General features: G+C 37.4%; 8 protein-coding genes across 10 annotated transcripts; 4 read left to right on the top strand and 4 right to left on the bottom strand.

Annotated features, from left to right (window-relative positions):
- Window positions 1–4,355: 4,355 nt before the first annotated feature.
- On the top strand, window positions 4,356–5,450 carry LOC102228416 (cystatin-like). Its single transcript, XM_005795114.2, has 3 exons — window positions 4,356–4,614; window positions 4,826–4,936; window positions 5,138–5,450. Exons 1-3 carry the CDS (start codon window positions 4,414–4,416, stop codon window positions 5,234–5,236), a joined length of 411 nt encoding a protein of 136 aa, XP_005795171.1. The 5' UTR covers window positions 4,356–4,413; the 3' UTR covers window positions 5,237–5,450.
- Window positions 5,451–6,736: 1,286 nt separating this feature from the next.
- Window positions 6,737–7,875, bottom strand: LOC102228679 (cystatin-like). The gene is made up of 3 exons (XM_005795115.2): window positions 7,588–7,875; window positions 7,205–7,315; window positions 6,737–7,008 (listed from the first exon to the last, which is right to left on the bottom strand). Exons 1-3 carry the CDS (start codon window positions 7,795–7,797, stop codon window positions 6,910–6,912), a joined length of 420 nt encoding a protein of 139 aa, XP_005795172.1. The 5' UTR covers window positions 7,798–7,875; the 3' UTR covers window positions 6,737–6,909.
- Window positions 7,876–8,973: 1,098 nt separating this feature from the next.
- On the bottom strand, window positions 8,974–10,336 carry LOC102228941 (cystatin-like). The gene is made up of 3 exons (XM_014469110.2): window positions 10,119–10,336; window positions 9,501–9,611; window positions 8,974–9,254 (listed from the first exon to the last, which is right to left on the bottom strand). The coding sequence occupies exons 1-3, from the start codon at window positions 10,317–10,319 to the stop codon at window positions 9,156–9,158; spliced, it is 411 nt and encodes a 136-aa protein (XP_014324596.1). The 5' UTR covers window positions 10,320–10,336; the 3' UTR covers window positions 8,974–9,155.
- Window positions 10,337–10,470: 134 nt separating this feature from the next.
- LOC102229129 (epoxide hydrolase 1-like) lies at window positions 10,471–15,812 on the top strand. Of its 3 annotated transcripts, none has more exons than XM_023327973.1 (10): window positions 10,471–10,558; window positions 10,719–10,783; window positions 10,871–11,093; window positions 11,287–11,467; window positions 11,551–11,760; window positions 13,682–13,811; window positions 13,998–14,209; window positions 14,333–14,441; window positions 15,170–15,295; window positions 15,374–15,812. In XM_023327973.1, exons 2-10 carry the CDS (start codon window positions 10,761–10,763, stop codon window positions 15,573–15,575), a joined length of 1,416 nt encoding a protein of 471 aa, XP_023183741.1. In that variant the 5' UTR covers window positions 10,471–10,558; window positions 10,719–10,760; the 3' UTR covers window positions 15,576–15,812. The 3 variants fall into 3 exon arrangements, with proteins under 3 accessions (XP_023183741.1, XP_023183742.1, XP_005795173.1); XM_023327974.1 differs by having other exon boundaries at window positions 10,504–10,632; XM_005795116.3 differs by having other exon boundaries at window positions 10,504–10,783.
- On the bottom strand, window positions 15,655–17,962 carry mad2l1bp (MAD2L1 binding protein). The gene is made up of 3 exons (XM_005795209.2): window positions 17,571–17,962; window positions 16,625–16,881; window positions 15,655–16,534 (listed from the first exon to the last, which is right to left on the bottom strand). Exons 1-3 carry the CDS (start codon window positions 17,932–17,934, stop codon window positions 16,022–16,024), a joined length of 1,134 nt encoding a protein of 377 aa, XP_005795266.1. The 5' UTR covers window positions 17,935–17,962; the 3' UTR covers window positions 15,655–16,021.
- Window positions 17,963–18,836: 874 nt separating this feature from the next.
- On the top strand, window positions 18,837–27,484 carry LOC102230698 (kinesin-like protein KIF16B). The gene is made up of 12 exons (XM_023327818.1): window positions 18,837–18,912; window positions 18,997–19,060; window positions 19,144–19,254; window positions 19,341–19,457; window positions 21,377–21,468; window positions 24,086–24,201; window positions 24,291–24,433; window positions 24,661–24,829; window positions 25,456–25,581; window positions 25,725–25,900; window positions 25,988–26,053; window positions 27,410–27,484. Exons 1-12 carry the CDS (start codon window positions 18,863–18,865, stop codon window positions 27,482–27,484), a joined length of 1,305 nt encoding a protein of 434 aa, XP_023183586.1. The 5' UTR covers window positions 18,837–18,862.
- Window positions 27,485–34,396: 6,912 nt separating this feature from the next.
- On the top strand, window positions 34,397–48,164 carry LOC111606535. Its single transcript, XM_023327287.1, has 7 exons — window positions 34,397–34,488; window positions 34,924–34,972; window positions 35,057–35,194; window positions 36,554–36,636; window positions 38,041–38,129; window positions 43,886–43,970; window positions 45,823–48,164. Exons 6-7 carry the CDS (start codon window positions 43,890–43,892, stop codon window positions 47,977–47,979), a joined length of 2,238 nt encoding a protein of 745 aa, XP_023183055.1. The 5' UTR covers window positions 34,397–34,488; window positions 34,924–34,972; window positions 35,057–35,194; window positions 36,554–36,636; window positions 38,041–38,129; window positions 43,886–43,889; the 3' UTR covers window positions 47,980–48,164.
- Window positions 48,165–79,263: 31,099 nt separating this feature from the next.
- Window positions 79,264–244,252, bottom strand: LOC102229387 (glutamic acid-rich protein). The gene is made up of 13 exons (XM_023327446.1): window positions 244,120–244,252; window positions 204,730–204,760; window positions 190,269–190,342; window positions 123,208–123,286; window positions 114,917–114,955; window positions 112,114–112,173; window positions 105,445–105,480; window positions 104,990–105,025; window positions 103,620–103,769; window positions 103,420–103,482; window positions 83,915–83,950; window positions 82,488–82,556; window positions 79,264–80,423 (listed from the first exon to the last, which is right to left on the bottom strand). The coding sequence occupies exons 4-13, from the start codon at window positions 123,224–123,226 to the stop codon at window positions 80,401–80,403; spliced, it is 531 nt and encodes a 176-aa protein (XP_023183214.1). The 5' UTR covers window positions 123,227–123,286; window positions 190,269–190,342; window positions 204,730–204,760; window positions 244,120–244,252; the 3' UTR covers window positions 79,264–80,400.
- Between the last annotated feature and the right edge of the window lie 22,858 nt (window positions 244,253–267,110).

Raw genomic sequence — 267,110 nt, 5'->3', positions numbered from 1 at the left:
TATAAAAAATAAGTAGGAATGGCTCAATTGTGGTTGAATATTTCACACTCTCTCTAATTGCTTGTTTAAAATGGCTAACTTTAAAGCTTATTCCACAAATTTCTAGTAGTTGAGCTTTATCTTTGTCCATCTACTTTGTCTGAGATCACTTCCTGTTGAAACACCCAGCTGTGTCCAAACTTCAGTTGTCTGACTGTTTTATCTATAGTGCACTGTGCAGGTTTGAACATAAAACCAGTTTTAGGAGAAAATTTCAGGCAAGGTTGAATATGTTCTTTGTGGAGGATTCACTCTTAGTCCATAGCGATGTAGCTTTACTGTGGAAAGCAGGCTTCAAAGATTCCTTGAAAGTGTCTGTTTTTTGTTACATTTTCCAGTTCATGACTACAGAATAAAATTACGGGCCACTAAATAACAAAAAATTGAGACTTTTTACCCCTCAGAATTCTGACTTTATTGCAGGTTTAATCATTTCAAATGTGTAATTATTAAATTGCACATTTAATAACGGGAACATTTCACAGATAAACTTTGCCCTTTAGAGGCTGAAAAGCATTTTATTCTCTGGCCTCACTACTAATCTTCTGGAACGTCCATTTATGAAAAGACTGAAAAGGTGACTTGGAATTTTCTGACTGAATACTCTTTCTTACGACAGCAAAATAAATGTGGACAGAGAATTGTGTCTTAAAACACTGCATGTATGAGGTGGAAAAGAGCTTTAAAAGACATAGGAAACAGTAATGTCTCCAGTCTTTGCAGTGGACTAACACATAGTAAGTTGTCCACATGGAGTTGTTTACTTTTGAGGTGATCACATGGTCAGGTAATCACATGCACCTCACACTCTCTTTCCTTTGCTGCACGATTCCTGCACACTTTTTTATGCAATATTTATGTAACTGTGATTATTTACCAACCTTTTAGAGGTTTAGATAAGAGGTTTATCAAGTTTAAACACCAAACCGGGTCACACAAATAGCACATTTTTTTTGGAAAAGGTAAAACTTTAAATCTTCATTTGATTTGCGCAACTTCAAAGTAAACAGTGAAACATCAAAGGTTTTAAAGCAAGTTGATGAAACAGCAATATTTGAAGTTTGAGGTTGTTCAGCTATCCAACACTGTTGAGTGAGAGACATAATTACAGACTGAATAAAACATTTTAGGAGGGAGAGGGCATCCTTTAACTCTATGTATGCTGGATTGCAGAAAAGGGATAAAATAATTCCACAGACCTGTTGAAAAAATTTATGGTGATTGCTTTCATTTGAAGTTCTCTCTTGCAAAAACACGAAAGCCAAACAAAATGTTTCTAAAGGTGTACGTCTCGGGGCATACACCTTTTTGGTATATTCCTCTTTAGTCATAGTGGCTTCACCTTCCCCCAGTTTGTGCATCTTATCTCTTGGACTCTCAAAATCCGGCTTGCGGGGAGCTGGAGGGATCTAGAAATGTTTACGTAAGGCATAAGATCACTCAAGGATTCTAACCAAATCAAAAGCACAGTAATAACGTGGATGCTTCATAATTTACATGCTAAATATGTGCTTCATCTGTGGTACATGCAGCCACCAAAGACAAACTATTATGCAATAACTTCAGTCCCTATTAGTCCAACTTACGATCAGACCAGCATAGTCATCGGTTTCAACCAGAGCATCATGCAGCCAGATAAAATCTTCATGCTGCTTGGGAACAGAAAAGTCTGGCTTCTGGAAGGAGCTTAGTGTAATCTGAGAAAAGGGATAATGTTCTTTGTTAAAAATATTCTTGATAAATTAATTTAATAGAATTAGATTAGAAAAGAAAAATGCAGCATTTTCATGTTTGATTTATTTAATTAAATTAAACTGTCTTTTTTATTCAAATAAAGCCATTTCATTTTATCTTGCTGTGTATTTTCCTGGTGTACATTGGAAAGATCTATGTTGTTCAGTGGAGGAAGTGGAAAATTCTAGTATATTGAAGAAGTCAATCTTTACGATTACCTCCAGTTGGTGTGTGCAAAATAAAGTAAACCAGAGTCTAACGCTTTTCTAAATACTTTTGTATTTTTTTATTTTATTTTTTACTATTTTACAAGAGAGTAGGATGAAATTAAGAAAATATTGCTTATTAACTGTGTGCAATTGTTGTGATTCACTTTATCTCATAATTACCCATTCACTTTAACAGGAAGTGAATGTCCCTCTCCTGACTTTCCTCCACTGGATGCTTGTGTATTTAATGTTCCCTTTAAAGTTCTTTTTGTTTATTTTTGCAGTCCTAAACAGCCTTATCATAATTTTTTCCCCGAGCTTCTTCTCTGTTACGCTCTCACTTCATCACTCTGGCCTGTCCAGTTTCTCCCAGTCCTAAGCAGAAGGGTAAGACACAATGATGAATATTAAATGATGACGAGGAAGTTTTAAATATTTTTTTATTCCTAAAGTGAAATGAATTAGAATCCACTACAGTACCTTCTCAGGAACCTTTTTGGATATACAATATTTCTTCCTCAAAAGTGTTAAATAACCAAAGAACCTCTCACTTCAAACATTGCTGTGTCATTGGTTTGCTGGTGACCTCCTAAGGGGTCAATGTTGATTTTTGGTTCGTGCAAATGAAACAAAGGTCTAAAGTGTTTCATTATCCTCAAATATTTGTGTAATCCAATCCCTATCAGAACATGATGACACACTTACGGGAAAATGAGCCGATGAATAATCTGAAATATATGAACAGTGAATTAAAAAAGTACACAGGAGTGCATTTGATTACCTGATTATGCAAGCACAATAACAGTAACATGGTTTATATATCTTGTGTGTTAATGAAATGCCGTGTACTGAGACATTAACATTCAATCTGCTCCTATGTTACCCTACAGCCTCTCTAACCTTTCCTTGCCCTTCTTGTTTTACATCTACTCAACTACTTTTCATAGTATTTTATTGTCATATTTTATCTAAATCTCTGTCTCTTTCCAGGATGACATTTTATTTACACACACATCAAAACAGTCAAACAGTAAAAGTATAAAAATATTACATGTTATTTGCATTCTGAGGGTTAAAACTGCAAGCAGCCTCACTGTCATGTTCAGCTTGCATATACATTGACATAATTCTAGAAACAAGAAATGCCCATGTGCTTAATGATCGAGAGTCTTCATTAAAATATGTATATCTCACTAAAGTACAGCTTTGTAATAGACATACATGTAAATGGTGACTCTATCGCAAAGAGTTAATTATATAACTACACAAATATTTATACAGAATAATTATGACATATATTGGGTGTTGTTGTGGAAAAAACTATTTTACCAAGCACTGTCAGGTGAAATCACTCAATCAGGTTTATTAATATATTGTGCACAATACAGAGAGCTTGTAGGACAATCAATAATGAAGCAGGTCTGGATGAAAAGCTCTGCCAGGCAGAGGAAACACATGAGTTTCATACCAAGGATAAGGAATTAACAACAAAGGGTGAGACAGTCTGGTTCTGATGCAGCTGTAGAAAACAACTTCCAACCTTGTACATGTAACCCAAATAGTTCTTTTGGTGAGAGTTCACAAGCATTTCATATAACATGATCAGCAGATGTGAACTTGTAGTAATTTTCCACCACAGTGTAAACAGGATAATTATGACTTAGAAGATAAATATAGGTATAAATATTTCAAATATACATGATGGAAATACTAAGGATAGAATTTAGTAAGCTTGGCTTCCTCTTACTCTTTTGTGAATTGATCATAATCATTTTATTTAAATATTTTGGTTTGTTATTATTTGTACTTTAATTATTTTCTTCTGTTAACGTTTGTGGTTTCTATGTTTTGAGGATTTCATTAATTTATTATTTTAGAATGTAGTATTATTTTTTGCAAAAATTCCTATTTGTACAAAACTAGTGTTTGATATTTATATTTATGAGATCATATTAACCCTTTAAACTTAAATTGCACAAAAACTTAGGAACTAAACAAACTAGTTACATCTATTGGTTGGATGAGCTACTTCAAAAACCCTCGTGATTTTGGAGGTTCTCTCTGGGGACGCCAACTTTATAGAAACATGTACTGTATATTGTTTTCACTGGTCACTCCAGATTGCCTCTAGATTTGTGTCTGTGTGTGTGGATGACTGTGCATACATACGTGTGTGTGCATGTTTGTGCATCTCTGTGATGGACTTTCGACCTCTCCAAGGTGGATTTCCACTCTCGCTTGTTGACCGTTGGAGATAAATGCAAACCCACTTGTTTGACAGCTCTTTGATTGTTGATTGGATGTCTGACAGGCGTGCCATATCTGTTAATCAATAAACAATAACACCATTTATGACTTAAAAGAGAAAGCAGAACGCTTCAGTGGTCCATTCCTACAACAACATTTTTGTAGTTTCACTTCTGAAGCAAAGATGTGGAAGGCTATTTTTCCTTTTCTGGCCGCTCTTTTTGTTGGGTTATCTTGTATTCCTGGGGGCATAAATAAGATAGAAGATGCAGAAAATGATGAGATGTTTCAGACAGCGTTGAAGTTTGCTGTCGTCCAACACAACAATGGCACCAATGACACGGTCCTCTACCAGGTTGTTAAGGTGGTTTCAGCTGAGGTTCAGGTCAGTATGTTGTAGATATTTCTTTGTTCAGTGTTGAATCAAGACCTACTATTAGAAATAAATGTAAACATTTGACACAATAGGGGCCAGGCGTCACACATTAAAAGGCTTCATTTGAAGCCTTTTAAATGAAGGCTTTGATGTCTTTGTGTCTTATTCACAAAGACATCAAGTCTTTGTGAATAACTATCTCGTCTGTCTCTCCTGAAAGGTGGTAGCGGGGTTCAAACACATCATGACTGTGATTTTGGGAAGAACCAATTGTGAGAAGGAGGCACCAGCAGATAACTGTGGCATTCACAAAGAGCCAGGATTCGCTCGGGTAATTAGACTAGATCATGAAAACCTGACATTAAACTATGAGATTTAAAGATAGAAATCTCAAACACCAATTATGGATAAGTTAACATTGTAAAATATGTCATCGTAGACACTCCTTAAAAGCAGTAGCAATTAATGTTTGTCTGGATGAATGTACATGTATTCTCTGTTTTATTTAAATTTTGCACTCTTTCTTTTTCAGCATCACCGGTGCAAATTTGAAGTGTGGAGTCGCTCATGGCTTAATGATACCCAGCTAATATCAGATAAATGTGACAGTATTGAACGTGCTACAGAATGAAAAACTCTTTCCTCTAGAATATTTGCAAACAGTTACTACCTTTACACCCTCTCAAGGTCACTTCTGTCAATGCTGCCAAACAACTTTCAAACTTTTGGACCTCAACAAAGATCTGTATTGTGAAATGCAAAACAAATGTATCACTATGAAAGGATTCATTAACAAAACAAAATCTAAATTGTTTTCAATAAAGTAAGATTTGAACTTCTTTGAATGGTTTTGTGTGGTTTATATACTGTATACGCATATATATATAAGTCTTTAAATTTAGGAAAAGTCATGAAATTTCAAGTCGGAAAAAGATAGTTTAGGGTATTTTTTCTACAGATAAACATGGTAATGGGTCACTTTTGACTCGCAAGACAACACAAGGGTTAAATCCAATTTGCATAATAATTTGGAACACAGTGTAGTTATGAAGCAACAAATGCATGAAATGTTTTTCTGGATCAGTCTGCAACAAGATATTTCTAAATTAGGCAATATGGCAGATTTGAAAGGATGAATTCCAAGACAATTTTTTATTGTGGGAATTAAAGGACATTTCCAACAGTCTTTACTTTATTAGTCAATCAGAATTTACTCTGCCAATACTAAATGGTTGACTAAGAAGCCTCTTTCTTAATGCTCTGGTTTTTTAATGCCAACCTCTGTCTTCTCCCAATTTTGTATGCAGAAAATTAGAAATCACCCTGGCTTTTATTTTTCTTTAGACATGCCTATGATCTACATGATGTATTTGATTAATTGAAATTGATAAATGTAGCTAACCTGTTGCAAGTTTTGCAAAATTTGACACCAGGGTAAAAGCTCAACTTAAAATCAAAAACAAAGACCCTGAGCAACCAATAGAAGCTACAGTGGAATGATTTAAATCAAACAAATTCATTTGGCAAAGTGACCCAAATACAAGGAGATAAATCAATAGACGACCAAATTTAGTAGATGCACTGTAGTTGCAGTGACTTAGGGCAGCTGAATCCATATGCATGCCACAATTAGCCACTTTTTTGTGAAACATTTTGAGCAACATGCGTTCTTACGTCAACTTTACAATGTTGCAACAGTTTCCTTTGGTCTGTTACATAAAATCCTACTTTTCATGTGTTCACATGATCAGGTAAACAAATGATCTCTTGGATACTTTTTTATGCACTCCTTATGTAATTCTGATTGTTTATTTACCCCTTTCCTGTAACTGTTTTATCAAATTTTTAGGACCTGGGGTACACAACTATCCAAATATTTGTGGAGAATCCAACACTTTAGACCTTTGCTTCATTTGAATGGACCTAAAGTCAACATTGAACCCTCAAGAAGTCACCATAAATCAAATGAAACAGCGAATTTAGATGTTGCCTTTCATACTACAAAGTACTGATCAAATAATTCACCATTTTATCTTGGGCGATCAGATAAAATCCTATTCTATAAGGCTTCGGAACACAGAATACACAGACTGCAGCAAAGTTTAAAATAAATATCAGAAACACAAACATATTCAGGGGAGTATAAAAGTTGCTTTATTTAAAGCTGTGTATTATTGTGTTCTAATGAATACTTTCATAGTGAGACTTTTGTTTTGCATTGCAGAAAAATTCAATAAAGTTTGAAGTTATTTTGAGAGGGTGTCAAGACAGTATCACTTTGTAGATCTTCAAAAAAAAAGTTTTTCATGGTGAAGTAAGTTCAGCACCGCTGCATTCCTCGTTGGTCAGCTGGATATCATTAAGCCATGGGCGACTCCACACTTTGAATTTGCACTGGTAAGGCTGAAAGAGAAAACCCACAAAATATGTCAATAAAACTGAGAATACATGCTCTTTTATCCAGACAATCATTACTTATTAGCAGTTTAAAGGAGTGCTTACATTAGACAATGTTAGTTTAACAGAGTTGGTGTTGTTTATGTGTGAGATTCTTTTTCTTAAATACTAAAGTCAGGTTTTTATTATCTAAGGTATTTACCTTAGCAAATCCAGGCTCTTTGTGGACAGCACAGTCGTCTGCTGGTGCCTCCTTCTCACAGTTGGTTCTCCCCAGAATCACAGTCATTATGTAATTGACCCCAGCTACCACCTTTAGAAGAGGGAGCCAAGACAAAGAAAATCCAGCTTATTGTGACACAATGAAAAAACTCTTATCAGAAGTGAAACATCAAAGACAGACAAAAAACAATGTTAATATATATATTTTTATATTTGTTATTCACTAAAACATTATTAATGAGTTAAAATAAAATATTTTAATATATGACATCTGGCCCCTAACTGAGTCAAGTATCTACATTTGCTGCTAACAGCAGGTCTTGAGTGAATAGTGAACACTTAAATTTGTATAACATTACTGACCTGACTCTCAGCCGAGACCACCTTAAGGACCTGGTAGAGGACCGTGTCATTGGTCCCGTTGTTGTGTTGGACAACAGCAAACTGCAATGCTCTTTGGAACCCCTCATCATTATCTGCATTTTTTATCTTATGCAAACCTCCAGCCATCATCTGACAAAAGCCAAAGGCCAAAAACGCGGCAAAAAAAGGAACAATAACCTTCCACATCATTGTTCCGTAGGTGAAACTGCCAAAAAGCTCAGAACAAGAAGCTTTGATGCTGTCTGCCTGCTCTTTGAAAGCAGAAGTGACGGGACTATTTATATTTTAACAGAGGAATCATCCAATCGATAATTAATCAGCTGTCAAGCATTGAGGCCAGAGCTTATCTCCAGTGGTCAAAAGTCTCTAAGGACTAACAGACAGTCTGGACTTTGCAGTCAACTAACATGTTTTTCAGATGTGGAAGTACCCAGAAAGAAGTCTCTACTGTCCTGCGTATACCTGCTATCATTGTTGCTATTATGTTTACGTTGTCTCCATTTTAGTTCCCTTTATTCAAGTTACATTGGGCCTGGCAATACTGTTATAGTTTCTTACCTTTGTGGAGGTGACCACAAATGGGAATAAATGCATTTTCTTCAAAGAACATTTATCTTTACTTTATTAATCACTTGCTCTGTCCTCTGTCACAAGTAAGTGGTTGACTGAGCATCTCGTTTTTTTTCTTAATGCTCTGGTCCAAAAATGACCACTTCACTCTTTTCTGAATGTAAAAACAGAAAATGTAATTTCATCTAGAGTTTTATTTCTTCAAGGCATGCCTGTAGTCTTGAAGACAGTATTCATCAGAACTACAGATTTCACAAGACTTGCGACCGGGTCCAAGTTTAAACTTATAGCAGGACAAATATCCTGATTTGATCAGCCAACCGTAGTTACATGGACTCATTTAAATCAAAGCATATTCATTGATATGAACCCAAGCACAAGGACATGAATTAATAGGAAATTTAGTAGAAGCATGCCACCTAATGCCTTAGAGACGTAATTGCAGTGAAAGGTCGTTCTACAAAGAATGACTACGGGGCCTGAAATCATGATACAATTATTATCAACTGTTTTACTTCAAACTTATGATTAAGGCAATACTGCCCAAGAGACATCTGTTCACTCAGAAAATGAAACTGTGTGCAGACCAGGATTTGAATCCAGAACCTTCTTGCTGCAAGGCAACAGTGCTCCAACAAGCATCCACACTTCAAAAAAATTGAATAGAACACCTAGCTGGACCAATTACCACAACTTGCTTCATGCAGATGAATCAGCAGCCAAAAAATATGTTCTATATCTTGCTCACCTCACAGAGGGAGACAAACAAAAATGATTATTAATCACAAGGACAGATTCTGAGAAGTGAAATTTACTTTATTTTTTTTTATTTGTATTTTTTACCAAGTCATTAAACAATTTTTTCCTGGTAACTTATCAACTTTATGTTGCATTACAGCATTCATAGTTGTGAAAACAGCAGACTTCATTACACAGAGGATGGAAAGATGTTTACACTGTTAAAAGTAGCACATATTTCACGGTGAGTTAAGTGAAGGTTTCAAGCACTTCTTCTTCGTGACATGAATGTCATTGAGCCATGGGCAGCTCCACACTCTGAATGTGCACTGGTAAATCTGAAAAAGAAAGACCAGAATACAGTTACAGTAGCATGCCATTATACAATAATTTATGCAGACAAACATAAAATGCATTTGGTTCCAAAGAGTGTTATTTTTTTCACACAATCAAATGATATCATGTCACAGTTTTTATATACAATACTTCATTGTATTTGTTATGTCTGAGAGGAAAATGGGAATAGAATTAACATTTTCATCTCTAAAGTTTACAACATCTTTTTAATAATGTCATATAATTACCCGAGCCTTAGCTGGATCTATGTAGACAGTACAATCTGTGTTTGCTTCGCCTTTCTGGCAGTTTGTCCGTCCCAATTTCACAACAATCTCGTAGTTAATTCCTGCGACCACCTATTATGGAGAAGAAGAGGAATCACATAGGTCCAGATTATTAAAAGCATATCATATATGGTTGCAGTCATACAGCACACATACATAATGTACTTGAAAAGCTAAATACTAAAGCTATAATTCAGTTTACCAAGAAATTGCCAGTTCTAAATTCCTATTTCCATTTAATTCTAGTATAATGTAAACCATTGTGCACTTTTTATTGTCAGAAAAGTATTTACATGGAGTGTAAAGACAGGAGGTCGCCAAAATGCTTACATCTAGAGTTAAATTTATTCGAATACATAAAATATTGAATAAGTTAAAATACGCTCTTTTGTCAGATTAAAACTATACTTAATCTAACTATACAAAAAGATATTATCCATCCATTTTCTGTACACCCTTGTCGTTGGTGGGGTTGGGAGGTGTGCTATATATATATATATATATATATATATATATATATATATATATATATATATATATATATATATATATATATATATCACAGTTTGCGACACTCACCTGAGTCTGTGCGGAGACGATTTGAACCACCTTGTGGAGGGATGCATCTGCTTGGTTGTCTCTGTTGTGTTGGGCGACGGCGTAATTCAACGCACTTAGGACAGCCTCACTGTGGATGTCGGCGTCTTGCCATCCCCCAGGCATGCCGCACTGCCCAGCGGCGAAAATAGTCGCAAGAATTGGAACAACAGTCTTCCACATCTTCCTTCTTTAAGGTTAAACTGCTTACTCGGAGGGAGAAAAGTCCAACTTGGACGCTGTTTGATTGTGTATAGCGTTTGTGCTCTTTATAAAGCAAAAGTGACGATATCGCTCACAGATTAGTAGAGGAGTGACGCACCACGCTAACAATAAACAATCTCTGCAGGACCAACCCGACTTGTGTTTCCTTCTTTCCAGGAGCTCGTCGAGGTCTTTGGATAAACGGATAATCTCCCAAGGTTTGTTTTGGCTTTCTGACGTTAGGAGCGCGAACACCATCTCACCAGGAGGTGGAAAAACCACGATAAACAAGGTTTTGTCAAAGCACACAGGGAGTGGAGGTATAGACTTTAAAGCTGTTGCACTGGAAATTAAACGTTCTCGACCTTTACCCATTAGAATAAAGCAACCCGTGCGAGTGTTCACGTTTTGAGCTGCACAATGCAGAGACTGCAACTTTTGAAGTAAGCGCTCTAAAATCACAAATTGACAAAGTATAAGTGTGCTTACTTTTACCTGCATTTCAACAATTTTTCTCTCAAACTTCGCAGGGACACGTTCTTTGGGCTGGATGTTGCGCAACAGCAGCTTATTATTGGGTGTGCTGTGGCAGCAGCTGTAGCAGGTGGAATCCTGACCTATGCAATGCAGAGAAGGAGCAAAATGAGAACTATCCCTGTTGGTGAGGGATGGTGGGGAGAAGGCGAAAAACCACTCTTAGAGGATCAAAAAATATACCCCTTTACAGTGGAAACGTCGGATGAAGAGATTGAGGTAGCTTGGCTCACATCAACTTTTAGAAAACGTGTAATACTTTCCTTCCTCACAATTTTACACTACTATCCATCACAAAATCCTAATAAAATGTGGAGATAAAATGAGAGAATGGGAGAAAGTTCATGGGGTGAGAACACTTTTGCAAGGCATTGTTTTATGTACAGGGCTCAGTTATGATTTTGTTTACCAGGATCTCCATGAACGCATTGACAAAACCCGGTTCACTGACCCTTTAGAGGATAGTGGCTTCCAGTATGGCTTCAATTCCACTTATCTTAAGAAGGTGGTTTCTTATTGGAGAAATACGTTCGACTGGAAAAAGCAAGTGGCAATGCTGAACAAGTATCCGCACTTCAAAACCAAAATAGAAGGTATGCACCGCTACAGAATGAACAGCAGCTGGCTTAACTTTCTATCTGGTAAAATCTGTTTTATGTCTTTTGTTGTGGTGCAGGACTGGACGTGCACTTCATCCATGTGCGCCCACTGCAGAGGGGGGACGAGAGGGCTCTGCCGCTCATGCTTGTTCACGGCTGGCCTGGCTCCTTCTATGAGTTCTACAAGATTCTTCCACTTCTCACACAGAACCACAACGGATTTACATTTGAGGTTGTAATCCCCTCCATACCTGGCTACGGCTTCTCAGAAGCCCCTCATAAGAAAGGTAGATAATTTTAGGAAAAGCAAGTTTATTTGTGTTCCACCATTCATCCACAGACCAATTCCATTACTTTAGGAAAAGCAAAAAGAAAGCTGTCACAAATACAATCTATACAAATGAACTGCAAATTCTAATTTGGAACAAATAAGTGGTGATAACATGCTAAAGTGGAATGTAACAGAAAAGTCCTGCTTTAATACTACCAGTAGTTTCTGCACATTTCAGATTTTAAGGGAGTTTGTTCCAGTGCGGAGGAGCACAGAAACTAAATTTAGGATCTCTTTAGCTCTGGTCCCTTGAGTTTGCTGGTTTCTGGTAAGATAAGGGCTTTCAGCATTCCTGACGAGCAATTCTGAGACTAATTCAGGACTTTATGCCCATACTTTAGGAGTAAGGAAATGTATTGTACTGGTGCTTGTCTGGTATCTGGTACCAGCATTTTTTGACGTGCTGCAAAGCCAATTAGAATAATCTAGTCTAATAAAAATAAAGCATGCCCCAGTTTTTCGGTGCCCTATTTAATCCAGACTGCCAAACTACATTTCTTTAGTACTGCCAACCATAGTTTGGTTGGACTCTTAGAGATAGGGTGAGGATCTCCATCATCCAGGGGGAGCTGACAGTAGAGTCATTGCTCCTTCTAATCGAAATGAGTCAGTTTAGTTGGTTTGGGCATTTGATGTTGTTCCCTTATAAGTCTTTCAAGCACAGCCCACTGTTAGGGCATTTTGGTAAAGACTGAGAACTCACTGGAGGGATGAATCATTTCTGGCCTGGGTACAACTTCAGAGCCCAGAGAATGTTATTGTCCCCAGGAGAAGGAATTTCTGAGGTTTACCTCTGGATCTGTGAAGTGAAGATGGGAGGAAGTATTTACTGTGAAGTGAAGATGGAAGGAAGTATTTACTGTCTGCAGTATGTTAGGTGTAACACAACTAAAATCCTTTATAAAAACCTGTGGGCCGACATTAAGGTTGTGGATTCCAGGTCATGAGTAGTTTCTATCAGATATATAATTCTTGCTATCTTGGCCTTCCCTAGTTTGAATTAATTGTAGAAAATTAAGATTGCGTTTAAGAGTAAAATTACTGCTTAAGAAGTATTTTTTCTTTCCTTTATTTACTGGGTTGACTTTGTCTTTTTACATGAAATGGCACTGAAGTGTAACATTAAATTGTGTTTATACAATCTAGATATTCTTTCTCTTCTGATGGTCATGACCTTTATCAAAGAGGATTCCTGTAAACTCGGCCTCAGCTGTTTCTGAAACTGACATCCTTGACTCAGAACACACCAGTTGAAGATATGAATGATTGAGGTATCTGAATCCCTATCTGAGAGCACAGGCTGAGGATAGTTGTAAGGCCTTGGTAGATGTTTGTATGTCATATGTAGTGGTTGAAACTGAGGTGCTGGGGTTTTCGGCTTAGTTGTTTCTGGGTATTCGAGAGGGTGGAAATGGTGGATACTTGCAGATAGTCAGTGATGTTTGGGGAAACTATCCTCTTTGTTCTGGTGTTGTATCTAACTTTATCTTTATTATGACTTATTTCCTGTTTTTGTTTTGGAGTTGTAGCTAACCTTGTCTTTCTTTATATGGTTTATTTCCTGTCTTTGGATTGTTCTTGTTTTATGTACTCGACAGGAGTTTTTCTCTTTAGTTTTTAATAAATTAAAGAAGAAAAGTTGTTTGGGCTACTGTAACAGGTTTTGTTCCAATATTGCCTTATATTGAGTTCTATCCATTGTCCTTCAACTTCAATAAGCTTGCCTGTCTCCTCTCCTCACAGCATAATGCTTTTCTTCTCGCTGTGTTTTTGCATGTTTTGAAACCCCCTCCCCAAAAACAAAGTTTGTAGATCTAACATGACAAAATGTGAAAAACCTTAAAAGGTTGAATAATTTTGTGTTGTACTTGTTAAAGGATTTAACAGTCTGGCTGCTGCTCGGATTTTCCTCACACTCATGGAGCGCCTGGGCTTCTCCCAGTTCTACCTACAAGGAGGAGACTGGGGCTCGCTCATCACCACTAACATGGCTCAGATGAGGCCTGAGTAAGTTAAAAACAGTCCATCAGAAAAAGCACATCATCATTTTAGTGGAATTTTCACAGCAGACATTGTGTCATTTGGCTGTGAAATGAAGCTTGTCCTCTGCACATAGATTTTTCCAGGACATTGGGACAATAGGCGTGATTGTCTTGGGGTGACACTAACTTATGTTTGTTTTTTCTGTTTCAGCTGTGTTAAAGGGCTCCACCTAAACATGTGCATGTCAAATAGGGGTTTCAAAGTGTTACTCTCCATAATCATCGGCCCTTACCTTCCCTTCCTGGTCGGCTTTAGCCAGGAAGACGTTCGCAGGTTGTTCCCTTTCTTTCAGAAGAATGTGTGGCAGATGCTGGAGGAATCTGGCTACCTTCACATTCAGGCAACTAAACCTGACACAGCCGGTGAGAACGTACAAAAATATCTAGCTTAATACCATAAAGACAGGTTAAAGGTACTGGAGAGTGCAGCCTGCTGTTTAAATAGTTTTTCCCATTACCTCTCATTACAATCGTATGCTTGTGCAGGACGTGGACTGAATGACTCGCCTGTAGGCCTGGCGGCCTACATTTTGGAAAAGTTCTCCAGCTGGACTCACATGAAGAACAGAGATCTGGAGGATGGTGGGCTGGAGAGGTAAAACAGCGAAATGTGTTTTGTTTTTAATGACACTCATTCCTTGGCTCTACTTTCCTTCAAGCTTACTAAAAAAATTACTGACATTCCCAACTACTGTAATAAAATTATGGACCTCTGATAACTAAACATGTAATGAGTCGGGTTTTACTAAAGCTAATTTTTCCGCAAATTAGCTTTTATTGACAGTGTGGCAAAGGGTAATTGGTTCTATTTTGGCATTTAAACCAACTTCAATCAGAACAGTTTCAAAATCTAAGACAGTCACACCTGGGATTTATTTGTATTATTTGCTGATTTTATTAAAATTGCTGTGCATTTGCAATGTCTGGCAACAATATTCATACCCCAAAAACATTTGCCATATTAGCATCATAAATTCTAACAGTTTTTATAATAGACCAACACAAATCTATAATAGGTATTATCAAGCAGGTTGATTATACATGTATTTTAAACCATTTCATGGATTAAAAATGCCTCGTCAAAGCCCAGAGCTAAAGACATCTGAGAATCTGTGGTAAACTTTGTGTGCAGAGATGCTTTCAATCCAATCTGCCTGAGCTTGAGCTATTTTCAAACAAAATGTGAGAGAAGTGTCATTATAGAAGTGGTTTTACAGCATATTTAATTGGATGGAACTAATTGCAAGTGTGTTTCACACTTCAGATTTTTAATCCCATGCATCATCTCAGTGTCTAGCTAATCAGTTTGTGGCTTTTGAACAGAAAATTCAGCCTGGATGATCTTTTGACGAATGTCATGATCTACTGGACCACAGGCTCAATCATCTCCTCCATGCGGTTCTACAAAGAGAACTTTAGCAGCAACCCTAATAACAGGATTGACGCTAAGTAAGAGTTTTTTTTTTTTTTGCTATTATCCAAATGTGACCAGAATTGTCTCTAATAAGTGTAATAATCACATTTTAGGACAGGGATATTTGTGCCCACTGGACTGGCTGCTTTCCCCCAGGAGATCCTGCACTGCCCCAAATCCTGGGCACAGATCCGGTACCAGAACATCGTCTCCTACACCTTCATGCCCGAAGGCGGACATTTCCCCGCCTTGGAGGAGCCCCGGCTCCTGGCCAATGATGTCATCCAGTTTGCCAAAGCAATAGAAAATCTCTGAACCGCTGAATGTATTCTAAAACAGTTGTATGGTTTTTATTACAATCAACATATTAACCTCCACAAATACAGAAGACTGATTTTTTTTTTCCGTCCATACAACAATTTGCTTGTTACAATTAAAATTGCTAATGGTTCAGTACATGTAAACATGTTTACACACATTCAGATTTCCCTCAGAATGTAAAGAAAGCAATAAACCTTTCAAGTTATGTTCAGTAAAAGTATATTGCACTAATGAGTCGAGTGTGTCACTGTGTATGAAAGAAAATGCTTTATAAATATAAACAATAATTCAGATGCTCTCAAAACTGCAATAATGTCTCTTGATGAAATATTAACTAAATTAAAGACTTTACTTTAAAAAGATCCCTTTGCACATTTAAGCAAATCAAAACAGAACATTTTAAAATATGTAAAATTCTAAATTTGGCTTCACCAACTGGGTCAGTTGGTGAAGCCCTTAATAGCCGTGGGTGCCTGAAACCACACATAATCCTGCCAGTCTGCCCCCTCGGCTCCATGCCCCTCCGTAGACAGATTAATGATTTTATTTTTCACTCGAGTCGGGACTTTAAACTGTAGTTTAGGTCTGAACCAACCGATGCCACATTCCCTGTGAGCCAGCGCCAGGACCGTGGTGGGCATCAGGCGAACAGGATTGTTGTCGGACAACAGGTCGGCAACGAAGAGAGTGCGGAAGAGCTGCCTCAAGCAGGAGGAGGCCCTGAGAGACTGATCCCCGGCAGCCAGGGCCAGGGCCTCCATGTTGACCTCATACATTTCTTTAGGTAGAATGAGTGAGCCGCCCATCAACAGTAAAACTCTGGGTACTCTGCTCAAAGAAAACAGCACCTCCAGCTGCTGCAGAAGTTCCTCCAGCTCCTGAAGAGTCTGGTGACATTTGCGCAGATCCAGATCCGCAGAATGCAATGGCCTTCGAGTCACTGCGCCTCTTTCCTGAAAAGCGAAATGTTTCCAAGCAATGAGTTTCTTTAAAATCAACAATACTTTGAAAGGAAAACGGCTCTAAGACGGCTTCCTTCAAACCTGCTTTGAAGTTTGCAGCTTTTTCTGGGAGTAAACCAGCTGGTCATACGTCATGGGCAGCTGCTGTCTCTGATAGAGGATGCACTTGAGGATCTCGCTGACGAAACGGTAGCAGCCGTCCTGGGTCACGGCGCCGGGGAAGACCACGTCCACGCAGCCTTCTTCCTGAGCTTTTCTCACCACCTCAGCATCTTGTTTCTCAGTGTTGGTGTCCTTTCTGACATCTGTACCAGAAGTCTCTTCTGTTTCCGTTTTGTCTGAACAGAACCAGAATATCATCCTTACAGTGAAATAGTATTTTTTGCAACTTCCCATTTTAAGTGGCTCTGCCTCAAAATATTAATGAGTTTCTGTGAGTTCTTGTTAGCCCAGGGTATAAAAATCATAGCACAAAGGTCCTTTAGTGGTCACCACTCTTCAAAATGGGAAATACAATGGAGAATGACATTCCAATAGTCCTACTGTATTTGATGATAATTTAAGCTCATAAAATGGCTACAGAGAAACCTCAACCTGCCCATAATATATTGAGCCTTAAAAAATATACAATAAGGTTGGCTATCTAGGACAATAAAGGGAATTTAACAGGGTGTTTATATTACTGGCCTGAAGAATTTGCACGCAAATTAAATATCAAAATGCCAGCCTGTAATATTGCAAAGAAATTATACTGCAATTCAACATATTGTGCAGCTTCACCATAAAAGTACTGTATAATAAGCAGTGTAGAAACCCTAGAAGTAGGGGATGTTTAAGAAAAAAATATTTTAGTCGTTTGATCAATGAATTGATATAAATTAATTTCTGTTTCCTTACAGAAACAAATAGGCCTGTAGTGCTTAGCAGGGTTTAGTTTACTTTCCTAAATACTGAATCACCCTGTATATAGCTGGTACTAAAGAAAATTCTAAAATTAACAGAATAGACATGGAGTTTAAAGGCGTACCTTGAATAATATCTGAAAGCTCAGAAGAGTTTTCCTTTTCTTCTGTGTTAGGTACACTGTGCTCTTCCAGAGGCACTCCTTTAACATCAGTGCCATTATTTGTTTCTAAAGTTATTTTGATCGAGTCTCTTCGGCGTTCTTCGTCTATTTCCGACGAGAGTCGGTATGAATTTGAATCGTCGGACACACTCTGTAAGCTAAGTAGTCTACATGTCGTACTGGGCTCCTCGGCGGTTCTGCTGTTCCTCTCTGAGGCAAAGGAGAGTCTCCGCTTTATTCTGCCGTCTTTGCTGTGGACAATGGACGAACCCTCTGTCTCATCTGAGTTCAATATTGGTCGTAAAGCGTCACACTGCTCCGCCATTATTTTTGAACGTCCGCGCCTGGTTCGTTCTTACCGCTCGGAATCATGGGAAATCCACCGAATGTTGCGTTCACGTTAAGCGGACACATTGGGAAAATAGCATTCCTCGCAATAATGCAATTTGTGAGATATTTTAAAAAGGGTTTTTCACATATTTTATGGAATTGACAGTCTTAGGTATGCTAATAGTGTTCATTAAATCTACATCATGTTTTGATTAATTATTAATTAATTTAATTTAACTGAATAATTAATGTAATATATTTTGAAACATTTTGAAATTATGTAATTTTACAAAAAAAACAAAACAAATTCGAGTGTTTTATAGACTACAACAAAAATGTTATAAAAAAGAACATTGCACCAATATAAATTCAGGCAGGAGAAACCCTTTTCTAATTCTAACATCAAACTTTTGAACATAATACTTGCTTATATGGGCTACCTTTGTTAGAACAGTACAAAGTACTTCCAAGTGACAATATATTGTTTACTGTACCTCCACTTGACCTCGAAATGGCACAAGAACCTCAGCAGGTTGAAATAACATTAAAACAACAAAGCTTGTGTAAAAGCAAGAAGTCTCACTTAAACTTAAACTTTCGGCGCGTCTCTGGTGCATTTCTGGGTAAACGCCTGTTTTTTTCAATCAGTAAAGTTACTGATTTTGTCGGACGACAGGTCGGCAAGTACTGAAGTAAGCCTAGCTATACTTCATAAAAGTAAGGTGTAGTAAAACTTCTAAAAATGTGTATACTTTTTCTCTAGGAAAGGCAATTTACATAAAAAGTAGGACGTGCTTTGCCACCCTCTAGTGGCTAATTTCTAGATCACATGAGGGAATAAAGAAAGCCCAGGTGTGAATAATTAGGAAAGCCAAAGGTTTTACCAAACAAGAAAGGAGGAAGAGGCATTTGTTTGGTTGGTAATGTCTTCGGTGATGAAAGTAGCGGTCCGAGTCCGTCCTTTGAATAAAAGGTGGGTCCAATGGAATTTCTTCTTTTGTTTTTATCTTAACGTTTTAAAATTGAACGTCACATCACGCCCATTTATTTCCGACAGAGAAAAGTTGTTATCCTCGAAGGTGATAATTCACATGAGGGGGAACACAACATCTATTCATAAGGTACGTTATCAAAAAATGAGCGAGGTTTAGAATGGGTTTAATTAAGTTATTACCTAAAGTGGACTATTCACTTTACATTCCAGCCTTTAGCTGGTCGAGGGGAGAAACTGAAGGACAGAGGGAAAATGTTTTCATACGACTACTCCTTTGATTCAATTGATGCAGACAGTCCCACATTTTCATCACAGGAGAAGGTGAATTTTATTTATAAATTTCTTATTTTGCGTTGTACAGAAGTGAAATAACTTTTTATTTTAAAAATGAACTTTTCATCTCTCAGATTTTCAAGAACTTGGGCTCAGACGTTTTGAAAGCAGCATTTTATGGTTACAATGCTTGTGTGTTTGCATATGGCCAAACGGGCTCAGGGAAATCTTACACCATGATGGGAAATAAAGTAAGAATCATTTCTACATTTTGTTTTACAGCAAAAAAATGTTTTGCTGCTGAATACAACGCCTTCTAACAATATCTAGATCGGTTTTTAGCTCTCACATTCTGTCACATTAAAACCTTAAATTTAGATTTTCTGTTTTTTCTTTTTTCTTTTTATATATTGGAAGTTTGTATTGGATCGACACCAGACAGTGCGTTAATGTGAACTGGAAGGAAACAAATGCATAGTTTTAGTTTCGATTCTTTAAATATGTGTGTATGTATTTTTACTCTCATTTATATTGTGAGTAAAAACATAAAGAGTTGACCACATTTCTTTGCAATTACTGTTGCAAATTTATCAGTATCTGTCTCTGCTGTCTTTGCACATGTAGTGTCATTTTTGTAAGTTTTTAATAATTGGCTTTAGCTTTGTCAGAAAAAGCAGCCTCAAACTTGTTTTCTTGCAGGATTTCTCCTTATATGACTGCATTCATCTGTCCATCTACTCAAAGCCAGCTTCCTTTTCCCTACAGCATGATGTTGCCACCACCATGTTTCACAATGAGATAGTGTTGGAACTTTTTTTTTTTAAACAAAAAATGGTTTCTGTACATAAAGATTATTTAGTTGGTGACTGGTAGTTATCAGTTATCCCACCATAACTGTGCAGCTTGTTCAGAGTTACTAATAAAAGCTTTGCTGCTTAATGCTCTTTGTTCAGCTTTTCAGTTTTGGTAAGTGGCCATCTCTTGGTAGATTTATAGTTGTCATTTTTTTCCCTCTTCTGTGACAGCTTGATTAGTGTTTTATATTGGTATGTTTAAGGTGAAGTTATTGTTTTATAACCTATCCCTAATTTGTCCGCAATGTTATCCTTGAGCGGTTAGTCATTTTCATGTTGCGGTTTGTTCACTAAAGTGGTTTAACCAACGTCTGAAATGTTCACAGAACATTGGTTCTTGTACCGAGATCAAATTAAAAACAAGTGACCTTTATTTACTAATTAGATCACTTTTGAAAGCAATACATTGCCCTGGATTTTATTTGGAGAATTTGCAATAAAGAAGCTTAAATGCTAATGCATTACGAATGTTTCAAACTTATTTGTAAAAAAAAGAAAAGATGAAAACCGTGTACAAGTATCCATCCACCCCAGAACTATGCACTACTTTGTGTTGATCCATCACATAAAATCCCTCATTTGATTTCAGTCCAATTTCTAGGGCCAATTCACAACATGTTTCAAGGCACTTCACAAAAAAAGTACTCTGAAGAGTTAAAAGCACTGTTGGCTGAAAGATAATTGTCATCTGTTCATTCAGATATCACAGCTGGTTGTGTTGGCACAGACTTCCAATAAAAAATGTGAATTAATTTAGCACTAGTTTATAGCTACAATTCTTAGTCACACAGGAGGCTGAAAAATGCATTTTTAAATGCACCAACTAATGCAGCTGGGTTAGCATGCATTGACCTCTTGCCTGCTAAACTGACAGTCTGCAGCCTCATTATACTGACTTCTCACTTTGCATTAATCAGAAAATGTGATGAGTGTAGTAAAACCTCCATTCCTTTCACCACAATGAGATTCTTACATTATGATGGAGGATTCTAGTCACCTGCTGAAGGGACTCATGCAAGGTCATCAGCAGAGTTGCTGTCAACGTCGGATAATTATATATGGCTCTTAATGCCTACTGTCTGTTACTTTGTAATTAAAAACAAGAGGGCAAGCAGCTCGGACTGAAATTGCTTTTATGCATCAATGACTCCATATTAGATGCGGTGATTGTGTTGTTCAGCAGTCTTTGCATGTGCTGAGTTGTGTTTGCAGCAACGTGTAAACACTTGGATTATGTCATAGGATCAAAATGTAGCTAATTTTAATGTGAGATTAAAATTGGTGTTTTGATTCTGTCAACATTTTCTCAATTAAAGGTGGATAAAGGTTTAATCCCACGGATCTGTGAGGAGTTGTTCCTGGAGATATCCAGCAGGAGCGACAGCATGTCATTTCAAATGGAGGTCAGGTAAGCAATTGTACAGTTGCAGTTCTTGTTAAATGCATCAAGTCTTCATAGATACTGCTGCTTACAGTTCCAGGCAGATGTCAACATTTATGAGTTATGAACATTTAGTTTGTCTTTAATTAAAGTTTTTTCCTGTGTGAAGTAATCATGCAACGTGCAATTTCAGTGCCTTTTGTTTTTTTGAGTGCAAGTCCAGTCCTTGAGTGCCGCTGTCCTTCAATTTTTGGATGCATCACTCTTTCAAGAAACCTATCAAATGAATTGGTAATAACCAGGGCTTTACAACATTTGCTAACATGCCAAGGAGTTATTTTAGCCTTTTGATTCAGGTGTTGCCTTAATATACATTAATACATACAGTGGAAACTGTCTTGGGAATAGTACAAAAGCTAATATCCACAGTCTCATATCTGCTGTTGGGGGTACAGCCAATCAGCAGTAAGGAGAATGAGTGCAGCTCCTTGATTAGCTTCTCTGCAAACACAAGCTAATGGCAACATAGGAAGCTAAAATACCTTGATGTTTTAGCTTTATGAAATATTTTTTAAAGCACTTTTTAAAAATATTTTACATGCTCATTGAAGAAATCTGAATGAGAAATCTTTTTTTTGTGGGTAATTTGGAGTAACGATCCACAATCTGTGAATTGTTAAATCCTCAAAGACTGATTTGCAGGGACGGGGTCCATTGTAGTTTGATGGTATTGCCATTTTTGCAGGGAAATAGTGATTATTTTGATTGAAATTTGTAATACAACTTTGATCACTTCTATTGGTCTGTCCCAGGGCATCTGTAGCTACAATATAGCCACGTTCAAATCCTTCAGCATTTGAATGTAGTGTAAAACTCTGTGGTGTCCTCTGGACTTGATAAAGTGTTAAACAAGTACAGGCTATTTTCCATTTGTTTAGTTAACCCACATTTTTATGCCTCTTTCCTTACCCTACAATTATACAGTGTCCGCACAAGACTCTTTGAGCTTCAGTATTTTTGCTCCTAAAGTTTTAATCAGGTGTGGCCACAAAGAGCAGTTTGTTCTGTAAAGGTTAAATCGGGTGATCAATTATTTGACTTCAACCCAATTCAAAACTATCTAGTTTACCAAAAAGCAAGTTCTGTGGCAGAAAACAAATTAAACGAGCTTCTGGCAATGAAAGCAGTCAAATATCTAACTAGAATTATCCCACAAGTCTTAAGATGGTTACAAAAGAGCTGGAGGTGACTAACTTTTAAACAAATATTGATGTCTATGCATGTTGACCTTGTGGATTCTTATTTAAAAATAAATTAAGTTGTATAACTTCACTGCAAAAATAAAAAGCCAAAAATGAACCTGACCTTTAAACTTTTTACAGAACAGTTTACAAACTTGAATTGATTTGCAACCTGATCTTGAAAGAAATGTATTAAAATCCTCCAATATTTTGTGTAGGGAAGAGACTCCTCAATTGTTCCTCATCTTGAAGGAAGCAGAAAATCGATAACTAGGCAATTTTACTGAGCAATGACGGAACTTGATAGGAGCCCAGAAAATATTATATGATCATGATTTATTGGTTAAGGCCTATTATCCAAAACATCCAGTTTTAATTAACTGATTAAAACTGGATGTAAAGGGGGGGAAATGAATAACAGCTTCTTGGCAATTAACATTCCAAGAATGTTTGGAACAAGGACTCTCCAGGGGTCTGCGTGTTGAGAATCCATTTAGACTGAAATGATTGCAGTGGACTCAAATACAAACGGTCTAATTTTATAATGTTTAATTCATCCTGTGCTGCATTGGATGGTGGTTAAATATTTAGCCTGTGAAAAGATGCAAAATCAGCAAAGAGAAGGGTGATAATTTTACACTTTTTAACTTGAGTGTAGCTTGAGCTAATCATTTCTTTTCCTGGTTTGTAAAAATATGTAAACTCATCTGGTGGGAGATTTTTGTGCTGATCATTGCTTCATTCTGTTGTACACAAAGAATCACTATTTCCTTTGTCTTGGGAAGTAAAATGAGAAGAATTCATGACCTGACCTTAACTCGGCTGAAAAATCTGCTGGACCTCATGAAAAGTTAATTCCATCAATGGTAGGGCCACTGTGTATCTGGGAATAGGCATATTAGAAGTCACGACTTCTACCTATTAATCTGAAATAAATACAGAAAACTGGTTAGATAGTTAACATGTTACATAAAAATACTCAATGTTTTAGGGCTGCTAACGCAAACAATTACGGTAATCTGAAAATTTGAATGCATTAATATTACAAAATGAAGATTAGTCAAACTATGTATTCTGACCTAAAAGCCTCTTCTCTGAGGAGGGTTATCTAGTACACAACTGTGCGTTACTGGCTCAACATGGTGAGTGATGAACACAGTGAAATATGAAAGATTTCCACAACAAAAGACAGTCCCACATTTGCATCACAGGAGAACTGGAAAATAAAATGTCACTTGGCCCCTGAACAAGTTTACTTGTATGGGTAGAAGGATAAATGTCTTCTGGTTGCCTTGAGTACTTGGAGACTACATTACCTGCTTTCTGCTGCTGCAAAAAAAGTCAGATAATTAAATCACTAATTTCTTTAATTTTTTGTGAAACATTTTTTTTTCCCTCACCAGTTATCTGGAGATTTACAATGAGCGTGTACAGGACCTCCTAAGGAAGAAGCTGCCATGCTCAGAAGGAGGGGTCTTGAAAGTGAGAGAACACCCTACGGATGGACCTTATGTTGAGAGTAATGCGCAATTTTAATTGTTAATCTGAGTCTTACATAAAGTGTTTCAAATGTCATTCAGAATTTTCTTCTCTCTAATGCCTGTGTAGATCTATCAAAACATGTGGTGCTCAGTCAGAGTAATGTGGAGAGCCTCATCACGCTTGGGAATGCCACCCGCACTATCGCCAGCACCGGCATGAATGACTTCAGCAGCCGTTCACACACAATCTTCACCATCATCTTTACCCAGGTGTGACATGTGAGCAGGCAACTCAGAAAGCAAGCCGAGTTGCTTGCCTTCTGTGGTTTCTGGAAACATTTATTTGAAAACTGTTTAAAGTCCTACTTCAAATTATATCACTGCTTATTAAACACTTATTACATCTTTTTTTTCTTCCAAAATCTAAAGCAATATTTTTGTTCAGTTTAAAGTGTATGCATAGCTGTATGAAATGATCTTTGATCCTCCTTTTTCAGGGATGGTTTGATGGTGAGTTGCCCCATGAGAGGCACAGTAAGATCCAACTGGTGGACCTGGCTGGCAGTGAGAGAGCTGATGGGATGCAAGCCATGGGCACCAGGCTGAAGGAAAGTGCAAACATCAACAAATCCCTGGTCACCTTGAGCAGTGTGATCTCAGCTCTTGGTAAATTCAGCTTGATTAATAAATTAGCTTCATCTCGTGCTGGTTAGCAGTATATTATTGTTAGTTCATTCTGAACAAAGTTAAGTATTTTAGCACTTTTATTACAACTACAAAGCATGCAATAATGTATGAAATTCTTTGCTGTTCTATTGTTTTATAATGTAACCCTCTAAACTTCTCCACGACTTTCTCTTGCCTGGCCTTCACAGAACTGAATTTTTACTAACATAAGATTATTTACAGATGATTTGATGATGACTGTGCAATTATCAAATCAGGTCAAGGGGTGTGGGAATGAAGAGGGGTGAATTAAAAATGCCAGACTTATTTATGTGCTACATGGTGTTTGTCACACAATCTTCTGTGAAAAACACTGAAGTTTGTGGTTTTAGCATGATAAATTGTAGATGGTTTTAGGGTTATGGATACTATTAAAAAGCAGTGATGCAAACATTTTATTTTTATTGGAAATGACAAAATCAGAACAAAACTTTGACCAGACTGGTCAATAGAAAAATTAATTGCAAAGTCCTTTAGGTTCCTAAATTTTATCTCTAGAGCCAAAAGATTAAACTTTTCTTTCCCTTAATTATTGTTTTTTTTTTTTTCTTCAATTTGACCAGTAGCTGACCTTGCAGTGAGTGGACAGTCAGCAAAAAAGAAGCAGATCTTCATTCCTTACAGAAACTCTGTGCTGACATGGCTACTGAAAGACAGTCTTGGTGGAAACACCAGAACTACAATTATAGCAAGTATGTGTTATGAAGACATTTCCACTGTATTTATTTGGATTCTATTTTTTTATCTTATTGGAAATGCAGTAAAGTAATCTTTGTTCACCACCTTTAATTTGACTGACGAATCGTCATTCTTGCATGATGACCTCTCTTGGCAGCCATTTCTCCTGCTGATGTGAACTACGAGGAGACCCTAACCACTCTGCGCTTTGCCAGCCGGGCTAAAAACATAATAAACACCCCAACAGTGAATGCAGACGGCAGCACCAAAGTGCTCAGAGAGCTGCAGGCTGAGGTCACCAGGCTTCGAACACTTCTAGCTGAAGCCGCTCAGGTTCTGCAATCTGTCAGGAATACAAAATGCCATCCAAAATGACAACAGTGTGCTGATTCTTTTATATGGTTTTCTCCAACAATGCAGGTTATTGATGTGGATTGGGCTACTTCTGTAAAGCAAAGGGAGAAGTTGCAATACAATGAAGAAAAGGCAAGTCAAACATTAGAGACACACTCAAGATTTCGGTTGTGGAAAAAACTATTTTACCAAGCACTGTCAGGTGAAATCACTCAATCAGGTTTATTAATATATTGTGCACAATACAGAGAGGTTGTAGGACAATCAATAATGAAGCAGGTCTGGATGAAAAGCTCTGCCAGGCAGAGACAACACATGAGTTTTATACCAAGGATAAAGAATTAACAACAAGGGGCGAGACAGACTGGTTCTGATGCAGCTGCAGAAAACAACTTCCAACTTTGTACATGAAACCCAAATAGTTATTTTACGCAGAGTTTACAAGCATTTCATATAACATGATCAGCAGATGTGAACTTGTAGTAATTTTCCACCACAATTTCCTTTTAGATATCATACAGGATATTTTTGCTTTTTCCATCAGGTCAAAACACTTGCCAAACGGTGGAACACTAAGTGGAGGGGTGCTCAGAGCATTCTGGAGGTACAAAGATTACTTAATTCCTGTTTATTTATACATATATATATGTGTGTGTTTGTGCTGGATCTCTGTGTGTGTGTATGTAGAGTGCAATTTTGACCTGCATTGATTACATTTGGATGGATTTTTGAACAGAGAAAGGGGGTGATCTTTAAGTCAAATGTAACAAGATGTCAAAGAAAAAGCATTCAAAAATAAGACTAGGATAAAATGTTCCAAAATGAGGAACAATGAGGAAAAATTGCACTACTATTTTTTTATTTTATTTTTTTTAATTGAAACAAACCATACACAAAATATTACTTGTGTAAGCATCTCTATATGTTTGTATGTATGAATGTTCTTAGATTCATTCTTGAGACATCCTCAGACCTACAGGGGACTGCTGGTACAACAGTGCAGCTCATTTTAACAGCAGAAAAATTATTTATCCATAAATCAAGATAAAGCATAGAATTGTAGCTTATGTCCAAACTAACTATATTAATAAAATAACTAATTAGAAATGAAAAAAAGAAAGTTAAAACATTTTGAAAACAAGAATGCATATAAAATGGGTGAATATTTTTGAATTTTGTCCTGTGAAATAAAAGATTTGCATTTTATTTCTGGAAACGGCTCCATAAATGCATAAATGATGCCTCAGATCCCCTTTCTACTTTAATAATGATGCTTATAGTAACCAGCTCCTGCCAGCTGGTGTCACTGCGAGCCTTGTGAATAACTTCCTTATAGAGGGGTCAGCTGAGCATTCAGTCTGATTTTCTAACTATCTGGATTTAAACAGCATCCAAAAGCTAACTTTTTGAGTCAGTTGTTGGAGATGGTGTGTTTGGGAAGCTTGTATGAAGATTTTTAAGCAAACTGCATGTCTTTTCTTGTGGCAGGGACAGAATGGTATCATCCTGAAACCACCCAATGTTTCAACAGAGCCACTGCTGCGAGCTCAGAGTTTATACTGAACATCCCCTTTCTTCAGCTAAATTTGTGCCTAATTCTTGAACTAACACCAAATGTCACTTTTTGGAGCTCGCTGTATTTGGCCGTGTCGCGTCTTGCATTATTTATCAAACAGAAGTGTACCAGTAACTCTGTGAAAAATGTAGAGGGACTTTTCCATCATACATGCTTCATTGTAAATTCTTTATCAAATTTGAAACTATTGTGAAAGTCCTGAAGCTAAAGTTGAAATTAAGCTAAAGTCTTTGAAAAGGGTTCAGCAACAGATTTTAGGGCCCTGCTACTTTTTAGGTTCACATTTGGGGAGGGGGGGATATTTTGTGTGCCAAGGTCTGCATGTGGGTGTTGGATAATTAGCAGGTGACTTTTAGTAGCTTGACAGCCCTGGACTCATTAGCTGCTGTCACTGCACCTAATTAAGAGATCTTGAATATTGACACATGGCACTTTGGTCGCTGAATGTCTTGCATATAAATTAAAGCGCTGTAAGTGTCTGCGTAATCTTGCAGTTTATTTTTGCTCAGAGGGAAGGCTGGTCCATTTCCACTCAGAGCTTGACAGATATGTTATATTTGAATCTATCCATTCATGTATCCGCATCTTTTATTATACATGATTCAATTTAACATCCAGGCGAAAATGCCACTGTGCTGATGACTGGTGGGCCCACTGATATTGCTGGATCTCTAAGTGTTTAATGAATGACTTTATGGATTTGACATTTGTCTTCAGGTGGATTTGCATTCTGCCAAGGAGGAAAAAATAAATGGCATTGCTGACGTAGAAGGCTTCTACTGAGATGCATATAAGCTTAAAATGTGCTATTAAAATGACAACTTTTAAGTGTTATGTGGACATTGGCTGACATTTTTTATGGTATGTTAGCCATGAGTGAAAGTACCACTATTTCATGGCATTCCTTGGGAACCAGATCTGGAGTAGGTGTCTTAATAGATATGTGGTGTTTGTCAAACCTTACTGGGGCTTTTATCTGAATTGATTTGGACTGAGAATTGGATCAAGCTTTTTAGTTAAAAGATCTCCAGATGTCTTTGGTGTGAAAGCAGAAATATTTGGAAAAACATTTCATTTCCAATCTTAATTTTGGATATGAGATGTTGAAGGATCTGTGATGCTCTTTCTTCCAAAAGTCCAGGGGTCTTTAGAGTGCATGGTATTTTATGTCGCAACTTGTGACGTTTTGCAGCATTGGATCCAAAGCTTAAGGCCAAGGCAACACAAACTTTTTGCCCCTAAAAGAATCATCCTCCTTCCAAAGCAAACTCATGTCACTTCGACAGAGCAGCATGCGTTGGTTCAGTTCTCTATTTTTGTGATCTGATGTATTCAGAGCATTCCCACTGCCAGTTGGTCTCTCTGGACAGACAGGGTTCCTAAATGTTGCTTCATAATAGTGTGACAAACATAATGCACTAGCAAGTGACTTGTTGTGGGGTTTTTTTTCGCCTTCTTGGACTGGTTAGTGCCAGAAGCTCAACTTTTCCGTAACGTTGTCCTGTGGACGAATAAGTGAAGGGGATCCAGGTATGGTGCAGTAGAGGTTGGTTGTATGGTCCGCTTTTACATTGCAAACAGAAAGTGGCGTACCTAACCATTGCGACCCATACCACTCAGTGGAAACGAGGTACAAATCCTGCTAAAAATTTACAGGGGGTGCTGAAGAGAAGAGCATAAGTGAGAACCAGGACTCTGGACAATCTAGAGGGATTGTGTGTTTAAAAAAAAAAAGAAGAAAAAGTCAAAGATCTCTTGGTATTCAGTAACATTTTTACAAGGTTGGTACACGAAGTAGTATCCTCTTAGCTAAAATGGACTGTACTGCGATTAAAAAATGTTTTTGAGGCTTTTTATATACCTTTACCTGGAGCTCTTGTCTAAATTCAAAGATGGCCTTTGATATGTTTTAAAATATTCCACTCTAGCCTGCATGTTTGTCTTATCTTATGCAAAGTTTATGTTCTCCATATGATGTGTACATCCTAGTTTCTAGCCATTTCGTGTTTAATTCAGGTGATGCTGTTGGCAAAAGCAAAATGAAAATTTCTGAGCACTTACACAAGAAAAGTTGACCGAGAGCGTTGTAAACTGGGTTTTGGATTCTATATTCAAAGGAGATTTAGAATGCAAAGTTATGCAGTGCCAGCTTCCGAAGATTGGTTACAGGGCATGTGGCAAAGAGAAAGTAATTAATATGAGAGATTTCAGAGCAGCCTCTTACAAGTCTGAGGCAGTAACAGATTGGGAGAATAAAAAAGGAACAGGATAAAGTGAAATCATGTTCTACTGCAGGCTTATGTATTTGTAATATAGAGATACACATTCTTATACTGAGGCAGTTTTATGTTGAGTGGAGTTGCATCCAGTTCTCCCAGCGATACTTTCAGGTCCCCATGCGACGCAGTGTGGGAGGATTCTCCGTTTCTGTGAGATAAATGAACCAAAACCTTTCTTTGATCCTGATGTTCGTTGCATTTTCAAAACATGCTATAATCAGCACAACTTAAACTCTGCATGCTCTGAGCCTTGCTCTGGTTTGTTAGTTTGAACCACATAGTCAGCAAATTTACGTCATGGTCTTTATAACATTTTATAACCTTTGCATATTCTCACATTTTATAAAGACTAGTGTTTCCTCCTTATGGGAGATTAGTCTAGCCAAAAATTGAATTGGCTCTTTTAATTGCATCAAAGAGAATTGGTTACTTATAAAACATATCAAGCACTGCAAGCACTTGAAACATCATTTTGCCGGACCTCAAAGTACAACCAAACTTTGCATTTCAGTCATTCTTTAAATTATTGAACAGTTTTATTATGGAAACTATTGTTAGAATAGTTTTCACTATTCATGAATACTGACAACTATAACATCTTACACAGAACTCTAATATTGAGGAAATGAAGGATTTGAAAAAATGATCAGACGGGGGAAATCTACATGTTGAGCTCTTCTGCCCTCAACGTGTCCATCTTAAGTTGAAGATCATTCTGTTGCATCAGGCTGTGAATCAGGAGATACAGAAATGTTTAACTTGCTTCAAATAAATCTTTTGATTAAGCATTTTGGGGTTTTACAGCCTGTCAAAATTCCCATATGCAACTCAAAAGGTACATGCAAAGGTTAGCTTTATATCTTAATTTAAAGATATAAATCTATATATTTAATTTATAGACTTAAAGATATCATTTATACAATCTGCAAGCTGATCGGCTTGCTGATTGTATAAAACTGAGGTGTAATCTCTTCTCCAGCTGCTAAAATCTCAGTGCTTTGTAAAAGCCAGTTTGCTAAACTGAATTTACAAGCACAAAATGATTTGTGCCCATAATGTTGGCCGTGTAGCAGAAAGATTTGGGCCAACCAAAATAATCCCAGAAATGTGCTCCTAGATTTTAGTCCAAGTTTAATTGCATTCTGGTGGCTGGAATGAATTTTCAGGCTAATTTGATGGTTTATTTTACTATCAAATGGGTTTCTGGTTAAAATTCTGCTCTTGAATGTAACAAACTAATGAAAAGGAGCATGAAAAAGGAATGGCTGTTAACAAGGTGACAGTTCTTTAACAGAAGTATATAATCAATCACTCCAAGCAAAAGGCCGAGTCACTTTGAAAGCTGGTCACGTAATTGCTCTCTCCTTTATGTAGAAGCTGTTTTAACTTCTTTAAAGACAAGCAATCTGGGATATTAATGCAATTCATTTAGGAAAATTAACCTTTTAATGTGACACAGCAATTTAAGCATGAAGGTGTTTCCATTGTTCTGAATTCTGTATTATTCTGTTCTTTTGGCAGATTGTTCTACTTGACAAAGTTGATAGTCAGGAGATTTAGCCAGCTTAGTGCAGTGCTGTTTTGAAATGCATGCTGCAGCTCCAAAAGGTTAAAAAAGAAATTAATTAAAATTCTAGCCAACTACAAAATGATTGCTTTTAATGGAAGCCTAAGCACTTCCTGAGCTTGGCTGCTGGTCTAGGCCACATTTAATTACAGTATGCTCACCAGCTGCTTCAGTCTGAAAGCAAACATTTTTTTGCCTATGTTTTTGATAACACTGCTTTTGCTATATTGAGTAAACTTTTATAGCATTTGGGAATTAATATAAGTACCGTATTTTTTGGATTATAAGTCGCACCAGCCATAAAATGCATAATAAAGAAGGAAAAGACATATTATAAGTCGCACTGGAGTATAAGTGGCATTTTTGGGGGAAACTCACGGAAACTGTTGACCTTGACTTGGAAGTCTGCTGGCAATTTTTGGGACATTGTTGTCCTTGCTCTGATAGAGAGGCGATTGCGTTGCATGAAGCGATAACACCAAGAAGGTCTTCCTGCAAAGTCATTTATATTCATCTCCTTGGCAAATACCTGGGCGTAGAGATGCAACTGCACTGTTGACAAGCAGCAAGTTGTTCAAGCACCCATGTGCGAACTCGTTCCTCTAGCTGGGGCCACCTAGCTTTTAGCCCGCGATTGGCTTTTTTTGTTTTCTTCATTTCAGTAAGGGTAACCTCCGCTTTTCGCCAGTCCCTTACAAGTTTCTTGCTAACTCCAAACTTTCTTTCTGCTGCTCGATTACCGTTTTCGGCTGCATATTTTACTACTTGCAGCTTGTAATCCACAGAATATGATTTTCTTTTTGGTGCCATTTTTATTATGTGTTAATAATTTCACACATAAGTCGCTCCAGAGTATAAGTTGCACCCCCGGCCAAACTATGAAAAAAACTGCAACTTGTAGTCCAGAAAATACGGTAGATCTCATCTGTTGCAAGGGTCTAAAGGAAAGTGACATACTGCATTAAACTGCCGGGCTGCTCCTCACCTCTAATGAAGTCGGTGAAAAATCCCTTTTAATTAAGTACAGGGAGCTCTGGTCGATGCCTCTCCCTCTTCATTAGAAAAAAGGATTTCTCCCATCTCGCAACTGCCAATGAATGAGGTGATAGTGGTGGACATGTCTCTCTCTGTACAGTCCAATCTATACAACAGAGCTGGTGGAAGGGTTAAAAGCAGGGGCGATCAGTTCATGCAAAGCACATTTTCTGTATTCACCATGAGATTTTTCTGCTTTGCCTTGTTGAAGTGTCTTTTTAAAATCCATATTGATGCGAGGCATTACTCCATCAGCTTAACGGAGGGATACTTCTGGTAGTAGCACATTGCAAGACTTTCGATTATTGAACAGCAGCAGCACATGTTTTGTGTAAAGGTTATCGGTGCCTAAACACTTGGTTGGAGATTTCTCTTATGGTTTGTATTGTTTGAACCTGCAGGTCACCTCTGGGTTATGTATTTTGTCTTAATTCCATATTAGCAATCATAAAAATGTTTCAGTGTGGAGCATATTTGGTCTTTTGATTATTACAAAAGTATTTAAACATGATTTGAAAATTAATACGGCTTTTTCTCAACCACATGCTTTATGACTCATGCCATCAGATTTCCACAGAAGCCATTGCTAGACGGAGTGAAATGGTCTAAGAAGCAGATCAGACGTTTTAAGTATGGCTTTCCAGTTCTTCACAAAAGACTTTCAGGGATTAAATAAGTCTACACCATCACTTCTGTCTGGTGAGGACATGTAACACCATTAAATACAAGTTTAGAAGGGATTTCAAGCAAATGTGGGTTTATTTTAAGTAATTTTCAAGTTGCTTTGCTACAAAATTGATCAAAACTTTCAAATATTTCAATGCTTCCCCCAGAAAACTTGCTAAGCCCGGTGGTTGGGGCGCTCAGCAGTCATTCATCCAGTGGCCCGCTATGTTTTTAAGTTAAATGTTTAAAGTTGACGTTAAATTTGAAAATATCACTTGATGATTATGTGTTATTGGAAAATTATCTGAACACCAACTGTAAAGTCTTAAAAAATGCAGACATTTAAAAAAAAAATCTTAAATAAGAAATGCTACGCCTAGAGGCCTGCCAGGATTATAATACACTGGGGGAAACACTGTATTTGTAACATTTTGAATGTCTAATGTTCAATTTACAGGCTTAATTAAGCTACATTGGCAATCCAGTAATCAAACCTTTCCTATAATTAGACTTGTTTTGCATGTTTCCATTGGTAGTTTGATCTTTAGTGAAGAGATCAAAGTCTTCGGAATTGGAAGGCCTCTTTGCCATTACTCTAATCTTTACCTTCTTGTACTGATTTTTCTATCAAATTTAAGTCAGGATTCTGGCTGAACCACTCCAAAACACCAACATTTGTTGAAAGACAAAATCTGCCTGGGGGAGTTGAATACTTTCAGGCTGAATTGTAAATGTTTTTATTTCTTTTTTTTTATACCAGTACAACCATTTGAAATACTTTGGGTGCTATACAGGTAAAGCCTGACTTGGCATTGAAATTGAAAGGAGGATCATTTAAAATATATGTGGCTTTCCGTCTTACTTACTAGAACATAAATTTTATTCACTTTGACCTTCAATATGATGCTCTTCACTGTATAAATAATGAATCTAAAGTTTGCTGTAGTTTGCATGTTATTAAAATACCATAGTTTTAAAAGTAAGTCAACTTCAATATACCAATAAAAGCAATGGTGCATGGTGTGTGATAACAGTCAGTGGAAATGCGTCAGTCTCACTCACTGAACACAAAATACAGTTTGACTTTCGCCACCATAATCTGAATGATTTATGTTGTCTCTTTTGCCGTTGGCCTCTCTGCTGTTTCATGGTGACACATGGCTGGAACCATGATATTCTTCGTGGCCTTCAGGCGTCCAAGAGCAGCCATAAAGAATTCTGTTTTCTGCTAGCTGCCTTTAAATGTCTGTCAGCATTTTTATTGTGCATCATTCAATTAAAGGCTACTAAATGAATTTGTTTTTCTTTGGGTGTGTTCCCACAGGAAGAAAGCATTGCTCTGAGAAAGGAGGGGAGTAGGGTCATCTTGAACTGCCAGTTACCTCATCTGATAGGCCTCAATGAAGACTGCCTCACAACAGGAATCCTCTTGTATTATTTGAAAGTAAATGGATTAATTTATGTTCTCAAATTGTTGCATAATTTTTCTTCTTTTATATATAAACTGAGTTCAGGCTTGTAGCTTATGATGGTCATATTAATTTTTGTGTTAGAGTGGATAAATATTTAAATAACCATAAAACAAACCATAAATTGGATAGATAAGCAGGAAGTATAAACTTCCTGATAATTGACGTTACGCACAACATAACACATTGGTCACCTAGGAAAAAAAAGCAGCAGTAGCATCTTTCTGTTTGAGGCATGACTCCATAGGCTTTTGTTAGAAAAGTTTCATAATTACTGTATTGAAAGAACCAAAATGGATCTGTTCTACTTTTTAATGATATTAGGTTTTATGGCACTAAAAACAATATGCACCCTTTCTACTATGCGCATTTGAAAACTTAGGCTTTCATTTTTTTCCCCTTCACCATAGGAGGGCAAAACCTGGATTCAAAATGAAGCCTCATGTTGTCAGGAAACTGGTGAGGAAAAAGGTCACTACACTTAAATCTTCATGTTACATCTTCTGCTGCTGGGGTATCAAAGCTTTCTAAACTGTCTTCTAGTGCTTTCTGGACCTGAGCTCCCCCGTGAACGTTGTCTGCTTGAGAACTGTGGTGGGATTGTTACACTCTTCCCTCAGGATGGCGCACTGTGTTCAGTTAACGGCTCTGCGGTTACACATCCCTGCCAGCTGACTCAGGGTAAGCATTTCAGCTAAATCTAATTTTCCTCCTGATATTCTTGCATAAATATGGGGAAGGGATGGTGCAAGACATGACTATAATAATGATTTCTCTCCTAGATTCACAATTATTTGGCTTGTTGGAGTCAATAACCCTTTTATCCATTTTGAGTGAGGTGAAATGACATCACTGGATCTCATCTGCAAATGAAATCCACTTTGTTGCTGGCTTCCCCATGGAAACACACTTAAGTCATGAGTGGATTGTGAACGCTGCTCTTCACAGGGCAGATGCCATTTCTCTTGCTAAACATTTTTAAGGGCGAGGGGCCCTGGACAAAGCTCTAGACAAAGCTTGAAGCCCTCAATTTAATTGGCAGATGGAGTTGATAGGGGCAACAGGTTTTGAAGTGGGCCAGAGCATTAACCTTTCAAAGGATAGAAGAGAGTCTAGTTGAAACTCTGGCCCCCTGAGCGGCCCCTGTTTGTTGAGGTTGGAAGCTTGAAGTACTTTCTGACTCCTCATCCATATTGCTTTGGTTTTCAAGAGATAAAAGCTGCACACAGAACCAGCCAGAGTGCAGCCTGTCTATAGTAGTCGTTATTTTTGTAAGGTTTTCAATTTATCCAGTATTCTTGTCAAAAACAGCTGCATCTGAAGCTTTTTTCTTTTTTTCACAAATGATAGTAATTTTCAGTCCAACAGCAAGTAGAATCTATCACAGGTTGTTCTCTGGTGCTTTGTCACTCGTCAGAAGTCATTAGTAGTTGGAGGATTAGTATTTGCTGTGGAAGAGGAAGAGAAAAGACCCAGAGAAAATCTGTGGATACGGTTGTATGAATTCAGGTCCGATATATAAACCCCCATATCACCGAAATTCTTCAGCTTCACAAGACTTGGAAGCTTCCTTGGACCATTTCCTCTGACAACTGATCCTCCTGGTCAAGGCCACTGTCAATCATATTGGAGAGATTATGTTCCTCATGACAACTGATTCATTTTCTTCAGCAGTGAATTCACTCAAGGAAAAACTCAACAAATGTCAAGTGAGTTTTCATAGTTTGGTGTGTAGACAATAAGTTACTGTATCAGTCATGGAAGCATGGAAAGTTTTCCATGCTTCCATGACTGAAAGTTTTCCATGCTTCCCCTGGGCCAGATCCCTGCTGTTTCTATGCATAATAGATACTAGAGATGGAACTCCTTTTCTCCAGTTTAGGAGAATCTTATTAGCAATGCTTATTTCAGCATTTAGAGCTGCATTTATAATGAATTACAAGGTTTAAGATCGTAAGTCTGCGCTGTGAGGGATTCCTGCTGCTTTTCGACTATCATTTCTTCTGACTTTTTACGCTTTACTTATTTGGTTCCCTTTAGGTGCAATTATACAGCTAGGAGGAGGATCCATACTGCGGTTTAACCACCCAGCTAAAGCTTCACAACTGAAAGAGAAACAGCAGGTACAGTCGGTACCCAAAAGAAACATTGCTGTGTCATCTGCATTGTCTAATCTTAATTTCTACAAAGCAAGTCAGCGTCCTGTGCTGTATTGCCATGACTAAAAGCTGAAAGCCTGCAACCTGCAGTGAATATTGACACTGTAAACTCTGTATATCCATCAGTATAGATATACTTATTTCCTTGTAGTGATTTGTTTTAATCATTACTGTTTAACATCACAATTGCAAAATCATGCTATTGTGGAACTGATTTTGCATATTATAAAAAAGTACAGATGTTTTCTATAAAAGGACCCAGCTGCAGAAGACTCAAAAGCCGTTTTTACTCCTCCAATCTTTCAATTATATCGAGGTGTTGTAGGATTGAATTGGTGCAGCAGAATTAAACAGTTTAATATAATTTCCTCACCTGCAGCTCCTTATCCAACACAGAACAGTAAATTTTTAAGAAACTTTATAAGTGTTTATTTTTCAGCATTCATTTCCACAAAACAGAGGAGTTTGACTTTGTAAGAAAGGAAAATGAAATCGCTTGAAATGAATCACTACAGAGCATGGGTCGGTATGAGTTTTGCAGAGTATAATGGCCTAGAGTAAAAAGGCAATAGTTTCACTGTATTGATGCAATAATTTTAAAGGAAAGGCATATAGCATAATATGACTGCTTCCATACAAAACAGTAATTATATTCCTATTGCTCCTAAAAGGACTGACACAAAATACTGAATTTATGCATTTTTTTTTTATACATGTACCTCTGTACGTTGCAGTAGTTTTCAGGTGCTGAAAGCTGTAGTATGTAACTTAAAAAAACCCCATTAAAACTTGCTATGTCATGATGGTATGAGATATGATTTGAAGAAAAAAATTTAGCTCCTCTGCAACACTACCAGCTGCAGCGGAGCAGAGTGAGGGGAAAGGAATGAGCAGTGAATACGCAGGCATGATTGTGCTAGTAGGATCTTTATTTTGCTTCTCGTGGTTCCAATCAATTGTTGGTATTTAACATTTGCTCTAAATAGATTTGCAAGAGTTCAATAATTACTCTTTAAGATTATCTTAAACACCCAAGCTGTCATATTTTAGTAATCTTTTCTGTAACCAAAGGTTTTTCTGAATTTTGACCAATCATGTTACTGTCTAAATGTGGGAAAAGCACATGACCAAAAAAAATAATTTATATTAACAGGTGTAGAGGGGCTTAAACTATATTTTTTGACATTTTTCTAAATGTTCGTTATTTCAGCTACATTCTTCTGTGAAACTGTCAGGAATACTGATGATATACAGTATATACCAAAAGCAAGGCATTGTATAATTTAAATCCACCATAGACAGTTGTCAGTCATTTCAAACTCTGAGACAGGTTTTTATTCTAGTTGTTTCTCCCTCTTTTATCTGCAGAGCGGGCTGCTGTCTTCCTCTTCCCGGTCTTTGACTGACTTGTCCAAATCTGCAGAGAATCTATCCAAAGTGAAGCTGCAAAACTCTGGGTAAAACATGCAGTATGCTGGCATCTTGTAAAATTCTCCTCACTCTTTCCTTCTCAGTCTGCACAATACCTACTCACAGAGCACCATTCATCAGGTATGTGGATCAAATCAAAGCCATAAATCAAGGTGGTATTATTGTAAGAGGAGAGAACATGCAAAAAGTATTTGTTCAGTGCTCTATGCTGAGTGGGAATCAACCAAGTTCCAATCGTTCCTGTTTTTTTTGTTTTTTTTTTTTAAGTGAAAAGCCAAATGTGACCTTTCCAGAATTGCCTCTTCATTCAAATCTCTAACAAGGTCCCAAGATACAGTATTTATACTTTTGACTATTATAAAATCTCGCTAGTAGTTGCCAGGACCTAAAGTAAAATAGTGGACGACAAACAACTGACCTACCAAAATGCCTTGGAGATATTCCTTTCTTCACCATTAATAAAGTATTTACTCTGAACTTTGTGTAGAATAGTTGAATGGGTTGCTACTGGTGTGGCTCGCCATATAAACTGTTCTGTAAAGGAGCAGTACCTTTAAAAAAACAAAAAACTACTTGACTAGAGCTGAAACAAATAATTTGTCTAGCTATCTGGAGAGGACTTCAGATGGTCAGAACATTCTGATCTGAGCCAGTGTTTTTTAACATAAGCTGCTAACTCTCTAGGATTGCTTGGTAAGGGTGGGATTGATTCATTGGCAGAAACCCAAAATTGGATCATAGATTAGCATGATTTTCATTGGTGGGCATGGTAATTAGCCTGTGCATTTGTGGCAGGCTCCATTACAGAGAGTAATTTTCAAGTTGTATAAAAATGTTGTTTATAAAAGTTTCATACTGCAGCTTTGAAGGTGAAATTACTTCTGTCAAGAGTCATTGTTTATACCTGAGACCACAAGTTTTAAGACATTTTGTAGTTCAACTTTACTTCAAAAACGTATCAGAAAGTTGGATAGTAAATTAAAGTTCTATATTAAATTGTTTGTAAAACCTGAAGTGCCTGAAGTTTATCAAGCATACTTATTTACAGTTTAGATCTTAATATTTCAAGACCAATGCAAATCATGCTGGATATTGGTTCTTCCTGAAGTGGTGTCTTCAGAAAAAATCTCAGGCCTCTGTTGTCCAATTCTTGTACTTTCTGCAGAAAGTAATTTTGTTTTCTATGCTTTTCTAGGACAGAAGTGGTTTTCTGTCCTCCTTTACATCAGACATGCATTCTAAGACCTCTGTCCTACAATGAGTTAAGAAATATCTTGTATACCTGCTACCATCTTCAAGCAAGCTCTGCAGTTGTGGCAACCCATTTGTTCATTTCCTTTGGAATTGTTATTGAAGTTGTATATGTGAAATTGTTGATTTGGATATGCTTTGAAAGAAGTGGTCTTTCTTCGATTTCCTTTGTGGTAACAATAGTTGACTGAAGAAAGCTTTCAGGGACTGGTTCCTTTTAAAAGCAGTCATTCTGTTTGCAGATTTTTATGAATTTTCATTGTCATTACATTAAGTGTGTTAACTTTGCATTTTGTCTGACTCTTAATAGCATCTTAGACCCTGAAGAAATGGACAAACTTCATTGCTCTATTTTTATGGTTGCAACAATGACATTCAGCAGTTTAAATCTTTTCATCACCTTGGATTGTGGTTAATGTTTAAGGATTGTTTGTTCTCACATCTCCCGTTTATATTCTTGATAATAAAATAATAAATCAGAAATAAAATGACTGAGACAGATAAAAGCGCTGTAAAAATGTGACCCAAACCTTTTTAATGTGTGATTAATTTGTCACACCATAGCAGTTGTGAAATGGCGTGTCAAGGTTCAAATATCTGGAGATGCAAATTTGAATTTGGCATATCTTTTTGCTGTAAAAGGTCATCTTTGTACATAATTAGTTCTTAGTTCTAAAAATATCAGAATAATTGAGCGTCCAGCCTGTCCCTTGAGCTTTAGTAAAAACTGTCAAAAACACATTTATCAGAGTTTGAGTTGACTGTTATTTCTACACACTATACCAGCCACAAGTCTGAGGCATTCTGTGACATCTTTATGCCCTGCCACGGCCTTGGCATTGTGTGACAGTTCATTGATCTGTCACTGTCTCAGTGTTCGCTGAATTAGTGTCCACAATCCAATTCTCCCATCAGTGATTCACCACTGCCTGAGGTAGCGAGCAATTTGAGACACCTCCCCTTGTCTCTCTTGATCTGCTAGGCCTGATGTTTTACAGCACATGGGGAAGTTTGACGTGTAATTTCCTTCACACTGTAGAAACCCTACAAAAAAGTTAACCTTCTGCTGGTGTGATTAATATAGCTTTCACTTTGACACCTGCAGCTCTCTGAGATCTACTGCTCTTTGATTTAGATGTGAAATGGTTAATTTACACATTGTTACTACAAGGCTGTTGTAATGCTATCCAAAAGTATTCATACCTTTTGAACTGCTTTTATCATGGCAATGTATTTTATTTGGATTTTATACATTGGACCAGCACAAAGTGCTGCATGTTATTGAAGTGAGGTGGGAGGGAGAAATCTCGATGCATTTCTGTTCATACCAAACCAAAGGTGGTTCTATAAAGAGTCATTACTTTATAGAACCACCCTTCCATGCTGTTACAGCTGCAGAAATCTACAGGCATTGCAATTCTAGTGACTGAAATCCCCTCATTTCATTTCAGGGTGTCAGAGGAAAGGTAGCTGAAAACAATGGGGTTTTTTTTACATTAAATTGTAATGTGTTGAACCTGTTCTTCCTTCAATTTCCCAATTAGGCTGTACTTTGTGTTAGTCTTGTATCAAATCCCAATATGTTAGTGGTAATGTCTGGGGAAAAATTTCAATGGGTGTGAATACTTAAGTCATTGTATTTATATTGATGAAGGAAGTCAACCCATTTGTAGCAGATTGAGGATGTTTAACAGCTCAGCATCAGCACTATTGGCTCAGCTTTTCAATTTGAAAAATATGATATAATCTTAAAGAAAGGAGTATTCCAGTGGTGTCAATTTGTACTGAGCATGCAACATTCAATTTTAAACTATTGCACTTATTTACTTTTCCTTCTCTAGCGTCCAACATCTATTTAGGCTCTCAAGACTAGCCGTGAGCTCAAATATATATTCTATTCTTGTTCCTCTTCTTGCCTCACTTGGCATAAACTCTCTTGCAGCAAGGGCAAAATTGATCTCAATAATCTTGGAAATGACCCTCAGCAGTAAGAGCAAATTTGAATTCAAACGCCAGCTGTGGATATGTTGCACTCTGGGAGCGACACAAGATATCAATGAACTGACCCGCAGATGCTCAAGGAAAGTGCTCCTTTGCAACAAAAGCAGCCTGATGAGTATTGACCACATCACTTGAATTCCTGATATCCCTCAGTTGAAGGTTAAGCAGAAATTCAGCATAGATTTACACACCTTATTATGCTTTTAGGGCTGACTGACGTAATCAAAACCTCAAGTATTTGGTCAAAAATCTTAAACACCTTAAGCAGCTCTACAAAAAAAATATTCATTTTTAATTCATATAATTTAATTCCTTTTGTCAGTTTAAAGCAAAATTCTGTTTAGTAAAGTAGTGGTTTTTCTTTTGTAATGAATTGGTAAAATTACCAGACATGTATTTACATCCTGTTGGCTAATACCCAATAATGGACCAAATGTTGCAAATGACCCAAATTTAAATTGTCTACATACTTGGGAGAAGTTATATTTATTGCACAAAAATCAATTTAAATCAAAGTAATGCCAGTGATGTTGCTTGGTATGAGGCGGCAAAAACTTTCGTCCAGTATACGGTAAAATGTTACAACAGATGAGTTTTTGGTCTAGAAGAAACAGGTTATCAGATTTATGCAGAGATCTTAGGGTAGAATAATAGACTCTTGGACGTTTCACAATGTTCAGGAATGTTTACAACAGGAGTTTTAAACTCTAGGATCTACAATTTTTTGATCTGTAACATGGACACACCTGAATCAAAGGACAGATTGTATGAAGAGGTCATTCAGAGTCCTGCTAATGATGTGATTCAGGTTTGGCTTGTAGTGTTGACATTAAAGCTTTACGCTCACCTTGACAGATGGCAAAGTACAAAAATATCTAAATTTCCTGCAATATTTGAACTAATGTGAAGCTAATCTTTAGAACAATTTTTTTTGTGTGCCAAAAAAGTTGGAAATGATTTCTTGCCGTGCATCTAAAAGTGCACAAAATTCAGGGCTTGGTCCATCCCTCAATTTGTAAGTCAAGACTTGCTTGAGGGAAACCAACAACCATTTGTAGTGTCTGATAGTGGACACTACAAATGCTTCTTTGTAGTGATGTATCTTTGTATGTACAAAGATGCATCTTTAAGACGGACCCTCGTGCTGAGAGTGACATGAGGCTAGCTAGGGATGTGCAACGGTGCCTATTTGGAAAGTGTGCATTCTAGTCTACATTCTTTCTGGATTGTGAGCACCGATCAGTATTTTATTTTGAATTCAGATAAATCTCTCAAATGAGTCTTTGGAACACTCACATAGGCTGTTGTGTTCTAAAAGTCCACTTTGGTTCTCTGTAGGTGAGGTATATAGGAAATTGGTCACTTTTAAAATGCCTGGTGCTGATTAGCCTTCTAAGTGAGACCAATTGCAAAACCTTTGGATAACTCGAACTGTAACTTGTTCTTTTAAATAAAGCTGGCATTACTTTCAGGGTGATTAAGAGAAATTTTGTAGCATAGTTGAAAGTTCATTCTACATTTTCTGGTCTTGTATGTCACTGCTGTGACTTTTTGAGATTTAGGCTTTTAAATGGTTGTGCTTGGCTTTCACCTTTTTTGGGTTGGCTGTAAGCTCATCTTCCTGAATCAACTATTATGGAAATGTATTAAATGAGACAGAGGCATACATTACAAATATATTAACTTTTTCAACCCCACTGAATTTTGAAAGGGAGCTTCTGATTAAAAAAAGGAAAAAAAGAAACAGTTGAGCAATGTCTGCCTAACCAGATGCAACTGTAGCATCCAGATAAAAGTGAAGCCAGCTGGGGGAAAAATGTTCTGTGATGCTGTTGGGGAATGAGTAGTTGTTGCACTGTTGGACCTGAAGGGAAAACACTGCAAACCTTTGCATCTAAGCCTCAGAATTTGGACATTTGAAACACTTCCTTTCTCTGTGAGATGATAAGCATCGATGCGTACAGGACATCCTCCGAGCTGATCCTTAGGATTTGCAAAAATCCTTTAATCGTTACTAGAACGTGAACTGTGTCCCGCTTGTTGATGCTGCCAATGCTTTACTTCTGCTGCTTTCACACTTTGGCAATCTGCTGATACACACACAAAGCCCTGCTAAAGCTGTGGTTTACTGTCAAAAATCATTCTGGGCTATATACTTGGTTCCTGCACCCTCCCTCTGGAGTTCTGCGCATTGTATGTAAATCCTCAAATCATCATGCACAGATTCTATTTAATTTCATAGCTAGTAGAGTGTCTCTAATCTCATCCGGCCATTTGGGGTGTTTGCTTTTCAAATCTAATGAATATTTTTTTGTTTGTGTGGTGGTGATGGGGGTTATTGGTGCTTTCTTTTTCCAACTGTTCTCTGGTGTCAACACTATAGCAAATAATTAAATTTGCTCTTAAACAAAGAGCATAGCAACATAAGAATGGGACTTCAGAAGTATAATGCTCTCATCTAATCAGAATGTAGTTTTTAGTCCTGTGAAAGAGTGTAAAATGTATTTCTCTCATTTTATCTTGACTGCAGTCAGATGGATGTGCTGGGTCTCGAAAGCAAGTTCAAAGACCTGAGAATTTGTCTTGGATCTACTCCAACAAAGATCCAAATTACAGTATGTATTTTTTTTCTTTCACTTTAAACAAACTGCACTCTAGGTAAAGTTATTGTAAGGAATGGGCTAATCAAAGTACAGCAAAGTTTAAATCGTTGTGTTTTTAAAACTAGTACATTTTAAATTAACCTGAAAATCCACCCTTTATGTATATTTAAGTGAAGATGTTTGTTTTAGGGACTTTCCATGAAATAAGTAGTGACTAGTTGTGGGCTGGTTACCGGTTTCAAGTTATAGCGAGATATGAAAAAGTCACTGTTTAAAAACACAAACATTTGCACACATTTAAAATTACTAGTTCTGGAAGTTTAAGCAAGTCCCCAAAGCAAAAATAAATAAATAAATAAATAAATAAAATAAGCCCTATGTGCAAAATGTCCTCATGGACAGTGGCAGAGGAAGCAACAGATCAAACATGATGGCTCCTACAGGAGCACCATCCATCACTATTTGCTAAATTTAAGATAAAGTTCTTGAAATTGGAAAAACTGCACCTAGCATCTGGCAATAGTGAAGCAAATATCAATGTTACTGTGACATTGTACTGATCACAACTTGTCTGCAGGAGTGTTTGAGTTTTGTGTATTTAAGTGGGAGTCGAAATGTCTTCATATTTTTACTTAAGCATCTTTTTAGCGGAACTTGCATTTTCTATATACTTGTTCATATTTGATCAAGTGATCTGTTTGTGTGCATACAATTTTATCTTTCACAATAAAAACCCCATGATAAACTGCATCAATAGACTGTTGTGCAGTATAATTTAATTTGTGTTGTGTCTCCTTATGCTTAATGGGATAAATATTGGACCTCCTTATAAATTTAAAAAATAATGCAGCTGTTTGTAATTTCTCTTAAATGATGAACTGAATTTTTTAGAAGGCTAATTTAGCCCAAGGATATTTGAATTTACAACCTTCAGCAACGGTCCTTAGACTAGACTGTTGATGAATTAATTTCAGTCACTAAATATTTAGATGGTTAAATTAGCTTAGCCAGCCTAATATAAGTTTTGTTGTACTTGTGTTGGTCTATATAAATTGCCTACTGATCTGCGTATCAGTGTATAGATGCGTGCATGTTTGTGTGAGAGTGGGTGAATGTGACTCTAGTGTAAACCACTTTGAGGGGTCAAAATGACTGGAAAAGTGTTATACAAGTTCAGTCCTTTTACCATTTATAATGAGCAGATTAGCAAATTTGTACTGATCAACCGAGACCATTGAAACTACAACAAAACTTTAATTATAATGGCTATAAAAAATAACCAGAAAATTTGATTTCAGTTACATATTTGAGTAAAAATAAACAGTTTACTCATTCATTGTACATTGAGAATCTCATACTGCCAATGCGTAGTTATTAAAGGTATAAGAATTGGCTCTAAAAGTGAATCTCCATTACTGGTGTTTTAGTTTAATTTGTCTTGGCAAAACTGAGTTTCAAAGGCTTGCCCATCTCCATCAAGGCCCAATGCAGATTTATGAGCCATGAAGCACTTTCTCCCATTGCTTGTTATGCACATATTCAGACCCTTCTACATGTTCCTGTAGGGCTTTAAAGGAAATTATGGTTTGTTAAGGCACAGTGAGTGCACACAAGTGTTTCTGTTTTTATAAATGTACCGTGTAATTCCTCTCTTCATTTCCCCTCATTTTGTCTTTGTGCATCCAAATGTAATTGAATGCATAAATAAAAGTTAGCTTCCAAAGTGAACTGAATTAAATCAGTTTCTTCTCAGCAGGGCCAGAAATGTGTAATCATTTACATAAATCAGGGTTTTTGTTTTTGTTATCTTTAAGAGTTTAATTTCCTTTTAATTTCTCCTTTCTATCCTCACTACATAAACTAGGCCAATCCTGAAAGAGACCCCGTCCCTCGAACAGTTTTCCAGTCGGGCAGAGATGCACTTCAGGGTCAAGGAAGCATCTGGGATGGCCAGGAGCAGGAGAGGGACTTGTGTCATAAATCAGGGCCAGGACTCGTGTCTGAGAGCCCGCAGAGGACGTCTTGGAGTGGAGCTGGTATTGCAAGTTGTGAGACAGAGGAAGTTTCATCAGGGGATGGCAGCCTCCAACAGACATGTGTCCTGGGCCCCGGTGATGGATGTGGCATGAAGCCAGAAGGGAATGCTAATGAGATCCAAGGTGTCGACGCAGACTCCTATAAGGGGAGACCCAGCTCTGGTGGGAACTCATTAGGCAGCATGTCCCACCTGCAAAGTAGTGGAGGAAGAAGCTCCTTTTTGGTCCTCCCACAGACCAGCACTTATTCTCAGTTCAACAGAAAACCACTTAGTAGGCAGGTGGCCTGCTGTCCACTCAAAGACACTGCTTTCCAGCACCAGCAGAGTTGTGGTGAGATGGAGGAAGCTGGAAGTTTGAAGGAGATCAAAGGAGTTGCAGAAGTTAGAAAATTAGGGCTAGGCTCTTTGTTTAGAAAAGTGTCCTGTATTGTTCGTGATGCACACAGACTACTTTGGAGATCTCCTGCACTTTTGCACCAGCTGACAACTGCAAAATTACAACCTGTTGGTGCCTGCTTGTCTAGCCATGTTCTGTCTATAATGAAGGACAGTCATATCTTCATGGTCGGAGGGAGCTTTGCTTTTTCGCTTATCAGTAAGAGTCCCATTTTCTCTGTTGTGAAAGCTCTGCCCCTGATACAGTACATCCAAATGGATACATCTCATCCCCTTCAGCCCAAAGAGACAGCTCTTATGATTCAGGACTTCAATAATTCCAACAACACACAACCCTCAACCCTGACACTAAGGCAAAGCGTGACAGAAAAAGTGGAAGGTGATGTGCTGGAAGTGTCTAGGGATTTCTGCAAGAGAGATTTGCAGTCACCAGAAAAGCAAGATGGGAATAATTTTCAAATAAAACAAGATGAAGTTATTTCAGAGCCTTTGATGCCAAAAAAAAGAAGCCCTCTGTCTTACAGCAATGGTTGCAAGACGGATGTCATCCAAGCAACTGAAGCTGTAGATCAGGCAGAAACTGTTGATTGCATTCAGACATTGATAACATTTCCTAATCCACTTCTGAAGCTACAGACTCTGCCACTGGGAGATCTGATGGGTGTTGTACAGTCAGTCTCTTGTTCAGTGCCTTCCTCCCAGAGGATCATAGCACTTCACTGGTTGAATGTAGCCAAATGTAGCCAACCTGATCCAAAGCCTGGCCTCTTGATTGTGACGAAAACGGATCTCTACACACTGACTGCCAACTCTGAGGCTCTGGTCTTGTTCCATCACCTCCCTTTGTTGCAGCTGAGGGATGTACTGATAGGCTTTGCTGGCCAAAGTTTACGTTTAATAGGCACTACAGAGGAAAGCATCCTGGGTGTTTATACCTACTGCCAGAAGCAAACCAAAGAGCTGTGCTGGGCCATACTAAGTGCTGTCTGTTCTGGGGACAGCAGGCTCCATCAGTACCAATTGCTTCATGACAACTTGATGGAATTGTCCCTAGACTGTAAGGTCTATGTACCCGACATGCAGCTGGACTCTGGTTTAAGGCTTTACTGTCGATTTCAGAAAAGTCTCATTGATCTGCTTTATCTTATTCACTGTAATATTGATCAAGCGACAGTCGCTCTTGGAGAGTTGCAGCTATTGATGTACACCAGTGTGGCTGTGCACCTGAGTTGCCACATTCATAGTGAACAAATGGCCCAGTTCTTTCTCACAGATACCCATTTTGGTCTGGCAAAGGAGGATGTTGTGTTTCCAAAAGCAATATTTTCTCAGTTTGATGTCTTAGCTCTTTGTCGTTGCTCAGATGTGCGCTGTGTACTGATGCACGATGAAGACAGCGGCGGATCTGTCATGGTGGATGTAATCGTTGCAAAAGCAAGGGCCAAAGGCCACCCTGAAAGCATGATGAAGCTAGATACCCTGTCTGAACATCCTTTCAATTCATCTCCGCACACAGAAGTGTGGAAATTAACTTTCAGTTGCTCCACAGAGGCCACCTGCCTGATTAATCACTTGTCAAATGTCTGATCAAGGACTAAACAGTCTGTAATGAACAGCCCAGCTTGAAAACTCTCACTGGGAGCAGTGGCAAAAAGTGCATTTTAACCAGACACTTTAAAGGATGACTTCTCTATTAAATGACAGTGCTTTAATTTTTGTCATATTGTCACATGCCTTTTTCACTCTGAATTTTATCTTTAAAACACCCAATATTTTTTATAATCTTCACTGGTCTGTTTGGTTTAGTTATGCTTTAGATAATTAAGGTTTCACATTTTGGTATTGAGAATTAAACTTCTAACAGGTAATTTGTATTTTTTTTTTTTTTTTACTAAAATTGAAATTATTAATGTTCTGCTACTGCATTGTGTTTAAAGTTTTGAATATTTGAAATAAAAGTTAAACCTATTTCTGCTCTATTTTGTTTACTTTTGTATCAGAAATAAGCTCTTGGTTCAGCTTTTAACTTGGAAAATGAAGAAAATTGAGTCAGTTTTCTCAGATGTCTCATCTACTCGGTCAGGCTTTGCTTCTACATCTGGCACATTATCAGAAGCAGGTAGTCAAAGGTTTTGGGGTTTTTTAAGCTTCCTCTTTAGTCCCCTATCACAAATCTGTAATCTACTCATAATACAGAACTCATCTCCGTTGATATAGTAGACAGTCTTTTTATGTTATGGCTTATTATACAGTTATGTCAGATGTGCACAAACATCCATTTAATATTTGGTTAACTTTATTTTAGAAAGTCATGCTTTGAACACCCATTTTGTAGTAATCAAGCTTCTGGTATAATTTTGACTGAACATTTCAGACTTTAATCAGAAATTAATTTCTGTTCTGACATGTACCTAATTGACTTAATTTGCAGAGGACGTTCTATCTTGGCATCAGCAAAAAAGCACATCAATCTGAATTTTTTTTTACTGAATGTCTACTTGTCAATGACAACACCCAGGTGCTTGTAACATGCAGTAGACCCAGTTTATTCTGCTCTTTTCCTTGACTTGCTGACCCCCTTAAATATTGTAAATTGCAGGAGCAATGCAGTGCAATCAGCCCTCTTGTCTGCTGCTCAAGCATGAAGGATGCAGATCTGGCCTTGAATCAGAAAAAAAATCACATATTGCTGCAGTACAATCTGAGCAGGGATGAAAAAAAAAGATGTGAAATCGTTTCCCAATTTCCCTTGGATATTATGTAAGCATTCTTGCCATCTGTGTGTAAAATGTGTGAAAACCAAGAAGATGAGCAACTTTTATAAATTGTACAATTAGGGGAAAAAATTTAATGGATAACATTTGAAGTAGCGTGATTGTCTGATGTGCCTGCATGGGGTCGGCTCAGTTCTGGTTAGTTCACCACATCGGTTATTTTGAGATTTTAATGATTCCTTTTTTTTTGGTAGAAGTGATTATACAACTGCTTGCAGTAATGGATGTAAAAGCAGGTATTGTATTTAATGTGTTTGCTGTTGATCTACAATGTTAAGTTGTTAATTTTAAGGTGGCTGAATTCAGAAACTTGATTTGTGTGTTACTAAAAATAGAAAGAAGCCTTTGTTGGACACAGTTTTGTTAAAGGAAGTTCTTACACCAAATAATGAAGCATCACCACTGTCCGGTCTTCAATCTTTAAATCATTACTGTGTGACCTCCCACTGAGCTTCCAACTCTAATTCACTTCGTCATTGATGCTACATAACTGGATAATTTGTTTACCTCCTCCTTCAGAAGCATCTGAACGTGAGCTGGTCACATGTGTCGTTGCTTAACTGCTGATGGGGTAAATCTTTAAACTGACTGGGATCATTCTGCCGCTTTGTGGTATAGCTTCAATTAATGGTTCACTTATGTTTTCTCGATGTTCTGAAATTAGGCTTAGCGCTTACTTTGGTGGATAAATTGGTCCAGAGCTTGGTTGTAATCTATTTGAAAATTGGTTTCTTATTGATAAACGAAACCCTACCATGTTTTCTGTAGTTTCATTTGCTTCAAGAAACATCTGAGTGGTTTCAAATCAAACAAGGAGCATTACAAATCTTTCAGAAATGCTGGAGAACTATGAAAATAAGTAAGCAAATTGCATTCAAATGGGAGTCGCATTTTAATAAATATAGTATGAACATTTTCTTGTAAAACAGCACATTTAGTTGCTACTCTAAAAGATCGCTGTTTCTGGAGTTTCCCGTCTAACGATCTCATCAGTCATGTTAAACTAGATATAGAAGGCAATTGTTTGCAGTCTCTGTTTATGGCTTTGGGTGTGTTGCTGTTTAGATTGACAATGCACGAAAACATACAAGCAGTCAAAATGAGAACTAAAAGAAACATAATATCACAGCAAAAATTTGAAGCACACTGGATAAAGCAAAGACCCACTGCAATGTAAAATGATGCCTTTTAGTGTTACATTATTTAAGTTCTACAAATTGTTTTACAGTGTCCTTGTTATAAATGCATATAAATGTAATTCTAATATAGCAAAAATCATCATAAACCTTTATACCTTATAACACTTTTCAGATTGATTATACACAATCAGAAGCTCTTTAAATTTATTGCTGATGTCTTTCCACCCTAACATTGATTGTGTTGACATGCTTTAGGCCTGAAGATCAGAGGAAATCATCACCCAGCTATTTGCTGCTTGGCATCAAGTGTGTGGTTTTCCCTTCATCTCTGTATAAAAAATGATAGATCTGTATCTATTGTTCATGTTACATTTGAGGTTTGTTTTCAATCATTGTAAAACTTCATAAATACATCTTTATGTCCTGATATCTCAGAATGTGCTTGAATGTGAAAGCACATTGTTTTCCTAGGACTGCATACATTTTTAGCTTTTTTTTTAAAATCTAACTTGCAGGATGAACTCGTAGCATTTATGAGTCAAGCATCAAAGACAGTCTTGCAAGGTCTAGGGTTAGGTGAACATTTTAGCTCCTACATGTCAAATAAATGTCTGTAAATGTATAGCTTTATAATTGTGGGTTTGCTCTGCTTCACATTTTTACTACAGTAAAGTTGTTTCAATTCCAGCTTAGTAAATCTCTTTATTGCATTTATTTCTACTAATACAGTACTGGCATTGTCAGTTTATCAGCTCATTTTACCTTTTAAAGAAGCTGCTAGCAGCATTTCTTATATTTTGGTTTTTCAACATGTTGTTGTTGTGCTTGCTGTTCGATTTTGACAAAAGGCTTTTGCTTTTGTATGGCTTTTTTGCACATCTTCTGCTGCTTCACTTATCTGCATAACGCTAGAAGCCAGCAGTGCCATGTATTAATTGTTTATCATGCCACGTAACTTTTCATAGGAAGAGATTATCTGTTCGAAACCATTAATTAGTAACATAAACATATGAAGCACCTGTGGACGGACTCTGCATATGAAGTGCTTCGTCTTGAATTGGATGGACCTATGCAATCAAATAAACTTTCATTTTGTTGTATCGGTTTGCTTCCAAAATGGCAAAATAGATTAAAAGTTGAGGATCAAGGCAGTTTTTATCATAATGCATCATGTTATGAGCACAGGTACAACTCAGGACCTTGGCTAACACTTAGTTTCTCAACTCTCTGCTGTTTGCCTTCACACATGTTCGATACGTCTTTTAAGTTTAATCTGTTCTTCCACAACATCAGATTAAAAGTCTGCATCTGCACTTGTTTCTGCCACTTTAATGAGTAAACTTGTCTCTTGTTCCATTTACTGTCTGTAGGTTTTTAGTGTAAATTTAGCTTCATTATCTTCTAGCAGAAATCATGATTATGTTCACCTTCAACATTTCTACAAGTAATATATTTTTATGCTTCTATTTGTTCCAACTGCTTTGCTGTAATTTACAAGTCTCCATTCTTCTGTTCCTCAGTTGAAAATGCAAGCTTAAGCAAATTTATTTGCACCCTGGCACAGATGTATAAAAAACACAAAAATGTTTGTTGGAGCAAAATTTTGCACTAAAAATTAAACCCAACCTTTAATTTGAGAACCTTTTATTTAGTCGAGTGGGAGTATTATTGACACAATTTCCTGTAATCTGTAAAAAAAAATCAGAAGAGAGCATAGAGAACCCAGGAATTTGCATCAACAATGTGCAAAGAATTTTTTTTTCCTCCAACTGAATACATTTTTATTTTTCTGTTTCTCAGTGTGAGATTATGGTACTGCAATTAAAATAAAAATATAAAAAGGTGTTTTTCAACACTTTTTTTATCAGGGGTGCTCAGTCTGACCTTTTGGTGGTGATGTAGAAAGTTTTTTGGATTGTTTTTTTTTTTTTTCTTCCACAAAGGTCATAACCTCTTGATTAGTAAGACAATCCCCAGGACTTGCCAGCCTGCTAAATCTTTGTGAAAATCTTTCTCAGTCAACTGCTACTTTAATTGGTTTTTCCAGCAATTCTACAGGCAATTCTATCCAAAACTACGTCTTGGTGTTCTAAAGCTGAGCTTCCAATGGTATTATTAGTTGGTGTTTCTTAATCAGCCTGAATTACAAACTGAGGAAACAGATACCTAAAAACCCTATCTTCTTTTAGCCTCATCCTTCTTTGAGGGCATCAGTAATTTTAGTTTTAGCCGGCTCCGATGGGCTTTAGGAGGAGCCTGTAGCTGCTGATTGTTTGAAGAGTCTGAGCTTTATAGAATTAAAGCACCTTGCCTTCTCTAATGAAGTCTGTGAACAGACCAAAGCTCTGTAAGCTAATTAAGGAGAAAGACCTTGCTAAAAGTTGCTTCTGAGCTTCTCAAGTTTTTGGTTCTGTTATTTAAATGCATTTCTTTTAAACAGCCAGGAAATGTTTGATTTTCATCCTCTACTTTTTCACTGAAACTAACATTAACCAGATCGGATAGGGGAAAATGAGACATTATATAGAATGTTATGTGACAGACCAACACCACACCATTGGTTATTGTGAAGTTGAAAGAGGATTAAGGTTTACATTTTTTTTATATTAAAATGGAAACAACACAAACCCTGAGCGCAACTTCCTCTCTAAGGAAATGAAAACAAAAATTAAGTGGTATATGATTTTCACAATTGTACGCCATCTCTTATTTTTGACAAAAGACCACAAGCCATTTCTTTCTCCATTTTTGTTTTGGTTGTGTTTACCCAGAATGCCTTGTGCTGGAATCCACTACCTGCTTTTGGAGCGGTCGCCTGTCCTCTTGGCATTCAAGTCTGCATTCAAACTGCACCAGAGTTCACTTCAACTGAACCAAGACCAAGGTTTTTAGGTGGACCAAAGTTCGCTTTTCTGGTCCACAGTACAGCTTGATTGGGCTTTCACACCTTACCAAATTCTCCAGTTTGATTAAAGCAGACTAAGCTGGGCCGATGTGAACGTATGCTAGAAATTTGTGGCTTAATCACCAGTGTTCTCCAACAAACCTCTGAGGCCTTCAAAAAAACCCAGCAGTGAATGATCTCCTGCATGGCTGTAGTGTCAGCATCTGTCAGTACATTCAGGGTTAAACAAAGATTGGGTAGTTTATGCAAAGCAATGTTTTTTTTTTTCTTTTTTTGACTTGTTAAATAAAATAAAGCCACATCATTACTCCCCTCTTAATGCTTTCAAAGCCACTTTTGAAGTTCAATTCCGACTGAGTGGAGGTCATTAAGTTGTCCAATATGAGCACCCCTACGTGTTTAAATTCATTTTGCTCAATAGCAGGACAACATAATTAACGTCATCCACATACTCTGGTATAATGAGAGCTAACGTTTGCCATCAATGGCAGGTGTTATCCAGGCCTGTGATGGAATGTGTTTTGGGGGAGCGACTCTCAGAAGGGACAGACACAATGGCAGTCTGAATGTCAATGGTTTCTTCTTTACTTATGTGCAAGTTTCTGTCTGCAGGCCAGAAAAAAGAAATCTCTTTGTCCCCCACAGGATTAAGAAATTGTTGGTGTCAGTTTTTAAATTGGACTCTATTTATGCGAGGTCCAATTCTGGACCTCACATGAGCTCCATTAGCATTTGCAGGAACTGCGAGACGTTTACCACCATGGATTGTGACAGATTTCACAAGCTCAGTTTTAGTGTTGCCTTGGGGGGGGCGGAAGGGTGGGCAGTACTCACCATCTGTTGATTGTGACTGTACCCAACACTTTCATAAGTAGCTGGCTTTCTGCAGTAACCAATAGTCCATTAACAGAGCTGGTGTATGCAAAAATTTAATTTGCAAGTTAAATACACTGGTCATTGAGAAACAAAGATGCCTGGGGGAAGGGGTTGGCAATGTTGTGACTTTTCTTCATGAAGTTAGGTTTTAAGTTTTTATTGGCAGAGTATTTTTAATTTTGGGCAATGTATTAAGTTTTTACTCATTGCATAGTTCCGGTTGGAATTTTGTGTCCACTCATGCTTACTGAACTAATAGCACTTTGGATTTTTTGTGATGATGCTTTTAGCCTATTTTCAAGTGAATAGGTACATTCAACATGTAGCTTTTATGAGGTGGGTGCAAAAGTTTTCCATTTTGACTTTTCTCTAATCAACACAGGATAGAAATTATACATTGACCGAAATGTATGCATAGTCTTAATACTTAGATAAATGTCTCTTTACCAGTTTAAGTTTCACCACACTTTTTTGTTTTTTGAGACATCAACAAATTTCTCATTTTCTGAAGTAGTTAATTTTAAAAAGCTGAACTGTTTGTCACAGATTTAACATTTTTGGCTTAGTCCATATAGTTATTGCAATAATTTTTCAATTTTATCAATCTAGGCTTTAATTTTATGTAAAGTTGAAGGACTTGAAGATGTTGATCTGTCTTTGTTACTCCTCACACGAACCCTCAACATTATTCTTCTATCACTGCACTTAAGCGTTAGTATAGTGTTCTGATAGTTAATCCTGTCACAGTAAGCAATAAATCAATTAACTGCATGATAAATTAAAATGAGCTCCATAATTTCCATTTGCATGCTTGCTTGTTTGTTTCCTATCTCTTGTTTTATCACACTGAATGACAAAAGCCTTCACGCTTTGTATCAGTTTTGTCGGGCTCTTCCTCTTCTCTTTTCCTTAGCTGAAGGAGGAGTGAACTCTGCCATCAGGTACTTGAACTCTTGTGTCAGGTACTTGGCAGGCACATAGTCTCCTACAGTATAACACGAGAGTCCTGCTAGGAGTAGCAAATGAGATGCTGAGTGTTTCTCTTGCATTAGCATTGCATGTTTTCATGTTCATTTGCACTTTTTGTTTATGAAGTCTGAAATGGCAGTTTTTCCTGTTTTTTCTGTCTGTTCCTGTCGATAATTTTTTGGAGGGAAGTTTTGTTTAAGAGACTTCATATTCAATTTTATTCATTGTTTTGGTTGTGCAGAGGTTTTATTTTAATTTAATTTGTTGTTTTTGGTTGTTTTTTCTTTTTTTTTTTTACCCCTCCAGGGGGTCTTTTGTGGGCTCTAGTGTCCCTTATATGATAGTAGGCTAACAGGAAACGGGGAAGGAGAGGGGGGAAGACATGCGGCAAATGTCGTCGGGTCTGGGAGTTGAACCCGCGACGGCCGCGTCGAGGACTCAAGGCCTCCAAATACGGGTCGCGCTAACCACTACGCCACCACGGCACGCCCTGTTTTTGGTTGTTTTGCTTAATTATTTTGGATATTTAAAGTCTTCCAGTTCCAGTGTCAAGTATTTATTAGAAATCACAGATTTATTGATCTTTGAGAGGATGTACTTGCATTATTATGCCATTATCATTATGTTAGTTGAAAATGGTCTCAAAATGAATATCACAAATGTTTCTGAAATAATTTATTGTCAAGCATAAATTAATATGACGGGCTAGCTATGGTTTTCATTGTTTATTCTGAACATCCCTGTGTCAGAGCAGAGCTTTGGGTCCTAATTGGTGCACTCCGTCTATGTTGAACTAGCTTCATTGTGGACAAAATACATTTCTGAAGGGCCAGTAAACCAACAGAAACATCTTAGCTAAAAAATTAAACAATTTCTCTGCAACTTGCAGGTCTGGGTGAAAAGCTCCGTCAAGGCAGAGACAACACATGAGTTTTATACCAAAGATAAAGAATTCACAACAAAGGGTGAGACAGTCTGGTTCTGATGCAGCTGTAGAAAACAACTTCCAACCTTCTACATGTAACCCAAATAGTTCTTCTGGTGAGAGTTCACAATCATTCATATAACATGACTAGCAGATGTGACCTTTATGTAATTTTCCATCACAGAGACCAAATAATCTTTAATGATAAGATGAATTCTTGATTTATGCATATTACGCTATCATATTTTTAATTTTTTATTTTTAACCCCTTCAGGGGGTCTTTTGTGGGCTCTAGTGTCCCTTGTATGATAGTAGGCTGACAGGAAACGGGGAAGGAGAGGGGAGAAGACGTGCGGCAAATGTCGTCGGGTCCGGGAGTCGAACCCGCGACGGCCGCGTCGAGGACTCAAGGCCTCCAAATACGGGTCGCGCTAACCCCTACGCCACCACGGCATGCCCACGCCATCATATTTTTAAGCACAATTTCATATATTAAACCTATTTTTGTGTAATTATTGGCCTGAGTTTTAGTGTTTTGATTGATGTATGTGAGAAGGTTCTGTATCATTTCAGTCCTGTGGATTGGATAAAATCCACAATAACTTAAAATGTGCAATTCACACTTTTAAAAATCCCTGAAGTTGTATGTTGCACAGTCATTCCATACTAGGTGAAAAATACAAGTATTCATAAAACTACTTCAGTGTAGCTAAACTTTTATTTTAAGATAATTTAAATACACATACTAAAGATGACAAGATTAGAGTAAAAGATACAAAACTGAGATCATTTAAAACATAAATTTTGACTTGGTGAATATTAACTTTTCTATTGCTCAAGACTTCTAGTTTGTTGTTATAAAAACTGACAGCAACAGATTGTTTCAGTGACACTCTGCTAATTATGTTTCAGCTTAATTTTCCTTTGTGGCCTATTTCTATGTAGCTCCTTTAATCATTGAATTAAATTAGAAATGTGGCAACTACCACCTTGACAAAGCAGGTCTTTTTTATTCAAGTTGGTGGCATTGAAGTCTGAGAGTTAAAATATTTCTGATTATGCCTGGATGAAAAGGAAAGTGCTGTGGAGTCCGTCACACACGAGAGTGATCATGATCTGTTAAATTTGATAAATAAAAGTGCTGGAATTTTTAATATTTTCCATTAGGGCTACACAGAAAAGCTTTTCTCTTATTCCACCAAAGCATGTCATGGAGTTGAGACTTCTTTTTCTGTGAGAAACATGCTTTGATTCAGTTATCTAAATGAACATGTCCTTGGCAGCTTGGCATAAACCAACTGAGAGATTAGTGAGTGATAAGTATGCTTGACAGTCCGGAAGCATTGCTGTTTTCATATGCGCCTCATGTTGATATCTTCCATTTAGGAAGATGGCACATGACTCTTGGAGCAGCAGCTGGGTTTCAGCGTCTCGCTTCATTATGAATCAAATGATCATGCCGTTGCCGTGTTAATGCTGATTCAGTCGGGACTGAAGTCACTGGAGTGCTGTTGAGTTAAATCAGTAAATTGTCCAGAAGAATACTCCGAATTGTCCCTTCTTTCACTTTCATCTGAAGCCTCATATTTTCCAGTTCACATCTGATGGCATAAAATGTGAAGAAACGGCCGCACTGTGTGCCCAGTCAGGTGAACATGCAGCAGATGCACAGACTTTAATGGCTTCTAATCGTTTATCACTTAGAGGATGGGTTATTTGAGCCCCATATCGGTTTTATAGTTTCCAAATAATCGCTGATGAATATGATGGCATCTAAAAACAAGTTAAGATGCAGCTATGTAGAACATGGCATGAGTGAACAATCACAACAGTGTTAGATATCATCAAAGGAGAAGCATGCTGTTTCACATTGGCTGGATTGCTGGTTTAAATTTCAGTTGGTGTTTTGGTTTGCTCTTTTTCTGTGTCGGACCAAAATTCGATTCAGAATCTGTGGAAAGAATTTAAAAAATAGCTGTTTAGACACTGTTTAGGCTTCATGCAGCCTGAATGGGCACAACAATCTATTTTATAAAGGGCTAGATACAAATACATACCACACTTTTTCAAAACATTTTATAGGTTTTATTTGTTGTTTTCATCTATCACATAAAATCCTAATGAAATACACTGAAGTTTGTGGTTGTAATCTCAAAAAACAAATAAGTCTAAGATATATACAGATTACATTTTAAATTAGTAGCCTATATATTTGTTTTGACAATAGTTTAGAAATGATGCAATGCATATTAATGAAATGTAAATGAATGAGATTGTAGCCAAGTGGCTAATTTTCTGTCTGGTCCCTCATGATTAGTTAATAATTGTACGATTATTAACTAAAGACTTACAAATGGCTTGAATGCACTGTGCCTCAGCTTCCTGCTTTGGTGAGATAAAAACAAAGCATTACTGATCTGTGGGGAAGAAAAGAGGGTCATCAAATAATCAGTCGGCGAATGGCAACAGCATTGATAAATCACTGCTCATAAAGGCTTGTAATTGAAACAAATGATAATGGCACATGTTAACAATGGAGATGAGTAAGCTACTTACAGTGCCAACAGAAATGGGTTATGGGATAATGAATCACAAAAGCGGATCCTATGCTTTTCATGCAGCAACTTCCCTCCAATGACGAACAGGTAAATTATTAGAAATTCTGTATCCAAACAATCTCCAGTTATAATTGATGGTAATGGTATTGATCATTCACCCTATCAGAGCTGTGCTGATTTGATTCAGCATTGTCATTCATTGAAGCTTCAGACCATCACCTTACACTGCAACGAATTATCGCTATCTGAAACAATCATTTGCACTCGGTGTGGCTGGCACCAGCAGACGAGGTGCTATGGCGATGATGAGCGCTATCACCACAGCTTTCTCCTCTGGGGCTCGACAAACATGATATTTACGACAAGTCCCACTCCCTGACAAACCGGACAAGGCTGTTTTCCAAACCTGCCTCATTTTAGTTTTATGGGAAGTGGGGAGAGCGGGTGACAGAAGGAGTCGATCCAGAGTGCTGATGCTGGCAATGTGAGTCTCCTTCCCCACACCTACTATTTCTGGGCTCCCAGCTTCCAGCACGGTGCCATTAATCAAGCTCCAGAAGTTAAGTGTTACTGGAGGCATTGCTGTGTTATAAATTGCATGGGAAATGCATAATTAGTTAGCAACAAATCTATTTTACAGTCATGCTGTAGTCAGTTGGGGATGCATTTCGTTCCAAATGTTTTTCTGCAGGGATAATGATCACTCCTTTGGATCAGAAGTATTGTTGGCTCACCTGATGCAATTCAAATTTAAGGATCCTTGGGAGAACAACAATGGTTTTCTACCCAGGCAGACATCCTTTGCAGATCTATATTTTGTGTAAAACAGGAGGCATGTTTGCACCCAGCGAATCCCTCTTGGTAGGACGCAGTAGAGATTCATTTTTCTTGCTCTCTGCGATGTCACAATGCCAGATTTAACTGACATACAGTTGGGGAAATTGCTTTTTGTTGCCTAAGATACACAGGCAATTTTTTCCCAATACGTTCCTGATTTCTTTGACAACTTGACAAGGTATGTCCACTTCTGCAAAGTTTTCATATTTCACAGGATCATTAAGATCTGTGTTCCACTTTTCATATGTGCTCTGAGATGTCTGTTTGGCTTAAAGTGAAAAGAAGAAAACGGAAAAGCATTCGCTCATTATTCCCTGGTGTCTCGAGCCCCTCACTGGAACCTTAACCCAGCCGCTGACGGTTTTCATGTAATTGGCGCGGGTATTGCTCCTGCTGCCATTTTTGTGTTTTTGATATAGCACGGCCATCTGAACAGAAGGAATAGGGTGCAAAGTGTCCCGCACTGCAGGCGGCAAATTACTTCTTAGAACTCCACTAACACCCCGGCGCAGCGCGGAGCTGCCGTAAAGGCAAAACAATTTGTCCAACATGAATAGGTTCCCTGGAGACTGTCTTAAGTGTTAAATGACCTGAGTGAACTCGATACTAATCCACGGCTGGGAAGATATTCAGGCACAGACGGCTAACACTTATACCCTCTGTGCAGCCGTTTGAAGACTGTTTATGCAAATTCAAGGTGATCTGGATTTTCTCGTGGTTTAGTTTACTGTCTCTTTCAGCCCCCCGGAGACTCCCTGCAGTCACTTCTATTCTTCTTCCTCCTCTCCTAACCAAACCTGTCAGTGGGAGTGGGCATGAATATAATATGATAAAACTGCTTCATACTTAATTAAGCAGCTTGAATCATAGTTTGAAAAATTTGGAAGATTTATTTGACAGTATAAGTATATGGAAACCCATTTGTGCCACTCTGATGGAAATAAAAGAATGAGTAACACCAAGATAATTCAATCAACATTTTGAGAAATATCTTCTACCTTTGACATGGGTATCTTATAATTTTGAGGTAAATATAGTTATAAGGTAAAAATCTCTATTCTTTAAAGAATAGTAAAGTATAAATATGATCAAGAAGTATCGGATATCTGAGTCAAATGAGATGACTTTATACAAACCAGTATTTATTTATTTTCATATTTTATAACCTAGGAAGCTTCTCCTATTGTGCCCTCTAGCCACCAGTACCTCATCCCTTCAATATTGTTGCAAATAAACCACTTTTGGCATGAAATCCATTTAATTATAACTTTTCATGTATCAATTAAGAACTAAGAAAAGATTGATCTGCTTAATTTACTGTTTGATGGGAATATTTTTCATGGTGTAAGCTAATTTAAAGTACATAATTAGGTTGACATTTCATATTTCACATCAGGACAAGAATGCCTCATTCTGTTTTTTTCAGTTTTTAGATGCATAGCACAACGTGAATGTAAATAAATCAGAGGAATGCGTAGTAGATTGAATCAATAAAACTGAAAGATTTGCATTATCAGTTCTATTTACTTTAATAGCAAATGTCTCAAAGCATTTTACAGTAATGCTAATCAAAACAACATACATCATCCTGTCTGGTGAAAACACAACAATCTGAATACTCATTGCAATAAAACTTAGCATGTAACAGCCCTGTAAGTATAGTTTCAACACATTTGAACAAAGCCATTATGAAATTACACGCACTAATTATGAAACTATGTTTTTGTGTAGTTAAATCCCTACTAGCGTTTAGAATAAATAAAAGAAAAACATATTTATTTATTTGAGCCACCCCATGGTGGAGTGGCACCGAAGTAGTGGACAACCCAGAACCAAAAACTAATTGGTCTAAATTAAAAGGCTGCGGACTACAATACATTATGTTCTCTGTGATAAAATATTTTTGGCAATTTTATGCATAAAGACGGCAAACCTGAAGTCTTAACAGCACTAAAAAGTATTTAAATGGTTGTGTTTTTTGTCAGTTTTTCAGCTTCTTGGATTTCTATAGGCTTTGTTATTACAGTAGGGGGCAGCAGTGAGCTATACTGTAGATCAGGTCTGACTTCCCTATTCTTTTTCCTCTCCTCTTGTAAACAGGATTGTGCTCTGCCCTCCAGACATCTGGTAGGTTGTAAAGGGAACAAATAAATAAAAATAAAGGGTTATGAATGACGCTCCGAGAATTTATGTTTGCCGCAATTGCATAAATGTATTATGTTTCAATAATATAATCCTTATTGGTACATGGCCTGTTTGTGTCAGCGCTTATGTTTAAGTGTGCGTCCTGTTTTTGTGGTTATGTCTTTGTAAAATATACACAGGGATGTGAGTAGAGATGGAGTGAAGTTAGACAGGAACCATAGCTTGACAAGCAGTCGCTTCACAATACAGAGAACAGATCATTAATTAATGTTGCCGACAGTGTGAAGTGAATCGATTCACCCCCTGAGCACGACACGCACTAGCACTCCCGAATAACAGGGGCGTAGGGGTAGAGGAGTGGTATGGGTAGAGTGGGGGTAGCATGGGGAATCCAGACTCCCCTTGTCAGCTCACCTTCGTTTTAATCACTTTTGATTGTTTCCAATGGCACGCAGTAAATATCCAGTGGGAACACTGCAGCTCATTCAACCCCCTCAGTTCTCCTAGTCAAGCCCCCTTTCTGTCTTTCATGTTCTGGCCCAATCATTCACTCCCTTACGGAGTGCTTTGATTAAAGCAGTTGTTTCCAAAGTGTTTTGTCATGCTTCTGTTTTGTGTTCTCACTGAGCCCGAGTTATCAGTGCACACGGTGGAGTGCCTTTGCTGCTGTCAAGGGGTGACAGCTGGCTCCCCGACCCCAGACACAAAGAGGCTGCGATGACTGGTGTGTGACCAGAATCTCTCCCGCCTACCCAACTTTCCATCCCCACAGCCCGGCCTGCCCTGATACTTTGCTTGTGGCCCTCTCTCTCTTTAGAAGCCACATCGCATATGGGTCTGGCCAGCCATGGAAACCTGCTCAGGCCAATTAGAGGCAGCCGCCAGCTGGGCTTCTCCTCCGCACTGCCACCCCTCCACTATGCTCTGCCTTGTCCCCTCTCTGGTCCTCTCCAATGGCTTCATTCTCAGGCTTCCCAAAATCAGAGCTTCTGTCATGCTCTTAATCACTCTAAGCTGATGGGAACCCTGTCCTCAGCACGTGGGTGGAAGCAATGATTTGTGACACATCTCTTCTCTGTGGACCCCAAAAGCACTCACTTCCACGCCATTCCATGGATACAAAGTAAGTCGGGCAGATGCACACAGCAGCAAGAGGTCTGCAGTCTCCCCTGCCAGATGCTGTGTTTTTGTCTCTAGCCACACCAGCTGCTTTGAATCAAAAATTTGGAGAAAATAAAGCAGTGTGCCGTTTAGTTTGTATCTCAGTGGCTGGACTCTTGTGAGGACAGCTCTGCTGGACTCTGACACAAGCTTCCTGTCACTTATTATATATAGTAAATAATTACTCTGTAAAATCACTATAAAATATGGAGATTTACTCTGTAAATCAAGATTTATTTATTTTTTTTGCATTTATAATCACTTGCTTGAAATTACGTCTCATGGGATTATCTTTTTGGGAGAAAAACAGTTTTAATACATGGTGACAGCCTAAAGTCGTTTTGAGTCTTCCAGCAGAACATAATTAGTGATTTCAAGTTATTTTTCATGCTAATAGCTTTCAGTTAACTCCTGTTGCCTCACCTGCAGCTCAGAGAGAGAGAGAGAGAGAGACATGACAGGTTTCATATCACGTAAAAAAAAGAAGTTGCTTTCTGACAAATAAAATGACAGACCCTGATAACATGTTTGACAATATGTGTCATTATCACTCGCACAAGAAACAATTGTCACAAAAACAATCTGTTCTTGGTTCAGAATGAAAATAGATGGATTGTAGCAATGTGCTCATCAAATATTTCTCGTAGAATAATAGCCACATTGTTGGTGGATGGAAATAGATTTTTGTTTATTTTTTTACAAATATGCATTCAGCCCATCTGCTTTAATATTGTAATATCTGCTGCACCTGGAGCTGCAAGCCTTGTGGGGTATATCTCTATCAGCTCTGCACATCTCAAGACTGAAAATTTCCCCTTTCTTTTTTCCAAAAATAACTTTAGCCTAGTCTAGTAAGAGGAGAGTATCTGTACATTTTGCCACAGGTTCTCATTTTGATTTCTTTCTTTCTTCTTCTAGCATAAATATTTTCTAAACTATACCGATGCATTTTAGGTCTGGCTGCATGTTCAATGTTAATGTCCTGCTGGAATGTGAACTACAGCCCCATTCTCAAGTTTTTCAAGATTGCCCTGTATTTCTCCCTCTTTTGTCCTGTCCTGGCAGCTTAGGCGAACAGGATGGTGAATCTGGTTGCCTTGAAGTGTCAGAGGTGGATTTGATAAGCCAGACACTCATAAAGAGTTACAAGGAAAGAACATAAGGAGTTGGGGGGAGGGGGAAAGAAATAACAACAACCATGACAAAACAAAAATAAAATAGAATTACTACACAATGCAAGCAATATTAATAGAAAAAATAAAGATTAAAATAGCAGCAGGCAGATTAACCAAATCTCATTTCTTCCCCAAATTCATTACAAGTTGGAAATATTGAAGATTTCTGCTTTATTCTCCTTGTGTGTGCATTTAACTTGTGCATTTGTGGTGTTTCCCTGTTTGCAAATGTACACAGAAGCAGAAGATGTGTGGAGAGGCTGGACATATCACCATACACCTTTCCATGATGTCTGAAACTTGTCCCTGCTTAAGCTGCTGCCGCCACCAAGCTATTCTAGGGATGATATGTTGGAGGCAATGTAGATTGTTGGTTTTCCACCACACTATGTTGTTTATGTTAGCCAAAAAGTTAACGTCTTATCTTTTCTGACCAGAAAGCCTTCTTTCATATGCTGGTCCTCTACACCACCATTTGCTGGTGGCAAATTGCAAACAGAGCATTTTCTCTGCAGTCACTGTTTTTCTAAGGCTGGATTTGTTAATTCCTGACAAATTGCTGTCCTGTGAACAGATTCTCCCACCTGAGCTGTGGATCTTTGTAGCTCCTAATTGGTTTTCATGGGTCTCTTGGTTGATTTTCTAATGATGTCCTAGACTGGGCTGTCAGTTAGATGGATTGCCATGACTTGGTAGGTTTGAGCTTGTGGGATATCTCATTGTCAGATAATACATTCGTGAGTTGTTCAAATTGAAAGGCAAACTACATTGTATTTTTATTCGTAAAGTGTGTTTAAATATATATATATAATTTCTTAATTTATTATTTATTCTCTTTGTTTTGGTCTCTCACTTAAAAACCCAAGAAAATATGTTGAATTTTAAGGATGTTGTGTCAAAATCTAAAACTTGTTTTATATGCTATATAAGTTTTTATTTAGCTTCTTGCTGTAAAATTGTACTGTATTTGTTAACTCTGCCTGGTTTCACCAAACTGTCTCTGCTGTTTCTCTGCTGTCTTGCCTCATGTTTCACTTTTGGTCATCAATCACAGATCTTGGCCTGATTGCTCATGAAGTGGCCCATTCTGAGGTGTGACAGGAGCCTATTTTGCACTGCAGGCATTGATGGCTATGTGTCAGAGCTTGTGACAGGATGCTCTCTACCCTGTCTCTTGAGGGTTTTGGTTTGAGGGGCCACCAGCCCCCTTTTTGTCCTCCTTTTTGTAGATGCTCCTCGACACGGCTTGTTTTAGGCAGAGGCGAAGGCGGTAATTGATTTCTCTCTCATCTCTGATGCTGCCCCGGGCTCTCAGGCGCCGACTGCATCTCTCCTCCAAGAAACAGATGAATAAAAAGACGGAGCATGAAGTTTATAGCCAACAGCCTAGGAGCTGACAGATGGTCAAACCTCACGTTATCAGGGCCTGATAGAAGTCCGGAATGTGGTGGTTAGCTTTTGAATTGGCTTCTGAAAGGATCGGTCATATATATTAGAGCTGGGTGTATTGAGCCGTGAAGAGCTGGAGAGATGGGAGATATAGAGGAGCGCAGATGCTGAAAGTTTGAGGGACCTGAGCCTATATATGACAGGCTGCATTAATAGATTGGTGAGCTGCTAGATGCACAATGGAGTAAATGACTTCTACCCCAGAATCAGGTTCATCTCAGTAAATTGGAAAATCGTCAAAAAAGTGAACTCAGATTTATTAGTGACACATAAAGGTGTTTTCTTCCTGTTAACTTTGATTCTTTACTTAAGTACATAACCTAGCATCAAAACATAAACATATATGGAAGACATTAAACAAATCCGTGAAACTGTAGGTCCTCTAAAATGTCCTGGTATGCAGGTGCATTGACTTTGAACTTGATAGCACAGTAGACACACATTACCAGAATACATCTTCACTTCCTGTGGAAATTTTACAACTGATCTTCACCAGGTTGGATTCTGTGCCTCTCCACTCTTAATCTGAAATCTTGGACCTGATTCATAACTGAAATGTAAAGTTTACTTTTATCTGCAAAGAGGACATTGGTCTACTTTTTCCTTCTAACCAACTTTCCATTTCTATGCTCGGACACAGCGCTCTGTGAGCAACTGGTTTTTTAGCCAAATGATCTTTTTGTTCACGTGCCCTCCATGTGAAGGTTGTCAGTGACTGTTTGCATGTCTTTTTTTGGTCTTACATTCTAAATTTTTACCAGTCATCAAAAATAACGTGTGAATCAATGAAATAACTAATCCACGCAGTTTGATTTGCTGCAGTGTATTCCTTTGGAAGAGCCGAGGAGGAAAAAATTGTCAGCATGTTTGGAATTTATCAAAACAAATCTTCTAAAAGATTAATTTCTCCCAAGATGTATGTGAATATGCTACATTAATGCATGTTGACTGCCATTTAATAAGAGGAGGTTCAAGAAACGCTCTCCAGAGTCTCTATTATCAAAGGAATCAGTGGAGCATTCATCATAATTGTGACCTTGTGTCTTCTTGTCAGCTAGACTGACTTAATCAATTGCAAAAGTTGTCAGCAGTGACGAGAGGTGTTTAGCTCTGTGACAAGAGAGACGGGTGGCGTGGACTGTCTGCAGACACTCCGGCTTCCCTCCATTAATGTCAACGCCTGATTCATTCCAGGCAGCTCCTTCTTGCGGACGTGCTCCGCAACTTTGTTGCCCAAGTTTGTTTAATCCACGGCTTCTTTATTTTTATTTCTCTCCACACACAGGAATAAATCAGCCAATTAGCAGTGAATGAGAAAATCTCCCTGCATGTTGCAACGTGAGGTGTTTGTTGGTCGGATCTTGCAGAGAAACCGTGGCTTTGTGTGACAAGAAAAGCCTAAAAAGTGACTTTGGTTGTCACGTTAATCAGCTTGTTTGAACCGTTAGCACCTTTGTAGCAGGCTGGGCAATTTAAAAATGATGCTAAATGAATCATATTTATTAATGAAGTTCATAGCTCTGGATTGGGAGAATAAATCAACACCACAGTTTAGCACTCTGGATTGTTTTCCCCTACTGACAAAGAGAATAAGTAATCTTTCAGTGCAAGAGGAATATAAGGTGTTAAAGGGACAACACATAGGAGTGATGTGAGCTAAAATGCAAGTCGATGCAAACAAATCTCCTCACTTTGTTTTTCTTACCACCACCTACCCTGCAGCACCTTTGAGAGATGACGAGAATGCCTGTCTGTAACCATCCGCACTTCAGTGCTGAATGATTGGTGGCAAAATGGCACATTTAAATTGCATGCTGTGCTCAAGTGATTTTTCTGCCTACCTTGATGCCTATTTTGTTATGGAAATTCAGGATACATTACCATAACCAGCAGGAGTTCGGAACAGAAAATAATGAATCCTGGTGGGAAGGAACAGTGGTATCCACCCTTAGCTGTGAATCAATAAATACACATACAGTGCGCGCTAGAGCATGGGTCACACTATCTATGCATATTGCAGTTTCTTATTGTTACTTTTCTTGAGGAATGAAGGTGAAGTCAATAGTATAATACAGAGGAGAGTTACAGAAAGAAAAGGGAACCTAAACAACTCAAGACCGAATATTTTTTTGACTAACAAAAAAAACAAGTTGTGAAATAATTCTCTCCAATAGATACATTTACTGATAAAATCCCCTTAATTCAAATTTCTTAATTGATTTGGACATATTACGAAGGAATAGATCTTATGGTTAGGCTAAAACCAATCTTACAGGGACAAGAAATTAAAATTGAAAATGGTTGAAATTTTGTCCCATACAAAAAATATATTTTTCAATGTATTTTTTTTAATCAAAAATGTTAATATTTACTGTGAAAACGTGATACTATCCAGTTATCAGTTCAGTCCGGAATCATTACATTCACTCCAAATATCACAGTAAACATAACTGATCTTATAATGTCAAGTGATAAAAAGGTTTCTATGTAAAATGTCCCAACTGATTGCATGCAGTCATGAATTGCAATCCATCATCCTGGCCAAGCATGTGGTGACAGTGGAAAAGAATGACTAACTTTTAACTGGAGAAACCTTTGTCGCAACGAGGCTCAGAATGAGCGGCCATTTGCCACGGTCAGCTAAGGGTTGAGAGGACAGAAAAAAAACACAGCAGCTCTGGGCCATTAGTAATTTCAGTGTGAACAAATGTCAAAGCGTACACAGTTAGCATCACTAACAGCTCTGCTGAAACACAGCTAAACACTAATGCAGTGGTACAGGAATTGTTTCTATGGTACCAAAATACCTGAGCATACACAGAGGGAACAGCAACAATATCTTAGTGGCTTTGTACAGAAAAGAGATACAGCTGAATGGAGACACTGGGTGCAGCTACATTTTTACATTAATTCTTAAGTGATTTCTAATCTAAATGTAATCAGTGTGAATACTGCACCCACATCTAAACCTTTTTGAGAAGTTTGTTCAGAAATGGAGATAAGCTAGATCCAAGTGCTTTTTATTGTTTGGCTAAACTCCATTCACCTGTCTTTGAGTGTGCACTGGACTGACTTACTTTCTACAACTTGTTGCTACAGCAACAATTCTCTGAAGCACTGAAGAACCCTAAAGACTCAGACAGGGCTGACAGGCAAGATACTGAAATGCAAAAGCAATCAAGCTCATCAGTTCCTTGAAAGTAACAAGAGAATAAACAGGTAAATAATTCATGACAGCATTGTCAGCTATCAACACCAGCTCAGTTATCCAAAAGATTTTATATGATATGAAAGAATCTGTGTTGAATTTTTAAAAACTCATAGCAGGTTTTTTTTGTGTGTGTGTGTTGTTTCTCTTGTTTTTGGACATAGTGACTTGCACCAGAAGCCAAGGAGTTGCTTAGAGTGGTTAGGGTAATCACACAAGCAGAAGCTACTGCCAGGATTCATTTGAATGGCTGTCAAGACAGTGACTCATTTTAGCTAATTAGTGTTGTAAGTTGGCCTCTCTGCAGCAAAGAAATCTTCTGTTGCACACAATTACTGAATGGCAATGCTAATTTCTGTCTTTTAGGCAAACAGTTCCAGCCACACTGATGAAAACTGTGCATGACGAATTATGCAGCGAATGCTTTCTGCAAAATCCAGACTGATGATTAACTTTAAATGACACGGTCAATAAAGAATGTGACCATAACAAAGCAAGTAAACTGCCATGTAAAACACCTTAACAATAGATATAAGGTGTGTTCTTGGATAGCTTATAGAAAATTGTTTATCCATTTTTTTTTGTTTTGATGATTGACTAGAAACCACAACAAGAAAGCAGAAATGTGTGCTTTTCACACATCAGGATGTGACTGCATAAAGACAGTAATCAGGCTTTTTTACGGCATGTTCAGTTACTTGTGCTCACTGAAAACCACTAAAGAGGGAGAGGTGTTAAATATTAAATAAAATTATATATTCACTGTCTGTGTGTGATCACAAGTAAAGCACTTATTTAATGTTCTGGTGGATGTCGATTGATTGGTGCTGCTGTGATAGATGCAGCGTGTTGTTGAAATATTAATAGTACCTCAACTCTTTTTAACATTTTCTCATATTACAACCACATACTCATTTGGGAGTTTTAAGGCTAAAAACAAAGTACAGCATAATTATGAATTAGAAAATGAGACATGGCTTTCAACATGTTTTCCAAGATAAAAAGTGTTAAATGAATTCAGATTCAGCTTTCTTTATAATTTATTTACCCATAAATTAAATGCAGTACAAGCATTTGTCTTTTACAGGGCATCACCTTATTAAATTGAATCAACCTGTTTATTTTAACCTCGGAATAAAAACAGCACTTCAGTGGAGGTGAAAAAGGCTTATGGTAACCCTGGAGGAGTATGTAATATACTACATAAAAGCATATCCGTGTGTTGGTGTGGCCTAGTCAAAGTCCACATAATAAATTCAATTGTATGTCTGTGACAAGTGTTTAAGTTTGAGTTTTCAGCAAAAAGGAATTGTCAAACATTTCAGTCTTGAAATGTGCAAAGCGGGGAGATAATTGGCCCACAATACTTGCTGCTGTTATTGCAGCAAAATGGACTGAATATAAATGCATGCCACATTTTACAAGTCTTTATTTTGAAAAAGAAAAAAATCTCATTATTGAACCCTTTTCCTTCCTCTTAGCTACGTGCTTTTTTTGTGCTGATTTAAATCCAATAAAAAAAAATTCCCACAAAACTTTGTGGTTATGATGTGTCAAAATGTGGAAAATCTCAAAGGGTAAAAAATACTTTTACAAAGCACTGTGCAGAAATGCATATATTACAGTGTAAAAGATCATTGATTAATAGTCTGGAGTTCTTTATATGGGATATGAAGGTTTGTTTAAATGTGTGTATAGCAATCAAATATCCTGCCATGTTCCAACATAGGCTCTGTGAAATTAAACACATTTTCGGCATGTACAGAAGAGACATGCAAAGGGAGACATTAAAGATGCTTTTCTTCTTTTAATAATTAATGAACTTTTCTCAAGTAACAGCTTACCTAAATTGCTGGCATCTCCTTCAGCATTATATAAACGCTTTGAGAGGGGGAGCCAGAAATAACCACAGCAAATGGCAATGGGAAGATGTGCTTTCCAATGTTTGAGATGCAACACACAATCAAGCCTCATTCAGCAAATGATAGAGATTCAGTTAAAGCCACAAACAGCACAATACGAATGAAAAGATTCAGAGCTTGCACTTTAAGTAAAGAGAGATGCTAAATACAACCAGGTGGAAACATGTTTTAGACAAATTAGCTGCCATGCAAATCACTGTTTTAAGTTGGATCATTTCTGTGAATTCACTATTGGAGCACCATGTTCTGCTACCCCAATTATTTTGTGCTAGTTCAAATAAAACCCATCAGTTTAGAGATTCTTCATGGTCCCTGAACCTCAAAAGACTTTTTTAATGCCCCTTAATGGAACAGCTAAAGTAGTTTCTATTTGTGAATAATTTTGGAACTGTTTTCTACAATTTTAAGTTAAAGTAATAAGTAATAAAACTTAAGATAATTTTAAAAACAATATATTGGAATGCACAAGTTGAAACAGACTGATTTTTTGAAATCCACAAAGTTTCAGAATTGTATACATGGGCTGATCATGTTCATTCAAACTGATTGGTTTCCAGTCTCAGCTCTGATTTTAGGCAAAATCTGATGAACTTAACCCTGTTTGGTTGCAGAAGCATAATGTTAATTAGCTTTATCCATTCAAAAACACAGCTTAGGTATGTGTTTGGCGTCATTCTTTAATTGGAACAACTACTTTTCTTGAGTTTTCCAAATTGTTAACAGATGAAGGGAAATTGGTTGGGATTTTCAACAACAATGAAGACACCAAGTCTCGGGTTTGTCATAAACGGCCAGTTGCTACTTTCCACATAGAAACTAGAAACATGCTGTGGAGCTGTTTTGCTGCTATTTTGGCTTCGCACAATAGTTTGTTGGAGTTTCGGTCCATTCCTCCTGACAGGATTGGCGTAACTCAGTCAGGTTTGTAGGCTGTCTCACTCACACACACATTTTCACCCCTACTCACAACTTCTTCATTGGACTGAAATCAGGGCTTTGTGATGGCCACACCAAAATATTAACTTTGTTGTCTTTAAGCCACTTTTTTTGCATCTGTAGGTTTTTTGGAAGATCAATCTGTGCTTAAGCTTTAATGTCTTAGCTGATGTCTTCAGATCCTGCTTCAGTATTTCCACATAATGTTCTTTCTTCATGATGCCATCTATTTTATGAAGTGGACCAGTTCCCCCTGCAGCAAAACAGCACACAGCGAGATGCTGCCACCCACCCAGACATGATGGGTGCAAGCTGTTTTTTCCTGGTCTTATACTTGGAGTGTGTGGTCTTGGTTTTGGTCTTAGAAGGACGGGCCTTGACACCATGCATGATATAACAAATCCTTATTACTCTTTTACTATTTTCTTTTTTAAAATATATCTTACAATTATTGAATTCAGTTTAGAGATTGTGTATCAATATGTGGTTGCATTTAATAACTGAAATATTTGTTTATTATGATAACTAGTAGAAGCAGTTTTGGTCGAGTAATTAACTCTTTCCATTAATTTTTGTTTGTGGTAATCAAAGTAAAGACAAGGTTCTGAAATATTAGTCGAAATCTAAACATTTGATCTTGGTCTTGGCCTTTGAGGGTGCGTGCTTCGTTTTGGTCTCAGAAGAACTGGCCCTGACTCCATGTCTGGTTCCACCTCCGTACTTAGGTCAGGATGGTGATCTTTGGCTTATGATCTTTGGTCATTATGATCAGTTTTATCAGACCACAAGGCATGTCCCCAGAAATGAAGGTCTATGTTTCACTGTGGATAATGACTCTGTCTTACCAGCTTCAGCAGCATCTTTACAAGATCTTTGTCTTTTGTTCTGGGGCTGGACATTCCCATCATGTCTGTACTTACATATAAATGTTTGATGAATGCGACACCTTTAAGCATTGGTAAATTGTTCCCAAGAATGAACCAGACTTGTGCAGCTCAACAATTGTCTTCCGTATAACTTGGATGACTTCTTTTTACTTATTTATCGTGTCAAACATACATCCATAGTTAACTGTAATCTATTATAGAATTCCAACACCATGACATCTTCTGGGTTTCCCCTCATTATTTAGAGATGGTAATCACTCTGCATGGAAGCAGCTGGTTTTGAAGGTATTGATAAATAAATCTGTGATATAATGCATATTTTGCAAATCGTTGTGATGTCCACACTGCCCCAGCTTTTAGGGCCTGGAAATCCACTCTACAAATCTACAAATTTTTCAGCGTACATCATTAAAGAGCAATTGACCCCCAGCTTCCCCACTAATTTTCCAAGCTTATCTCTGCTCAGTTTTTGGAGTAAATGCTTTCCGATTACATGGCTGGAGTGAAAGCAGCAGGGCTCCACCAGACACCCTACTCCTCTCTGTGTGCAAGCCGTTCATCTTTAAATGCAATGCTGACTCATTTCCTGAATCCTAGGAAGCCCAAGATCCAGGTGACATTTAGATTTAATGAGAAAGAACATTGGCATTACCAAACTACTCACAAAGTTGCAGCTAAATAAGTCTAATGCATTTATTAATGTCCAAATTAATTACGGAACATTTTAGAGCTGTTGCTTTTCATTTTCTTTCATTAGGCTTATTGGGTGTTTTTCTCCTGTTGAAAGCGACAGGCACAGAAACATTTTAATGACTTCTGAAGTAAATTTGTTAACAAGGGCAGAAGCATTCTTCATGCCTCCCCCAATTGCACTCTGCCAGAGCTCCAAAAAGAAATGTTATCGCTTAAATCTTGTTTCGATTTACCTCTTCCTGAAAGGACATTTTGCACACACAGAAATTGCATGCATTTGTTGTCTAAATAGAAGGTTGTTTCCCTGCATAAGAGCTTTAACCTATTGGATAATGAGACCAGTCTGAAACTAATGGTGCCAAATTAACGAAAGTTTATCACCAGATGGCATTAAATGCAAGACTTTATATGGCTCAGCGTAGCTTTTTGGCAGCAATTTAGACTGTAAAGCAGCTAAAAAAATGTTTATTGCTACATTTCTGTAGCACACGAATTAGTTTCATAACTTAGTGAAACTTAATATTTTACCCCGAAGCAAGCAATGTTTTGATTTGAAAAGAGAAGCCAAATGAATTCAGGTGTGAATAGCACTCTAGTGAATTATCACTATGTCGTTACACTGAGAGAGAAATTTTCATTTTCATCTGAATCTGATGTTTGTTGCAAACCAAAAATATGGGGCTTAGCAAAACTATTCACACCCTCTTGAACTTTCTCACATTACGACGAATTTATATGTATTTTATTGTGGTTTTATGTTGTGTTTAAACAAAACAGAGCATAATTGTGAAATGGAAGAATATCTCCATTTTTGGAGCTATTTGTATTCACTGTAAAATACATTATGCTCAGTTAGACTGAATGAAGTAGTACTGAGATGTAGTAAAGATACATTTTCATCACAGACTAGATTTAGAGTCAATCTAAACATAAATATGCTTTGTCCCTCTCTACTATGAGTTTCATTCATTTGCGGAGAGTACAAGTATTATTTTTCCTGCTGGCAGATTCTACAAATTGAGCTGTGGATCTCTGCAGCTCCTCAAGAGTAACCACGAGGATCTGTTTCTCTGATTATTATTAGCCGGTGGTAGGTTTTCAGTTGACGTTTTCATTTTTTTATCGTGGATTTAGCAGTGTTGCATCAGATATCCCTAGCTTTTGTTTTATAATGCAACCTTATTTACATGTCACCAAAACTGTATTGCTGGCCCATTTGGTGTATTGCTTGGTGTTTGTTTACTTATGTTCAACAATAAACCTGAGAGGCCTTTAAAGAACAGCTGTTCATATACTGAGATGAATTTGGTCTCTATTTCCCAATTATGTGACTCTTTAGGGTAGCTATTGATCTAGATTTAAAAAGTGCATTATAAAGCAAAAAGAGAAAAATGTATTTATTAAATATTTCAAAAAATATAATTTTCCTCCACTCCATGATTATATTCTACTTTTCAATTGTAACATGACGAAACGTGAAAGAATCTGAATACTTCTGCAATGGACACTGAGGAATAGTTAGTTAACAGCCAGAGAGCACGAGGTTGCTGTACTGAGGTGGGAGTCAGTGGGTGAGGTTAGCAGTGAATAAGTAGAGGAGAAAGTTAAATGATGGGAAGAGAACAAGGTAATGTGTGTTTATGTAAGAAGAGCCGTCACTACGCTTTCATTTGGAAGAAGGAAATAAATAGAGCACCTCACATCAACTCGCTGCTGCTTGACAAGTCTTGTCAGATACTGACAAAAACATATCTCAGATGTCAATCACCGCTTCTTGCCATGTATAAATACCCTAACACGTATTTATGGTTCACTTTAATGTGAGGACAGACACAACGCCTGTGATGTGCTGCTTTTAAGGATGTGAGTCAACAATTTGAGCCTCGCAACTCTGAAATAAACCAGAAAATCCAACAGCATCAAATGTAAACTGGGACATGGGGCTGGTTTTGTATAGAAGAAGAGGTTTGTTATTTTAGCATTGAAATCTTTTGCATGCGAAGGAGTTGGTTTTTAACACCAAGCTTGTTTTCCCCTGACACCACCTACTGCTCAGGTTAAGAGAAATTACTGCACTGACATGCAACATTTAAATGAACTCATTAAAATTTAAACAGTCACCAGTCCAGGGACAATCACTGCAGACCTCTGCTTGGCAGGCGACAAGATAATACAATACAAACAGCTGGTACAGTGGAGTAAAACTTGTTTTTCTTTTACTTTTCACATTGCCAAAAACCCCTGTTGCTGATACTTGTTTTTCCAGTTGTAGCACAAAAAGAATGAAACAAAGGAAGGTTTTCAGTAAGACAAAATGAGCACATGTTTGATTTAAATTCTACATCCGGCTTCAGTATCAGACAGTGGTGAGTAGTTAGTGTACCGCTGCTCAGAGCAGTGAAATTGGTGTTTAATAAAAGTGAGAAAAGCTTAAAATTTCTTTAAAAACTTTTATTGACATACATGGCGCAGCATTGATAGAACTGCAAATTCAAGGTCTAAACACAAAGATGTACAAAATTTAACTCACTTTAGAAAGTGAATATTTTTTTCTGTAAAAACTCATGTACTGTGTAAAATGAAATATGCTTGAAGATTTAGCTTCCCTGTGAATCACTGAGACATGTTATTGCTCATCTGTGTAGCATGGAGTTGTCTAAATCTGGCATCTGCTAACAGGTATTCACACCTAGTTTGATTGGAATATAATTAATTCCTCTCCATTTCTTAGTTTTCTTAGAAAAAGACAGTTTGTCATCCTGCCGGTTTTCTCTTATATTACAGTCTGGGCATTGGGCCAGCAACTCCAGAACCAAGATGCTGCTGCCTTACTGGTGTGTTTGGCATTTTGTCCTGTTCAAATGCCTTTTTAAAGAACAATTCATTTTTGGCACAAGGGAGTATGACCTTTTCATGTATTATGATATATTCATAACAGAGCCATGATACCTGCTATGCGATAATTAGTCCCAACACTGAAACATGAGAAACATTCTCATCCACCATGCTTCAGTGTGCTGTGGTTTGGAGTCAGTGCTTGGGGGTCATCTGCAGTTTCTTGATCCCTCCTCCAAAAACACCTCTACTTTCGTCCATAAAATATTGCTTCATTTTCCTTCAGGCTAGTCGATATGTCCTTTGGCAAACTGCAACCTGGGAATTTGCAGGGGCTGCTGGGCTTCACAGAGGCATTATCTTTCTGTTACAGTACTAAGAGGAAACAGTAGACCTTTTTAGTTTCCATTTAAAAACCATTTGAGATCAATTCAGCTGAGCAGCCTGTCATTTTCTGCACTCCTTTATACAGTTGAAACCAGATATATACACACTATAAGAAAGACACATTTTTTCAACTTAATTCTCTCACATTAAATAATATTAAACCTTTTTCAGTTTGGTTGGTTAGAATTACCAAAAATGTTTCCATTATAAATGCCAGAAAGAATGATTTCTTTTTTATTACTTTCTTCAAAATTCAGAAGTAAATGTATGCTGAGACTGCTCTATCTATACACAATTTGGTAAAACCCAGATGATGATGATTGCTTTGTAATCTGGACGATATCTCATTATGTGAGTTATTTAGAGGCACACATATGGATGTATTTTAAAACATCTTGCAGTGTGGTGATGGCGAAGGGGTAAAGTGTGTGATTCTTATCAAAAGTTTGAGTTTCAGCCTGTTGACCGTTGCCACATCACATCCCTCAATCTGCTTTATGTCAGACCACTCTCGAATAAATGCCACTAGAACCAAAAATAAATAAATAAAACAAACAAACAAACAAAAAAACACTCAAATAATGTTTCTTCTGTTACATCATGGACAAATCAAAAGACATCCAATTTAAATGACATTGTGATATACAGTGAGTAGAGGAAGAGCTAGAAACGTGGAGGGAGGTATGTACTGGAAAAGAGAAGAATAAAGATTAGTCGCAGAAAGACAGAAAAGGTGTGTAAATGAAAGGGACTCAGGTAGAACTAGAAATTAAGAGCTCAAGATGCTGATGTTCTCTTTGTAAGTGACGAGGATGGATAGAGTCAGGAATGAGTACATCAAATGGATAGCTCATGAGATGTTTTAGAGAAGGTCACAGAAGCCAGATTTAGATGGTTTGGACAAGTTCAGGGGAGAAGCAATGATTATATGTGTAGATATAGGATGCTGAGTTTGGAACCAGAAGGCAGAGAGCAAGACCAAAAAGGAGATTTATGGACATGATGGTTGGTGTGAGGATAGAGGATAGAGACAGATAATTCACCCTTGGAGGGAAAAGCAGACAGAGATGGACTTCCAAATATATGGTTAATCAGTGGGTAAAAGTTCCAGATGCCTGAAGGTGCTACACATTTATCTGTTCAAAAAAGGGGAAAGACTCTACAGTATATCCCACAGATGGATGAGTTTTGGTGCAAAGTGTACCCATCAACTCCAGAATAAAAGCTAAAAAACCTTGTAAAATGCTCAATGAAGCTGCGAAGAGTATTATTTACATTGAAATGAGTCCTGTACCAAAATAGGTTGAACGAGGAGGAATAAAGTATTACTCCAAAGGCCAGATTAGATTTTGCCAAACCACTCAAGGGCAAAGAACTTATTTTTTTTGGATAGCTGTACTGTGGTCTGATGAAACCAAAATTTAAGTGTGCCATTAGGACTATTGCTACCTTTAAAGGAAAGATAGAGAAGCTCATAAGCCTGCTACCAGTTTTGGCAGCATCATTTAGTGGGGGAGATTTGCTGCAGGGCAAACTGGCAGCAAATCTACAAAATAGATGGTGTGATGAGGAAAGAACACTAGGTAATACTGAAGCAACATTTGAAGACATCAGCCAGGAAGTTAACACTTGGTCACAAATGGATCTTCTAAATGGAAAATGACCTTAAGCATGCAGCCAAATTAGTTACAGAGTGGCCTGAGAATAAAACAGTGAGTGTCTTGGACTGGCCGCCACAAAGTAAGAATTTCTAGAAATAAAAAAGGTCTGTGGACCTGACACAGTTCCACCTGTTCTGAGAGGGAGGAATGCACCACAATTAGAGAAAACTGTTGTGAGAATCTTGTTGAAGGAAATCCAGATGCAAATGGGTAGACTTAATGTGAGGGAAATAAGATTGTCATTCTATACACTGTATCTAAATGCCTGGAGGGGAGATATTGGCTATAATTTTCCGTCTCTAAATGAGCTTGAGCAGCCTTACTTCTGTATTTTGTTTTGTATCAGCTATACATGTCGCAGTCTCATTTGTTTTACTCAGTCTATTACCCTTCAAAGCAATTTTTGTTGCTTACAAACTAAACTTGGTTGATATGCTCCAAATATCAGACTTTAGAGTACAACTGATTAAAAATTGCCACTTACTATGGAGTGTCCTGCAAAAAGCATGTACCACCTTTCTGATGGTTTTGGTTGTCATCTTGGGCTGAACTTGATCTTGTCATGTACTTGTTGGTGTAACCTGTGAGAAAGTTGGTTAGCGCAATAAAGGACCTTTCCTCTTCACTGTCAGCTGCTTGTTTACCGACACCTAAAACAGAAGTTATGCATGTTGTAGCGAACAAATGTTAAGGGGAAAAGTGTATTGTGAGACATTTTTGTGCATGGGTATAACAATTTTTTTAGAAATAATGAACCCAACTAGTTGAAAACTTTATGCTAATAGCTGATAAAGGGATGTGTTTTTTTTTTAAAGAGAAGCTTTCATGCCGGTACAGAGCTTTAGTCATTGCCTTGCTTCACTCTGAAGTTTTCTGCCTTCTGGCTGTCAATCTGTTGCCTTTGGCGCTCAAACCACCATCTCATCCACATCTTGTATCTGGGATCATTTTTATTAATTCACTAACTTTCAAATATATTAACAAAGTAAATACCTCTACCAGGAATATGTACTTCAACTCTGGTTGTCCCCATTTATGAATGCAAAGAGAAAAACAAAACATGATTTTTGACAAATTTTGTCTTTTATCGATCAATAAGACACTGCAGTAAGCCTTTTTTCCCCCATGAATTGCTCTAACTGGTGATTGACAGATTAAAACTAAATAAAAACCAAAGTTTTAGGAGATTGTCATCTGGTAATGCATTCTAATAAAGAACAAAGTGTTTTTATTAAGATTCAAATGAGCAAATTATAATTTTTCTGCTAGTGAACACTTGTGGAGAGATTAGTCATTAGGAAACTCTAAAATTCATGACTGGATATTCATTTCCTGCTGATAAACTAACTTCTGGTTGTATTTTTCAAAATGCTTCCACCCTTACTAAGAATTTCCTGGTCATGACAAAACCAAAATGACACAATGGGCATTATGAGCTGACACCGGGCTTTGAATTTAAACTTTATTAGTTGTTTCTGTTATAGTTTAGCAAAGCAAACATCAAAGTATGAAGGCATCATCATTTCATTTCATAGAACTGTAATTCATCTGTTCTTTAGCATGGCACCACCAAAAATAATCAGCTAGCGATTAAAAGAAAGTAAAACCATTTTAAAATCAACCCAATAAAACAAGAAATGTTTAACAACAGATAATAGCCATTTTGATGTAATTAAAAATACAAATCATCTGCAAGCAAAACACAAGCATAAAATCATACTTGGCCCACATCCTAAAGTCTGATACCATTATTTTTTGTCTGATATGAAATAAGGCAGATTCCTTCCGTACAATTATAAACAATCTGGAAAGAAGACAAGCAAAAGTGAAGAGGGCTAGTTCTTTTTTATGACAGTGAAATTCAAAGCAATTTTCTGGCATGCACTGGAAAAGGCGAAGAAAACAAGGGGAGAAAAAAAAGAGCTAATCAATTTGTCAAGAGATGGCCGCATCCTGGTTTGTGTGATCTGGGATGTTAACACATGAGTTGCCAGGGAATGGCACATTGCCTTGCAGTTATTGGCTGATTTGACTTGGCGTTGCACCAATGGTGCAATCTAAAAGCCCCATAAATGTAGAACATTAATCTGTATATTGCCAAGTTGGAATTGTAGGAACAAAAAGGTTGATGTTAAGCCTCATCCAGTCAGAAGTGTTAACATGTAGGAGCTGCGGCTGCTGTCCTCTGACAGCTTGACCGAGCTCTCACAGTGGCTTTTTGCAAATAAACACTTGAACCTGGTTCATCTCTTTGCACCCTGCTGGCAAAATGATGGATGACTAACACACAGTGAGGTATGGCTCTTCTTTTCTGGTTGATATGTTCAAGTCCTATAGAAGGTTTTGTACATACATACATTTACATACAGTACATACATACTTCAGGGAAGAATTAAAAGGTGGAAAGCTAATTAAAGTTGGGGATGTGAGCGTCATGTGAAGTTTCTGGTTGTCCTGGGCCAGTGTCAGAGCCCATTCTGACATGGGCCCGTCTGACACCAGTGCGGTTGGCCTTTGCACAGTTTACTGGCTGTCAGATGAGGTTGATTGTTCTCCTCTCAGTAGGTCATTCTTTGTTCTCAGCAGAGTCTGGACAGAAAATTAAAATGGGATATGTAAATACCGACAAATGCCGTGCTCAAGTTTTAATTTTCCTTCCTAAAACGTTAACATTTTAAAAAGTATACTTGATCAAAAAAATTGCACTTTTTTTTGTAACTTATATTGGTGATATAGATGAAAGCTTAAAATTATTTTGTGAATTAGGCCTTGGATTTCATGTTCCCAATGTGCCAAAAATCTGTTTATTTGTTGTTTACTTTGTTGTTAGGTCATGACTCCATTTGCCAGTGTCATTACTTTTTTGTTGCTCTACAAACTTGTTGGCAATTTCATCTTTATTATGTGCGTGATATAAAAACTCTCGTCACACTACTTGAGATACCTGAGAACAGTTATTTCAAAATGAGTCTTCTTGACACACATCCTAGTCTTGCCCCCTTTTTGATGCCACTCAGAATTTTATACTGCAAGGCCACTAAAATGTATACAAAATTAGTGTAAATATCAAACTTCTTACCGTTTGATATTTAACAGCCTAACCTGTTATGATGCTAAAATAAACAGGGGAAAAAGGTCAATCATGCTTTCATACATTTACCTTTTGCCATAAAAATGCTTTGCAAGAATGTTAAATGTTCATTTTCATGATGATATCACAGAGTTAAACACTCAGCTTTCTAAAGTTTGCAATATTTTTTAATTTATTTAAAATGGTCAAATACCAGAATAGGAAAAGATCAGAGTGGCTGCAAAAATGAGGCAAAACTGGCATATGTGTCAAGGGCTAACCCTAATCTTTTTTTGAAATAGCTGATGTCATGTTCATAGTTTTATATTGACTTCTGCAGTAATTCATAGACAGTTTCCACTATACCAAATGATGCATTTTACGATATATTTGGTGTCTGACCTATTAAATGTGAAGATATAAGCATTTTTAGCTGTTTGTTACAAATAGGTAAACGATAGTCAAACATATGTGGAGATATTCCCCCATCCTCTTCCACTGTGGGCCTTTGTTTTGGACTGCATTGGTGTGCCAAATTAAAACATATCAAACCCCAAAATTTAGTCAAAATTCAATCTGGAATTGAGAGGCTGTTCCATTTCTCTATCTTATTAACCTTTAGTGAAGCTGAAATAATCCATTACCTGGACTCAGAAAAGAGGACAGCCTGTTGTGATTCTCCTAAGTTGTACTCTAGCTGATTAAAAAGAACAGTATATGCTGACCAGATTCATAATAAAGCACCCCACCATGTTCATGACGCTTGTTAGACAACAACCTTTTTCTTCCATGACGCTTTGGCTGGCATTGTTAAAGCTTTCCGTTTCTACACCGCCTCGTGTGTCTCTGCCAACTTATTTCATATGCTGCTACTCTGTCCTATTTATTCAACCCCAACAATCTGTTCATAGCAGATACTTGTGTTTCTTTTTTTCCTCTACCTGGAAACTCCTCTTTGCAATACCCAAGTCCCTGTTTCTGGCTTAACAACTCTCCTGAATGGAAAAAAATATATATAATAATTTCCAGCAATAGCAATGTATTTGTGTCAATATACAAATGCTATGCCATTGGACCAAAAGTTTGATAGAAATCTGAGAATAACAGTAGCATAGTACCCTTAACAAACATGATTTATTGGCATGATTACTACCACTGCAGTCACTGCATGTTAAAATAATATACATTTTACAGTTGATTTATTAAACGTCCGATGGTCGGGTTTTCAGGTAATTTATCACACTCAATCTCCAAAGACGTGCCGACACTTGTGTGTCGAGATATCAGGGTTAACACTGCAGACCTGAAATGGGTTGAGTGGAGTTACAAATGCATTTGGCCCTGGAGGAGCACGTACAAATGGCCTGCACTCCCCTACAGAGACGGGGAAGATGGAGACAGACGGGGAGGAAAACTGATGCAGGGGGGATGAACCCTGGCAACAATTTCCTGCACATAGCTCAGGATTCTCTGAATAAACTGAATTTTAATTCAGTGGCTGTGGCCACTAATAGGAACCCTCTTAAAAATAGAGATGTGCATGAGCCCGTGAGAGGTTGTTAATGTTTCCTCCGTGCCCTTACCTTTGGGCTTTGGGTCTTCAGTTTTTATCAAAGAAGGTTCTTCTGAGCTCTCAACAGGTTTTATATCCTCTAAGAGAACAAAAAATGGGGGAAAAGGGTTATAGCAAAGAAAACCTGCAGCATACCTCAACAGCATTTGCTCACCAAAGCTTCAGAATCAACCTGAGCAGATTTATAGTTCTCATGCATCTGTCTAAGGTTCAAGATTAAAGGTAGTGTTCCTCTTTCGCAAAACTATATTTTTTATCACAAAAACGGTTTCAGCATCTTCCACATATACTGAATGCTAATACGTACTGTACTGTCATGTGGTATGAATTAGTAAATAGAAAAGGAAGTTGGAAGAAGAAACCTAGTGGCTGTCTGCAGAAGGCGTTAGATAAGACAAATCAATGATCCCTCTTAGCTTTTTCCACTTTTACCAAACCTTAAATGTATTTTATCTGGATTTTATGTGACAGACCAACAGAAAGTAAGACGTAGTTGTGAAAAGGAAGAAAATTATACATATTATTACAAATAAAGCCTAGAAAATATGGCATCCATTTTAATTGAATGACTTTACTCTGATGCTGGTAAATGAAATCAGGTGAAACCAAGTTAGCTTTAGAAGTCACCTTATTATATGCCATGCCTGTCACTTTCCTAGAAATAGCTATTGGCTGAGCTTTCCTTGTGACTAACCCTAAAGAAAATTAGTTTCTAGCTCATCTGCTTTGCTGTGTTTCTCTTCTAGATGAAGCCACTGAAGGAGTCACTATTCTGCCTTTAAATTTCCACTTTTCTTTAACATAGAAAGTACATTTTGATCTTTTCTTCTGTTTGTTTCTGCTCTGTTTAAAGGTCGTGGCAGGTGGTCATTAGAGAGAGTTTTTCCTTTTCTACTGTCGCCACAGACCTGTTCAGAGGGAATGAATGCTACAAGTCAATGACTCAATGCAATCTGCATGGTTTCTTTCATTAGAAAACTAACAAAGAACTGAAATTGTGTTTGAATTAGTTTATGTGATTGGATTGAAATTTATGTCCACTCTTCTTTGCAAAGTAGTTCAGGGTTGAAGGAACGTGTTTGTGAGTAGTCTTTTTCAAGTCTTGACTCAGACTTAATTGCCATTGTACTAGGGCTTTGATATAATGCTTTTTTTTGCATACTCGCGCTGTTTAATGTCGTTGTCATACTCAATCATTTTCTCATTCCTTCTTACAAAAAGCACCTCACAGCAAATTTAAAGTTATTGGGGATAGTGTATACAGGAAGATGAGTTGAACATGCTATTTAGGGTAGTGTAAATCGGACTAAATACAGATGCAGGCCAAACTTTTCAGATTTGAATTTGTGAATGAGTTTGAACACTGCGTATTCTTTTTCTTTCTCCTCTCCTTTTGTGATGGGCTGATTACACAAAGTGTTTAGTATCACTACTCACCGCCATTGCTGGTGCCAGCGTTGGGTTCAGAGGAATCTGTAATGCAGAGCAGATTTTGATGTAGACATTGCCTTTACTCAGGTATTACCGTTAATCATTGTCTGAAATCATCCTGCTTGCAAGCTGCTGTTCTAATTTATTTTTAGTCCAAGGACTTTACGGCAGCTTCACACTTCTGACCTGATGCTTTCTCTTGTCCCTGAAAATTCACTGCCTTCCTAAAGAGTTATACTTCACAAAAAAGAACAAAACAAACACACATTGGGAGAAAGACTCATGCAAAATTAATTACAGGCTGCCATCCCTGTAAGGCAGCTAGAGACCCTCCTCCCCTTCCCCTACAAACATCCTTTCCCCCTCTTCTCTATCCTACTTGTTACCTTTGTAGTCACAAAACTCCTTTATCGTCGCTCCCTGAGCAAACCTCCGCATTTCCTTCTTTGGAACAACAATCATCCCAACAAAGCACGCCACAAAAATAACCCGCTCTCCCCAGGCAGGCTTGTGATAATGTAAACAAATACATCTGCTTAAACACAATAGAAGAATGTGCAGGATCCAAAGCATGTGATCGTTCTGTATGTCTGCAGTCAAGGTCATTTACCAAGTTGGTAAATAGGAGTTTCCTGGTGATCATTACAGGTTTGGATTTAAATACCATGCCACTTTATAAAAAAAGCACATGTAGGCAACATCAGTCTTTGTTTCTGTGGCTGGTCTGAAGACTTCCATAAAACGAAGAAAAAACACTCTTTTTTTGTATTTAATCTGTTGCAATATTTCAGCATAAACTTTTCCTTTTGTAGACACCAGAGGGACAGAAGTACTGCTGAGAAGCAGGAAGGATGAAGCAACAACCGTCTGAGCCTTTGTATAGCTTTTTGCCTTTTAATCTGAGACATTGAACTGCCCACGAGGCAAAATATCATCCTCAATCAAAAAGTAAAAAGGAATCTTTTCAATGTTTACATGTTTGTTCTTTTAGTTTAGACTATGCATAATTGTTCATGTTTAGTTTTCTTTTTCATTGAGCCCTTTTTCTTCCAGTGGAAGAAAACCACTGACATAAAAACCCAACATATGGAAGAAGGTGCTTTAAACGTTTGGCTCAATTTGTAAAACATAATATTTGACTGACTTATTTATGCCAGCTATTAGACAAAAAGTTTACTAACACAAAGGACAAATACATTTTCGACTATTAAATTGTAAATCTTTTTTGAAAACCATGGATATCGTTTTGTACTTCACAATTATGATTTACAGATAATTAAAACTCTAAATGTGGTGTCAGAAATTTTGAAAATTGCAAAAAGGTTACATATGATGTCACATCAATCGATGGTAATTAACTCAATACATTAAGTTTACTCAGCCTCTAATTGGTCTCTTACTCTGGGTCAGTAGGACACAATCATGGGGCCAACTGTTGATTGCACAGATGTCCAAAAGACAGTTATTGACATGCTTTATAAGAAAGGTAAGACAAGGTGGTTGCTTGGAGTGCTGTATCCAAGCGTATTCGTAAGAAGTTGAAAGAAAAAAAAAAATGTGGGAGTATTATCTTACAAAAATATATTCAAGAATTTCCTACACATGGGCTACAGGACTCTTACCTGGGCTGAGGAGAAAAAGAACTGGGCTCTTGCTCAATTGTCTAATTCTCTCTTTTCACATGAAAGTAAAGTTTACGTCTCATTTGGAAATCAAAGTCTAAGACTCTAGAGGACCAGTATTATGAGCATAGAAATTAACAAAATACAATCTATTATTTACCTTATGTAATATTCTAATTCTCTAACAAACCAATTGGGTTGGGTTTACATCATCTTTAAGCCATAATCATCAAAATTAAAGTAAGGAGGTTTGAAATATTTCTGTCTATCTGTGTAATAGATTTACTTAATGGGTTCCACAAAATATCTCTTATTATATTCCAATAAATAGCTTCATCTTTAAAGAAAATTAGAAGTGGAACGTGTGAAGTTGCTTAATGTAAGAACAATGCCTGCAACACACAAGCAGGCAACTAAAGGAAGGAGCTCACTAAAGCACTCGCTTCATTCCACTCACTTCTAACATCTTGCCTCCAAGGTAATAACAGTACAGTCTTGGTGCTAAGGTAGCATCCTGCTTCTCTAATATCCGACAGTAATCAAAACAGAACAAAAAACAAAAAAAGCTTCACAGTTTCAGCTGATTGGGGCCCCAGCCTCCCACTGCCTGCCTGAAGCTTGGAACATAGTTCTGTCTCACTCTCTAATTTGGCTCCTGTGTGCTGAGAGTGGAGAGGCTATCATTTAGAAAAAGATCTGGGAGTGCTGTGGCAAACACATAAACAAGATGGGGGGAGAAAGAAAAAACTGGTCTCTGTCAAGATTATGGTGAAGGAGAGGCACAGTGCTGAGAGGGCAAGGGAAGATGAGAAAAACAGAACACTGAAGTAAGTTCATCTGTAGGAAGCTGAGGAGACATTACATCAATGTTTCTTAAAAGTTGGACATCCTGTTTCTGCTTCATAGCTGCTGAAACAAGAGTATTTGAACTGATTCCATATATCTGAAGGTGTCACTGTGATATGGAGTTCAAAACTTAGACCGAATAAACATTCTTACCTCTAGTAATGTTAACATTTGGTCATGTTACATCCACAAACTAGTGTATTTCTAGTCAAATCCACTGATTCTGTTCAGACCAACCAGTTAAGCATATGCGTAGCCATGAGGAACCACCTAAATAGTAGGTAATAAATTCACAAATCCCAACCCAGGATTTACACGCAGGTATTTTTTCTGGACACATGGCCGGCGGACCGGAGCTGTTCTGGACTATCCTTATTTATGCTAGAAGTGCTCAGAGAAGCACACATGGAAAATGAGAGATTTCCCCATAAAGCCATTGATGAAAAGGATGACTTGTGTCATTATGAAATACTGTAGTTCTCAACTTCCAAAATGAATCTTTTCCTATAGACTCACTTAGTCTGCTTTGATCAACATGCCTACTGTGACTTGACTGAGAAAACTTCAGCATTAAAGCCACATTTTGTGTGTATGCATCACCATAAAGGACACATGCTGACAGCATATCTGTACAAATATACCCATATGTTCATTAATATAGCTAGTAATTCAAGTAAATGTAGTTTATCTTAGTGAATTATTTTGAAAATACAGTTGCTGTGCTAATACATTTTCCTGTTGGAATGGTATGACATTTGTCGACTGATTCCGTATTTGCTCCAGCGTCCTGCAAAAAATGGGACTTGTAGGTTATAATTTTGATGGATGACGTTGCGGAGGTGCTGTGCACGACGCCACCATGCACAGCCTTGCAGAGGCAATGTAAGCTCTCTGTCCACAATGGGTGTGCATTTTTGCTAGAGTTACAATGACATGTATTTGATCCAAACTTATCCATGTGATAAGATGGAGGATACTTGATAATCTGACACGTCAAGGCTGTTAGGGACATTCAAAAACACTTGGGAAGCAAAAGGTGGTTCAGATTTGTTCACCCAGAGGGGCTGAATGAAATGGCATGCCACACGTTTCAGATTTCTATTTCAAAAAATATTAAAAACAATGTGTCCTATTCCTTCCACTTCACAATCATGCACTACTTTCTGTTGGTCTAACACGTAACTTCCAAAAGTTACGTAAGTACCAAACTGCAGTCCTTGAAGTCTAGTGTCTTGCAACGTCTGGATGCATCTCTGCATTAAGAGACCTGAATCAACTAAGTGGGTCATTAGCAGGACTTCATGCTTTAGAGGTAATTCAGCCATTTGATTAAGATATGTTGGACACATCGATTCTTGAGGACGGGAGCTGGACACACCTGGTCAAACACATAAAATCCCGATAGAGCACATTGGAGTTTATACCAATAAAACAGAAAGATTCAGAGATATGGTATTAAGATTTATTAAATCCACTGTACATAGGTCACTGAGTTGAAAATAAAAACTCTAGAAGGATTGTGAAACCTTTACTATCTTTAGCACTTCATATCAGTTCCAGCCTTCAGGAGGAGAGGAAATGTGCATGTGCTCACATTTCCACACAGAAGAAGGGGACAGGAAGGAAGAGAGTTGGGCATAAGTCACCCTCATCTGCAGACAAGCAGAAAATTACATCGCCCTAACCTCCATTCATTTATTAGACAAGGGGTAGTTAGCGTTTTGTTGGTCAGCGTTAGTATTCTGCACAACAACAATGAGTTACAGTAGAAAATCTCTTTAAATCTAGCATAAATAGACAGAGGCAAGTAAAAGTTTTGTATGAAAAACAGATATTTGAATAGTGGCCACCTTTGTTTGACAATATCCCTGTTTATGTCTCATCATAATCAAATCTCATCTGTCACACCATCGTTAGCGGATTGGAAGCCGACTTTGCTTAATGTTCCAGATGGGACCCTTTGGGCAGAAGAGGATGTTCTCTTTGTCCTACAGCCACAGGGCACCTCAGTGACATTTATTCAACTATCCTTCTTTAACAGTAAAAGAATAGAGTTGGAAAAAAAATCAATGGAGGTGTGGGGGCATCTGTACCCTGCAGAGTCAGTTCCCCAGGAGAATTTTTTTCCCTTCATCTGATCCCGGAGTCATGGTTTTGACATGCTGTGCAAACCAGTCTGGAAGATTTGATCTCCAGAAGATCACACAGGTGTCCAGCTGTTCGCAGTCAAACAATGAACATGACCTATCACAGTCTCAGCTCGGGAAGAAATTACAAACCATTCATTGCTTACTTCTTACACTGAGCAATGGATTTCATCTGGTAGGTCCATTTACAGATTAAATCTCCTTCAGTGAATACAAACTATTTCTATCTCACCAGCGTAAGCTCTGTTTTGTGGGTTTTATTAGGCACCTGGAGGGCATTATGAGAAATAAAGAAAGAAACTATCAAGGCTGGTAGCACTATCTGTCGAAGCTTTAATTCCACAAAATGAAGATCATTTTTTCAGAAGGCAGGATTGCTACAAATTCAGTTGTCTGAGCTTCTGTAAACTGAATAATGTTTTACCAACTGACAGTAAATACTAAACAAAATTTCACTGCTTCATATTATCATTTGGATTGGACTGGTTTTGAATATACTTTATTATGGAATGAATGAATATACTTTATTGCTATGGACTGGCGACCTGGAGATAGGCACCGGCACCCCTCGCAACCTCTGTGAGATAAGCATATATCATAATGGATGGATGGATGAATATACTTTTATAACCTAAACAGGGAAAATTCACAGTTCAGTGCATAACAAAAACCAAACAATCTGAATCTTACTTCGTTGCATTCCCAGTGCATTGGATTAAATTTATTGTACCAAACTATTCAGTTTGATAAACCAGTTTTTCATTATGCTAAATACTGAACTCCTTCATGTTTTCATAGTTTTCATAACAGTTTTAGTAGTTTTAAAACTGTTACTAAAGTACAGCTGCAAAAGTTCACTTGCATTTTTTGCAAACACTGCTCAAACATTAAGTATAGAACCAGTAAACACCATTGAATATAAATAAGATAGAGGATTGAAAGATGTGTGATACGTTTTTATAATTATGTCACACATATTCTGACCTGTTGAATACTAAAATTCAATTCCACAGTTTTGCTAATTTATTTAAGACTGTACAAATCTAGTAAACAAACTGAATGAAATGAGAGTAAGAATAATTTCAGCACGTAAATCGGGTGGTCTTTAGAGCCTCTGGTCTGCTCTGTATTGAACCATGTGTATTAAAGAAGTATCAAAGCATCTCTCATTGAACTTTACATGGACTAACAGCTTTGGGCCTGGCAAGCCTACTACAAAAATAATCAAAGACATCCCCACTGAAGCAAAACAGCAGACCTCAACAAGTGCCCAACCAAAAGAACTAATGAGCTGGTAAATGTGGAAAGCAGCCTATTTTCATATGTTAATGTTAAATTTGTAGTGCAGGCTTGTGGAAAGAGCTTAACTAGATGAGCTGATTCTCCCAAAACAGGATGGGACAGGGGGGGGGGGGGAATAGGATATTTGTGAGAAAGGGAGGTGTGTCAGTATTGAATAGCTGGAGTTTTCTCTTCTTTGAGGTAGAACACTGTCTGACAATCTAAGCCAATTAAAGAGCACTGAGCTGTGACCTGCGGGCCGTGGAGATGAAAACAAGCCTGTTCAGTAAACACTGTGACTGCCCCCTCCCCACTGTTATCCTCCTGAAAAAGCCAAGAGTCTTCATTAATATTCCGGCTTTCTTCTCCTTAAGAAAAGGCCAAGGGGTTGTAGACACTAAGTTGCATTGTGCACCCCTGTGGGTTTGGGTAACCTTGCAGTGGTGGTGGTTGTGGTGGGGTGGCTCCAAGTTAGGTCAGGGTCCTCTAAACACGCTGAAAAGACCCAAGCTTATTACACAACCCTGAGCCATGCTTGACACGATGAGAAAACAAAAAGCACTTTGAATAAGGAAAAAGAGAACAGGACACCATCTGCTTTGGGGTTAAGCTCCCACTCAGAGGAAAGCAAAGATGATTAGAGGGCAGCAAGCGATGGAAGGAAGGAAAATATGCTGCAGCTGACAATAAATGCAAAAGAAAATTAGAAGAAAATTACCAATGGCATGACTTCAATAACACACTGACTGCCCTGTGTAAAAAAACAAAACAAAACTATAAAAATGCTCTAGTTGGCAGTGTCTGTCAATTCCTGTTTTTAAAATTTTTTTTATCTTTATTATTCCCTACTTCATCCGAAGTAGCGTGAGACAGCCACCACGGTGTGTAAGGAGACAACTGAAGAGATTAAAACAGGAGTCGGAGCACCGAGATACCAGGAGATGAAAGGAATAAGAGCTGATTAAGTGAAGGAGTGAACGAAGAAGACAACACAAAAATAGACATGGAAGGGAATAATGCAAAAGAGGCCTCCATGTGTGTGACCTACATACCTGCTAAACCTGCTGTCAGTGGTGGCCTGCTCCGCTCTCATCACTCACTGAAATATTTTACATAATCTTTAGACTCCCCCCACGCTGCTAGAGGGTCCGCTGCAGGCAGCTGCCCGCTGCTGTTTTCAATACCTTTTGTGGTTTCTTACAAGAAGGCAGAGACTGTCTTGCTGGGGAGCAGTGAATGTGGCACTACACGACGTGGCTAACCACGGGGATAGATTAAAATGGGACGCACCACTGCTGGGGGACCATGACGAGCAGCATGTTTTCTGCTTTTAGGTGTTGTGTCTATTTTGTTTTGTAAAGACACGCCAAGGTGTCTACATTAGTTCACAGACTGGACTGGTCAATATAATCAAAAAGCAAGTCTACACTGTAGAGAAAACAAAAACCCAGGAAAAGCATCTGTCTGTCAGTGAAAGGTCAGCGAGAGAACGGGCTGACCGATCGACCCAACTATAGCACTGAGTGAATATGTCTCTAGTGGAGTTTGAAAGTGAGCTTTCTTTGGATAATTAAGACATCTCATGGAAATTATTTTAAAGCAGTTTCTAAATCTGTTTTTAACAATATGAATTTGATGACTAACCCTAACTTTCCAATATATATAATATACCACACAGAACACCATACGCTCTTGACACAAACTTTTTGCAGACTAGTTTATATGTAAAAACAAACTACTTCTCTCCTTTTACATTTTTTCCCATCTGTAACACGAGATATGTCCTGCACAATTCACCTGAGCCTACAAAAAAGTGGAAAATACATTTAAAAACGGCAAAAACCAGGCTACATAAACTAATACTTTGTTGAAGCGAATATAAGTCAGCTCAACCTAAATCAAAAGTTTGCAGCGAGGTTACAAGTGATCTTTTTTTTTTTTTACAGAATATCGTTGAACACAAGGATAAAACAAATCAACATATGGCATAATGGATGCAGTTATTAATAACTGGAGATAAAAATATTTATATTTCTGAAAGAAACTGTAGTTCATTACCAAAACTAATTAGTTTCATTGCTAAAACAGTTGCTGTTGCTAGATACAACTTTTCTCAGTGAAATGTCAATGTTGTTGAGATGGATATTATAAATTTCAATACTTCCAGGAGCTAAACAGAGTTATCACTATAGGTAGAAAGACATTATCACTGATTGACTATTGCATATTACATGTTTCCCTCATATTATGCAACTCTAATATTAATGCCTTGAGGTGGCTTTTATTATAAAGTATATAAATAAATAGAAATAAAATCAGTAGAAAGATGAAGACGGATTTTATTTTCTGCATCTCAATGAATCCAAGCAAATACAAATTTCACCAAGTGAATTTCTTCACTGTAGGAAAATAAACATTTTTGATTTCCTGAGCTAGAATTCAGAGCTAATATGATAGATAGAACATGTAAATTATTTATTTTCTCACTAACTGATTGAGACTTTTGTAACAGTGTTCATATGTTACCAGGTCAAGATTCTTAGTAAAACACTAAAATAATCAAAAGATGTTTCAGGAAAATGCTCCTTTTAGAGTGTGAGGACTTAAGAAGCAAGGTATTTGCAAGTAAGCATGGGTTAAAGTTAGTTTAAGTGGCTTATATGACCAAATCATCCCAATAGCTAGAACTGATCATAGACCTGAGCATCACATCTTGCACAGCAGATAAGATCCCAGAGGCTGTGGAAAAAGGCTTCAGAAACAGCATCTCACAGCAGGTATACATAGAACTCTGTAACGTTATGACAGTGATGCTTAAGCGCAACTTAAAGGCCATTAAGGCTCCTTTATCTGCCACAGTGAAGCAGTAAACCTTCCAGTCGACATAAGCTAACAATATCTGTTTAAATATTAGCTTCATGGCAATAGCCAGCCCAATGTTAGTATCGAGTTTGAAATGTTAGTATTATGACAACCCTAGTTTACACACTAACTTACCACACTACATTGTGGACATTTAGAGGAAACTGGGAAAATACAATAAATTGTTGTGTATCTGAATATCGTAATTCAAGAGGCTAATGATTAAAAAAAATCCAGCCTCCCATGTCTGGGTCTCATAGAAGTGTTGTATCTCAACTTTAGCTCTAGTGGCTCAAGCATTAAATCGTCCTCAGGCAAGCCAAACAGACATCACGCATCACTCGAATAAATGTTTTATTCATTTGGGTTTGGTTTATTAGGATGTCCGTGTACCTTGTTAAAATCTATCCTGGTGTAGTAACTTCTCTGGTCAGAAATTTGAATCCTTTTTGGGATATATTTCTGGTACCAAGGTAATGTTTAGGCCTGAAGTTTATATTACAACCCATAAAATAACCAAAAATAAATGGATCGCTCTAATAAGGATATCTGTACAGGCGTGTATCTGTGTAAGATATTCCAGACCTTTCAAAAGCCCATTTGTTACTAGCTGACAAATTCTGCCTGTGCATAGAATTGATTCATTTGTAAATCAAACAGTGGGTAGAGACAGTGGAAGAGAGCTGATCAAAAGAGGAGCTTCAAAGCAAAACAGAAAACTGTGTCCCTTGTAGCCTGTTAGATGCAGCCCCATCTCTTTGAAGCCAGATTCTGGGCCATAGGTGACCGGCGTAATGGACGGCAAATGCATTGTTGGTCTAGTCTTAGCAGTAAAGACTACCAGAGTCCAGTGTTTCTCATCAAAAGAGCCACATTACAAGATGGGGATGGAGGGTGCCGTCTGTAATAATACATGAATTGCATAGCAAACAAACAAATTAAGTAACAAACAAAACATCCTAAATTTTAGCCTAACATCACTGTCAGTCACTGTTGCCAGTTACTGAATAGTCACCATAGCAACAAAAAGCATGCCACATGCATATTTATGACTAGTTTTTAGAAATAAGTGGCTTTGCTGCTTGGAGTTTTCCTTTGCAATTTGTACTATAGTATGCTGTACTCTCATTTACTCAATACAAAAGCCTTGTCCTCTTCCAATGCAGATATATGATAGTAATGTATTTATTCTAAAGCTGGAGATGCAGATGACACAATTTGAAATTTGCAATTTTTCATTGGAAAATAGATTTTTTAAATTATTAGTTAACATTTGCATTAGTGATTATATCTTATATGCATATAGATTTATTACACATTATACATATATTTTAAGCATTTCTTCATGTTGATGTTGTTGTTTACCAAACAGAATCTGTGGTATTTAGGCCAGGTGAGTGTGCTGATGGTGCCATAGTCTTTAAACCAGGTATTGGCACTTTTAGCAGTGTGGATAAGTTCTTAGTACTGCTAAAAAATCCAATCAGCATCCCCATAAAACCTGTCAGCAGAGGGAAGCATAAATTGCTGTAAAATTTCCTGATTGATGGCTGTGCTGACTTTAGACTTGACAAAACACTGAGCCGACAGTAGAAATGACGTCTCTCCTAATCATCGCAGACTGTGGAAACTTCACCTTGAAAAACTTGGTTTTTGTGCCTCTAAAGAATACTTTGGACCACTGAGCAACAGTCAAGTCCTTTTCATATCTTTAGCCAAAGTAAGGCAGTGACAGTTGTAGCCTGCAACACCCTGAATATGTCCAACTGTGGTGACTCTTGAAGATCTGACTCTAGCTGCAGCTTAATCTTCCCAAAACTCTTGAATGGGTCTTGCTTTACAAACCCATCAAGGCTGCAGTTATATTTTTTCTTTGTGTTTTCCTTTTTCCATGACAAAAATCCTGTTTTTAAAGTTATTAAAAAACAAACACACATCTTAGGGATTTGAACATCCATCTATTTTCTAACACCCTTGTCCCTAGTGGGGTCGGGAGGGGTGCTGGTGCCTATCTCCAGCTAACGTTCTGGGCGAGAGGCGGGGTCACCCTGGACAGGTCGCCAGTCTGTTGCAGGGCAACACGGAGACAGACAGGACAAACAACCATGCACACTCACACCTAGAGAGAATTTAGAGACTGATTAACCTAACAGTCATGTTTTTGGACTGTGGGAGGAAGTCGGAGTACCCGGAGAGAACCCAAGCATGCACAGGGAGAATGCTTCGATATGTTTCTGCAAGACGCAGAAACATAGCGAACCCAGGACCGTCTTGCTGCAAGGCAACAGTGCTACCAACTGTGCCACTGTGCATGATTTGAACAGTAAACATCAAATTGATAAACTCTCTCTTCTAATATTTCACTGTTTATGAATTTGTGTTTCAACTTTTTCACTGAATCCCAGTAAAAAAACAATGCATTTTTATAATCAATCTAAGTCAAGATTTTATCAAGTAAAATATGTTTTCTTTACTGACACTACCCCAGAATTATTGCGCCATGATCCATCATTTCAGATTTCAAGTTTTCAAAAGCCAAAACGAAATGTTCATTTTATGCAATATGACTGCAGTATTTGAAATTTATAAAACTCTCTTGGTTGAAGAAGCACCATCTACTTTATGTACCTCCACAGAATCAACTGTGAACAATGTCCATCATTTTATTCATCATGGAACCAACAGGAGACAGGATCAGTTTGGTTCGCCTTGATCTGAAATTACCAACATAGCTTAAAAGAAGCCACTAAATGGAGTTTAAGACAGAGGGGAAAGGCCAAATGCAATTCAGCGATAAAAGCTGCTTAATAGGGATAATGATAAGACTGTGGGTATCCACTCATGGCACTCAGGCACAGAGCTTCAGCTAAGCTGTGACTGCTACCGCTACCATTACTTAACTCTCAGCGTTTGTTTAAAAAGCAAAAGTCAACGTCCTTTTAGCCAGTGGCAGCCAGCTCCCTCAAGAGTCACGCAGTGTTACAGTATGAAGTTTTATACCAAAAGTTAATTGTGTGCTGACAAGTCGCTACAGGAAAGTGTTAATTTTCCCTCAGAATCAGACTTACATCACCAACACCCTGTCGTTCAGAAAGTGCTCAGACAAAAGGTCACAAAACATCCAATTAAGTAAATGGTGAAATCCGTTTTGCTTCTGCAGATGAGGAAACATAAACGCTTAGTGCATTTCAGCCTCAAATTCTGGGCCAACCATACCAGTGTGTTCTAAAGGATTAATTGTTCATGCTGGTAAGAAAGGAGGAGGAAAGAAACTTCAACTGGATTTACAATGGATTACTTAGAAATTTCACTTTGTTCCTGATGCTTTAGCAGCAAAGAGGAAACACAAAGTGTCATTATGTCATCATAGTTTGTTCAAACTGCCTGTGGCAATCCTGCTGAGGAAGAGCTCACTGTGCTCTCACACTTGAACTGGTCCTCTGGGGATGTCGAATACCTAAAATCAATAATACGATACAAGAAAAAAAGAATGGAACCAATTCCCAGGAACGTTATTAAAAGGAGATTCTCGCACCTCCACTAAAACGTACTTCTGTTTGTGGATCTTAGAGGGTAAAGAGATTTGTATGCCCATGGGAGTGCCCCCTGTAGCACTAGTGGAGACAGTTGGACTTTCTGCTTGAATCTTCTCTTACGCTCCTGAATAAAACAGATGTTAGGGACCTGCTCAGAGCATTTCCAAATGTTTGGTACTGGATTTCCTGGCTAAACTCAGTTCCCAACCAGTTGGGCATCTAGAAATTATGAAGAAGACTTGCTAAAGAAATAGGATTTAATGGACTTGGATGGGTGTTGGTGCCAGAAGGGTTGGTCTGAGTATTTCAGCACCTGACACAACCATCTAGTTTGCAAAGAATGTTTCAAAAAAAGAGAAAAATCCAGTTGATAGCAACTGTATGAACAATAGAGGTCTTGTTGATGCAGAAAAAAAGGAGACAGATTGCTTAGCAAAAGTAGCTCAAATACCCACTTGTTACAACCAAGGCATGCAGAATGTCATCTTTAAGCACACACCAGCCTTGAAGAAGATGGGCAACGGCAGTAGAATATCAAACAGGGTGACAATCTCATCAGCTAAGAACTGAAAACTGGAGCTATGTTTCACACAGCCTCAGCCAATCTGGACAAAAACGGTTTGGAATAAAACATTTACTGGTCTGAGGAGTCTTGATTTCAGCTGCAAGATTCAGATCGAGTTAAGAATTCAGTGTAAACAATGTGAAAACGTGGGAGATGAGTGTTTATACTGCGGATTTTAGAGGAGGGAAATGGGAACACTGTGTAGAGAGAGGAAAAATGTATAGGACATTAATACTGCATGTGCAACATTGATTACCAGAACAAGGGCAAAGTGTATTTAATGTATAGCTCTGGAAAAAATGAAGAACCCACTGCACTGAACCTCTTTGAAAACCTCATGGTTATTCCACCAAATATTAATTTCTGAACTCTTCCTTAGTTAAAACATTAGTACTGTTGTGTCTAAAAATGAACTTGTTTTCTTTGCATTATTTGAGATATGAAAGCATCTTTTTTGTTAATTTGACCATTTTTTTATTCTCTGCAAATAAATACTAAATTTTTGCTTGGAAATTTGGAGACATGTTGTCAGTAGTTAATAGAATAAAAAAATAATGTTTGTTTTACTCAAACATATACGTATAAAAAATTAAATCAGAGATACTGATCACTTTAAGAGGTACTTCTATTGAACTACTACATATTGTGTAGTTCAATATGAAGATGACAAGTATAAATAAATAAGAACTCTAAACATAGTGATAATAAAGTTATTCTTATAAAAAGTCTTGTCATGTTTGTCCATTGTCTGGTATTCCAGTAATTTTGCCATTCAAGTGTAGTGATGTTTTGATGCCAGTGACAAGGACAGAAAAAAATCTATATTGTTCACAAGGTGACTTTGGTTTGTTTGTTTTGATGGCGGATATTGAAAATCTGACAGCAATTCTATCATTTAATAAATATAGCAGCTTTTTTATAGTGTAGTTTTTGTCTTTATGTGCTGTTCTAATGATTTCGAGTCTGGCTTGCACTTGACCACCATTCTACAACAAATGTTCTCTCGGCAGCATTAAAGGATCTGCTTTTATCTCGCGGAGAACCTGCTCCGGGGAGCAGCTTGATCAAAGGTAGGAGGAACAGGGAGCGCTCAGATCTCCAAGATAAGAGGACAAATTTTGAAAAAAAAATCTCTGCAACATCCCTGCTGTTTTTGTCAGATTTAATATAGGTTGTCTAGATACATAATAACTGACCAGCAGTCTAATATACCATTGACAAGCAATCATGAAGATGTAAATGCTTTGCATTTGAAACCCCCGCTAAAGGTTTTTTGTGGGAAAAGACGATGAGGTATACAGATATGATTATACAGAATCAAATTTGTGTGCAGCCATCGAGTCTTACCTTTGAAACAAAGACAAATGCTATCGATTCTCCCAAGAGAATCTTACTGCATGAAGGAAAAAACAATATCTGCTCACTACTCAGATTTATTTATTCCTAGCTTTAGGCGGTCTCATTTTAATTTATGGGTGTTGCACTGAGCTCAGTGAAGCGGCTGCCCACTCTTGCAAACCACCAGAATGAGGCAAACATAATAACAGTGTAGCTCCCATTTTCATTTTAAAGTATGCCATGAATATTCATACATATAGGCTGTCTGGATTCTGATTCAATTTAGGGAGCCTTTTATAATATCCCAACTATCAAGCATAGAATCTCACAGCATTTGCAGAGCGATATTTTATTCACATGGTGCAAATAGTTGAGAATGCAGCATGACTCAAAATATCAAATGTCCCCTCCTCCTCCTCTTCACATATCTTTATGTTTCAATCATTCTAGTTAAAAACAACAACAAAAAAGGAATTTATTTAATATAAATAATTTGCAATCTTGTTCTTGCCGCATGCAGAATTAAAACACTGGGTTGACTAAATCCTTGGAATTAACTGAATATTTATTTGATGAAAAACCTGCTAAGCAAACAACAGATGGCACTGGTTTGGTAATAAGCGCTGATGAAACATCAGCAAATGACCTAAACACAATCCTACACTTTTTGTTTTTCTTATTATGAGGGACTGTGTGCAGAATGAGCAGATTATTACATTAACACATTATACTGATGATAGCAGTGAAAATGAATAAAACATAAATGTGTCTTATTTAGCTTTGTGTTATTTAGCGTGACTTGAGTTGGGGCTGAAATATTTAGCTGTGATACACACTGAGCTGCGTGAAAAAAGCAGAGTGTCAGCAGACTATGCTGACGACGGTGGATAGAAATGTGCCAAATCAAAAAGTGAGGAAGGTACTTTAGAACCCAGTAGAAGTTACAACCACCAACTACAAGCTACTTTGGTGGGATTTTAGGTGAAAAACCAACACGGTGGAAAAGTGGTGGATAAATGTGATGCGGAAATACAATAAGTGGTGGTCAGATACTTTTACCCATAATATATGAGAATGAGTCATTGTATTTTACTCAGCCCTCTTTACATCTTTTAATTAAATCGAAAGTGACCAAAACAGAATGTGACTTAATCTCTGCGTTAATACAAATATTTTGTGAAGACTTCAAATTAAAATATTAAACAAATAGCATCATGAGAACTAAGGTACATGGTAGAAAACTCCGCAAAAAAGCTGTGGAAAAGCTTAAAGTAGAGTTAGATCAATTTAAAAAGTGTAAGATTTAGACAACATATTGAGCATTGTTCAATCAAACATCCAAAAACAAAAATAGCATAGTGGCAAGCACACAAAACTTAGCCGTCCACCATAACTCTCACTTTGTGCAAGGAGACCGCTAATTAGCTGTGGAGGAGCGGCAACATCTACAGCTCAGGTAGGGGATTCTATTGGCAGGACTCCAAGTCATGCACTCCACAAATTGGGCCTTAATGGAAGAGTGGTAAAGAGAACCCCTCTGTTTAAAGAGATCCTAGTGGAAGTCAAAAACCTGCATGTTTTTGGTGTTTCCATGTTGCTGCACACGTGGCTTAAATGATGGCTGATTAACAGGTTTTTGCAACACTTGCAGGCATGTTAAGGAGGCTTTTTACCTGCAGTGTCAAAGGTAATGAGAAGATGGATGAAGACATGAAAATGAAGTGGAGGTTCACCTTCCAGCAGGACAACAATCCTAACTATGCAGCCAGAATAATAACAATTTAGATAAAAGCATAGTAAAGTTTTAGCATTGTTGAGCCCAAACGTAAATTCATCCTTCTCAAATCAGACATTAAAGTTTGTTGCTATAACATTACAAAAAGGCAAGGAAAAATGTTCAAAGGGGTTTGAATATTTTTCCAAGACACTCAAAATACCAGTTCCCTCAGTGGGGTCTAAGGGTTCCTTTCTATTTATTTAAATAGTGTGCTATTTCAAGATTACATGAAATAGCACAATTTTTAAAATTTGTAACCATTACTGTTCATAAAGAATGCAATGGTCTCTGGATGCATTTTTGGCAAAAGAAATCTGATCTATCAGCATGTTAATCTGGAGATGAAAAGAAAGTACATCCTTTTTAAATGTGCTTGACAACTAGGCCATAAAAATGATCTAATTATCAGTAGGTTTTAAATCTAGGGATACAGAAGTTTAATTGACTAATAAAAGACGATCTCTCAACAAAAACCTTCTGAAACAACTTCACTGGTTTCATAAGAATTCAGTTTGAAATTAGCTCCAATAATCTGCTAATCAAAGAACTTAATGAAATGGATGATGAGCAAGAGTGTAGACCTTGTTAAAAGGTTCATGTTTGGGCAGTTAGCTGCTCTACAGCATTCAGGTTTGTTTCAGCACACAGCCAGAAAAGGTTGATATTAATGAGTTCATAGAAATGTGTTGCTCTATATCAGCCTAAGAAGGATTATTTTACAGAGAAGAAATCTGTCTTTTTTTCTCAACATTTGCTGAATTTTCCAAAACTGAAGGTTTCTGAGGGTTTAGCTTGAGGTCAAACTGAGCAATCCTCCACAAAAATTACAAAACAACCCTTACATCCACATCTAACTCTACAAGGCTCTATTCCCAAGTTATGTTTTAAAGGTTCATGACAACAATTAGGAGAAGGCTTGAATAGCTTGTTTGGAAACACTGCCTGGAGGAAGCATCTTGCCTCTACTTACTTTTAAGCATCAAATATACAGGACAAAGACACAGGAAACTCAGTTTTCAAGATGAAGTAATAATGAAGTCTATATATTGCCACAATGTGCCCACACAGCCTGTCAAACGTAACAAAAAGACATTTAAGAAATGTAATGGCCTCATAGCTCCATGTGACATGAGTCAGATTTTCACACACCAGTGATTATATACCCCTTCTTCATGGTTTGTCAACCCACAACTTTATATATTTTTGAGTTGGCTGAATATAAATGAATCCTCAATACAAGGTTTAACCTATGCTGTTACACTGCATATTTTCTTATCGGATCTGTTGTGTTTTCAACCAACTCTGCTTCTAAATTCAATTTGGTCTTGACCTCAGAGTTTGAGTCTTTGGGACCAACTAATCTGGATTTATGCTATCTGTACACATTCAAGAGAGTTATCTAAAGCAGGTAAGATGTTAATTGCTTACACCTTTTTAACAGAACCTCACATAAAAAAAATCTTGAACTGCCCCTTCTAGGCAAATTGTTTAGGATGGAGGGGGAATGTTGTGAGGGTTTTCTGAACATCTACACCCAGTACTTCAATCTCCACAGCCTGGGGCAAAATTATCCTTCATCCAGAATCATTTTGTTGGCACAAAAGTATAGCTAATTAATATTAAGTCCTTAATGATTATCATTCATAACGCGAATGATCTCAGTTACGTCACACTCTGTTTGATTCACTATTAATTCCTCCCGTCACTGTGAGGCATTTTATTACTGCTTTCAATGAGTCAGATTTAACTTGTGTAGGCAGCCTGATTACAGTTATTATTTTTAATAAAAGGTATTGGCTCTGGGATCAGTTGGTCTTGTCTTGTGAATAGCTGGTTGCGCAGGACTAAGTTGTTCTCCGTCGGGCTGCATGAGATTTAATATCTGAAACAGTTTAGGCAGAAGTCTGGCCGAGGCCCCCACTTTTCTATACAAAATGCAATCTGCCTCCAATCAGAACTGACACTACTGTTTACTGCCTGACAGTCCTGCCAAACAGTACACAGCCCATGGTATGCAAGACAGTGACAGATAGTGGCAGGCTCAGCCAAGACAGTCAACAGGCTGGAGTGAAGCTTTTCAGGGAAGGAAAGTCTGTAGTGTGGGTAGGGTATATTCTGCTGGCTTTTCACAGAGGATGGAGCAGGCTATCTCATCTCCATCAGGAGCACTCACTCTCTCCACAAATTAATTGAATGTCAGTCAAAGGGAAAGTGAAACGGAGGTGAGAAAGTGACTCAAACCTTTGTGTTAGAGCAAAAATGGAAGATGGGCAGCTGGGGTTTAAAATTCAAACCTTTAATGCTCAGGAGAATACACTCAAGAAGTGAGAAGTCACCAAAAATTGGAGGTAAATAAAGACGGATGTGTGGTCAGAAACATAAACGTCCACTAAAAAGAGATGCTCATATACCAAAAGCAGACTTTCAAGAGTCTGGATAAATAAACACCAGCTGCAAAGAAACCTTGCCAGAGAAGAGATTCATTAAAAGCCCCTTTCTGATCCAAATTACATGCTGTTTTTTAAAAATCTTTCTCAATAATTTCACCTTTCTACTTTGTTGGATCCAGTACTGAATAAAATCATTGGTAATATTCCACAGTAATGGCATAAAATTACTACCTGAGACAATTTTAATGCTCAACGTTTTAGTTTGTGGCAAAGACAAGTAACCTCTAACAAATTTGTCTACACCCACAACACTTTTCAGGGGACTTGTTGTCAGAAGACATTAAATGTGATTCAGCTTAAAAAAAACAACAAAAATATTAGCCCAGGTAACACTTCATGCTGCTGTGCTGCATTAATATTGTGCACTCAAAACCAATAATATCTATGGACATAATATGCTAAATCAAGTAGGCAGTTTCCCCCATACAAGTAACTTCATCAATTAAAATATGATTTCTTTAATAGCACTAAAATAAAAAAAACAATTAAAAGGAAAATGCCACTTTGACAGAGTGAAAAATTATTTGCCACCTTGTATATTTTTTTCTGTTTTATATTTTCTTACATTTATGATTTTCAATGACATTTCATAACCTGCCTGAGTAAATGTAAAACAGTTTTCCAATGATCATCTCACTTATTATGGAAGAAAGGTTATCCAAACAGCCTGACCCTATGTGCCACATAGAAAAAAATATATATACGACATTATTCTTAGCCAAAAGATGAACTTATTTGAAGTTCTTTTCCACATCTTTAGAGATCAGCACTATTTAATAGTTTAGATTATTAGTGCAATTTGTTGATTTGCTGCTTCCAGCATCTCCACCAAGGCTGTTTCCCGAAATGTGTTTTGCCACCTCAGGCTCCCAGGAGTGTTTTGGTCATGGTGAAATAGATCCAGACTGATTTGAAAGGAAAAATGGTGCTTAAAACTTAAAAACTTAAAAACATCCACCAACCATTGTTGTTTGATATTCTAGAGATCAAATAGGTCAGCTTAGAAAAGAAAATCACCTAAATAAAGACTCATTTAAACTATCAAAAATATAAGATCAGATCAACTGAAAAAAAAATGGGATCTTACCTTCCACCTCCATGTTGGTATCTGGTGGGTCGTTATCTTTCTCTGGGACAGGTTGTTTTTGATCTGATGGAAACAAAGGAAATATGTTGTTTAATTTGTTACAAGCCTTCACAGGACAGTTTAACCATCTGTTTGAGTTAGTAGAGAAAATAAATTAAAGAAAATGGTCAGCTGTACCAAAGCTTCTGTTAGAAATATACCTTTATTATCCTCCTTTTCTTTGCTGGTGTCCTGTTCTTTGTCATCTTCCTCGTTGTTAGTGACCATTTCCCTTTCTTCTTCACCCTTTTCATGTTCATCATCATTCTGTTGTTGGTCTGGCTCCATTGTGTTTGAATTTTGATCCTCATCTTCAAACAATTAGAAAACAAATAATAGGAAGAGAGTGCTGAATGACTTGAGTGTCACATGACAGTTTTTAATATGTGGCAGAAACATAACTTCATACTCCATTACTGCTGATAGAAATCTCTGAAACATTTATACAGTAACACTCTTTTTGCTGAAATGGAGTTTGATAGATGACAGGAAAAGACTGTCAGACTAAAAAGAAGACACAATCTGGAGAAATATTGGCTGCTGAATTACATATTTCAAAAGTTAACATTCTTACATTTATTATTGCAATATAGGTGATACTGAAAAAAAATCAAGATCAAAATGTTAAAATGTGGAGAAAAAGCAAAAGCAATTTATGTCTATGCACACAATACATGCACACATCAAACTTTTCAGATTTGTATTAGTTCATAATAATATAACACTGACTTTTGATCTATCCCATAAAATAAAAATAAAAAATACACAAAAAATTGGGTTGCGATGAGACAAAAAAGGTTGAACAAGCTCAAGGGGTGTTGTTACTTTTGTACAGCACTGTACTATATGGAGCAATTTCTGTTAAATTATCCTGTTGGTCTTTTTTGCTCTTAACTCCCTGTTTGTGTCTCATGAGAAGGTAATTACACATCCTAGATATTGGATAGCATCCCAGGGCAGCATTTGCTAGAACTTGCTCACAGAATGCCTCCAAAATTCATGCAGAGAGAGGCTCTATCTGTCAAATCACTGTCAATGGCATGGGATTTGAGTAAAACAAAAACAGAAGAGAGATGAGGCGCTGCTCGCTGCCAGTATGCAAATGCCGAATCTTAATTATATACCAGCAGCACAGAGGATATTCGAAAAAGAGAAATGGTTCTGGCTCAAAGTTAATGGCTGCCAATGCGCCAAAAGAAAATGCACAGATACACTTATATACCCTCTACCCGCACAGCTCAAGAAATAACATCTGAGCTTTGGGATGCTCCACACTGATGTATTTGGAGATTTGCATTATAATCGCACTGCTATAGCTCTATTTTAAACAAAATGTCCATGCAATACCTTTACACTTTAAGCTTAAAAGAAAAACCAAAACTGAATTTCAGCTTCCGAGAGAGATACGAAGCAGTTCAACATGCTACTTTGGGATGTGATGGTTAGTGAGGTGGAAATCTACACTTAAGATGATCACATCTAATCAAAGCCAGTGTTTGTCCTGGAAATTGGACTCCAAACTAAACTATACCTTGGGGTTGACTCGGCATGTCTACATCTTCCAGTTCTGAAAAACAGAGAAGGAATTCAAATAAGGGGGAGACATTCAGGTTCAGCACTGAAGCAGAGAGTCGAAATGATTCGACTTTCCATATCACCTCAAAAAGCCTTTTTTATTCCAACTCTTTGTACAGCTTTGTCTTTGTACTGCAGTATGAGAGCAATAGAACCACAAAGACATGCATAAATTAAAAGACAAAAAAGAAAAGAGAAAGAATGTCACTTCTAAAGCCATACATAATTGAGGGATTTCTTTGTTCCAAGCAAGTGTGATAAGAGAAGTTTTTTCTTGTGTGTTGAAAAGGAAGGAAAGGCTGAGCAGAAATGAATAAAAAATAAAAATTTTTGATGACAAATGGCATCAAGAAGCATTGGTGAAGCAGAGAGATTGAGGACATGTTTTAATGGTGCGTGGAGCTGCTTTACCATCGTTCTTCTCTTCGTCATGAGCTTCCTCTTTACCTAGAAAAGAAGGGGAAGGAGCTGTCATACAAACATGCATGAATGTGAAAAATGCCAGCTATTCATATCAGGAAAACAAAGCAACGAGTCACACTAATCATCAGTGTTCATCTTCTCTCTGCAAAGGACTCATTTTAGTAGGTCTGACATCACATTTTGTACAGTGCTTCAAAAAGAAAGTTTGTTTTATCAGTCCACTTACAGGGCAGGGTAGAACAATTCTGGAAATTGTTAAATCTGGAAGCTTTTTAAGGGAATTTATGATCCTAAATCAGAAATTAAAGCATTGGTCCCTGGTCCCTTACCAGGGATTTTAAATAAAGTTTGGGATGTATCTTTTAGCATAGCCTTGATTAAAACAACCAGATTTCAGGCAGTGTCAAGTGCAAAGAGGTTGCTTAATCAGAAGCTCCAAGAGGTCAATGACATGTTCAGAGGAGCTTAGGTGAGAAAATCTTTTGACAGGACAACTTGGTTTTTCCATCTAGAAGTCTGGTCTTTATGGGAAATGGGCAATAGAAAAATCATTTTCAGGGGACGAATTAAATTTGTGAAAAAAGTTGGTCTGGCCAGATGACACTAAACCACACCACCTGTGAAATGGCAGCCTCATGCTGTGGGGATGCTCTTGTTAGGTATAAACAATAACAAGAATTTGGCTAGTGTTACATAAAGAGTAATTTTGAAAGAAAACCTGTCAGAGGCAGCAAGACTTAAAATTAGGGGCGGAAGTTCATTTTCAAGCAGATCAACAACTCTAAACACACAACAAGAGCCTAGTTAAAGTCCAGTCAGATATGCTCTGTATCCACTTTGAATGAGCTTGAGATATTGTGTAAATAAAAAAAGAAAACCTTCAGTATCTAGATGTAGATTGAGACATAAACCATGACAACAAACTTGAAATTACCCCAAATGTTGGTTTCCACAAAGTATTGACTCAGGAGAGCTGAATAAATATACACAATAAATATACTTGTTACAAGTTTTATGACTCACCATATACCACTTGATATAGATTTAGTTGCACAGTTTACATGCATATCATCACCACTCTTAAAGTCAGCAGGCACATCGCCATCTCCCTATGTTAAACAGTTTGTAATAATATGCCAGCATAAAAGGCAAAATATGCATATATATTTTTATAAGACATTAATCTGCCATCATATCTGTCGCTCTCATCCTCTGTGTCCCTCTTTGCTTTCTCTCGCACTTTCCCATTTATGTACACACATAAACCAATGACATTTGGGACAAATTGAGTAAATGAAAGCCACGACACCAATAAGAGAACATGCTTCACAATGGCTATTGTGCAGCTTCTATAATTGCTTTTTTAACAAGCTGCAGCAAGAGGCCATTTTTTCATATCTATGCAATTTTGCAATGCACTCAGAACAATAAAAAATGCCAACCTCTATTAAATGGGGGAAAAGGCCAGTCCTGCCACTGCCACATGTTTGTCCCAAGTACCTCTGTCCATCATGCAGAATGCCGGTGACACACAGATGGCAGCGCTTTGTATTAATCATGACTGGCATTTTGAGAAGAAACCACAGACAGGGGGCCTGAAAAGAGTACTTCACCAGAAAGAACTGTGTCAGAATAATACTTCCCGAGCCTCGAAAACATCCTAAACCTTTCCTCTGTGTTAAGAAAAAAGGTATTCATGGCTTTCTAAAGTGATCTTTATTAACCATATATCAGATACGACAAAGTACCAAAAGTAATTTCCTCCATGTTATTTGATCATTTGTGTTTGGCTTATTGAATGGAACAGTATTCTATTTGGGATAGAGGATGCAAAGGGACAGATTGTGGATACACACACACACACCCCACACTCGCATACAACTCCTAACAGAGGAGATTCTCTGCTGGGTTGATGTGATTTATAATGGCTCCAAGTTGGGATCAATTAGACTGCCGCCTCTCCTCACAAAATTAAACCCCAGACCTGCACACGAAGAACGAAGAAGGACGCCAACCTGAACGCCCCAAACAGCAGGTGGCAGCATTGTCACAGCTTTCTTTACCAGTGCGCACCATATGATACTGTCACAGCTACGAGTCGGTTTCTGACATACTTCACAGAGAAGGCTTCAGCAAACACCACAACATTTCCAGTGTCAATACGTCCATGAAACCCGCTTTGAGAAATGTAGGAACAAAAAAGCAATTTCAGCCACTCTGCTGCACTTTTGTATACAAAACAAGAAGGCTGGAGTGTATTTCTGAGGAAAAACGAAACAAATCCTGATTTATTTATGTTAACATAAAAGTCAGCACGATTACAAGTATGTTAATAATTTAGGTCCTAGCATGCAACATACCTCGTGTGTCCTACTTGCGTGACCACTGAGTAAATCGAAAGTGATGATGATACTTTTTACGGAAGTTAAAGTGGTGTTTATATTCAGCAAATAATAAATATTAAATCCCCATAAACACATACAGTGCTGTAAAAAAGTGTTTCCCCTTACAGACTTCTTCTGCATTGCTTATCTATCTCATGTTTCAGAGAAAAAGAACCAAATAGCAAATAAAAACAATCAAATGATAATTTCATTTATAAAGCTAAAAAAGGAATTGCCCCACAAACCTGGTAATTTGTTGCGGCAATGTGACTAGCAAGAAAAGTTTGCAATAATCAGCAATGAACCTTTTACAATGCCGTGAAGGAATAATTTCCCCGTTCTCTTTGAAGAATTGTTTTGTTTCAGTCAAACTGGACTGGTTTGGTGTGTGGTCGCTGATTTTCTAAAGCTCTCCAGCCCTGTGGAGGTGGAGTTGCTGGCGGGCTTTAGATAATTGCTCTGCTGCATAACAAAAGTGTGCTTCAGTTTAAGGCGATGAGCTGATGGGTCCGAAGCACATTTTCCTAAAATCTTGGTGATCTTCAACATGTTTTGCGGCAAATATGCGACAGGCTCTGTATTGTTTTTGGTGAGCAGTTGTTTTTGCCTAAGAACTCTCCATGTTCTTTTACTTTTTCCAAAATATTTACTGAGGCAGTTGGCTCTGCAATGCTTTAGAGGCTGTTCTACATTCTTTCATTACCTTCTGGATGATTTTTTAATGTGCTTTTGATCTAAATATGGTAGCCTGTCAAAGGTTCACCGCTGTTCCATGCTTTCTCTACTGGCAGACAATGGCTTTCACTGTAGTTTAACAAAAGTCTTAGAAATGACTTTTGAATCCTATCCATGAAATTTGATATATGTATTAGGAACACAGAGTTACGCATTAAATTTTGTCAATATTTTCACCCACTTCATGCTGACAAAGACATTTCATTTAAGTGATTTTTAATTTTAGGTTGGTTTGCAGAGATTTGTATTTATTTCAAATTACATTTTGTATTTACTCAGGGACAAAACAGATACTTTTTAGATGATTTTTTAAAAATCAGGTGTAATTGCATTGCCTTTTCTGGCCTTGATAAATGCAATCATTTAAAAACTGTCTTTTTTCTATTGTAATTTAATGATTTATTTATTTTTTTTGCATTTACTGTGGACCAAAATATCGTTCGGCGATAGCATCTGTCTATCAACATGAAGCAGATCAAAAGATCTTTTGGAAATCTTTTAGCCTGCTTCATGTAGTTAGACAGGTATTATTTGAGTTTTTCTTAATTTTAGTTTAGCAGTAAAATTTCCTGAGTGTGTCTAGTGAAACATAATTTAGCGTTACAAAATTAGAGTAAATGTGTACTTTAACAATAGCCATGAATATTTGTTTTTTGTTTTTGATAGCTTTTTTCCTTAATAAAATTAATTATTAGAAAAATGCAATTTATATATCCTTGTACATTATTAAAATATATTTTATAATTTGACAGAATAATAAAAAACAGTAAGAAGGCTAATACTTTCTCACAGCACTTTGCAGATACTCATCAGATAGGCTCAGAGTTCCACCCCGTAGCCTTGTCTGTTGTTTCTTTGATTAAATCCACTGAAGCAAAAGACAAAAAGGAGAGAAACCTTAAAAAATTCATCAGACATGTAAAGCGGGAAAAAAAGCTCTGGGATGACCCACAGCGATCATTCTGAGACCTTCAGCATGTGAAATCTGTGTGTGCAAGCGAAGTGCAAGTTCATTTGTGAGCCACGTTTGACAGGCAGCCACAGTGTAAAAGATGGCATCCCATAGAGAGGCTGGCTGTCAGTCCACACAGTGTTATTAATCTACATATCTGTCCACACCCGTACAGAGATGCGCCATCTTTCACCATCAACCCTCTCGCTCCCCCTCAGGTTATTCTCAGTATGCATCCATTGCCAGGCATTGATTTCTGGCTCAGTTTTCACTTTTTACTGTGGCTTGCCCTGTGACATCAACTAATCTCACTAATTCCAACCTGATATCAGATAATAGACACTGTGAGGTGTTCTCAAAGAGCTTATATTTCACCTTAGACCTCTGTGCCAGCACTTGGCTCAGCGGGTGGCCCACCCTTTCCTTCCCCCCACTTTTATTTATGTAACTTGCAGCGTGTGCATGCTGTGCTTCTGTTTCATGTGGATTATCACAGCACAGCTCGTCCCCACGCACACTGTTGTGACACTATTTCTCATATTCCTCCGATTGATAATGTACAATTTAGCTCACATTTAGATTCACATAGATTGTTGCCAAAAATGTTTACAAATATAAATCTGAAATGTGGCTTGCCTTTCTATTACCCCCTCTTTAATCTGATATCTCCAAATAAAATCCAATACAAATCCAGTAAAATCCTGGTTCAAAAAGTGGCAACAGAGTCTGTGTGGAATTAACACAAAGTATAAAGTTAAAAGCCAAATTAATCCCACAGCAGATTTATATTTAAAGTTATTAATACAAATGAAGCATCTCTCAAAACAGTCTAAAATTTTGAAATTAGCATAACGTCTGAAAAAAAGAAAGATTATGTTTCATTAAAGAAACATGTCATGTTAAATTGTTTTTTATGCTCTTCTCAATAATAAATAGAAACATATTTTTTGGAGTTAAAACAAATCAAACTGTTCTTCTAATTGCTTGCCAGCTTTTTGCATGCATCCACTTGTAATTTGGTGATTTATCTTTTGTGATGAGCTCCAAGTCTTTTAGGTTGGAAGGCCTCATTGCCATCACACTAATCTTTATCTCCCTCCACAGATGTCCCATCAGATTCAAGGGACTATGACTGGACAGCTTTAGCTGAATATGCTGGGTTTTTATTATTACTATTTTCTTCCTTTAGTCCACAGGGGCCCAGAAGGCTTTTGCTTGTAAGGTGAAAAAGTAATTACTTGTATGTGTTGTGTATGAAACAAAAGGAAAAGGGAAGCCCTATAATAACCTGCAGTCCACCAACAGTGAATTATTCTTAGAGGAACAGTGAAGAAAGTCTCTGTACCTTAATGGGGGACCCAGTAAAACGTAAGAGTTTACCCCCTGAGGAGCATGATGGATGTGAGGGATCCACTAAGACGTACTGACAGGTACCAGTTTTGCTGCGGTGCAAAATTAATTTCAAAATAAAAAATAATAATAAAAAACCAAAATAAAATCCCCCCCAGATCGATGACACCTCGTCAGAACCCAAGTACAGACAGGAGACAGTAAAATACAGCTGTGTGTTTTCAAAGGAGGAAGCTCCTTCTCTGTTGTTCTAAAGCATCTTAGGGTGCCGGTCTCACACAGCTGACAGTGTGCTTTTCCAGCTCACTGTTCCTCTGCTCTGTGGTATCTTGACATCTGAGCGTTTGCTATGATTAATCCCTCCTATGTGCTACATTGAACCACACCTAACCTTTACAGTGCAGGCAGAACAAAATCATTTCATTCCCTTCCTCTGAGAGAGGTTGTCTCAAGGACTGACTGTTCCCAAGCTGGGAAGCTGCATCAAGGCCTTTTGTGAATGGATTAGTTACTATTAAGCTGAGGGGCCTGATAAATTAGGATTTCTAAAGATTATTACAAATACTTATGCCCTTCTAATGCTGATGATTGAATTTTTAGAGTCATCCTGAATTACGTTTGTGGATTAGAGAGGAGGTATCTTGCAGAGGAAAAGGACTTATTATGCTTTGTTTTACAGTGTAAATTGTATTGTCGCCCTTGCGACTGCGATGTCCAGAGGATCGCGTGGAACAGATTCTCCAAAGAAAACAAGCATGACTGTTATCTTCAAAAACTTCCTACAACCTTAAGGCTTCAAGACAAATGGATAGTGTACGATTTTAATTGCCTACCAACGCCCTCCAGTGTAAGAATCTCATTATCTTTGGTCCATCGTATTGGAGAAGCCTATAATTGTTTCAACATTACACATCCAAAGGGGCTGAAGCTGCAGAATAGCCAGATAATGGCTTCTTAAACAGGTTTGCCCAAAAGAAAACATTCTTTTAAAAAAGGACCTAGCTTCATCCTCTATTCATTTCCCCAAAGAGGAGAGCTAGGCATCAGAGAGCAAGAGATTACCCAGCAAAAACACATTCCATTAGTTTAGACATGGTGGAAAATTTTTCTGTAAACACATATCAGTGTAAGAGGCTCCCACTACCACTAACGCTGCTTGGCATGCTCAAAATTAAAAGAATTGGAGTAGAAAACAAACAGATACAGGCAGACGTATAGATTTAGTAACGTGCTCACCCTTTTCGCCATCCTCAGCCTCTTCCTTGGTTGTAGATTTTGTTGATGGAGGTGTGCTGTCTGTAAATAAACAATGAGAGTTGGTGCTTCACTGATGCGGTACTGATGCATCTCTATCCACAAAAAGCAACAAGATGCAACTCTTTTGTCAGGTCTTGTCAATATAAACTGTCAAGTGGGTTGACATGAGTAAATAAAAGTTATCCTACAACCCCTATAACTGAAATGCTAAAATAAACATGTTCCTTAGCTCAACACAAAGCATTTTACTATTTTGTTTTCTGTTCTCTGTAGACTCCACTATTCAAAATGTTATCTCCATAAGCTGTTTGAGATGTATCTGCAAAGAAGAATAAAAGTATCAAAGGTAAAACTCGTCTTTTTGTCGAGCTGGAAAAGCAGACTATGGAAATCCTTAGAAGGCCGTCCAAAATCGATCCTGTTTTAATTTCTATGGGAATGTCAGAATAAATACAAACAAAACTGCCTTTGCAGTGTAAGAAAACAAGTAAGTGCCTAGTTTTCATATTCAAACTGGCAGAATGATGCAAAATAGACTTTTTTTTGAGTGTGCGCATCTGTGGAGTTTATCATGCAAGCCAATTCTCAGTGCAATGCTCCTAAGAATGATTGTTAACACCATAATGACAAGCATTATTGTGATGACATGCTAAAGGAGAGTCAGAAAGAGTAGGAGCTTCTTAAAGAGACAGCGGCTCAAAGTCACATTCTTTTAAGTTATGTTTGATATATACAGCATTTTTATAACAAACGAAGGTAACAGTTACTTGATTGGACTATAAGATTGCATTATGTACTTAGAAAATACATAAAACTGCCCTTTTAACAAGTGAGACAACTATTTAAAGAGTGGTTGTACATTTACTCAAGCAGGTTATGAAATCTGAATAAAGTACATATAAAACATAAAAAATCTGCAATGTGGCAAATACTTATTTACTGTATATTAAAGGGGATATTTTATAACAACTGAAGGTAACATAGTTACTTGATTGTACAATAAAATGGCACTAGGGGTCTGGCAAACGCATAATACCACCCATTTAATGACACGCAGTCTAATCAAAGTCCAAATGTAATATAATGCAATCTAATTCATCCTGTAAAGCCAACTGACCAAGTTATATCCATAAGGAAGTTCAACCAACTGCACAATTGATTTTGGAGTAATCTCTCATAATGAGCAAGCATGTGAGGGTTTACTGCAAAGCCATTAATTTAATGTATTATAGTTAAATTCATCAATCATGTACTATTTTGAATCATTTGTAAATCAATTTAAGTTTAGAAAAAAAAAAAATTTGACATCCTAAAACAACACTCTCTTGGCTGCCTAAGCTCGGCATGCCTCTGAGGAGACCATACAGCTCTCTTCTGTGGCTTTGTTACCTGCCTGAAGAGAACAACATTAAAAGGAAATCTCCAGAGGGAGAGGAGGGAAGAATGTGAGGCTTTGAGACCATCTCCAGACCACTGTGTGAGCCAAAAGCACCATCCCACGTTAGCATAAAAATCATTTGATGCTTTGAGTTGGTTCCAAACTGACTGATTCAAACTCTGGCTGATGGAGTGGAATAAAAGGCCAGTTCTTGGCACCCACAAAGAGGGAAATCAAACAAGGCCAAACTGGACGAGGACAGGAATGGTATGATAATACAAGAGAGCTAGGAATTATCAGGAATTGTTTCAGCTGGCGTTTTATGGTCTGATGGTATGTTATTATAGAGTATGTAGTGTAAAACAGCTGGTGAGGAGCTCTATAGAAATAATGTGGGCTGTCTGGACTAAAAATCTCAAATGCATTTGGTCTGAGCCAAATCTTTATGATGCAGCCATTACGTCCGCACAGTTTCACTTTGAAATATCACATTTTACAGTCACGTATAAAACAGCTCTTTTATGTTATCCCCAAAATGGACTCCCTTTGAAAACACAGATGCGTGTAATTGGCAAATCATGGGAGTGACTTTGGGAGGAAAAACATTTTGATAGCACCCAGAGCTCTACATTTACCGTAATGTGGCCACTTTCTCCAACAGACAGTAAAACTAATGGTATTCTCTGCTTAGTTGGGTTCACGTGTGCTATGACATTTTTTTAAAAGCATCAGCAGCAGAATAATTTGGATCTTCACTTTTATAAGGGAAAACGTCATCAGGTGCAATGTTCCCTAGAGAGCAAACTGCTGCAGGCAGGAAACTGCTTTTCACACAAATAAATCTTTTCAGCAGTGACAACAAAGCTAAACTATGCTGCATCTATTGTTTAACAACACACACAATTCCATGAGGTACTTTGTTTATGCCGCTGCTTATTCAGGACATCAGTGCATGGATGAATGTCAATAGTTTATCCCGATAAGCAACATCTGGGAGTTTTGGGCTGCGTGCCACATGATGGGGTGGAGATAAAAGCATCATGCACTGACAGTCATGTTTGTGCTATCATCTGGCTTATGCTGTGGAGGGATGCCAATCTGTAGTCTCTTTGTCATCGCTCTAGGTGGCCTAAAGGAATTGTGGCCATAAGCCGGATGAACGGAATGTTGTCGGGGAATTAGCTCTTGTAGTGTAACGCACCTGACATGAAGTATTTTTATACTAAGATGAGTTAGGCCAGGGATTCGGCTTGTCAGCAGATGCATAAACATTCAATTTCGTCTGCCGCATAAAACCCAGCAAATCACTGTCACAAGCCAAAGCTTCGGCGCTCACTCACCCTCTGTCTGCTTTAATGGAGGTGTTAAGGTGAAAAGGCAACCATGAAATATTCTGTCACTCACCTCCCTTCAGCTGCTCCTCCGTAACCTCAATGTCATTGTCTGGAAGAGGAGGGAAATGAGTGTGTTAAAGCAGGCAGTTTTATAAAGTACAATACAACCTGTCATCATAAATTGATTACACTGTTAGAACACAGAATTTCAACACTGTGTGTCTACTTCCTGTCTTCAAAACAATAAGCCTACAACGTTCTCCTTCAGTTGATTTTTGCAAATATTAGTTGACATACAGTGCTGTGGAAAAAACATTGAACTTTCTTCAATATTTTTGATTCAAATGCAAACTAAACATTAGTTTTAGCCCCATTTGATTTTAAATCATGTGTAAAAGCTTAAGTTTAACCCATCCATTTTCTTACACCATTATCCCATTGGGTCAGTGGTGGGTGCTGGTGCCTACCTCCAGTGGGCAACAAGTGAGAGACTGGGTACACCATGAAGAGGTTGCCAGTCCATCACAGGGCAACACAGAGAAAGAGAGGACAAACAACTATGCACACACTATATTTATTTGATAATACTAAATGTAGAGATTTCTGGCTTTTGAAGAAGCAGTCTTTAAGATGTTTTTTAAATGAGATGAGAACAGTAAAACCCCTTACTGTTTATTCACCCAGTAATAACCCATCTCCATTTACCATCAGTTTCTTATTATGACAAAGTACCAAGTATGTGGGTATGTTGTTTAAGAGGGTTATATTCTACAGAGATTTGTTTTCAATTAAGTTCATTCTGCAAGACTTAGCATGAGTGACATAAAACTTTATATATCCTGAAATTATAAGAACTGCAGACTGGTCTTGACAATTGTACCTTTTAAAAAAAGATTTTTCCCTTTGATTCCTTCCAGCTCTGCTGTGAGAGAGACTTTAAGGTGAGTTAAAGGTGACTCTGGATGAATAAGTTGAGTTGCACTGCATGAGATGAGAAACAGGCTTTGGGATCTGCTTCTGGAGGAACTGCTGAGTGAGAGTTGAAGCTCCTGATTCTTTTCTCAAATGCATTCCTACACTCAGATCTTATGCAGCACAGCATGCCTCAGGGTGTGTTGTGTCATGCCACAACAGTTGGCGTGCTTGTTTTTCCAAAGTACAGTTCATATGAGTGAAGTATGTACAATTTGTGATTATATATGTATATACGGCTTGGTTTGACTCTGGAAAATGATTGCATTGCGGTTTAACAAGCAAAAGAGTGTGTTCGCTTTGATGAAAGGCTGTTGTCATCTGTTCTGTAGAAGTGCAACCATCAGAGCTCCCTGCGGATTCTGCGACAGGCTTTTCTTTTGTATAACACTGAATAAAAGGGTACAGTGCATTAATCTAACCCTGCTCGGGGAAACAAAGAAAGGCCCACTGATACAGTAAAAACAGTGCAAGAATGGAAACAGAAGCTGCTTCAACTACTGCCAAATATCATAGCGCGGTTTCACCAGCCAAACACTCGTCCAGGCAGGAAATGTGTGCGCCTTGGTCATGAATAACTGTATGTGACGCATTTGCTTTTGTCCCCATTTTCTTCCTGTTTCTCCGTCAATCATTCCAGCAAAGTAACTTTTACTTTGCTGTGCACATGTCGAGACTGACAGGAACAAAATTGCATCAGTGTTGGTAGATCTTTTTATGGTAAGCTAAAGCTGAATATTAAAAATCATTTTCAAGGCGTTTTGATTGAGAAATTACACCCAGAGTGATTATACTTTGATTCAAGTGTCATAATATGTGAAACATATTATCAGAAACATACTCAACAGAAATAGTGTGGCATAAAGCTGCGAAATGTTTATCTTCAAAAAATAACCTTTTATGACATGTACACAAGATGCATTTTTAAAGGTGAAATGGAAGTAGGGTCAAACAAAATGTCAATATCTAGATACAAAGTGTGGGCATGAATTGATGGAAAGAACTGATCAGTCTTTTATTGGTCACTGTTGTAGTTTCCCTGCATAATGCTGCGATTATGGTTGCAGGGTTTGTACATTTTTCTCTGTGAATGATATACTTTATAATGCTATTAAGTCAATAAAGACAACTTAGCAGCAGAAGTAATTATAAAATAAATCTGGTCTCATACTGCAAGGCCACCAGACTGCCAAATGTTTGCCAAAGCTGACTTGACAGGACAAGAAAACAAGAATATTGTTGGTACAAGGTGACCAAATGTTGAAAAATCAAAGGTTGTGAATGCTTTCTGAGGGGACTTAAGATGTTGTGATTGTAAACATTTTTGAAGGCAAAAATTAGCACAATTGCCAGCAAAGTTTATACCACTCTATTTTAAGAGTTTCCCTTAAAATGTTCCATTTGAAAGGCTCTCCCCATTCACCCTTCCACAGAAAGAAAAAAAATGCAAACAGATTTAAAGCTTATTCTAAGATACTGGAAAGGATTAATATTTTATCAAGATCTAAAACTTTAATGACATGGCAAGATATATGATAGACTTACACAGATTATTATAATATATATACACATTATAACACTATTATATTAAACATCAAATAAATCTTGCCAAAAAAAGGATTCACTATAAAAGATTTTCAACTCAGACTGAACAGCTTTAAAAGCAGCAGTTCAAACTGTTTAATGTTAAAACTGGAACTGTACTAAAGCGAGGCCTAGTGAGTAAGTAACCATGTCAACACAACAGTGAAATGTTGATAAGCAAATATGCAGGGCTTGTTCACTACATGTCTGATTTATGCACAAACATGACCATTTTTCACTGATACCGAGCTGAAGCTCGGTATCATGCTGCCAAAGCTGAGCCTGTGCTTTCTCACAATCACATCACTAATACACCATGGTTTCCTCATTTCCCAAACCTGAGGAAAAGCTTTGTGAAACCGACACAGACTTCATTTTCACCCTCACATGGTTCCCTTAGCCTTTCATACCCTCCCTCAACAAATTATATGTGCGTGATAAAAGCACGCGCATGCCACAACTTTACTTCTTCCGAAGGAGTAGGAGAGCCGTGTTATTTTTTAGGTGAGTGTGTGTGTGTAGAAATGCTAAGGATATAGAGTGTATTAAGAACCATGTAAATAAATGTCAATTGGGAAGTCGGTGAAACAGTTGGAGAGAATGCAGCAGTCTCTGCAGATCTGTGGGCTGTGTTAATATTGTCAGCACCGTGGCTGATTGAGGAGAAGAGGAGATGGAGCCCAGCTTGTGGGCAGCCACCCGGATCATATTAGGAGAGGAGTGTACCCAGAATCAATTTCTACATGCTTTTTACTCTCTACAACCACAGCTGCCTGGCTGCTTCCATTCTCGCAAATAACACGAGCCGAGACAAGCATGTGGTCAGACACGACAATCAGAATCAGAGTATAATCACATGATTAAATAAATTAACTGAAGTGTGTGTGTACAGCAAAGTCCATGTATTCACACACCTCTTAGGCTTTTTTTGTTTGCATTTTGTGAAACAAAATCAGTGATTTTATGTGACAGAAAAAAACTAAGTAGTAAATATTATTGAAGTGTAACACAAACTATATGCAGAAGATACAGTGGCAAACATGACAACTGAAACACCTTCTCAGTGCAGTTTGACTGAGCTTTTTCCACTTTGTGTCAATGGACAGGCTGATTTTTAACATGGAAGACTGTGGAGACATAGGCCTAACTTAAAAGACAGTGAAAATTGCAGGGATGGGTGATTCTGCATGAGCAAGGAATTCAAATCTAGGCCACACTTTTCAGAGTTTTCAGAAGTTTATTTGCCAAAAAAAACCCAAACTTTTAGAAGCATATCTCATTTTCCTTTGATGTCACAATGTTGCCTTTTTTATGTTTGTCAAATAAAATGCCAAGAAAATACAGTCAAGTATCATGACAAACTGTAGGATTATTTTCAACGTAAATCCAGTCAAGGTTTTATTTTCTTTGTTTAAAAAAACCACAGCAACTGTTGTGGTTCTGATTACATTTCTTCAAGCAGGACAAACACTGGTGGCTCTTTTAACAAGGCAAGAATAGGTAGCGTAATTATCAGATCCTCATATCAATGCTTACAAACCCCAATACCAAGCGTGGAGAAGGATAATGATTGGTCCCATGCAAGTAAAAGATAGCGGTGGTGTGCACAAGCCTTTTTGTCTATTTGCATACATCAGTCTTTGTGTGCTTGAGAGGTTTCATGACTCTGAATGCATGAGGTGCTCCTTGAGCTGGTGATACATAAAAGACCTTTGTCTGCTTGTATCAGGACTCATTAAATGAGCCTGCTTGAACACAAATAACATACCAGTGCAAAGCAGAATGTGCAGTCATTTGTAAGCATGTCAAAAGCAGGAAATTCAATACTCTACATGGTTTAACTACCTGTTTCCAGTATGCGCCATGGCTGGTATGCACGATTATTATTGTCAGCAGAGGCTATTTTTCAGTTTCCTCCTTCTGCAGACAAGTAACCATATTTTGGCTCCCTCTCACTGACAGCTTGTAGAGATTCACATTGTAATAAAGCAATTTCCTGTATGCAAATGTCCTGTTTACACATTCTTGCTCCAGTCATTGTCACTTGACAGATTGCTTGAATACGAGGAGAGCAGCTATACAATGAAAAACGGGAGTAGCGAGACTTCAAAATAAAAATCTATTCTGTCTGCTCTTAGCTCAAGCATTCCTGAAACTGATGAGACCGGGGGAGATCTGGACTTCTAACATGACCCCCTCTCCTCTACACACACATACAAATACTAAAAAGAGCACAAAGGGGTACCAATCACTGCAACTCTGCAGCAGCTTGCTGATAGAAGAGGCAATGGAGAAGCCCCTCCTTGATGCAATAGGAAGGAATGATAGAAAGTGGGAGAATAAGGTAATGGGGAAGTGAACGAGGAGAGGCTTAAGTGAGAGCAAGTAAGGAGAGGAAGAGGAAAAAAAACAGGCTGGTCGATATAACGGAGGGTTATTGAAAGCGAGCGTGCTACAGGAGACAGAATGATCTTAAGCCTCAGTGTGTGGCATCAGTGCTGAAGCAGGATCCATACCACTGTCTTCCCCTGGCAGTGAGGATGATGAGATGTTCTGAAAGTGTTCGAGCACACCTGCAGAGCTAATTCACAGCCTCTGATTCACTACTACCATTTTGCACAGGCTAAATGCAAGTCTTTTCACGCTACGGGGTTATGCATTAGTGACATGTTGCAATCAAACCAATCAGCATTTCTTTCTTTACAGCAAGCCTTTCCACGACCTCTGAAATACATTTTGCTGGATCAGCCATATGAATTCACTTCCCTTCCATCAGGATATAGTCGACATTCACGAGATTCTTAATTTCACGTCTCTGTTCTTCCTGACTGAATATGTTGAAAGAGCTTCAGTTTTCATTGAGGATGTGGTAAATGCTTTGATCTTGCTCATGAGCTGAAAGATTAGAACAGGTGTAGGTGAGAGTGGAGTAAAAATGTCTGGCTCACCGCCGACATTGATCCAGAGTGGAAAAGTCACACTCACTTATTCTCTCCTGCCCACACATGTTAGCAGAGCAGACATGAGCGTGGCCCTGAACCCAGGGGTCAAAGAGCAGATGACTGCTGAGGAATGTCATGGTATCTGCTACAGATATTAATTAAATCTCTGACTCCTGCTTTCAAAATTTACAAGCTATACAAAAGTTTTCATAGTTTTTAAACTTTTTCACATTTTGCCATACAAAAGCCTCAATCTTCATTGTTTTCCTGTAATCTGACACCCCAAAATAAAACCCAGTGCAACCAGTTGCCCTAAGCAGTCAATTCTACTTACAAATTAGATGACTTCTGAAGGAAATTGATTGCAACTGACAACTGACAGTCTAGTACGGCTCAATTGGAAACCCAAATTGGAACATTTGTTACCTCTTCAGCTGGTGCGGTTCGCTTTTACACAACAAATAAAACTCTTTGCAAAACCTGCTCCCCCTACATCCCCTGTGGTGACACAGAACCAAGAACCACTGAATGAAATTACACAAAAACCTCTGAAGAAGATGCACAGTGTAACTTCTTTCTTCACAAGTTGTATACAAAATGGAGTGGTGACAAATTTTAGAAATTATAAAATTTCTGTTTTGTCTTAGCTAAAAGACCACAACCCATTTCTTCATGCTAGCCAAGACTTTCACATTTGTATTGGATGTATTTTCCCAGAATGCCCTGTGTTACCGTTAGTTTATTGCTTTCGGTGCAGTTTTTGGTTCTCTTTGCAACTACATATGCATTCGAACAGCACCAAAGTTAACTTCAAACAAACCCAGATTACGCATTAACACCTCCCCAAACAAATCGGACTTTCAAGATGAATGAACTAGAGTTTGATTTAAGGGGACTAAACAAGGGTGGTGTGAATGCAGCCTTAGGGTATCGAATTAAAGGCAGATGAAAACAGCTGTCCTGTGAAGCCCTCAGGTGTTTATTAAAGAACAAACAGCATCATTAAGACCAAGAAACACACCAGGCAGCTCAGAGCTAGAGTTACAGAACAGCTACGAAGCTACCAAAACCTGGACATCAACTTAAACGGACATTTAAATCAGGAAAACTAGTGTACTGATTCCGAAGGAGCTACAGAGATCCTCAGCTCATGTGGGAGAATCTGTAAACCATTTAAGTATTACCATTTAAGTGCACTCCATGAATCTGGCTGTTAGTGTGGCAAAAAGAACAACATTGCTAAAATATAGCTCTGAGAATATATTATGAAGGCAAAACATAAGAAATATTGAAAAAAGTGCTGATCCAATGTGACTAAAATAACTTTTTAGCCTAACAGCAAAATATCAAAGCATAAATATGTGCCAGCATGGCCAAGTGAATGTCCAGATTTAATTCCAGTCAAAAATCCGTGGAAAAACTCGACCCATTCTGACTGACCTTGTGCTGTTTTGCTAAGAACAAGTAAAATGTTATCTTCTAGCGGAACAAAGCTTGCATTGAAAGCTGGCCTCGCAAAGTTGTGGCACAGGGGGCTAAACAGAAATTAATCCCAATTATTCTTTATTCAAAAAAGAAAAAAAGGTTTGAAAACCATCTAGGTTTTTACTTCGCCTTCATAGTTATGCACTGCACCCCAAAATACAATGAAGTTTTAAGTTGTAATGTGACAAAGCGACAGAAAGTTTAAGCAGCATGAATACTTCCACAGGGCATGGTAATTGCTCTCTTCGATGGCTTTACCAGCCTATAAATAAATATCTTTGTATTTCTCTTTGTGCCACACACACTTGGCACCTGTCATTTTATTTTAGCCCTGCTCCCCGTTACAGAGAGATATGGAGCATTTATCCCCTGACTACACTTTTAAATGGCGAGAGAGATAACTGGAGAACAACAGCTCCAGATTCTCATCTCAAAACACTAATATGATGAGACGGGTGCTGGGTGCAGGAGGGCAGGCAGGCATAATTAAGGTCTCTCCTCAGAATGTAATCTTTCAGGCAAGAGCCTGGGCGGAGGGGCGGGGGAGATGACGGGAGAGCAGGGAGAACAAAACACTCTCCATCTGGGAACAGCCAGATGAAGGCCTGAGAGCTGGTATTCCGCTGGGGAGGTGAAGAGGGAAAAGTGAGGTAAATGGGAGGTAATGCTAGGCTGGAGAAGCCAGCCAGCCTCTTTCAGCTCCCCAGCTATTCAGCTCAGTCCTCTGCGGAGCCCCCATCAGAGCTGGTGACTGCTCCCTGTCCCCGTAAAAAGATGATGGCATGAAAAGGGGAGAGTGAATCGAGAGAGGGGCAGAAAAGAGAGTGGGAGTAGGAGATAATGGATGTTTGTTTATTCCACACGTAGAACTGTGGAGCAGTAACCAGGGATGATATGTTGCTATGCATACGTATCCCTGAATGTTTTCAGCTCTTGCTGGAGAAATCCAAGTCATTATTACACTGAAATGAAACTGCCATTTACATCCCACTAAGATATTTAAAACTGTAGAACAAATCAGTTTGCAGATAAACTGAAAAAGACGTCAACTATTCTAATCGTATTAAAGCAATACGTGGTGAACTTGGCATTTGATTTGACAACTTTCCGCACAGATTTTCTCGGCATTTTATGCTTTCACATTTAAAGATGTCACTCAAGTCTGACAGGTTTTTAAACCATTTTCTCCAGGGAATAAACAACATAGATTGGCAAATTCTCTTTATCTCTATAGTGAGAGATACCCCATACTTTCTAAATAGTATGCTGCCATGGTAACAAGTAATCATTTCCTTAATTTGTTTTGCTCAAAGACAAAAAACAGGTAAAAAGAGCAAAACAACACAAAATGCTGTCCTTGGGAAGTAAACAACCATACCTTGAAAGATGATGGCCATTTTCTTCTTGTAAATGGTAAAATCAGTCTCGAGGAAGACACAAAAAATGACTCGTGTGATCTGCAAAGAATAAGAACAGGAAGACGAATGTGTGATTACTGAAAACAGACTAAAACATATTTTTCTTGTTAATTATACATACAGCAGAAGACTGTATAAACCCAGACAAGATAAAAAACATGTAGTCTTTAAGAGCATAATAAAAACATCTCTCATGAGACACCAAAACAGTTTACCATTACATAATGAATGTGAATTGGAGTCTTAAATTAATAAAGACTATAAAGCCATAAATTAAATGCAGACTATCATTCCATCTTTTTTTTTATTTTATTAAATGCGGTTTAGGAAAGCTGTGTAAAATGAAGACTGATAGATTTATCAAAACAGTAGGGGTTTTGAACAAATAAGTCAAGTTAAATAACAATACTGCAACTTTTATAAGATGACCTGACTTTCAAGCATAGTCTGCAAATTTCTTATCTGGGTCTGGGTTTTTAGAAGGTACTGTAAGAAGCTTCAAGTTACTGTTTTATCCATTTCCGAGCCAGTTTTGAAGTGCTTTTGGGATTGTTGTTCTGTTAAAACACCTAAATGCCTCTGAGTTGTAGCCATTTAGATGTTGATTTAAATAAAATGTTGAGCCCTCCTTTTTTATTTCTTCACTTTGAGCAATGCACCAGAAAAACTAACCTCCCCAGCATGATGTCACCACCACCATGCTTGAAACTTAGTACAGCATTCTTACCTTACATACAAACAGTTGTCTCCACTGGAATCAAATCGCTCAATCTTTATCTCTTTTTCTCCAACATAGATTTTGCCCATTCTTGAGGGCAGCTTAAAGGTTAAATTGAAAGTGGGTTTTCACAATTCACCTGTAGCATAGAAACTACATTCTTTAAATATAAATTATTTGCATACCATAATATGTTACTGAAGACACAATTTGCAGAAACTTGGCCTCATCACACACCAGTACTGTAAGAGCATTAAAAAAAGGGTTTTGTTTGCTCACTAAAGAGATAAAACAACAGTCCAGCACTTCTACACTGCTTACTGAAGACATCTTACATGTATATTTGATATTAGGCACAGACTTTATAATTACAAATTAAAATATAATAACATCGAGCAATTGTACTTGTTTATTGATTTTAAATTTGATTACCATTTCCTTTTCTACCCCTTGGGAAATAAAAATTCCTAAGCTAAATTGAAAAAGTTTAATTGTTTTAATCAGAGGCCTCATCTGCATGGGCATATGGAAGAAAATAAAACATGTAAATCAAGTTTAAAAAAGTAACAAATTTAGCAAAAAAAAACAAAAAACGTTTAACTTGCAGTTTGTAAAAATGAATTAATAAAATGCTAATACAGTATAAAGATTTCCAAGAGCCACGTACCCCCACCACACACATGCACACACCGACAATGGGGCTAAAAGCAGACACACAGGCAGCTCTTTAGACTGCAGAGAAAGAGGTCACCTCTTTCACTTTCACCCGTCTCCGCTGCATGGGCAGGCATCAGTCAGACAGAAGCATTAAACACCAGGCAGCTCATCATTACTTGACTGAATAATGGTGATTTTACACAACAGCCACAATATATGCACGCCATCGTCCTCCACACAGCGCAATGATATTTCGAGGGAAAAAAACTAAAAGCCTCATTCCCAACACTGCTTGACACTTGGGGCCACATCAAAGAGGCCCCCGACTGGTGCTTATGCACATATACAGTATACCCATTAATACTTTATGATGGGGATTTTGAGTAAATGTTAGAAATTGTATTCAGGACATTTTTCTTTATGCGGGTTGTCTTGATGGGGGTTTGCTTGCAGTCTGTAGACTTACTCTCCCCATCTTTCAACCTTAATAGGAAATGAAAGAAAGCTTCAAGCCTTTTTTAAAGGCATTTACTCGCTGACGAAAAGAAAAAAAAAAAACTATAATGCGCCGAGACAGGGAACACCACTGGGTGCTAGGTCGCCAAACAACAGCAGCTCCCTGGGAATTTCTATCATAGTTATATGGCACTCTGTTCGAAAAGCGGCCACCAACTGTGATACTGGATGAAGCATGGCTTGATGTTTTGCATCAGACAGAAAGATCAGTGTGTGAGGATATGCGTACACACAGTATGATGTCAGTTATCTTTACGCTATGGTGTTTTTAATGATGTTAATACTCTGAGCTGAGTGAGAGTGTGCTCATCCATGACATGTATATTTTCCCAGGTTCCTGTATTCCCCATGTCCCTGAAGCAGCATGTTAAATTGCATTGTATTCAGCACAAGACTCAGGCAAGTTCTTTTATTCCACCGATCAGGAACACATTGAATGGACTTTGACATACATCAACCAGACCAAAACACACACAAAAAAAGAGAGCAGAAATGTGGGCGTAGAACACTGACATTCTGTTTGTATCCAAACAAATATTGTTGGCTGAGAATTCGTAGGAGTCCAAAATGAATCAGGCAGAACAGAGAGGTGATTCTCTCTCTATTTCTCAAAGTATACACTGTGCCAGCATGAACTTACCTTTTCCCCTGGTGTGCAAAAAAGTGTTGTGTAGCCTAATAAAAAAGTCTAAAAGACATATAAGGGACATTTTTGATTTTACACGCTTTGAGATGCTCAATTCATATTGTATTAATTCACACTGGCACTCAATTCATCTTGTATTTCTGAGGTGTTTTAATAATGGTTTGCAGAGTAAAAAAAACAAATAGTGGAAAAATATAACACTTTTAACTTAATCTTCTATCACATTATAATCGTAGACCTAGATGCATTTTACATGTATTTCATGTAATGGACAAACATGAAGCAGCATGTAGTTGTCAAGTCAAGTGAAGTCGATGAAGAGTTTTCAAAAGTGTAAGAAATCGCTATTGCAGCCTGCCAAAAGGTAAGTAGCGCAATCAGCAAACATGCGGAAGAAATTGCTTTGATCAGAGAAGATCAAAATTGAACTTTTTGGTCGACATGAAAAACATGATTAATCCCACCAGTTTCACAGCGTCTCCCTATCTGGATAGGATAGCTGGTCAAAGTTGATGGTGGTACTGTAAATCCAGCACAATCCCAGAAGCTCCAAAAGACTTGAGATTGAGAGAGAAACTTGTCTTCCAGGAGGAATGTTTAGGATCCACAGCATACATTCAGAGCTACGACAGATTGACTTGAATTAAAACATATTCCTGTGATAGAGTAGCCCAGTCAAATGATGTCTATAGAGCAGAAAGTGCACGCAGCAACCTTTATCTCAGGTCTTTGACTTTAGAATAGAGGTCCAATATTTGGTCTGGACCTGCAAAGTGTGTGCATGTTGACTGCACACCCTGCAGTTTCCAAGGTTGAACAAGTTAATGGAAGACTAATTAGAAAGCTGGGATCACTGCATGCCAAACTATCCAGTCATTAGTCATTCCTGATTGGAGGGGTTTTGTCAAAGGGGAAGCACAAATGATTGGATCCCTTGGTGTCACAAAAGGAGAGATGGTTGAATTGACAAAAAATGTGCTCTGTACTATTCAGTGTAAAAATAATTCTGACCACTCATTTTATGAGAAAGTACTGGAAATTCAGCCAAATCAGAAAAAAATAAAGCAAGTAATAGATATTGCATGTTCTCTGTTTTGCAGAAGGTTGTGTTTTTATTTAAAAAAAAGTTTAATTTCCTTGTCATTGTGAACAAGGTTATGGTAATAACATACACAAGAAGCCACACATACCAGCAAAACCAAAATAAAAAAGACTGAAAACATTTAAACTAATAATTTTCCATTGATGTCCCAGTTATTAAGGTCACAATCAACAATATAGTTCAGCAATATTTTAGCTAATTTGTTGCACAGACATTAGTGTTGCTGCTCTGTTGATAGATTGTTAATAACAGGGAGTAAAAGATCTGATCTGTATTGTTCCATCTACTATAATTAATTTAAAACATACGGCTCATGCTTGATCTGCAAATATATGACAAGATGAGGCTAATTAAGATGATAACGACATTGGTTCAACCTGTGCATCTCAACTAATTTGCAAGTAAATGACATAAAATAAGTGATAAGTTTGTGTTAATAATCAGCAACATCTACTGTACATGCATGTGCCAATACTCCTTTTTCTTGTTTCATTTAAAAATATGCATATATTTAAGAATTTGTATTTGTGGCTCATCATTCTTGCGTATGGCTCACCAGGTGCTGTACGCTCCTTCTGGCTGGCTAACAGATGAGCTGTCATTGCTGGCCACCCATGCCCATAATTACAATGGGGGCACTCAAAGAAGAACCCAAAGCACACGCTTAGCACATGCATTTGTTTTCTTTTTCTTTTTTTCTTCTACTTTCATGTCCTTCTTGACTCTGTCACAAACAATAATAGGAACACGTTGGACTAGCAGGGCTGTTCCAGCTGGAGCCCAAACCCACGGGAGATCCCTATCTGTGCTGCACTGCCTTGTTACTGAGGCACAGCTGATGCAGGAACCTATACAGCATGGCTGCATCCAGATGGACAACAGCATCAGGATACTGATATACAATTGCATGCTGTCACTGGCTAAAAGCATTTGTGCTTTTGTTTTATTCACTTGCATTCTGTACTCTGGGGAGTGAACACCAACAGAAACTATATGGCAGCCTAGTACACTGAATCTGTCTTAGTGGCTGAGCAAATATAAAATATGCTGATTATGTAAAAATATATATTTTTTCTAACTAATTATGTATCTATAGCATATGTGATTGCTGTGTCAGACATTACGCATTGAAGAGCAAATTCCAAGTTACATGCATGTACTGAATGAGTGTGAATCTAAGTTGGTGCAACCTCACTGCCTTGGAAGTGAATACAAAGTCACTTCCAAGTGACTTTGGAAGTCACTTCCAAAGCCAAATAAATTGGCTTCATGGAGGAAATTTTTCTTCACTGACACACTTTAATAAGGAAAGTGCCAATATTTTACTGTTTATTGTTAAAAAAGAAGAAATATATAACCTTTGTGATAAGAAATAATAAACAAACCCCAAAGTCTTGCATTGTGATTGTTACTTTTACTGTTGCACTACTACATTATCATCGGTGAACATCAATATATTTTAAATATTAATAAATAATAATGATGATGGACTGGTGACCAGTCCAGGTTGTACCTCTCTCCCATTCACTGCTGGAAATGGGCACCAGGCCCCTGCAAAAATAAATATGTTAGATAATGGATGGATGGATATTTTAAAATATAATCACACTAAAATATTATATGCTGCTTAGAAGTACAATTGAAGTTCTTATGATATTTAGTAGCGGTATAATAGCACATCAAAAATCATGGTTCGGTACATATATTGGTTTTAAAGTCATGGTTTAGTATGTTTTTTTATGTGCCTTATTAAAAAAAATATTTTTTTTCTTTACCTGTGTCAGCAGTAAAATATATATATATATATATATATATATATATACACACATATATATATATATATATATATATATATATTTCTATTTCTGAAATTAATTTGATCTTATTACATTTTAAAACCTAAAAATGTGGATGGTATAAAAGTGACTGAAGACTTCTTTCAATGAATAAGGCAGTACGAGCAGGCATACCAATACCTTATACAACAGTAGTTGAAAATGATCACTGTCAATATTTAAAGGTGTTTAAATAAGGTTATGTCCATGTTGGGCTTCTATTTAGAAAATCTCCCGTCATCAACAAAGACTGATGAGAACCTGCATCTTAAACAATTTAGGAGTTTAGGCTTACTGGATGCTACAAGTAGCCATTTGTTTGTGTCCATATTTTTAGTGCATAATAAACTGGAAATTCAGTGCAGCAATAAAGCAAACAGTAGAGGTAAAACAGCTGCAAAACACTATTTATAGCTCTTCTTTGTGAATATAATATATTTCATTACTTAAGATGGATTAGACGATTCTGGGAAATTTGTCTTGAGCTGGAGATATTTTCTCATAAAACGCAGCCTCCTAGCTGCATCGTCAAGGCTATTACCAGTGAGGACTCATCTTCTTTGTTGTCAGAAGCACTAGATTGGATAGAGGGTTCATTGTGTGGCAGGTGGACCGAATCCAGGCTTTATTACTGATGTAATTACACACAGCTGCGCCCCTTTAACCAGTCTACAGGCACAGAACTTGTAGCTTGGAAAAGAAAAATTCAGCTTGTGTTTGGTATACAGAGTCAAAGCTGTGAAAACACTCCAGCACACTGATATCCTCAGATCATTTATGACCATAAGAGCAGAGCTTCTTGGTTTGCGATCTGCTGCTTCAAATATACTTGTCAAAGTGACATCCCCCGTGTCCTCTCCTTTTACCAAAAGTAGAGATTAGGCCAGCAGCAGAGCTGACAGCAGCAGCAGCCAGGAACTGGCACCTAGTACTGAGGTGAACCTGTGAGCAGCCGCTTCATTTGACTTTGATTGACCTCTCTGTTGAGAGAGCTGCAGTTCCACCTGCAGCAAGCTGGAGAATTATCATTTCAAAGAAGTGCCCAGAAAAGGTTATCCCTTTGAACAAAACGCCTCCATACATACATCAAAGGACAAGCTTGACACTGCTCTTTGCGAAGGCTTGGTTACGACCAAAAGCCCGAGGGAAAGAACTAAGCTAAAGTTCTTACCTCTCAGATCCAAAAACCAGTCAGCTTTAGAGGCACTCCCTTTTACGATAGGAGCAAGAGTATAATCAATGGATGCAGTTTAATTTTGCTAACAAATTATGGTAAATGCTTATGAGCACAATTCTGCATGAGTGGTTGGCATTTTGTGACAAAGTAAAAGTGATAAAACTCTGGTGAGCTGGTTATTTCATCATAGTGTGAAAAAAAGACATTTCGTCAGGAAAATGCTGTACTGCTCGATATGGAAAAGCCCATAAGATAATGTATCAGCAATTTGTATGTTAATTCAACAGATCCTGCATGAGCTTCAAATATACTACACATTAGAGCTGAACAAATAGATCCAACTGTATTATTCGGGTTTTGCTTGCTGCATGGGACTGGAAAATTGGAGTGCAGCATGCTTGAGGCATCTAGTGTTTTAGCTCACATTTTCAAAAATTGTTCTCTCAGACTGAAAGAGACAGCATTTGACTTTTACAGGCTTTGAGCAATTCCTGCCAACTCCCTCTGCAAGCAACAAAAGTGCTTTGTTATTGGCTATAAAAAGAAAAAGACAGGTTTTCAGAGGAAAAATCTCACAAATTCTACCATGCATTTGTTCTTATCTTTAATGACCTTTTTTTTAATCATTTTTAATTAAAAAGGTAGGTCAGTTCTGACATTTTGAAATATGTTTTTCAGAATTAAAAATATTACAAAAACATTGATAAAAGAAATGTAGCTTTTATCAATTAGTCGATAAAAGCTACATTTACATGAAAAAAAATTGACAATATATTCCCAGCCAGTTAGGCTAGGTTAATTACCAGCATGATAACCAGCGTTAATTACCGACCTGATCACGGATTTCTCAGCTGGAAACTAAAAGTCCAATCTTTTCCCGACCAGTGAATGCAACACACACATTCCTACAAGGCATTGTGAATAACGACATATTTTCTGTTTATTATCACGATTTAGGCTTTCATTTTAATGATATAGTAATTAGGACCAAATCCAGTTATTGCAAAATGACATAACCTTTGTAGCAAGTTATTTTAGTTGTATTTTTTATATACATCTTTGTGCCATAAACTGAAAGGTGTTACTGTTCTGGTACATTTTCAGTGATATTGGTTGAATCATTACAATAACAGAGTTGCTGCATACTGCCCAAAGCAAACAGTCCAAATGAAAGAAAGAAAGTGTAGTTGTTGTTTTCTATTCATAAAGGTGGAACAACTGCAGAGAAGTTCAGAGGTGACACTGACAGTAACTCCTGTACATGTGATCCCTGCATGCACCAGTAATGATCTTACTTCTGGATAGCCACTGATTGAAAAGATATTCTATGGTTGAAGTGTTGGGTTAAACTGTTCATATGTAAATAAAATTAAAGGGGTTTACCTTAATGTTTGGCTTAAAAATAGAAATACTAAGCTCTTATTTTGCATTCTGTCAGAGAAATGTATCAGATCTTTTCTGTGAGAGATGCTGTAGGCAGAAACTCAACAACTCCTCCTTAAATAATTTAGTTATTGGATACCTGTGGAGCAACAACAAAAAAAAATCTCTCTTCAAAAACAGAGAGAAATCAACTTTCTTTTCAGAGAAATGTGAAGCTTTGTTTACAGAAAGATATCTTATTTTGTTTGAATGATCAGAAATGAGTTTTACATAGAATAAACATGTTGAACGTAGTAGTTCAATTGATCCAGAAATTTGAATTTAAATATCTGCAGATACGGATAGTCTACAACGCGACAATTCTTCCCTTTCATTCTCTGCCTGTCTTCCTGTCCATTTACTGCTGAATAAAGGCCATTAGTGCCACAAAAACCTTAATCCAACAATTTCCAATCATAAGGCAGAATGCACTGCCAGATCTTGTGTACATTCCCTTCACAACATTTTCTGCTTGCTATTCTCTTCATCATTTTTCTCATAAATTGCCAGCATCTAAAACGTAACTTCAAGAGAGTAGCTGGCTTTTGACGTACTGTATATACCTCACTCCAAGTTCCCATGATGACCACAAAAAGTCGGTCTTACATGACAAGGTGAAGGGCTGGCACTTCATATTGATGTGTCTGACTTTGTGTCAACTCATCTGCTAGGAAGGTTATCTTTGTCAGCTGTCAAGTCCACAAAAGTCTTCCTTTTTTCCCAATTTCTATGAATGTTCAGTCCCCAAGAGCTGGTCAGTAGGAGTCAACCTTGACCTCCCTGTTGGAGTCTTTGCTTCTACAGACTTCTTGAAGACTGCCTGACACATATTGATGAGGTCATAATACAAACCAAGTTTCTTATAAGATGTACTGTAGTTTTCCCATATAAGGCTATCGATGGCCAGGAGGTCAATTAAGCACATGTGTGACCTGTTTTCTTCTTTTCCAGTACATTACTATCTGTGTTTTCTGCTCAACATCCACTGAACAACATTAAGGTCATAGCCAATCAAATGCTGAGAAGAGCGTATTTTCACCAAAAGTTGGCTCTGACCCTCTGGACAGACACAATTTTAAATCGATTAAAACAGTAAAAGGAGCAAAAATCATGCTAGAACCCTCAGCAAGATAAAACAAAAGATTGATAGCTTTTTAAAAATGCAAACTCCTGTGAGATGACAATACCATATCAAGTGAGGTTGCAGGAAAATGAAGAACAAAAATTTGCACAAAAAGTTGCAAAAAAGCAGGTTTGTCACAAATAATTTGGAGTTTCTTTCCTCATGGAAATCCCCCCTCCTATTAACAAGAGGAGGTCCACTGTAATATGATCAAAAGTCTTAGCATTTCTTGTCACTGTCATATTTCTACAATATTCCTTCACCATGGATGAATAAAATATCAATAAAGAGAGAACCCTAGGGGTGACTACTGTAAAAATTAGTGTTCCGACATTGTTTTTCTTAATTATTTTAGTCATTTTAAAAAATGTTTCTTAACACTGCTAAACTATATTACTGCCATGATTGTTATGAATAAAGCATTTAGACTATTATGACATTCTGTAAATATCACTAAATTCACATTTACCCCTTTTATCCCAAGTGTATGTTTAATACACTTGAATGTTTAATAATATTGAATTGTGTAGCTGTGCACTTTATTGTACCTGCTAAGTGCACCAGTATAAAAGGTCACTTTGGAGCTCTGATGGTGCAGCAACACCAGGTGAAGCATAATTAACAAAGCATTGAATACACAGTTTAAAAAAAAATCTTGGAATAAACATCTTTTGGTTTGCAGATCAATCATTTTAGCACATGTCTCAGAGTAGTTTTTTCACATTGTCACTTCTCCTTTTTAGCAGCATGTTTGCTCACTGCTAGATCTGGCTGGTTCAGAGGCGGTGTCCTTGGAGAAAATATGTGCAGTGGTCCAGCCAGGTTCTCTCCACTTTGTGTATTATACAAAAGCTGGCAGATGAATGGAAATTCAATCACATCTCCTGGTGGGAAAAACTCCCCGAGCTGCATCTGAGCTCTGTTGTGACTGCCATGAACAGCACAAAGACTACACTGACCAGGGAGAAATACAAAGGAGGCACTGCTGATCTTCAGTTTGTCTAACAAACATATCCATATTTTTACAGGAGTGTAGATGGGCTACTCCAGCTCACATTCTGTCTTGCTGCATTCTTATTAACAGTTCTCCCAGGTCTTATAACCCAGTCGGATGCTAATGTAGATGGGTGAGATGGTGTGTGGGCTGCATTCTCCCATGCTGCAAAGAAATGCTAATAATTTTGCCTCTCTGTGGCTTTTTCCACTTGTGGTGTTTCTTCAACCCCTAATGTAGATTTTAATGTCACAAGGTCAGGAAGAACACTCATTTGAAAGTACTTCTAGCCAAAGCTATTACTTGGGTTATAACTTTCATAACAAGGCACATTTATGATGCCAACACAACGTTCAGTAGAATCTGATTTTCAGTGAGAAGTATTTACTGCACAGATAAAATATAAAACATCTCAATGTATTACCAAACTCCTGTATGTACAGTACAAACCAAAAGTTTGGACACACCTTCTCATTGAATTCAATGAGAAAGTGTGTCCAACCTTTTGGTCTGTACTGTATGTCAGAAGGACCTTAGTTACATTTCAGCTACTTAAGCATTTCAGTTACTTAAAGGGTAACATATAAATGGAAACTGATAAAACTTCATCAAACCGAAAAACGTGTATGAACATTTGTGACTGTGAAAAGGTTATTCTTTTACTTTAAAATGCCCGGACAGCCATTAAGAGGCTCTGGCAGATTTACACGGTGCCGAGTGGAACATGGGACGAATGTAACTGATCCTGAAAGCAATACCATATGGCGGTGTGGGCGACATCAAAAAGAAAAGCAGGTCTGATGGCCGAGGTGCCGTTTGATACAACTTACAAAGTGGAATTAAGATCCAATCTGGGTTTCGTCAAATGAAAGAGGAAAATTTACAATCTCTGCTTCAGTAGAAGTTTTGAGGCAGTGCACACATTAATAAAGACTGCCTGGAAGAAAATAACGCTTATATGAGGAGGAATCAAATTAAGATCCCCACACTTTTTATAAGAAACAAATGATCAGATCATGTAAAACACAGGAGAATATTAACATCTGTTAAAATCCAGTAATCACCACTGTCTTGAAAAGCAAGAAGTAGCAAAATATATTGAACCACCTCCCCCCAAAAACAAAAAAATTATACTCATGCACTTAACCATAACAGATTTTTTTTCTTTTTAATTAAGTGTCTTAATAAATATTGGTGTACATAGTTAGGGATGCACCACTTAGAAATGTGTGGCTCTGTTAGCTGTACAGTTCTGACCTGTGGATTTTACCAAAATTTTGACAATGTGGATATTTTAAACAGTTTTTAGAATCTACAATCAAGTATTAGTGTGATTAGTGCAGCTTGCATAACATTTTTGCAATGCAAGTTAGTAAACAGAAAAAGTTGACACCACTCCATTGCTATTGTGAATCTCAACCAAGACATTTTTTATTCAAAACATCCATATTAGATATTGCCGTAGTTCCTTCAGAGTGGGTTTTGTTTGGTCATGTTTTCTCAGAATTTATGAAGTGAGGTTACAAGGAAATGTAGAACGGTCCAGGAAAAGAAGAAGCTCTTTGCTGTGTTTTTCTCCCAGACTTTGGTAAATGGAGCTGAAGCACTCTTCCTCATTTACTGTAAGTGCTCTCACTGTGTGTCTAGTACCAAGGAGGAGGACAGAGTGCACTGATTATGACAAAGGACTGAATCTAATCAATAAAATGCTAGTTGCAGGGGATCAAAGTACCACACTAGAAGTGACTTTATTTGCTTTATCTACGATTTACCTTTGATCTTATTGGGAATGCAGGAGTTCCCACTCACACTTGTTTCCCACTCATGAAAAAAAAAAAAAAAAACATGAAAATGTATGGTTTTGGTGATTCAGGTCAAAATCCCGTCTTACATTGAACCATAAATGTTAATTTGGTTGATATCCATTACATGTTTCCAAACAAGGCTAAGTCACTAAAATTTGATGAAGGACCAAAATGTATTTAAACACAAAGTAGGGGCAACTTTTTGTCAGCAATGTTTCTGGCAACTGATTTCTGTTGTCATATAAATTAGATATACACTGCTCTTTTATCAGAGTTGGGAAGCAATTTAACTTGCTTTGATTTTAGAGAGGGTCTGTAATTTTCCATTTGAATTACTGGAAACAAATGAAAATTTAAAAGCTTTGTCAAATTCTAAACACAATAAAAAAAATACTTAATGTACCATTTCTAATTTTAAAAGTGATAATGCATGATGGCGAGTACAACAAGCATTATACTCATAAAAGGCAAATTTTGTTGTGCCCTAAATAGCCTGTAGCCACATTAGGCACAAACATTGAGCAATTATTTTGACAGTTAACATTTCACATGAGCAGTGCACTCAAGCTCCACTTGCAAAACAACGTCATAGATATTCACTGTGGTTCATTGCTCAGCTCATTCGTGCTAATTCTGATCGCTTTTCATGTTATTACCTCAGCATAGCATTTAGTTTCATGATTTCCTGGATTTTTTTTCTGATTGGAGGAAACATTAAAATTTTAAGTGGCCCGCCATAATACCAACTTGAATTATAGAATCTATGGATGAAGCTAAAGATTAGGGCAATAAAGTACTCTTAAAATGTCTAAAACGTATAACTAGAAACATCCTCAGAGCTGGTTAGAAATCATAAGAAGGGTTTGATTGTTGTAATGCCAATAAATATGTTTCCATTGATCTATTGAGAAGAGTCTAAATAATTTTATGTAATTTTATACAAAAAGTAAATAAGTAAAAAATTATTTTTTCAACAATAATAATTCTCTTATATTCTTTTATTACATTTTAAGAAATGCCTGTCTTATTTTCTGAGAAAAAGACTTCTTGGTTGAATAAAAACAATTTTAAATGCAAATCTGCCAGTAGTGTAAGATCCAAGCATGCTTTTGTTGACTACAGTGCATGACAAAAATGTATAATTATATTTACTTTGAACAAAATCCAGAACTACGAAAGCCTCCCAAAACTAATCTCTGAATGAATATGGAAAGATTGCAGTCATAGCACTGCAGTGGGAAAAGGGTAGATTCCAGGTTTTCTCTGGTCTGCTCGATCTGCATGGCTTCTCTCAGAGTAATACATCTGCATTAGTGTCAGTTTCTTTAGGCATGTTTGCATGCTGAGCTGCACCTCAGGGCAGAGCGACAGATTGCTTATCCACACGTTGGTATAAGTATTTGGTCCCAGTGATAAAAAAACTCAATTCACATAGTAATTTACATTTCTTTATGTGTTTTTCTTGTTTGTGCAGAAAATATAATTAATATGCAAAGAGAATACAAACACATAAAACAAGAAATATAGTAAAATACATAACATGTTAAAATTTTGCCTCACTAAATGTATTTATAATGGGGCTGTTGACAAAATTCACCCGAGATGATAGTAACAACTCAAGTTATCTGCATATGGAAAGAAATGACTAAACTTAGTACAAAATTAAGTGAAAATTAAATAAAGCGGAATGACAGTCTTCATTAATTTAAAACGGATTTAGAAATGCCTTTGCAATGACAACTTCTCCTGTGTCGAGTAACTTGTTTCATGGATTACATAGGTCGGATTTTGACCCGTTGTACTATAAAAACTTCAGGTCTTAACGGTTCTAGGCCCTCTTCAATAAACTCTGTTCTTCAATCATTTCTATAGATTTCCAATTTAAATCCAATTATTTTCTCTGAAAAACCAATTGAGAATTTTCTCAGCTGCGTTTTGGGATGATTTCACTGCAAAACCCATGATGTTTCCATCTGGATTTTGAGTTGACATGCAGCGTCATTTCTGCTCTAAACATGGTGTGTACACTGACATCCTAGAGCTAAATTTTGGTCTTAAATATCTAAAGTATTGCCTCCCACTGACTTGAGCAAATTCTGAACAAGTTTTAATATGTTACTTTCTTCAGCAGTGGAGTGTTGTGCAGCGAGCACGTATATAGACCACTGTGAGTGAGTAAATTATTTTTACTAAAATCCGATTTTAATTCCACATCTTTTGTCCCTTTAGAAACATTATTTATTAAGAAATATGTTGACGTGATTGATGCTTATTTCCTGCTGCATGTAAATTAATTATCCATGATACCAAGATATGAATTTATGACACAATTCCTTCTGTTTGATCAGAGAGTTTGTTAAAGTCAGGGGTTATGAAAGTAGGTAAGCTCCACTTTTTGAAACATCAATCCAAAGCAAAAACAGCTTTCAGCAGACTCTTGAGCAATGCAGACACTGCTACAGTGGGCTTAATTGGTGTAGTTAGAAAAAGAACGACAAAGATTTGAATTTGAATAAAACTGTTGCAGTTGGTGGCTGATGAAATAAAAAACATCACAACTTAAATCCAGCTAAATGCAGGATGATCTGGGAGGGATAAATGTGGTTAATAAACAATAAGACATTACCTATTATTTATAGATTAAAAATTATTTTTATTGCATTGGAAATTTTGCAGCATTATGGCCTTGAAACATAATTTTCAACATAAAGTATTCTATTAGAGAGCTGGATTAAAGATGATACGGATAAGCAGCCATATTATCTAAAAAGAGCTAAAGGATAGCAGTCTCTGTCACTGATGATGAAAGATCATACAGCACCACTAAACAGACGAGTGACTTCCAGCTTCCCAGCTCGCCTACAGCTTATAAAAAGTATCCTGAGGAAGTCCACAATCAATGAAATGTCTGTTTTGGTCTAGTTGTCATTTGGAAAATCAATGACCTCACCAATTCCAGCTAACTGTTTTCCAATCTGTCTCTTCTAATCATCCTTGAATGGGTGCAAAGAAAAATCTCGTTCCCTCTTAGCCCAACTCTGCTGTGGCTACCCAAACAAGAAAGTTGATGTTTGTTTTGTACAGTAATTGAGCAACGGTGGGCTGTTATTAATTATGCTAATCACTTTCCATATGCACTTAGGAATAAACAAACAAGGATAAGCAGGAGAAGAAAGGCTATAATCTATGAGCAAACTTACCAAGTGACTAATACAGGGGATAATCAAGAGCATTTCCTCCAACTGTTAATACTTTAATAAACCAGGACATTTAGAGCTTTCAAAGTAATCCGCAGTCTAGGTCCTAATTAATGTTCCTGATAAATACAGTCCGCTACAGAAGTGTCAAGGGACTAATTAGATCACTGAAAGAAGAGTCACTAAACATGCAATGATATCACATGGGACCATGAAGCTAAAAGAAGGGGCACCCACTCTCTCATGTGGCAGAGACCAAACTGGTTCAGCACTGAGGAAATCTCTTCATCAAGAGGAATCCACAGGGTGATGTAATTACTCAAGACCCAGAGAAATGAAGGCAAACAGCAACAAGGGTTTTGAGGGTGTGAAAAAGTCAATGCGGTGTGTTTACACAGCTCTCAGTCAAATTTTTTCCAAGCCTTCCCTTTGAATTTATATGACTGATGTACAAACAGATGGATGGCTGGATAGGTGGATGTAGATATTGAAGAACTGGTAGATTGATATATGTCTGGAAGTTAGGAAAAAAAATATTTTTCATACTTCTCCAGATCTGGAAAATATTCCAATTCCAGGTTTTACATAGAGACACATTGCATTTCCCACCAGGTCCACTTTATCACATGACTTACATCAGCACCAGGGAAGGACAAAAATCTTGAGATACAAATTTAATGGAAATGCCATTGATGTTATGATGAAAAGTGTTTGCAACCACTGCAAAAAAGAAAAAAAAAAAATCCTTTAAGGCCTTTACATATACCCTACAGCAATCTCTTGGAGAGCAATATGAAGGAATAAAGCCCGTATTGACCCTGCGACCTCTGGAAGTGCACTCTATATTACCATTCTGCATGCCTGTGCTTTGACCTTTTCAAATCCCTCTTTAAAGGTTGCGTGTTCCTGTGTCTGTGGGCTGCGCAGGCTCTGTAGGGGGAAGCTGACTGAGCGAGTGCTCCTCGCCCCTCCAGAGACTGACCTACAAAGCTATTGTATTAAAAGAGTCATATTTATCACTGCTCTCCACACCACAACTGTTCTACCTGCAGCATGACGAACAAAAAACCTTCCCTAAACTCAAGAGCTCCTCTGTTCAGCGCCCTGAAAAGAACGTTAGGCATGACTGGTTTAAAGCATCTGAGAACGAGGCCTATCGCTTGGCTGCACTGAAAAGTGAAAATGGTATTTAGAGGCTTCTGAAAGTTTAATCAGGCTGTGTTAGATCTGGGCTTCAATGGATAAAATACATATGCGCTAATGTACTGTAGCACGCAAAAGTATCCAGAGTCCTTACACTTTGTCCCATTTTATGATGTCAAAACCACAAAATGAAATGAATTTAACCGAGTTTATTTTTGGCAAACTGACACAATGGAGAACATAATTATAAAAGTAGATGGAAATTGATACATGGTATTATAAACACAAATCTAAAAGGGATGATTTTCTACTTGTATTCAGTTCAACTAACTGTTTGCAGAAGTCAAACACAGCTAATAGTTTACCTGTAAACTAAACAAAGCTGTACTGTGAAGGCCTTAGAGACTTTGAAGAGAACATCAAATAGCAATTGATATCTTGGAAAGCAAGGAATGCAGCAGACAGATCAGGGATGGAGTTGTGCAGAAGCTTAAAGTAGGGTGTGTTAGGGTATGTTTGAATCATAGTGTGGCTGCTCCCACCATCTTTTATCAAACGCCTTTTCTTTTTGTTACGTCTTTTATCACTTAAAATGAGTCCACAAACTATCACTACTGCTTCTACATCGTCATCGACGTTTGATTATTCTAAATTCACGTATGGTATGTTGGGGGTTTTACTGGATTTTCTTCTGGAATCGGGATGTTTGTGAGTGGAATCGGTTTGTGTGTGGTGTGTTGCTCCTGCCTTGTGGCTGGACACACGAACCGATCGAATCTGTTGTACTTTTATCGGCTCTGTGGTCACAGAAGTTTGGAAAATCGGCCAACAATCCTTAAATCGTGCCGTGTGAACCAGACCTAAAACTCACAAGCTCTACTCCTCTCATCTCGACCACTGCCCTAACGCTCTCTGACTCTGGTCGCTATGGTAACGTTCATATATCCCTTCAAAATAAGATACCGATGGGCCACAAAAACGAACATTTTACTTTCGTGAAAATTTTAACTCACGATAACAACTAATGAGCTTGTTTCTCTGCAATGAGACGGTCCCATCTGGGAATGACGAGAGACAATGACACCAGAAGTGTTGCTTATGCACAGGATGGTTGGTCTCTACGTGGTGAAGCTGTTTGAAGCTTCTTTGCCTCATTAACGAGCCGGTCACCATATCATGCAGAGTGGGCTTGGAATGTGGGAATCACCCACCGGGATAAATCCATTCTCCTGTCTCTTCTCTGGGCCTTTCCCCTTCGCAAAGAAACTTTCCAAAGACATCTGATCTGTTTCTTACTCATTTTGCTGCTTGTGGGATCAATGTTGGCGCGCAAGACGTAACCGAGAGAATCCGGTTAAAGGATTTTCAAAATAAAAGATCCTCCAGACTCAATACATAAAACGGAAATATTTCATTATTTCTTGCGCGGCCCGGTACCAATTGGTCCACGGCTGGTACCGGTCCATGGCCCGGGGGTTGGGGACCACTGAATTACACAACATGGAGTGTTGGATTCTTTAACCAAGATTCTTTTCTTGGTTAAAGACTCTTCAGTCAGGAAGAATCCAAAGATTCTTTAGCCAAAAATCAAGAACTAAAACATGACTTACTCCAACTCTTAAATAAGGATTCAATGTCAAAAATGAATATTGTACAACTACATGTCTTAAAACAAAAATCAGTCAAAAGTACTAAAAGTAAAGTTTTTAGCTGCAGATAAGAACTGTCAAAACAACCCCCAGACGATGACCTTTCAGGTTTCGGATTTCATCTTGTGAGTCACTTAAAGCTGAGAAGAAGACAGATGATGAGGGACTTCGGGAAAGAATGAAAATCCAGTTGCATCTCTGCCATCAGCCCCCATTAACTCCCATGCTACTATCCTGCTGTGGCTCAGTGGGCGTCGTCTGTATTCCTCCATCAGTTCCCCCAAAATAGAAACTGCTTCATTCATATGAGCACATCAAACAAAAAAAAAACTTATCCTCTTTTTCAAGTGACCACAGAGGAGGCCATATCATAGTAGGCAGCCGCTCTGATTTAGCAACCAAACAAAACAATTAGCAGGAAACAGTCTGTAATCAAAAGTCAAGAGGCACAAGGCAAACAGAGCCACCGGTTCCCTGTACGTCCCCCAATAATCTAATTAAGATACTTACTGGAACTGTGGCAAGCTAATGAGAGGGCTATGACTCATTTGCAGTATGAGCACTCCCTCACTTTATCTTTGTGTGCTGAGACAATAGAATTATTTCCACAAATGTATGTTTAGTCTCAAATCCCCTTTTTTGTTGCTCCTGAAATCATTTTGTCTTGCATACTAAATCTCCTGGGCTTATCTCTCTGTTGATCTGAATGCTAATTCCTGCAACACAGAGACACAACATTTTGATCATTAAAAACCAAGGTTTATTGAAACATAAACTAAACCAGGACATCATCATGATAATGGCATTTATTCTACTCTGTACAACCAAACTTAAAACTTCTAGGAGATGTGCACAGGGGAAATGTAAAGGTGCATGAACCTGATTTCACAAGCCTGATATCATAATAGTAAAGTAATATTTTGGTGATGTATCTTTTGATTTATTTTCAGTATTTATTATGAAGTTAACACCTCCCAGCAATTGAATATTGAATATGGCAAACATGTAATGAATTTCAGTTGTTCTACTTTGATTCACTTTCCCACAGTTACATCATTTGGCGAGATTAAAAATTATTTAAAAAGTATTGGTTTACAGAGATATCAGCTGGGGTTCAAATCGCTACTGGACAGTATATCAACACAAAGAGCCATCAGTAATTGGGAAAATATACAACAGTGAACTGACACAGGAAGACTGTTTATGCACTAGCCATGCTAAGTAGTCAGTTCTTTGGGAAAGGGAAGTAGCACAGCAAAGAGCAAGGAGAAGGATGTGAGCAGCATGTACAAGAGGGCGATCGGCAGGGCTAATACCCTCTTCCTGGCTCTGATTGGTTGTTTCTGACCGAGCAGTGTATTTCTGCTGATGGCAGTAGGGCAAGAAGGGAGGCAGAGGAACTTGATATTTTTCACAGATTATCTCTCATGTTAGATTATCAGAGTGTAATAATAGTTTTAATACTTTAAAAAATATGTTTGTAAAAGTTACATATTAGCATATTAATTGTAATTAAAATGAACAAACACATAAAAAAACAGAAATGTCTTTGTCAATCCGAAAAAAGTTTTAGGTGTACATATTGCTTAAATGTATCAATCTGAATGGTAATTTTAATGACCAAAACAACAAAATAAAATTGAATAAAAAATAAAGTTTTCTTGGAAAGCAAACAAAACAAAAGGCATCAAATGGACTTTAGTTCGGGCCATGCTTATTTCTAATCCTAAGATTTATAAATTGAGTAACACTGGTGAGCTGTGATACTTCTCTCTCCACAGGGTTGTGTAACTGTTCCTCTGTTCTGACAAGCAGCGTATCAGCGACCTACGCTCTTTGGTACCTAAACATTCAGGGACTCATGCTGACAATAGTGCAGTCACTGCTGTGTCCCATGTGCATCCTGTCTGCGCATGAATAAAATCTTTTATTCATGCATTGTATGCTCAGTTTGTCTTGGCCAATGTCCAATGGTGTAATGTGGGTAAAAAGGTTTGTGTTTGTTGGACGAAGCACAATTAAAAAAAATCGAGGCAGACAGAAGGTTGTAAGAGGTTCTAATACGTCATGCTTTGTGGTGCCTGTAGGTCACCAGGGTCAACAGACAGCTTTGCTGTTGTAGTCTGCGCTGTGCGAACATAAAGAGAGCAGGTTGCTCTTATCATCAAGACATTGAAAAAGTAGTTGAGAAAAGATCAGAGCAGCATGAGGGGAGTGCAGACCCAAGAGAAATACCTTTCCGGCTTTCACTTTTCCAGATAAGACACAAAACCTGACAGGCCTTTCATTCCTGGCACTTGCTTGTTTAATCTGACACAACTTTGATGTGTTTTTGCATTGTTAATATCACAGTTCTTTTTCTATTTTTCTAATTACGATATTGAAGATCTGCTGTTTTGTGCTGCAAGTCACTGAAATTCAAAATGTAAAGATGCTGAAATAAGAAAGATTTGAGAGGCAAATTTGTTTCATAACAGATGTATAAAGTTACATTCACATTGACTCATTTATTCCTTCTGTTCCCAAGCAGTCATGATGTCATGAGTCATGAGTCATGATGCTTAAAGACTGAAGCCTTTTCTTTAGGCAGCTAATGTTGAAAAGTAAAGGAGTAAATTTCAATGGTTTCAGAAGTTCTTCACTGCAAAAAATTAGGAAAAACAAGGGGTGACACATGAAAAGAAAGCAGGTTAGACATTTTTATACAGAGAAATGATTTCTCCCTTACTATGCAGACTTATCCTTGTGAACTACTTGCAGTGTCCCCTTTCCTGACATCAAATGATGTGGGATACAAAGGTCGGCTTCCAGTGGAGAGCAGAAACAGCACCACTTACAGCACACCATTAGGCGTTTTTGCTGTGTCTGAGCTGTACATATACCTCTTTGTTGTCAATAGCAAGCTGAAATTTTAAAAATCAGAGAAGAAATTATAGTGACCTCCATTAAATTGCAAATAACATATTCTAGCACCAGAAAACCTATAAATCTTGAACGCATGAAAGTATGTTAAAGCATACAAGGAAACGATAAAATACACTTTCCTGACACAAAGAGAGACTTTCAAGTCACTCTGTTAAAACTGAAATGCATTACTACATATAGATGATGTGCCATCTGGAACTAAAAAAGAACACCTGTAAACAGAAAAAATGGATTGTTGTCTTGATAAAAAAGATCATTCTACCAGGAAATGTCAAATGGATGAGTGACGCAGACAAAGGATTTGCTGCAGAGAAATGATGAATTGAGCACTCTAACTTTCCTTAACAGACCAAATGGGATAGATTTGTGAAAGTAAAGATGATGGACCTCTCTTCATCCACCAAAAACAGTGTCCATCCAAATCTCTGGACAGGGTGCCAGTTTATTGAGTCTCCACGTTACTACTGACAAACAATATTTTTTCCGACTTATTCTTGGCATATAAATAATTGCCTCTGTTAATAATATTACTGATGTCTATACAGTGGCCATTGGGTTCTGCTTGCTGTTCTGTTCTTAATATTGTCACTCTTCTGTAACTTTCATCTTTGACCTTGCACTTGTTTTTTTCAAAATTTTTCAGCATATGTTTGGATTTTAGAGTTGAAAATAAATGAAGCCACACAAACCCAAATAACCTAAAAATAACTGCATATGCAGTTTATGATATATGCCACAAAAATATTACTGAGGCTGCATTTATTATCAACACTGAGTTTCAATAACAATATATTAGCGCTTAAGGGCTTGAGCATTCATTACTATTACATAAAATTTAGCCTGCTAGCCTTAAGAAAAACATTTATACAAAAGTAACTGTGACAAATGCCAGAATCCCTCTGGACAAAACTTTAAATCAGTAGGAAAACCTCTCTGTCAGCAGACTCCAATTAATTCTGACATTCTGTATAAAGCAGCTTGAAGCAGTCAATGAATGTGTGTGTTTATGAATATGTATTCTTTTATGGTGCCAATTATGCACTGGATAAACATCCATGATATGCTTTTCACAAGCTTAAGTGTAGTCACGCTATTACTAATTAGCTGGTTTATATGAGAGACTCAGATTAAGAGCAAAAAGCTGTGGACGTCCCATTGGTCCAAGGCTAGGGCCCATATGCGAGACTGAATGTGTAGTAGGAATAATAAATCTTCTCACATGTTTTACACTTCAGAGTCGTTCAGGTTTACCGTTTAGTGGATTGGGCTGCTGAGAATCCCGGGAGTGGGGAGGGAGGAGGAAAAAAAAAAGAAGCAAACATCTGTTACACATTTGGTGAGCCGATGGTTGATGTGCTTTAGACAGTATCATTAAAACGCTGAAGGTTATGGCTTGTTATAGGAAGGTCCAGCTATCCAGGTGTCAGGAAACATTTACTGAATTTCTGAAAGCTTTGTGAGAGGAAAGATTTTGAAGTTTTACTGAAAAAAAAACAAGACAGGCATGAAAACCCTCACTACCTAAAACTACAGGAACGCTTCCAGAATGAGGATTAAGGTTCAACTTCCATCTGTGTGACTGACAGATGATTACTTAGCACACAATTATAATCCGTTAAAAGCTAATAAAAGCGCCATCGTGCTGTTTCAGCATAAGGCAAACCAGGCTGTGGCGGATGGTGGTTAGTTTCCACTGATTGGCTGTTTTGGCTGATGAGAGACAGACATCATATCTACAGCACACGTTCCCCAAAAGTGTCTCAAGCTTAAAGGGCCATGGGTCAGAGCCAGGATCACATCAATCACACGTCCACTGCAAAGCCTTCGTAAGCTAATCTGGTAACTAATTGGGTGGTGTGGAATGTGCTGCAGTCTTAAATCAGTTTATAAGCCTCATAGACGTTACATTGGTTTTAACTGCTCTGTTGAGGCGAGAGCAAGTCCCATATGTCTGCTTCAATGATTTACTGCATTAAGGAATGAGATCAAGAGGGTACTTCTGTTTGAAGTTTCTCAACAATCTGAGAAAAAAAAATACTGATAGTATAAAGTTCCAACCACATCCACATAGTGCTGCTAAAACTGTCAGTGGCAATGTGAATTTGGGCATGTGCTACTTCAGGACAAGGTAAAGTCGCTTTCATCTGTTTGGACACCAGCGCATCGGGGAACTCATTAGGAAGTCTGCCTCACAAACTAAAAACTCAGCAACTTTCCAGTTCTGCCAGGAAAGGCTATGGGTTATTTCACCTCTCTGCCAATTTGCACCTTCATATAACACCAGCGTGTTGCCAATTCAAACATTTTGTACAAGACAGGAAAAGAATTTTGCACCGGTGTACGTAAGTGCATAGGTTAATTTCTCTTACAACCTGTTAGATGAATTATAAATATCAGTAATGTTAAAAAGACCTTTTAATTTTATGAAGATTTTCTATTTAACCAGAATGTCATTAATTGGAGGTCTGATTCTCGTTTGGGCCAATTGACTCCCCTGATAAATCCAAAATAACTAAGTTACATCCTGTTGGTAGACTCCAAATGTTTCACAGGTCAAAACAGGTATGAAACATCACTAAGATGAATACACACTTATCCATGGACTTGTAGCAGACAGCTCATTTTCCCATATATTCAATGTTTTAAAATCTAATTTAAAACAAACTACTTTTGAGTTATGAATAATTTTGAAAATGAATGAAGCTTAATATTTACCATATTAAAAACTTAATCTGTCAGCACCTAGAAGAGGTGTGGCATATAGCTTACATATTGGCTTTTTTAATTCCTGAAGAGACCACACTCCCAGATTATAAGTCTAGGTCAAGTTGTTATGTTTCATATAAGTAAAATCTGAAGTTTTGCTTTTCGAACTCAGATGCAACTCAAGTCTGAAAGACAAGTCATCTTTATACTAAAATCATCAAACATCTGTATGAGACCTGAACCTAAATTAGCATCCATGCCCAACAAACATGAGTTCACTGCTATCCATGATGCTCCACCTTATATTTTATTCAGAAAGAATACCTAATTTACAATGTCTTTTTTTCTGACTAAGACGTGTGAATCTAAATCCTTTAGCATACAAATATGGAGGCTGCATTGGGAACAAAACCACGTAACACCTCCACAACCATGAATAATGCTGAAAAGTAAACGGAAATGAGACATCTTATCACTATTCTCCAGTGAGAGAAGAACGGAGAAAGAGCTACAAAGAGCTAGAGGTTCAAGATGCATTAGGAATGTGCCAAATACAAATTTGTTTTATTATCAGTTTTTCTTTTTTTTTTTTGTCTGAAGCTATATAAACCTATCACAAATGTTGTGCTGTTATCTTTACTTCTTGGATGTACATGCGAGCCTAGAGGGAGAAAATATTTATTCACTTTCTAGCAGTGGATAATGGGCTGTATGCTTGAACCAATGAGCGTTCAGGAAGAGTACAAAAGCTCACACTGGAGATGAATCAGTGCTGATGATAACATGACCTGGATCCTGTGAACCAACTTCAGTCTCGGCTTTGCAGCCTGTCACATTTCAACATAAACCAATAACTCTGAAGATTAAGGGGAATATTCTGAATCTGCTCTGGGTCTGCAGCAGAAAGGTTGTCCTTCAGATCGCTCCTGTATGACACAAATCACAAACCAGTTCTATGAGACTTGGCCGCAAGCGCCGTCTTTAGAAGTGGATTGTGGGGAAACCTGATGTAAATGTGTGCAGCTGGAAGCTCATGTGGTTTTATTCATTCGGTCTAACTCACAAAACCTTTGCTAGGAGGTAATGTATGGATTTCTTTCAAAATTCTTATATTATCTTATAACTCAGCCCACGCACTAAATATTCAAACAAGCACTCTTTAAATGGATTCTAAAAAACTAAAGAGGCTGAGAAAGTGCAAAAATGATTTCTAGCAGTTCCAGCAAAAAGTTCCTACTTTTTGCTGGAACTGCAAAAAGACATATTATTTGTACAAGACAGGAAAAGAATAGACATATTACTATCTTGCTTTGAGTTATTTATTTGAACCATTCTTTTTAGTAGAATGACTGCACAACATAAATGCTTATATAGTGCTTTTCCAGTCATATTGACTGTACAAAATACGTTCCACTAGAGTCACATTCATCCATTCGGACTCACAAACACGTACACATTTATATACCAATACGTAGATTGGTGGGCAACTTGAGGGTTAAGTGCCTTGCCCAGGGGCACATTGACATGTAACAGGAGGAATCAGGGATCAAACCTACAACCTTCCGATTGCCACAGTCCACCACACATACATACGTGTATAAAGTCACGATAGTCATTAATGGCCCAAAGTAAAAGAACATACTAATAAATATATGAAAATCTTCGACCAAAATGGTCTAATTTCCTAAATTCTTTGACCTCTACCAAATATGCATGAATATTTAATATACAATCAAAATTTTAGAAGAGATCGAACATTTATTTTCCGTTTGTTAACTAAAATCTTAAAATAATTAATCTAAAACCACTATGCCATTTATTTATTTATTTATCTTTTTTGAATTACAGATTGTCTTGAGATTCAGAAATTTTGTTGTAAACTGTAAATGAAATTGCAGGGACATCCATATCCTAAGCATCTTATACACTCATATAAGATGATTTTTTGTGCCTAAATGCATTACTTTATAAATTCTCTTATCTTTTTGTTACATGGTTGCAGAGCAACTATAAAAGACTCAATCAAAATGCGAAGGTGTCAGGCCACAGATTAAATGAAACAGTTAGATACAATCCACAGGTTAAATCTATAATTTTCAAATGCTCAAATCAATGTGTGTCTGAACATTAATTATGCATGGGGCAGCCATGAACTCTTCTACAGTAGTTTGACTCTTCAAAATGCCCAATTTCCATCAGATTCTAGTCTGGGATAGCGTTTATGGAGAAGTACTCTAATGAGTGAGACACACTTACGACCAGACTATTCCTTCCACTTTATGCTTTTGAAATTACATTAACCTTTTTAGACACAATTTTCAGATGATTCTGAAGGCGGCTAAGTATTGCATCACTAATTGACTGCTTAGTGGAGGAAATGTGGTGGAAAATGACAAGATTATTAGATACAGAGCGAGAATGTAATGGAGTGCCAACGTAAGGGTTCACAGATAACACCTTCAAAAATGCCAACAAAAAGCAGTAAAGCTGCAGTGAAAAGCCAGCTGCATGATGGAAGGAAATAAACTTTGCCAGCATATGTTCACAGCCACTCAGACGAGGGCAAACTTACACCCACACAAGAAATCCACGTTTTGGAAGAAAATGTGAACAGAGACGATTATCTCAGAGACTGAGCTCAAGCGGTCTTCATTGCTTCTACCTTAAACATGTTTAATTCAATAAAAGCGTAATGTTATTTTAGCAAGAAAAAAAGCTGGCAGCTTAAAAACAGTATAGTTTTTCTTCCATCTCCCCCCCATCACATTTTTCTGTTTAACCCCCCTCCAGACCCTTACAGCAACACATGCATGTTTCATTCAGTGTTCAGTAGGCGGCTTGGGTTCACCCTCCTAACTCTTACCACATGTAAAGTCACTGGATCCATCCAGATCACCAGATAAAGCCTCTGGAAATGCTCTGCCAGTCCTTATCTCCCTTGTTAAATTTCTCAAATTAATATTAAATAGAGGACCAATCCACAAAGAATTACTGGCATGCCATATGACAGACTTGACACACCACACGCTTATAACTTTAAAGCAAAATCTAAATCAATTTAGATTGGGTATTGATAAAGATTGAGCTTGTGGTGGGGGGGAGGTGCCTTATATTCAGAGGGCATATTAAAGCAACGCAGAAGATAATTTTCATCTTCAAACACAAAGGAGGCCATCAAAGTCTAAAGTTCCACGCGATTCTCTTCAGAAAGAAGAGATTAAAACATTGAATGTGAATTGTTGATCATTAGTTTAATTGTTTATGCGACGGGGTCTGCTTGGAGTATATCGTCACACATTCATGTACACATTTTGAACTGAACATGCTTTATACATGCCATTCTTTAGCTAGCTGGATATGTCCATTAATGTTCCTCTTCATTAGGCAAGCCATCAGTTCCTTCTCAGCTTGCTACCAATCTCCGGAGGTTTCTTTTTCTTCTCAAAACTAACTGGTGTTTGAAGTTGTTCACAACTTCAAACCCTGTCAAGAAATAGTTTCAAAAGGAAAAAGAGCGACTCCATTGCATGGTGCTGCCACTATCACGGCTCAGTGTGAAGATGTTTTTTTTCATGCATGGTGTTGTTTTTTGTACCAAATACTCAATTTGCCAAGGCCTGAGACATTTTACAACAAAAATGGTTTGACTGGTCTAAACCAGTCAGACCATGATTAGTTGGCAATTCTTACAGCTATTTCAACATTGCTGCTCATCATTATTATCTATCTTATCTATTTTTTGAAACTCTGGCTTTAAAATAAGCAATGCAAATTTCAGAAAATTTCAACTTGATCGGGTTCTCTATCATTAGTATAATTGTGTGGAACAAAGATGCTGGGATGCTGGTTATGAAGTTTTCTATTTTTAAGATCCCCTCTAACAGATTTGTTTGTTTTTGAATTAGACATCATATATTGTCTATTAAAGCTGAAAACAATTTTAAATTACTTGGCATATTCCCTTCCGAACAGCACAGCGCCCCAAATAGGACTTAACTGGTGCATGCACACTTTTGACAGTCACTGCATTTTGGCAATCAAGTTGAAAATATGCACTAGCTCAAACAAAAGCGGTGCAGTCATCCCAATTTGTATCCAATAAGATGGCCACGAATGACTGCAATTACAACTGTTTACATCTCTGGCCTTATTGCCTTACTTGGCACTTTGCAGAAAAACAGGGAGCAGCCATTGCTGAATAGTACGATCCCTGCTGCAAGCAAAGATTGCTTTGAGCATAGAAAGACGAGCTAATTCTGAAATGGGCCATGAAATACTGTAGATTATCGCTGGTCACAGAGAGGAGTTAATCAGCTCGCAAAATGAATGATGAGGGGAGGTGAGGAGAGGACTCCCCCTCGCTTTCCCCATTATCTGATGACGTGCAGAGAGGCTACCTAGTGTGAGCACACAGACTTCAAGCCTGGGCAGTGGGCTGCGGCTCGTGCTGGGCGCCCCGCGCGTATCAGATAATTGGTAGAGCACCCCCACATGACGCTCTGTGCCAAGGGGACGACATGCAGAGAAAAACACACAACTTCAGCAGATGGTTTGCCTGATGAATAAACAGCATGGGAATAGAGACTGAGCAGCAGAAAGGATTGAGACCTTATCCACAATATAGGAAAAGCAGTAGTCGGGGAGGAAATGTGTTTGAGTGTGTCTGTAAACATCCTGAGTGGCATACAATACAAGAAAAGTGGAAAGATCTAAGTCTGACTGACAGCTGATCCGTTCATTATCACACGACATCGGTTTCTATCAGTCTTTCCTAACAATCCCAGGTGTCAGGAAATCAAACGACAGTTGAGCAGTCATGTGGAGAAAAGAAAAACAAATGTCGCAGTAATGACAAGACGCCATATATCGGGCTTTTGATGACACAATAAACAAGCAAACTGAGCAAAAGAATCTGTTGTGATGGCAACAATGGCAAAAAAGATATCATTACAGCCCCTCAGTCGCTTTATTTCACAGTACGGGTCAGGAAAAACAAAGTAACAGAACTGAATCAATGTGACAGGGTTAATGACTGTTTCTCTCTTCTAAACTCTGGCTGTGGAGCAGCTGGGCCTCGGGGAGCTCAGGTGACAGTTACACTTTCTGTCATACCCAGCCAGTCACACACCATTTCTTCACCTCACTTCAGCATTGCAACGCCACAACGCCTCCTCCCCTGATACCAGCACTCAGCTGCTGCAGCTCAACTCCCCACCTGAAGACCTCACAGGAACTAGGGATGCTTAATTTAAAATAGGTGACTGTTAACACTCTTGTTACTTCATTTGTGGAGAAATAATCAGGCCAACGTAAACTAGCACTCAGTTTTGGGTTTGTTTACTATTAATTACATGTGAGATGTCCAGATGCCCAGTAGGATCCCTCACAAACACAGGAGCAATTATAACTTTTAATTCTTGTGTGTTGTTAAGATGAGTTTCTATAGTTCTTCCTTGTTCAAAAACCTAATACAAATGTAACAATGAAGATCTAAATGCTTTGGAAGCATAGTAGTTATTTTTTCAGGTTAAACGTTAGCCACAATCAGTGCTAAAATAAGCCCCTTAAGACTATTTTGCAGTTTCTTAACAAGTGACTGATATTATCAAAAGCAAAATCTAAAATCTTTAAACAACTCAAAGTTTAATGGGATTATTCTGTACTGACCAGATATTCTGTCGAGGTTGAGATTCCTGAAATCTCTGAATTATTTGTGGGAAATTCTTGCAAAAAACATTTCTAAAATACTATTTTTAAAAACTAAGCTTGGAGAGGTGAAATATTTAGGCACAATGTTGCTCGACACATTATTAACATGCAGTTTCCCTTTTTATAATGGCTTGAAATAAATACATTAATCAATCAATACTGCTAATGAGACAGTATCTCAAAATGTTTAAATACCAAGTCAAATTTCATTATTTTCCATTATGAGGGAAATGTTGATGCATTTCCAACTAATGCTTCAAATTATTAATTCAAAGAGAGTCAGTTCTAACAAAGAATAAATTATATTTCCCCCATTATTCTCTGTGCAGCAATAAAGTTTGTAAGTTTGCTTCTGGCCCATACTTACCTGTTTTTATTCAATATTCACATAGAATATGAATACATTTCTAATCTTTGCCCAAAGGTTTAATAGGGACATGTCAAAAATTAACACAAGCAACTACCTCTTCATCAACCAGTTATTCATTTTTATGTGTATAATTACAGAAAATAAATTGGAGTAGCCCCTGTATAAAATTTAAGCTTAAAAGATTACACACAATTAAAAGTCTATATTAGAGTCATTTCTGCCTCTAGCATGACATTATTGCATACCAAAATACAATTATTAAGCTCTAAATGAGATGTCCTTTGCATTGCAATTAAAATGGATTTGCTGATCTCCTTCTGAAACTGTATTAGTGTTTTGTAGATGCATAACTGCAAACACTAGAGATTAAAGTGTGCAGTAAGTGGGTTAATGTGTGAATAAACCCCATGAGTGAGTGTTTGACCACACTTTGGAAAAGTTGCTGATTTACTGCAAAAGGCCATCTGTGCCATTTTTTCTGACCTTCATGGGGATTTGACTGTGACAGCGAGAAATACCCTCTGGCTAAGCTGTCTTACACATCTGTTTGTGCTTCTCTGTTCTGTATTATGCTCATGTCTTTTTCCATATGTGAGACACACAAAGGATTGCGGTATTACGAACCAAAGTAACCAAGAAAAAAAAAAACATTTCAAATGTTATTTATTTTCTTTAGCTCCATGTGGGTTACTGTTAAACTGTAATAGTTGGGTACACAGACACATCCTCCATTAAGCGTCGGTCCTCCCAGCTAAGGGGCCGGTACCTGATTATTGGTTGTTGATAATATGGCCCAACATCCACTGCTGTCAGGATTAATTCAGGTCACTCCTCTTTCTTTAATGTGTATATCAGACTTGCAGGGCAGATTCACACAGTCATTTCAGTTAGTGACCCAACAATTTCCAACACTGATGACAAGGAGTTGATTTCTAATGTGAAATGAAAGCGTTTTCTTCTTCTTCTTTTACTATCTGGAAATATTCAGCCTAACCTTCTCTGAAGCATATTGTGGCCCTTTTTCCACTAGCACCTAGTCAGCGCACCCCAACTCAACTCTATTAGGTTATAAGGACTTTCCACCTATAACATTTGTGCAGTACCTTGTCCTTTTTCAGTATCGACTTTGCTGGGGTTCAAGTTCTGTTGGGTTTACCATATAACATCATAAGTGTGTTAGCCACGTATTAGATGGGAATGAAGTCACTGGTTGTGGCACAAGAGCAAATCCCTTACAAGAACCACACCAAGAATTTGTACAAACTCACAACAGTGACTGAACTTTAAGGAAAATGACAACACTGAAAGTAATACTGTGGTTGAAGGATGGGCAGCAGACATTGTGGTGGTTCTTGTATTGTGTTGTGTTTGTGTTGCATATACTCATTGCAATACAAGTCAAACTTTGGGGCTGCTCTGGTATGATTACCTCACCCACATAAAGTCAAGGTGAAGGTAATAAAAGGGCTAGTGGTACTAATTAATTAATTCAGAGCCAGATCAGGCCCGCTTCTTAAAATTTCTGGAGTCATTATTTTAACCTACAGCAGGCAAAACATTGAAAAGATTTCCTCAGTGGTCATATGACACCTTTGAGGTTGCTGGAAAACATGCAGAGCACCCCATGAATACATCCTGTCTCTCAATATGGCAAACAATACTGCATTTGTTCATTTCACATGTTTGTTTTGTTTTTAACTAAATGTTCCTTTCCTTTCTTATAATGGGAGAACAACAACTACCACCACAAACTGACTGACCTAAAAATGCTACTGAATGGAACACGATTCTTTCTTTCTCTTTGGCAACTCTCTGATGCCTCTTCAGGGTGAGAGTGACCTCCTGATTTACTCCTCTGTGCCCTGGTTGGAGCACTTTGTCAATACAGACTCCACCACTCAGGAATACATCGACAACCAAGGACTGTCCACAGGCCAGGCTGGTCACCCTGAACGATATCCAAACAAATAACCTTTCCTGCTGCCACCATTTTACAACTATCTGATGAGACTTCCTGCCAGAGGATGACAACAACACAGCGCAAAGGGAAACATGTCCCCTATTCTGTTCCCTCTTACATTTCAGTTCTGTGACTATTTTACTTGATCGAAAAGAAGCCATCTGGGTTTCTTCTTAAAACTCTAATTTTTTTATGTGATATGTAATACTTTTATTATTGCAGGGGATTTAAAGATAAGACACTCTTGCAGATGTGTACGTGTTGACCCATTTTCTACCACATGCTCCACAGATTTTGTTCTGCCGGAGGAGCCCGTTTCTCCTCTCTCATTCCCTGCAGAAGGTGAGGGCAGGACCCAGCTACTAGAATGAGTCGTCCAGGAGTGGCTTCAAGCTGGGCTGCTGCTGCTGAAGAGGTAGTCATCATCGCCATGTTGCTGTGGGCACAGCAGCAGCACCAGTTCTGTCTCTTGACCACTGTAGTAAAAACCTTGTCTGTACTTGTTCTAAGGCTAGAAATGATATAAATGGCTAATTGCAATCATGGAAACAAGCCAGTGTGGAGTTGGTTTATTTCTGAATTTTGCCAGCATAAAGACAATATTGAAACCTCAGAGGCTTAGACCCTATAGTATTTAGTTACTTTATATAGTGACCTGCTGCATACATTTACTAGTATAGAGTGTTGCATTCAGCAACTAGTTAAAGCTATTTTTTTGCACTATTTAAACAACCCTGAAAAATTTATCTTGGTCAAGTACTTTAATAGCATAAAAACACTAAACATCAAGTCCAAACTGAAAGCTTGATAGATTACCTATTAACATTTCACAGCAAAGGAGGATCAAAGGATTACAGGAGCAAGCTACTTTTTCAGCTACAATTACGTCTTTCAGTTTCATTTTAAGCTGTCAATATTTAAGCCCCATACATTAATCTATTTCTTTGAGAACAACAGACAAAAAGGAGAAACTTGTCTAATTTAAAGATCTTCTCCCTTTTCCTTTTCAGTACCATGCATAATTGGTAACAATGTTTTCCCCACATTGCTGTTTTTTCAAGAAATTGAGGTTTCCTGTTCATCTAGGTGGAAAGGTAGAAAACAAGTGTATCCTGCCAGTAACAGTATGATTCATGTAGTTTTTCCATCAGAATGTTGTTGGGGGCAGTGAACGTAGTCTGTCACTTGTCATTCTGCTGCACTGTATTGCTGTGATTAAGAAGTTCATGTGGCTCAGATACTGTTTTCAGGCTGACTGAACAGACTCTCCAGCTCACGGAGCAATGTACCGGCTGACGGAGCGGTCAAGTTCCCTAGGTACTAGAGCGGACGTTTCATTAACACCCTCCTCCAGAGCTCACGAGTGGTAAACAGGAAAACAACAGTAGTGCAGAATTAAACACTTTGGTCAAGTCACGCTAAGCAGAAGGCAAACCCTGGGAATATAATGCCATCCACAGTAAAACGTATTTGCTGTGACCAAGGCAGTAGACTATATTTCAAATCACATTTGTCACTCTTGACATTCAACTTCGTCACTCACTTCTATATGCATACAGCTTTTCCTGTATTTTCTGTTTTCCATGATTTGTTCTTTGAAGTTCGGGGGGAAATGGCTGCAGTGTGGAAGAAAATCATTTGCAACATGTCTATAGGCATACCGTGTGCACATTTAAAGAGAACTCAGTTAAACGGCTGCATAATTTGACAAAATTGTGCACAAGAAATGTTGCGTGATGCATGCTCCATTTTAAACTGTGTCTCACACTTTATGTAAACATGGTTTAGAATACAGTTCACTGTAAGGTATTTTTCATTCCTCTGGGGCAGCAGATGCTGTCTCCATGAAAATTTGAAGAAAAAAACACATTTTTGTGCACCGCTGCACACAGGGTAGTCTGTTTTACAGTCACTTTCTACACATATACAAAATTACAGGTTCAAATATATAAATACAACTCAAAATAAAATCTGTCTAGCAGTTCCTTAGCAGGTTGCAGATAAACCACACATCTCATTTCTGAACTCTGGCCAGATTTGACCACTCTTCTTATCAGAAATAGCAGAGCTCGTTTAATTTCCTGGCACAGAGCAACCTTTAGCTGCTAAATTATCACAAGGGCTGAGGTCAGAGAGATTCCAAATACCAGTGTTATCCATTCCAAAACCACTTTTAACATATGGTTGGAATAAATGCCTTGCTGAAATGTCAAATTGTTTCCAAGTTTCATCTACTTGACTCAAGTGATTACTCACAAATAAAAGGAAGTGGGTTAGGATGTTCAACACAACCTGGCAACTGCTGATAAACATAATGTTACTGTAACGCCACTTCAACTACACACAATGAAGCAAGTTTTATATCAACATGGACTGAGAGGATTGTAGCCAAAATAGAAAAAACCTTCTTCAGAACAGACACCTTCAAGTACAAACAAAATTTGCAGCTTACTCATATGAATAAGTGAGATGCAATTAAAAAAAAAAAAAAAAGGTTAAGCAAGAAAGACTACGGATTAGATCACAATGACAAGAATAATGCTTGGAAGAGTGAAGTTGAGACTTTTAAGCACAAAACCAGGATAAAAACTGCTAGGCATGGTGCATCAAATAACCAGTTGGGAAATTGAATCCTGGGTACAATAGGGTGTTCAGGAAAATTATCCCAAACACACATGGAAACAGGTTTTTTAACAGATAAAACCAGCTAAAATTAAGCTTCTTGATAAGAATGTACCATCCTCAACCTTACAAAAATTGCATGAGCTGTGTTTAGGGTGGTCCGTGACATTAAAGCCACAACTTTAAATCAAGGCTTACAATCTTATATCTGACCACTCCTCAAAAATCTATGCTGAAATTTTGTGTAAAGCTTTTTCATGGACACATTAGTGGGTAAGTTGTAATTTTGAATCAGTGTCAATTATTAAAAAAAATTGAAGTTGCATATCAAAAAGGAATGACTCAAATTAATAATTAACATAGCCCAAATTTTGATGCCAATTAGGCATGTAATGGGTATGTGTACCTGAGACCTTAGTAGCATTTTACGCAACTAAAAATGTCTCCTTTGTTGTCCTATTTAACTTGCAATACTGTTACTAAAAGATTGATTTTTTACTGCATTTTGACCATCTGTACAACCATTCCAAACACTGAGTTTTTAGTGTGTTGCACTGAAGATTTTATTGTTCTTGGCTTATGCAGTTTCATTTTACTTGCAGTGAGGGTATAGAAAGGCTGTGCTTTTTTTCCTCTTAAGTCAATAACAGTTCGGATGTAAGGCTGGTTTGAAAGAGGCACAGAGGTTAGCAGAGGTGAGAAGGTTCTGCACTGATGGGAGTAATAAGACATTTCTGCCAAGTGGTTTGACTGGTGAGAAAATTGAACAGCCTTTATAGCTCCAGGTTGATTTCTAAAGGTGTATTCACACAAATAAAATATCTTCCAGGTGGATTTTCCCTCTTACTAATGCTTTTACTGTTAGTAAGGAGTAACAGTAAAGGAAAAGACAAGAGCAGGCCTGTAGGCTTCGCTGTCAGGTTGGCCATCCTCTCTTTATCTTGGTCTCACCTGTGCCTTGGACAGTTCAATCCATCCAGCTGCTCCTGGCTTTCCACACTGACATTCGATTAGTGGCCCAATTACAAAAGGCATTGCTTTAAGACCACTTTTCTTTCTAACTGTGTCAGGGGGAGAGACTGAGACATGCACCAAGGAAATTCAAGACCAGTAAGGAGGTAGTAAATAAAGACGCCAGTTCAAGGTTGATAAAGTATTCGTCACACAGTAGATTTATAGAGATCCTAGATAGATGTTTAGATTGAAGAGAAATTTGAGGATTTTGAAAATGTTTCTTTCATCTTCTAATCTCAGAAAATTTAGCACTTAAGTACAAGCAAATATCATGCAATAAAATTGTTCTATACATTCAAATGGTTATAAACAAAGCACAGTTTGGATAAAATTTGAACCAAAATGTAAAAGCTTATATCCTTTTCAGAGCAATGTGCTTTTATATACATCTTAATTTAACACAAATGACATTCCAGCAACATCTAACAAATATAACCTAACAAGCTCAAAAATGGCATCATACAAGTCACTCCAACATGAAACAAATCTGAACTGATGGAGTCTTTAATGGCACCATTAGTAGCTGTGGGTTAGTGAGCTAATGTTGAGAATAAGTAATTCTGTGTTTTCCTCTATCTCTTTTAGCTATTTGCATTATCGTATATACGTACATACACACACAAACATAGAGCACACGTGTGCAAAGCAAAGGTTAAAGAAAATGACAGGCTAGGCAATGCCCTCTTTGGCGTAGCTTAGCTAGAGGCCAACAATGAGATCTAGAAACTATCTGTTAGCCCATAAGAATAGCATGAACAACTGGACCAATGCTGTATTTTAGTCTTAATAAATGGAATTCATGAATTAAACTCATTGACTCTACTTGAACCTCACACATCAAGTACCAAAATAGAGAAAGGATACTTCTCAGACACTAAAAATGAGTTAATCAGAAGAATTCAACAAATTAAGTCATTGAGTAAACAGACAGAAGCTGTGCACGCAAATGCACAAGCATGCTGATAAAAACTGTGGCAATTGTACAGAATTAAGTGAAGAAAAAGTTGACTCTTCACAGCTAACCTTGTGTGAAGTGCGACACAGTGTGAGTTTTTTTTTACACTTCTCTGTCTCAGGCATTTCCTAAGTATGAGAAAAAACAAACTGTTCTTAATAATTAAATATGAGACCTTGAAGTGAGTGTGACCGACCTGCGAGAACAATGCAATTTAAAATAAATATAATGATATGATAGAGGTAATATTCCATTTTTGTCAATAGAAATTAACATATGTCAGCAAAATGATCTTGTACGTGTCTTAGCGTTTGTTGCATATTATTTATCTGTTATTAAATGTCATTTTTAACTGTATCACAGGTGTTCTCATCCAACAGAAATGTTTCTTAGTCACCTCATATTTTGCTTCAGTTACTATGGGAGTGACTTAATGTCAAATGAAAGTAGTTTATCATTTGCAAAGTCTTGCAAAAAAAATTTACTTTCACAATCGACAATTACAGAGTAAATTATGCTGTGCATAATGACTTTATAGATGCCTGAAAATGACAAAAAATTTAAATAAAACAAAGAAACCCATTTAACTATAATCATTTTTGTCATTGTGTTTGTTCAGTTTTGATATCTAATATGCTTATTGCTACTTTCCTCTACAATATTCATGGCTTCAAGTGGATGAAGGTGTTTCTATAACGGTGTTGTGTCCTCCCAAGTACTGGTATAACAAAATACTTTTGGTAATATAGTAGGGAGGTGTTTTGGGAATTTGAACATAGCTGGGGAAGGTGTTAAATGAGAATAAATGATTGATAATTAGTCTACATTGCTCCATGTTTCATTTGCAGTGTTATATAAATGGTTTTTCACCTGTACAGTACCTCCGACTTCAAGGTAAAGAACCTTATTAGTCAAAGGTATGGTGTTGTCTCTGTAGCAATATAGTGAAGGATTGGTGACAAGTTATTGGTTATGAGATAAAAGTTACATGTACTATTGTCAAGCGAAACAGTTCTGAAAATATTCTAATACTTCACTTTATTTTCTAAATAAGGCCGTGGCTACAATGTCTGACGCATCTGAGGTTGAGTCTCATTTCTTTTAAGCATGCAGCACTGGCGGCAGTATATATTACAATTGGATCAAGCTCAAATGGTGAAATAAAGCAAACATTTGTCACTTGTGTTTGTGTTTCTCTAACCAGAGTGTTTGTTCTTTGCTTGGCTTGCTTACATTTAGAAATGTAATAATGAATATATGCATAACTCATCTGCAATATTTTCTTAAGTTGCAAAAGTGTATTTGTTTTTAAAAAAAGTCAGAAATAAAACAAGATGTATCGCAAGTCAAAAAGATTTTTAGGAAATGAAAATGTACATATGAAATTCTCAAAAATCAAAAAACTGTATTTTAAATAATCTTTGTTTAATGTACAATCAAGTCTTGAAAACATTAAGACAGCCATTTTAATTTGCACTTTAATGAAAATCTGAAACCCTAATTTGTCAGCTGAAATGCACAGCCATATTTTTGGAGGGCTCATGCCACCCCATGGTGGGAAGACACCATGGGCAGGTAGTCATATTGTCCTGATCAAAAAACACTTGTGAAGCTGTAATGATGGGATAAAGGAATCATCTAAAAAATATTCCAAAATCTACATTTTCAGCAGCTACTTGATTTCTTTTTAATAGGATGAAAACTGTATTTGTTGAAGTTTAGGCTTGGAGAAGAAGGAACATAACAGATGGTGATACCGCATATTTTAAGACAATATAGATACTGCCACTTAAACAAAATGAGATGAGAGCATCTTTATGAGGACATTTCTATTTGAGTAAACATATTTTCTCTGATAGCTGTTGGTTTTTGTAAAGTGGGCTTAATGTTTAAGTTGGCTTAATTTTTGTGTTTTAACAGTTCAGTTAGTGAGGGCACAGTGGCAATAAACAACTCTTAAAGGCACTAATTGGTTTCCGGTTGTAATTATGACTATCAATTGTGAGGCACTTTGGCTCTGGTTTTAATTTAGCCATGCTGAGTGGGAACGCACCACGGCAGAAAAAGGAGGAATGAAAGATCACTCTTACATGTTTGCACAGATACCCACACACTTCAGCTTCTCAACAAATTTGCAGGGATGTAATTTGGCATATGCTCCTGCTATGACCATACATGTGAACAGGTGGAGAAGAAGATGGTGTGAATGGCTCAACATGAAGCATGGAAGCGGGAGCACCTTCTGTCACTGTCTTGGGAGTAACTTGAGTCTGATCATCTTCGTGGCCACTGCTGATTTCAAGGGCCATGCTAATAGCTAGCTGGGATTGGTTAATCACACAGCTTTCACTAACAGATTGAGCTCCATCACTGCTTTGTCCTTGAACACTGCTGAGCCCTGAGAGCTGGTAATGTCACACTAATGGAGTGATTTAAGGACAAAAAAATGATCCATTTTCTCTTAAGTTTCATTTTTATTTCCTTTTATGAAAGTAATTGTAAAGTTCATTTAAACTATTCACTGCAATTAGTGTACATTTTCAAGCTGTGACCTTCACTATATTCTGAAGCAAGAGTGGGAGTCAGCTCCTCTTAGTCTGAGGCAATGTTCTCAACCAATAAAAGGTGGCCTGCTCCTCCAGGTCAAGGGTCAGTCTTGCCGCAAGAGAGGTTTGACTAACTTGGTGTCTTGTTCATGGTTGATGATAGGACAGGGCAGGGAATGAATAGAACTGCCTTAATTTTTTCATGGTGTAAAAAAGAAAAAAAAGAAAAAAGAAAAGCACAAAGAGAAGCTTATTATTTTCAAGATTAATGATCCCATAGAGACATGAGATATGGATCATGACTAAATAATAAGATCCTGCATACAAGTTGTTGAAATCAGCTTATTATTTAGGTGGGTTAAAATGTGAGGAGATGGATACCAGACTATCATAAACTCCACAATCATTGAATACAAGTACCCAAGTGTGACCAGGTCATGCTGACAATGACACTATGAAGTGGACTGAGTAAATATGACTCAAAGTTTTTTTTAATTTAAATAATTTTTAATATCTGCAGTCCGTCCAGCAAGCTAAAGAGAAAAAAATATTAATCTAATAAGAGCATTTCTGATAGAGTACAGGACATATGAGCTATTTTGTTCCTTTAAACTTTATCCACCAGTCAGGGAACACACTGAATTTGGAAATGTTGGCACGCTTTTGGAAATCTCAGAATTAAGGTACATTGTCTTATGAAGACAGACCACTATATATGCAGCTAGCATTGGTAACCATGCTAACCACTGATGTAAAATGCTGAAGACAGTTTCGAATGTGTAATAGCATGTTTTACAAATACTGCTCTCTTACCAATTACAAATAATTAAGCTCCATGGGGACAAATGATTGAAATATCCATTGCTGTTCATATCACTCTTAAAAGTGAAGTCCTTAAATAGAAATTGCAATCTGCTAAAACTGGCAACTCAAAACTTTAGAGGTACATGGAGATCAGAAATCACACACAAAACTCCATTCAGTAAATAGGTGGGTGAAATCATAAAATGATTAAATCAAGTGGAAAACCCACAACCTGTGCTGAAGCCCAGGTTAACCCATGAACACTCTTCAGTGACACAACGAAGCCTTTATAAGAAGCAGGGGAACTGATCTTTGTCAGCAGCACCCCCTTCTAATTGTCTACCAGAGCAAATTAAGCCTTTCTGGAGGATCTACCAGGGGAGCCCTTTATGCCTTCTGGGATAGCATGGTAGGTTCTCATGGAGTGACAAGAGCTAATATAGTTTTGCATCATGCTCTGAATAATGCAAATTGTGTCACCCTTCACACGGCTCCACATAACAAGACTCGGGTGGCTTCATACAGCATCATCTGTAACAGTGGCAAATCCCAGTGTGATGCAAATTAGAACAGTATATGAGATTATTTTCACTATTGGGTACCACCTCCACTGAATTATGTATCAATAGATTAAAGTCAACAGAAAAATCTCCATGCTACTTAATAAAAAGCTCCTAGAACTTTTCCATGTCATAATGACATTTGCACACTATCAAACTTTTGAGGTGATCAGTCCTTTTAGTTCATCTTTAAAGAACTAAAATTCCTATGGATTTATAGCAAGTATTAAATATTCAGTTTAATTATGATGGGAGATGCTGTTGCAGTTTTATGACTGTGATATATGACTGTCTAGACTTGCTAATAGGGTAATATCCAGTATACAGAGCAACAACATTCCAGTAGCATGTACTGGATGAATACATTTAAATGTGGTGGATGCACCTTTCAGATGATGGTACAGGTTTCTCTTTCCAACTCTTTTTCACCGACCTGCAAAGTAGCTAAATTCCATAATTTCCCAGACCGTGTAGAAATATTCTGAGTAGGAAACCATAAAACACACACCTGACTGTAGACCCCAGTTAAAAAAACCAACAACACATACATATCATTTTTATGCTTATCCCAGAATCCCAGCCGCAGATCCAGCACGATTTTTCTGGTCTTGGTTACTTGTGAGGTCTGACCCCTCAGGCCTCATTCATCACAGCTGCTTCTGTCCAAGGAGATGTCTTTTTATTTTTCCTGCAAACTCTGCATACTAAGCTGCCCATGGGAAGCTGAGGCATAGACGGACCCACCAGTCAGGGCACCGGTGGCAAGCAGACAGCAAGCGATCCAGTCACAGTGACTCTTCTTGACAGCACAACTCTGCCGACCACATACTGCACATGTGGCTGCAGTCAAAGAAAGAAAGAGCTCCGCCGGCAGGGTCAGTCACACACTATAACCACATAACACCAATGTTATTCCCACTGGAGATAAAGATTGGCTTAGGTGAAATAAATATTAAACATAATTCCACATAGATACCTTTATAACAATAGCTTGCTATAACTTTTTGTGCACCGTCAGATGTGTTCAGAAATATTAAATTTTATAGAGTGAGAGCCTTGCTTGTTCCCAGCCCCATACAGATCAGCTCTGGGCGATGGGTAAACATAACAAGATGATGTATTGTGTTGGACAGCATTTCTAGCTTCTCTCCATCTTCCTTTGGGACAAATGCGAAGCCTTAGCCTCACTGCTGTGACTCACCCAAGGCCATTTTTACACCTCGACACCTTGGCCTGATGAGACAAACCGTGCATGATAATTACTTGTGACTCAACAAGCTTCGGGCACGGCGCTAAGTAAGCGCGATCCTTCCGCTTGAATGTTGGTGCATCAATGTTAATGTGTCTGTCATTACTCAATTCCCATTTAGCAGGTCACTCAGATCTTTGACCCCAGAAATAGGCATAGCAATGACAAACTGGGCGACTGTGGTATTAACAAAGTATGAAAATAGGCGGTGTTTGAATGTAATTATTAGTCTAATGCATTAGATGTGATCACACTGGCTCCTCGGTGATGAGGAAATCATCTCCCGTAAGACTCCACACTGATAATTACAATGACATTAACCTCTGACTTTTTAATTCAAGCCCTCATAATAATTCATCTCAGGTCATAGACCTCTTGAAACATTTCTTCATCCCGGGATTCTGCGGTTGTGAACACATGGACAGAAATCAACTTGCAGCAGACTTTATAATCCAGAAATGAAGCATGCTGTTTTTGTTGCCTGCATGAAGACAATTTTCTTGTTACGCTGCCAACTACGGATGAATGCTTATGATTGTGCACAAGAAAAGATTTTAGAGTGAGAGCAGGTTTCAAACTAGCACAGTAATTAGTCTACCTCAACGGCAGGGAAAATAATTAAGCCATTCGAGTCTCACATTTAATGACCGTCTTTTCGGCGCTCATGTTGTGTTATTTAGATGCTTCTAATGATGTGTGTATCGAAGTTTGCAACGTGCATAACACAGTCACGCATATACACAAACACACTCGAACACACCGCCTCCCACACCTTCCTTTTCATTCTTGTTGCACAATCTGAAATGAGCTGCAATAACAGCAACCAAAAATGAAGATGGGTACGGCAGACAGCGAACACGTGATAAGGCAGACCGACAAGTAAAGCAAACAAACAAGCACACATACCAGGAGGCTGATCGGGATCATGCAGGGGACATCATGTGTACCGGGAAGGTTAAAAGACTTAACATTACAAATCTGAAATCTTTTCTTGTAATAATTCAAAATACAAGACTTTTCTTTTAAAAAGTCGGTTTAATTTAAAAGTCTAAAGTAAGAAATGTATTACTTCTTTGCTCATTAGGAATTCAGAATTTCTTTCAAATCCCATTAAGCAATGCCTGAAAGGTCTCTATCAGTAGCATTGCTGCACTCTATCAGCATGTTTGAAGGCATACACAGAATTTGGCACATGAGGGCTGAAAATGAGGCTGTCGCTTCAAATGGTGTCAATGACTGCAACTGAAAAGACATATGATTTCATGTGAGAAAATACACTGTAATGAGCTGCCATTTGAAAGCTAAAAGATACCTTGTAAAACGTTGTTATATTCTGGTGTAACAGAGGAATATTTGCTGGAAAGATGTGAATCCTGGAATTTATGTCATTTTGTAATTTACCGGTGAGCTAAGAGCTGAGGAATGATCTCCAACGAAAAATAATCTAAGGTTTTTATCAGACTTTCAAATTGTAAAGATATACATGTCAAGTACTCCATCTGCATGTGAGACTCCAACCACCTTACACTCTCTATTAGTTATATGCTTTTGCAGATGGAGCATGAAAGAGATATGCAGAAGCACAAGGAGGATTTTTCATGTTCCAAGGGCATGAGGTTATTTAACATGGTTGTTGTTGAACATTATAACTACTTACAGAAGATTTTCTGAATATGGTCTCCTTTCTGAACTACATGCAGGGAAATTTCCATTTTATACCTTTCATGGACGATAAAGTGTCTTGTCTTATCTTATGTTTGAGCAGGGGGTTATGTGGGTTCAGGTAGATATGCAGTGTTACTTTCCAGTCTCACATCTGAAGTATTGGCAGATTCCAGCTATAAGCAAGTGATCCCGGTACTTAAAACCCACAAATACCAAGGCTTCACTGGAGTAATTCAAGACTTAAAAAAAATAAATTAACATATTTTTTGCAAATCATAATTTATAACCATTTTGAATTTAAACACAGCAGTGATTATGTTTTTTTCACAGCGATACTTCCTTGACACTCAGTTTTATGTTTGGGCGGAAATATATTGTACTTAGTATAACAATCTCCTTACCTTGGGGGACGTATTTGCCTAAATGTGAGGGAAACTAGCAGACATATGACAAACCAATGCGGAGGAGATTGGGAAACAGAATTGTTTTGCACGTGAAGTAATTAGCTGCCAACCATACTTGTCTACTAAGATAGTTTTGTTCCCTCATAAGTGCATTATTACACTTGCAGATCATTTACTTGAGCTCTGGTGACAGCAAAAACATCTTATTTTCTTACACTGATATGATTATAAAAACCTTTATAATCAGACACATATTGGTACAAAATTAAATTTAGATGTTTAAGTTAGTGCTTGTTTTTTGACAAAAAACTAAACCAATTATTTTCTTTCAGATTATCCGTACTGAAGTTGGACAGGGTTCTATTTATTTTCACTGCCACGCACAAGAGACTAATCCAGATAAAGGCTGATAAACATGAAATCCCCTGAAAACACCCACAAATTCAAAATCAAACATTCAAGCAAATTTGTGCCAGTATAAAAACTGGCAGCAAAACATGACATTAACCACTATTATTTAAATTAAGTCTCAGTCAGACATAATTGCTTTATCTCTAGACAATAGGTTTAATAGGTATTTAGTGTGTGCGTGGGCATGTGTATATTTTTTATTTTTGAGGTAAAAATAAAGACGCCTCCTTCCATAGAGATACTTAACATGACTATAACCAAATATGCCCTTTGACTCTCTCTGATTTGCATCTAGATAGCTTTAATTATAAATAAAAGTCAAGTTTCTCAATTGGATGGGATGGTGGAGAATCGATTGGGAACCATGCATAATGACTAAGGGCATAGCACCACTTTCCATCAGCTTGAAAACCATATCAGGGCCACATCAAATAACCATTACACTGCCCTACAGGTCATACACACAACAGTTTTTAATAATTTCATTTTGCATTCTTTTTTCAAGTATGCAGCTAAGATCTCTCAAAATCCTACTTCATTGTATCTGTTTTGTTGTCGTCCTCCTGATAAAAAAAACCTGGATGTGCATCTCTTTCTCTACATATCTGTATCCTCCTCCCCATTTAAGAACTTCTTAGAAATGCAAAAAAAACAAAAACATTGGAAATATATGATTCTACAAAACTCTAAAAATGCAGACAGCGTGTCGTGATATCAGCGAGAGCATACTCTATGCTGGGACAAAATGACAGATGAAATAAAACTGGCTGAATGTAGCTGTAGATAAAACAGCTTGCTGATAAAAAAAAATGAGTTTCTTGCTGATCCTGAACCACAAATGGAGCTATAATAGTAGCGATAATAATCAAATTTTTAGCAATGCCTCTTTTTCTAAATATTTAGTGTTAACTATAATTAATTAATAGTCCCTTTCGTGTAGACTTACTGCCAGTGAATCTTATTAAAAAGTTGAGAGCAGCATTATCTGTTGAAAAACGGACTTTTATATAGGCTACCTATTGTACATGCAGGTATGCAAGCATCCAATTATTAAAATAGCTTCTGAGGGTTCATGAGGTGAGAACAGTTGCTTTGAGTCGCCACCTGGACTCTCTTATTTTTCCCTGCCTGACCTGAATAAACCAGACATTATTTCTGAATATTACCTCTTTAATTACTGACCTTAAAGCAGAAGTTAGAAGCCGTGCGTCCTTGCCTTTTGCTGGCAAAATTGTGTGCTTCCAGCTAAACCTTTAGATGTTTGTTATTTAATAATAATCAAAGCACAGTGTAAATTGTGCTGAATGACTATAAAAAGCATAACGTACAATAAAGACCATTTACCACGCCGGCCATCTGCCAGGCTTAATGAATGAAACAAAGGATTTACTCGACGTTGCGCAAGCAGGAGGCTGTGATGTGCAGGTATGCAAAGTGGCAAACGGCCTAAATGCATAGATACAACCACAAACTTCAGTGGCTTTCATTGTGATCTTACGTGTTACACAAACATAAAGGGGCACATACTGTCAGTGCAAAGTGGAAAATAAAAACCATACATGGGTTTTCATTTATAACAAATAAAAATCTAAAATGTGTGGCAAACATTTGCAATCAGATTTCCTGAGTCAATATATTGTAGAACCAAAGTTTCTCCCCATATACGCCTGGAAGTTCTTTAAGGGGATTTAACTTCATAGCATCTGGTAAGTAAAGTTTCTTCCAAAACAGCTCAAACTTAGTCAGATCATATGGAGAACACCCTCCTTGAATATGCATTTTTTGTGCCACAGATTCTTGTCAGTATTTAGGTCTGAACCATCCTACACCATTCTAACACACAAATAAGATTTGATCTTAACTAATGCACAGTAGGTCTGGTGGTGTGTCATTGGTGTTCTGACAGGTATCTCTCCCCCTCGGTCTTAAATCTTTTGTAGCCCCTAATGGCTGCATGTTTTTAGTCCCTGCATGCCCACATGATGTGAACACCACTTAAGTTATTTTGAGGGTAATATAACTTAAGTTAAAGCTCTGCATGTACAGTTTTATTTTGGACTCATGTCACCAGAGCACCAGAGAATCCTTTTTGTGTCTATCATATCAACAACAAATAATAATTAAAAAAACCTTAAAGCTTGCAGCTACCAAGTAAAAACAATTCAAGTGGTATCAATAGTTTTGTAATGGACTATGTTTTCAATTGAGGTGATAAAAACCTGCCAGATTTTTTGTTTCATCTGATGTTTTAGCACCATCATTGGCAAATGCTGCATCCTTTTTTTCCACACACAAAAAAACTGACATCCTCAGGAAACACACCAACTACATAAACATCTTGACACTGGCAAAGTCTTTGAGACCATTTTTCTTACAGACAGAGAATGCATAGTTTCCAGAGCACAGTATATATTTTTCTGTCAGGGCTGCAGACTTTTTGACCTCCCAAAACACCACCAGGTCTTACAATATTTTTCAGCCTCGAACGGGGGCTGCAGGCTCCGTAGAGCAGCTTGATTGTGGTTAGATTGTTTCCAGCCCACTTCAGGAGCGTATGGTGTGCCTGCCATTCCTGATGGAGTGAATCAGGACGTAGTGGTTTATTAAAAATCGCCAAGACTGCCGGGACTGGGAGGAATGATTAGCGAGATAAGCGGGGGATATGAGCTTAATGGAACAAGAGTTGTCTCACCAAGATTAAAAGCCTTTTTCCACATCATTGGCATTTTTCCCTCCAATTCACAAAATCACTTAATTGAAACTCTTTTAATTTTCTCCACAAAACCCCGCCTGGAATTGCAACCCTAGATGAATAATAGACTGAGGTATGGCTCAGAGACAAAATGTATTACTCTTTAAGTCAGTCAATGTGTCATCCTGGAGTTCTTATGTGAAATGATTATGAGTGGATTATGAAACAGTTTTTACTTTGCCAAAAATATTAAACTTTAATATAGATTCCACTCAATACTTAGTGCTTTTATGACACTAATCATTCATTGTGTTCAAAGACTGGTAAACAAAGAGATAAATCATTAAAGATCAAAACTTGTGGACATTTTTTCACTAACAGACAGATTAAAAATAAAAACAGATGAGCAACAAAAAATGGATTTCCACTGCAGGTACTTATCGCAGATTAAAGATTTCAGAAAAAAAGCATAGAACAAAAACAAATACTTCTGCTTTGTTTTTGTTTTTCCTCAGTTACTGAAATCACAAACAAGGACAAGAATCAGCTGACTTTAGTAAATACTATAACAGAAAAACTATTTTTGACAGCTTAACACATTTTCTGAAGAGTTAGAATTGCATTCAAGTTGCAAGAAGTTCAACCTTACAGAGTTTGACTTCAGTCTTCAGGCTATGATTGGTATTGCTGAAGTTTGCAAAGCTTAAGAAGACAATGATTATCTTTATAATTTTAAGAAGAAATTTGTTTATTAATTTTCCCATGCAATTTGTTTCCATACTCTGGTAAAATGAGGAAATGCTGTAGTCCGCTACAAGGTGTGAAATGCTGCATAAAATCATCCATGATTTGGTCTCTGCAGTACCCTTAATTCTTTTCAGAAGCTGGTGTTTTTTAGTTGTTGTTTTAAACTGTATCACATCATGGGTTAAGAGTTACGTTAAAGGAACAAACTACTGAGCATTCAGTTACATTTGCTTTGATTCTTCATCTGTAAGTTTCAGATAAAAACGGAACTAATGACAAACAGAAAAATCCCATTTCACCTTAGATGGGTATAACACAGAGAAAGTTGTTGACACCACAAGTTAAGATTAATCAAAATATATATTTGTAGGGAAACACTCTGGTACTTGCTAAGTTGTACTTGCTATTTAACACGTAATGTGGCTGGAAAAATCACAGTAGACCTGCAAATACAAAGACATAAAACAAAACACTTCAGCTAAGATGCAAGCTAGTTCATTAAAAATAAAACATATCTTTTTTACTTGAATGCTGCCATTTCAATCACTGGGTCTTCATAAACTTCTTCTATTTTTTACTGTTGACATATTGTACTGTTTTTCCTGCAACTTTTAAAAAAGCCAGTTTACACTTTTGAAAATGCAGTGTGAACAAAAACATGTGGTTAAGGTGGAAAAGCAATGTGCATCATATGCCAAAATACCTTATGGGATGTCACCGGATGCAATTGAACACAATCTTATTCTTGGTAGAGTACAGTTTTATCTATATTAGATGATGATTCAAAAGGAAAAAGAAAACTACCGTCAGAATCTTGCACAGGTGAAAAACTGAAGTAAATTGTTTGATTTTAAATACAACTTTGGCTAAAAGCTTTAAGTCTGACTGCAAAAAAGAGCGACAAGTTCACAGAGCAAAACATTACTTCAGAGAAGTTACAAATTCATAATACAAGCAAAAATCCCAACATGAAAACTGTCAATAATGTGCACAGAGACAAGTTTCATAGCAATAGAGACAGGGAAATGAGAGGCAGGCTGCTGCCATTCAAAACTGTGTATAGAGGCCTTGCAGTGTGATACCCTGTCAAAAGCTGTGCAGTCTCTGTGGTTTGTAGCCCGGGCCTTCAGAGAGGCTGCATAGAGGATGAGAGGCATAAATAAGTCTCTTCTGTCAGTGGAAACCACAAAGCTGTCAACTGAAGCCAGCTCAGACCTACAATACAGTGCTCAGCATGCAAAAACAATACAAAAACAGTGTTTGGACCGATTTAGAGTTGCCTGCTCCTGCAAGAACAAATCAATAAAGGCTATGTAAAATAATACAGCAATATCCTGCTGAGATGCGTTTAAATAGGATCTTGTGCACAAACACATTTATGTGACATGAACAGACAAAGATGATGGGTAAATCAGGTACAGGTACAGATAGATTTACTCATATACAGATTTTGTTTGGTTTTGTACACAAAACACATTAAATGAATCAGCTAAGAGGCAGGTTGAATAGGTTGAATAATAATATAATCAGCAGGTTGGATAGAAATATTTTTAAAAAATGATGGAAACTATAGTTTTTTCCTCTGTATGTCAGGAGATGAGATGTATTGGCACAAATTCAAAAGAAAACAACTAGTTTATTTTTCATATTTTGTTTAACCTTCCTTTGCTGGCAATGAGTGGAAGTCTAGAACCTTTGGACATCACAACTTGCTGCTATATCCTTGATGCTTCGCCAGCCATTTAATGTGGCAGCCATGAGTTTCTGTTATTTGTGGGTGTTTCTGTTTAAAGTTCAGTGCTGAGCAAGAGAAAATGTGTCCATTTCGGTCAAAATTATAAGACTGGCTAGACTATAATAAGACATTTCTTTAACAAACTCCTGGATTACTTTCACTTTACCCTTTGGTTCATTCTCCATCTGTATGATGAAACATTGCTCAATCAACTTGGCTGAAGTTAAGGATAACATCTCCAAACTTATCTAGCTGCATCTCTCCTAGTGAAATCAAAACCAGAAGGCCCAAACCATTACACTGCTTTTGGCGTGTTTAGAAGTTGATGTTTTGGCTCACGCTCTCCAACGTTTTGACTTGCATTATTGATAAATGGTTAATTCAGCTTTAATGCAGCTTTGAGTGCACTCTGTGATGGCAACAGTTTGGGAGTAAAGGTGAGTTTAAAAAGAAATTTTAAAAAAAGTAAATGTGAGTTTTTATTCTACAAAAACTATTTTCTATTTTTATGGGCATCAATTTACTCTGAAAAAAATGAGTACGAGACAGTGGAGAATAACTAAACTTTTGTCAATAACTGATGTCCTCATAACCATATTGATGCATCTTGTATCCCAAGGTGAGTGCAGGACATGCTGTCTGCTATGTTGAGGTGCAACATTTATGCTAAAGTGAAATGGCACAGAACGGACTACTGGACTTCAGCTGTGGATGGTTTTATCAAAAGTATTGACACTCCTCAACCAAATAGGTCTATAAAGGATTGATGCAGTATTGGCCCTTATCCAGATGCCTCCGGTGTGTTTTTTTAATTAAATAGGAAACAGTGGGGGAGCATTTTATGGAGCGGGTAGGATGGACATCATACTTTACTGTTGTCCTCTGTGTTCATCTATTTCTTTATGTGTAGCTATCTTTATTAGTGCACTGTTTTACTACTCAATATGTGTCAAACTGTATATTGTCCTATCCCCATGCTGTTGGTTTAAAGCAAACTCTTCCAAATGTAACATCCCACGTGGGATCAACTCCAGACTTTTTATATCAGTAATTGAAATAGAAAAGATTAGGTTAATTTCTATAATGTCCATGAACTAAATGTCCTTTTCCAATTACTTTTGTGCCCTTTCAAAAGGCGCTGGTACATTTTAAAAAGTTCTAATCCCTAAACGCTCCTTTCATTTTAAATAGGGATAAATATACACCTAATTTACATATTTATGGTTAGGCAAAAGTGTAAAAGTAATATCTTCAAAAATATATGAAACTACCAATCCAAACATATTTCTCTGCTTTTTCTGTCCACCAAACACAGTCGCCCTTTGCAGCATTTTCTGACAAGGGCACATCTGAAACCTTGCCGATGATGATGTGACAGAATGAATGTGGTTATGGTCCAACTCCTGGCTGCATGATGAAGAGTGAGGAGATGAATGGGGTCCCATCAGGTCATGTTGACAGAACTCATGGCAAAAGAAAAAAAGCTCAAAGCCTTTCACAGTTCTCTCTCAATCAGTATTTCAGATGGGAATGGAAGGTGCCCACACTGAATATACATGTTTTGATTGTAATGTCATTCAGATTGACCAGACATCACCAGAGATAATGTGGGCAATTATTATTATTTTTTTTCCAATTTTAAACATGGCTTTGTAAATTGTTTGGAGCCAGCGCTACATAAACTGAGCACTACGAAAACATCTGAGAGCATTAGATGCAAAGAGGATGTGTCAGAGTCGGAGCGAGGAGTTCCTCTAAACACGGTGTTTGGAGAGTAAAGCAAGTTCAAGTACTTTGTTTGTTCTGAAGGTCATGGCACGGTCTGTCTGTCTTCATTACATTCAGTTCTGTTTTATGATAAACAGAACAGTATCTTAGAGTAGGACGGCACGACTGTGAATGTGAGAGCCTCGCTGACAGAGTATTTAATATGTTTTGCTTTGAACTGCAGCAAGGAGCGTATTCAGAAGGACTGCCCGGAGCAAAACCAAGCCAAGCCTCATAAGTGATTTCATCAGTTTACATCAAGGTGCCATTATACAAGGATGCAAACAAACAGCAGCAGGTATCGACAAGAATCCAGTGAAATTAATAGAGACATTCAAATAGCAGTTTTTGCAAGCGTGAGCTGTCTGGAATTAACAGGATTTTCCAGTTAAGTGCTAATGGCTTCAACTTAAGTAAATAGTAAAAGAAAACAGCTAATCTGAATCAGTCAATTTGTACATTTTCCTGTAACGTTTGGCCACATCAGACATATATGTCTGAAAAGAAAGAATTCCCACATTCTGTTTGTCTCTCTTTTAATATATACTACCACCTCAAACACATTTTTGACATTTATGAAATGCAGGACTGACTTATTTTGTACTAAAAAATACCTGTTATGAGGAATGTGGTATATTGGATTCTAGAGAATGAAAAATAAGTACTAAAGAAGATAATGGTTCTGCTTTTTTGTTGTTGTTGTTTTTTCTGGGTACACTGTAAAAAAAAACTTTCTAGAGATGGCTCTGCTTTCCTTTTTATCAAAATAAAACACCACTGACTACAGAAATTATTATAGAATAAAACCACAAAGAAGGAAAATTTTAATGATGCGCGGATATTTTTGAATAAACAAATTATCTTTAAATTGATGTTTTCAGCCTATTTAATTTAGTTAAACTTAACGTTAAGTCAAAACTTAACTTTTGTGGCAGAGAAGGGTAAGAGAAACAACAGAGACCTGATTGTTTGTTCTATCTGACAGCATAAAGCCACACAAACTTAATGCAACATTTCAAAACATAAACGCAGTTTGGGCTTTTGAAACAGGAAAGGTGACTGCAAGAAAAAAAAAAATACTGTTAAAATTGTATCAATGAAGAATGAAGCTGTGAGCCACAACACTGGGATGAAAGGATGAGCATTAATGAAGAGAACAGATATTTCTGCATAAACCTGCATTTTGTCTTTAGTAGTTTAGTTTTTATTTTTTTTATTTACGCCGTGGGCATTGCTGCACATGCAAACCATACACATAATTGAAATTGTTTCCTCCCATATATGCATAAAGATATGTCTCATAGGAATAATCATTAGCATATTTTTTTTTTATATAGTGTTATATGTTCGCACCTGAATTTAGATATTTACCTACTCTATAAAATATTTTTCAATTATGCTAACCAAAATTATTTCTATTTGACGAATAGAAATGAAAAATTTATTTTTTAGTTTCTTTAAATTTAGAAATGTAATAAGTCCTACTCTAATTTATTGCACGCCTTCATAAAATACATTCACTATTTTGACATTAAGCAAATATAAATGCGCTAACCAGCAAAAACAGGCAAAGTGTAGTCTGATTTATTGTCACTGAGAAAAAATGTCTTGTTTTTATTAAATATATGGCTCAGTCATCTGGTTGATGTGCACAGATTAACTTTATGGCTTCTCAAACATATGCATATTGGGTTTTTTTTGTTTTTTTTAGATGAGGAACAACTTTGATTCTATGTTTTTAAATGTCCAAATAACACAATCCGAAGGACAATACTAGAAAAAGCTTACATAAAAAAAAGAAAAAAGAGACTTTAATCTCAATTAGACATCCCTCGGTATAAAGACTACATACATCATTTTTAACATATCCTAATTCTATTTATTATGTTAGAGTATAGCCATGATTAAGTTAGAAGAACTGGCAATTGTTATCCTCTGATTGGAGGCTCAGCTTTTAAAGCTGATGTAAAGCTTGATGTTTTGTGGGGAAATTTGCAAAATTCTAAAACAAAATAAACACAAATATTTCAGTCTGTTAGGAATTTTTTGAATAATTACTACTTAGTAATAACTAAGAACCAAATAACAGCAAAATCCTATTTAGATTAAATAACTAAGAGAAACTATGCCAATAGACTGTCAGGTGAAATACTACAGATGATACTATGCAAAAAATGTTTTACTAGGGTTGCAGTTTCCTGTAAAAACTTAAAATCACTTTGTTGCAGTCCAAGAAGAGATGTACATGTTTGGTAAAAGCAGTCAAGAGTCGAAACAAAAATTCTGGGTTTTGTACTTGAAGTAAAATATCTCCTGCCTCAAAGTGCTAAAAACTCTCAGACAGGTGATAACATCATCAGGCTCCCATTGGAGGATGGTTATCTGCAGCATAACTTCATTCTTGAGAAAGTCATGTCTACTAAGTTTGACGTTTGCCCTCTTCAGATGAAAAAGCAGAATTACTCCACATCAAAGACAGTAAATCTAGTCGGATTTGCCAGAATACTTTGGTTTCGTATTCTTCAGATTAGATTTGATATCCATCAAAGCTTTTATGAAAAACCGTATCTGTAGTCTTCACATTACAGAGGGAGAAGCTTTTTATCCCCTAACTGTGAGCAAATCTAATTCAATGGCTTGATAAAAGGGTACATTTTCATTTTGGAAGTCATGAGAGACTGTTAGTGATAAAAATAGGTGCAAATTCAACCATTTTTTGAGTTTAAATATATACAGATATTAGGCAAAAGATTGAAATGCCTTTTAAAATAAAGTAAGGTAGAAAAAAATTGAGGCCACATTGAAAACATTCAAATTGTTGTCTTGAATGAGCATCATATGCAAGCCAAAGACTTTCTCAAGCAGCCCAAATTCATGTTTTAATGCACTGGACTGTACTCAAGCACAAACCGTCTCTTGCTCAGTCAAAAGAAAGTCATAAAACCAGAAGACAAGTATAAATTCATAGCAGTGTTGCTGTAGCTATGCTGGCTGAACAGGGACAGACTCTGGTGTACTGTCGGCATTCAGCACATAAATAGTAATTCTGTGCTTCAGGCAAGGAGAACACAGAAATATACAGGGGACCACTCTGGTCTGCGACAGCTTCTTAACAGCTTCAGCTGAATGAAAAATAGCAAAAGCAGAGAATATGGAGTGAAAGGAAATCCATGGGAACACTGGCTACTCGTCTTGATAAGTCAGGGATAAGCTGGGAAAGCACTGCTGCCAAATATCAAATGAGAAAGAATAAAACCTACAATTTTAGTCAAGTATTAATGAGACAAGTAACAGGAACAAGGATAGGCATTTAAACCAAGCTTAAAGGAGAAATTACTTAGTGACTGACATTCAGTATGATTTGAAAAATCTAATCAATCTTTGTAGTAATTAATTTTGGACAGGATTTCTATTCATTATTATTTAATATCTGTTGTGAAACAAAGGAGCCATATGCTGCTAATGGATGAAAGTTTGATCTAAAACTTTTAGAGCAGAGCTGTTTTGCACTTTTTTTAGCTAGAGCTTCAGTACAATAATTACACTCACCATATGTCAGCGACAACCTAGACATGTCATGCCAGAAAATAAAACAATCAGAATATTTTACCCAGATCATGATCTATATGTGATCTACATTTTTACATTTAGGTCAAACCCAGCACTACAGATTCAAGCAGCTAAGCTAAATAACATTACAGAGGAGAATGGAGGCAATATCAAAGATTGCCCTAAGAGAGTGTAATAGAAAAAGACTTCTTCCGTCCGACCCTCTCAGAGTGACAGAATGCCACATGCTCCTTTCTGACAGTGTGATATTGGCTTGGCACAAGCTTGATTAATGTATCAGCCATAAGTCAGACAAACCATTCTGTTTCCTGGAGCAGCACCTCCTCTGGTGTTTATGCCAGGGTAGAGACAGGTGCTGTGCAACGGCAGTGGGACCACTGCCTGAAACAGGTCTGTGAAAAGCTGGGATGTCCAAATCCAATTTTAACCATTACTTCAAATGAAATGTTATTACTCTTTCAGGTAAGACTGAAGGTTGTTTGGAAAATAGCATTTTGCAGCAGCTCTTCAAGGTATTTACCAAGACCTTTTAGTGCAGGCTTAACCTAGAGAAGAAAGGGGAGAGGTCCACAGGGGCGATGAAAGATGCTTGGGCAACTGGTATGCCTACAGGTGATGAGTGAACCCGGACCACCTGGCTCCCTGCCAAGGTCAAGCAATTAATGCAGCCGTCCTTTGATAATTTCAGACAGTCTCAGGAATACAGCAGATAGGGTCCAGTTCAGGAATGCTGCACATGGCAAAGATGAGACAGCTCCGATGAAGGTTCACAGTCGGGTCGCATTGTTAACACACACAGCTGTTTAGACATCAGAAGAAAATAAACTGCTTTTCTTAATTATTTCTACATTTGCATACTAATGTGGCATAAACACAATAGGTTGTCTTTAGGCCTCGTCACCCCTGCCCAAAGGTTCACATAGTTCACCTTCTCTTCATAACAAATTTGAAGATACTTTCAAAACTTTTGTATATAATTCACCAAAATGAATTGGATTGTGAAAATGAGGCTGGTATTGGTTTTGCTGTCTTAATTTGATGTAAAAATTGCAAAAACAATCAAAGGAAGTTTACATGTCATTACTTTTTCAATACAAATTAGTAGAGTTGTCAATCCATTTTAGAATCTTTAAGTACTACACTACTGGTGATTTAATAAGGGCAGCACAATATTAGAAATATGTATCAGTATCACATCAGCAATAACAACAAACTCACATTTTCTCAAATTTTCTTTTCTTTCATAAAAATTACTTGACTAATATCTGATCATCTGATCAGCATCTTGGTTACTAAACGCTTCATACAAGATATTTACGTATCCAATCGTTTTTTGGGGGAGCGACCAGGTTGTAATGACAAATGCTGTTTGATATATTGATATATTGATTGGTGAATGCATCGTTCCACTGTCCAAGCTGGCTGAGTCCCACAGAGACAGATGCTCTTGTCAATCACAGCTGTGAATACCAGAGAAGTAGAACCCAATTCAATAATGTAATGAGGAATGCTCAAGGAGGCTTGAAAATGTTGGCACACCATAACCAAACATGGTAAGGATGCACCTGGATTCAATTTTCAGCAACTCTCACTCCTGTATAGCATATTAAAGCAAAACCTGCACGACTCACTTGCAAATAGTCTTTATAGGATTACCCCAAATGTATTTAAATGATTTTCCAGACTTAAATAAATTTAGTGGACTTGACGGAGACTTTTGTAGCATGACATATTATGCAAACATTCCGCCCTCTTTTATACCTCTTAATTGAAAGAACCCTCACTTTCAAATACAACCTTGGGGCAAAAAAGTGCTGTGATCAAGTAATTTATGCTAGAAATAAAACATTGACTTTCAAATGCACCACCGCCTGAAGCCAGCTTTGAGGCTGATTTGATCTCCCTTTGAGATTGTGAGAGATATGGCCCATTCCCCCTAATCACATGCCAGAGAACATGCAATCATACAGCAACAGCTAAAGTAATCACAGTGGTGGTCTCCACCCTCTTCCCAGTATTGAGCAACAGTCCTACAAAATCAGTAGTGCTGGTAAGACATGGATATGTGCTCCTCATGCAAAATCAGCAGCTCACTATGTACACGGAGAATATGTTTGTTTATGCTGTAGTGAGTAATAATCAACATTCATCGGTCAAAGAATAGAGACTACATGCTGCTATGGATATTTTAACATGAAATCTGAAGATATTTAAAACTCATTCTGTACTGAGCAAACACACACCTGCTTGTTGGAAGAAGACTTCAACCAGAATGTTGGAAATCTTAACTTACAAAACTAATCATCATCCAGTAAAAAATGAAGAAACATATTACTTTTCTCAATATTCTATAAAGTGGGATAAAGGTTATTTATCATCCTTAAAGATTTCCACATTTTGTCATGTTACAACAAATTTCTACTTATTCTAGATCTTACAGCATTGGAAAGTGAAGCAATACATAAATTTTAATTGTTTTATAAACGTCTTGACACATTGGGGTTTTAATCCATATTTTTACCTTTCTTGGTAAAACAATTTAGTCCAGTTAGTGGAGTATCTGTGACCATCAGTTTTAGTTTCAGTCTTGATCTAAACAACTCTGTTGTAGCTGTGGCTCATCCGTGTGCAGAAAAGTGAGCCTCCGTCCTCAGCCCAAGTTTTTTGCAGCCTCCAACAAGTTGACTACCAGGACTGTCCTTTATTTAGAGCCATTCAAATCTCTATTAAGTCTGACCCGCTTTCCTGTCTCATCCTATTTAATTTATTAATGAGAAGATAAAAACCAAAAGAATTCACTATAAAATTATTTAGCATTTTTTAATATAAAAAAGGACGGTATTATTTCCATTTGCCTATTTTGGCCTGCAGTGCAAAATGTTTGTACATCAATGTACTGAATAGTTGTGAATTGTCTTTCAAGGTATTTGATTGTTATGCTTTAGAAAAAAATAGTACAATATAAAGAATGGAAACTTTTCCAGACTTTGAAAAGACTGGAAATACATTGTTTACTTTAACAGTGTAAGAACCCTGAAGAAAAAGCCATTTAAAAAAGCAAGCATTTGGTCTGTTTAGATGTAAAATTCCAGTTTTAAATGTAAAAAAAAAGTCCATTCAAAGTTAATTTTAGACTGTTTCACTATTGACAAGTTCATTGTGCATTATCTCCAGTACTGTCAATAACAAGGTAACTACAGTAGCAATGCTAAGCAAGGTTACTTCTGCATGACAGAGTTTATGATTTAATATCAGGGGAAGGTGAGAGATAATACAACTGACATGAGCTGTGATAAAACACCTGTCGCCCTCTTTGTTTATTCCACCTGAACTCTAGACATATATAGCACTTACAACCACTTACGCTAATTTTTTTTTTTTTACCACAAACACCCAGTGAAGGTCTCCATGGTTCAATCTGGAGCACAGCAGTGTAAAATTGTGTTCAAATGGAGTGATGATCTAGCTGGAGTTTGATGAGTCTCCTGTCCTCTTCTGAACCAATAGCTCAGCCCACTTCTGCTTTATCACGGTGTGCCAGCTTACCGCTATCTGTGCCACACTAAATCAATTAGCATGTCATTAAGATAGCTTGTTCCAGCACAATAAGCATGGAGGGGGACTGGGGTATCTGCAGGAACAGAGCTAGCTGAACTCTGAGAATATCTCAGCTTCTATGTGTCAGTGTGCGGTGGGCTTTGTTTGTTTTTGAGCAAAGTGGACGTGTACACAAGCACGTGGTTATCAGGAAAACAATTCAAACAATTAATAACAGGTCTTTGTTACAAACATTTCACTCAACTGTGTGTTATTTCATAAGGTGTTTGGTACCCGATTAAAGTTAACATGTCTTATCAGAGCAGATTTCCAATTACCTTTAGAATGATGCAATCAATTCTGAAATTTAAGTTTCATTTATCCTTTTTTTCTCTTCTGGCTGATGATAAAACTAACATTCAATATTAATCTCCCTGCGAAAGGAAGCCTCAAAGTCACCTTACATGAGAGAAACAGGTGATTATTCTGCAATTACCAGGAGTAAAGCAACACTCTGCTCTTTGGGTATAGATTGAGAAGATAGGCTTAATCCCCACTGGTGCAGAGAGGATTTCTCTCTGAAGGCAAGAGCTCAATCAGACCAGTCAGATAAACACCAAATATACTGAAGCGTTTGCTGCTCATGATAAACTTTTCATTATCTTTGACAGCAAGAGCGCTTAATCAAAGCTGTGTCTCCCTCCGCAGATAAACTACAGAGCGAAAAGTTATACACTTAAGACCAACTTTCTCCTGTGTCAGTTAAGAAATTTGATGTGATCTTAAATCTTAAAGCTGGCAATATTTAAATAAACTAACCTGAGGTGAGGGAAATAAAAGAACACATCATAATATCCAGACAGAGCCCGATAAAACCCTCAGATCATAAAAGGTCCATTCCACTGCTTTTGGCCGAATGGCTACCACTAATGGATCAGAGTGCAGGTTACACATTAGCACTGATGCCAGAGCAGTAATTCTCTGAGAGGAGAAAAAAACAAAAACTAATCAGGTATTCATATTTTCCCTTTAAGGCACTTTAACACCCACATGAGGATGCAGGTCCTCTAAGGCCAAACTCTTCGTGCACACAGGCCAATAGAGTTTCTGAACTGGTCACAATTTCTTGATTCCTTCAATCAAAGCAATCAATTCAAAGGGACTTCAAAAGATTAATACAAGCTTTTAACACAGGGCAGATCACTCATTCACACTCTCACCCCTCACTTCATTTGTCTCTTGTGCCATCTTCGAGGATATGAAGAGAACTGAAGTTTTACAGCAATATGAATAACTAAAAATGTCTATGCCAAACATCTATGTAGCACAATTTTGATTAATTGTAAACTTATGAAATACGTTTACTAATCGTAAACTTATGAAATACGTTTACAATTAGGTCTGGGTAATTGTAAACTTACAAACTAGAGCTGGGTAATTGTATAAAAACATGATATTACAACAATACCTGATGCCAATCATTTGCTGGCATCAATACCTGATTGATGCCAATACTTGTATTAGTTATAAAGCAACCAATACAGGAGCGCCATTTAGAAGAATATGATGAAACTAAAAAACAAAAACATTCAACTTCAGAAGAGTAATCCTCTGGTGAATCAAGACACTAGTGGACAAAAAGCCTGTAGAATAGTGAGTCTGTTGACAAATCCAAATGACAATAGATGCTAGCTTTAAAACATAATTTGTATTTTATCTCATAGTGAAATGCAAATATGGTGACTTAGATGTAAAAAGAGAAATTGGTCATCGTAAACTGTAAACTTAGAAAGTAAGTTTAAACTTTTACAAGTTGCTAACAAGTGTCTTAACTTAATAAATTACGATTTATAATCAAAGCCTAAAGTTGAAATGACTGTGAAAGGACCAAAATATTTATTGTGCTATAGCATTTAAAAAGGGGGAAAAAAAAACAAAAAAAACATTTAGGCTAAAACTACACAGAATTGTGTTTAAATTGCAATTCATTCTAATGGTTTTGATTTTATATTTATTGGAACTGCTAAGGTTGTTATTTATTTATTAACAACTTGTGTTATTTATTTACTAACAATTTACAACCATCTGTAAATTGAACAGCACTGATTTATTAGAAATCTTATCAACAAAATTATTGAGTTTGTTTGGATTTTGTGTTTGTGAACTTAATTAATCACAATGTAAATTACAATAGAAACAAAAACATAATAATGTTTAGTCAGCCTGCTATACATGCAAGATAATGTTTAATTTACATATTCTGAAGGTAAACTGGTGTACACAGCACCTTTAGAAAAAAACACGCATCTTCTTCTGATGAATGATAATACAGTACTGTAATGTTATACAGCCATCTGTTAAACTGATATACATCTACACACATCTATGCAAACCATTATATAATGCCAACAACTGTGTTCATTCCTAATAGCCACTTGACATTTGTCCCAGACTGGGTTTGTGAGTGAATTTATTATTAGATTTCTTAAGTGACAGATGCTGCTAAGGTAAACAGATTATTGACAGAACAGAAATTGGGATGTAAACACCTGTTTTGGGAGCATCACTGGCAAAGGAGAGTGCTTAATAATAAAGCCCAAGCCAGTGCCATGTTGAAAGGTGAAATCTCTACACATCAATTCTGTCCCGAGAAGCGCAGCGCAGCAGAGCTTATTACAGACTCTCAATCTGTCTCAAGTGTTCAGACTGTCTCAGTAATACGGGCCTGCCGGCTCCTTGAGATGCTTCATTAAAAAGCTTGGCTGTCCAGAGCACATCTATGGCAGCCAAATAAAGTGTCAGACCACATTTTTCATCTGTAGATTAAACCTATGTAAGCCCAAATTAAACCAAATTAGATCTGAAAATGAGAAATAAACCAAAGCCAAATGACTGGAGAGGCATGCAGGCTGTGAACAGGAGGAACCACTTGTATGCCATCTGTAGAGCTGGTTGCGCTGGTTTGAGGGTTCCTCACTATTTTTTTTCCAGGAGTCTTATACATTGGCTCATGCTCAAACCTTCCTTGATAAATATGCAGTTAGTAGATAATTCAGTTTGTAGATAATTTTTGTTCCATTTCTACGTATTAATTCAACAATTTATAATAGATTTATGGTAGATGTTTCAATTACAGTAACAAGCTATGATGGTTGGATGGATGGATGAATTTGATGGGCTATTTAGACAATTAAAAGGTAAATACAATTATGAATTAAAAATATTTGTTCCATACCGTATTTTCTTTTTCTACAAATAATAGGTCCTGGATCACATGAATTTCAAAATGTTCCACAACTTTCAAGACTGAAGGGAAACCCCTCAGGAGATTACATCTTGTATATGGCAAAATATTTTTCCTTTCTTTCTTGGGAATGTTTCACAGAAGCTGAGGCCAACCTCTCTTAATCTTTCATCTTTTCTGAAATCTCTCTGGACCAAAGTATCTGATGTTCCGACCATGATGAGGATGCTTGTTATATTGCTGTGGACGTTTTTGTCAAGCTAACAGTGAATTTCAAATGATCAGTGTGGTCCATTGCGTCCTGGTGAATGCATCATGGCTGCAGAAAGGTAGCCTGGAAGATAAACTTTGTAACTCAATCACACCCTGCCGCTCCCTCCCATTCTATCGCTCCGACTGGTCTCACACATAATATATTCCTGAACCGCAGACCACTTTTGTGGACATTTCAATTACATTTCGGTTACATGACTACAGCGTGCCAAAATCAAATGTATCAATTCTGGATAACACAGCTGCAGACGCTGACATACACAAGCCAGTCCATGATGTTGGAGAGAATGAGTCTGTGGAGAGGTTTGCAGAGGGAGCCTGTGGTCAATGCTCTGTTACCCCCGGCATGTTAGATCCTCAGCCAGCCCATTGTGCTGAAATTCAGTCACAATAGCACAGTATCTTCCCAGAGCAGGCTCCTTATCATGGCGCTGAAATGACTAGTCTCTCTGGACGCCCACATCACAGACGCTTTGGGTCTGAGCGCACAAAGCTCGAGGTGAGCGAGCGCAGCAATCTATTGCTTTTGTTCAGTGCATGACAAAGATGCTCACAAACTTTTCTTTTTGACATAATCTTAAAAAACGGCATGCAATTTATTCACTGAGTCACTGTAACAATGCTTAGCATAAAAAAACCCATCTCACTGCCTGGTGATTGACTTTGAAAAAAGAAAAGTAACTGAGAATGAATAAAATAGCAAAATAACTTTAACGGAACAATATATTCAAAGATTTTATTCTGAATGCTAGTATTGATTGATTGCTCTATGCAGTAAACAGATGTCATCTCATAATTTTTCATGACATGCTGCCTGAAATAGAATTGCATCAGTTATCAATCACACTGACTCTAGTTGTGTCAATCGACAAAATGCTGCTGTGATAAATTGTATTTCTAAATATATCTGTGGTTGTCATCTTGATATTGTGGATGCAGCTCGCTTGCACAACTACCAATGATGGCATTTTGCAATTTGATTGTTTATCAATCTGAAATCAGCTTTAATTCAGCCTCTTCCTTCCAAGGGAAAAGAAACATAACTACTGCAAATACTTAAAACACCCAACTGTGTTTTTTCCAGATCACTTCTAATTCCATTCCAAGCATCCCAAAGTCTTAAGAACATGAAGAAGATGTGACCTTGATAGTTATGCTAAAAAAGTTGTCTGAAAGCTTGTCAAATTATAATAGAGTTCTTCTTTCAAGCTGCAAATTGAAAAAAAAAATAATTAAATAACTTAGATATACATTTAATTGTCAATGATTGTGTTGAACCTTGAGTTTGGTTTTCAGTGAATGTGAATTTTTATTCTTAAAATAATAAAAAAAAAAACAAGACAAACACTTATTCGGGTGTGCTGTGGTGGCGTAGGGGATAGCGCAACCCACGTTTCAAGGCCTTGAGTCCTCGACGCGGCCATCGCAGGTTCGATTCCCGGACCCCTGCGATATTTGCCGCATGTCTTCCCCCCTTTCCTGTCAGCCTACTTTCATATAAGGGACACTAGAGCCCACAAAAGACCCCCTGGAGGGGAGAAAAAAAAAGACAACCACTTATTCATTTACTGCCTCATGTACCCTAACTGTATTACCCTCCCAAAGAGGAGGAATGAATTGTAGTCCACCATTTACTGATCTGGAAAGTCAGAAAAAAATTACTCACCCTGACTACCAACCGTGCTGTCCTAACTTCAGCCAAAGTTAGACTTTTTTGTAAAATTTCTGTGTCCACACCATGCCTTCATCCATTTTTGAGTGAAGGTCCTGAAAGGCTTTGTTCATTTTTCCTGTTTCCACTGTGAAGACTCCTTCAACTATGCCGAGCCAGTTTTTTTATGTGCACTATTTGATCTAAGTGGGGATCCAAAAATCCAATATGCACCTGTGCCAGACAGACCACCATTGTTGGATCCCACAATTGCAAGAGTAACGCTTTAACTGTCCCAAACAGATTCCCAATCAGCCAATCAAAGAGACTGAGTGAGGTCTGCCTATCTGCCAAGTTACTTATTGATCCGGATCAAGTAAGGTGCTTAATTCTGTTTAATATTGCTGTTGTCCTGTGCAATAAAAGATGATTGATCACACATACACTAAATTGTTTTTCCTAAGATTTCCTTTTACTTAAAAGTTAAGTTTTAAAACTTGAATTCCACCATTGACATAACTGCAACTCAAAAATCACAACAATGTTTCAACATTAAACTTTACATTATGCCAGATAACTTTTAATTTGCACTAATGAAGATCAAATCACATCAGGAGGCCTGAAACTAAAAGTGAACTGATGGCTTAACCTGTTTTCTGATGAGTTCACGTAATATTTATCTGAACACTTTGGAGCATTAAAAAGATAGACAGTTGATCCTTAAAAACAGAAAAAACATACTCACAAGTAACATACTCAGTCCTGAGGGGCAGAACACTGAACTCCACACCTCTGAGCTCAACATACATGCACTATTTAAACTAGGAGAACATCAAAAGTGGCACACATTTTTCAAAAACATAAAATACTGTATGTTCCAACCTCACACTCAGTCCTACATTGCAGGTTTTTAAAATGCCTTTACACAGCAAGATAAGAAACAGTTTGATAGCAGATTTGACTTTTACTCAGACAAAAGTATTTTGAGCAATCAAAACACTAATATTTGATGATACTAAACTTGATTACTAATTTTATCCTTTTGTCCATATTTCCATTTTATTAGAATAAAGTGTTGATTATATTTTCTTTAACTCTATGCAAATTCTAGATTCTAAGAAGTTTCCTTTTATTTGAAATAAGTCTTCCTTATTCTTCAGACACATTTTTACACATTATGGGACTGATTTTACTTTATGAAGACTAATATAAATACATTTAGTTCAAATTTACTACAAGGAATCGTTTTTTTTAAAACATTCCTTAGGGAAAAAAAGGCCTGGGATGTAACAGGAATTGTAAAGCATTGTGCAATAATGCATGAAGGGGAAATGGGAGCAATGACTCCTGATGTAACTCATGTTGCTCTGTGATTTGATCCAGTGTAGGAAAAATATTGCTGCACTTCTGGGTAAAGTACATCACTTTATTCTCTCTGATCTTGTTAAAAGCTTACTTGGTCTACTTAGAGTTAAGTATTCACCATGTGTAACCAGACAGTTTTAACAAACCGTGTTTGGGCAGGTCTCTGCAGACCCCGCTCACCACTTGAATTGTAAAATGTTTTGCCCAAAGCAGAGATACACATAAGTCAAAGCAATACAATATTGTGTCCTTTGATCAAGTGGCAATCTTAGATGTGGAACAACACAGCAACAAACGTCAGCTTCCCACATTACCTTTTTATTTACAGCCAGCAATAAGCTGTATGAAACACACTTGATGCCAGAGAGCTGATGGATTCCACAACTGCATGTTACAGGAATCATCTGGCAGAGAACAAGTGCGGCAAACAGCTCATCAACTGCAAAGTAATCTACCAACTCTGTATCATTTGGCTGCCTGTTCACAGCATTCATAACCCCAGCTGAGGGATGCTGCAGCACATCAAATTGTAAGCTTTATAAAACACCTCAATCCGCTGTGACAGATAGATATAAACAGTTCTTCGGTAAATAGAGATGACCCCCAAAGGTTACCATCACTCACTCACACAGACTGATAAATGTTCCATAAAGACTCAAAGTGCCTCATGACAACTCGACAAAGCTCTGGCATCATAAAACAAAAATGTATGATTGCTGTTCAACCTGTTAAACTCCATTTGACAGCCAGAATACATACTGATGAAAAAGTCTCAAACTCCTACCAGTTTGTATAGCATTTATTTCCAGCTTTAGATTGGTTTCTCTTGAAGTGTAACCCTGTAAATTAGTGCTAAACATGTTGCAAGATAATAAAATATAAAAGTGTTGGCACTGTGGTAAATGCAATGTTAACAGTACAGCATTTTCTCTTGATAATCAGATCTAATCTGACATCACGGCCAAGGCAGTATGATAACTGCACAATTTATTTTCTAGCAAACACAACTATACTACGGCTGAACCGTTTAAGAACCAAGGCTTCAAATGCATAGATAGAGATAATGCCACACACTATATTTAAAGCTGTTGTATTTTCACATTTTGTTAAGTCACAACCACAAACTTCAATGTATTCAATTGGAATCCTGCATAGAACATTAGTAGGAAATGAAAGAAAATTATACATTCTTTTTTTTAGCAATAAAAATCTTACAACTGGAGCACATACATTTGTATTCAATGCCCCCAGAGATATTAGTAAATAAGTAAATTTTATGTACAGTATATAGCATACGATAAAAGGCAAAAAACCTTCACAAGTTAAAATATAAATGGCACACACAGACAAAAAATGTGACAAAATAAAAACATGAAACAAAAAATCTGCAGTCTAGTACTTGCTAAAAAAATCTTTGCTAAATAAAAGTTTCTTTAGTTGCTTTTTCAAAGAATGGAGCAAATCAATGCAGCGTAAAGAAGGTGGCAACGTGTTCCCCAACTTGGGAGCTACAGCTTTAAAAAAAAAAAAACCTGTCACCTGTGACTAGCTGATCTAAGGTTTTGGGATGTGTTATGGAGTACTTTTAAGGTCAGAAATGTAAGCTGGGGCTACACTGTGCAAGTCTCTTTCTTGTTTTGTTTAAAAGCCTTGGAGCAGAGTTCTGTGCTCACTAATCACTGTTCACTACTTTTTTTAAGCAGGTAAAAAGACTGTTATGGTGCTTCACTGGAGAAGAGATAAATGCATGAATAATCACCTCCATCTCAGTTTTTGACATGAAGAATCATGGTTTGGAGATATTCCTTAACTGAAAGTAGCTGTTTTTGATATTTAAAAAAAAATGAATCTCAGAGTTAGAGTTGAAAATCACACCAAGGTTTCCGAGGCTTGGCAAGAAAGTCAAAGCCCACATACACCCAGGTTCTGCTTGATATCAGAACTGTGACTGTCAGGAGCAATGATCATAGTTTCTGTTTTATCCCAGTTTAATCTCAGGAACATACCAGATATGTCAGGGATAAAGTTATAAAAAAGTTTAAAGAAGAGTAAGGTGATAAAATCATATCCCAACATTTCACAGAGAAATGTTTAACCTGCGATGTGAAAATGTCCTATTACTCCAGTAATTTACAAATTTAGCTTTATTGTGTCTAACCGATCAAATTTCAATAAAATACATTGGAGTTCATGGTTTTGCTGTGACATGTGAAAACATAAATGGGGTTTAAATCCTGTTGCAAAGCCTTGTAAATAAGATTATTACTGCTGATGAGTTATGTAATTCTGAGTTTAATAGCAAAGACCAATTCAACAGTCAACAGACCATTTAAGCCTGATTACTCTCAGACTGGCTTTTGATTTGATATGCATGCAGACCTCAAATTGCCAGGTGGGTAAGACGTCTGTCATATACACAGATGCATAGCAAATGAGGTTGTGTGATTCAGCTGTGGACCAATCATTTATATTCAAAAATTAAGGAAAGTGAAATAGGAATAGGGCAATAACTTCTTCTAAGCTGGTATTTACTTTTTACCCTGCAATGTGTCATACCTTATCAGAGTTTTCTTCGATCCACTTCTTTACTGTGCCCAGAGCGATGTCCGCTGCAGGCTCATTGGGATAGCCTGAGGAGACAAAAACAGTGTAAACAGCGGCTGTATTCAGCATGCAGATGTCAAATGAGAGATAAAAAATCAGACAGGCAAGCAAACAAAGAAAACTGATATCTCCACAGGTAGCAGCAGAATTCCTCCTGAATCAATGAAAAGCAACCTGCTCGTATCAGTGAGACGAGACCAACTGTCTGATCAACTGCTGTTGACGAGTGCTGCCAGATGCAGGGTGATGTGAAAACACAGACAGACAATATTACAGGGTCTTCAAAGTGTGGATACAAGCTACACGCACACAATCGCACCCTTACTCATTACCACCTCAAGCAGAACTGATTAATGTTTTATCTTTATGGGGAAATTACACTTTGATGTGTGATCATACACACCATTCCTTTGTTTTATCAGCTTGCCAACATGAACCTGGAGTCTAGGCACAATACAGCAAACCATCATTTTAACAGTTGTGTCAGCAGAGGAACCGTAACAGTTTGTTAACACTCTAAAGAAAAACTGTTCCTTGATTATTTTCTAATTAGACCAGGAAAAGGAAGACTGCTGGATACTAATCTGTAGATCACTTACTGCCAGTGTAGATAACTTCACAGGACCTAACTCCAACAGCGAGATATTGACTTAAAAATCCTCTGGGGCTGCTTTACTACTATGGTAGAGTAAATATGCCAGAACCAAAAGAGCTGATAAATTGCTACCGAGAAGTTCCTCAGTTGTCCCAATTTTAAAGTAAACTACACACTACCTGGCCAAATAAAAAATATGTATATCACCTTTACAAAAACCTTAATGCTTCCCACTGGAAAATTACTACAGAGAATAATAACTTTCCAATTACTATTCTTCTCCAGTCTGTGGAAGGTTCTTCTGGTTATATATGTTTAACTGTCTCTCTTTCATGGAATGAGCCATCCAGCTTCCAGCTTTGTGCTCTTAGTTTTTTCCATAGTAAGTTCTGCTGGTCTAGTGATTCTGTATATAACTGTGTTTCCTGGACACAGCCATTGAGCCATTAATCTGTTTTTTTTTTTCATAGAAGCTACTCCTTGTGGAAAGCTCCAGCTACCAATAAATATGTATACCATGTTTGTTTTACTTTCTATTCTCCCAGTGGATTTTTCATTTAGGTGGGTGTCTCACAGATGTAGCCACTGACATTGGTGCAATGAACAATGAGTACTAATTTTTACTTCCTCAGAAAGTACCCTAATGACAGATCTGTTGGTGCCAGTAGATAAATACTCTTACCCGTAAAAAGTGCTCTTGGAGCATTCATTTAGACTCTGCTTCCTTTTCTCTTAGCTCCAAGTCATTCATGACAGCTGGCCACTCTGGAGGTTTCTCACAGTTAAAGGATAATATTTTTCTCCCAGTGTCACCCCATGTTTGCTCAGGATAAGAAATTCCTGCATAGTTAAATTGATAGAATCTGCAGAATTTTCTTAATTTGTATTTCCTATTTGGGATTAAATAACATAATTTGACTGAACTGCATGTGAACCTCAGTGCATTTCTGACTAAACTGTTACATTTACTCAGATATGAACTGGAAGTGAATACCTTATAAAGTGTTTTGAGAAGCTATATAACTAAACTGAGTTTAATATTATATTTCTGCATTCAGTGATTTCAACTTCACCAGCCTCTCATTATGATCCCAGATGTGTCAGATTATTGATGGACATCAAAGATGGGGATAAAGAAAACACTTAAACTACAAAAGTATAGTAAAGAATTGTACAATACTTGAATAAAAATGTGAAAAGACAGTGATTAACAATCATCTTGCCAGGGGAAGGATGGAGAGAAAATAGTGATCAGACAACACCCAAATTTTTATTCCATTTTGTAACAATTTAACTCTGTGTAGTGCCTGGTCTGAAGAAAATTTCTTGACATCAAGCTTATAGTCAAAAAGCAAAATTTAAGTTTTCCATAAGGAATAATAACTGAACTCCTAAATTATGGAAAAAGGTATTACATTTGGATGACTTTATATTAACTCTGATCCAGCAGCATTGGGTGTATTGGGGTAAGAACCTAGGTGGAGGAAGTGATGCATGATGCCTTGAGCCCATCATTCAAGCTTGTGGGGGCAGTTTTATAACTTAAGGTTGCTTCAGTAGGTCAGGTCATGTTCAGCACCGTTAGAAGTCCAAAAAAATTAGGTCAGCTGTCTACACAAAAATACAGAATGATCACATTTTTCATGTATTCATGTATACATGTATTTTATTTCCAGACATATTATGAGATGACAATGCCAGAAATCATTAAGTTCAAAGTAGAAAAAAGTGGATCTCAAGTAGCTGAAGACATTTCTATATGAGTCCAAACCTTTACCCCATTAGGAATCATTAAGACAACAATATTGAAAGTTCTGACTATTTTGTCATCAATACAAGATTGCAAATTCATGACTTAATGCTGCTGCTTGTGTTTTTTAATAAATATTTTAAGTTTCGGCTGTATTCCATAAGGTAGTTAGCGGCTGTCCTACAAGTATCCTGTTAGCAACATATGTCCAGTGCAAAATGTGATGCCAACAAACAAGCATGGCATGTTTCTTCAGTCGCTGTGACCCAGTACAGGATTTAAGACTCTATTTAAAACCCTCAATCCCATAAAGAACTACAGGTTGTAGCAGACAGTCTGACAACAAAGGTTAACACCTCAATTTCAACCAGCATCAACTGATCCAATGGCCTGGTCACAGTTGTACCTTGTTAGTTAGCACACGGGTCATATTTTCAAATGTAGACTTTTTCTTTTATTTTGTTCAGTCATTGACATCAGTGTGTGACCCATGAAACAGCTTTACAAGAACATCAACCTGTCCTTTCATACAGATGTAAAGAAAACTGAAAGGATGTAAAGACTTAACCTGAACAGTTATTGATTTTTTTTGTTTATCTGTGACTCCTCCTGTCAGAGTCGCTCAGTAACTATTACCAAAATTCTCATAAGCACCTGCTTAAATAGTCAATAAACAACATATGCAGATTCATGCAGTCACACAGATCTTCACCTGTGTGACTGCTGTTGATGCCTCTCCCCTTTTCTCTGTTTTTCTCCTCCTCTTTCTGAGCTTGACAGGAGTGGCCGAGTTACACTGATGAGAGTAGAGGGGGCTGAGATACTGCCAAGCCCTCGCCAAGTTCCCGTTCAAACTCAGGGTGAGGCAAGATGTGAGCTGCATACCAGCCAGCAGTGACTGCCAGCCTGCTCCTACAGCTCTGTTCTGCAGCATCTGCAGACAGTGGAAAGTCTGTTCACGGCTCCTGTCCTTTAACAGGAACCCCCAAGAGCCATACGCTCAGAAGCTAATCCAGAATGCCAAAATCTTCTAGTCACCTGACTTCTCCTACATCTCAAGCACACTTAACCTTTTTAGATGCATAATTTTTTTTCCTGCTGATGCTTCCTTTTAAGAAGCTGTTCCCACACCTGTGCAGGTGTACCGACACCCAACTTGCACATCAAGTAACATAGGCAAACAGATGTGCAGCAGACAGGAAAGCTGAGGAAAGTAGTTTTGGGGAGATGGGACCAGCTGTTCAGTTAGCACAGACACAAGAAGTGTCAGAAGCACATAAACAAATGAACAAAAAATGTAAATAAAGAATTAAGTATCTACCTCTGTCCCCTGAGTCTGAACAAGGGCTGGTAAACTTCTTGCAAAATGGAGAATAAAACATAATAATAGTTCCTCCACATCACCATAAATGAGCTAAAGGTACAAAGAGCATTCAATCCGTTCAGAGCAGTTTCTATAAATTCTGTATTGATTTGATAACTACACCTATTAATCATAGCAGAGCTGGACGGAAAATGGATTGAAAGAAGTGAAGCAGAGGCCTAATTTTAAAAAAAGAAAATTATTAAACCAATACCTTCACACCAAAGATCAGAAAAGACATGATAAAATGAGATCTGGCAGGAAAAGAAGTATCAGTTGAGCTGCAAGTGGCATGGCAGAGGAACTCAAAGTTACAAAGTTAACAGCACCAATTTGAGTGGATCAGCAGCTTTCTCTCATCATGCTACTTTAAACTTTACTCTCCTCTCCTCTCTCTTTGCCTCTCTGAGCTTGGCTAAGTATATTTAAACTGAGAGGAACGGATACAATAAAGTACTTTAAAACTCAACCTCTAGCACCACTCCTGGGCTTCCGAGTCCAGTCACCACCAGCAGCACTGCTGACACAATCCACTTTCTGAAAGATGTGCAGCACAGGATTGAGTGAGCCGAGTCCTTTATATGCTGAAGTGCACACAAAATGCACAAATTCTGTGCTGCTCTTACATCTCTTGCCCTCAACCACCTCCTTTCTAGGGTTTCCTGTGTGCGGCGTTTAGGAGAAGCCAATCTGTCAGGTGGTGAGGCGCTAGCATTAGCCACAGTGATGGTGGGCCCTCCAGGGTCTCTGCTCGATTTGGCTCGCCTCTCTACTATGCTGGGAATATGGCTGGCTCGGAGAGATTTGTCTTAGTGAGGTGCACTGATGGGAAATGTGCAGTGCAGCGCCCCTGATGAGGGCTCAGGTGGTGCAGTGTTATTTCAGCTGAAGTCTTCTCTACTTTATCACCCAGCAGAGAGCAGCATCCGGAGAAAAAGGATCTAATGGCACGTGCCATGTTTTATGAAGGCACTTTGTGAGAATGTTTGCATAGGAGACTGAAAAAAGCTAAAACAGATGTAAATGCCAACTTAAATTCATGGTATTTGATATCATACAGGTAGAAGGCAGCTACTCCCAATGCGCCATTAGGTCCTTTTAGCTAGTTTTGGAATACATTTAAATGCTAATTAAATATATTTAAAGTAGTGTGGTTCAATGTTGTTTTATAAGGCAGATAATCTTGTCTTACTCCTGTTAAAGAGATATAAAATTTTAATTTAAAACACGTTTTTCAAAACAAAAAAGAAACATCTCTGTCCAATCTTCTATGTTTAAACATGCTTATTAAATCTTCCTTCCTGCCATTAGTGACTCAGAAAAGAAAGTCTTAAATTATACAAATATAAAACAAGAAACAGTGTTTAAAGAGCTTAAAGTTTTTGTCTTCAGACTGAGTGAATTGATGGCGTCACAACACAAAAATCAAGCACAGCATCATGTAAATATCTCAGTTATTTTTCATAAATTATTTTAAATGTAAATGAATATGTCTTCAGTAAGATGCATAATACAACCTCAAGACAATTTTAGGACGAGTCTCTCTTTTGAAAATCCAGGTCCTGACAGAAGGGCAGAATGAACCATTTAAGGTGTGATACAATACAACACAGATTAACTGATGGTAGTTTGAACGAGAAGGAGAAATCAGTAAGTGAAGGCAGCACTTTTGCGGGCTGCTCTAGTTGAGGGAAGCAGAGCTGCGTGTTCATGTGGAAAGCACGCTGGGAAGTAGGGTTGTCACCCCGTCAGGGCCCAGAGGAGAGGTGAGGTGACCCGGGGTGGAGGACGGAGTAGCGCCCCAGGACTCCATACGCCGAAGCGTGGGTGTCAAACTGCCCGGAGCAGCTCTTACACCAGCAGTGCAACACGACAGCAGGGCCGTGACCGACTTTGAAGCCCACAGAAGGTTACAGAGACAAAGAGAGATGGGAGACTGCTGAATGAGGAAGAGAAGCAGAAAAAGAGGTGGAAAGATGGAAACGTAGCCTCCGTGGCAAAACAGTTTATGACCTTCTTTGGAAATATTCCATAAAGGTGAAGGCTAGAATGTCCTAAATGCTAAAACTGAACCTCCCTAATTTACTTTTTCAAAACATTCTCAACTCTGTGTGATCTGCAGGAGTTAAGCACAAACCACTCTTTGCAGAAGCCTGCATTTATTGACCTGAGATTACTCAGTACTTTTACATTTGGCTTATCATCCATGACAATGTTGGAGCAAAGTAAGTGTTTAGTACAATGCAAGCTGTGTGACTCTATTAAATGGGCTACAAAGTTCCTGTTACCACTCTGCTGCCCGCAGATACCGCATATTGCTCCGACGCTTGAAATTCCCAAACCCAGCTGGACTAAGCTCCGTATAGTAAATCCTAGGCTTTAAGAGAAGGGGTACATTTTCCCAAGCCATCTCTGGCTAGCAAGCAGCAAGCCATCAACGTTAAGAGATAAGGTGCCATGAATATCTGCCACCCTCCTAATCCTAGACAAGGATGAAGAAAGCCAGAGCATGATGCTGGCGAAAGGAAAAAAAAAAATCTTTGCTGTGAAACACCTTTGATCTGGACAGAGGAGCACTGTGGACATACCGGTAGAGCTTGGGTGGATTACAACCACGTATCTCCCACAGGCACCAGCCAGTGCTGAAACTCCTTTGTCAACAATCTTCAGATCCGTCACGGAGACAGATGCACCAAAGGTGGAAGGTTAGCCATAAACAGGGAAATATTTGTCCAAAGTAGAGTGGCAGCTCTGCTGCGCTGAGCACCTCTGATTATTTTGATAGGGTTATAAATGCATGCTTGAGAGGGTATCTGTCAGGCAAACAGTACACGTAATCTTCATGTCCTTGCGTTCACATCCTACCCGTCAATCGTCAGCTCCATGCAAACATTAATCTGAACAGACGTCTCCTGAAGTGTACGAGTCATTACAAGGCTGCTGGAAAATGCTCTTTTAGTGTCCGATGTGATCCTTGCAAGGCTAAGATTTCTACAGTAGGTTTATCTAACTTTCTATAATAAGTACAATCTAGGAACATAAGTGTCATAATAAACCATTCATTATCATTAGCGCTTCTCACTGCTTTTACTTTATGAAAACTGGTACAAGTTAAACTGTGCAATCTTTGCATGCAAATGTATTGCTTTATATTTTCAAAATCAAAGAAAATGCAAGGAAAAAAAAAGTTTCTCAATCAGTGTTATAGCAACACAGTCAACTTAAATTTGAAATGAAGCTTTTTTCTTTATATATTTACTAGGACAGCCTAATTGATATGGTTAAGTGTAGGTAGTTAGCTTTGGACTCACCTTGCAAGAAATAGATCTCCAAGTTTCTACTGAGCATTACAAAACAACTTGTAAAAAACATTTTTCTATGCCAGTAATTCCTTCCAATGCTTAGTGTGGAGAGCACTGAGCTAACAAACCATGATAAAGTCACATGAGCAACTCACTAATGACATCTGTACCAAAACTGGATTTAATTTTAACCAGAGCTACACTGAACTTTTAAAGTGTAGTTGAAATGTGCTCCCATGTTCTCAATATAATTGCAAAGTGCAGAATTGGACAATTTGTTGCATCCATTATAGAGCAATTAACTTTATTTCTATTGTCTGAGGGGAGTGCTGTTATTACTTGAGTGTTTTTTAAAAACAAAAGAAAATAGTCCATGTTGTTTTGTTCTTTTTACTTTTTTGACAAAACAATAAATGATGTAAGAGGAAGTAAAATCAACATAAATTGTTAACAAAAAATGATCTTGGCAAATTTTTTCCTATCTTTCTGAGGTCATGGTGATAGCGTCAAGATTTTTTTCTTTTTCCTCTACCGTTTTGGAAACTACTGGTCTATGCTGGATCCTAAAATAGAACTTTATACAAGTGGATATGACTGTGCTTCTAGTTTATGTGAAAAAACAAAGGGGTAAAGGAAAAAAAAATAGTCACGAGAATGCGTTAGACGAAGGACAGAAAAGAACGAGACACTAAAAGAGAAAGTGACCTCTCTAAGTCGAGGTAGTTGGACCCTTGGCTCTTTTGCAGGGAGACATTGAGAGGTGTCTTCTCCTTGGAAGGAATAATCCATTTAAACCCGACTTGCACACCTGTGATTGATGTCCAAACAGAAGCAGCACTTAATAACCTCTATCATGCTGGGTGACCTCGTGGCCCACGGTGGGCACCAGTTTGTTTATGGGTGGTACCTCCGACACACTATCTGTGCAGAAATTCTGTTGTGGCTAATGGGCCGGACTGAGGGATTGGACTGTCAGCGCAGTGTGAGCCCTCATTTTTCTTTCCAAGCGTCTGAGGTACAACCTGCGCTCCCTTACTATAACCCAAACTCCCTGTACTGCCGTCATCTGTCAGTGGAGATGGAGTCCTTTGGAAGATGGAGGCGTGTTGGAGAGTGTCAATTAGCATTAGCTTTCCTGACAAATCTGTTTTTCCTCATCACACAAAGGCCTTGAATAACTTGTTCCTAATTTCTCTCTGTCACAACAAGGGGGGAAATGAATTTGCCTTCCAGCTGCAATTCAAGTCTAGAACTAGGACAGCAGGGTTGCTAACTTTGGAAGTTGAAATAAGGAATGAAGAAACATCCAATCCATGATGTTTAATATTAACAGCAACTAAGCAGTGATTTCAACAATGCTTATGAAGCAAGCCATTATTATAGCAAGCAGACTTAAACTGAACAGACGTGAATTTAGCTGGACTGTGAAATTTGTGGGTATCAGATTTTGATTACTGTAATTTTAAGGGGATTAATACAGTATTTATAAATTTTAATTTAGAAAAATTGCACACGTTTTCTTGGAGTGTGGCTCAATAATAAGAATCCTCCTCTTTCAATTGAATGGCTGTGGGTTTGATTTCATCTCCATCCAGCTACATGTCAATGTGTCCCCCGGGTAAGGCAATTAAACCCAAATTACCTACTGATCTACATATTAGTGTATGAATGCGTGAATATTTATGAGTGCAATTGGGTCAATGTGACTCTATTGCAAAGCGGTTTGATGGTGAATATAACCACAAACATGGTGTATGTAAATAACTTAAGTCCAATTACCATGTATGGCTAATATACAGATTTTTACCAATCAAAGGCCAGACTGCTGTGTGATAAAGAGGACAGGGTGAATTTGCCTCGAGACAAAAGTGACATTGAGAGCAACAACGGAAGAGAAACTGAGAAAGCCTGTAGCGAATTCTGAAGGTGTTCAATTCCAACACTAAGGAAGATGACATTAGTGGTTTAAGAGCCTAGAAGGAGGATGAACTTAGCAATCAATTACTTTTCCTGGTAGCAAGGCTCACGTTCACAGAATATTTTACATCTCTGACTGTTTTTGTAAACAGTTCTTCACCTCTGTCTCTCTCAGCTTAAGAAATGGTCAGGTTTCTGGGCAACAGTTGTGTGGTCGGCCAAAGGATATTGTGCCAGACAACCAAATCTGGAAAGAGTAGTCAATCCTTAAATGATTCAATCAGGTAAGTTTTGATCATCAGTGATCCTACGGTTCAGTTTGTGTTTCTCCTTAGAAAGATGGTCGTCCAAGAGAGAAGTACGGTGGCCGACAGGTGCAAATGCGCAGCAAAAGAGAAAACATGCAAACAAAAAAGAAGACACCCCCGAATGAAATGCAGCAAACAAAAAGAGAGACGCAAACACCCCCGAATGAAATGCAGCAAATAAAAAGAGAGACGCAAACACCCCCGAATGAAATGCAGCAAACAAAAAGAGAGACGCAAACACCCCCGAATGAAATGCAGCAAATAAAACGAGAGACGCAAACACCCCCGAATGAAATGCAGCAAATAAAAAGAGAGACGCAAACACCCCCGAATGAAATGCAGCAAACAAAAAGTGTTGAAAACGGAAGTGCTCCAGACCACTAGGGGGAGTCAAAGAAAATAGTATTCATTTCTATGGGACCAGATGCAAGATTCTTCTTCTTCTTCTTCTTGGTATTTATTGGTGGTTGGCAACAAACTTACAGTAGCATTACCGCCACTTACCAGTATGGAGTGTGGTTCGAGATGGTCTATAAACTTTCACTTTCTACCTTTTCCCTCCATTAACTCCTGATTAAACATACCCCCACACATACACACCTGCTTATATTATCCAACTTGCTTATAACTTTATATACCCCTCTTTGATATTCTTTACACATTCACACCCAACTTGCTCTACTCATATCCTATGAAATAGCTTTGTTTTTTTAAGATACCGAATAATTATTTGAATATGTCTACTCCCGAAATCTCCTCAAAAATTCTATTAAATTAAACCTTTCTTTAATACCTACACACTCTCTCAGCATGCATCTTCTCTCTTCTTCATACTTACAACACTCTAAAATAACATGCTCTATTGTTTCAGACTTCTCACAATAATCACACTTTCCAGATGCAAGATTCAGAGAGATACCTTTACTTTCTTTCAAATTTCTTTCTCTGAATCTTGCATCTGGTCCCATAGAAATGAATACTATTTTCTTTGACTCCCCCTAGTGGTCTGGAGCACTTCCGTTTTCAACACTTTTTGTTTGCTGCATTTCATTCGGGGGTGTTTGCGTCTCTCTTTTTGTTTGCTGCATTTCATTCGGGGGTGTTTGCGTCTCTCTTTTTATTTGCTGCATTTCATTCGGGGGTGTTTGCGTCTCTCTTTTTATTTGCTGCATTTCATTCGGGGGTGTTTGCGTCTCTCTTTTTATTTGCTGCATTTCATTCGGGGGTGTTTGCGTCTCTCTTTTTATTTGCTGCATTTCATTCGGGGGTGTTTGCGTCTCTCTTTTTGTTTGCTGCATTTCATTCGGGGGTGTCTTCTTTTTTGTTTGCATGTTTTCTCTTTTGCTGCGCATTTGCACCTGTCGGCCACCGTAGAGAAGACCTTAAAAGGTACTGATCTAATAATCACAAGTGAGATTGTAATATGAGAGCTTAGCTAAACAGACAATAATGATCAGATTCATTTTTTTTAAACAGACCTATTTTTAGTTCCACATAGGTCATCAATCTATTCCACTAAAAAGCAGGTTCATATTGAAATTGTGACACATTGTCAATTAATATTGAACTTTACAGTTAATATGTACTATTGTATATATCCATTCTCCTTAATAAAGTTTTTAATTTGTCTCTTCTTATGAGACCCCCACACAATAATATCATAATGATAAATTAATGTGATCTGGCAAAAAGGAACCGTTGTAAGTGAAAGGTCCAATCAGAGGTGCGCATTTCCACAGACTGGCTGTTAGTGAGAATATGTGACTTACGATTACAGACAGTCAGCCATTTTGGATAAGCTATTTTTCTTCCAACAGCTTTGAACTTACTCTTAAAAACACAGCACAAAGCCTCATCAATTTAATATACAGGGTTTCTTCTAAATGTCAAACAATGGATGATTGCAGATTTCAATGGATTGTTGGCAAACCAAATCACTTGTTACTTGATTTAGAGCTAAAGATGTGCATACCACAGAGACAGATAAAAAAAGAACAGAGGAGGAAAGACATGAGGAAAATGTGACTCACACTCCAAAAAGCTTTTGTTTATGTTGCTGAAATGGTAGCTGACCTTAAAGGTTATCTAAAATGTACAGAAAATGTCAAACCTCCTGACAAGAGAGCAAGGCCTCTCTCAGAGCACAGCAGCACTCTGGGGGCACAGCGAGGAGTCAGAGAACAACATCACAGAGGCTGCAAAGCCGTATGCTCAAGTTACTTTCAAAGTCCCTCCTCTATTTGCCCTCTGCTGTGTGAGGATCTTTAGTCTTAATCAGCTGTATTGTTCTGTGAAGATGCAGTTATGGGAAGCGCTAAGCTGTTTATTTATTGAACAGGCTGTTTAATTCCTCCCCACTACTGCATGCTTGGCTCTGCAGACACTATTCTTTGATGTTAGGGCGCTCCTGGTGGAGTGCTACGACAGGCTCCCACTGGTGAAGCAGCACATAGTACAACAATAAACAGCAATAAGTTGTGGCCTAGTCAGCAGCAGCAGAATACACAGCAAACTACAGCTCTCTTTGTCGTGCACGCTCTAGGACAGCCTTTGTGTTCCCACAGCAGAATGTGTGTAAGCAACTCGTTGGTATTTCATAACATCCATCATTGGATAAAATTAATGAGGATCTGTTGTACAATGTATGGAATCTGTCACTAACACCAAAGTTGTATTACAAAAACAGAACAAAAAAAAGACAAGCAACTAGAAAGATAAAGTGATTATATCCTTAGGTGTTCAGTAATAACATTTTCAGATGTGCTCATAAATAAAACTAAAAAAAGGTATGTTGTGCAGTGCGACAAAAAGAAATTACACATAAAAAAACCAAACACTGAAGAAAGTATTAACTCTGAAGGTAATATAGGTATAAACATCTGGTAATTCAGAAGTATGTTTTCCAACACACATTGGTCTGTACTAATAAGAAAATTTAGCACTGCATGAGGATGCATGAACATTTTGTAGCCATTAACATTCAGGGAAGTTTCAGCCGGTTTAATGAGCACTGCCAAAGTCTGTCAGGCTGTGTAATCAGTGCTCCTCTGCGTTTAGTAATTCAGTGTCCCTCGGTGACAGCTGCTGGTTAGTTATAGTGCCGATTTAATAAAGGAGGAAAGGTGATGGCTTTGGTTGGAAATTGCATCTTTTTTAATGACTATTAGGAGAAAATAAACAGATGTAGTCTGTCTGTGGACCCAGGCCCCTTTACTGGGGGACCTTTGTGAGTGATTCCAGTTTTGCACATTTAACTGAATTATAATGCATGTGTATATCTGTATATGAAAGCATTGCTTTTTTTATTTTACAACATAGATAATTCCATGGTTGAATGTTCCCGTTTATAAATTAATATTATTAATTAGAATTTGTCCTTTAAATTAAAGGGAGTGCATTGTTTGGAAGTACAAATAGCACCAGTCACATTTATTGCATTCCCACTCCCTGTAAAAATATTTACAGTACCATTATCTCACACAAAAATTACAGGAAAAATATGCTCCAAATTAATATTTCATAAGCTTACAAAAAGGCCATGACAGAAACAGCATATGACCATTGCTGTTTGCACAATCTCTCTTCTGGACATATAATTTGGATCACCGTCTTGTTAAATGACCCAGAGATGAACCACTTCCTAATTTGGCTCAACAGTCATCCTTTCTTCAGTGTTTATTTAAAATCTCCTAATATTTCAATATTAATGATACCTCACACTTTACTATGGTTTTTAAAAAGAAACAGGCCCATAACATCATAAATCCATCACCATGTTGAGTAAGTTATTTGTTTTCCACATGTTTATGGCCAAAGGACACAGTTTCAACTGAAAATCTACCTAGTTTTGAGCAAAATCAGCATGCTTATTTTTTCTGATGGTAGGCCAAAAAAAAAAAATCATGGCATGCCTCCCAAACAACCCATTGGCATATAAATATTATACAATAACTGTCATGGAGACTTGCAGCAATTCTCAAAGTGAGTTTGGTAGTTCTTTTGTTTGTTTATTTATTTATTTTTTTCCTTCTTGCTATTTTTCTCACTCTGAGTATGAGGAAGGCAAACTTGTGTTAATGTTCAGCCTTGTTGCCAGTGGCTTGAAGAAATTGGACTGTGTCACGTCCCTTTTATACCCCAGAGAAACGCAGAGAAATTCATTAATTGCTAAAATTCTAACAAACTCTGATCAGCTTAATAAATAAAGTATGAGGAATGTTTCAATAAATAGATAGATTCCTCTATCTATTTAAAAAAGATAGAGGAATCAATAATTGTGCCAACTGTGATTTCAATAATTATTTGTATTTTAACGTCACATTATGCTACAGTAGCAAAAGATGCCTTGCTAAATTAAACCAAGCTTTGGTGAAATATGAACATATTCCAGCTTTAAGAAAATGAACGTATTTGTTGTTAGCACTGCAGTGTTTTTAACAGAGACTTCATATATTTTTAAAGAATTGGATTTAAGATGCTTCAATTTTTCAGGTTTTTTGGGGTCTTTTTACTCATTGTTGTGCTTAGAAATGTTGTTCTGGACTGACTAACTTGTTGTGTTTTTTATTATTATTTCAAACTTGTCCTCAATTTTACAGAAGTTGTCACTGTCTACTTCAACTACAATAGAGTTGACTTATTGTCAGTTGCAGACAAGGAAGATTAGCATGTTAATTAATCCATAAACATTTGGCTCCTGCTGATATTATTGAAGCTGTATGCTAATCCAATGCAAATAATAAACTGCATGATGACAAGGGGAAAAAAATCGTTTCCACAGGGGAAATAAAAATTTCACTAAATAGCAACAACTAATTTTCTTCTATCCAACTTTGTTAAGACAAAGAACTCCTAATTCAGTTTATCCCAACAGCTGTAAAGTTTTCTTCTGTGACTTTTTGCAAGTGACTTTGTTTAAGTGCAATGAGCACACTTACTCTTTTCTAGGGATGCCTTCCAGCAAATTTGCTTTGGCCCCATGAGAGGAAAAAAGCCATGTGCCTTTATTTTGTTAACCTTCTTCTACACTGCTTTTCCCTGTATATGATTTAAAAAATTTGGTTTAAAATGATATCTATAATTTGTACTGAAACAAGCGTGTTTGCAAAGTTATGTGAGAAAAATATATGTAGAACATGCAAAGAGAATAAATCATTTTGAGGAACATTTAAAGCTTACCATAGATGCCTGTGGAAATGCATGGGAAGGCCTGTGCAAAAAAAGAACAAAGTAGTAATTAATATGCAACCAAAAAATAATCACATTTCAGTTTATAATAGGATTGTGAAGAAGATGCCATGACTATGTTTATCTTTAATTCCAAACACAACGGTATAATTTCTGTTTGAAATCTGCAGCAGAGGAATTTAGACATTATGAACTATGTACCTGCCCATTATACATGTGCATTAAACTGCAGGCATTGTGGGACACACAACGTTTACCTTTGGATAGAGACTGTTTACCTCTGTTTGCCTTCACCTGTTTGGTCCCGGGAGAAGCAATTTACAGAACTCATTGCATAAATCCCTGCAATGCTAATGTACAACTATAATGTGAATACTGATGCAGCTCCCATTTACAATGCACACACAGTTACACAAGGTACAGTTGCTGTTTTTAAACAACAGTCTTCTGAAGTCTATAATATACAGTACATAGTTCAAATACTGTATATACTTGAAGAAAAGTCAGGATCACAGCGTGTTAAAGATGATGTCTGTTAAAATTTCATTTGGGACAGAGGCTATTAATAGTCAGTATCTATAACACCAGTAGTTAGCTTATTTTGCCAAAGGGGAACAGTGAAACCCACTCATGTAAATTTATAGGTACATGTACAGTAGCGCATGTTACACACGAATATCTAACTAAGGCCTGATTCTGTCTGTTGCCTACAGCCTAAACTTATACATAAATTTATTACATTTCTTTATTTAGGCCGAGTAGACAAGATAGCAAACCTGAGAGTTTTAACTGCCAACTGTGATCCAAGTATTTTTTTCAGTGCCTAACATAAACCCCAGTTACATCTGGATCAACAACAGAACATTTAACTACTCAACAGCAGAAACACATATTCACAAAAATGGATAGAACAGTCTGATACTCAGTTTCCAATAACAATGTCTTAAAGTTATCTCTAACAGAGTCTGATTAAATTTAACTCCCGTTTCCTGTTAATGACGCACTGTCTGTGATTTTATGCCAGCAACACCCACAATGTGTTTCAAAGCAAGCTATGCAGCTGTGCTTTGAAAAAAAAAAGTTTTTTAAAAATGGCCTATTTGTGAGCTTGGCTTGCATATCTGTATTATAGGTCATGCATATTAATATAAGCAGTTCTTCCAAATAAACTAAGTGTTTTTAACAATTAAATGACAATCACAGGGCATCGGGTGCCTCGGTTAGTAAAATCTGCAGAGGCTACAGTCCTCGAAGCGGTTGTCCTGGGTTTGATTCCCTGTCTCAGGCCATTCCCTTTTTCCCTCAACCCTATTTTCTGTCAATTTACTTTTCATTAAAGACCAGTATAGCCTAAGAATCTGTACAAATTTAAATAAAAATAATGTTCACTGTAAAGAAAGACAATTTTGGCTGCTCCATTCTCCGGTCTCTCTGCGTCGTATTCAATAATCTTTCTTATTGGAGACATCTGGAAAGTGACTTGAATAAATGAATTGTTCTCTCACTCCTCAACAAATAGGAGATTCTATGGCAAGCCACTAAGTTGTCCAAAAGCATGCTGCTTGTTCTCCTTTTTCAGCAACAGTTAACATCTCTGCCTAAGCTGCTATGTATACAACGAGAGTTAAATGAGGAGGGTTACAATGTATAGCAGTAGAGTAGATGCTCTATTTACGAACAATAAAGGCTCCCACATACTCACGTCCTCAAGTGTTTGTCTACATGAAGAAAAGTTTTTATGACTCATACCCAGTAAGCTGCTTGGTGGGAAACAGTGTTCAAATCAAACTATTATATATGCAACACCAAAATGATGAAGTTGAGCATTGGCAAACAGTTGCAATGACGCGCAGTAGCTGGACTAACACTCTACGCCACACCACCATAGTCGGTATGTTCGACTATGACATTTCAACCGTTCACAGTTCACTGTTGACAGTGTGTGCCTATCCTTCAGAGACACAAAATTGCAAGAATTAATTAGATTTGACATGGCTAAAAATGTTTGTTTTATTCTGACTTGTGAGCTCCTATTTAAATCATAAGATTTACCACCAGTCCAGAATATTGCTTTGTTACTAGCAGATTTACACGGAAAGCAAATGAAACACGAGACATTAGATTTTGAGGAAGTCGACCAACTTTGTAAGTTTTGTCAGCACACAGTTAGATAGAACTCCTTTTGACATCAAAACATAAAGTACATGTGCTAGTTTTAGTTTTATAAAGTACATTTGGCTTTCTGTTGGAAATATAAACCCTTGCCAGTAGGGCCAAGGTATTAAATTGAGTCGAGTCAGACATACAAACATATATGTTAAAAGTAATTAAATCTCACATATTAGGTGACTTTTCATCAGAACTTCGCAGTAGCTTTCTTAACCTAGTCAAACCCATGTATGCTGAACCCATGTGGATCAGCATATTGTTTTCAGATAAAAGTTGGAAAAAGAAAACCCAAGAGTTTCAAGAAAAGCAGATAATGTGGCGTCTGCAACATTACTGGTGAGTGAATTAAGTGGGACACAATCATAATAATAATGTAGAATATGTAATATTAATGAAATCTAGTGTTATTTTACTGCCCTTTATAGCTAATGAGTTTCCAAGCATATATATAGCCTTGATATTTTTCACTTACTAGACCAGGACTCCGATTTAGCAAATGCCTAATCTTAAGTGACTATAAAACAAAAGAGACATCTACAAAAAACAGGAAAATATGCTAAACTATGACTATTTTTATAAACTAAAGAGCAAAAACACAACAAATATTTATGGATGTCTTTTCCAAAAAGATTATAAAAAGTAACCACCTAGTAATAGTTCATGCTTTGTCGCATTTTGCAGCAAACATATTATTCAAGCATGGCTTTATAGCTTAAAATAGTTTCATTATTCTTTACTTCTGTAAGCTAATATATTATGATGCATAGGGCTTGCTGTGTGCATCTCTTTTTCACATTCATCTTTTTAAGTACGTTAATAAACACTAACATTTTTTTTCAAATATCCTATTTTGTCCTCAAAACAAGCTGAATACATGCTTCAGTTCTTGCATTCATCAGAAGGTGTGGCAAGAGTATTAATATAATAAGAAGATAAATATATAAAAAAAGAAAAAGGTAAACGGTCCACTAGAAGCTCAAGCAACTGAATGAATACAAAACAGCTCAGAGCTGTATCAAAGAACAACCCCATATGTCAATTTCTTCCACTGCCAAAAGTGAGCCAGCAGTTTGTTTTTCCACACTAGCCCTGTCAAGTTTTATTTAGAAATATGTTGCTGCTGGCAGCTATGTCAAGATCACCTCATTTCAGAGAGAAAAACACAATTAATAGATCTGAAGAGAGGGAGAATAGAAACAGGGTTCCTTGTGTGCTTTCTGAAATAATCATACAATCATATTAAGACGGCACACACAGCCCTCACTTTGAAATACAATACCCTGTTTGTCCTTGATTTAAGTGATGAGGAATGAGTCTCTGCTTGCTTTCTTATTTACCAGTTTTCGGCCTCAGTCTGTCAGGGTAATTTTTTCTTCTTTGGGCTGATTTAAATCTTTTACCAAAGCTTTGACCTTTCCTGATGACTGTCTGGGTCTGACACAAACCACAGATGATGAAGCATGGAAGAGCGAGGCTGTTTCTACTCCAGTGCTAAATTCTGCCTGTAGCAAAGAGGCAGGCAGGACAAAAGAGCAAAAAGGAAAAATAAGCAAAAAAATTAATTAATTAAGTAATTGAAAAAATTAAACTTTTAAGTTGCTGATAAGTTGAACAAAGCAAATAATGCTTGATTATGATTTCTGATCACCTGGAATAATCAAATTAAAACAAGCAGGATGATAAATACTTCAATCAGTTAAAATGAGTGACACTTTCTAATTCCTTCAGTAAGCCTTTGCTGCCAAAACTGTCACCCTATTTCAGTTGAAAAGCCACAATGTCAGTCACTTTAACTTGAATGTCTACTCTGACATCATCTAATTCCTGGCATATCAAACACTGAGGCAATGCCAAACCACCAGCATAATCAATTAAAATCTATTTTATTACTCTGCTGGCTAATCCATTAAAAACTATTGATTTTACTGGCGTGAAGAAGCATCAGGTAATCACTTAATGGGATGCTGTCACGATCTGATACATGTACTTGTTTTGTTTAAGGCCTGGTGTGGGCCTGGTGTAGAAGTGAAGAGAACTAGAGAAATGTACAAAAAGTTTTGAAGACCAAAGATGTTCATATATATACATATACAGTATATATAAACTAATCTTCAGCTTGAAATTACTTTGAAACATGCAGTAGGAGTCAAAAGTATTTGAGAAAACAAATGTCTCTCATTCCCATAAACCCAGCCTATGTACCACAATCTTAAAAATAAAATATCTATCTCTGTGAAATAAAACCGCTTCACGTTGTGCAACCAGAGTCCAGAGAAATGCTTAACAATCTACAAATATTATGTATAATAAAAACTGTTTTATGGTTTAGGCCCTTACACAAAGAAACATGTACTACTTTGCACCCAGAGGAATAAGACTGTGAAATGTAGAGAAGCACACACCTCCAAATTGCACATAGATTGGATGTTGTTGACAAGCAGTCAAGATAAACCGAGGTAGATACTCAATAAGGGGCATGTAATTCAATCTGGCAACAGCCACAGTGGGCCTTGTAAAAAGAACTTCAGGCTTCAGATCCTAATCATGATCAGCAAAAATAAACAAAAAACACTTTTGGATTTAGTGTCCCTGCTATCTTCTGTTTTTGCTACAATTGAGCCTAATGATTAAAATTACTATTACAGATTGCACGCTCAACAGCGTGCATCATTTTGTAAAAAATACCTTTCACCTGCATCTTCTCATGCAAATAGTGAATTGATTAAACTTATGTTGTTTATTCTTCAACAAAAAGACTGGGACAGAAAGTTTATGTGAAGCAAACTGCTATTTAGACAAAACCAGACACTGATATAACATTCTTTACACAGGAATAGGATGCCTGACATAATACTGTGGCAATAACAAAAACCTATGTACCAATTACTAAGAACAGAAGAGACAAGACTGCCTTTACAACAGGAATGGAGTTCTGCAGATTTGCTGCAAAACAGCAATGTTTGAACAATCTTGAAGGCTCTGTAAGCAATATGGCGTGAAGGGGAACAACTCAATGATGTCAATTGCTAAACGTTAACAATATTTAAAACTTTCACTAACTTTTACCAAATTTGGCCAAAAGGTGAATAGATAGCTTTACTGCTATGATACCTGCTTCAATTCTGTATACATGAAGTATTTAAAATTTAAGACTAAGCTTAAAAAAAGGTGATGATGGAAAATGACTGAAAAGAGATGGGATTTTCTGCCACTAGAGACAAATAAATAAGTCATATCAATTTCTATAAAAGAACCAAAGTCAGAAACTCCATTCAACAGAAAAATCTATATTAAAACTCATAAAACTAAACTTTTTTTATTCTTATTTTATTTTGCATCAATCCTGTACAACCACTATGCAACTTTGCTTATACTATATGAGGGTTATAGTATAGTATGAGGGCTGGAGTTAATTAGGACAGTCAGTGGCATATATGGAATCATGACCTACGATTCCTGGCTTAAATTATTATTTCTATCTCTGGCTGCTCATTAGAAGTGACTCAGCATGTCCTCCTGCACTCGTACCATAAGGCTTTGCCTGACACATCGGCTTGTTGCTGATTTTCTTTGCTTACAGTGTATCCGGAAATTGGTCACCAGGGAAATTATTTTGCTGCCGAGACTCCTCCCTAATCTATCACGTCACTTTTAAGTGGAGCATCTTTCCTCTAAGCATCTCAACACAAAGTCAGAATGCATCACAACACAAGATAGTTTCTGTATATCATTAGGGAAGCCACAGTGCTGTGAAAAAGTATTTGCTTCCTTTTTTGTTTGTCATACTTATATGTTTCAGATCATGAAACAAAAGTTCATATCAGGCAAAGATACAATAGTAAAATTATGATTAACACATCATGCACTGATCTAAAGAAATTCATGCTCTATCTGGGAAGTGTCTGAAAGTAATTTCTAAGGCTCTGAAAGACCAGTGAGCCGTAGCAGGAGGCATGTTCTACAAATGGAGAAAACTTTGCAAACAAAATTACTTTAGAAGCACATAAATCACTCATCTAAGAGGTTACGAAAGGTCAAGGTTACAAAGTTAAGATCAATATTCATGATTCAAAAAACAGTCCATAACCTACTGCTTACCAAAAAACAAAAGGACCATCTCATATTAGCCACAAAATACACGGATAACCCAGTTTTTCAAATGCATATTTGGTGGACTGACAAGACAAAAGATGATTATTTTAAAAAGTGTATCTGCAAGTACATCTGTCAAAATGAACAGCACTTCAGAAAAGGAGAAGAAAATGTTACGGTGCTGGAAGTGTGATGGTCTGTTGGCTGCTTAGTTCTGTCTGGACCTGGTCAACTTAACATGATTTAAAAGCCTGACAATCTGAAATATTTAACAGGGACAAAAAAGCAAAAACAGTACCAATTGACAAATGTATGATGTGTTTTAATTCATTTTTATTATTTAAAAATGTGAAGAAAGCGCCCTTTTTAAGTAATGATTTATTAATTGGTATGACTAACTCACTGAAGACAGTGCTCAATAAAGTCCCCATTATTTCACTGCGAGATCTGATTCCCTGCAGGTTCCAGTCATTTGTTAAGCAGCAGGAAGTGACACAGTAAGGCTCAACCTGCAGCAAAATGCAGAAGAGTTCCACTGTAGGTTCTTCACTTTCCCATGCTGCTTGCACAGAAGAGTAGCCGTAAGCACATAGGTTAAAGGGAGAGAAAGACACGCCAAGTGACTACAGGATTCTGCCAGGGGAGCGCTCGGTCTCGGCTGGCTGAGTAAATAGCACTGGACCCGGGGTACTGCCCCTGTAGGCTGAGGCCTTGTAGCCTGTTTGCAGATGGAATCTATGCTTATAAATCACAGCAGCATGGGGAGACCCAGCACAAATATGACCACAAGGCTGTTATTATTCACAAGTGTTACCACAGCATGGAATTACATCAGGGTAGAAAATGAATCCAAGACAATCTTCTTTGTTGACTGCTGTAAGTCTTAAGCCTGCTTCCTCTGCTGTAATCAGATACATGCTGCTGCTGCAAAATGCACATCGCAGTTACAGATCAGGGTGTTTAAGTAGCACACATTAACACTCTTTTATTCAGCATAATACCTCGGCCTATATTCCAACACGAGCGCTGATTGACTGTCATTATGCTAAATGGAGGATGGAGAAACGCAGGGGATAGGAAACCTGGCACCTAATGGCCCGAGACCCACCAACCGTTTTTATACCTGCTTTGATTAAATGAAACTATTATCCCAATGATATCTGTCCATAAGGACTCAGCACAGTTGGCTGTGCAGAAAGCAACACGCTGTCCATGATACTCGGCGTACAACAGTTTATTCAATTTAAGCTGTAAGTAGAAGAATCCTTGTTGTTTTGAGCCACAACTGGTTTTCCCCTTCTTCTTAGCAATTACATGTGAAAAAAAGCACCAACAACAAGTGTTTTCGATGTCATCTAATGAAAAAGTAACATGAAAAAATCCAGCTAGGAAGAAACTGCTATCAGAGCTGATGACAGTGTTTTTGTTGACATAGACATGTAGCTGATTTCACCACATTGGTGTGAATTTTTATCAGCACAGAAAAAAAACAAACTGTGAAACATCAAAGGAAAATACACAACATTAAAATATGATCACTCTCAGTTTGGTCCATAAGTGCAGTATTCACTTGCCTGATTTATTTCAACTAAACATAATGTTAGACTATGGTTTTAACTATACAAAAATGTGTAAAAAAAAAAAAAAAAAAAAGAAAAAAGTATTGGACCCTTCCAGATTTATACTGATTTTTTTCCCTTTTTGCCCTATCCATTAAAACATGAATTGAATTAAATTTTTAACAACAATTTTTTGTTCAGTTTCACAAGAAAGATGCTGCCTGACAACATAAAGTACCGGTAGGCTAAAAGAGTCATCATAAGGAATTCAGAAACATATCAGAAAAAAGTTATGATACCCATCAGACTGGACAAAGCTAATCTAGTGAACCCCGGTAAGCGCCATTATCCACTCCTTCCAAGGGGTGGTCAGCTAAGAAAAATTACAAGAAAATTGTACCAACAAATGGAATTGGCATCTACTCTTCCGACACCCCGCCTTTGCTGTTAACAACTTTTCTTAGGAGAGTTGAACTGAGAAGTAGTTGGTATAATAAACTTAGCAGACTTGAAGTTCCATCAGGTCTTTGCTAATTGCTGCTGCCACTAGTCTCGAGAATCTGTGTGGGAGAATGCTCTGTGGGGCAGAAGCTCGGCTGAAGACTGTAGTCCCAAAAAGGTGCTTTGGGTACAGATAGGAAGCGTTTAGGCACCCCTGAGTAATTGCCACATGAGATTCAATCGTTTCTTCAAACTGCTTGAAAGAATCAAAGCAACATGAGCATAATTTAAGTGTGACATAAAAGCAGATGGGTGCAAATACTTCTTTGTAGCAATGTATAAATTGTCTGTATAATCAGCAATGGCTGATAGAGAAGTAGATTGCACAAATCATCATTTTTCATTCCCACCTTTAATAGTTCTGTAAAAAATAAAAAGCTGAAAGTTGTTGCTTGATGTACTCCAACAAAAAGGAGGTCAGGCATACAAGGTTCAGAAAGCTAATAAGCAGCTTTATTGAAAACAAATCTCTAATAACCAAAGGAATATATAAAATCCTTCAGGTTATTGTCAGAACTCAGATTGTGCTAAATATAAAAAGCTCAAAATGTGTCCATTTGAATCCAACAGATACAAGCATTTTGCACCTATTTTTGCATCAGTCCATTATAAAAGTGATACAAGAAGTAAAAAATATTCCTCAATATATTTCTGCAAGGAAACACACATAATTTGTTTTAAGAATTGTGGACCAATAAGTGAATCATGAAATCAGGTTAAGCATATAGTATATTATAAACTTGATATATGTGGTGTGCAAAAATATAAACCATACAAACTTCTGACCTAGTTAGTAGGATAGAAACATATGAGTACATCCTGTTAATTTCACTTAATAAAAATGCTCTAAGATTTAATGGCTTTTTATTATTATTTAACACAGCATCTGTTTGACAGCTCCACAATCCCTATGTTTGATTAATACATTTTAAACATTAGTAAAACGAGAAAAACAAAAGTATTACAAACACAGTTTAGAAAATGTATTTAATTGGTGAAGTAATTCAGAACAGCTCAAGAATTAATTACAACTTCTAGGGAAAAACCTTTTTGTAAACACTCTTCCGTTTTCTTCGACATGCAAAATAACAGCAGATTCCACTAGCCCGCATTTTTTTCCATTCTATCTGCAACACACTAACAGCTCTAGTCTTTGAGAATGCCACAATATTCAATCTGGCTGTGATTTACAAATATTTTAAGGCAACAATGTTTGCTCAGTAGAGCTATTTCAGAAGCAGACCTTCCTTTGGGTGTAATTTGAGAATTGGAAAGACTCAAACTCTGGTTTTGAGATAATAAGGGCCCGCAAATAGCTTAATCACTGAGAGTCTAAAAACAACTAGGTAATAGCTGGACAGAATTACTCTCTTTGGTGATAATGAAAATCAGGGTTTTCCATGATTGCTGTCATCACACTCAGTTCCACAGCACTGAGCCCATCTGCACATGCAATGGATGCTGTGTTGCAGGGGAAGAAAGACAGGTCACTACATGTTGGTGAGCCAAACAGTGACAGCAGTGAGATGAATGGGCTGAAAAAAGGTGTAAAGGCTGCAAGTCTGTGGATGGTGCGGGGCAGTGGAGCCGATACAAGCAGATAGCAAAGTGATGGCTGCTGGAGTCGCTGGTCCATGACCACCTATATGCTTGATCAACCATAGTTCACCCAGAAGGCCAAGGCTGTAGAGAGCAGCCAGAAGACTTTTTTAAAATACGATTTGTTCAAGCTTTGACAACAAAAGGAAAGTTTAGAAATTGAACATGGATAACAGAATGGAAACTAGGAAATGGAGTGTGGATTCACTGTCTTATCTCTTTAAAGTACATATGATTCTTTTCACTTTTAGCAATCTATGTTATTTCTAAGTTCACCTGATTACACTAACATTATCATCTTAAAGACATGAAATCATAGGAAACAAAACATAACTCAGCTCTGTGTGTGAGGCCTACTGTTTAGGTCAAATTAATATTTTACAACTGACCACCAGGCAAAAACCAAACAAGACTGACAAAATGCTGAAGAGAATGCCAGCTTAGCTCCACTCTACACCTAATCAATACACCTGGAGTCAAACAGGCTAAAACAAACACTCCATTCATCAAATGTCTTTCAGTTATTTGAATGCACCAAATAGATTCAGTCGGATGGCTGTGTCTGCTGATCTAAAATACTAACTGGTGTAACTTCAGATTGACAGAGAGGCTCACAGACTGGTGGCTTTTTTTGTCTCATCAAATGTCACTGTTATGAAATACCCTGAATTCAAAAATAGACCTTTATTTGCTGAAGGGAACCCAACATAGAGGCTTTTGTTCGAGACAAAGAAGATCTCACCTGTTTTACCCTCAGTGCTCCAGTAAAAAGCTTTCCTTTGGTGCATCCGTTCTATATAACTTTGTAGCATTTAATCTTAAACAGAATTTTATTTAGACACTAAAAAAATATCAAAATACCCACATTATTATTCCAACAAGATTATATTTTTTATGAAAAAATTGACATGAACAAGAGGGAACACAGCATTGTAATCAACCAGTCTGATCAGGAAACTCACTTACGATCTATTGGAAATATTTTGAAAATCTTATTTTACATGGAACACATAGCTAGATTAACAGACCAAATCAATCTAAAAATACTGATAAAAAATGACCAACACGGTTTATTTTAATGTCAGCTTTGAAAATCATTTTGTATTTTCAATAAAGTAGAATAAGTATGGCAGTGTAACACTGACGAACGACGTGAATAAGATGTGGTGTAATTTAGATGGGATTTATATGTACACACATATTTGCTATAAAACCTTAACGATTTTATTTTATTAGTAGATTTCTGGCGATGCAGAAAAAAAACTGTACAATTATATTTGTTGGTCCTTGTAGCTTTTACTTAGAAATTATTAATACATTCCACTATAGCAATTGTTATTGCAAGTAGTTTAGACAGTTCAGAGCTTTAAGAAATCAGTGCTTGGAAACTGAACTATGATTGGTGCATCTTTATAATACACTCTCACCTTCCTTTTTACCTTTTTGCCTTTTACTTGAACACATCGGATTGTCATGTCCTGGATGATTAGGAATCAACACGAGCATATTTGATATATTATATTACATTATGTTATATTATATTATGTTGTATTATATCCTATTATCAATACGGTACAATAGGTCACAGAACCTATAATCGTTTTTAATGCTGACTTTTGACATCCATTTCATCTCTCCAGCTTTAAAATGTGGTGCTTGATTAAAATCCATAACCTCAACATAATTGTGATGATCCTATAAAGTCCTTACTATTGTATTCATCACAAGAGCTGTGACATTATAAACTGTATTCTTATTGAAGCATAAGAATGAAGCAAAGAGTACATGCAGGAGAACGTAATAGGGGTAATCCTGAGGATACTGTTTGATTTGAATATCTGAACATTAACATAAAGCAGCAGACGACATCATTCAGTACGCCTCAGGGCCTGTAAGCCTGTGATTATTCCTGCAAGTGCTTAAAAAGTGTAACAGCATGTCTGCATGTTGTGTTGCAGAAGAAATCATATGCGTGTTGGAAGCCTAAATTACAGGTGGTCATAAAGGATACAAAGAAGAAAATTGGCAGATTCTGTCGTAATCCAACAAGACATATGTTTATGTGTCCGAGAATGAACAGGCATTTGAAAGGCTGGAGGTAAAGACACCAACTATGCTGTATGTTTCTGTGTGGAAGGCTAGACATGAACACATATGAATTTTAAAATACCTATATTCCATTTATTCAATGGAGAATGGAGAAAACATACAGCTGGAGAGTTAAAACGAGCAATAGCTCCGTAATTCAGTCCCTGATGTTCACAAATAAAAAAGATTATTCCCGAGTGGTTGATCTAAAGTGAAGTAAAGCAACCATTAAGGAGCAATTTTCAAGAGACATTAATTTCCATTTATAAATCAACTTCAATACCACATTTAATCAGAGAACTGAAAAAAAGAAAAAAGGAACATTTCTGGTCTTTCAATGTGAAAGCTATCCTGTGGTACCCTCCCAACATAAGGCCACTAATTAAACTTTTCTTTTCCTTTTCAAAGCATCCTTCAACATTTCAAAAGCACCATATCAAAGAGGCTTCAAAGTCAAAACCCCACTGAATTTTGAGTTGACAGAGCAGCATACATATGAAGACAAGTGACTTGCTACATGCCCCCCTCGTCTTTGAGCAGAACCAGTGTAAGACTAAAATCCTTACTGCTGCATTATGCATACTAATGTCTGCAGAAGAAAAACAACTTGGCTTTTCTGGGGTTGTCTCGGTAAAAGAAAAAAGAGTCTTACCAACATTTCCAAACTGACAAAAAGACATTTAAACTCAGTAAATGCCAGTGTCTTCAACTGAAAACATTATGAACTTCTCATTTTCTGTTTGCACGTATTTATTTGACTGAAAGTTTATGAATAATCTAAAAGGTGATGTATTTTGGGCTTAGCATTTTTTTTTTTTTTTTTTACTTTTATTGTACAAAGTCAGTTTGGGACGTTGAAGGGCTAAAAAGCATCTGTTCATTACAGATAATTCTGTGAAGGCTCACATAATGCCTCACTGTAGTATTCCATCGCCAGTAACAGGTAGGTATGTCATGGGCACAGTTTATCTGATGTTTAATATACTTGTTGGCCTTATTTTGAAGCTGAGTACAACAATAGGGTGCAAAAGAAACACATTGTGGTAAAAAATTGTCTAGAAATTGTCTGCAAAGCCACTACACCCTACATTTTATTTTTATAAATAAAAAATGAAATAAATAAATAAGTTTATTTATTTCAAACAGGTTTTTTAAACAAAGAAAACAACAAAACAGTAGGACAAGAGAAGAATTGTGCTTACACAGTCAAGATCAAAATAACAAGTTTACCTCTACTTTTCTATTTGAAAAGGAGTATGAAGAACTAGTGAACACTTATTTAATTCTACCCTTTAGGTCAATATTATTTAATATGTCACTCTCCGACTCAGTCGTTATCAGAAATGGGTAATTAAAAACATGTGGTATTCAAATGTCTGTTCACTTTTGCCCATATGCCATATGCCTGTTCTGTGCTGAACTACCAACAAATAAATTATATTACCGTACACAAAAACAAAGTGATTACAAAATTTCTCTCCTAACAGAAAAAAGCAACAATATTAGCAATAATCTACAGTTACTAAGATTATTGTAACTGAAGTAACATTGTGAAAAAGTTACAGAATGGGCTAAATTAGAGAAATGTTGGTTATTGAGTGGGAGGTAAGGTGAGAAGGTGATGTAGGAGGCACTGTTCATGTAAGAACTGCCACTGTTAAGAAGTAACGGACTATGGCTTCTGGATTAATCTATTAATAAAGGGTCTGTCACATCAAATAGATTAGATTAGATCTATCTCTACAGTTAAATTAAATAAATCCTGTAAGAATCAACAACTTATACAATGACTAATTCTGTTTTGTTCAGCAAACATTTTTTGCCATGACTAGAGGATTGATCCTCTTTTTCTACAGCTAATAAAACAAGTTTGTACTAAAAACATCTTTGGGAATTTGATCTTGTTATAAACTAAAAATTACAACATAGTAGCTGGTTTTCACATCAAACAAAACACAGATAAATGATCTGCTGAGAACCATAACAGATGTTTTAGAAAAGACACAAATGAACTCTTCAAAGCACAAATACAGCATAAAAACTCAATATTTGCTTTGGAATTTGGCTCTCTGTGGTGAACCATTAAAAGCAGAGTAAATACAAAATGATCCGTAAATCATGGGGGCATGATTTCCAATTTAGAAGAGTAAAAGCCTATTTCTTTAATAGCATAAGAAAAGAAATATAGCATACCACTGGGTGAGTCTGTTTCTTCTGATATCTTTATTGGCCCTGTGCTTCAGGAATAATTATTCCAAGACTTGAAGGTAGGGATGTTGTTGTCAACAGGGAATTTAATGGACTTAATGAACTCTTTTTGTTAACAGAAGCTCAGGATGCTCAATGATTGCCTTCAATTCGCCCTCTGTAGTTTACCCTGTTTGCACAATTCCACTGGTGCAAAGCTTTTTTTTCCATGTGATGCAATGTTTTTAGAAGGAATAAAAGAGAGGAGGCAGAATGTTTATGAGGCAAGGTAGACTGGAGTGAGACAAATAAGCAGGGAAGGGGGAAAATGCAGCAAGGCGGACTGATAACTAGAATCCTGGAAACCTGAAAGAGCTGTTTTTTAACTTCTGTTCGGAGGGTAGAGATTTCCCTCTGCTGCCAGGGTTTATGCTTGGCTAAGCTAAACACGTGACTGATCTATCTCTGTGCTGAATGTGCAGAGATGAAATTGATATTGATCCCCCTATGCAGTGCTCAATAAATCAACAACTAACCCAGAAAGAAATTCAAAGTTTCCTTTAAAACATAGATACACACATAATCACAGATCTCAGAAATATACAGAGCTTTGATTTCAAATCTTTATTAATAGTATTCAGCAGCATTCTTCTCAACAGTCAGTGAAATGTTTATTTTTGTGTACTTACACCATCTGCTGGTTTGTAGCAAATACATTTCAGGTTCACATGAGCAGTCATAGAAACCACAATATGAGTGTTATAAAAACCTATTCGTTCGTGTATGAGCAGTCCACCTTAAATCTCCCCCCAACCTAAACCCATAAATCTAAGCGTGCCCTGAGGTAAGAGCAACCTTCGCTAATTAACAGTAGCAGGATGAGAGGTTAAGGCCTGTGTCGTATTAGCGTGTGAAAACACTATTTTTCAATTTACACTCCATACTCTTAAGTAATGAAGTTTGCTGTGCTGTGTGTACAAATACAAAAGCATTCAGTCCATTGAACATTAAAAAATACAAGATTCCAGAAACGGTTTACCTCGGCAGTGGGACCATAACAGTGTTCAAAACGCGATGAGTGAACAGCCTGTACAGAACTGACACTGGAGATATGATGTCTGCCTCGGGGAATGTCTATAAAACAAGATCACGGATCCAAACCAAAGCTCATTTCTAGCACACGGCACAGAATTGGTTTTCGTTGAATATCTTTCAGTCCTTAAAAGGACTTTTGACGAAGGACACAGTAAGCTCTGAGGAGGTCAGCCTTCCCTCTGTGCAGACCTATGAGCCATTTCTCCCTTACTTTGAACTGAGCTATGAAGATGGTGCAGCAGGGAAAGACTCAGGAGTGGGCGGATTAGGGACAGGATGGACCAGGAGAGAGGCGGCTCGGCATGTATTCATTTTATCTTCATTTTGGCCAGGAAGGCAAACGGCAATCAAACCACTGACCTTTCTGAGGTGCTGAGTTTTTGTTTTTTCTTATTATTATTTAAGCTAAGAAATCCTACAAAGCAGAGATTTAGCTTTATTAAAAGTTCTTCATGAGGGAAAAAAATAAAGTACAATATGTTTAATGTATGTTCCTATCCTATAAGATATGAAGATTTACACTTCAAGTTGTTTTCAAATTTCTTAATAGCTGTTAGCCTTCCACTGCTCTGAGGTTTTAGTCACTTTATTACAAAATCTCTGTGATAGGACATCTTTTCAAAAGAAGACATTATGTAAAGTAAACTTTCTTTCAGCTTTAATCGTGTTATAATGTTATTCACTAAAAGACATACATGGAATGTTGCTTTCATGCATTCATGCATGTTTGAACAAATCCTTGAATGTCCCCTGGCAGTCATTCGGGAGTACTTTAACACCTGCTCTTTCAATGCTCTGCCTATTTACTCAAAGATCTACAAATACAAAGTGTTAAACATTTTATGATGGCCCTGATTTAGCCTACAACTATATTTGTTGGTCCCTAAAATATAACAATGTAAGATTGTGTATTAGTTTAATCATGTCATAAGTAGTAGTTACTAGTTCACTCACACTTAGTGCACTAACTGGAGCTCTAATGATATTCATACCTGCAGTAAAAATAAAGGTGGTCTTGTGTTTAAGTTTCCATTTGACAAGGTTTGTGAAAGGTGGCAAGAGAGCATCTTTGTTTAATGTTTTTCTTCTAATGAGCCTTCAGCACCCTGCTTTGCTCAAGACGTGTGAAGCAAGACACAGATTCAGACCCATCTGCTGAAGGAAATATTATTTTTCTCCTTACAAATTGAAAATAAGACTTCAAAACAGTTTTAGGATCTTAAGAGAATCACACAACAAATTATGGCACTTCTAAAATAACTATTAAAAAACACCTTTTTGAATATCCAATGAATAATTAAGTGTTTTGACAGAAGGTCAAAACACAGAAGGTCAGCAACGTATCAGGATTTGGAAAGAGCCTCCTGGAGGTTGCTTCTATGAGAATCAAGCAAATTAGGGTTGAGGTAAAACTGAAGAATAATTTAAGAATTGTACAATTTTTTATTGAAAGCCACTCTTAAAGACTTCTTTTAAGCAATTTTGTAACAGCCATCAGTACCGAGTGGTGCTGTGTGAAAGGATAGGTGCTGCCATTAGGACATCTTTCCTAGATTAAAAGGCTTGTTATTTGATCAGTAAAACCCAAATCACAATTTACAAAAGTACTACTATAAATTAAACAGACTTTTACACGTAAGGACATGTTAAAATAACTTAAGGGAGGAATATTTTCATTGCTAATATAATAAAGCCACTATTTTAGGGACTACAGGGCCATAGCAGTTGGGACTCTTCCAGTTCTCAAAATCTCTTTGGGTCATCCAGTGATGGTAAACTGAGGAGGCATTTAAGATAACTTATCTTTGTGTCCACATTTTCATTCATCTGTAAGTGTACATGCAGCAAATCCTTCCACAGTCATCTAAGCATTGTTGAGCCTTCTTTATAGCCTGAAGGCATCCCATAATAAATGTGCAGTGTCACGTGGAGAGCTACTTTTATTTATGGCAGGTATTCGGATAATAGAGATAAGCAGATGGGAGACTCCTGGAGGCTTGCTGTCATGAAGTAGCAGACTCACCAGTAAACTAGTAAAGACTTAACACCAAAGCGGTTCTAGCATTTAATCAGAGTATGTGGTAGGCCAGTTCTTTATCGTTGTTAATAAAGGAACAGGTTTGTTTCTCATCAGTCAGACAAGGCGGAGTCACTTTCTTACATCTTTAAAAAAACTCTTTCCCAATAAACATTTGACCTTTCCACAATTGTATCCCGATTTTGGTTTTTTGCTATTGAATTGGATCAATACAAACAGCTCTGGTAATGGGCTTATATTCAGCCATGTTAAAAAGGAATAACATTATATCATGATAAAAAAAAAGACTTTGAAAAGTTGATTTTGCATAATACCGCCTCTTTAAGAGAGCACATCATAGTTGTGGACCACAAGTAAAATAAAATGTCTTACTAATTATTCTGGGTGCTCATTAGGATGTCTGGAACATGTGTACATGTGTCCTTTTTTTGTGCAACACTTGTATAAATGCTAAATAATTTTATATTATATTTAATATTACACTTTCATAAAACCTTACAAAAACCGAAAGATAAAAAATCTGAAAACCTTTTCATTACCAAAATGTGAAAAAAAAAGGTTGAACTTTTTAAAAATGTTTTTAAGATCCTTTCTCTAGGTTTTTACCGCTCCTTTAAGAGACAAGCCCATAGTTGTGGACTCCAAGTAAAGGTAAAATGTCTTAGTAATTATTTTGGGTGCTCATTTTCCTAATTAAATACTTTTAAATCCCCAAAGAACTTTTATTTCATTCAGTACAAGCAATTATGCTTATATTTTACTTACTTGAGTGTCAGCTGTGTGTCACCAATGTAGAGTCCAATACCAGGTTGTTTATGTAAATTACATTGGCACTGTTACATCCTGGGTAACAGAAAATCCCCAGAACCTACCCTGGACTCTCAAGGGTTAAATGCAGAGAAAATGTAAGATTACGTTATTAATTACTGGTGAACCAGAGAAAATGTACAAACATGCACAAATATTTAACTTGGTGAGGATCTGTTATGTCAATGCATTTGACAGTGGTCATCATTAAAGTGCCTAATAGACCATGTAGGACGTGACAGACAGGCTGGGCAGAGGGGGGGATCCTGGGAGAGCGTGACCTTCATGTGGAGACAGCTCTGTCACACCAGGTTCAGGAAGGTAGCCAGCATAGCCTGAGCCAGACAATGCATTGCTACAGCCAACCAAGCAGAACAACAAACCCCCAACTGCAGACTAAATGTAAATATATATATATATAAACAGTATATAGGCTCCTGCATGAGATAAAATACTTAGATTTTGTCTACATTACCTTAATTTATCTGGGTGGTTACCAGAGATTATTTGCAAACAAATATAAAGAATCACACAGATTTCTATTTTACACAGTCACCACTGCTAATATAAAACAAATCTATTGAACAATAATCAACAGAAAGATACAGGGGCAGCCATCTACTCAGTGAGTCTACAGAATATTTGCTAAATGTTACAAAATATAAGAGCAATTTTTAAAAAAATTGGTAAAAACTCAGAAAGGCCACAGGTGCATTTTGAAATGAGAAAGAATGAGGGTGAACTAAAATTCCCCATACATCCACGAGGAAAGAGAAGGGAGCTGCCACTCAAGGTCATGGTGAATTGCTGCAATGCTCTGCAGATTGATTGGAATTATGGGGAGCAGCTGGCTGAAAGGAAACCGGAAGGTGACTGAAGAAATCACCAGGTGGCTCCCATGAATTTATGACACCATCCAACCGGCCTCTATTTTCAGTGGTCCATAGAAACCAAAAGCAGTTTTTGAAGTGGTGACATCTGGACTGATTCCCATGTCAGGTAATGTACAACTGTGTACAATGTGGTCAGTGAACAGATTAATGGCGCTGGTTTGAAAGAACTTTCTGGATAACTTTTCACAAATGGCCAGAGGATAATGCAGCTAATTACAGTTTTCTAAATGTGGAGTTCGTCATGAATATTGATAAAGAATTAATTAGTTGCTAAAACTGGAAAACCATTTTCTCTGAACCAAATACATCACATGTTTTCATAGCAAAATTGTTCTGTAAAACTACATGAGAAAATGTAGGAAATAGGAAATGTGTAGATTAATATACAACCTCCCATCCCCCCTACTTCATAGTTAACAATTCTTGATTTCTTCCAGGGAATTGGCAAGCTAGATTTTCCTGTAAAATCAATTAAGGACAAATCAGATAGATTTCCAGTTTTTCTTTTTTAATTTTGCTGTAAATAATTAAATATCCACAAAAAAAAACTAATTTTGGAATTCTCTGTAGTTACACTGACACCACACGGGGCAAGAGTCAAGTAACTTGCTTTTAGTATCAAGGTACACCAACATTTTAAAAAGTTAGGATTTTAAAACTGCTAACATTTTTCATCATATTGCTACATTGGCCTTCAAATGACTTATCATCAGGTGACTCTTCAGGGCAACAGGATCAAGCTCAATGTGCCGTTTGAAAGTGCCACATGGAATTAAGTGGAAAGCTTCAAGTGGTAATATAAATGGATTTATACACGTTTGTGTTCTGAAGTGTAACGTGTGCCTCCAGCCGCAACATCCAACATGGTTTTGGGATCTTAAAAAAGCAAAATCTAACCCAAGCAAGCTCAAAGCCCCAATGCATTTCTCTTTGTCTGATTTCTATTCTTTAGGAAAAAATGCTGATGACTAGATAGTAAAAACTCTGCATCTGATCACCTTAAAACTGGTCTTGGAACAAATTATGATAGTTGTTGTCCTCTGTGGTGTTTTTTGTTTCCAGCACGTTTTATTTATCTTTGACTTTTTTGGTGACATGTCATACTTTAGCTGTTTTTTATTATAAGTTCTTATATCTTTGGGGGGGAAAAACCCACATCTGGCTTGTAGCTTTAAATGTCAGAGAGAAAACGCAGGAACCAGAGTATTGAACTTTTAGAAGTTCTGCTGCTCAATAATTTAAGCACCAAACATCTATACACCACCTAAATGGTATTTAGAGTGGATCACAATATTGCTTAGGTAAGAGGGCATGATCCAAGCTATCATCATTATGCTTGGCAAGGCTCTGTGTCAAACTTAAAGACTTCCTTATCAGGCAGGCCGCACTGTGACTCTTGCAGCACTGTGCTCAGGTGAGAAAGCCAATAATTTGTCATGGTGCAATTCTGAAGTCATGGCAGTTTTGATTAAGCCAAGTCACTTGCTGTGTATGTTTTCCTCACAATAATGTCTTTCCATTGACTTGCTGAGAGGAGGAGGGACACAGACGTAGTGGACTCATTCTTCTGATTTCTTAATGACTTTGCTTTGCTGAGTCCAGATAAAAGCAGAGCTTCCTGTCAGGGATATTATCAGTAGAATTGCTTTCTCAATATCTTGGTTGATTGCTGTGCTCTGCATTCAATGCTATCCATATTAAAAAAGTAAACTCTTTTGCTAAAATTGTGCTGCAAACATACAACATACTTTCAGTACAAACAGTACAGTAATTTTATTTTTTCTTCTCCACATTCACCAGATCAGGTTTCTATACCCTCCTAAAAGCAGGGCCCAACGACAGAGAGCTTAAAATCTTATTCCATGCATTTTGTCATGCAGGGGTTTACGGATGTGACATTAGATATAAAGATGAGTGAGATTTGGAGGTTATCTGGAATTACAAGCTGCACACAAGAAGTCAAAGCATGAAACAGGATTCACTGCTCTGTGTTCTCTCCGGCAGGCATCTCATTCAGGATACAGCATGACGACTAAACCTTCGAGCTCTCCAGATGAATCTATACGTGAAATGAAAAAGATTAATATTGGTACATAAACTGCACATTTGCATTAAAATCTTTTTTTCTGGTTCCGACAGTTGCAGTATCGTAAATTAAAAGGAGAGTCTAACATTTATAGTATTAAGGTTACTAGTAGACAATGATAGAAATGCTTAATCTTCCAAATTACCCTACGGAATGATTGCTTCATTCGGCCTACTTCATAATGATTTAGTGCTAACATGTCGTATAATTTTTAATTAACTTGGAGGGGTATGAATGTAGAACGTGGGGGTGTTACTTAGGGACTGGCTGCAATTTTAAAATCATGAGTCTCACACAGAGTTGTTGCACGCTTTATCTACAAGAAATTAAATCAAAAGTAAATGGATATCAAGTACTAAGGTGAATACAGCCGAGTCATCTGGTTCATGAGAATTGTAGCACTGAAGCAAATCTTAAGTCCTGAACCAAACAAAACGCCATGCCTCTTCTTTTCCACCCCAACACAATTCAAAGCTTAAGTAATCTTAAAAAGTTTATCTATAGGGCATATTTAAGGATTTTTACAACTTTTCCTTGCAGCTCTCATCAGCCTTGAAGGTCAAATTCTATTTATTTCTGTGACCAAATTGCAAAATTATTTAAAAGACCATAAGGACAAAGAAAAGCACAAGGCAGCTATGAATATTATGTATTGAACGCCAAAGTATTAATTAATGATCAGCTATATCCTTACAGGGTCAAACTGAATGCAAAATTGACTTTACTCTGTTAAAAATATTTTAAAATGTTTAAAATAAATACAATCATTTTAAATCTTGCTATAATAAACAAGTAACTAACGCCTTCGCACCTGATGTCATTATGATGGGGTTAGTTCTGTGTGTAGGTTAACGCTAAGTCAATGTCAAAGTGCAGCAAGAGGCATAGAAAATGATAAACAAACATAGAGAAACTGTTAAGAGTCATCCAAATCAAATTATTGAACTTTGGCTTTGCTTCAGTGTGCCTTTGTCCGTACACAAACTTATTCAGAAGGAGAATTACTTTCCTCTCCAAATTGGGCTCAATTTGGTTCTTAAACCCAAACAGAGGAAACTTTTTCAGGGTTGTCAATAATTGGCCACACATTCATAAAACGTATTCCTTTTAAAAAGGACCTTTTTGTCAACAGGTAAAGGGTGTAACTAGGTATAAGGTGCTACAACAGAAGAAACTCATTGTCCATATATAGTAAAGACTTCCTTCAGAAAATTGTGTTTTAAAATTCTCTATCTGCTTTGGAAACCAACAGAAATGCTGAATATGGTCTATTTATGGATAACACTTTCAAGATTTGGAGGGGTTTTGCCTCTGAAATATGATAATATATGCCCTTCAAGCTGTCCGTCCACACAAACACAAGCAAAACAAACAAAATAAATATCTGCTAACATTTCTTTGGCAATTGCCAGCGTCATTTGAATACAACACAGCAGTAGCACAACCCAACATCTTTCTGTTATAATCCTGTGCAAGGTGCTGCTTTGCCTTTTGAATTGCTGAGTAGGATGAAATTGAGCCAGTTTAACATCACAAGTCAATCAGCTCAGGCCAGACACAGTGCATCAGCCCTTGTTAGCAGTGACCTTGGAAGATAATAATGGCACTAAAGCAGATATATGTGCTGGGTAATGACACAGTGATTAGCAAAATATGCAGAAGATCATAAACACTGACATGTCTCTCTGCAGTATCTGCACAATCCTTCATTTCTGCTTCCAAGAAACCCCGCTCTGTTTTGATAACAAAATGACAAAAGGGGCAAGAAAGTAATGAGAGGTTTGTTCTTGGTTGGCATGAGATCTTCATTGTATAACTTTGAGAGAAAATAGAACAGTTTCACATTGCCTAAGTATTTACAGCAAGATTTAAAATGAAATGCCTAATATATGTTTTTTGCTTTTCTTCTAACAAAAATCCCTATTTCTGCTATATGAGAGAGAAGAAAATGCCTCTGAATTTAGTAGAGGCTTTCATGAGCCTAATCCAAACAATATTCTGCTTTTTTTATATTAAACCCTGAAGCTGATGTTAGTAGTTAATCAGCTAGGTCATCTTGTAGTTAGCCTCCTTTCAGTTACTTATACTGTTTATATAGACAAAGTCATGATTTCATAAAAATCCTTTGTGATTTAAACACAAATGTTTAAAACAGTTACCAACAGTACCAAGGTAACCTGTATTACCTAGTTCTTAGGTTGCATAAGTGTTTCCACATCAGTTAGCCACATAGTGTACAATAAAGCTTAAATTCCAAATTTGTAAGACAGAAAATTCAACATTAAAGATACACATTTAGGATCTTTTAGTTATGTGTACTTCAATAGTTACTCAACACAGTGGTATTGTTGGCAAACAAGTTTTACAAACAACATGAAATCATGCTAATACAGTACTTTCTGTTGGGAGATGTTAGATTTGTAAAAAAAACAGCGCTGCATTTTCCTGAACAAGTATAGGATTTTATGATCTCTCTTTGGTCTGTTCTTTAAAGGTAAAGGTTCAAAATCCTCAGTGACAACAAAGTAATTTAGTTACACCCTTTATAAAAATAAATACAGGCAAATGGTCTCATATGACAACCAAAGAGCACCAATAATTCTGGGGTCAGGCAACAGATGAATGGGCTAGTGGCCATTTTCAGTGGACATCTCTCACTTTTATGTGGATTGGTCTGGAAAACAATTTCTGTTGCTGCATGGTGCTGCTCTATGCTGTCTGAGGCATATGAGAGAGTAAATATGTCCTTTATACAGGGAATTTATCATTATTGACTTTGTTTTTGATTTACATTCCTTAAGAGGAAGTGAAAACTTGTAAATCACTTGAGTCACTCAAAATGCATTTTACATATTTAAAAGCATTTGAACATTTTCTCCCACTACAGTCATGGCAGTAAAGTGATCTTCCAGGTTTTCCAGCTTGTGTGTTTCAGTATCCCTCAGAAAGATCGATTCTAAACTTAACTCCCAAATTACTCTATTATAAGTGGCTTTGTGCCCAATTCTGCTAAAATGATTGCAAGGGAAAACCTAACATAGTTTCAGTTACACCGGTTCTCTCTTGAATCAGTACATTTTGTCTCACTGAATTATGTTTATATATTAAGTCCAATTATGTGATGTAAAAGCTTCAAATGACTATCTGGAGGTCCATCTTGATTTGTGATGTTATCTTATTTCTTCCCTTGAAACCATCTCATGTTTACTGAGAAAAGATACCCCCCATTGTGACAAACCTCAATAGGTAGGCCTTGTACTCAAACCAATCCCATCTGTAAGGCCTTGGACGATTATTGAAGGATAATTGGGTGCAAGCTTGTTGAAATGGAATCCTGTGATAGAGCAGGAAATTCCAGTTTCATGGACATAAGCCTGGCACACTTCCATGAAAGGTTCAACACCTGGTTTCATAAAAGTCACAAAGGGGAAACAATGAGCACATGAGAGCTTTGAGGCCAACAAAAACATGAAGTGACCCTGGGTTTCATATGTCTATGCAATTCTGCCAGTAAAATTCACACATAAAAAGACATTTTGCAACATGTTTCTTAGAATTTTAGAATTTACTCTATACAGAGTACTTTAAGAGAATCCACACTTTAAGGATCCTGTTTCATTCAAATAAAAATCTTGAATGTGTATTGCACATCCACAATAACCTTTCAGAACAATGTATGCCAATGAAATGAGTTGAGTCGTTGAAGGGCATTTATTTTGGATTTCTGTATTGATCGTCACTGGTGTAATACTCAATGTGGCCATGAAAATGACAAAGTAATCTGAAGCAACATGGGCGTTACCATAGGGATACAGCTGCATCCCTAATGAGGCGACCAAGAGTGAGATGACTGTCTAGCTGACACAACTACACACATGTTCACGCAAACGAACAGCACTGTCGCTGCCGGCTTGATGGATCATGTATGGTAATTAACTGTAATGATGTAAACAAGAATTCATTCCACCACCGATGAACAGCTACCTGGTACGTTAGCAGTAGGACAGCAGAGATTTGCAGATTTAAAGTACTAGAGGAAAGAGCACCTGTCAGGTAATGAGAGCTGCATCATTTGCATATACAAGGATGTATTTTCTATCCTCCTGCTACACTCAGTTTCTTTGATCAAAGCAGAGGCATTTATCAGGTGGAGGAGGAAATATCAGAAGACACTGAGTGTTTCCGACTCAGTGACAACTCTTAATAGATGGAGCCATGCCAGAGAAAAAGAAGCAGGCTTTCTGACAAGATTGCATCATTTAATATATTAGTTTAACTTCTGAGACTTCAAAGATAACCAGACATCACCATCTGCACAGTTTGCTCTTTAGTTTCTCCTCTGTCAGACACAATAAGAATCATCCGCAACTTGTTACGGTCGCAACCAGATAACTTAGGACTCCACTTTGAAAATCTCCACAAGGTTATTTTCTGCAAAACAGTTCTAAGGTCTAATTAAAGGTTTTTAAGAACTGTTAGAACTGTTCACCCAATTCGAGCACTAGACCGATGTTCAAGTTTACCCAAGTTTGCTGCAAGAAAGAATTGAGCAAAGAAAGAGTACTGTACCAGCAGTACTTGATAGTTAAAAACTGGTCAACTAATCTTTGCAACCTTGCTGCTACTGATTATCCCTTATCCAATTGTTCTGAACAGGGTTTCTGGCTTGTTTGGAGGACCAATAAACTGTCTTTAGCAACAATTCTGGTCAAACACTGGAACTGCTTCATTCTAAAGACCCCATGTGTATTTATGTACTTTAATAACATGCATATTAAAAAGCAAAAATAATAATCACTACAACCCTAAACCATCTGCAGCAGATCAGCAGATTTTCTTCTATGTGCCAGTAGTTAAGCTAGGTGTGAAGGATAAAAAAGACCTATACATAAATTTTACTATAGTAGATAATTTTATTTTTCAGTATTGCAGAAAGAAAACCAAGATGAAATACAAAGTGAGTGTCTCTCTCTGGATCTTCCACAGGAATAAATATAACAGAGTTGCGAAACAACTGTAATGTCTACAAACTGCTCTTTACCAGTTTCAGACCAAAAATAAGTTAATTGTTATGAGAGACATTTTTGCTTAGTAAATAAAGTATAAAAATAAGCATTTTTGCACCCTTTAAAACCTTCTCAAAAATAATGAACGCTAACAGTTATAAATGTTTTTGTCACCAAAACTGATTTTATTTACTTGTGCCAATTGATGCTTTTTTAAAAAAAAATAAAAACCACTCCAAAATCCTCAATCTCTTTCTTGCAACTCAATACCAGTTGTTCTTTTAATTTTGTTCTTTTCAGTATCTACATTGTTCCAAAATCCAGAGATTAAATTAATCCTGGGGCTTTAGTTTTTTTGTAAGCAAACAGCTTCTTCTGCACAAGAAGCTGTTTGCTGTACAAGTGAGGCGGTTGATGATCAATTAATTTATGCATACCATTGGATCAACCACATCTCCTAATGCAAAAGCGACACAAAATTATGAGTTCTGTACCATTAAACAGCATTTATAGGAACTGTGCACAGCCTAAATTTCTGCAATCCAAAAACACAAACGGAACTGGTCACAAATCCTACAAGAAGAGAGAAAATGGTTTCTGTGGTCTGCAAAAATCTATTGTTTCAGCATCAACTGTCACCAACTATTATCCCTGTGTTTCCTGTTTCTTTGAGCATATCTATAAGTGGAACCAGAGGTGAAAATGTGACACCTTTACAATCCTGCTGTGGAGAAACAGTAAAAATAGACCAAAATGCCTTTTGTTTTTCTACATTTCCTACATTCTTCAGGTCGGTTCAATTAATGTATGCTTACTCTGATGCTTTTTTGTCTCATGGCGCCTGGCAGGAACAACATCTGTTTAATCAACAACTTCCTATGACAGTCCCTCAGTTGGGTGCAAGCTGTCGTATCTATTCTCAGATGGTACCGCAGAGGGATACGAGCCTCATAGATATGCAAAAGAATCTTCACAGCCAGGTAGAGCAGCTGAGAAAAAGATGATGTAAAACTACCTTGAGAGCTGAGGGACTTTTCTACTACTTGACTGTGCTTTAGTACTTAACTTATTTGAAGAGCATTTACTATCGTCAGTAAATTTTAACATAAAATGGAAGTGCTGATATTCTTCTGTAGAATAACTGGCAGGCCTTTCAGATGATTGTGAAGGGCTTGCTCTGCTTATAATCAAGACAGTAGCATGTTCACATCAACCCACATAGGAGATAATTTCTCTCAGGTACCATCAACATTGATTACCCCTCTCAAGTTCTACGGAAATGTCATATTTTACATATCCTACAGTTTCATCTCACATAACGTTCTGCATCTCTCCTGGAATTAAGACAATGTTGAGGGAAACTGATGGAGGGATGTTACCTTTACCCACACCTGAATCATCTTAGCCTGCTGTGGCTGCTTCTTTCTGAATTAGGTCACTGAGGTAATTGGGGTTCCAGTGGTCATTAATTCAAAGCTAGATGGCAGACTACCACTACCACTACGAGTATAATTGGGTCTAATTTGCCCAGTGTTGCCAATGATTTGGATCAGACAAACAGAAATGACTAATTTAAATGGCTGTGTGACCTTTTCAAAAGCTTCAGTCTAATTAACCTTTGTCGATGCATGCAGGAATGTTAAAGTAGGCTACAAAACAAATGACAACTCACTGAAAAGGGCCTGTATAAACTTGTTTATAGTGCATAATGGCCTACATGTTTTCCTTTCACTCTGTTTGACCTATGTCATGTTTAATTATATGATTGACTAATATTTTCCTAACAAAACAGCACAATTTTCATTAATAAAGGAGCAATGGCTTGAAAATCTATCTAACTCAAATTCTTCACCAATAAACATTTAGACCTGAAAATTTGGCTTTTGGAAAATACAACTTTTTGACACGTCTGTTGTCTGCAACATAAGTCCAAATAATTAGCCCTGAAGCCCATGGCTTGAAAACTGGTGTGAGGTGTTTACATTGACATGCTGTGTTTCGGTTTTGTCAAACATGATATCACTGCTGAAGTCTTTCTGCTTTGACATTGTGCTAACCCACTCCTGTATGCTCCAGACCCACAAACTACCAAAAACTAACTTGTTTTCATGGAGGTGGTCACACCAATCCTCATGATGATTTTCATTAGTTAAAGATAAACTTTAATATTAAGCATCTGGATACATTTTTATATTAAGTCAAAAGAAAGACTTTCCACTAAAGGCTCCAATTTGTGTTCATTTTTGATAAATAACAGAGAATCTCCTAAATGTTTTTTTACATACTACTTTATTTTGATTTAATATTCATAGAAATCAGTTAAAAGTATGAAAAAATAAATTAATAAAAACAATCTGATGCCAATGCACAGCAGTAAGCAATTGCACATGTGAATAAAATAGTACTTGTAGTGCATTCAGTGCAGTGGATCAGGCCTCAGTCTAGTCCCAATTCAGTTGAGTGGCTTAAACTGAAACACACAAGACAATCTTGTGCACTTAGAGAGTGGTGCAGGATTTTCGACTGCTAGAGCCTGAATTTGTACACTCTGCAGCAGGCGTGTACCTGGCTTAGGCTACTTTACAACCAATGGCCTTTACTGCAAAAATGTTCTTAATGGCACCACATATTAGTTTGACACTTCTTATCAACAGCTCTCAACAGTTATAAACCCATCAAAGCAAATTAAGAGTTTTGAATTGTAGGCAAATGACTTCCTAATAACTTAGGAATCATCAATCATCAATAACTTGATGATTGTAAGTCAATAAAAATACAATTTGGGGCATTATTGTTGTTTAACTGTGTAGTCAGTCAGTCTTTTCCAAAAGGGTAAAATTTACTCTCCAGTTTATTTTTGAAAGATTTAGCCAATCTAAGTTTTTAATAAAATACAGAATAGTCTTGTAATACGAGCGTTTTCACATTTTTACAGCACTAAGAAACTTCACCAGGTTTGTCATTAGTGTACTCCCAATAGCCTTTCTTAACTTAATTTTTAAACTGATTGGTTGAGTTTTATTTCTAAAAAGTTCCATCTGCTTTAAATGCAAACCCTCAGTGGTGCTTGCATACTTGGCAGAAAATCTATGATATCTGAAGGGTTAATAAAATATATTTACAAATTAGAAGCACTGCATTAAAACTTTTAATATTTACTGTGGAAGTAAATATTTACTGTGAAGATGGATGCATTTCAGCTCTAAGCAGTCAGCAGTATGCAAAGGTTGGAAACACATCCATCTTCTTCTTGTCCATAATAAATCAGACCAATGCTGATTCACTAAGTACTGGTTCTTATTATTTTTGATTCCCATCCATTACTGTACATTTCACCTGATATTCTAAAATGTTTTACAAAACCTTTCATATCTTTTCAACTTTTTACTTTTTCACATTGAAAAGGCTAATTTCAATGTATTTTACTGAGATTTTATATGACAGCCTAATGCAAAGTATAGTAAAAAAAAAAAAAAAAAAAAACTTTTGAAAAGCCTGACTTGTAATCAGCCCCATTTGCTCTGCATACAATCTAATGCAACCAAAAGTCACCCAATTAATAAACTGTCCACCTGTGCCCTGTATAGACCTCCAGAGTTTTTTTTAGAGAACATTAATAGACCAAGGAAAGCTTCTGACAGGTCAGTAAAAAGGTTGTGTACAAGTTTAAAGCAGTGTTAGATTAGAAAACAATATTCACATTTTTATGTCATCATCTGAATAATGAAAGAGTATAGGGCAACTGCCCTACCAAGGAATGATTGTCAAACTAAACAGACAGACTAGACAATGAGAACACTAATCAAAGAGCCAAGAGGCCAATGGTACCTCCACATTTGGTGTGAAATCCACAAAACTTCCCTATAGGGGCAAGAAGCCCATAACATGTACTGTTTGCAGTTAGAATCTAATATAGTCCTTTAACAGATACACAAATTGTTATTTCATAACCCAGATCCCAAATATATTGGCAAGTTGAGGACGGAAAGACAGACAGACAGGGAGAACTGTGGTCAAATATTCTAAGCAGATGAAAATAATGCTGAACAGAAATAAGAAAAACCCCCAAATAATCAAAACTAAACACAAAACTAAGCTGTATAGGGATGTAAAAAGTGGTTACATTGTGCAAGCAGATCAGCAGTAATCCTATCATTATCCTATCCCAGTTAATGGCATGGTTTACTTTGCAATGACAACAACCCAAGTGTGTTCATTATCAAATTTCCCTTCTGCCAGTCATTACAAAATAGGACCAGAAGCTGCTTGCATTCTCAAATAATAATGTGCCACAAAACAGGGAAAAAAGCAGGTAGAGGAGAGATGTGTGCACGATCTGTTCAGAGGATACATAAATGATGACTAATTAATCATCTGGGGAGCTTGCAAACCAAAGGGAAACAGATGAGGGACTAAATCACTGGAGTTTGATATGACAGCATTTGGAGACATAGTAAAATGAAAGAGTCTCCAATGGACCCACAGTACAATAGTAAAAAAAAAAAGATTTTCTAAGCAAGAATCGATCCACATAAATAAGAAGGAAACAGGAAAACTCAGGGCATAGAGTTCCTGAGAATCCTTTTAAAAAGCTGAAAAAAAGGTAAATGACAAGGTTATATCCAATAACACCTTGGAATCACCTTGCTTCACTCCTTTCATACTGCATTTTTTTTTTTTTTTGGTTCCTTTCATGTCAAACATGATTCAGTCTGGGCTATCAGCTATCATCTTCAAGCAGAATGTGCATCCTGATTTGTCTCACTGAGCGATATTGTTTTTTGGGGAATGCATTCTGGGAACACCGTTGAGCAGGATGAATGAAAGCTAATGCTTCTAGCAGCCTTGGAATGAGCCCACAGAGAAGGGTGGTTAATCCTATCATTCTACACCATTCATGTGCAATCCACTTGGCTTTCAGCTTTTTTTTCCCTCAACAGGCAATGTGTGGCTTCCCTGCTGGATCGCTCCAAAGCCACTGTGTTATGACTACAAAACACTTCCAAGGCCGCCTGGGAGTCAGACAGGAGGCCACTAAATACAGTCTGCGACCCTGTCACGGCCCGTGCTGGCAGCTGCCAACCCCGCTGCCTGCTGCCAAGAAGAGCTTAATGACAAATACTTTCAGAAAACATCCCATTGTCAAAGTCATGATTGGATTAAGTTAAATGCTTGTGTCTTATTTTCACAATCTCAGTAAAGCTGGAATTATAATCAAACATGATGATTTGGAAAAAACTTTGGGAATACTGTTTTTCTTAGCAGCAATGTAAAAGGAACATTTGATATGATCTGCAAAGTAAAGCATCCAACAGTCTAACCCTGAATAACTTCCAGATGGTGGCATCCCTATTTTCATAGCTTGTCTTTTTTCTGTGACAGATGCCAAAGTTGCTTCCCAGGAAGAATCTGAGCAGCCTTCCATATCTAACCAAGGCAGAAGACCCATGTTTACGGTTCCATCTGTCTTGGTATTACTGGATCTCTGTGCTGCGTTAGGCACAGCTGATCACAACATACTGACTGGTAGACTGGATAAGTGGGTGGGATCATCTGGTACTGTGCTAAATTGGTTTAGATTTTACTTGTCAGATCAGAACTATGTTGTGTCAGTTGCTAAGCATAAACCTAAGGGAACAAAGGTGGGGTTCCACAAGGCTGTGTTCTCAGGCCACTTTTATTGAAGACTAAAGTGCTCTACCAACATAAGGCTCTGACATACTTCATCCAAAGCTGAACAGTCAGTGCACAGTGACATGGTTTAGGACTGTTTGTTTCAGTTGCATACGGTCTAAGATAATTTTCCTTTTACTTAAAGCTTACATTTAACTGTCACTTTTATTACATTCCTTGTATTGCTCATTTTTTTAGCCATGTTCTTTCATTTTCCCGGTAAGCACTTCTAGCTACATGTCAATAATGCTTTACAAATAAACTTGCCTTGCATTCACCTATTACAAGTTTGCATCACTTCTAGGCTATTTGGAGGAGGAAAACATTCCCTTTGCCAGAGGTAAAGATTTGTTACCCAAAGGATCGGTTCAGATTTGTGCAGAGCTGAACAGTAAGCATATCTAAGAGGTCGGATTGTACCATTACACCCAAAGCAAATACAGAAAATCATTGTTTTCTGCTTCCTGTCAAGTATAAATTCATACATGATTTTCCTATTACAAAGAACTCTTAGCAAACAGACCATAATATCCAGTATGCTGTATCCATCTCAGCAATCATTATTAGCCTTGTTAAATATGTCTGGGCTCAAGCAAATATTGACAACCTGCTACAGCCTCTTCATGCTTATTGACTGCCAAAGTAGCATGATTATCTCCATTCGCACATTCATATCTGCTACAAAAAAAATCCATATTTCTCACTAGATGTTGTATTTGGATCTGTTGAGGAGACCAAAAATAAAGTGTAGCATAATATGCACTGAGCAGTGGAGGAGGCTGTTTAACAATGTGCTGCTCACAATCCCAGAGCTGCAACTGTACTCCCAACGCTGCGTAGCTCCACATGAGTCCTCTCTTATGATGCTACAGAACCCACCCAGAAAATATGACTGTGGAGGTTGTGGTCAGTCAAGAGCTCAGGGAGTGGTACCATCCTGCTGCGCTTTCAACCATAAACAAAAACACTAAAGCATAAGAGTGTTCCAGGGAAAAAGGAAATGAGTAAAGAACACTGAAATTACACAAGCTACAATAATACTTATCCCTGTAAGACACACAGAGAAGACATGAACGCACACATGCACTAATGCATTGTCTCACAGGTCAAAAAATAAGATTTAGTCAAATGATCTGGAAAACCAACCGCCATAGACCACAGACCTTTATATGCAAAGTACTTTTGGACAGTTTTTCTTTTTATATGACACCTCATAAGCAAAGTTGTGCACATAAAGAAAATGTAGGGTGAATTCAAAAGAGAAAAAAAGAGAGAATCACACCACAATCCTGCTGACACCAACCAGTGACTTGAATTGTGTCATGAAAAAGAATGTGCTGCTTCTCAAATTCAAAAATAACCTGACTAAATTCAAAAAGCAGTTTGCAAATTATATCATCATTTATAAGGAAGAAAAAAATATTCAAACCAAACTGGCTCCATATTAAAGAGTAATTTTGGAGGAGCTCATTATATCTTTAATGTTTTATGATCTGAAACATTCCAGCATCAGAAGCAAAAACAAAATACATCAGTAAGAAAGAAAGCACTTTTCAAATCTCTGTAGATCCTGACTGTAATCTTTTTTTACTTAGGAAATTACTGTTATACAGAAGACGCTGAATGGCAGAAATGAGAAGCGTTTTGAAATCAAACCACCATGGTGTAAGTGTAAAAATGGTAAGACAGAGCAAATTTACAGTCTGGATCATCTCATACAGCACACAACATCGCTGCCAGCGTTAAACAGCAGGCATCTTGGCTCAGCCTCATTGTAATTTTTCACATGGAGGCAATCCCCAGGAAGTCCTAGACCCACATAGCATGAACTTGCCTTGGAGCCAAGGAACTGTGAGTCTAAATAAAATCTTTACATATTTCTTTACATTCTAGAAAAAAAATGGCGTGGTGAATCATTTTGTATAAAAACCTGCACATGTTTAAGATATTGGACATATACGGTACTTAAATAATTTAAGACTATCAAAGCCTTATCTAGTGACTAAAACTGAAGGAATCTAGAGCATAAAAAATAAAAATAAATGAAAGAGCTACATTGGAATGAGATCAAGAATCTCCTCAAATGTGAGATGCAGTCCCATGGCTCTTTTCTCACAGCTTTAAATTACTTTGCAACAAAAACAAGTGACAGAATTTTCAGTAACCATTCAAATTTTAAGAAAATAGTAGAAGCTCCAAACTCTCACATTGCATCTTCAATCTTCTCAAAAAAACATCTTTCACAGCAGATTCAACACATTTCTTGGCAAAAATATTTTTACATTTAGTCAAACTAAAAACACAAACATGTCATAGATACATAAAATCTCTAAAATTCTCTTAGACAGAATGCATGATGTCTGTCAACATCCTTTTTCCAAGTCTCACTACATATTTTCACTTGTACTTAGCATCCAATTTTATCCATTCTAACACATGTAAGTGATTTAGACCACTGTATCTGTGGCTGAAGGTTTAGGATTGTTATCTCTACCAAAGATATTGTTTTACATGTTGGCCAAAAAGGTTTTTTTGGTGTCATCAAATTGATTCCCTGGTTACTGCTCTTCCTGTCAGTTTGCCTAGTGCACAACACTCCCTGCAAAGCTAAACTAAAAGGTTACAGAAGTTTATAAACTACAAGGAGCATTAATATTACAGCCTTAGTCAATACCAATACATTTTTGCAGCTTTGTCATTCTTTTCCATTTTAGGATAATGGATTGAACAGCGAATGGTGAGATGGTTAAATCTTGGTATATTTTTTTATAAACTAACTGTGCTTTAAACTTCATCACAATCTTATCCCTGATGAGCCTGCTGTGATTGTCTTTTTGGTGCTAATAAAACAAGACTCCCTATCAATCTTAAAGGCCTTCACAAAACATATAGTGAGATAAAATTACACATAGGTAAGCTCAATTTCTACTTTGGAAACATATGAAGAGAGTAGATTATCAAATGTGTCTTATTTTCAGCACAAGTTTGCCTTTTTCATCCACAGGTGTTTGTCTGTGGATGAAATAACAAATTTTAAAATACATTGAAGTTTGTGGCTGTAACCAGGAAAAATTCAAGAAAGTTTAAGCAATGTGAATACTTTTCCAATGTGTTAAAAAGTGCATTCAGCATCTGAACCTGTGCACTCTGCCAGTGTGCACAAGAACAAAAATGAAACTTGCTGCCCTCGTTAATTCAAGTGCATTTGTCTGCTTTACTGGGAGTCTTTGATCCCACTGTGACTAACGCAGCACGACATAAAAGGGTAGAAATTTGCTTTTTTTTTTCTTTGTATGCTAATTTATTAATTCTAAGAATAATATTAAAAGTTCATTCAAACACTTAAGTTTTTTAAGGTAGAGAAGAAAACATTTTCAGTCAAGAGATTTGGTGTCATTCTTATTAATAAGATCTTCACACATCTGACAACAATAAAGTTTTGCTACCTGAAGCAAAACTGAACTCTAACAGATTAACTAACAATCACTAAATCTTAATGCTTAAATTTATTTGTGATAGGATTTGTCTCAACTCCTATTACTATTTAAAGCCCTGAAATCCTCATTAAGAAGCCAGACATTTAAGATTTTCAAATGAACCCTCTCTCGCTATTTTATTCAACCCATAGTCCTACTTAGTAGGGTGCCCATCTTGCAAGCTGCAGCTTATTTCTATCAAACTGAGATACTTTTGGATTAGTCGATAGCTTAGGGCTGATCAACTAACAGAATATTGACCATAGTGTGCTTCGCAACAGGAAGCTGCACGATTGTTAGCTAAGAATAAGTAGAAAGTTTTAGGATGATCACGGATACTAATGTAGAAGCTAAATGTAGGCCACACAATCATTTGAAGTAAGAACCAACTAATTTTTTTCTTTTCTGACCAAGAGTCTCCACTGTTGTTGAAGAATATTAACAACAGTATAACAAAATGGACAGTGCCCCAGATAATTTAAGACTACAAGGATCGACTGTCCTTGTAGTCTTAATCTACAAGGACAGTCGATCACAGAACATCGCTGTTTTCACTGAAGCCCGGATCAGTACATTTCAACTTTATAAATACAAGACAGAATCCCGGCTGCTCCCAGTGAAACAGGATCACTGTTTCTTGTATATGGATTATTGTATAAATAAATCAAGAGATGGGCCCACAGTAACTAATGCTTTGGAATGTGCAAGAAACAAGAAGAGCACTGGGTCGATTATGGATTGAAGCACACAAGTTGTTATGATATTGTTGTGAGGAAGCATGGTGGACTGGACCCAGTGCTTCACTGTAGGAGCTCTCGTTTGCTTTTAAATCTCAGAACGTATCCAAATGAAATAACATTTTGTTAGCTGTTACCTGGTGTTTGTTGTGGCTCTTGCCCAGATATTTTTTTAGGACATTAAAACCTAGAAACTCTGATGCTGCATCTTCAATCTTCTCAAATATGCTTGTTGCACAACGACTTGAAAGCACATTTTTCTATATCACAGACACAAACTTCAACATATTTTGTTGGAATTCAGAATGATTGATCAACACAAAACGGCGCATAGCTGTGAAGTGAAAGAATGTGTTTGAAATCTTTTTACATATAGAAATCTGACTTGTGGGGCTTACAAATATTTATCTCTCTTTAATCTGATTATTTGCACTCAAAACCTTCAAAACTTAACTACGGAGTAAGCAGAGTCCACCTGTGTGTAAATTAATCTCAAGATAAATGCCAGTGTTCTGTGAAGGCCTCGGAGGTTCCTTAGAGAACAAAAAAACAAACAAAAAGCAGAAGACCAAGACGCAAGGTTTGAACATGTCATTGAATACTCTTCAATCAAATGGGAGGAGTACAGAACAAATTGACATATTTTAAAGGGTGGAAAATGTGCAACTTCTTTGAGCTTTACATCATGTTATAATGTTATTTCCTCAGCAAAAACATACAAGGGGTGTTAATTTGATTCATTCATGCATTTAAAGAAAAATATCCTAGAATCTCCCATGGTAGCCATTTGAGGGTGCCTAAGCACTTGCTCATTCAATGCGTCGCCTGTTTAAAGCACCGCATTAGCGCTTCAGTATCCAACCGAGCTCTTGACCCACAGAGCACACCTCACTGCACCTTCCCCACACAGCTCTACCAGACTAGAGGCAGCAACAATTATCAAACAGCTGATGGACTGCACATTTGCTGAGCTCTTCACAGAAAAAAAACAATGTTCCTAAGAACAACTGTATACGGCATCATGGAGTGTTGTGATGATGTGCTGAAGGGGATGTGTCAGAAAGTGCATTAACTTCTTTGGGCCAATTTCAAGACATCAGATGCAGCTATGATGCAAATTCAAATTTCTTTTATGTTAATTTTGATATATAAAGCATTTTTCATAACAACTGAACACAAACATGTCTTCTTTCTTGATTATACTATAGAATGGCACTATGTGTCTGTAAAATGCAACACCCTGACCTCCATTTCCTCTTTTAGTCACAGTTGTTCATCTAAACCAGTAGTGAACAAAAGGTCGGTCCTTGAGGGCCGGCATCCTGCATGTTTTAGTTCTTTCCCTAGTTTAACGCACCTGAATCAAATCATCGCTCGTTAGATGGCCTAAGAAGAACATTGACATGCTGAAAAGGTTGTTACTACCACCAGGGAGAGAACTAAAACATGCAAGATGCTGGCCCTCGAGGACCGACTTTGGGCACCCCTGATCTAAACCAATATGCCAGGCAAGGAGAACATTAATCAGAGAAGGATCCAAGAGCCCCATGGTAACTCTGGATGTGCTGCAGAGATCTATAATTCAGGTGAGAGACTATAATGGCCAGTGTCAACAATACAAATGCTGTTGAAAGAAAGTCTGATAAATACCTCTTTGGCACAAGTCATGTAGGGGACAGAGAAATTGTGGGAAAAGCTGTCCTGGTCAGATGAGACCAAAAAGAAACTAATAAACTAAAAATTCCCTATATGCAAATGTTATGTGTGGTGAAGCAAAATTGGACAGCCTGGCTAGTCCAGTGAGACTAGCTCATGCATGGAATCTCATAAGCTTTGAAAAGGAGGCTGGGCAGCAGCACTGTTAGTAGAACAAGGTTTACAGGTCAGCTGACCATCAGAATCCAGTTGAAGGTACTAGAGAGCTTACAGCTATGCACTGCCCAAACAACAAAGCCGGGCATCTATTGTGACATACCTTGATACTATGACGAATTTCTAATTGATGTAATACACTAACAGGCATTATCACCAACCATAAGTAAGTACAACAGTTTGTTATATTGTTATATTGTCCTATTGTAAATGGCTACTTGTATAGCACTTTGTCAAATTCATTCATGTACCATTAATACACACATTCACACGCTAATCGTGATAAGCTAATGGATTATAGCCACAGCCACCTCAACATTGCAGATTCAATGCAGAATGGTGGACTGATGTTACTGTTGACCAATGAATCACTAATGACATCTTCGGGATGTGGAGTGCATATATATTTATAAAAATGACAATACTTACTACTACTTCAAAATCACAAGACAAACTCGCTTCTAAACAGCATATACAGTATGTCAGACATTTGGTTTCACAGCCTGTTTAATTGCCACCAAGAGGAGTTTGTAAAGGATTCCGTGTCACTAACAATAAGTCATCAGCTGAGCAGGGGTTTGTCACAATCATTTTTAATGAGACTGCCAGTCATCTATGTCTCTTTGTAGGTGAGTGCCTCCACTGATTGGCCTCTGATGAGGCAGCAGGGCAGTAGGTTGGCACCAAAAATGTGATTTCTGGCTTTTTGGTGTGATACTGATTGGTCTAATGTCTAAAACACTGCATCGCCAAGTTCAGATTGAAACAGAGATTATGGTTTAAGGAGGTAAAGAAGGAATATTAACAATAAGATTAAATAAAAAGTTTTTTGTCCATAGAAATGGAAATTTTACTTGCATAATCTGTCAGATGCCTCCCATAAAAAAACACCACATATTGCACAACATCATAAACATGTTAGGTCGTCTGCACCAATGTTGTCCTCATTTCCCCATAATTTCCTGCAATTCAATGCTGATTTTAAGTGTGTGTGTTTAGAAGAAAGAAAAGAAAAGAAGTTTGAAAGGTTGAAAGATTGCAAGAATTATGCCCTCTTAATCACATTCTTTTTGTTGCACATTATTAACCATTTTAAAAAATTTAATCTAACACCGTTTGAAAATTTGACAAGCGGTAAAGTTTTAAAAGTCGCTTCTCAAACAAAGAGAAAAACAAACAGCTATTTACAGTTGAAAGACAGGTAGGCTTAAACAAAGGCTTATGATTTATTTGAACAACTTCCAAATGCCATGCCAAAATTTTCTACATGAAAAGCTTTCATTTGACAATACATTACCATTCTGCTTTGTTTTCTGTCCCTTTTGTTTAAGTAAATAAGATTAAGCCAATTTTCAGAACTGTATCTAAAATTAAAAGTGCTAAATCCTTCCGCTGCTGTACTTTTTCCAAATTTAAATGCTACTTTTTGTGCTTTTTAAACTCTGAAGAATTTAAACATATTGTTTCTCTTACTAGGGTGAAAATCAAAAATATTGTACTCACCACAGTCCTCAAGTCATACTCCTTCACCAAATCCAGGGAGTTTTTATAGCAGGAGGTAAGATCTTTTATCTCTTTATCGCCAACATGACCTCTAGCCACTGGACCTACAGTGTGGATCACATCTGTTGGAGGAAGAGCAAATATTTTCTGTAACAATAGCCAACACCAATCATAAAATAAAAGTTGGGATTATTTTGTGTGACAGTAGAATTTACAACTGAAGCCATTCTTTCAACAAACCATAGCTCGTACTGAATGTGATCTGACTGAGTTTGAGCCATTTTGGGAAGAAGAATTGGCAAATGATTTCATCCTTTAAATGTGCAAATTAGTAGAGACATCCCCAAAAGACTTGCAGTTGTAATCCACTTTGTGTTGTCTGTTATTTAAAATTCCAGTAAAATTTTATAACAATAAGTATTAAGTGTTTTTGCAAACCTCTACATAGCAGCTGAACAGCTGAGCTTGAGGTTTAAGAATCTATAAGATCATCTAAATAAATGATAAGACAATAAAGTTTGTCCTCGCAATGAGACAATCACTAATGTAGGCAATTTAAGCAACTCTGCCACAAAAGAATGCATTAATTGAGATGCTTTGATAGGAAATCAATTACATATTCTTTCATGCCATCTTCTCAATTATTGATGTCTCCACATACTCTTTTCCCCTCACAAAGTAATATCTTCACCTGTCAGTCACTAGCTGTGTTACTGGCTTGGCCAGTTTGAGGAATGCAGCTTCTTAATTGAATCATAGGAGTGATGACAGGAAAATAAGACAGTCGAAATGGTGACTTGACAGAAATGTAACCTTCTGCATTCTGCCTTGCAACATTGGCATTGTCAGTGTCATACAGGTCGCGTCAATGTCAATTAAAAAAAATGTATTTTGCAACAACTGTGAATCACAACAGAACGTTTCCCCACCAAACTTATAACACAACTCGTACTCCCATTTGGTACCCATATGTTGCAATATTCATCCAAACCCACTTTCCTTTTACACCTGTAAACAAACCTACACATCTACTAAACCACTTACTATTTTCTCTATGTAGTTTCTCTAAGTGTATTGATGATTTGAGGACATTTTTTTTAAACAAAGCATAAACAAGTTTATATCTAAAGCATTATTTGTCTTGTTGTACATTAGTTTCTGCCTCTTTCTCAGTGAACGATAGGCACTAGCAATAGGCTCTGTAAGGGTAAGCAAGTACAGAAAACAGATTTATGGATGGATATTTGTTTATAAAGACTTTTTAATCAGCAGAGATCCACAAATTATTGTTCTGATCTCATTTTGGACGCACTGAATCCTGTCATATATGATGCTTATGAAACTTAATCAAAATTACTCTTAATGACTCGTACTATTAGATACAATTTATTGTAGTCAAATAATTACATTTCCTTTCCATAGACAGTCAGTAGTTTACAATAAATTATATAGGACAGGTACAAATTGACACATGGTTTCTACAAACTGTTCAGTGAGCGGTGGCTGTTTCTTATGCCCAACGTTTTTGGGTCTGAAAAGACGAAACCTGCAAAAGGCACTCAAACTCAACAACTTGTAGTCAGTATTTGATTGTGAACCATAATTCATGTGTCTGTATTTTTGTGTGTATTATCCATCTTAGTCAAAAGAGGATTTTGTTTCCAAATGTAAAGCAGCATCTAACTTAACTACCTGGTAAATCTCACCACATGTTGAATTAAATATAGATCAACTCCAGCCCATACATTTGCATTTTACTCCATCAAGCTGTTCTGTTTTTGCTACTGCAATATTGAAATCAACAAAATTTTGATCTGGTTCGGGTGAGGTTACTCATGGCAAGCCCTGCAGTCATCTTATGTGTCCTTACACATTAACTTACCCATTTATATTTTATACCAAACACAAGGTGTTTTCACTGCCAATGTAAGCAAATGTTAAGCGACTCTCACCATTTTGAATAACACCAAAGACTACACATTATATTTAGCTCTTTGTTTTGTTTTCTAGGGGCCATGAGGACAAAATGCAGGGACTGTTCTGTTGCTTTCAGGGTAAGATTTTGTTTCGGCGAGAGGTAAAACAACAAGAGGGCTTGAGGCATTCCAAGATGAGTCATTACAGGAAGGGAGCCGTCTGTTTCATTTTCTTTTTTTTTTTTTTCACAATAGCAGGTGGAAAACTGGCACAACATTGTTATAATGGGACAAGTGGTAAGTTGTTTTTCCTGCATATTTCATGTACTTCTACACTACAAAAAAGGCAATATGCCAATTAGAGAGTGGACAAGTGCCAAAAACCAGAGTACTGGTGAATTCATGAAAATTTAAACACCTCAAAAGGTTGGAAAACTCCTCTTGGTTGTTTTTTTAAACAATTTTACATTAAATAAATATTTATACAGCCTTGTATCAAGGGAGGGATTCCAAAGAAGGGACAGTCAGTCAACTAGTACTGTGAAAGTTTCTTCAGGATCTATGTAAAAATCCAGAAGGAATTACATTCCAACCTGTAGGAAAAAATAAACAAAAATAAATATTTGTCATTCACAGAAATAAAAAAAAACAAGACTACAGTATTTCATATCTTTAATGGTCAGTGCTCTATTGAAAAATATTAAATACAATATTGATGAGCACCTAAATTTGATGACATTTTCCTTGGTAGATCTCCTTAATCAAAACCACATTTTGTCAAAAAAGTCAAAGGATATTGGATGTATTTGTTATTAAACACTATTAAACTGTTCTGATTTGCATGATAGTGTCATGTCATAGTGCTGGCATTGTGTAGTAGTGGCTATCACTATTACAAAGCATGCATATTAGGTTAATTTATGATTTTAAACTGGCTGTAGGAGTGTGTGTGTGACTGTAACTCTTGTGTGTGTCCATGTTATAAACCGGTGGTCTGTTCAGGGTGTACCCCCGCCTTTAGCTCAGGGACAGCTGGGATAGGCTCCAACCTCCCTGATGTCCCTGAACATCCAGCTTACCTGGAAAATAAATGAATATAATTACCTAACTTCCTCACATTTATTCCCACCAAGGATCCCCTCACAGCATTTAAAAAAGATACGATTTCAGCTTTCTTTTTTTTTTTTTTTTTTTTTTGCTTTGCTTCAACAATTGTTTTGTCAACTATTTTCATTTGATGTTTGTCAGCTTTACCTATGCTTGTAAAAGATAAGCTTTTGGAATAGGCATGTAGTAAAAAAAGCATACTTCAAGGGTTACTGGATATAAATTGAGTACAAAGTTCACTGTACTGCAAGCCTCGACAATCATTCTTGAGGAGACTTCATCATACAAGAACAAAGTAAGTATGTGCGTAGTTTTATTACAACATGCCTTTCATTTTTCATTAAAAGTTAAAAAGGTTCTCATCTATTGTCAATTATGTTGGTTTATTGAAACGTTTGTTATCCTGGTGTGAACGATAGTATCTTTAGAGTGTATGTGTGGCTTTAATGCGCTTCAATACTGAAAGTTCACGTGTTTTGGGATCAAATATCAAAGCTGTGTCAGAACTGTGTTTGTTACTTCTCCATTGACTTCATTATGTTTTGTTTTGGGGTTCGTATCTAAGAATCATAAGACTCAGTCTATCATCATCAGTGCAGATGACATTGCCTAAAAATGTTAAATGTTAGGGTTTAAATAATATTATTGGTTCATTGCAGAAATATGAGTTGTAGTCATGTTAATTCTGTAGCAGTGGCACTCATAAAGTGGTCTAGTGATCGAAATGAAAGGCAGATATTTATTCACATGACATTGGCATTGTTTGTGCTTCTGTTTGGTTTTAGTTATCTGAAGAACATTGCTGACAAAGAAAAACTACTGGGCAGGAGGCATTATAAAAAAAAGGATTTGTTACAAAAAATATGGTGTTATGATGGAGACCTGAACTAAAGTGTTTCAATCAATGACTGATTGTGCCTTAGCTGATGTCTGATATTTCTATATTTCTCATGGTCATGAAAAACATAATTCAGTCTTTTAAGTAGCGTATTAGGAATTAAAAAGGTAAAGATCTGTAACATTTGTATTTTACCAGCTAATTTGTTCACTTTGCCTGTACAGTACACCTGTAAACTTTTACATTTTCTTTATTATGATGTCAAAACAGAACCCCAAGAACTGCTCAAGCAAATTCTAGCGTGACAAAATATGACATAAGGTTAAACTAATTCAGCATCCAGCTTCTAAATGTCAAATGCTCCAGTTCATATTAAGTGTTTTCTGGCATTTAGCAGCTGAACTGTAAAAGGGATTATGAATATCAAATGTGGAATACTAGTACATTCTTAACCGTAAAAGGCTAGGACAAGAAGGAGGATTTTTTTTTTCTTTCAAAATGATAGAGACATCCCCAGTGGAAAGTGATTTTCTACTTGGACGGGACAGACTGGACACTGACTGACCCCTTAATATACCAACTGCAGAGCATGTGTGAGAACATCTTAGACAAGCCTACTAAAATATTCCTCCGCTCCTCCCAGAGCTGAGGAATAACTACCAAGGGGACATGCTCACTTCAAAGACGCCACTTTCTTCGCAGCTAAAAAATCTTTTGAAATATCTAGACTTCATTTAGAAGTGAAGCACTGTGCTATTTCAGGGACTGAATGAACACTTCAGAGTCTAATCAATCTTTCATTTTTACTTGCTGTTTCTGACTTTGAGGCTGTGTTACCATTTCTCATCATAACAATCCTAAAGAGCTCCAAAAGCTGTGCTTTTCTCTCATCATCAAGATTATCCTACAATGCTATTTTTGACACAACTGGTAACATACTGGACATTGTTATTTTATATTTGCAAGTCTTAAAAAGATTTGCAAAAAACATACTTTAACTGCCTCTGAACACCTAAATCTAAATGAATTGTGAACTAAATTAGCATTTTGGTTATTTGTTAGAGTCTTGTAAGGTTAAAGGGATTTCTAGTTTGTACTTGTTTTTGATAAAACTGAGTAAAACATCCATGACAAAGTGATACTGAAAAATAATGGGAATGTTTCAAGAAAGCTGAATCTGCAGAAAACAAAAAAGCATTTTGTGGTGTGAAACTTTGTGGTGTGAAACAATGGGACTTTTTAAATCTAAAAGACAGTTCATGTTCCTCAGCAACTGTTTGTCTTCTTTATGACTAAAATAAATTACAATAGTGTAATGCGTCAGAGCAAATTGGACCAAAAAGATCAATAAATAGGGCAACACATGCTGTAGTTTGCCATTCATATTGATGTTTTTTAAGTTCCTTTCTCTAAAAACATCGAACCAAAACAAACGACTGAAGAGGAAACATCATTTAGAGAGAAGTTTAAAAATTAGCAGAAATTTGTTTCCATCCCCTGCAGTTTAACTTCTGAACAATACTTCATCTGAAGGCCTACCCTAATCTGTCAAATCACATACTTTTACTTCACAGAGTTAGATAATAACTGTCTCATTCACTTAAAATAAAGGCAGTCTAAGTATTCTGAAAATAATAACTTCTATGTAGGTTGCATTTATTACAAGTCATAAAAACATAAAACTCACTGAGGCAAGCATATTCCTATAAGTAGTAGTATAAGATGGTACGCTTCTCTCTCGCTCTCCTACTTCCTGTCAAGCTACTATAGAATAATGGCAAAAAAAAGCTTAAAAACTGAAAATGACAGAAAACAAATGCATGTATCCATAGACATAAGACTCTGTGGCAATGACTCTCCACATTGGCAACACTTCAAAGCTATGTAAGCAGCTTATTGACCTCATCATGGAGATCAATGTTTCAGTGAAATTTCTAAGAGTTTGGATGTTACATCTGAACAGTGCTGTGTAGTGTGAATGGAGCACCATGATTCGAAACAACTGTCAACGGTTGCAAATCCTTCACAGTAAAAGTGAACTTTCTGGGGGCAGAAAAGTACAACTCCTAGTAAGGGTAACCACATTTGAAAACAATAACATGTATTTTCATATGATTGCTTATCAAGACCCTCTCAGCATGAGTACAGCTGTCCCCCGTGTCGGTCGCAGAGGATTACCAAATAAAATGTGTACACCCACTCGGACATGGACCCAGTGTTGTCATGGTGACGGGAGTGCAAAGTGATCCCCCTGACGGCCACTGAAGCACCCGTATAAAACAAGTTTTTTTTTTCTTTCTATTTTTAGAGATCTGGAATTATCTGCTGAATACTGAGCAGGTACAGATGTTAGTGCATTAATATTCCCTTTTTAAAAATGGATTAAGGGTTTCTTAGTGATTATTCATACTCTTTGCTTTCAAAGTGCTTTTCCGTTGCGAGTGTCACTGATGTGCTTTCACACTAAAATGGGCTGAAGTGTAAAGAGCAAAGGGGGGTGCAGGTACAAAAGGATGATGACAGACTATCACACTCACATGCAATATGACAGGAATGCTTTTTCCTCAGTGACCAATGATTACTTTATATACTGAAAAAGAACAAAAATTGTTTTCACTGACCGGTGTCAGATCTTGCTGTTTGTTGCATAACAATTATTTTTAACATGAAAGATTACACTGACAATATAAAGGTTCCATTCTTTCTGCTATGAGTGGATGGCCCATCTCCACGATAGAAACGTAAAAAAATATAGGTTTCTATTGATTGTTAGACATGGCAATGAAATGAAATAAAATAACATTTTCCAATCATAGAGATTTAAAACTAGACAGGAATATATACATATATAGATACTGTATATAGCGTGTGAACACATTCAAAGGGAAGTGAGGTAGAGTACAATACAGACTGCACAGCATTCAAATGTCAAGAAGCTCTTTGAGCGAAAGAAAAGACCACTTAATGTGAAAGCCATCTCTCAGCCTGCAGACTTTTATTTTTACAGCTTTTACTAAACTGAAAAAAGTGAGAAGTGTACGTGTGTGGGGGTGTGCAGGCGTGTACACGTTGACCACATGCTGAAGGACACCCGGGTTGCACTGATTGTTTTGCTGTACACATGCTGTAAGAACGGCCTGTGTAGCGTCTGCAGGGACGATGGAGAGCAGAGCGAAGACAAAGGCAGAAAGTCACCAAGTAGCACTGCCGGCTGTTTCCGTAACATTTCCCAGAGCATGAATGAGCTGCCAGGTGACACCGCTCCTAACAGCTTGCTGCATGAACGTTTTCCACCCTTTCAAAGCATTTACTAAATGTTTGCAATGACACAATATCTTAAAGTATTTTTTTTTTTTTTAGAAAAGAGCAACAAAACAAAAAAGGAAGTAATTGAATGAGAAATTTTTGAGAATGTCTGAATTCTCATCTACTTGAAATTAAATTTCTGGAATAGTATCAATAGTTTTACCAGGTTTTTTTTTGGTTTTATTTTTTAGAAAATTGTGCTAATCATGTCAGGACAGGATGTATCATGTCAGAACAGGATGTTCACCATCCTGACCATGTTTTGAACAACAACTTAGTTGTTACAGGGGACTGATCAGGCAGTGGTTGGATAACAATCTAAGCCAGTCAGAGCTAGAGGAGGATAAATATGTTACAGGAGAGTTTGCAACAAACATAACAGGGTCATACCCAATATACACTGAACAGTAAGCAGTTATAGAAGTAAGGATGAGAGGCAGGATCCACCATCAGTGGCTACAAATCGACAGCAATGTATGCTGGCTGATGTTCTTCGTGATGCACCGTGGGTTGAGAGATGTGAAGCACTTTCCTATTTATCAGTTGGAATACCTTTTTTGCTTTAGTTCTAAAATGAAGATGATATTGGAAATATTATTGAAGCTTTAGGGCATGTTGACATGACATTGTCATGTAGTTCCTGCAGATTTGTCCACTTGACATCCGTGATATAAATCTCCCATTCCAACATGTCTCAAAGGTGCTCAGTGGAACAAATATCTGGTGCAATCATTTGATTACATTACACTTGTCATGTTTAAGAAACCAGCTGATATAGTTTCTTGATGACATGGTGCATTATCCTGCTGGAAGTTACAGAAGATGAATAAAGGGACAAATATGGTCAGCAAAAATACTCGGGCAATGTGTGGCATTCAAATAGTGGTACCAGAGGCCTTGCGTGTGGTCGAGAAAATATCCCCCAGATCATACCCCGTCATCACTAGCTTGACACATTGATAAAGGGTAAGACAGAGCCATGCTATAATGCTGTTACACACCAAGTTCTGACACTAAACAAATTTCACAGTCCCTTTTCTGATTGTTTCTTAGAGCAAAATAATGCAGTTATGAAGCTCAAATCATCTGAAACTAATTTCTTGAACATGACAGTAGTGTTCTCCAATGGCCTTGAGAGTCACCAGACCTCAATCCAACGGAGTAGTTTCATGATGGGGAGGAACAGGAGATTCACATTGTGGATGTGCAGCTGACGAATGTGCAGGAACTGAGATGCTTTTGTGTAAATATAGAATAAAATCTCTAAGGAATGAATTTTGAAGGTTCCTTGGCTCTAGTGACCTTTATTTGCAGTATATTGAACAGGAAATGGACTGAGAGACAAAGGAGAGAAGATCTGTAGCGAAGGCAGTCGTCTGAACCACAGATGACTGCATTGATGTCTAATAGCATTCGTATATTGAGCGGCCGCTCTACCTCTAAATCATGTACCGCCCGATTCTTTGAGGAAGGTTTGACTTACTGCAATTTCAAAAGCAGAAGTTCAATCTGATATGTGTATTGTGTATCTACTAAAATATGCCTGTGAGTGTATACCAAAATAATCCTAAAAGCCTTTTTCAAACCACAATTTGAGCTGTGATTTTCTACCACTGGTGCGCTCAGAAAGTGGTGGTTGTGACCTTACAGGGTCTCAAAGAAATGCTGTGGCAGGCATCTTATTTTTCAGCAAGGAAACTGTAACAATGGAGGTCAAATACCACAATAGCTTTGCCATTAAATCAGAAAAAAGGAAATCTCTGAAACTGTTTGTAGTGCATCTGCTGGAATTACATGGCTACCCACAGTATGAAGTCAAAGCTCAAAACTCAGATTCAGTGTGCTACTGTTTTCTAAAAAACGTCCATCCCCATTCCTGTTGTAGGCAAAATAGAAAGAAATACCATACCATCTACAAAATATGTCAATCCATTGGCAAAGTATAGGTAGGCTTACTAGATTTGCATTCAACAGAAGGAAAACAAGACAATAGGAAAGTGAAGTATAGCAATCTTTGTGCCCTTGTAGCAGAATGCCTTTGCTTTTAAATCTTCATTCCTAGACGTAAAATCAGAGCAGCCTTTCATCTTTGCTAGTGAAACATTAGACTGTGGTGTTACTACCTGACTTCGGCTGCATCAAATATTTTTTTCTGATTAAGGGACTAAACAGCTGCAGTCATACATCATGATTCTATGAGGTTATGTGCAAGCTCCTTGAGCTGGTGAGCTGGGCTTCATGAATCTTTAAATGTCAGAAAGATTTACAAGTACGCAAAAATATATACACAGTTGTGGTGGAGCAGCTGCAGAGAAGACCAAAAGTGATGTGGCCTTCACAGATGTTATAGCCCATCATTTCAATTAGGACATGTGTGCCCAATGTGGATCTGATGAAGAAAAAGACACAGCATGGAAACACATTAAGCATGCTTTCATTGCAGCAACATGTGCCACACACTCTCCAAATTATCCTAATGATAGTAATTACAAAGGCACATTCAAATCTGTGTTTGGTTAAGTAAGGGTTACGGAATGTGTACAAATATTCTTCTGTGGAACTGCCTCTTTTTACAATCACCAGTTGGTAATTTTCCATTATAAGACCAAAGAGTTTGATTAATAACTTAATAATCTAAATACTTTCCCACATATCTTGATAAATAATCAGTATTTGTTCTCTGCATGAATCTAAACCAGCATAAATTAGTATGATGTACAATTATGGATATATCTCAATGAATTAAAATGTCAATAAAAGGTTAATTACTTTGTGTAATTCCATTTTAAAAGCTAATGTCACTATATACATTCATTATACACAAAAATATATTTATATTTCATTTCAGGACATTTTATGGTTATGGTTTAAAGCTATTTTTGATAATTACAATAGCACTTGATAGTTGACCATCAGCCTGTCATTGTACCGCCCACAGGGAGGACAAGGAACAAAATGTCACTGCTAAAAAACCTGGATACCAACCAACAGTTATATATACGCTCATGGAAAGTTGAGTGGAAGGAAAAAGAATGGTGGTAAAAGATGCACAAGCAACAGGCATAGTCTCAGTCTAGAGAGGATTGTGAAACAAAGCACACATACATGTTTAGGGGAATTGACATGGAATGGATTTGATCTGAGTTAATGTTCAACACCCAGCATTTGTTAGATGTAAGCCTTGGTTATAAAAATTCACAGTTTCAAAGCATGAATGATATAATACTCTGTAAAAACCTAAATTAAATTACTGAAGTTAACTTTCTGAAATTTTGTTAAGATCTAACTGAAGTATTAATTATTTTATTAGTACAAAGTACTCTGACATTGTGCTGATGATCTTTGTAATAATCACTATGAAAACTAATTTTAAATAGTAAAGCTATATTTCTTTAAAAAAATAAGTGAAACAAAAACATGGAGAACAGATGTGAAAATAATTAAAAGTTGGAAACATGTGCCATGAAATGGGATTCTATTTTATTTTTACAGCAGTTTAACGCATTGACAGGTTTACTCCCACAGTAAACACAATATTCAAATAGGTTGAAAGTTATAAAAACACTCAATCAATTTTCATTATCCAATATTTATGCTCCTTTCAACTTTTGCAGGATTCCTGCTTTAGTTTGCAGTTTTTAAAACATGGGGAATTTTTATAAACAGCCTGAAGCGAATAACTGTTTTTGTTAATCAGAGCTTCTGACCTAAAGCTTTTTTCAAATGAATGACGAACTTGACAATCTTGGGAAATGTAGACCCAAAGTATGGCCCTAAAGCACAGAGGAGGACTTTTTCTTTCTTTAGTTCACTCTCATTTTTGAAGTTCAAAGTGGTATGATGCCACAAGGCCTTTGAAAATCCTGTTACCACATATTAAAAAAAAGGCAAGTGGTTACTAACGTCCTGACATTCACAAGGCTTCAATAAGAAAAACTGCAGGGGGCTGCAACTGCTCATGCTTAAAGAGCTCTGCTCTCCCTGGGGCTGGACGGAGGCTTGTCGCTACGAGAATGGGACACAGTTATTTAAATGAAAAAGGTTCTGAAAGGTTCTTGTGTTTTATTAGTGTGAAGAAAAATACATTTCACATGAGTCCACACAGAAAAGGGAAGAGGAAGACAAATAGCATTTGCTACTATCATAAATAACATTTTGCCCACTGGTTTCCAGAGTTCAATAAGGAAACAAACAATTAAACAGCAAGGTTAGGGAAGAGCTGTCCGGTCATTCAAGCCAACTTTTTTTTTCCTGTTCTCAGTTTCAAACAAATGAAACTTCGTCAAACCGATAACCTGTTTATAAACTATTTTCACATCCAGGATGTAACTCATTTCTCACGTATTTGTAGTGTCTCCAGTTTATTTACAAGACTAATCTCAACAAACTATCTCCCTCAACACCAAACCAGTTTGCTGAATAACGTGGACTAAGTTTTTCTTCCACATCACCAGAGAACACCATTTGTTGGTTAGTAACTATCTCCTTTTGACCACACACACACAGAGAAATAAGCTACTGTTAGCTTACTTTTTTAAATTTCACAGCATGCAGTCTGCTGTTTTCCAGGAAACATCAAAAGCTTTTGAATCAATAAAACTCTAAAGCTCAAACTGCAGTCCTAAAGGGATGGAGTCCTGCAACTTTTAGATCTATCCCTTGTCCTACATACTTGAATTAAATAATGAAACTGCCTCACTAGCATGCAGTCAAGTTTTATAGAGCTTTGCTGATGAGCTAATATTGGAGCCATGTGTGCTGAAGCAGAGATACATCTAAACGTTTCTATATGTGCATCACCTGAGAGAGATTTGTGTTTACTTCTGATATGATCCAGTTCTCAAGAACACAACATTTTAATTAGGGACATCAGAGAAAAGGGGACTCCCTGCTGCTTGCTCGAATCATGGATTCCCACTGCATGATGGTCCGACCACCATGTTTCGTCAGGGGCCTGATGTGTGTTCGCTGACATGTTTTTTGCATGTGGACCAAAATATGAATATAATTACGCACCTAATTAGGTTCATTCTAAAGGCAGTTGGTTGCATTGGTATATACTGTATTTAGGAGTATCTGCATAAAGAGGGGCTGCATCCATGCCACAGTTTTTTAGGGTTTAGTTGGTCAAAATAATTAAAGGTCATGCGTTATTTTCCTTCCACTTTACAATTATTAGCTACCTTTAGTTTGTCCTGCACACAAATTCCCCAACATATATGTTGAGACTTACAGTTGAAATGCAAAAAAAAGTTAGAGACATGAATCTGTTTGCTAGGCACTGTGTCAAAACAATTTCTGCCATAGCTCCATCTGAAGAAACAGTGGCAATTTTCAAGCTCCTCCTCTCTCTCAACCCTCCTTACCCTTCCTTCCTAACACCCACAGAGACAGTTTCAGGGCCCCATGTGGAAGATGCAGAACCGAGACCAAACTCCTCTGGGGAGTAGCTACCTAGCAGGAGTACACCTGCCACATAATATTTCAAAGGGTACAGAACACATACACACTGTACTGAATGTGTTCTAGTGCAACACCACTGAAACCTACAAGAAACATGATCTTATGGGAATACATTACTCATATAAAACATGGCCATATGGTACGGTACAGATCAAACATGGTGGAAGACTTTTGAGGTTACCACACAGTAAGTAAGCACACATGCACTATGAGGTTGAAAAGATTGTGTGGCAGAATTTTATCAAAGACTGAATCTCTTGAAATAATATAAAAGAAAAACAAACATCTTAAACCAGCTGAAAGTACTAACTCCAAACTCTTTATATTAGGTGTTTTATATAATAAATGGCTCACTTCACTGTATATTTTAAGTTGTTGGATGCCTGCTGAGAAAAGGAATTTCCTCTTCAAAACTTAGAGAATGAGGCAAAATATCTCATACTGACTTCAGAGTAAAATTAGATTATATTTTCTAAATTTTCTTTGAAATAAAAAAAAACCATTCTTTTTCACACTAAGAAAAGCCTTGACATCTTTCATCAAAGTTTCATTTCTGTGTCACAGCAGTGATGCTGCTCTCAAAAGATATTATATTAGATCTTGCTTTAGTATTGGCATTATTGAATCTAATTACAGTGTTATTAAATATCTGGGTATTTGTTTTTGGATAATTAGGAGGTTGGTGACTGTTATTTTGGCCAGGCAGTGTGATAAACACTGTATCCAGCATACCTTTTTGAGAACTTTGAACTCAACGATGCTGTTTTATGATTGGCTACAAATTTCTTCCATGATTTAAACTCAGCCAGTTAAACTGAAAGATCATATCCAAAATATCTAAATAGATTAAACTTGCTAGTAAGCATGAATTTCCATGTTAGTTTGCGACTAAAGAGAGGAGCACACAGACTGATTGCTACAACTTAATGCTCTATTCCACTTCCAACTTTTCTTTCAGGTCAATTTACAAGTAACCAGCTGAACAGGTCAGCAGCTAAAATAACAGCATGTTATCAGCCGATATGCTTAAACATAATGAATATTTTACTAAAGAAAAGCACCGACTTTGTAATGCTTTTAAAATTACCATAATTATATATTCTTAATAGGCTGCTTTCAAGCTAAAAGTTTTAGATTCGTTTTGCTTCTTTTCACCTATTTTGGGATTTTTGAGTATAAACAGACACAGTTTAAGAAAATCAAATGGACAGGTTACAAGCACCTCAAAATAACATGACCAAAATACATGTTAATAATCTCACACTATTATATATTTTTCAATCCTTTTGCAAACAAAATATAATAAATGAAGAAGAAAAGAGCAGTGAAGTCATTTCAGAATGTTTAGACAGTGGACTATAAACAAACAATTTTAACATGGGTGCACTGGACTAGCTAGTTTTTATGAGTCAACAGGTACAACACCGGAAAATTTTTTTGGAAAACAGCCAGTTCTTACCTTGTTTTTCAATTTGAAAAAGAACAACATTTATTTAAAAGATCTAATTATGTTTAGAGGAATTAAACTTTGTGAGAAAGGAGCTTTACTCATTCATCTTTGTATTGTAATATGTGAATATTGGAGATGATTAGCGATGGCCTTCCCAGTATAACCATGAGGTATTCATAAAATATTTAAAATACATTGTAACAACACAAAAAGAACAAAAAAATAATTCTCCTTTTCTATTGGCTTCTTATTAAGGGCCAATTAATCCTAAATCAAGGTCTACTCATAATTAGTCTTTCATGTCTTTTTGATGTTAGGAGCCTAAAATTGGGGTTTATTTTATTCATGCCTGAGTCCATGTGACTTTTAACCATTATACTGTTCTCTAGGTCATTTCATCTCAAGCCATGTTTAACAAACATCATCACAGTCCCATACTTTTAATTATTTTTATTGAATTAACTGTGTAATTTAGTTTTCCTACGTCATTAATTGTGATTTTATTTCTTGTTTCAGGAAAAACACTTCAACCCTTTTACTATTTTTATTCGCATGTCTCCACAGGCTTGGGGTGAAGCACTTACTAATGACCTTTGCATGTAAATAGCCCACTTTTGGAACCTTTACAATTGCTGTTTGTTTTTCAAAATCTTTTTCCTTTATTGTTTTATATCTCCGTCTTTTGTTCACATTTTCCTGAATCACTCTTTTAGCTTGGTCATAAAATGAAATACACTCAGATGCCAAATTTAGTGAAGGTTTATGTCTAGAAAATTCAAGGTCATGCATAGCATTGGTTGACTTCCCACCTGCTTTACTGCAGCCTGGTTGCCGTGTGTATTTATCAAAGATGCAGCCATTTCTGCACCGAAGGCTGGGCCATGCTGTGCATATGCTCACTTTGTTACCCCCTGACATAAATGCCTCACCAGGGAGAAGCTTTTATTAAAGCACATACTGTATAAACTCTTTCCTTTTAGTAACAGGGGGAAAAGCTGAAATGCATCTATTTATGGAGTCTTTCTAAGCATTACACTAAACTTAGAGTTTGACCTCGTAACTGCCTGAAACGTGCATTAACAATAATTATAAGACGACTTGTAAAAAAGAGTATTTGCTATTTGCATAATTGTATGCAGGATAAAATGTAAAATCAATAACTCATGTCAAAAAATCAAAATAACTGAGTGGGAAGCTTTGATGCAAAAAAGGAAGCAAGTAGCTGGGTTCTTTGTTTTCAGCTGTTTCACAAACACACTGAATTCCTGAACTTTTCAAGACATTCTCTGGAGGATAAAGAAAGCAAACAGAAGATAACAAACTGGGGCTCCAACTACTAACATGTCTGGATTAATGCTCCTAATGCAGGGTGCACTTTAGGGTGAGCTTTGATGGGATAGGCAGTCCGGTGATGTTTCCATGTGATTAACAAACACAGGGGGGCCTAGTAGCACACACATATATACACTGCAAGGACTGTGAGATTAAGGTTTGGACAATGATGGACCTGAGTCTGTTGCTCTTCCCAGCCTCATTCTCCTATAATTTATAGCAGCCCTGTCTTCTGCACAACAGCCTCTTGTTCTTTGGAGCATTTTGGCAATGGGAGACACATGGTGCATGAACATTTGTCTTACTTTGAAACGACGCCTGGGATTAATGAGATAATTTGGACTACTATACAAGATTGGCATGGGCATTTTCTGTATGTGTGGTCTTTGTAGAGCTGTAGGCCCAGTTATTACAGGGTATTAACAAAACTAAATAGTACATATTGAATGGTAGAAATTCCTTCAGTGGAAATTGTTGAATGTTAAGACTATTATACTTTGAAATGTTTGAAAAATATATTACTACAAGCTGAATGTATTAAATTAAAAGTGGAACAAGCAGAATTTTTCAGTTTTCCAGCAACAAAAAGTTGTTATAAACATTATCATTATTAATTTTATAGCGATATTTTCCCTACTCTCAGTCACATTTTAACTCTCTCACCAACATAGACAGGTTGTCTTTTAAATACTTGAGGCAATTTGTCAAAATACAGTACTTTACTACAAAAAACCTATGAGTTTTGTTCCTGATTTTTTTTGGTCTAACAAATTTCTGACTTTACAATGTCAGAGAATATCATACATTAATGCATTTAATCATAGATTGTTTTAATTTTTCTTTTGACAGAGTACTTTTCTCATAATTATGCAACATTGATCTAGAAATGTCTAAGTCTATTAATTGAAATTTACTGCTCTGTGGTCAGATTACTGTTTTTTTGTTGTTTTTTTATCTGCATGTTCCTAATACTTTGTAGTTGCCTTCTGAATAGATTGGGGGGATTTTTTTTTCTTCATCTGAACACGTTGTAGTTATTAAAATTGGTAATCTTTTCAGTCTTACTTAATAAACATGAACTGGCTCCTAAATTACATGTGTACATTAGATCTGGATGGTAGACAGAAGATGGGGAGTGATTTTATTTATTTTTCTTTTTACTTCCAAGTTTCACAAGGTGAGCTGAGTAATCAGTCATCAGTTTGACTGCTATAAAAATCATTTAGCCTAAAGCCTCCGAGCACACAAGAAGATTTCATTCTGCCAGATCTAGCAGATGCCTATACTAAAGTAGTGACCTTTAAAATATGCCTTCCCATCTGAGTTACGTTTTAAACAAACACATTAAGAAATGGGAAAAAACAGTGGATGCACATAAAATCACTAATTACTTTGGGGTTATATGCTTGTCTTACCATAAGAGGATATTTATTTTGATTTATGTCACCCATAACCTTTCCTTCCAACAAGTAATTAATAGTGCTCAAAAAGGACGCATCTCAGATATTTTATCCTTTAAGACTAGACTATTTTCTATCAAGGTAAGATTTGGCTGTCAGACCATGCTTTGGGGGGGAAAAAAAATCTCTTTAATCCAGGCTGAAGCACCCAAACACGGAGACAGATCGGCCAGATACTGCATTTTCAAAGCAAATCAGTTCTGGATATAAAATGAAACGCTGAGGAGCAAGTTAAAACCATTTTATATAGCAGTGCGGCTACTCACGCAGAACCGAAAATGGTTCTTCACAGCTGACTGAAGAGAAAGGGAATCTAACAACGGATAGAAACTCAAGGTTGCTGTCAGTGTGCCTCTACACTTCAGGATAAATGATAGAAATAGATGAGTTTACACTCCGCAGCCCCTCGGCTGACAAATATATAACTCAGTGAGGTTAGGTAAAGAAGATGCAAAACGTGAGATGCAAGATTACATTTATAACTTCACTCTACAGTATACTAAAGCAGACAGTTAAAATTGTTTTGGGGAATTTCAGATGCATGTCCCAGAGTACTTGTTACTGAAATATCTGCCTGTCTTTGACGCACACTTACGTCTTTCAAGGCCAGCTGCATTTTTCACCCACTGTTTTCACAACACCGTGTCACATTTCTCTTTGCAAGCAGAAGAGATGCATTCTTTATGTCATCAGTGTTAAAAATTCACACTCAATGCCACTGATGGGTAACATTGGCTCATTTTGAAAAGGTATCTAGAATACTGTAAAGTTTGCCCTGAAGCACTTCCACTTGTGATGCAATTTATATAAGACCAATAATTAGGCTTGGGGCGGTATAAGTTCTCTGATAACCTTCAGTAAAAATACCATAGTTGTAAAATTAAAAGAAAAAAATTAATTATGAACTAATTCTTTTTACTTAAACAAGAAGATAAACAATTAGTCCTAGTCCATTACATTTAAAATCCAACTGTTTTTTTTATATTTAGATTAATGTCTAAAGCAGATTTTGCCCCTGCCACATTTTTCCAAATTTGCCATCGCAGGCCACTCCCATCTATGGGTCCCAGCAGACTAATGGCAGAGGTGGGCAGAGTACTACAAAAATTGTAGTCAAGTAAAAATAACACTACTTCAACAAATTTAACACGGCAGAAAACAGCAATCCAACAACAAGGTTTGCTTACAAATCAGAAGTCTCACTTCAACATAAGTTGTAGGTGTGGTTACTTGTTACTCGTAAGTGGTCGATTATCCAGAAAACTTACTCGAGAGTAGCACTATTTAATAATACTACTCAAGTAAAACTAAAAAGGTATGATGCAATAAAACTACTCCTACAAGTACTTATACCCAAAATGTTACTTAAGTAAATGTAGCTTGTTACTACCCACATCTGACAAAACGCATGGAACAAGCGAACTGGTACTACAAAAGCAGCTGTGGCAGAAGCATTTATTATACATTTTATTGCTAATGCTTATTTGTGCAACTTCACTGTTAATATAGAATTAGAGAAAAATTATGCATGTAATTGTATATGGATTACAAATATAGGGTTAAAATGATGCCTCTACAAGTGTTGTCAAATGAATAGTAGCTAAGTAAATCATAATCTAGTCACACAATGTTGAATTAGATTCATATTTAAAGTAGATTTGTAACCAACACTTGACAATCATTAATTCGGAGCTGTATATTGCTCCATTAGTGTGCATGCATATTCATGCACACTGTATACGTGTCTAAGGATAATTTGCATTTTTGTACATCATCTGATAAAATGCAGGAATGAGGAGCTACGCCTCGATGAGGGTCTAATATCACAACCTGTTGACAAAAAACTGTTCCTTTGAGAAAACTGATCAAAGATTCCTCTTTACTGCCTGTGACATAATGTATAATCAGCGAGCTCTGCGGAGGGTGTCTGTGGGAGTTGGTGTTTGTGCATCTTTTAAAAGGCAAGACTGGAGGCAGGGGCCTTCTCCCATGTTGAGACTTGGATGAAAATGTTTTGTGTTTATACAGCAAAAAGCCAGTGACAGCATGCTTAATTATTTTTGGCTGCAGCAGGTCCTTCCAAAGTGTAGTGGTGCACAGCGGTGTCTGCCTCACAGGGGGCAGACGCCTGCCGCCATCTGGGGGTGTCTTTGCCTTGGTCTTGTTAGCATAAACTTAACTACAGATTTGCAAATTTACCTCGGAGACATCTTTAAAATAAACACTGATCTCCTGTTCTATCGAATTCACTCCTCTAATTGCAAATCTCACAAATAAACAGGTTGCATACAATTTTCACCATGCAGTGAAGAAGAAAATGGAAAAAAGGAACCTCAGTGGACATGAAAATGAAATATGAGAGTGTGAAATGGGGGTAAAAGCAACTGCTGTTTTTTTTTCTTTAAGCAACTTCTCAGGTTGGGTGTGACATTGCTGAGCAAGACTACAGGAAGGGCACGATGTCTCCCTGCTGACTTGCTCTCCACACAACAGGAAAACAAAAAAATATATCTCCCAACACTTCTAACAACTCTAAAAATATTTTTTTATGAAAACTGGTTTCCTACAGTGCCCTCCAAAAGTATTTTATCACACTACAAACACCAACATTTATGTATTTAAGTGAGAAGTGGAGGAAAAGTGATGCCCATCCATCCATCCATCCATCCATCCATCTTCTTCTGCCTATCCGAGGTCGGGTCGCGGGGGTAGCAGCTTCAGAAGGGAGGCCCAGACTTCCCTCTCCCCGGCCACTTCTTCCAGCTCTTCCGGGGGAATCCCGAGACGTTCCCAGGCCAGCCGAGAGACATAGTCCCTCCAGCGTGTCCTGGGTCTTCCCCAGGGCCTCCTCCCGGTGGGACGTGCCCGGAACACCTCACCAGGGAGGCGTCCAGGAGGCATCCTGACCAGATGCCCGAGCCACCTCAACTGGCTCCTCTCGATGTAAAGGAGCAGCGGCTCTACTCTGAGTCCCTCCCGGATGACTGAGCTTCTCACCCTATCTCTAAGGGAGAGCCCAGCCACCCTACGGAGAAAACCCATTTCGGCCGCTTGTATCCGCGATCTCGTTCTTTCGGTCATGACCCAAAGCTCATGACCATAGATGAGGGTGGGAACGTAGATCGACCGGTAAATCGAGAGCTTCGCTTTTTGGCTCAGCTCTCTCTTCACCACGACGGACCGGTACAACGCCCGCTTAACGGCAGACGCTGCACCAATCCGCCTGTCGACCTCTCGCTCCCTTCTTCCCCCATTCGTGAACAAGATCCCGAGATACTTGAACTCCTCCACTTGGGGCAGAAACTGGCTCTTGGGAAAAGTGATGCAAGTCTTTAAATTTTTTTAAACATAAAAATCTTAAGTGTGGTGTCCCTGTTTTGCAAGTCTTTTGGGGAATATCTCTACAAAAGTCTTTTGTGTGTCAGGAGACTGAAATTTCTGCCAGCCCTTCTTTACAAAACATTTAAAATTCAGTAATCTATGGACATATATGTACAAGTTTAGAGTACTAGATATGTAAAAGTTGGCTCTGAGTCAACGACACAGAGACAAAGACTCAGAGACCAATGACTCTGAATCAGTTGGGTTAAGGTCTGAAATTTAACTGGACTATTATAACACATCAATATACTTAGATCTTGGCCATCCCATTGTTACTCTGGCTCATTTGTTAGGGTGTGTCGTACTGGACAGATGTTTCAGGTTTGCATCATATTTGGCTCATCCCACCTACAATCCCTTCACTTATGATTAGCATTTTTTCTGTCTGTTGCTGGACTCCTTCATCTACATGATTCTGTTTGTTCATTGCGGCAAAAAAACCAAAAAAAAAAACTCTGAGGCCTTCAAAAAACAGATTGATTCATACCGAGACTGCATTGTACACACATGGACTCTATTTACTAATAATTTGAGGGCAACTGGTTGAATTGGATTTTACTTAATTATTATTTTTTTATATTTTCTAAAACTACACAAACAGTTCCAGAACAAAAATGTTTGCAAGATACCATAAATCTAATCTTGCTAGCAGTTGTGGTCCCAAAAGAAAATAAGGGGAAATGGAAGGTTGCTTCAAGTTTCTTCTCCATATAGAAAGTAACCTCTTTCCTCTTCTGCTACCCTCCCACTGAGCTAAAAGGAGAAGCAGGTTGTCAGGCACCCACCACTGACCTGGGAAATAAATCCTTTAACAGGTGGCCAGCATAGAGGGGAAGGGCTAAATCAGCAGCACACCTTCCTGCTGCTGCTGGTGAGGCTGGCTGCTTTATGTGCTTTAATTACGCAGCCCTCCAAAGCCATCACCCCATTCTCTCCTTCCACGCAACCTCCCCTGCCCTTCATTCACCCTCCATTTTGGCAAAGCAAACGTAAACAAGCACGATGAAGTACAAGTGATGTGCTTGACTTACATACTCTAACTCAGGGATGTTTTAGTCAAAAAAACTAAATGTGGGGCCTGTAAAGCTCTCACTTAAGTTGTACAAGCAGGAGAATGTTGCTCTGACATACATTCCTGTACGCCACCATTCATTGATCCATTTCATGTGATGTTAGTGAATTTTGGCCCTCTACTCCATTAGTCTCTGTAGCTAAGCAACTGAGTGTTACAGTGAAAAAGCAGCGCTTCCGGCGGTTGCTAGGGAACTGCTGGCGAGTGTTACCACTTGTTAACGGCACTTCGATAGATCAGCCTCTAATGGTTCAGGTCTGATGGAGCTTTGCCTAAAAGGAGATGAGAGATCGGCGAGTAGGCAGCATCCTCTATCTAGCCAGCTGCAGCATATGTCACAGTTGACATGTCCCCAGAGTGCCTCACATCAGCACGCATAACAACCAGTTGAAAATAATGTCAGGGTTTTTCCCTCAATAGAAGACCTTTTGCATAAAAGTGGAGACTGAATAATTGAGAGGTGTAAGGGGGGGAAGGGGTTAGGGACAAGGGGGATGTAGGGTGCCTCGGTTGGGGAGGAGGGAAGTATGCCTGCCAGCCAAATCCATTAGCCAGGCCCTGCTTGGCCGAGGCAGGCGGCTGATGGGAAGGCTCTGTTATCGGACACTAAAGGACACTAGGGCTGGCCATCACCACGCCTGCCCTCTCTACTCTTTGCCGCAGGGAGAGGGAGACAGAGAGGGGAGAGGAAATGAGGGAAAATGACAGAGACAAAAAGAAACTGAGAGAGACCAGTGAGGTTCAATAACAGAAAGAATGAGGAGGTGTTGCCCTACTACAGCTTTATAATTGGCCTGCAAGGACGGTCAAATGAGAGGCTACTTATCGCACATAGCAGTTGTACAGGAATACCAGCCCATCTCTATAGCCAGAACTCATTTAAAAGCGTATTAGGACAAATGCATGGAAAAAACCAGATACCCCCTCTATTTAAGCTATGATTGAAAAAAAGTGTTAGGGGGTTTATTGCCATAAAAAAATCTGATGCCTTAGGTTCTTTTGGGAGCATAATTGGCACTCAGAATATCTCCAGTGGATCCTCAACCCACAGTAGGTTCCACAAAAAACTTTTTAAGATAGTAGAATCTCTAATAATACAAAGGTTTAGGCTCATTATTTTATGATGTGTGTAAATTGTTCTAAAAAGCAGTTCAAAAATGATTAAATGCCATGTGTGGTGTGCTGACAAGAAAAGGATGGGAAGCACAGCTGGGTTTTTGTTTTAATCTGCTAACGGGTGTCCTGTCTTCTTCAAGTTGTGGGAGTTCCGTACAGTATAAAATTTTAATTATAAAATTTTATACTGTACGGAAGCAAAACTGGGAGCAGCAAAACCAATATGGAGTACACATGAATTGATTTATAATGTCATACCATACTGTGGTTTTGGTTTCAAAACTGATAAGATTAAAAAAAAAAAACTTATAAGTTTGTTTAATAAGAATCCAGGAAACAGTTCTAGAGGAACCCAGTACTTTTTATGGTTGCATGCATCAAAGACTATTCCCCTTCCCCAGTTGTGGCTCTAAAATGTGAATCAGGTAGTAGAACTAAAGCAACAACACTTTCTGCTCAACCTACAAAACAAGAGAAGTTGCACTTTTTGGAAATCTTTTTCAATTTGCAAATTATAGGAAGTGATCTATCACAAGATAAGTTTATGCTG

The sequence above is a fragment of the Xiphophorus maculatus genome, chromosome 22 (genome assembly GCF_002775205.1).
Source record: "Xiphophorus maculatus strain JP 163 A chromosome 22, X_maculatus-5.0-male, whole genome shotgun sequence".
NCBI lineage: Eukaryota > Metazoa > Chordata > Actinopteri > Cyprinodontiformes > Poeciliidae > Xiphophorus > Xiphophorus maculatus.
The sequence above is the reverse complement of the archived record's forward strand: the minus strand, read 5'-3'. Positions and strand labels throughout refer to the sequence as shown.

Bases quoted from the DNA above. Each gene is read 5' to 3' on its own strand.
- LOC102228416 (XM_005795114.2), top strand. From the start codon at position 4,414: ATGTGGAAGGCTATTTTTCCTTTTCTGGCCGCTCTTTTTGTTGGGTTA. The intron at 4,615-4,825 runs GTCAGTATGTTG...CTCTCCTGAAAG, and splicing joins TGGTTTCAGCTGAGGTTCAG to GTGGTAGCGGGGTTCAAACA. The intron at 4,937-5,137 runs GTAATTAGACTA...TTTCTTTTTCAG, and splicing joins AAGAGCCAGGATTCGCTCGG to CATCACCGGTGCAAATTTGA.
- LOC102228679 (XM_005795115.2), bottom strand. From the start codon at position 7,797: ATGATGTGGAAGGTTATTGTTCCTTTTTTTGCCGCGTTTTTGGCCTTT. The intron at 7,316-7,587 runs GTCAGTAATGTT...CCTCTTCTAAAG, and splicing joins TGGTCTCGGCTGAGAGTCAG to GTGGTAGCTGGGGTCAATTA. The intron at 7,009-7,204 runs GTAAATACCTTA...TTTCTCTTTCAG, and splicing joins AAGAGCCTGGATTTGCTAAG to CCTTACCAGTGCAAATTCAA.
- LOC102228941 (XM_014469110.2), bottom strand. From the start codon at position 10,319: ATGTGGAAGACTGTTGTTCCAATTCTTGCGACTATTTTCGCCGCTGGG. The intron at 9,612-10,118 runs GTGAGTGTCGCA...TCTCCATAATAG, and splicing joins TCGTCTCCGCACAGACTCAG to GTGGTCGCAGGAATTAACTA. The intron at 9,255-9,500 runs GTAATTATATGA...TTTCTTTTTCAG, and splicing joins TAGATCCAGCTAAGGCTCGG to ATTTACCAGTGCACATTCAG.
- LOC102229129 (XM_023327973.1), top strand. From the start codon at position 10,761: ATGCAGAGACTGCAACTTTTGAA. The intron at 14,210-14,332 runs GTGAGAACGTAC...ATGCTTGTGCAG, and splicing joins AACTAAACCTGACACAGCCG to GACGTGGACTGAATGACTCG. The intron at 15,296-15,373 runs GTAAGAGTTTTT...ATCACATTTTAG, and splicing joins AATAACAGGATTGACGCTAA to GACAGGGATATTTGTGCCCA.
- mad2l1bp (XM_005795209.2), bottom strand. From the start codon at position 17,934: ATGGCGGAGCAGTGTGACGCTTTACGACCAATATTGAACTCAGATGAG. The intron at 16,882-17,570 runs GTACGCCTTTAA...GGTTCTGTTCAG, and splicing joins GCTTTCAGATATTATTCAAG to ACAAAACGGAAACAGAAGAG. The intron at 16,535-16,624 runs GTTTGAAGGAAG...TTCGCTTTTCAG, and splicing joins AGCTGCAAACTTCAAAGCAG to GAAAGAGGCGCAGTGACTCG.
- LOC102230698 (XM_023327818.1), top strand. From the start codon at position 18,863: ATGTCTTCGGTGATGAAAGTAGCGGTCCGAGTCCGTCCTTTGAATAAA. The intron at 24,202-24,290 runs GTAATGCGCAAT...ATGCCTGTGTAG, and splicing joins GGATGGACCTTATGTTGAGA to ATCTATCAAAACATGTGGTG. The intron at 24,434-24,660 runs GTGTGACATGTG...CTCCTTTTTCAG, and splicing joins TCACCATCATCTTTACCCAG to GGATGGTTTGATGGTGAGTT.
- LOC111606535 (XM_023327287.1), top strand. From the start codon at position 43,890: ATGGATGTGCTGGGTCTCGAAAGCAAGTTCAAAGACCTGAGAATTTGT. The intron at 43,971-45,822 runs GTATGTATTTTT...TACATAAACTAG, and splicing joins CAACAAAGATCCAAATTACA to GCCAATCCTGAAAGAGACCC.
- LOC102229387 (XM_023327446.1), bottom strand. The intron at 112,174-114,916 runs GTGAGTGACAGA...GTTTATTTACAG, and splicing joins GGAGGAGCAGCTGAAGGGAG to ACAGCACACCTCCATCAACA. The intron at 83,951-103,419 runs GTAAGATCCCAT...TCTGCATTACAG, and splicing joins TACCAACATGGAGGTGGAAG to ATTCCTCTGAACCCAACGCT.